The 268,399-nt window shown below is 44.6% G+C and overlaps 1 protein-coding gene across 1 annotated transcript; it reads right to left on the bottom strand.

Moving 5' to 3' along the window:
* Positions 1-15,640: 15,640 nt before the first annotated feature.
* Positions 15,641-212,636, bottom strand: GPC3 (glypican 3). The gene is made up of 8 exons (XM_060756063.2): positions 212,351-212,636; positions 187,695-187,856; positions 107,264-107,958; positions 86,176-86,309; positions 81,912-82,037; positions 79,053-79,173; positions 43,605-43,773; positions 15,641-16,116 (listed from the first exon to the last, which is right to left on the bottom strand). The coding sequence occupies exons 1-8, from the start codon at positions 212,523-212,525 to the stop codon at positions 15,947-15,949; spliced, it is 1,752 nt and encodes a 583-aa protein (XP_060612046.2). The 5' UTR covers positions 212,526-212,636; the 3' UTR covers positions 15,641-15,946.
* Between the last annotated feature and the right edge of the window lie 55,763 nt (positions 212,637-268,399).

A 268,399-nucleotide genomic window follows, 5' to 3' on the forward strand; every position in this document is an offset into this window, starting at 1 on the left:
GCTCGAGAGCAGGACGTGTGAAAAAGATCTTGGAGTCCTCGTGGACAACAAGTTAAACATGAAGGGCCAAACAATGTGATGTGGCGGCAAAAAAAGCCAATGAATTTTGGCCTGCATCAATAGGAGCATAGTGTCTAGATCTAGGGAAGTCATGCTACCCCTCTATTCCGCTTTGGTTAGACCACACCTGGAATATTGTGTCCAATTCTGGGCACCACAATCCAAGAGAGACATTGAGACAAGCTGGAATGTGTCCAGAGGAGGCACTGAACAGACTGCGCTCTGGCACCACGAGATGCAGAGCCAACCTTCAGAAATGGGGCCACAAAGTGGAATCCACGACATGCGAGTGCGGAGAGGAGCAAACCACTGACCACCTGCTGCAATGCAACTTGAGCCCAGCCACATGCACCATGGAGGACCTTCTTGCAGCAACACCACAGGCACTCCAAGTGGCCAGATACTGGTCAAAGGACATTTAATCAACTACCAAAATCACACATTTTGTATTTTCTCTGTTTGTTTGCTTTGTTCTGTTAGAAATGTAATATAATTGACTGGCTGCCCTGACACAAGAAATAAAAAAAAAAGTCTAGTACACTCTTAAGCCAGGTATGTGTTCAAACAACAGGAGGTCAAGGCGAGCAACGGTGTGGCAAAATGCAATAAAAGCCCCTATTAACAAGAACAACAGGAACAAGGGCCAAATCCTTCTCGAAACAATGCAGACCCATTTCAGGCTCATTGCAACCCAAGGGAGGTAAATGCCTAGGTGTTTCGATAAGGAGAGAGATAAACAAAAGGTTAATTATTACACCCGGATGGCGAAATGGGGCTTCTTGAAGCCACCAAACGGGCAGCGGGCGTGTTTGCAGATCTCCAGGGATCTGAAGGTGGAGGATCACCTTGTTAATTGTGGAGTTTGAAAGGTGTAAAAGCAGGGATGTTAGTATTCCTGGCCTTAAGGCAGTTAGGCTCAACGTTCCTAATGCCGGGACGCCTTAATATACTTCCTCGTGTTGTGGTGACCCCCAAACATACAATTATTTTCGTTGATATGTCGTAACTGTAATTTTGTTCCTTTTATGAATCACAATGTAAATATCTGATATGCAGGTTGCATTTTCATTAACTGGGCCAAATTTGGCACAAATACCCGATACGGCCAAATTTTAATACTGCTGGGGTTGGGGGGGATTGATTTTGTCATTTGGGAGTTGTAGTTGCTGGGATTTATAGTTTGCCGCCAATCAAAGAGCATTCTGAACTCCACCAATGATGGAATTGAACAAAACTTGGCACACAGAACTTCCATGACTAACAGAAAATACTGGAATGCCTCTAGACCATGGCCATACAGCCCGAAAAAACCTACAACAACCCAATACTGGAAGGGTTTGGGGAAAATAGACCTTGACATTTGGGAGTTGTAGTTGCTGGGATTTATAGTTCACCTTCAATCAAAGAGCATTCTGAACTCCACCAATGATGGAATTGAACCAAACTTGGCACACAGAACTTCCATGACTAATAGAAAATACTGGAAAGGTTTGGTGGGCATTGACCTTGAGTTTTGGAGTTGTAGTTTACCTACATCCAGAGAGCACTGTGGATTCAAAACAATGATGGATTTGGATCAAGCTTGTCACAAATATTCAATATGCCCCAATGTGTACACTGGTGGAGTTTGGGGAAAATAGACCTTGATATTTGCGAGTTGTAGTTGCTGGGATTTATAGTTCGCCTATAATCAAAGAGCATTCTGAACTCCACCAATGATGGAATTGAACCAAACTTGGCACACAGAACTTCCATGACTAATAGAAAATACTGGAAAGGTTTGGTGGGCATTGACCTTGAGTTTTGGAGTTGTAGTTTACCTACATCCAGAGAGCACTGTGGATTCAAAACAATGGATTTGGATAAAACCTGTCACAAATATCCAATATGTCCAAATGTGGACACTGGTGCAGTTTGGGGGAAATCGACCTTGATATTTGGGAGTTGTAGTTGCTGGGATTTATAGTTCACCTTCAATCAAAGAGCATTCTGAACTCCACCAATGATGGAATTGAACCAAACTTGGCACACAGAACTTCCATGACTAATAGAAGATACTGGAAGGGTTTGGTGGGCATTGACCTTGAGTTTTGGAGTTGTAGTTCACCTACATACAGAGAGACTGTGGACTCAAACAATGATAAATCTGGAGCAAACTTGGAAAAAATACTCAAGATGGCCAAATGCAGACACTGATGGAGTTTGGGGAAAATAGACCTTGACATTTGGGAGTTGTAGTTGCTGTGATTTATAGTTCGCCTACAATCAAAGAGCATTCTGAACTCCACCAATGATGGAACTGAACCAGACTTGGCACACAGTTCTCTCATGACCAACAGAAAATACTGAAAGGGTTTGGTGGGCAGTGTACTTTGGTTTTGAAGTTGTAGTTCAAACTTGGCACACAGAACCTCCATGACCAACAGACAATACTGTGTTTTCTGATAGTCTTTGGTGACTTCTCTGACACCCCCTTGTGACCCTCTCCCCATGGTCCCGACCCCCAGGTTGAGAAACATTACATTAGGGAATGCCATGGAATTAATGAGGTCACCATAGGTCAACATACAGGCATTGCAAGCCATATATATGTGCATATACATGGATTTGAACAACTTGTGACCAGTTTCCAATCTCCCCTTTCTGGGCAAAGTCTTCCCTCACAGCTTCAGGGGTTCTTAGATGAAACTGACAATCTGAATTCAGACCTGGTCATGGAATTGAGACAGACTTGGTCACCTTCGTGGATGACTTCTGCAGAGAGCTTGACAAGGGGTGTGTGTTGCTGTTGGTTCTCCTGGACGACTCAGCAGAATTAGATACCATACACCACTGTATCCTTCTGGATTGCTTCATGGGGATGGGTCTTGGAGGTACTGTTTTGCAGTGGCTTCAGCCCTTCCTGGAGGGTCGTTCCCAGAAGGTGTTGTTGGGCGACTCCTGCCCAGCCTCACAGCCATTGTCCTATGGTGTCCCGGAGAGCTTGGTATTGTCCCCCATGTTGTTTAACATTTACATCAGTGTTTCTCAAAGTGGGAGTCAGGACCTCTTGGGGGTCGTAACGGGGTGTCAGAGGGGTTGTGAAAGACCATCAGAAAACACAGTATTTTCTGTTGGGATGGGGGTTCTGTGTGAGAAGTTTGGCCCAAGTGTTCATATTTTGGCATATTGGGTGCTTGTACCAAGTTTGGTCCAGATCCATCATTTTTTGAGTCCACAGCACTTTCTGGATGTGGTGAACTACAATTCCAAACTCAAGATCAGGGTCCATCAAACCCTTCCAGTATTTTCTGTTGGTCAAGAGGGTTCTGTGTGCCAGGTTTGGCCCAATCCTATCATTGGTGGGATACAGAATGCTCTTTCATTGTAAGTGAACTATAAATCCCAGCAACTACAACTCCCAAATGTCATGGTTTATTTCCCCCAAACTCCATCTGTGTTCATATTTGGACATATGGAATATTCATGCCAAGTTTGGTCCAGATCCATCATTGTTTGAGTCCACAGTGCTCTCTGGATGTAGGTGAACTACAACTTCCAAACTCAAGGTCAATGCCCACCAAACCTTTCTAGTGTTTTCTGTTGGTCATGGGAGTCCTGTGTCCCAAGATTGGTTCAGTTCAATCCTTGGAATTCAAAATGCTCTTTGATTGTAGGTGTACTAGAAATCCCAGCAACTACAACTCCCAAATGACAAAATCAATTTTTTTGAGTGAAGGACATAGATTGGGTTGTTAGGTGTATTGTGTCAAATTTGGTGTCAATTTGTCCAGTGGTTTTTGAATTATGTTAATCCCATAAACGAACATTACATTTTTATTGATATAGATACTAGCTTGGGGAGCCGGCGCTGCCCAGGTTATTTGAGAAAGGAATTGTGTATCAAGTTTGGTCTTTATCAGTTATTTATATGGCTCGCAGTGGTCTCAGGAAGTTAGTGAAGGTACTGCGAGTCCCATCATCTGTGGTCCATCCTCCTCCAAACAGCACCGGGATGTAGGGTGGGTCATTGGGGCTCTGTGTGCCAAGTTTGGTCTTGATCGGTCATTAGATGAGGATTGCAGCAGTCTTGGGTAGGGAGTGGAGATACCTGAAGTCCCATCATCCATGTTCTGTCCTCCTTGAAAGTGCACCAGTATGTAGAATGGGTCATGGGGCCTCTGTGTGCCAAGTTTGGTCTTGATCGGTCATTAGATGAGGATTGCAGCAGTCTTGGGTAGGGAGTGGAGATACCTGAAGTCCCATCATCCATGTTCTGTCCTTCTTGAAAGTGCACCAGTATGTAGAATGGGTCATGGGGGCTCTGTGTGCCAAGTTTCGTCTTGATCGGTCTTTGTTGGGGGCCACAGTAGTCTGTGGGAATCGAAAGGTTGGAAAGTACAAATCCCATCAATTGTCCAGCCTCCCCCCAAGCCTCAGGGGCACATAAAGGGGGTCATGGGGGTTGTGTTTGCCAAGTTTGGTCTTGATCAGTCATTGGATGAGGATCACAGAAGTCTTGGCGAATGGAGGTACTTTGTTGGGGGCCACAGGCTAATGGAGGTCTTTGTTGGGGGCCACAGTAGTCTGTGGGAATCGAAAGGTTGGAAAGTAGTACAAATCTCATCAATTGTCCAGTCTCCCCCAAACCTCAGGGGCACATAAAGGGGGTCATGGGGGTTGTGTTTGCCAAGTTTGGTCTTGATCAGTCATTGGATGAGGATCACAGAAGTCTTGGCGAATGGAGGTACTTCAAGTCCCATCATCCATGGTCCACTCTCCTGTAGGACATAGAGTGGGTCATGGGGGCTCTGTGTGCCAAGTTTGGTCTTTATCGGTCTTTGTTGGGGACCGCAGTGGTCTGTGAGAACCAAAGGGTTTGAAAGTACTACAAATCCCATCATCCGTTGTCTGTCCCAAACCGCACCAGAACGTAAAATACATCACGGGGGTTATGTGTGCTAAGTTTGGTCCAGGTCTGTCGCTCGTGCAAGTCTCTTTGGCCTGTGAAAGTGAGAGCCAATCAGAAAGCTGCCACATACACTTCCGTCCTCCGCAAACATACATACAAACAAACATTCACTTTCATTATATCTATAGAATATAGATATAGATAGATGTGCCTTGGGCAAGTCACACTCTCTCTGCTGCAGAGGAAGACTAATGCAAACTTTCCCTGGATAAACAAGGCCTTAATTTTGTCGTAAAAGCAACCATCTCCCTCCTTCCTGAAACAAGGCAGACACACAACGACACACACTTTCTCTCTTCACAAACAACAAGCTCCGTGGCACGACAGAATTCAAGGAAGACCAATGCAGTGGTAAGCCTTAGCTACTAATTTGCCCAGGACCGTAATTTGCAGCCGTCTCCCGGCTTCTTGAGGTTTGCCCAGGATTTGCTGCAGTCTGATGGCCTTTGGCCTTCACAAACACACACACACAGCAACAACAGGAACAACAATTTTTTTGGGAAACCATCTCCTCCTTCGTGAGCAGAGTGTGGTTGAAAAGCATATGCATCTATGCACATCCTGCCTCCCACTCAATGGCTTTTGAAATGGGCCTGCAATCATAGCATCCTAGCGATGGAGGAGACTCCAAGGGTCATCCAGTCCAACCCCATTCTGCCACTCAGGGAGACACAGACATGGTAACATGCATAAACAGAAACATAATAATACAAAGTCATCGCAGCATACATAAACTAATAAAATAATACACAGCATACATAAACATAAACATAATAATAATAATAATAATAATAATAATAATAATAAAAGTGTGATCCAATTCAACAGCCAGTAGAGTGTCTGCTGTGGACTCATCTTGCTGTATTTCAAATAATAATAATAATAATAATAATAATAATAATAATAATAATGTATGATCCAATACAACAGCCAGCAGGGTGTCTGCTGTGGACTCATCTTGTTGTGTTTCAAATAATAATAATAATAATAATAATAATAATAATAATAATAATGTCAGTAAATGTGGTGATCGTCACATTGGGCAGAGAGACCTTGGAAAACTAAAACTCCCAGGATCCCATAGCATTGAACCAGGGCAGTTCAAGTGAGGTCAATCAGTATTCATTCTGTAGTGTAGATGCACCATTTGGCAAAAAAAAAAAAAAAAAAGGGGGGGGGGGCAACAGACCTTGGAAAACTACAACTCCCAGGATCCCATCGCATTGAGCCAGGGGAATGCAAGTGGGGTCAATCAGCATTCATTCTGTAGTGTAGATGCACCCTTTGGCAAAAAAAGGCTACAGACCTTGGAAAACTACAACTCCCAGGATCCCATCGCATTGAGCCAGGGGGTCAATCAGCATTCATTCTGTAGTGTATATGCAGTCATTGGCAGAAAAAGGTCTATAGACCTTGGAAAACTACAACTCCCAGGATCCCATAGCATTGAACCAGGGCAGCAGTTCAAGTGGAATCAATCAGTATTCATTCTGGAGTATAGATGTACCCTTGGGCAGAAAAAAGGCAACAGACCTTGGAAAACTATAACTCCCAGAATCCCATCACATTGAGCCAGGGCAATGCAAGTGGGGTCAATCAGCATTAATTCTGTTGTGTAGATGCACCCTTTGGCAAAAAAAAAAAAAAAGGCAACAGACCTTGGAAAACTACAACTCCCAGTATCCCATCGCATTGAGCCAGGGCAACGCAAATGGGGTCAATCAGCATTCATTCTGTAGTGTAGATGCACCCTTTGACAGAAAAAAGGCAACAGACCTTGGAAAACTACAACTTCCAAGATTCCATAGCATTGAACCAGGGAAGTTCAAGTGAGGTCAATCAGTATTCATTCTGTAGTGTAGATGCACCCTTTGGCAGAAAAAAAAGCTAGACCTTGGAAAACTACAACTCCCAAGATCCTATCGCATTGAGCCAGGGCAATGCAAGTGGGGTCAATCAGCATTCATTCTGTAGTGTAGATGCACCCTTTGGCAGAAAAAAAGACAACAGACCTTGGAAAACTACAACTCCCAGGATCCCATCGCATTGAGCGAGGGGGTCAATCAGCATTCATTCTGTAGTGTATATGCACTCTTTGGCAGAGAAAAGTCTATAAACCTTGGAAAACTACAACTCTTGGGTAGCATTGAGCCAGGGCAGCAGATCAAGTGGAATCAATCAGCATTCATTCTGTAATGTAGATGTAACCTTAGGCAGAAAAAAGGCTTCAGACCTTGGAAAACTACAACTCCCAGGTTCCTATATGCATCACTACAGGCACCTTTTTTGTTATCGTGTTAAGACTTCAACTATGAAGCTCTACCTTAAAGAAGACGGGCTCTTGTGGGCTTCTTCTACAGTTTGTGGGATGGGAGAAGAGTTTGGGAACGGAAAAGCAGAGCTAAACATCTCTCTTTCCTCCGGAGCGAGCCTGCATTCTCTCATCTGCATCTCTGACTTTTTCCCATCCCTCCATCCCCTTGGAATGCCTTCGCCTGCGAGCTCAAATTAATACAGGAACGCTTGGAATTTGCTCCGAGATGCAATCCAGATGAAGCCGTTTTCCTGAGGAACCCAGTAGGCCCAGACGAAGCCTCGGGGAGGTCAGAGAGCCGGGTCCCTTTGCAGAAAGACACACAACACAAGGCTCCTTTTGCAGCCAGGGAGAAAGGGCGCTCCCCTTAATCCGTCTTTCCCGGCCGGAATGTACACAACTGTCATCCCCCTGGACGTCTAGCATCCAAGAGCTTCTCTGGTTTGCGTTTGCCGGGTGTTTATTCCCTCCCCTCCCAACACACACACACACACACACACTTGGATTCTGGTTTGGGTTTCTTGAAGGGTTACAGGCACTTTACCTTCACACTGAAAAGATTTGGCCCGAAATTTGGCCAAAACCTAATGACGGCCCTCTAATCGGAGATGCGGAAGGCCCAGTTCTGATGCTGTCAAGAGGAATCAGGACCTCTCCTTTTTGCAATTAGAGGGAGGGAGATGAGAGAGAAGGAAGGAAGGAAGGAAGGAAGGAAGGAAGGAAGGAAGGAAGGAAGGAAGGAAGGAGAGAAAGAGGGAAGGGAAAGAATGAAAGAGGGAGGGCGGGAAAAAGCAAAGGAAGGAAGGAAGGAAGGAAAAGGAAGGAGACAAAGAAGAGAAGAAGGAAGCCAAGAGAAGGAAGGGAGGGAGGGAGGGAGGAACGAAGGAACGAAGGAAAAGGAAAGAGACAAAGAAGAGAAGAAGGAAGCCAAGAGAAGGAAGGGAGGGAGGGAGGGAGGGAGGAACGAAGGAAAAGGAAAGAGACAAAGAAGAGAAGAAGGAAGCCAAGAGAAGGAAGGAAGGGAGGGAGGGAGGAAGGAACGAAGGAACGAAGGAAAAGGAAAGAGACAAAGAAGAGAAGAAGGAAGCCAAGAGAAGGAAGGGAGGGAGGGAGGGAGGAAGGAACGAAGGAACGAAGGAAAAGGAAAGAGACAAAGAAGAGAAGAAGGAAGCCAAGAGAAGGAAGGAAGGGAGGGAGGGAGGAAGGAACGAAGGAAAAGGAAAGAAACAAAGAAGAGAAGAAGGAAGCCAAGAGAAGGAAGGAAGGAAGGAAAAGAGGAGAGAGGGAGGAGAGATAAGGAAGGAAGGAAGGAAGGAAGGAAGGAAGGAAAGAAAAGGAAGAAGACAAAGAAGAGAAGAAGGAAGCCAAGAGAAGGAAGGAAGGAAAGAAAGAGGGAAGGGAAAGATTTAAAGAGGGAGGGCGGGAAGAAGCAAAGGAAGGTAGCAAGGAAGGAAAAGAGGATAGTGGGAAGAGAGAAAAGGAAGGAAAGAAAGAAAGAAAAGGAAAAGACAAAGAAGAGAAGAAGGAAGAGAAGGAAGGAAGGAAGGAAGGAAGGAAGGAAGGAAAAGGAAGGAGACAAAGAAGAGAAGAAGGAAGCCAAGAGAAGGAAGGAAGGAAGGAAGGAAGGAAGGAAGGAAGGAAGGAAGGAAGGAAAGAAGGAAGGAAGGAAAAGAGGAGAGAGGGAGAAGAGAGAAGCAAGGAAGGAGAGAAAGAGGGAAGGGAAAGATTTAAAGAGGGAGGGTGGGAAGAAGCAAAGGAAGGTAGCAAGGAAGGAAAAGAGGATAGTGGGAAGAGAGAAAAGGAAGGAAGGAAGGAAGGAAGGAAGGAAAGAAAGAAAGAAAGAAAGAAAGAAAGAAAGAAAGAAAAGGAAAGAGACAAAGAAGAGAAGAAGGAAGCCAAGAGAAGGAAGGGAGGGAGGAAGGGAGGGAGGGAGGAAGGGAGGGAGGGAGGGAGGGAGGGGAAAAAAGGAAGAAGACAGAGAAGAGAAAAAGGAAGGCAAGAGAAGGAAGGAAGGAAGGAAGGGGAGAAAAAGGAAGGGAAGGAATAAAAACGGAGGGAAGAGGGGAGGGAGAGAGGAGAGAAAGGAAGAAAGGAGATAGGAAAAAGAGGGAATGGAAAGAATGAAAGAGGGAAGGAAAAGGGAAGAAGCAAAGGAAGGAAGCAGGGAAGGAAGAGGGGAGGGAGGGGCATGGGAAGAAAGGAAGGTCAAAAGAAAGGAGACAGAGAGAATAGAAAAAAAGGGAGAAAGAGAGAAGGGAAGGAATGAAAGATGGAAGGAGGGAACAAGGAAGAGGGAAGGGAAGGAGGAGAGAGAAGGATGGAAAGTAAAGGAAGGAGACAGAGAAGAGAAGAATGAAGATGAAAGAAGGAAGGAAAGAAGGAAGGGGAGAAAGAGGGAAGGAATAAAAGATGAAGGGTGGGAGGGAGGGAAGGAAGAGGGGATGGAGAGAGAAGAGAAAGGAGGAAGGAAGGTGAAAAGGAAAGAAGGAGACAGGAAATTCTTCTGCCAGCCATTGTTTCTTCAATCAGGTTCACTATCACCTGTAGTTATGGGGAAGATATTGTACTCCAAGGAAGCCCCGAGGATACTGGACCAGTGCCTGGCTGCTGTGACTATCTGGATGAGGACGAATAAGTTGAGGATCAATCCTGACAAGACAGAGGTCCTCCAGGTCAGTTGCTCATCTGATTGGGGTATTGGGTGGCAACCTGTGCTGGACGGGGATGCACTCCCCCTAAAGTCACAGGTCTGCAGTTTGAGGGTCCTCCTGTATTCAGCGCTGACACTTGATGCGCAGGCATCGGCAGTGGCCAGGAGGGCCTTTGCACAATTAAAACTTGTGCGCCAGCTGTGACCATACCTAGTGAAGTCTGACTTGACCATGGTGGTCCATGCCTTAGTTACCTATAGAGTGGACTACTGTAATGCTCTCTACGTGGGGCTACCCTTGAAGATGGCCCGGAAACTACAACTTGTCCAATGTTCAGCAGCCAGATTAATAACTGGGGCAACCTACAGGGAGCGATCAACCCCCCTGTTTTAGGAGCTCAACTGGCTGCCGTTTATTTTCCGGTCCCAATTCAAGGTACAAGTTATCACTAGGGCTGGGCAACCACGGAAAAAATTGTTTCTAAACTCAATTCATTTTTTGGGGTTTTTTGCGTTTCAATATTTAAATGAATTCCGAATTTTTTCTTTTAAAAAGTTCGATATTTACGAAATTTCGTAAATTACGAAACAATTACGAAACAATTTCGAAACGAATGCGAATCGATTCGTTAATGGCGAACGCGACCGCGCAATACGCTAAAAAACCTCCATATGGGACAGGGGGAACTTTTGTAGCTTCCCTCTCCCTCTGTTGTTGACTGTTGGTGTGATATTTATAATTTTTTTTCACTAATTAAACAAACAACAGCTGTAAAACTTGCCCCAGACATGCGGAAATAATAACGAAACGATTTCGAGACAATTTCGAAACAAATACAAAACGAATACGAAGCAATTACGAAACGAATTGAAAAATTCGTTTCGTTTTTCAGATGCTCCTGAATGGTTCAAAATCGCTTCGTTATCAAAAAAAATTAACGAATTTTTAACGAATTACGAAATTACGAAACGAAACCGCCCAGCCCTAGTTATCACCTATAAAACCCTAAACAGTTTGGGATCCACCTACCTTCGTGACCGTATCTCCACGTAACAACTCAGTCCTTCTTTCCTCAGGGGAGGTGCTCTTTTCGCCCCTACCAATCTCACAAGCTTGTTTTGTGGGCCTTCTCTTCTGTGGCCCCCCCGACTTTGGAACTCTTTACCTGGGGAGATCAGGAAAGCCCCTTCACTGGAAACATTTAAAAAGGACCTCAAAACCTGGCTTTTCCGCTGCGCCTTTGGCGAGTAGGTGCACAGCATGATTTTTGTTACACCCCCTCAACGTTTTCGGCTAAAGGAGTTCGTGCCCTCCAAATAGGATGTTCTGTCCCACAACTCTGTATGTTTTATGAGTTCCATTTAAACGTCCTGCTCCTATTTTATGTCATCATCGTCTGTTAATTGTTTTTTATTCGGAATATGTGGCCCGCCCATTGTCATCTCTATCGTGATTGTGTCTATTGGAATTTTTATTTTATTATTTATTATTTTAATGTCATTTTGATAATGTTGTTGTTGTCTGTTGTATATGTTTTGATTTTATTGCTGTATTATGTTGTGTGGGCTTGGCCTCATGTAAGCCGCTCCGAGTCCCCATCGGGGAAATGGTGGCAGGGCAGAAATAAAGTTTATTATTATTATTACTTTCCCCCTTCAAATGATGTAACAGTGCTATGACATAACCGCCAGGCACTGTGCCCATCCATGGTCTTACGCAACACAAACATGGCACAACAAAAGCCCTTTCCACCAACACAGAAGGCAATGGTTCTGGGGGGGAGGAAGTGCAAGGTCCCCCATTGCCATCATTGCCCAAGGCCTGCGTCCAAAGCCACAGAAGGACAAAAGGTCCAGCGCTTCAAGGCTGGCAGATGCCTCTCTCTCCAAAAGCAGAAGGCATCCAGGCTGTTTGTGAGCATCGGCCGGCAATGTGCGTCTATGGGAAGTCCCTTTGTCCTTCACGTCCCGACAGGACTGTCCTTTCGGACAGAATTTGGGAAATGGTCCATTCTTTCTTTGTTCTCAGCTACATCTCCCAGAAATACCTCTCTTAGCCAAAAAGGTCACTAAAAACTTATAGAGTTCGGGGCAATGGTTTGGGGAGAATAGGAGGCAATTGCTGGCTCTCTTCTCCTCCGCAATGAGCTCAAAAGCCTTCTTTTGTCCTAAGGAAGGAAGGAAGGAAGGAAGGAAGGGAACAAAGGGAGAAGGAAAGGAAGGGAAAGAGGGAGGAAAAGGGCAGAAGGTGACGAAAAGGAGACAGAGAGAAAGGAAGGAAGGAAACAGAAAGGGAGGATGAAGGGAAAGGAAAGGCAGGGAGGGAGGGAGAGAAAGAGGGATAGAAGGAAAGGAAGAGAGGGGAAAGGAAAGGAAAGAACAGGAAGGGAAAAGGAGGGGTAAAGAAGGGAAGGGAAGCTCAAATGTTTTCTTTTTGCTCTGTGTTCTTTCCTCTTTCTCAAAATGGTGTTAGGAATAGAAAGAAAGAAGAAAAGAAGGAAGGAAAGAAAGAATGAAAGTTAAGGTATAGCAAAGAGAAGGAGAGAGGAAGGAAGGAAGGAAGGAAGGAAGGAAGGAAGGAAGGAAGGAAGGGGAAAGAAGGCAGGCAGGCAAGCAGGAAGAGGAAAAGGAGAGGGAGGGACGGAGGGAGGAAGGCAGGCAGGCAGGCAAGTGGGAGAAGGAAAAGGGGAGGGAGGGAGGGAGGAAGGAAGTGGATAGAAGGCAGGCAGGCAAGGGGGAGAAGGAAAAGGAGAGGGAGGGAGGGAGGGAGGAAGGAAGGAAGTGGAAAGAAGGCAGGCAGGCAAGGGGGAGAAGGAAAAGGAGAGGGAGGGAGGGAGGAAGGAAGGAAGGAAGTGGAAAGAAGGGAGGCAGGCAAGGGGGAGAAGGAAAAGGAGAGGGAGGGAGGGTGGAAGGAAGTGGAAAGAAGGGAGGCAGGCAAGGGGGAGAAGGAAAAGGAGAGGGAGGGAGGGAGGGAGGGAGGGAGGAAGTGGAAAGAAGGCAGGCAGGCAAGGGGGAGAAGGAAAAGGAGAGGGAGGGAGGGAGGAAGTGGATAGAAGGCAGGCAGGCAAGGGGGAGAAGGAAAAGGAGAGGGAAGGAGGGAGGGAGGGAGGAAGTGAAAAGAAGGCAGGCAGGCAAGGGGGAGAAGGAAAAGGAGAGGGAGGGAGGGAGGGAGGGACGAAGGAAGGAAGTGGAAAGAAGGCAGGCAGGCAAGGGGGAGAAGGAAAAGGAGAGGGAGGGAGGGAGGGAGGAAGGAAGGAAGTGGAAAGAAGGCAGGCAGGCAAGGGGGAGAAGGAAAAGGAGAGGGAGGGAGGGAGGAAGGAAGGAAGGAAGTGGAAAGAAGGGAGGCAGGCAAGGGGGAGAAGGAAAAGGAGAGGGAGGGAGGGTGGAAGGAAGTGGAAAGAAGGGAGGCAGGCAAGGGGGAGAAGGAAAAGGAGAGGGAGGGAGGGAGGGAGGGAGGGAGGAAGTGGAAAGAAGGCAGGCAGGCAAGGGGGAGAAGGAAAAGGAGAGGGAGGGAGGGAGGAAGTGGATAGAAGGCAGGCAGGCAAGGGGGAGAAGGAAAAGGAGAGGGAAGGAGGGAGGGAGGGAGGAAGTGAAAAGAAGGCAGGCAGGCAAGGGGGAGAAGGAAAAGGAGAGGGAGGGAGGGAGGGAGGGACGAAGGAAGGAAGTGGAAAGAAGGCAGGCAGGCAAGGGGGAGAAGGAAAAGGAGAGGGAGGGAGGGAGGGAGGAAGGAAGGAAGTGGAAAGAAGGCAGGCAGGCAAGGGGGAGAAGGAAAAGGAGAGGGAGGGAGGGTGGAAGGAAGTGGAAAGAAGGGAGGCAGGCAAGGGGGAGAAGGAAAAGGAGAGGGAGGGAGGGAGGGAGGGAGGGAGGAAGTGGAAAGAAGGCAGGCAGGCAAGGGGGAGAAGGAAAAGGAGAGGGAGGGAGGAAGGAAGTGGATAGAAGGCAGGCAGGCAAGGGGGAGAAGGAAAAGGAGAGGGAAGGAGGGAGGGAGGGAGGGAGGGAGGAAGTGGAAAGAAGGCAGGCAGGCAAGGGGGAGAAGGAAAAGGAGAGGGAGGGAGGGAGGAAGTGGATAGAAGGCAGGCAGGCAAGGGGGAGAAGGAAAAGGAGAGGGAAGGAGGGAGGGAGGGAGGGAGGAAGGAAGTGGAAAGAAGGCAGGCAGGCAAGGGGGAGAAGGAAAAGGAGAGGGAGGGAGGAAGTGGATAGAAGGCAGGCAGGCAAGGGGGAGAAGGAAAAGGAGAGGGAAGGAGGGAGGGAGGGAGGGAGGGAGGGAGGAAGTGGAAAGAAGGCAGGCAGGCAAGTGGGAGAAGGAAAAGGGGAGGGAGGGAGGGAGGAAGGAAGTGGATAGAAGGCAGGCAGGCAAGGGGGAGAAGGAAAAGGAGGGGGAGGGAGGGAGGGAGGGAGGGAGGAAGTGGAAAGAAGGCAGGCAGGCAAGGGGGAGAAGGAAAAGGAGAGGGAGGGAGGGAGGGAGGGAGGGAGGGAGGAAGTGGAAAGAAGGCAGGCAGGCAAGGGGGAGAAGGAAAAGGAGAGGGAGGGAGGGAGGAAGGAAGGAAGTGGAAAGAAGGCAGGCAGGCAAGGGGGAGAAGGAAAAGGAGAGGGAGGGAGGGAGGGAGGGAGGAAGTGGAAAGAAGGCAGGCAGGCAAGGGGGAGAAGGAAAAGGAGAGGGAGGGAGGGAGGGAGGGAGGAAGTGGAAAGAAGGCAGGCAGGCAAGGGGGAGAAGGAAAAGGAGAGGGAGGGAGGGAGGAAGGAAGTGGAAAGAAGGCAGGCAGGCAAGGGGGAGAAGGAAAAGGAGAGGGAGGGAGGAAGGAAGGAAGTGGAAAGAAGGCAGGCAGGCAAGGGGGAGAAGGAAAAGGAGAGGGAGGAAGGGAGGGAGGGAGGGAGGGAGGGAGGAAGTGGAAAGAAGGCAGGCAGGCAAGGGGGAGAAGGAAAAGGAGAGGGAGGGAGGGAGGAAGTGGAAAGAAGGCAGGCAGGTAAGCAGGAGAAGGAAAAGGAGAGGGAGGGAGGGACGGAGGAAGTGGAAAGAAGGCAGGCAGGCAAGTGGGAGAAGGAAATGGAGGGGGGGAGGAAGGAAGGGGGAGGAAGGAAGGAAGGAAGGAAGGAAGGAAGGAAGGAAGGAAGGAAGGAAGGGGAAAGAAGACCGGCAGGCAAGCAGGAGAAGGAAAAGGAGAGGGAGGGAGGAAGGAAGGGAGGAAGTGGAAAGAAGGCAGGCAGGCAAGTGGGAGAAGGAAAAGGAGAGGGAGGGAGGGACGGAGGAAGTGGAAAGAAGGCAGGCAAGCAAGTGGGAGAAGGAAAAGGAGAGGGAGGGAGGGAGGGAGGAAAGAAAGAAAGAAAGAAAGAAAGAAAGAAAGAAAGAAAGAAAGAAAAGAAAGGGAGGAATGGCTACAATCTTATGTAGCCTCTAAGTGGCTACATCGGGTAACAAATCTCCAAATCGACCTGTTGCAATACCAAGTTATGACACATATTGATAACAACACAGGAGGATCTCAACCAGGCCTGGGCAAACTTAGGCCCTCTGAGTGTTTTGGACCAACTCCCACAATTTGTAACTGTTAGGAATTGTGGAAGTTGAAGTCCAAAACACCTGGAGGGCCCAAGTTTGCCCAGGCCTGATGTAGACCTTGGAGCAAACCCCTTGGAAGGCAAAGCAGAAGACTCATATAGAGATATATCCATTGGAACCATGACTTTTATTCCCAAGTATCTTTCCCCCATCCGGCTCAATTCATTTCAACTTGGTATTTTCCTTTTTTTAAAATCTTTAAACAAGATATTTTCCCCCCAAATTAAAAGAGTTGAGCCTTGTTCTGCTCAAAACAAGCCCCAGACCCTCCCTTCCCTTCATTTTAATGGTATTTTGTGAAAAACTTGAAACTTTCGGGAGCGATTCGTTCCACATGCCTCCCGAGAAAGAAGAGTTTGTAAAAAAGAAGGGCAGAGGGGAAGGAACCAAATCTTGGTCAAGAAGAGTCGTCGGTCATTTGGTCAGCAGAAAAGACAGCATGATTATGGCAGCGGCCATAGAGTCAACGGCTGGCCTTGTGCCACCGGAGCCCAAACCGTGACCTGCCGAAGCCTCTTTGCTTTGCTGGTTCAAACGCTGCTTGTTGGAAGGGATATCCTCCGCGTCCAAGTCATAGGCCAGCTCTAGAAAAACAAAGGGAAGGAGAAAACATGAGAAAAGAGGTGGAGAAGTGGTGGCGAGAGAGGTCTATAGAACTAGAACTGAGGAATGAATGCCGCTTGGCACCGCTTGGGCTGCCATGGCTCCATGTCACTCGGTTTTAATCATGAATTTTACACTTGGGTATGAAATGAAATTATTATAATTATATTATTATTAAATTAGAATAGTAATATTATATTAGGATTCCATTAATATTATTATATTAGGATATTATTATATTAAAATTATATTATTATATTAGGATTATATTAGTATACTAGCCGTCCCCTGCCACGCGTTGCTGTGACCCACATGGGGGTTCTGTGTGGGAGGTTTGGCCCAATTCTACCGTTGGTGGGATTCAGAATGCTCTGTGATTGTAGGTGAACTATAAATCCCAGCAACTGCAACGCCCTAATATCAAGATTCTATTTTCCCCAAACTCTACCAGTGTTCACATTTGGGCATACTGAGTATTTGTGCCAAGTTTGGTCCAGATCCATCATTGTATGAGTCCGCAGTGCTCTCTGGATGTAGGTGAACTACAACTCTAAAACCAAAGGACACTGCTCACCAAACCCTTCCAGTATTTTCTGTTGGCTGTAGGAGTTCTGTGTGCCAAGATTGGTTCAATTCCATCGCTGGTGGGGTTCAGAATGCTCTGCGATTGTAGGTGAACTATAAATCCCAGCAACTACAATTCCCAAATGACAAAATCAATTTTTTGAGTGAAGGCCATACATTGGGTTGTTAGGTGTCTTGTGTCCAAATTTGGTGTCAATTCATCCAGTGGTTTTTGAGTTCTGTTAATCCCACAAACGAACATTACATTTTTATTTATATAGATTAGGATTATATTAGTATGCTATTCTATTCTAATCTTTGTTCTGTGTATTTCAATGTATGTATTTTGTAGAAACACATTGTAATAATGTTTATTTTATATAACGTTTATAATTATAATGATGTGTTTTTAGCTATCTTGTCGTCCAGTTTTTAATATGTGTATTTATGATGACCCTCGGAACGAGAGCTGTGGAATGAATGCAGTTTGGCACCAATTGAATTGCCAAGGCTCAATGCTATGGTAGATTGGGATCTGTAGTTTGGCAAGGTACGAGCATTCAATGGCAGGGAAGGCAAATGATTTTGTCAAACTGCAACTCCCATTTTTCTATTGAGCCAGGACAGTTCAAGTGTGGTCAATCAGCATTCATTCTGCAGTACAGATGCACCCTTTGGCAGAGATTGCTAAGACCTTGGAAAACTACATTTCCCAGGGTGTGGTGAAGTGTAAAATTGTAACTTGTAGTTATGTATAATTATAGATAGATGTTTAAAGGGTAAGTATTTAAAGTTGCATAACTAAGGGGAATGGTAGCCAGCTCAGCTCATGTTGAGCTGGGTTACCATGGAAACAGGGGCGGAGCCAACTACCACTTGGCAGGGCAGCCATTTTAAAACAGTCAGTCTGTAGTCAGCGAACTACAGGAGAGGCTGGTTCTAGTGGGTGTTGAGAACCAGTGGGTTAGTCTATAGTCTGTGAACTGTAGGAGTGGCTGATTCTATAGTAGTGAGAATCAGGACGGGTTTGGCTTTTAGCCTGAGTAGTTTAAATAAGTCAAGTTGACTTATTCATATTAATAGTTAGTGTACGATAGAACGGGTGAGAGAAACCCAGTGAGAATCTCTATTGCAACAGAAACATCACAAAGAAAGAATAAGCTTGTAACTGAAGTAATCTATTAAGGAAAGAAACACAGTCTGAAGAAACATAAGTTTGAAACCTGTTTAGTGGAAGGAAGAGTCCTTTCCAGAGTTGTTTAAGAAACGTTATAAATGTAACCTATGAAGATATGTGCCTCTAAGAGTTAAGAAACATTGAAACCATCAAGCTCCTTATACATTTCAATAAACTTGTTACTGTTTTTTCCAAGTTAAGTCACGCTACACATTAAAGAGACCAAGTCAATATCACTAGCTATTAGCTACGCTATCAAATTAATAAACCCTTACAAAGTGGTGGCTCCTTTACAAACTCTACAAATTAGGGACCTCGTCACACAGGGTTACTCCCTTGAACTGTATTTTCCAATATCGCCAGTGCTTGGGGCATGCTGGGAGTGGTAGGCCTGAATCATACGTGCCTAAATCCCTTTTTTAGATACATCCATAAGGCAGAATTAATGCAAGACAATCCTGGAAGCTGCAGTTTGGCAAGGCCTGTCTCTGCCACGGAGTGCTGCTGCCCCGCCAAACTGCAGCTCCCAGGATCCCACAGCACTGAGCCATTCTGCAAAAGCGAAACTTGCCTATACGAGCAACTTTGTCCCCAGTTTGGCTTTGTTTCCAGTGATCCAGGGAACAAAAATATACACAGATTGACCCCCATCCACACTTGCGTCCTTGTGGTTTGGTTCCAACATGCCAGCCGCATGACTCCGACCAACAGCTGTAAACCTGCAAATATGTGCTTTCGATGTCAGCAAAAAGAAAAGGGACAGGGAGGGAAGGGGGACATTCCAGCAAAACAATTTGAATTATGCCTCTCATCTCGGGACAAGCTTTCCAGGTATGAGCCTCTGTCAAAGAGGCCTCATTCCAGCCTCTCCAAGGACAGCGAAAGTCAGAAAGAGAAGAGAATGGGATGATTTGGGGGCCTTTGATCCTATACAATCCCAGGATTTCTACTTCCACTACACATTGAGAATCCTAAGCCAGATAATGTGTTGTCTCACAAAAGAGGGGCTGGATGGCCATCTGCTGGGAGGGCCTGGAGTCTGTCTTCCTGCCTGGCAGAAGTGGGTTGGACTGGATGGCCCTCTTTGGGGTCTCTTCCAACTCTAGGGTGGCAGATCTCAGGGTCCCACAGGATCTGGCACAAAGATTTTGTCATAAATAGGTTTGTTTGTGTTTTTGAATGGCAAGCTGTGATTATCTGTGGTTGCTATTTAATGCACAAGGAGTGTCATCAGCTGAAACCTTCTCTGAGTTTCAGGATTTGGCTTGGGATGATTCTGTGCTGGCAATCCTAAAATACGCAGTTAAATAAAAAGATAATCAGATGGATAGATGGATGAATAGATATACTTGGTGGATAGATGATAGATAGATTTGATTATCTATCCATCCATCAGATTATCCATCCATCCATCCATGCATCCATCCATCCATCTATCATATCTATCTATCTATCTATCTATCTATCTATCTATCTATCCTGGGGACGGGTGGATAGATAGATAGATAGATAGATAGATAGATAGAATGATAGAATTGGTTATTCATCTATCTATCTATCTATCTATCTATCTATCTATCTATCTAGACTGGGGATGGGTGAATAGATAGATAGATAGATAGATAGATAGATAGATAGATAGATAGAATTGGTTATTCATCCGTCAGATTATTCATCTATCTATCTTATCTATCGTATCTATCTATTTATCTAACTATCGTATCTATCTATCTAGGCCGGGGGTGGGTGGATGGATGGATAGATACGATAGTTAGATAGTCAGTCAAATGAATGGACAGATAGATAAGAAGGATGGATACATACATAGTCAGATAGATAGATAGATGAATAGTTTGATGGATGGATCAATTGACAGATAAATATTCAAATGGATGGATAGTCTGAAGGACAGATAAATATGTTGTCAGATGGTTAAATAGATAGATCAATCGATAGATAGATAGATAGATAGATAGATAGATAGATAGACAGACAGACAGAAAGATGATCTGATTATCTATCCGATTATCCATCCATCCATCTGTCTGTCTGTCTATCTAGGCTGGAGAAAGATAAATAGATAGATTTGAATATCCATCCATCTGATTATCTATCTATCTATCTATCATCTAAGATGGGGATGGATGGATGGATGGATGGATGGATAGATAGATAGATAGATAGATAACCTATCCATCCATCTGATCATCTATCTATCTATCTATCTATCTATCTATCTATCTATCTAAGCTGGAGATGGATAGATAGACAGACAGACAGACAGATAGATCAATAGATAGATAGACAGACAGACAGATGATCTGATTATCTATCCGATTATCCATCCATCCGTCCGTCTGTCTGTCTGTCTGTCTGTCTATCTAGGCTGGAGAAAGATAAATAGATTGGATTATCCATCCATCTGATTATCTACCTATCTACCTATCTATCTATCTATCTATCTATCTATCTATCTATCTATCTATTTATCTAAGCTGAGGATGGATGGATAGATGGATGGATGGATGGATGGATGGATGGATGGATGGATAGATAGATAGATAGATAGATAGATAGATAGATAACCTAATCATCCATTTGATCATCTATCTATCTATCTATCTATCTATCTATCTATCTATCTATCTATCTATCTATCTAAGCTGGGGATGGATGGATGGATAGATAGATAGATAGATAAATGTTATTATCTATCAATCCATCTTATTATCTATCTATCTATCTAGGCTGGGGATGGGTGGATAGATCGATAATCAAATGGATTGATGGATAGATAATTGGTTGGATAGATATATAGTCAGGTGGATGGATGGATGGATAGCTGGATGGATGAATACATAGGTATTCAGATGGATAGATAGATATTTTGGTGAATAGATAGACAGAAAGATGGAAGGAAAGATGCTTGGGCAAAAATATAGGCTCCTGCATCAGGGTTGCACAGCATAAATCTCCCCAAGTGAACATACATAGTGTTTCTGCTGCAGAGTCCTTGCCTTACATGGGGAAATTATCCAATCAAATACCCAACCGAATGTTCATAAACACCTGCATCGATATCCGCCACCTGTGAAACCCAATTTCTAAAACCTTGAACTCTGTGCAACCCACAAAAAAGACTCAAATGGAGGAGCTTATACTTGAGTATAGGGTTCCAACCAGTGATGTTTGGGAGCCTTCGGCGGCAGCAGGGCTATTTCTGGCCTGAGCAACGTTCTCCCAAAAGTCATGCTCAAAGGACAGGAGCAGTACCTTGCGAGCAAATCGAGAGGGACTTCAAAGACTACAATGCAATGTGGGGATGGCAGCTGGCCAGCCGACGGAGGAATGCAACTGCACCAGAGAGTTCCCTCTCCATGCCAGGCATCTCGGCCTCTGAAGGAGATGCCAAGAGACCGTCTGGCACAGAGGACCTCAAAGTTGGACAGAACGTTTGTTCTCCGGGAAAAGGCCTGGGCTCCTTCCATCTTTGTGCCGGAGCTTATCCCCTCCTTAACATGTGCCGTAACCGCCAAGGCAACATATATAGGTCTGTGTGGCTCCAACAGAGAGCAAAAGCAGTCATCTCCGTCCCTAATGATATCCGGCAATGACAGTTTGTTTTGAAACCCAAATATCTGGCATTGTGACCTGACTTCCTCTTATTATTATTATTATTATTATTATTATTATTATTAGAAACACAACAAGCGAGTCCACAGCAGACACTCTGCCGGCTGTTGTATTGGATCACACGTCAGATACTTCACAAGTATCTAGGACTGTGTGATGTATCGGCGAATAATGCGTACAGATCCCAATAAGGTGGCCTTCTGCAGCTGGCAGATGGTAATTTTGTCAGCGCCGATTGTGTTTAAGTGCAGGCCAAAGTCTTTAGGCACTGAACCCAGTGTGCCGATCACCACTGGGACCACCTTGACTGGCTTGTGCCAGAGTCTTTGCAGTTCAATATCGTGTCAACTTTTCCAGTTGTTTATCTTCAATCCTGTTGTCGCCTGGGATATCAACACCGACAATCCATACTTTGTTTTTTTAAGACAATTGTGAGATTAGGAGTATTATTATTATTATTATTATTATTATTATTATTACTATTACTATTATTATTACTTCTTCTTTCTGCTTTCTGTCACCATCCACATCCTGGGGATCACAACCAGATACAGTGAAGACATCTGCCCTTGCGCTGTGCTACTCTGCTGCTGAGTATGCATGCCCAGTGTGGAACACATCTCACCACGCTAAAACAGTGGATGTGGCTCTTAATGAGACATGCCGCATTATCACGGGGTGTCTGCGCCCTACACCACTGGAGAAATTACACTGCTTTGCCGGTATTGCACCACCTGACATCCGTCGGGAAGTAGCAGCCAATAGTGAAAGGACCAAGGCAGAGACATCTCCAGCTCATCCCCTGTTTGGGTATCAGCCAGCACGTCAACGACTTAAATCTAGAAATAGTTTTCTAAGATCTACAGAGACACTCGCTGGAACACCTCAGCAAGCGAGAGTCCAAAAGTGGCAGGCTCAAACCCAGAACCTCAACCAATGGCTGATACCAAATGAGAGACTCCCTCCTGGGCACACAGAGGACTGGGCGTCCTGGAAGGCACTGAACAGACTGTGCTCTGGCACCACGAGATGCAGAGCCAACCTTCAGAAATGGGGCTACAAAGTGGAATCCTCGACATGCGAGTGTGGAGAAGAGCAAACCACAGACCACCTGCTGCAACGCAACCTGAGCCCTGCCACATGCACAATGGAGGACCTTCTTGCAGCAACATCAGAAGCATTCCAAGTGGCCAGATACTGGTCAAAGGACATTTAATCAACTACCAAACTCACAAATGTTGTATTTTATCTGTTTGTTTGCTTTGTTATGTTAGAAATGTAATATAATGGACTGGCTGCTCTGACATGACAAATAAATAAAAATAACCATCCACATATTCCCGATGTCACAGTCTACCAAGTGACAAATGTCTTTGGACCACCAACCATCTAGATTTAGTCCAAGAGTCTAGTCCTCAGTGAGGCATCACTGGACAACATGGCCTCATTCCAAACAGTGAGGATCTATGCTCTTCTGAATCCATGTGTGTCCTTCGTGAGCCATGGAGCCCAGAACCCTGCACAGGATTCCAGGTGAGATCTGGATACGAAGAGACGGATGAGACAGGACACGATGACAGCCATGTCTACAAATCTCAGAGGATCTCCCATAGAAGCCAGCTTGTTGTTGGATGCTCTGGAGCATCAGGGAAAGAGACTCCACCTAAAACTTAGGAAGCACTTCCTAAGAGTAAGAGTGGCTGCTGCCTGAAAGTTTGGTGGTGTCCAAAAAAAAAAAAAAAATCAGTTGGTGAGTGTGTTAAATTAAAAATGCAAAGCACAAAGGTGAGTAGTTGAGCCACACACAGAAGCTAGCCGAGCCTGGGAGCTTTTGGCAACAGTTACATGTTTAAGTTTTCTGTGCAGGAGCTTGCCAAGACAATTTTGTATTTTTGCTTCTTGGCTGCCAGAAGAGGATCCTTTACATGGACACCAAAGGACCATTTGAATCTCTCTCAAAGGGCATTGTGTGAGTCAAAGCAACTGTTCTCGCGGCTGTATATATGTTGCCCTGAATAACAAAGAGTAAACACCTTATTCTTTATTGATAATCTGTGTGGCATATCTTTCCTCTAGCAAGACAGTGTGTGGATTGGTAAAGACGTGAAGTACACATAATTTTCATTCCGCCATATCCTTCTCTGAGAGTTTTAAAACAGAAGCTGGATGACAATCTGTCGGGAGTGGTTTAGTTATATCTTCCTGCATGGCAGAAGGGGGTTGGACTGGATAGTACTTGGGGACCCTTTTGACTCTGAGCAAAGCAGAGTCTGACCTACAATCATAGACTCACAGAGTATCACATTGCCAGGGCTCTGCCTTATTTAGGTAGAGATGAATCAAACTCCCAGTTTTAACAAACGGTTTAATTAAAACAGCACTTACTTGCTGGCTGCTTTTATAGTCCAAAATATAAAACATAGAATAAACAAAAACTGACAGCAAAAACAACTCCATAGTCAAAAGGGTCCAGTCCAGTGGTCAAATGCAGAGAGTTCAATAAACAAAGTCCAGGGAGTCTATACCGTAGTCAAAAACCAGTCCAAAGGTTCAAGGTTCCAGGATTCCAAGATTACAGGAGACAGGTCAGGATACCGAAAAATCCAACAGACCTGGGGGGAAAACCAGCAGCATCCACCACCAAAATGCAACAAATACTTTTCTCCCGAAGATCATTCTCAAGGTTAGTTCCTTATTTAGCTGCAACCCATCTCCTGCACACCTCCACCCCTAATTGCTTTCACCCATGAACTCCCACTTACTCCCTCTAAAACTAATACTCACATTAACCCTTCCATCACCAACCATCAACAGCAGAACATATGACACAGAGTTGGAAGGGACCTCTAAAGGAAACCTAGCCCAACCCCTTTCTGCCAGGCAGGAAAAGCACAATCAAATCTCACTTGACAGAGATCCAGCCTCTGTTCAAAAGCCTCCAAGGAAGGAACTTGCAATGGACTCCGAGGCAGAGAGTTCCACTGCTGAACAGCTCAGGAAGTTCTTCATCATGTTCAGGTGGAATCTCCTTTCCTGTAATTTGAACCCATGGCTCCATTGAGTTCTAGTCTTCAGAACAGCAGAAAGGAAGCTCCATTTTCCTTATGGCCTACTTTAAAGATGTAAACATGGCTCTCCAGTCTCTTCTGGAGCTAAACAGACACTCTCTTTAAGACACTCCTCATAGAGATTCGTGTTCTCCAGACCTTTGATCCTTTTGGTTCCCTTCCATCTCAGAGTCAATATCTCTCTTCAATTGTGTGGCCCAGAACTGGACACGGCATTCCAGGCGTGTCGAAAGCAGACCAGGATCCCTGCAGGGTCTCCGTAAAGAGCCATATTATGGTTGTGTTTCCTTTGCTCGTCCTCTGTCTCCAAAACGGCAGGGCGTTGGTGCTGCAATGGGTGCCAGCTGCAATTATCCTGCATGTTGAATCCGGCACCTGTGGCATCGCCCGGATCGTGTGGTTGAGCCCCTCCCAGCTCCCCTTTCAAGCAGGTCCCTCTCTCACACTGAGGAGACTGGGAGGACCATCGTGGGTGGCTCTGTCTCTTCTCCTTCCCAGGAATGTCAGAAAAGCAGCAACATCACAGAGAAGCCCGTAACAGAGAAACATCCCTGTTCCAGGAAGTTATCTGAGACTCCGATGCAATGTTGAAAAGACTAGAGCAGGCATGGGCAGACTTGCATCCATCCAGGTATTTTGGACTCCAACTCCCACAATTCCTAACAGCCTCAGGCCCCTTCCTTAAGCAGCTGCGAGGGAAAAGGAAAGGGCCTGAGGCTGTTTGTTCCATTCTGGTACCAAGTTCAAATCTGGCTTTTGATCAAAGGTCTTCCGAGGCCCAGTGATTCCATCCAAGACGTTGTGCATATAACAGCTGACATGATCCAATTGTTCCCTATGCTCGCAGCATGTTTTGAATTATTTTTATTGTGGCAGATTGTTACGGTTCCCAGTTCTAAATAGTTGAAGCCAATTTTATGGCCGGCCACCCAAGGATCTGATGCAACGGGCCAGGAATGATAAATAAAGTGTCTTTAATTGTGCTGAAGGACAGCCAGGATGGTGCAGACATTGTGCTACGGCTGGGCCCACATTGCCACAGAATGCAGTTTGGAACTGTATTATATAATCAGTGTAGACACCCATATAATGCAGTTCAATTCCATCTAGACCCATATAATGCCGTTCAATGCAATCTAGACCCATATAATGCCGTTCAATGCAATCTAGACCCATATAATGCACTTCATTGCAGTCTAGACCTGTATCATGCGCTTCAATTCAGTCTAGATCCATATAATATTCTAATCCCATATAATGCACTCCAATGCAATCTAGGTAATTTTCAATGGTAAGCAAACAGTATTCTGCCCCCCCCGCCAACCAATCACTGATATATATTTTTCGTTCGTCGTGGGAGTTCTGTGTGCCATATTTGGTTTAATTCCATCATTGGTGGAGTTCAGAATGCTCTTTGATTGTAGGTGAACTATACATCCCAGTAACTACAACTCGCATATGTCAAGGTCTATTTTCCCCGAAGAGCGCCTAAAGAGCAAAAGTTGGGCAAAACCAACTAGACTGCAAATGCTTACTTTGCGTAATGGGTTGAGCCGCTCCTGGGGGTCACAACAACATGAGGAACTGTATTAAGGGGTCACGACATTAGGAAGGTTGAGAAATACTGCTTTAGCGCATGGGATTTAGATGCGCCCTGCAACCACGTCTATGGCATGCAATGTCCATCCAGATGTGCCTGAAATGCTCTCTTGCACTTTCATTCGAATGTGAAGGGGCGCAAAGAGTCTGAGCGTTAGAGTTAGAATTCGATAGAGTTACAAGCTGGGTAGATGCGGGGAATGCCGTGGATGTAGCGTACCTGGATTTCAGTAAGGCCTTCGACAAGGTCCCCCATGACCTTCTGGCAAGGAAACTAGTCCAATGTGGGCAAGACTACGCTGAGGTGGATCTGGAATTGGTTAAATGGACGAACCCAGAGGGTGCTCACCGATGCTTCCTCTTCATCCTGGAAAGAAGTGACGAGTGAAGTGCCACAAACAGGGTTCTGTCCTGGGCCCGGTCCTGTTCAACATCTTTATTAATGACTTAGATGAAGGGCTAGAAGGCATGATCATCAAGTTTGCAGACGACACCAAATTGGGAGGGAGAGCCAATACTCCAGAGGACAGGAGCAGGATTCAAAACGATCTTGACAGATTAGAGAGATGGGCCAAAACTAACAAAATGAAGTTCAACAGCGACAAATGCAAGATACTCCACTTTGGCAGGAAAAACGAAATGCAAAGATACAAAATGGAGGACAATGCCTGGCTCGAGAGCAGTACGTGTGAGAAAGATCTTGGAGTCCTCGTGGACAACAAGTTAAACATGAGCCAACAATGTGATGTGGCGGCAAAAAAAGCCAATGGGATTTTGGCCTGCATCAATAGGAGCCTAGATCTAGGGAAGTCATGCTATCCCTCTATTCTGCTTTGGTTAGACCACACCTGGAATATTGTGTCCAATTCTGGGCACCACAATTCAAGAGAGATATTGACAAGCTGGAATGCGTCCAGAGGAGGGCGACTAAAATGATAAAAGGTCTGGAGAACAAGCCCTATGAGGAGTGGCTTAAGGAGCTGGGCATGTTTAGCCTGAAGAAGAGAAGGCTGAGAGGGGATATGATAGCCATGTATAAATATGTGAGAGGAAGCCACAGGGAGGAGGGAGCAAGCTTGTTTTCTGCTTCCCTGGAGACTAGGACGTGGAACAATGGCTTCAAACTACAAGACAGGAGATTTCATCTGAACACGAGGAAGAACTTTCTGAGAGTCGTTCAGTGGTGGAGCTCTCTGCCCCGGAGTGTGGTGGAGGCTCCTTCTTTGGAGGCTTTTAAACAGAGGCTGGATGGCCATCTGTCAGGGGTGCTTTGAATGCAATATTCCAGCTTCTCAACAATGGCTTCAAACTACAAGAGAGGAGATTCCATTTGAACAAGAGGAAGAACTTCCTGACTGTGAGAGCCGTTCAGCAGTGGAACTCTCTGCCCCGGAGTGTGGTGGAGGCTCCTTCTTTGGAAGCTTTTAAACAGAGGCTGGATGGCCATCTGTCAGGGGTGATTTGAATGCAATATTCCAGCTTCTCAACAATGGCTTCAAACTACAAGAGAGGAGATTCCATTTGAACAAGAGGAAGAACTTCCTGACTGTGAGAGCCATTCAGCAGTGGAACTCTCTGCCCCGGAGTGTGGTGGAGGCTCCTTCTTTGGAAGCTTTTGAACAGAGGCTAGATGGCCACCTGTCAGGGGTGCTTTGAATGCAATATTCCTGCTTCTTGGCAGGGGGTTGGACTGGATGGCCCATGAGGTCTCTATGATTCTAGGGGCCATGTTGTTTTCCTTGAAGGGAGCGGCCCTTGTTGGAAATGGTTGCCCGGGTGCCTTGTGCCGCTTCTTTTCCTTCGAGTCCCACTTCTTCTCCCAGCTCATGCTCCACAATGCTGCAGCCCTTTTGCGCATTACCATACATAAATGAGCATTTTTACAAGTGTCAGTCTTCGGGGGCGGCTGGAGGCGGCAGGGGGAAACCTTTGAAAGCCATGTAAACAGAATGAAATGCTGGAGCAAGATCATTGATATGACAGGACCAAAGCGCCGGAGCCCCTTTCCCTTGAAAAGCCCTCCTTTCATCCCTCTAATAAGTCCATTACTTGCCGCACTGAATATTTGAAGGCCCCTTTTCACGGGAAGCCGGGGTGCCCAACGTACTTTGCATTTCAGGGCTTTGTCTCCTCATTGGGAGAAAGAAGAAAGAAGGAGAAGGAGAGAAAAAAACCAAAGTTATTTCTGCTTTAAAATAACAGGAGCAAAGGAACAGCTAAGCTCTTTTCAGGCCCCGGAGTCCCTGACATTATTTTATGGGACAAAGTTTGTGTTGGCTACAAAACAAGGGCATTCAGGGGGACCGAGGAGAAGGAATTGAGGTAAGAATGAAGCCGAGATTGTGCCGGGCATAAAGGCTCCTTTTCCCCCTCGCAAAGGCCATTAAGAAATTCCAAATCAGAAGCCCTTCTGAATGGTGACATTAAAATTAGCCTTGCTAATTTCAAGTAATTCAAGCCCAGATCTTACAAATCTACTCCAGAGAGAGAGAGAGACACACAGAGAGAGGTTCCCATAATTACAATCTCAATGTCTGCTTCAGTTAAGGTGAAGCTACTTTAAAAGAGGAAAGAAAGGAAAGGGGAAAGAAAAAGTTGAGAAAAGGAGCACAAGTTGATTTTGAAATTCGCAGCCAGCGAAGAAACGGAGTTGGTTGCTTTATGGCAAGCGTCGAATCGGACACAATTTTGGCTCTGAGTTGCTTGCTTTTTTAAAAGTTGGTATTGTATGGAGAAAAGTGGGATAGAAATGCAGTAAATATACAAGGTTAAATTGTGTCGTCACACCCAGACACTATAAAGTTAAAACTAAGATGTGCTTCTCTCTCTATCCGGGTGAACTGTGAGTGCCTTACTTAGAAGCTCAGAATTCCCAGCAACTGAGGCCAGTCCAGATTTGAACATCAAACAGAACATTTATTTCTTTATTTACTTCGAGCAGGCATTCGGAACCCCGGAATAGATAGTCAAGCTTGAGATGGAGAATGACCCAGGAACGGCCAAGACGATGAAAAGGACGAGGATTGGAATGAGAGGATATAGCTCTTTTTAAATTGTCATTGCACTGTCTTTTTTGTATAATTGCACTTAATTGTTTTTGCTTTTGTATTGTATTGATGGCATCGAATTGTGCCGATATGTAGACCGCCCTGAGTCGCCTGCGGGCTGATATGGGCGGGATATAAGTGATGTAAATAAATAAATAAATAAATTTCTCAAAGTCCTTGACAGACTTGACACAGCTTGATGAAGTTACAAACACAAACAGTCAACTTGTGAAACGATATAGATGAACTTTCCTTCCCCTTTTCCTTCATAGAATCATAGAATCTAAGAGTTGGAAGAGACCTCATGGGCCATCCAGTCCAACCCCCTGCCAAGAAGCAGGAATGTTGCATTCAAATCACCCCTGACAGATGGCCATCCAGCCTCTGTTTAAAAGCTTCCAAAGAAGGAGCCTCCACCACACTCCGAAGCAGAGAGTTCCACTGCTGAACGGCTCTCACAGTCAGGAAGTTCTTCCTCAAGTTCAGATGGAATCTCCTCTCTTGTAGTTTGAAGCCGTTGTTCCGCGTCCTAGTCTCCAGGGAAGCAGAAAACAAGCTTGCTCCCTCCTCCTTGTGGCTTCCTCTCACATATTTATACATGGCTACCATATCTCCTCTCAGCCTTCTCTTCTTCAGGCTAACATGCCCAGCTCCTTAAGCCGCTCCTCATAGGGCTTGTTCTCCAGACCCTTGATCATTTTAGTCGCCCTCCTCTGGACACATTCCAGCTTGTCAATATCTCTCTTCAATTGTGGGGCCCAGAATTGGACACAATATTCCAGGTGTGGTCTAACCAAAGCGGAATAGAGGGGTAGCATTACTTCCTTAGATCTAGACACTATGCTCCTATTGATGCAGGCCAAAATCCCATTAGCTTTTTTTGCCGCCACATCACATTGTTGGCTCATGTTTAACTTCCTGTCCACGAGGACTCCAAGATCTTTTCCACACATCCTGCTCTCGAGCCAGGCATCGTCCCCCATTCTGTATCTTTGCATTTCGTTTTTCCTGCCAAAGTGGAGTATCTTGCATTTGTCACTGTTGAACTTCATTTTGTTAGTTTTGGCCCATCTCTCTAATCTGTCAAGATTGTTTTGAATCCTGCTCCTGTCCTCTGGAGTATTGGCTATCCCTCCCAATTTGGTGTCGTCTGCAAACTTCGTGATCCTGCCTTCTAACCCTTCATCTAAGTCATTAATAAAGATATTGAACAGGACCGGGCCCAGGACGGAACCCTGCGGCACTCCACTCGTCACTCCTTTCCAGGATGAAGAGGAAGCATTGGTGAGCACCCTCTGGGTTTGTCCACTTAACCAATTACAGATCCACCTCACCGTAGTTTTGCCTAACCCACATTGGACTAGTTTTCTTGCCAGAAGGTCATGGGGGACCTTGTCAAAGGCCTTCCTGAAATCCAGGTACGCTCCATCCACGGCATTCCCCGCATCTACCCAGCTTGTAACTCTATCGAAAAAAGAGATCAGATTAGTCTGGCATGACTTGTTTTTTATAAATCCATGTTGACTATTAGCAATGACCACTGCCAAGTTAACATTCCCCAATGGTAGAAAAATCCTGGGATCTTTTACCTTAACCCTGAGCTGCTATCTTTTAGAAATTTATTTATTTATTTATTTGGGGTGCTTCTACCCCGCCCTTCTCAACCCCCTAGGGGGGACTCAGGGAGGCTTACAAAAGGCACAATTCGATGCCTAACAATTCACAAAATACAGTACAATATACAATACACAAATTTACCATATAATGTCAACAGTTATAACTAATTAAAACAATCCAACAGTATACTAGCAGCAATAAAATCATCTTGTGGTCAGTGTTCACCAATTCATAGTCTGTAATCCATCTAGCATTGTCATTATCCTTTCCTACTCTGGTTATCATTGGTTGTCTTTGTCCATCTACCAGCTTACCCGAAGGCCTGGTCCCACATCCAGGTTTTTAGCTTCCTTCTGAAAGCAAGGAGGGATGTTGATGACCTAATCTCCCCGGGGAGTGCATTCCACAGGTGAGGGGCCACCACCGAGAAGGCCCTGTCCCTCGTCCCCACCAGTCTCGCTTGGGGCCGAGAGCAGGGCCTCCCCAGCAGATCTTAAACTCCAAGGTGGGACGTAGAAGGAGATACGTTCGGACAGGTATGCTGGGCCGGAGCCGTAAAGGGTTTTGTAGGTCAAAACCAGCACTTTGAATTGTGCTTGGAATTGGATCGGCAGCCAGTGGAGCTGACATAGCAGGGGGGTGGTATGCTCCCTGTAAGATGCTCCGGTGAGTAATCTAAAGGGCAATGCAAACCAAGTTCCTGGAAGACAGAACAGAAATACTATATGTGATAGCCATCTCCGGTGGAATAATTTCATGCCAAACTTTATGGAAGAAGGGCAACTTGGTTTAGGTCCAGATGATGTCCAGATGATGTTTAAGTCCATATTTCCCCAAACACGAGATTTCCTCTGACTCACTTCTATTTATCACAGGACGCTGAAACTGCACATATGTAATGATATAAGTCTTTATAGGTTACGTGCCAATTTACAGCTCAGAACTGATAACAGTCTTGATTTGACAGGTACTGAAGCAGTGTGAGGTTTGAGAATGGACCCAGTATGGAAGACAGAGCAGTCCTCAAGTTCCTTTCCTTGAAAGACCGCACATCAAAGAGACGTTTGATGAGATGAAAGAGATTTATGGTGATCGAGTCAAGAACTGGCACCATCCATTCCAATGTGGTCGGACTTTGGTGGAAACAGCTCCAATTCCAGGGAGACCCCACTCCGCTATTGATGAACACACCATCCAGCAAATCGTTCTGTAACCATTCACCACCTAGCCCAAAATGTCCAAAATGTCACAGCAAACGAGATCTATATGTTGGATTTCGTATCACAAAATCACAAGTTGAACACTTCCCAAGCGTCTAGGAATGTGTGATGTATTTTTGAATGATGCGTGCAGATCCAAGTAAGGTGGCCTTTTGCAGTTGACAGTTATTATTATTATTATTATTATTATTATTATTATTATTATTATTTATACCCAGGTTTTTCTCTCCACAAGGAGACTCAAAGCAGCTTAACATTAAAAGCAACAACTTGTCTTCTTCTCTCTCTCTTTGCTGGTCTGTCTTCTGTATCCTCGGCTCTGGTAGCTGCTAGCAAGACTCCTCTGTTGCCTTGGCAGGCTGGCCATTGATCATTTTAGTCTTCCTTCTCTGGACATATTTTTATTTATTTATTTATTTATTTATTTAAACGTTTTATATACCGACCTTCTCACCTCTCTTGAGGGACTCAGACCGGTTTCTAACCATAATATCGCATACGGTCAATAAAACATCACACTTCAAATTACAATAAAACATTAAAACAACAATTACATTCAATAAATACAATGGTCAGTCGTCCCACTAAGATCGATTATACATCATCTTCCATCCATATCTCAGGGTGTTGGCTCACTCGTCGAATGCCTGTCTCCATAACCATGTCTTCACCTGCTTCCTGAATGTCAGGATAGAAGGGGCGGTTCTGATCTCCGGTGGAAGAGAGTTCCAGAGTTGAGGGGCCACCACCGAGAAGGCCCTGTCCCTCGTCCCCACCAGACGCGCTTGCGAGGCCGGTGGGACTGAGAGCAGGGCCTTTCCAGACGATCTTAATAATCTTGATGGTTCATAGGGGAGAATACGTTCGGAGAGGTAAACAGGGCCATTTAGGGCTTTTTAGGTTAACACCAGCACTTTGAATTGTGCTCAGAAGCTAACTGGCAGCCAGTGGAGCTGGTGTAACAGCGGAGTGGTGTGCTCCCTGTACCCAGCACCCATTAGTAGTCTGGCTGCCGAGCGCTGGACTAACTGCAGCTTCCGGGAAGTCTTCAGAGGCAACCCCACGTAGAGAGTGTTGCAGTAATCTAAACGGGATGTAACCAAAGCGTGGACCACCGTGGCCAAGTCAGACTTCCCAAGGTACGGGCGCAGCTGGCACACAAGCTTTAATTGTGCAAAAGCTCCCCTGACCACCGCCGAAACCTGGGGCTCCAGGCTCAGCGATGAATCTAGGAGAACTCCCAAACTGCGAACCTGCGCCTTCAGGGGGAGTGTGACTCCATTCAGCACAGGCTGTAACCCTATGCCCTGTTCGGCCTTTTGACTGACCAGGAGTACCTCTGTCTTGTCTGGATTTAGTTTCAATCTGGTGTCCCTCATCCAGTCCGTTACAGCGTATATTCCAGCGTAGGGTCAACATCTCTCTTCAATGGTGGTGCCCAGAATTGGACGGTGTGGTTCCAGGTGTGGTCTGACCAAGGCAGAATACAGGGGTAGCATGACTTCCCTGGATCTAGGCACTAGACTCCTGTTTATGCAGGCCAAAATCCCATTGGCTTTTTTAGCTGCCGCATGACATTGTTGGCTCATGTTCACCTTCTTGTCCACGAGGACTCCAAGATCTTTTCCACACATCCTGGTGTTTTTATTTATGTATTTATTTTGATACATCCCAACAATCAACAAAATTTTGCCATACAGGACTTATTTCAATATACATTATTCCAAAAGTAAGCATTCCTTAAATGACCTTCTGTACATTCCTTAGTCATGTATCACCCAACAAACCCTCCTCCCCCCATTCCCCCCCCCCTTGGTGTTGAGCCAGGCATCGTCCTCCATTCTGTATCTTTGCATTTCATTTTTTTCTGCCGAAGTGGAGTATCTTTCATTTGTCCCTGTTGAACTTCATTTTGTTAGTTTTGGCCCATCCCTCTAATCTGTTAAGATTGTTTTGAATTCTGCCTCTGTCTTCTAGAATATTGGCTCTCCTTCCCAATTTGGTCCCCTCTGCAAACTTGATGATCCTGCCTTCTAACCCTTCATCTAATTCATTAATAAAGATCCTGAACAGAACCAGGCCCTGGATGGAACCCTGCTTATGGCACTCCACTCGTCACTTCTTTCCAGGATGAAGAGGAAACATTGGGGAGAATCACTCTCTGGGTTCGTTTGCTCGACAATGGGTAACCATAGAAGTTGTCATAAGGCGAAGTCAGTGCATTGGTCAGTCTAGTCTGAATCTGAGCTTCCTTTCCAAATGTGAATAATAGGCTCCTTATTTTTATTTTTAGAGATCAATGTTCATAGGAAATAAATAAGCACAGCTGGTTGGGACCACAGAGGTCCAGGTGGAGAAAGAGGAGGTGGAGAAGGGCGAAAGAGAGAAAGAGTCTTGTTTTTGTTCCCAAGAAGGAATTCCCTGATGGAACACCACTCAATCCCTCTTTCCTTCCCGAAGTGAAGGCTGACTTTAGGTTTCCTGGTGGTATTTTTTTCCTGGCCATATGATATTCCTGTTCATGGGTCTCTTCCTTGGGAAAGAGCTCAATTAGTCCAGAGTTTTAAGAGCCGAAAACCTGAGGAAACATGGATTTGAACATCATTTGGACCTAAACCAAATTGCCCTTCTTCCACAAAGTTCACAGTATTTTATTTGTTTATTTGTCGTGTCAGGGCAACCAGTCAATTATATTACATTTCTAACAGAACAAAGCAAACAGACAGAATACAAAATTTGTGAGTTTGGTAATTGACTGAAATGTCCTTTGACCAGTAGCTGGACACTTGGAGTGCCTCTGGTATTGCGGCAAGGAGGTCCTCCATTGTGCATGTGGCAGGGCTCAGGGTGCATTGCAGGAGGTGGTCAGTGGTTTGCTCTTCTCCACATTCACATGTCGTGGATTCCACTTCGTAGCCCCATTTCTTGAGGTTGGCTCTGCATCTCGTGGTGCCAGAGTGCAGTCTGTTCAGCGCCTTCCAAGTTGCCCAGTTTTCTGTGTGCCCAGGGGGGGAGTCTCTCATTTGGTATCAGCCATTGGTTGAGGTTCTGGGTTTGAGCCTGCCACTTTTGGACTCTCGCTTGCTGAGGTGTTCCAGTGAGTGTCTCTGTAGATCTTAGAAAACTATTTCTAGATTTAAGTCGTTGACGTGCTGGCTGATACCCAAACAGGGGATGAGCTGGACATGTCTCTGCCTTGGTCCTTTCACTATTGGCTTCTACTTCCCAACAGATGTCAGGTGATGCAATACCGGCTAAGCAGTGTAATTTCTCCAGTGGTGTGGGGCGCAGACACTCCGTGATAATGCGGCATGTCTCATTAAGAGCCACATCCACTGTTTTACGCATGCCCAGTGTGGAACACATCTCACCTGTGATCCCCAGGTTGTGTCAGTCAGCTTTCATATGATATTGTTTCTAGCACCCACCTTTTGCTTGATGTTCAGGCAGTGCTTCTTGTACGTCAGAGCACGGTCCAGAGTGACTCCCGGGTATTTGGGTGTGGTGCAATGCTCCAGTGGGATTCCTTCCCAGGTGATCCTCAGAGCTCGGGATGCTTGTCTGTTCTTAAGGTGAAAGGCACATGTCTGTGTTTTAGATGGATTAGGGATCAGCTTGTTTTCCCTGTAAGAGTAAGGCAGTAAGAGCACCTAGAGCTTTGGAGAGCTTCTGTTCTACCATCTCAAAGCTCCCTGCTTGAGCGGTGATGGCACGATCATCAGCATAGATGAAACTCTCTGTCCCTTCTGGCAGTGGCTGGTCATTTGTGTAGATGTTGAACATGGATGGGGCAAGCATGCTCCCCTGAGGCAGGCCGTTTTTCTGTTTCCGCCATCTGCTTCTCTGGCCCTGGAACTCAACAAAAAAGCTCCTGTTTTGTAGCAGATTTCCTATGAGGCGGGTGAGGTGGTAGTCCTTTGTGATATTCTACATTTTTCTCAGGAGGAGGCGGTGGTTCACAGTATCATAGGCTGCTGACAGGTCTATGAAGACAGCTCCTGTGATCTGCTGCCTTTCAAAGTCATCTTCTATGTGCTGAGTCAGGTTCAACACATGCGATGTGCAGCTTTTGCCTTTCCTGAAGCCAGCTTGCTATGGAATCAGACAGGGGTTCACAGTGAAATTATTCCACTGGAGATGGCTATCACATTCAAGGGGTGTTCATTAAAGATTTCCCCAGACACACTTCCTGTGGACTGAGAGCAATGAAACTTTCCCAGTGATGAGTCCTTCTTTCCATTGGTGCCATCTAAGGACACACACTTCTCCCGTCTTTTTAAGCAAGTGTAAACACCTCGCTTGTAGAAGTCAACAGGTTGCTCCAAAAGCCACGTTGTGACTTCGGAAATCAGAGTACCATCATCTGAAAAATGCTTGCCCTTCAAAAATAACTACATTGTTGGGAAGAGGTGGAAGTATGATTATGCGAGGTCAGATGAATAAGGGGGATGTGGTAGAATTTCACAGCCACAGGTGCATGCTTCCATTTGGGCAACAGGTGAGTTGTGAACTGGTGCATTATCTTGCAGAAGGCGGACTCCTTTGGTGAGCATGCCACATTGTCTCTTGGTTTTGATGGCCTCCCACAATTTCCGCAACAGTGAAGTATAGCATGCTCCAGTGAACATAGTCCCCTTTGCTAGGAAATCCATCAATCCTACTCCGTGCTGGTCCCAAAATACTGTGAGCATGACCTTGCCAGCCAAGAGTTGGGCATATGCCTTCTTTGGAGGCAGTGAGTCATGATGCTTCCATTGCATTGACTGGACTTTAGTCTAAGGATCATAGTGATGGATCCATCTTTCACCCTGTGTGATCGGTCTGTTGAAAAAGTCCTCCTGGTTTCCATGGCACATCATTGTCAATAGAGCCTGAGAGCATTCAACTTGTTCCTGCTTCTCGAAAGGTGTGAGCAGCCAGGGGACCCAGCAAGCAGATACCTTATGCATGTGAAGATGGCCTTGGATAATTTTTTTCCACAGACCCCACACTAAACTGTGGTTTTGTGTCAGTAAAATAATAATAATAATAATAATAATAATAATAATAATAATAATGGCACAAGAGGTGACGTTTGGTTATTGTTGCGCATCTATCCAGATCGTTGCAAAAGGAGGTGCTAGCTATACCTCTTACACAAAGTCCAGGAAAGCAGTTATACTTCTGCAACTTTCAGCTATTTTAGTCTAATTAAATCTGGGCAATGGGAGTGATAGACAAAAACTCCACTTTGCGTAAATCCGCAGTGCATGAAAAGCCCTTGTGCACATGGAACTCAATAACAAGTTACAACAACAAACCAGACAGATGCTATCGGTCTTTTCGCAGGACCCCAAACATGCAGGCAGGCCATCTGCACATGCCTCCAGCAAGGGCATCACTTGAGGTCCTCCGTGTTGCCCATAACGGATGCCCAGGGAAGAAAAGAGTTGGATTTAGGGCACGAAAGGATGGACAGAGCAATGTCCAGTATTTGGCTCAAGCTGGGTCAGCTTCGGGCTCCTTGGCTACTCAGTCTTTCTATCACAGGTGCAAGGGTAACAAGCATTCCTGATCCCCACATGGCTTTTGGGATTTCTGCTGCATCTATAGGCTCGCCTTGTCCTGTGTAGCTGCCAGGAAGGACCGTTCCCTTTCAAGCCCAGAGCCATGTCCAGCATTTGGCTCAAGCTGGGTCAGCTTCGGGCTCCTTGGCTGCTCAGTCTTTCTATCACAGGTGCAAGGGTAACAAGTCTTCCTGGTCCCCACATGGCTTTTGGGATCTCTGCCGCATCTATAGGCTCTCCTGCAAGAGAGAAATGCTCCTTGGAAGAAGGGAGCAGCTGGAGACCTCTGTTTCTCCGCTTGGTCTAGTCTAAGGCAAAGCTTTCTTCTCAGAGGCTGAGAAACTGACTTGCCAAATGCCATCCTTTGGGTTTAGTGGCTGAGTGGGGATGCAAACCCTGGTCTCTGGAGTCAAAGTCTGGGTTGCCCAGCCAACAGGTGGAAAGAAATACCAAGCAGCAATTGAGCCGGAAGTGAACTATAGTAAAGAGAGCAAATGTTATTAATGAACAAACAAGTTAAGAGAGGCTGCAGTAGTGTCCTTTTGCCTGAGCAACTGGGAAGGACAAGCCGGATGAAATGAGAGCAAACTACTTTTGCACAGAACCCAAAGGCAAAGAGAGAAAGCAGGAGAGAAAAATGGGATTTTAAAAGTGGGATGATAGAGGATGAATGGTTAATTTGGGACATTTGGTGGGTATGGACAAATTGGAGTGCAGGACTCTTTTTGGAAACGGCAAAGCACCTGACGGAACACAAAATGGGGAGGAAGCCGAGGGGAAGGATATGATTAACGTCTTGATAATCACCGCCGAGTCCCTCTAGGCAACTTGAGAGGTGCAGCAAACAGAAACAGGAAAGCCCATTCTCCAAGGCAGCTGTCCGAAAGGGTGAGTTCCTCGAACAGGAAGCACCTTTTATGAAGCTTTGGGACTCATTTGGTCTCAAAATAGCTGTGCCCCAAAGCTTTGTAAAAACAAAGGTGTGTATTAGCAGAACAAAATTATGTAGACCCAACAAATCTCCATCCAAGCCATCTAGTTTGCAAGAAGCACTCGACAGGTCGTTGCAACTTGGAGAGGGCCATTGTGGTTCTCTGCATTTACCTTCTTGCTAGATATAAATGGCTTACATTCTGAACCCCAGTGTTGTGGCTCAGTGTGAGTCTGAGTCTGGAACTGAACTGTTTGGGCCTTCTGGGCCTGGGCCTTTTGAGCCTGAGCCTGACTTTCTGCAGGATGACGAGGAGGCTGATGGGTTGCAGATTGTTGGGGTCCAGCCTGAGTTTGAACCTGATTCTCTGTTTGTACCTCCTGATGCTAATGAAAATATATTTACTGATGCTAATGAAAATGTACTTCCTGATGCTAATGAAAATGTACTTCTTGATGTCAATGATCCTGAAATTAGTGACAATGCTCCTGAAATTAGTGAGGAAGAAACTTCTGTAGATTTGGAAAATGAAGGTACCAGTGTTCATGAGAATGTTTCAGAGGGAAGCCATGACCTTTCACTCCCTTCTGCACCTGGGAACCTTAATGAGAATAGAAGGGGCCAGGTCTGGCAAGACAGGAGTAAATCACTCAGCTTGCGAAGGTCTTCCAGATTAAAAGAAATACAAACAACAGCTTCAAAGCAGGGAGGCGTTTCACGAAACCAATTCCTCGGCTTTAAGTGCCTTCCGCCGGGCTGACTTTCTCAGATCAGGCATCGTTTTAGATTGATGAAGACCTTGGCAGTCCTCCCGGTTTCCCTGGCCATCGTCTTGAAAGATTTCTAGGACACCAAGTATGGTTAGTGGATTGCTAACAGGTTCCAGTATTTTACAGTGTGGCTTTGAGTTTTGATCTTGTTCATGGAAATTCATGTTTGCTGATTTTGCTGTGGCTTTTGACTTTGCATTTTTCCTGTATTTTGTAACCATTTTTCTTCAATAAAAAAGGATTGTTTTTTCACAGTCAAGTGTGGTGGATAGTTATCTTAGGGCCTCGTTACCTGCTCTGGATTGCAACACAGATTCCTGTACATGCTCCAGACGGGGCTGATAGTGTGCCTTCTGAAGAAGAAACAGCAATCCTGTTCCCCAGGGAAAGGAATGTGCCTTTAGATAGAGACAGTGAAATCCCACAAGTGCAGGTGGAGACTCCTTTCGGTTCCCAGAGTGATCCGGCCCAGCTGGGCCGAGATAAGGAGTTGGATAGCCTTAAAGATAATGGTGAATTAATGAGCAGACAGGACCATTTGCAATTAAGGGTTCGCAGAAGCACACGCCTTGCTAGCAAGAGGGAAGCCAAAGGTCAACGCAATGCTTTCATGTCCGGGAGGCTTATTTAATGATGTAGCTGACAGGCATTTCTTGTCAGTCCAATGTTGCTTCTTACCCGTTAACTTCTGTGGAATTGCCTTGGCTTTTGCGGAACGCTTCTGGCTTCTTGGAGACTGGAATTCTGATCCTGATTTTACCTGTTTGCCATGGACTCTTGTTTGACCATTGCTAAGGGATTATGCTTCATGTTATTTGCCTGTGGATCTTGGGAACCTTGCCTTTACATTTAGGACTCTGTCTTGCCTATTGAACTTTTGCATCTTTATTTCTCTGTTTTGGTTTTGTTTTTTCTCAATAAACTACAAAACTACAGCCTTGGTGTGTGCTGGTGTCTTGAGCAAGGTGAAAACTACCCTGAGTTGCGACACCCACCAATGATGGAATTGGGCCGAACTTCCCAAACAGAAACCCCATATCTTGAAGGAACTCACTGGCGCGAGCCTCCTTCCAGCCTCACATACTATCCCTCTCCCACCCATGCGCACCACACTGCCATGTGCCGAGCATGCTTGCTCTCCCCTCCATGCTTGGAGTCTCAGAAACAGCCCTCTCCTTGGCTGAGAGGCTGGCCAATCACATCAGAGGAGGGCTTTTGGTGGGAGGATTCGCCATCTGTTTCCAAAAAGGAAGAGAAGGACAGGCGGAGAGATCTTATTATTATTTATTTATTTATTTAAAACTTTTATATCCCGATCTTCTCACCTTCGTAGAGGGACTCAGACCGGCTTACAGCAAGGATTCAATGCAACTAATACAAGTTAAAACATCATACAACAATACATATAGATAAAATACATATATATCAAATCGCCAAGGGAAAATCATGTTCAACTCAGTCCGCATATGTGGTCACTCACTTTGCTCTGTAACCAGTCTCAGCCATTATTCTGGGAATGCTTTGTTCCATAACTAGGATTTCACTAGCCTCCTGAAGGACACGAGGGAGGAGGCAGATCTTATCTCGCTCAGGAGAAAGTTCCATAGTCGAGGGGCCACCACAGAGAAGGCCCTGTCTCTCGTTCCCACCAAACGCGCTTGCGAAGGTGGTGGGACCGAGTGCAGGGCCTCTCCGGAAGATCTTAACGTCCTTGATGGTTCATACATTCGGACAGGTAAACTGGGCCGGAACCGTATAGGGAACTGTATTGGGATCTTCAGTCTTCTCTGCCAAAGGGATTCCTAAGACCATCAGAAATTTATTTATTTATTTGCTTTACTTCTATACCGCCTTTCTCAGCTGGAATGGCGACTCAAGGCGGTTTACATAGTAAAGGTTATCATAACAATATCAAAGAAGACAATTAAAAACACATTATACAAGATATACAGATCAAAAACAATAATTATCATAAGCCTCAGCAGCAAATCAGAATCAGAATCCGTAATCATAATCCTATACCAATTCCTATGTTCGGTTGTACCATCTTCATGAATTCATTGCACTATTTAGCCAAACGCTTGTTCGTAAAGCCAAGTCTTAACCTTCCTCCGGAATGCCAGCAGCGAGGGGGCCTATCTGAGGTCCACAAGTAGGGCATTCCACAGCCAAGGGGCCACCACCGAGAAGGCCCTGTCCCTCGTCCCCGCCAATCACGCCTGCGATGCAGGCGGGACCGAGAGCAGGGCCTCCCCAGACGATCTTAATGTCCTAGTCGGTTCATAGGTGGAGATGCGTTCGGAGAGGTAAGTAGGGCCAGAACCGTTTAGGGCTTTATAGGCTAAAGCCAGCACCTTGAATTGTGCCCGGTAGCAAATTGGCAGCCAGTGGAGCTGTCGCAGCAGAGGAGTGGTGTGCTCCCTGAGTGCTGCTACTGTTAGCAACCTGGCTGCTGAACGTTGGACCATTTGAAGCTTCCGAGCAGTCTTCAAGGGCAACCCCACGTAGAGAGCGTTGCAGTAGTCTAAGCGGGATGTAACCAGAGCGTGGACTACCGTGGCCAAGTCAGACTTCCCAAGGTACGGGCACAGCTGGCGCACGAGTTTTAACTGTGCGAATGCTCCCCTGGTCACCGCCGAAACCTGGGGTTCCAGGCTCAGTGATAAGTCCAGGGTCACACTCAAGCTGCGAACCTGTGTCTTCAAGGGGAGTGCGACCCCAACCAACACAGGCTGTAACCCTATACCCTGTTCAGCCTTGCGACCGACCAGGAGTACCTCTGTCTTGTCTGGATTCAATTTCAATTTGTTCGCCCTCATCCAGACCGTCACAGTGGCCAAGCACCGGTTCAGGACCTGGACAGCCTCCTTAGTAGCAGGTGGAAAGGAGTGACGAGTTGGACATCATCCGCGTACAGATGACACCGTACCCCGAAACTCCGGATGATCTCCCCCAGCGGCTTCATGTAGATGTTGAACAACATGGGAGACAGTATTGAGCCCTGAATGTATGTTTTCTGTCGGTCTTTGGTGAACCCTCTGAAATTTAATGTTTGCCATCCCTAAATAGGTAAGAAGGAATAAGTAACTCATTTCACCTCAGACTTCATTTGGTCCTGAACTCTAGTTAGGATTTGTTGCCCAAGCGCTGGTTTCCAAAGCAGCTTCCAATGTCCATCCCTACCTTTTTCAAAAGATGACTTGAGGGCAACACAGAATAGACACAGAAGCATTTTTTAATAAGGAAATTCCTGCTTCCCCGACCTGACCCAATTCCTTGGCATCTGCGCTCCCAACTCCAACACAAACAGAGGAAGCACATGCTCTTATGTCCAGAGGGGACCGCTTTTCATCTTTTGCCCATCGCTGGGTACCGGCGGGACCAAGTATTGCCATCTCTGAGCTAAAAGGCAGAAAAATAGTAACAAACCCGAGATAGCTGGCATTTTTTGCAATCCGGTCATGCCTCCAGTCATGCAAAGCCCGGCCTCTGAGATAACAAAGATGGAGCATTGTATCAAGCTTTTGGAGTTATTACAGTGTTGAAAAGATGCCCATGAAATATTTGAGGATTGCGGCCAGAGGCTGGGCTTCCAACGAGCCAAAGGTCCGGAACTGATGGGCCCATTTTCTTGACAGGTAGCTTTCGACACCTGAACAGGGCATCCTAGCCTTTTTCTCAGCCTAAGGCCTTTCATTCTCATAATGAGTTACCTGCCATGAATGACCCTACGTTATGAATTCATGCAGAGAGGATGGTCAGAACTGCTTAATGCCCAGAGATGTTCGGGTCCAAGCTTCAACTAAATAAAGTGCATTCTGAGGGCATATTGCTGAGAATTTTCCTTATTCTGGGAAGTCACACTGGAACAACCACGTTTTCAGGCTCCTCCTAAAGACTGCCAATGTTGGGGCAGGCCTGATGTCCCTGGGAAGTGAGTTCCAGAGTTGGGGGGGCCACCACCGAAAAGGCCCTCTCCCTCGTCCCCACCAATCGCGCCTGCGAAGCATGTGGGAGCATGAGCAAGGCCTCTCCAGATGATCGAAGGGATCGTGTGGGTTCGTACACAGAAATGCGGTCATACAAAAATAGTGTTACATAGTGTTAAAGACAATGTCTGTCAAAGAGGAGCTACTGCAGCAGCTTCCCCTTTGGCTTTGGCTTAGCACTAAGATTATCATATTATCCAAATCCAATGTGCACTCCAAATTTGGAGAGGTCATTTAGCCCCAAAAAGTGAGCATTAGATTTAAGTAAATACGGTAACGGAAACAAGGCAGGTCTCCCTGCAAGTTACCTGCCAGAAACAGCAACTGGTTCTTCACTCGCAATTCGCCGTTTCCAGAAGCATCTCCGCCACCGCCGCACTCGTCATCCTCATCGTCGCAATCTCCACTGCCCAGATGGTCGTCCTTTCCAATTTTGTCCGAATCCCTCCGGTGTGGGACCGGTATTCCTTTCAAGAGCTGGGAGGGGAAAACACACCGGGAGATTTGAATGTCAGATTGCCTCCCGACTGATGCTCTCTTAGCCCTCTCCCCTTTCCCATTTCTCCCTCCATCTATACAGCGCCTTCTTGTGGTTGCATGTGTCTGCTGCAAGGATAGGCTTGTTTTGGGGATTTATTTTTTGTCAGAAGCAAATTGAAATAGTTATAATGTATAAAAAAGCACAAACAAAGTTAAACACTTGGCATGATACTACATTTCCTTTGACTAGAGCAGTGTTTCTCAACCTGGGGGTCCGGACCCCTGGAGGGGTCACAAGGGGGTGTCAGAGGGGTCACCAAAGAACATCAGAAAACACAGTATTTTCTGTTGGTCAGGAGGTTCTGTGTGGGAAGTTTGCCCCAATTCAATCATTGGTAGGGTTCAGAATATAGGTGAACTATAAATCCCAGCATATACAACTCCCAAATGTCAAGGTCTATTTTCTCCAAACTCCACCAGTGTTCACATTTGGGCATATTGAGAATGTGTGCCAAGTTTGGTCCAGATCGATCATTATTTGAGTCCACAGTGCTCTCTGAATGTAAGTGAACTACAACTCCAAAACTTCTTGCTTGCTTGCATGCTGGTCGCTTCTGTGGCGAGAGAATCAGCCGTCTACGAAGACGTTGCCCAGGGGACGCCCGGATGTCTTGCAATCCTGCGTGGAGGCTTTTCTCATAGTTTTCTAAGATCTACAGAGACACTCGCTGGAACACCTCAGCAAGCGAGAGTCCAAAAGTGGCAGGCTCAAACCCAGCACCTCAACCAATGGCTGATACCAAATGAGAGACTCCCTCCTGGGCACACAGAAGACTGGGCGACTTGGAAGGCACTGAACAGACTGCGCTCTGGCACCACGAGATGCAGAGCCAACCTTCAGAAATGGGGATACAAAGTGGAATCCACGACATGCGAGTGTGGAGAAGAGCAAACCACTGACCACCTGCTGCAATGCACCCTGAGCCCTGCTACATGCACAATGGAGCAACACCGGAGGCACTCCAAGTGGCCAGATACTGATCAAAGGACATTTAACCAGCTACCAAACTCACAAGTTGTGTATTTTTCTGTTTGTTTGCTTTGTTCTGTTAGAAATGTAATATAATGGACTGGCTGCTCTGACACAACAAATAAATAAACTCCAAAACTCAAGGTCAATGCCCACCAAACCCTTCCAGTATTTTCTATTGGTCATGGGAGTTCTGTGTGCCAATTTGACTCAATTCCATTGTTGGTGGAGTTCAGAATGCTCTTTGATTGTAGGTGAACTATAAATCCCAACAACTACAACTCCCAAATGACAAAATCAATACCCTCCCCAAATCCCAACAGTATTCAGATTTGGGTGTATTGTGTATTTGTGCCCAATTTGGTTCAATGAATGACAATACAGCTGCATATCAGATAAATGTGAAACACTGATGGAGCAATGGCCCCTAAAAAAGTGGGGGTTTTTTCCAGCCAGCATTTTATATTGGATCATAATGGAGCTGTATGCCAAGTTTGGTCCTGATCCAACAAACCGTATAGGAGCCTTTGTAGAACAAACAAACATACATACATATGTTGACTTTTCTAGTTCAATTGCCTCTGGAATGTGTCCAGAGGAGGGCGACTAAAATGATCAAGGGTCTGGAGAACAAGCCCTATGAGGAGCGGCTTGGGGAACTGGGCATGTTTAGCCTGAAGAAGAGAAGGCTGAGAGGAGATATGATAGCCATGTATAAATATGTGAGAGGAAGCCACAGGGAGGAGGGAGCAAGCTTGTTTTCTGCTTCCTTGGAGACTAGGACGCGGAACAATGGCTTCAAACAACAAGAGAGGAGATTCCATCTGAACATTAGGAAGAACTTCCTGACTGTGAGAGCCGTTCAGCAGTGGAACTCTCTGCCCCGGAGTGTGGTGGAGGCTCCCTCTTTGGAAGCTTTTAAGCAGAGGCTGGATGGCCATCTGTCAGGGGTGATTTGAATGCAATATTCCTGCTTCTTGGCAGGGGGTTGGACTGGATGGCCCATGAGGTCTCTCCCAACTCTTTGATTCTATGATTCTGAAATCAGCCATTGTTTGCCTTATTGTCCATTTCAGCCCCATCTCCTCTATCAGTGATATCTTATAAAACTCCTTGGAATAATAAAAGTCTTTGGATGATTCTGTCCTTTATGTAAAGCTCTGTCATCTGACCTCAAGTGTCCTCTTCTTGTAATACAAATAATTGGCTTCTTGTTTGTTTCAGAGCCACAGGCTTTTAATTACAGTAAAAGGAGAGCGGCCCTACGTCTTGCACTCACTTTCTTTCTCGGCGGCTGGGAAATCTTGCTCCTGCTTTTATTCACACGACGGCTGTAAAACTTTTGTTTACGAAAAGGGAAAATCGCAGCACGGAGAAGGTCTGTTTATACTGGGGCATAAATATGGTAAGCCCCTTCCCCGTTCTCCGGATAATTCATGGTTTCCTGTCCAGCTCATGGGAAAGTCAATTGACTATTTTTTTTTTGCGGAGTTGTTTCATTTTTAAGTGGTTTTTCGTACATATTGATAGATTGAGCAGGAATGTATGGAAAGAATATATTCTTCAACACTTCTCATATGGAAACAAGACTTGGGGTGCATCCGCAGTGTGGAATTAGCACAGTTTGGCACCGCTTTAACCTCTGCGGCCAGAGGTTTACCGTAATTTTCAACGGTAAACAAACAGTATTTTGCCGCCCCCCCCCCCCCCCACCAATCACTGATATATATTTTCTGTTCGTTGTGGGAGTTCTGTGTGCCATATTTGGTTCAATTCTAACAAAATGAAGTTCAACAGTGACAAATGCAAGATACTCCACTTTGGCAGAAAAAATGAAATGCAAAGATACAGAATGGGGGACGCCTGGCTCGAGAGCAGTACGTGTGAAAAAGATCTTGGAGTCCTCGTGGACAACAAGTTAAACATGAGCCAACAATGTGATGTGGCAGCAAAAAAAGCCAATGGGATTTTGGCCTGCATCAATAGGAGCATAGTGTCTAGATCTAAGGAAGTAATGCTACCCCTCTATTCTGCTTTGGTTAGACCACATCTGGAATATTGTGTCCAATTCTGGGCACCACAATTCAAGAGAGATATTGACAAGCTGGAATGCGTCCAGAGGAGGGCGACTAAAATGATCAAGGGTCTGGAGAACAAGCCCTATGAGGAGCGGCTTAGGGAACTGGCATGTTTAGCCTGAAGAAGAGAAGGCTGAGAGGAGATATGATAGCCATGTATAAATATGTGAGAGGAAGCCACAGGGAGGAGGGAGCAAGCTTGTTTTCTGCTTCCTTGGAGACTAGGACGCGGAACAATGGCTTCAAACTACAAGAGAGGAGATTCCATCTGAACATAAGGAAGAACTTCCTGACTGTGAGAGCCGTTCAGCAGTGGAACTCTCTGTGGTGGAGGCTCCTTCTTTGGAAGCTTTTAAGCAGAGGCTGGATGGCCATCTGTCAGGGGTGATTTGAATGCAATATTCCTGCTTCTTGGCAGGGGGTTGGACTGGATGGCCCATGAGGTCTCGTCCAACTCTTTGATTCTATGATTCTATGATTCTATGATTTGGTTCAATTCCATCATTGGTGGAGTTCAGAATGCTCTCTGATTGTAGGTGAACTATACATCCCAGTAACTACAACTCGCATATGTCAAGCGCATCAAGAGCGCCCCTGGGCAAAATCAACTATACTGCAAATGCTTACTTACGTGATGGGTTGAGCCATCCCTGTCTGTGGTGAATGTGGTTTACCTACAATCAAAGAGCATTCTGAACTCCACCAATGATGGAATTGGGCCAAACTTAGCACACGGGGCTCCCATGACCAACAGAAACTATAGGTTGCTCACCTGTAACCATGGTTTCCTGAGTAGTCACCTGTGAATTCGCACATGTGATATCTCAGCGCTTGCGCAATAGCTCTCGGAACCTTCTAGAATATAAGAAAAAACACTTGACTCCCGGTTGGCCCCACCCACCTCGCCCCGAGTATAAGTAGCCCGTGGGAGGGGCCAGCCGTCAGTTCTTTTCCGCCGTAATGCAAGGAGAACGCGGGCATGACACTCGAGGGGAGGACGGGTGGGGATGTGCGAATTCACAGGTGACTACTCAGGAAACCATGGTTACAGGTGAGCAACCTATAGTTTCCTGTCGTAGTCCCTGTGAATCGCACATGTGATAGATTAGCGAGCTCTTCACCTTGGATGATGGGCGTCATGCCACCGCGGAAAACAAAACAGCTCTGCCGAACTGCGCATCCCTTCTGGATACAACATCCATCTTGTAATGGGTAACAAAGGAAAGGGGGGACGACCACAGGGCCGCCCTGCAGACTGCATCCAGTGGGACGCCCTTCCAGTGTGCTGTGGAGGCCGAGACGGACCTCGTGGAATGACCTCTCACTGGGAGAGGCAAAGGGGTACGGGACATGCGGTAAGCCAGCTGGATAGTGGAAACAATCCACGAGGACAGCCGTTGAGAGGAAACAGGGCTACCGAGAACATCAGGGCGATACTTGATGAAAAGTCTAGTGGTTTTCCTGATGGGGGCAGTCCTGTCCACATAAAAAGCTAGTGCCCTGCGGACGTCCAGAAAGTGGAGATTCTGTTCCAGAGGAGTAGTAGGACTCTGGAAAAAGGAGGGCAAAATCAAGTCCTGGGAGAGGTGAAAGGACGTAGCAACTTTAGGGAGGAAGGCTATATCGGTCCTCAGGACGACTTTATCGGCATGGAACTTCAAATACGGAGGGTCCGCTCTAAGGGCGCAGAGCTCGCTAGCCCGTCGAGCCGATGTGACTGCCACCAAAAACGCAGTCTTCCACGAAAGGTAGGACAGGCTAATGGTAGCCAACGGTTCAAATGGAGGTCTCATCAGTGCTTTAAGCACCAAGTCCAAGCTCCATGAGGGAACTACAGGGGTGGTGGGAGGTCTGATGTTTAAGATCCCCCTCAAAAACGACTTCACCAAAGGGTCTGCAAAGCAAGAGGGCATACCCGATTTCCTGCGGAACCATGAGATGGCAGCCAGGTAGCATTTAATGGAGGGGTGAGAAAGGCCCACGTCCAAAAGGGACGCCAAAAAGTCCAACACGACTGGAATCGGTGCCGTGTTAGGATCCGAACCGCGAGAGCTAGAGAAGGATGTAAATTTGGACCATTTATACAGATAGGAGCGTTTAGTAGAGGGCCTATGGGCCGCCTCGATAATCCGAAGTACGGGGTCGGGGAGATTGGAGAAGGGAGTTAGGTGACGGGCAGGATGCGCCATGCCGTGAGCCTCAGTCTGTGTACCTCTGGGTACAGTACTTGGTCTTGCTGGCATGTCAGCAGGTCGGGTCTGGAGGGGAGGCACGTGAATATCCCCTGTGCCAGGTGGCGGAGGGGGGAGAACCAAGGTTGTCTCGGCCACCAAGGCGTCACTAGGATGCAGCAGGTGGCGTCTCTCTGAATCTTGGCTACGGTGCGGAGGAGCAGGGGAAAGGGGGGAAAGGCGTATGTTGTCCAGTCCGACCAAGTGTGAAGGAATGCGTCCCCCAGACACCCCTCCTCCGTGGAGGCGTGGGTCCTGGCGCAGTAAAGCGGGCACTTCGCGTTGAACTTCGACGCGAAGAGGTCGACGTCCGGAGTCCCCCACGCTCGGAAGAGTCTGTGGACCTCCTCCCCGTTCAAGGACCACTCGTGGTGTGCAAGGGGGTTGCGGCTGAGGGAGTCCGCCAACACGTTTTGCTCCCCGGGTACGTATGTCGCTAAAAGATGAATCCCCCTGTCTATACACCACTCCCAGATCTGGGTGGACAATGCCAGTAGGTTCGGGGAGTGGGTGCCGCCCTGCTTGTTCAGGTAGTACATTACCGTCGTATTGTCGGTAAGCAGATGTACTACCTGACCGGTGACTACCTTTTCGAAGGATTTTAATGCCCTGTCGACGGCCATGAGCTCCAGCATGTTTATGTGGAGGTCGTTTTCTTGGTCTGACCACACGCCATGAGCCACCAGACCGTGAGAATGTGCACCCCACCCCATTAGTGAGGAGTCCGTGGTGACAGTTCTGGTAGCAGGGGGGATGTGGAAAGACAGGCCCGAGCAGGCCCAAATAGGGTCCAACCAGCATCGGAGTGACGAGCGGACCCAGGGAGGTGGCGATAGTGTAGTCGACGGGCTGTCCAACAGGGGGTTGAAGACGGACAGGAACCAGGACTGCAGCGGGCGCATGCGAAGCCTGGCATACAGGATGGCTGAAGTTGTCGACGCCATATGGCCTAGTAACACCTGCAACTGCTTGGCCGTCACGTGGGGCCTGGCGAGAACTCGTTCGACCAGGTCTGCGATGATGGTGAAGCGCTCTTCCGGGAGGTAGGCCTTCTCGTGGACGGAGTCCAGGAGCACCCCGATGAACCGGATCTGCTGCGTTGGCACCAGGACGGACTTCTCTCGGTTCAGGACGAGACCTAGGGACTGGAGGAGAGACAAGACCATGGAGACATGTGTTTGGAGTTTAAGGTAAGTGTCTGCCACAATCAGCCAGTCGTCAATGTAAGGGTAGACCGTGACCCCCCTGGTCCTAAGGTGAGCAATCACCACGGCCATACACTTGGTGAAGACCCTCGGGGCCGTAGAAAGACCAAATGGGAGGACATTAAAACAGTAGGACTGGCCCTTAACCCTGAAGGAAAGGAATCGTCGGTGGTGCGGGGCGATAGAAATGTGAAAATACGCGTCCCTGAGGTCAACGGTGGCGAACCAGGCGCGTTTGGGAATAAGTGGGGTTATAGAGGCAAGGGTCACCATGCGAAACCTTTTCGGTTTGATGTGTCTATTGAGCCCTCGCAAATCCAGAATAGGACGCAGCCCACCACCTTTTTTAGTCACCAGGAAATAACGGGAATAAAAACAGAAGGGAGCAGAAGCAGGGTCAACCATAGAAACAGCCCCTTTATTCATCAGCATTTCAATCTCTTGCATCAGTTGCATAGAAAATGGGGTGTCACGGAACAAACCAACTCTAGGGGTATCAAAAAACTCTATAGCATAACCTCCTGAAACAATAGCTAATACCCAACGGTCCGATGTAATCTTCTCCCACTCGGAGTAGAATCCGGAGAGGCGGTCAGTGAAAAAGGGCAACGGCCCTGAAGGGTTTTCCTGGATCTCAACATTTAAACAGAGGGGGAAGGGTAACTTGGGGGTAACTGGGGTCGTGTCAGACCTGGAGATGAGTGGAGAGGCGTCAAAGACGCTTCTTTGAGGCACCAGGAGCTTTGGCCTTTCCCTGGAAGGGTTGTGGCCTTGTTTTCTGGGAGTATGGGGTTCGCCTCCCCCCCTGGAATCTAGGCTGGCCCCCAAATCTGCCTCTGAGGGGTGTGGAGTAGGAGTTACCAAATGACCTCCGGTAGGAGGGGGTACTCGGTTGCCACCTCGCCTTTTGTTGGGAGTAGGGCTGCCACGTGTAGCCAAACTTAGATGCGGACTGCCTCACATCTTGCTTCTGTTTGAGCCGGTCATCGGTATTAGGATTGAACAGCCCCTCCTCGTGGAAGGGGAGGTCCTCAGCGAGGGCCTTCCCTTCCTCCGAAAGGTTGGCAGCCCGCAGCCAAGCGTGGCGCCTAATGGAGGTGGCGGTGGCAAACAAATTGCCAGAGGCCTCCGCCATGTGCTTCGCGAAGTCCTTTTGGAGCTTAGCGAGGGACAGAGCTTCGGTTTGCAGGGCTCTAGTAAAACGCTGGTCATCAGGTGGCAGGACCTCTATGTAGGGTAGCAACCGATTCCAAAGGAGGGTCTGATACCCTGACATATAGGTTGCATAGTGGGCCATTCGTGTGAAAAGGCCCGCGGAGAGGTAGGCTTTCTTCCCTAGCGTATCGAGCTTCCTGCCCTCCCTGTCGGGAGGGGCAGTTTGGGAAGGCTTAGAGCGTTTCGGCTTTGACACCTCTGCCACTACTGTGTTAGCCTTGGGAGGCGCCAAGACCCATTTAGCAGTGGTATCTATTTTATACATAGAGTCTAGGCGTCTAGGCACAGCTGGCACTGACGAGGGGGGCACATCAACTATTTTGGCTAACTTCAGAAGGTAGGGGAGATGGGGGAGTGTGGAGGACACAACCACGTTCTGTTCCTCCGAAGGGAACATGGGGTCCTCCACGTGCTCCGGCGGCTTCGGGGCTGGAATCTCCAGGGCCTTAATCATACGCTCCACTAAGGCAGCGAATTTGTTAAAGTCCGCAGGCAAAACATTGTCCTCACCCCCCTGCAGCTGAGGGGCCTCAAGAGGCTCAACATCTGAGTCAGTGTCTGGTAGTTCCCCTTCGTCATGGGTCGCTGGATCAGGCGGATCCGCGCTGGAGGCCATTGGTGGGGTGTTGGTGGCCTGTGGTGCGGGTAAAGGCACAACAAGAGGCACAGCAGATTGTTGGACCAGGGCCAGTGCGCCCGCAGGGGCGGGCCCGGTCATCCTTCCCAAGTCCGCACGAGTGCAGTCTGCAGATGGACCAGCCCCAGCCAGGGCTGGATTGGGGCCCGAAGCCCCGATCCCGGGTGTAGGGCCTGCTGGAGGCATGGAGGCTACAGGCCTGGCAGATGTAGCGGGGACCATCCCGGTTATCGGGGTAGCAGGGATGTGTTGAGGCGCCGCTGGAGGCGGGGGAGGCAGCGGAAGCTGTGGGGGCATCGGAACATAGACAAGTTGTCCTGTCGGGCCCAGTTGCCAGCACCCCAGCGGTGGAATATGGGCCGGTGCGAAGGCCCCCGGGCGGCAGGAAGAGGAGCGGGAGAACCTCGAGCCGCGGCGGCGTCTTCTCCGCGGGGGTGAGGAGGAGGAAGTGGAGGAGGAGGATGACGACGAGGAGGAGCGATGTCGACGGCGTCGAGACCCTCCACTCCGTCGGGAGGGTGATCGAGAACGACGCCTGCGCCTGCTAGAGTGGCGCGCAGATCGGCTCGACCTGATCGACCTCGCCTCGGGTGAGGGGGGGGCAGGAGGCGGCGGCAGCATGGTGGGCTCATACCCCCCCGTCGGCGGTACCAAGCCGCCCGGCATTGTCCCCGTCCCGGGGCTCGCTCTCCTCGGCGTCGGGACGCTCGAGCCCTGAGTGGGCGTGGCTTCGGCAGCCGCGCGCTGCATGGGCGGGGTGTCCCTGCCGACTTCCTGTGTGGGCGGAGCTTGCTGTTCAGGGCTCGCGACGGTGGCTGACGAGCCCTGGGTCCCAGCCGGGACCGAGATAGCATTCGGGCCCGGGGAAAGAGTAACAGCATTCGGGCCCGGGGAAAGAGTAGCAGGCATGAGGGGCGTCCCTCCTAGAGGTGGAGGGAAGGCCGTTTCAGGAGGCAGGAGCACGGGCATCGGCCCAGGCGAGGCAAGTTCTCCCATGCCATCGATTCTGGAAGGCGCCGCGGCGGGGGAGCCTGCAATGGCATTAGTGGCCGGTAGGGGCCGCTGGAGGCTTGGCAAGGCCCTCTCAGAGAGGGAGGGGAGAGCGGAGGCCTTATCCGCGGTTCCCGCTCTTTTAGGAGCCGTTTTCTTCACTAAGGCAGAGCGGCCGCCATCTTGAAGGCCTTTTTCCTTAGGTTTTTTGGCCTTCTTCTTGGCCCTGGGATCGTCTTGAAGGGAAAAAGGTAAGTTGGGGCCAGAGGAGGGTCCTGCATGGCCAGAGGAAGGCGGAGGAAGGAGGGCCTTTTCATATAAAGCAGCTTTGAGACGCACCTCCCTATTCTTCCTGGTCTGTGCGGTGAAGGCCAAGCAGACCGCACAGGATTGGGCGAGATGACCTTCGCCCAGGCAGGCCAGGCACAGCGAGTGACCGTCTGTATCAGGGAAGGTATTGGGGCAAGAGGGGTTAGAGCACCTCTTGAAGGAAGTAGTAGACATAGCGGGTTGTCGAGAGGCGGCCGGATCAAGGGTTGGAGAGGTGAGGATGTCAGGCAGTCCGAGTCAAAACCGATAGAATGAGCAGTCCAATCGCCAGCCAATACCGTCGTCAAATCAAGCCAAGCCAAGTCCGTTAGGAGATAATCAGTCCGAAAGAGAGTCAAGCTAAGCAATGAGGGTTCCCAAGCTATCCGTGGAGCGCGGAAAAGAGAACTGACGGCTGGCCCCTCCCACGGGCTACTTATACTCGGGGCGAGGTGGGTGGGGCCAACCGGGAGTCAAGTGTTTTTTCTTATATTCTAGAAGGTTCCGAGAGCTATTGCGCAAGCGCTGAGATATCACATGTGCGATTCACAGGGACTACGACAGGAAAAAACTGGAAATGTTTGGTGGACATTGACCTTGAGTTTAGGAATTATAGTTCACTCACATCCAGAGAGCACTGTGGACTCAAACAATGATGGATCTGGACCAAACTTGACACAAAAATTCCATATGCCTAAATATGAACACAGATGGAGTTTAAGGGAAATAGACCTCGACATTTGGGAGTTGTAGTTGCTGGGATTTATAGTTCACCTACAATCAAAGAGCATTCTGAACTCCACCAATGATGGAATTGAACCAAACATGGCATACAGGACTTCCATGACCAACAGAACACACTGGAAGGGTTTGGTAGGCATTGACCTTGAGTTTGGGAGTTGTAGTTCACCTGCATCCAGAGAGCACTGTGGACTCAAACAATGATGGATCTGGACCAAACTTGGCACAAATATTCCATATGCCCAAATATGAACACAGATGGAGTTTAAGGGAAATAGACCTCGACATTTGGGAGTTGTAGTTGCTGGGATTTATAGTTCACCTACAATCAAAGAGCATTCTGAACTCCACCAATGATGGAATTGAACCAAACATGGCATACAGGACTTTCATGACCGACAGAACACACTGGAAGGGTTTGGTAGGCATTGACCTTGAGCTTGGGAGTTGTAGTTCACCTACATCCAGAGAGCACTGTGGACTCAAACAATGATGGATCTGGACCAAACTTGGCACAAATATTCCATATGCCCAAATATGAACACAGATGGAGTTTAAGGGAAATAGACCTTGACATTTGGGAGTTGTAGTTGCTGGGATTTACAGTTCACCTACAATCAAAGAGCAGTCTGAACTCCACCAATGATGGAATTGAACCAAACATGGCATACAGGACTTCCATGACCAACAGAACACACTGGAAGGGTTTGGTAGGCATTGACCTTGAGTTTGGGAGTTGTAGTTCACCTACATCCAGAGAGCACTGTGGACTCAAACAATGATGGATCTGGACCAAACTTGACACAAAAATTCCATATGCCTAAATATGAACACAGATGGAGTTTGGAGGAAATAGACCTTGACATTTGGGGTTTGTAGTTACTGGGATTTATAGTTCACCTACAATCAAAGAGCATTCTGAACTCCACCAATGATGGAATTGAACCAAACATGGCATACAGGACTTCCATGACCAACAGAACACACTGGAAGGGTTTGGTAGGCATTGACCTTGAGTTTGGGAGTTGTAGTTCACCTATATCCAGAGAGCACTGTGGACTCAAACAATGATGGAACTGGACCAAACTTTACACAAAAATTCCATATGACTAAATATGAACACAGATGGAGTTTGGAGGAAATAGACCTTGACATTTGGGGTTTGTAGTTACTGGGATTTATAGTTCACTACAATTCAAGAGCATTCTGAAACCCACAAACGACAGAAATGGGGCAAACTTCCCACACAGAACACCCATGACCAACAGAAAATACTTAAGGCCATCCAGTCCAACTCTCTTCACCAGGGCAAGAAAATGTAATCAGAGCCCTCCTGACAAAAAGCCATTCAGTCATAAATATAGATAGATAGATAGATAGATAGATAGATAGATATGATTCTCACACAGAGAGAGAGAGATAGTATCACAGATTTGAAAGAGACCCTTAAAGAAGGACTATGATATGCTCAGAGGCGGCCCTAGGTAATTTTCAACGGTAAGCAAACAGTATTTTTGTACCCCCCCCCCAACCAATCATTGATATATATTTTCTGTTTGTCGTGGGAGTTCTGTGTGCCATATTTGGTCCAATTCCATCATTGGTGGAGTTCAGAATGCTCTTTGATTGTGGGTGAACTATACATCCCAGTAATTACACTTGCCGCACTTGCTCCCTTGCCTGGCCCGCTTTGGGTCCGGAAGCATGCCTGAAGACCCCGGCGTGTACACCAAAAGTCACCTCTTCTCCTGACTTTCTCCTCAGCCATTGGGACCGAGAGAGAAAGAGAGAGAGAGAGAGAGAGAGAGAGAGAGAGAGAGGTGGAGATGCCCACCATTCCTGAAGGTAGGTGCAAAAACAAAGGAAGGAGCGGAGGTGGGAGATACCTCCAGCCAGAGGGGCTCTCTCTCTCTCTCTCTCAGTCCCAATGGCTGAAGAGAAAGTCAGGAGAAGAGGCGAATTTTGGTGCGCACGCTGGGGTCTTCAGACACACCCCAGACCCGAAGTGGGCCAGATGTGGTAGCTCCGCCCCTTGGCCCACCTGCGGATTGGGGAGAGGAGAGTGCCGGGGGATCAGGAAAGGGAGCCGGTCATGGAGAAGGGATCGAATGCGGAGAATGATTGAGCGCCGGCTCTGCTCGCGCACCCGGTGGCCAGGTGGAGCAGGAACGAGAGGGGCTAGGCGAGGCTCAAGGGGCCGGCCCCTTTGGGAAGAGGATCACCCGGCAGTGAGGCAAGGAAGCAGAGGCTCCCCCCGGACTGCTAGGGCTGTTGTGAGCTGAGGGGGCGTTCCTCAAGTGGCGGTCGAGGGTCATTTACAGAGGCGCCTTGGTGCCCCTGGCAAAAAAAAGTGTTCTGCGACCGCTTACTTCGCATAATGGACGAGCCGCCCCTGGATATGCTGCATATTCCAGAGTAGGCAAACCAGACAATCTCCACATCAAGACTGACAAAGAAACAACAAGAAATACTGTTTACTCACAAGCGTAAAGGAATTACATATATTAGAAACCAACACTTTCTCATTACTTTATTTTCCCAGATCACCAGACTGGGCCACAGCAACGCATGGCAGGGGGCAGCTAGTAAATAAATAAAATTCTATCATTTGCACAAAGCTTTTTTTGGGATGTGTTTTCCCTATACTGCTTTTGTTCTGCTTTTGCTTTCTCCGTGGCAGCATAACAAGAATGCGATAAGGCTTCTTGAGCCGCAAACCATCGCAATTATCCATTAAGTAACAATTAATGGATTAATGGAGGGGCGGAGCCACGTCTTGATGAACGGCAGCTAGAATCCCGAGCTCCTGAAGGAGGAAAATATAATGAGCTAAAACTCCAAAATACAACAGGGTCACAGTGAGTAATCAACTTCTTCAGATGGACTAAGAAATGCAGCACAAGTGAGCATTATGAATTGATTAAAAAGTGAGAGTTAAAAAGCTAAAAATAGTTACTTTCACTTTCAAACCGCTCCGCTCAGGACGCTCCCGGCAAGAAAATAACTCATGAATTAATGTCTCACAGGAGAGATAAAGACCGTAAATCTAAACTAATTGGTGCAAAAGGTACAGAATACTTCTTAAGGTCTAAAAAACCTTCAGATAGAAGTTTAGAGAGACTGTCTATGCGAACAGCTTCAGAGGCAGAGAGACAAGAAGGAGAAGGAGGAGAAGCTCTAATGGCGTCAAAGCATGACAAAGGACCACTGGGGGAAAAGCAGGGAGCAACTCCCAAACAACCTCAGGAACCCCATGAACCAACAAACTTAGAACTTTCAGGACAATTTAAGACACAAATTGAAGAATTAAAAAATATGATTTTGGAAAGTACCTTAAAGATCACATCCAGTATTAAGAATTTGGAACTACAAGTTGCAGAGCAGGCTGAAAAAACAACTTCTTTAGAAAGAAAGACTAACTCATTGGGGACAAAGATGGAAATAGTGGAACAGAAGTTGGTAACCAACACCAAAGATTTGCATCAGCTACAAATTGTCTCTCATAGACATGATTTGAACTTTATCTCAATGGCAGACAGAGATAGAAGAGTGAATATTAGGATCAGGAACTTTACAGAAACTCAAACAGAGACTTTCAAAAATTTAAGAGAAACAATAATAAATTGGATCCAGGAAATAACGAAGGAGGATTGGCAGCAGTCACAGTTTGATCGCATTCATCGAGTTGGAGCCAGGAAAACAATATCCAAACCCAGGGATATTATAATAAGATTTTCAAGTTATTATTATAAAGATCAATTCATGCAAGCCATCAGAAAGCAATCCACCACACAAACAATTCAAGAAAGTAAAATCCAAATTTTTCAGGACTTATGCCCAGAGACAGTGAGCTGGAGAAGGACAATGCGCCCTTGTACCACAATACTCCGCAATAAGGGTATATTGTATAAATGGGGGTACCCTATTTACTTGAAATTCAGATACGCGGGGAAAAGCTACAATATAACATCGGTGGATCAAGGAATGAGACTATTGGAAGAACTATTTGAATTACCACAAGGCGCTCTGGATGCAAAACCGAGCAACGTGAAAGAAAGAGAAGCAGGAGATGCAGAGGGAAAGAAGAGTGAGAACTAAAAGGACAAAGTAAAGAAATATGAAATTAAGAAGAAAAGAAGAAAGAAGAAATAACAAGACAATAAGAAATAAGTACTGTATGGACAGTGATCCTAATTAATAAATACGAAGAAATTGTAATAATAACAATAAGCATTATAAAGGGATAATTGAATTAATGTGATAAAAAGGAGGGGAATTTGAGATGTAAAAATGATAAGGAAGATAATTGGGAATATGTATAAAAGTAGCTGTGTATGTTTTTGCATATGGGTGTGTATGCTTGTATGTATATATACACATATATATGTATGTGTGTGAATGCATATATGGATGGGGATATGGATATAGTTATGGAGATAGATAATTTTTTTTTCACCCTTTATACTGAATAAGGTATATTTTTGAAACAAAAATAAATATATTGGAGAGAAGAATAAAATTTAAATATAGAATCCTTAGGAGGTTATGGTTTGGCTGCTGGTCGGGAGTGGGTGGATCCACCCCTCCCCCCACCGAAAGGCTATGATTAAGCCACACCTTGGACAAAAAGTTCCTAGGCTCGGTGGGAGAGGGGAAGTTTGGGGAAGAAAGGAGGGGGAGGGATATTTGGGATGGAGGGGAGAGAAAGGGCGGGAGGGGAGGGGGTTAGCACATTGGGGTGATTCTCTTAACAAGGACCAACCAAAAAATAGAAAAATGAGAACAAATGCTGGATCGAGTTAAACTGATTTCATGGAACTGTCGCGGGCTTGGATCATGTCAAAAAAGAAGGAGGATTACAAATCAGATTCTTAAAGCTAAGGGGGACATATTTTTCTTGCAAGAAACGCATCAATCACGAGAAGGTTTAAATCAACTGAAATTAAAGGGGACTATAATATATGAAAAAGCTATGGGCACTTCGAAAGCAAAAGGAGTAGCAATTATAATTAAGAATAGTAGTGGATTTAGCATGGTACAAACAAAAAAAGATGAAATGGGAAGATATGTGATGATTCAGGGGTCTATGGGAGGGGAGGATTATACTTTGGTTAATATTTATGCACCAAATACAAAACAGAAGGAATTTTATGAATTGATTTTTAAAGAGTTAGAAGAAATTAAAAAGGGGTATGTAATTTTAGGAGGGGACTTCAATGGAGTTATGGATAGAAAACTGGATAAATCTCACCCCACAAAAAAAGAAAAGGGGGAAAGGAATATAACAGAACTTAATAAAGTAATAACTAGAGAGGGATTGATAGATGTTTGGAGAACGATAAAGGGTAATGAAAAAAGATTTACTTTCCATTCCTCAGTGCATAAAAATTATTCGAGAATAGATTATTTCTTTGTTTCAAAGGATTTAATTTCCAAAACTCAAGATGCTGAAATAGAGATTATAAAAATTTCAGATCATGCACCCATTAGTATCATAATACAAATTAAAAAAAATTATAGGCTAGCTAAAAGATGGAGAATTGATAATAGAGTACTAGAAGATAACAAAATATCAGGAAAAATAGCAAAAGAACTAGAGGAAATTTGGGAGATAAACAACAATAATCAATGTTCTGACGCAATAGTATGGGATACAATGAAGGCAGTGGCCAGAGGACTCTTTATTAAAGAATATAATAGTTTAAAAAAACAACAGGAGGCAGAGGAAAAAAAACTAGAGGCAGAAATCAAGGAATTAGAGAGAAGATATATGACAGAACAAAATAGAATGAGTTATACAAAATTAATAGCAAAGAGGCAAGAACTTGAAAAAAGAGGGATTGAAAAAGCACAGAGAGATTTGATTTATTTAAACAGAGAGTATTTTGAGTATAGTAATAAAAACTCTAAGTTATTAGCTAATGCAGCACAAATTAGGAAACAAAAGAAATTGATAACTGTGATTAAAGATAAAGATGGAAAACAGTGCATGAGAATGGAGGATAAAATACTAATTTTTCAGGAATTCTATCAGGAGTTATATACAGCAAATGAAGCCCCTAGAAAGAAAGTGGAAGAGTATATAGACAAACATTGTAAAATAAAGATCCAAGAAAGAGATAAATTAATTATGGAACAAGCAATATCAGAGAAAGAGATTGAAGAAATTATAGACAATTTAAAACCTGGAAAGACTCCAGGACTGGATGGGTTGGGACCAGAATATTACAAAAAATTCAAAACATTATTGATACCTAAATTAACAGATCTATATAATAAAATAATAAAAGGAGAAAAAATTCCGCCATCATGGGAACAGTCATTGATCACTTTGATATTAAAACCCAATAAAGACCCTACAGACCCAGGATCGTACAGACCTATCTCATTAATAAACCAAGACGCAAAAATATTAACTGCCATACTGGCTAAAAGGATGAATAAATTTATATATAAATATATCAAAGAAGATCAGTGTGGATTTATAGGAGGAAGGCAAATGTCCAATTTAATGGGTAGGGTATTAAACGTAATTCATAGTATTAAAAAAAGAAATTTAGTGGCAGGAGTATTAGCTCTGGATATTTATAAGGCATTTGATAGTGTATCCTGGCAGACAATGAAATTAATATTAGCTAAATTTGGATTTGGAGAAAAATTTAGAAACCTAATTGATAAATTATATTCCAAAAATTGTGCCCAAGTAATGGTGAATGATGGATTAACAGGGAAAATAGATATAACACGAGGCACGCGACAGGGATGTCCTCTTTCCCCAATTCTATTTGCCATTGTAATGGAACTATTAGCTAATGTAATTAGAGATGATAGTAGTATAAAAGGAATAGGAATAAAACAGAAATATAAAATAAATTTGTTTGCAGATGACACCCTTTTATCAATGGAACATCCAATAAAACAATGGGAGAAAATTGAGGCTCATTTAACAGAATTTGGATTAATGACAGGGTTACAAATTAATTGGAACAAATCAGAAATGATGATATTTAATTATCGAGAAGAAGAGATAAAAAATATAAAACAGGAAGGGAACATTAAAATCAAAATCAAAGAAACAATTAAATATTTAGGAATAAATATAACTAAAGATTTAAAAAATTTAGAAATAAATAATCTAACCAAATTAAGAAAGGAAATTGATAAGAAATTGCTGGAATACAATAAGCTCAAATTATCATGGTTCGGTAGGATAGCATTAATTAAAATGAAGATATTACCCAAACTAAATTTTCTATTTAGAATGCTACCTGTAAAAATTTCAGATCAAGAAATAAAAATCTGGCAAAACATGTTAAATCTGTTCTGTAATGGGAATAAAAAAGCTAGAATAAATAAAAGTTTATGGTATAAGTCACAGAAGGAGGGAGGTCTTGGACTACCAAACCTCAAGTTATATTATCAATCAAATCAAATTAGATATATAGTGGAAAGTTTAGCAAAACAAAAGAGCTTGGAGTGGTTAGAAGAAGATGATAAAAAATTAGAATTGAAATTAGAATATATTTTTTATAGGGGTAATAGAGAAAAGGGTAAAAAGAAATGGTATAACAATTTAAGCAATCCCTTTCTAAAAAATATTTTAGAGATTTGGGGAAGATATAAAAAAACCCTAATGCCAGGTATTTCTCCTCTCATGCCAGTTTTAATGACAGAAAACTTCCCAGAAAATTTAAAAAAAGAACTTGAAGTAGAACTTAATGGAAGAGGTTTAATGAAAATAAAAGACTGGGATCTGAAAATGGTAAATATGGAAAGAATAAAAGAGGAATTAGGAGACTTAGATTGGTATAAGTATTTACAATTGGGTAAATGGTCAAGTGATATAAGGAAAAAGTATAATGGAGGTAGGGAATACACAAAAATAGAAAAGATGATAACTCAAAGGGAGACTAAAGAAGAGAATATAACATTAAAAGGCACAGTAAGTCAGATCTATAAACTGTTATTAATGAATGAACAGGAACAAGATTATTTGAAGGAAGTATGGGAAACAGACTTGGGGGGGAAAATGAATAATCAAGAATGGGCAAACATATGGAATATGAGGATACTAAAAAATATGTCTATCAGAATTAAAGAAAATTACTACAAAATGATATGGAGGTGGTATCTAACCCCTATTAGATTAAATCAGATTGATAAAAAATATTCGAATCAGTGTTGGAGAGGTTGTCAGGAAATAGGGACGTATCTACATATGTGGTGGTCATGTTATATTATACAAAAATTTTGGAAAAGCATATTTAAAGAAATAAGAGCAATAATAAAAATAGAGACTGAGATTACACCAAAATTAGCTTTATTACTTATACATGATAATATAGTTCCCGTACAAGAAGAAAAGGAATTGGTTTCTAATTTGATAACAGCAGCTAAATTGTTAATAGCAAAAAATTGGAAGGAAAAAAAAGAAATTCAATTAGAAGAATGGTATAGGGAAATTTGGAATATAGCGATTAATGATAAGCTAACTTGCAATATTAAAATCAAAAGGGGTATATGTAAACAAACAGATTTTTGGAAAATATGGGGAAAATTTATTGAGTATGTGTTTAATGAGGGAAAGGGGTATAAGCCAGCAAGAGAAACAATGATATTCTGGAATTGTGAAACAACATGAGTTGGTTGGTCCTGGTGGAGGGGGCACAAACTAAGGGGAAGGGGAAGAGGGGGAGGGGAAAGTATTAAAGAGAAATAACAGGAGTGGACCATGGTCAATATCCAAAGAGCGCTCATCATTATGTTTCCAAAACAAAATAAGATTGAATGATGGGACATGTCTAGAATGTGCATGTTGCATATATGTTACTATCATACTGTATTTGGAGAGTGAATAAGTGACTTGATTATAAGGATTGGTCAGATTCTAATTATTATTATTTTGTTTTGTAAATTGAGAAAAGTCTGAATTGACTTATAGTTAGTTAAGAATTTGTAATAGTTATAGAGTATAAGAATAATTTAGTGATAACGGTATGTTTACTTAATGTTTATGTTAAATTGAATAAATGCAATAAAAAATAATTAAAAAAAAAAAAAAAACCAGAAAAAAAAAAGTAACAATTACGACGGTTTCATATGCCCCTCCCCATTTTAAAATGAAATAACCTTCGGTGGTTTTGCTGCCTTGAATTCACCGAAGTTGCGAAGGGCTAAACCTGCCATTATGGCTCATCCTCCCTTTTGTGGGAAAAGGCAGCAAACCCAATAATCAGTTAGAGCTTTGCGACAATAAGTCACGGCGGGTTGTTGTTTTTTTGCTTCTTATCCCCCCCAAAAAACTAAATAAATAAACTTAATGACAATTTATCCAGCTGCAAGAGTTTAAGCGGCACGTCCTCTTCCCCTTTCCTTGCCCAAACCAGCCAAAGGAATCGTTGCTTGAAAGACACGATGCAAATGTGGGTTTGTGGGCAAAGGGACGGGCAAATTCTTGGGGTCTGGAGGAGATGTTTTTTATACTTTCCGGACAAAGTTACGGCCAAACCAAGCTGAGACGTTCCCTTTGTCCCACTCTTTCGTGGGGCTCTTCTATATGACCTCAGGAGCGCCCTCTATGGGACTCCTTGGACCTCACCATTTGGTCCACACTTTAGATCTATATAAATAAAAATGTAATGTTCGTTTGTGATACCATCAGAACACAAAAACCACTGGGAGAATTGACACCAAATTTGGACACAAGATAACTAACAGTCCAATTTATGTCCTCCACTCAAAAAAAATATGATTTTTGTCATTTGGGAGTTGTAGTTGCTGGGATTTATAGGTTACCTGCAATCAAAGAGCATTCTGAACTCCACCAATGATGGAATTGGGCCAAACTTAGCACACAGGACTCCCATGACCAACAGAAAAAACTGGAAAGGTTTGGTGGACATTGACCTTGAGTTTGGGAATTATAGTTCACCCACATCCAGAGAGCACTGTGGACTCAAACAATGATGGATCTGGACCAAACTTGACCCAAATATGAACACAGATGGAGTTTAAGGAAAATAGACATTGACATTTGGGATTTGTACTTACTGGGATTTATAGTTCACTTACAATCAAAAAGCATTCTGAACTCCACCAATGATGGAATTGTACCAAACATGGCACACAGGACTACCATGACCAACAGAACACACTGGAAGGGTTTGGTGGGCACTGACCTTGAGTTTGGGAGTTGTAGTTCACCTACATCCAGAGAGCACTGTGGACTCAAACAATGATGGGTCTGGACCAAACTCGGCACGAATATTCCATATACCCAAATATGAACACAGGTGGAGTTTGGGGGAAATAGACCTTGACATTTGGGAGTTGTAGTTACTGGGATTTATAGTTCACCTACACTCAAAGAGCATTATGAACTCCACCAACAATGGTATTGAACCAAACTTGGCACACAGAACTCCCTTGACCAACAGAAAATACTAGAAGGATTTGGTGGGCACTGACCTTGAGTTTTGGAGTTGTAGTTTACCTACATCCAGAGAGAACTGTGGACTCAAACAGTTAGGGATTTGGACCAAACTTGGCACAGATAGTCAATATGACTGCATGTGAACACAGATGGAGTTTGGAAAAAATAGACCTTGACATTTGGGAGTTGTGGTTGCTGGGATTTATAGTTAATCTACATTCAAAGAGCATTCTGAACCCCACCAACAATAGAATTGGGCCAAACTTCCCACATAGAACCTCCATGACCAACAGAAAATACTATATATGATTCACACACAAACACACATATACACGTATATGACGGATATAGTATCATAGATTTGAAAGGGACCCCTAAAGAAGGACAATTATATGTTGCATGTTCCAGAGTAAGCAAACCGAACAATCTCCACATCAGCACTGACAAAGAGATAACAAGAAATACTGTTTACCCACAAGCATAAAGGAATTACATATATTAGAAACCAACACTTTCTCATTACTTTATTTTCCAGATCACCAGACTGGGCCACAGCAATGTGTGACAGGGGACAGCTAGTGTATATATAAAAATGCTCTATGCATAATGAGTACCTTAAAAACAAAAGAACCAATGAACGAAATCACACCAAATTTGGCAACAAAATGTCTCACAACACAAGGAGTGACCATCACTCAAAAAATTATGATTTTGTTATTTGGGAGTTAGAGTTGCTGGAATTTATAATTCACCTACAATCAAAAAGCATTCTGAACTCCATCAACGATGGAATTGAACCAAACTTAGCACACAGAACTCCCCTGACCAACAGAAAACACTAGAAGGGTTTGGTGAGCAATGACCTTGAGTTTGGGAGTTGTAGTTCACCTACATCCAGAGAGCACTATGGACTCAAACAATGATGGATCTGGACCAAACTTGACACAAATATTCCATATGCCGAAACATGAACACAGATGGAGTTTGGAGGAAGTAGACCTTGACATTTGGGATTTGTAGTTACTGGGATTTATAGTTCACTACAATTAAAGAGCATTCTGAAACCCACAAACGACAGAAATGGGGCAAACTTCCCACACAGAACCCCCATGACCAACAGAAAATACTTAAGGCCATTCAGTCCAACTCCCTTCACCAGGGCAAGTAAACGTAATCAAAATCTCCCCGACAAAGAGCCATCCAGCCATAGATATAGATAGATAGATAGATAGATAGATATGATTCACACACAGAGAGATATAGTATAGACAGAGGCGGCCCTAGGAATTTTTCAATGGTAAGCAAACAGTATTTTGGCACACACACCCCCAACCAATCACTGATATATATTTTCTGTTTATCGTGGGAGTTCTGTGTGCCATATTTGGTTCAATTCCATCATTGGTGGAGTTCAGAATGCTGTTTGATTGTAAGTGAACTATACATCCCAGTAATTACAACTCGCATATGTCAAGGTCTATTTTCCCCCAAGAGCGCCTCAAGAGCACCCCTGGGCAAAATCAACTGTACTGGAAATGCTTACTTTGCGTATGGGTTGAGCCGTCCCTGAGTATAGATTTGAAAGGGACCCTTAAAGAAGAGAATGATATGTTGCATGTTCCGGGGTGGGCAAACCAGACACTCTCCACATCAACACTCACAAAGGCACAGCAAGAAACTGTTTACCCACAAGCATAAAGAAATTACATATATTATAGAAACCAACACTTTCTCATTCCTTTATTTTCCAGATCAACAGACTGGGCCACAGCAACGTGTGGCAAGGGACAGCTAGTCAGTTACCATAACTGTGGATGTACCAGGCATGGGCAAACTTTGGCCCTCCAGGTGTTTTGGACTTCAACTCTCATCATTCCTAACAGTTGTTAGAAATTGTGGGAGCTGAAGTCCAAAACACCTTGACGGTATCTATGGATATAGTAACCATATCTGTGGATGCTGAAAACAGTGGATAACGGCGAACCCTATTAAAATAAGCCATGTCCAATGGAACTTATCATGGGATCACCTTGGAGGAAATTAAAAAAAAATCCTACAACAGTGATAAAAATGATGATTTTACCTAAAAGGCTGTTTTCATTCCAAAATCTACCGTATTATCAATGGCTTTCATAGCCAGAATTACTGGGTTGCTGTGAGTTTTCCAGGTTGCATGGCCATGTTCCAGAAGCATTATCTCCTGACATTTCGCCCGCATCTGTGGCAAGCATCCTGAGAGGTTGTGAGATCTGTTGGAAACTAGGCAAGTGAGGTTTATATATCTGTGGAATAATGTCCAGGGTGGAAGAAAGAACTCTTGTCTGTTGGAGGCTAGTGCGGATGTTGCAATCAGTCACCTTGATTAGCACTGAATGGTCTTGCAGCTTCAAAGCCTGGCTACTTCCTGCCTGGGGAAATCCTTTATTGAGAGGTGTTAGCTGGCCCTGATTGTTTCTTGTCTGGACTTCCCCTGGTATTAAAAAAAAACTCTAAAATCAGAACAGTAAATAAAGAACAACACTCAAAAAACAGGGGAATTCCAGACAGGAAACAATCAAGGCCAGGTAACACCTCCCACCAAAGGATCCCCAAACAGGAAGCAGCCAGGATTTGAAGCTGAAAGGATAGAATCATAGAATAGAATCATAGAATTAAAGAGTTGGAAGAGACCTCATGGGCCATCCAGTCCAACCCCCTGCCAAGAAGCAGGAATATTGCATTCAAATCACCCCTGACAAATGGCCATCCAGCCTCTGTTTAAAAGCTTCCAAAGAAGGAGCCTCCACCACACTCCGGGGCAGAGAGTTCCACTGCTGAACGGCTCTCACAGTCAGGAAGTTCTTCCTAATGTTCAGATGGAATCTCCTCTCTTGTAGTTTGAAGCCATTGTTCCGCGTCCTAGTCTCCAAGGAAGCAGAAAACAAGCTTGCTCCCTCCTCCCTGTGGCTTCCTCTCACATATATTTGATGCTAAACAAGGTGGCCAACTGCAACATTCACACTTGCCTCCAACAGACAAGAGTTAGAATATATCTATTCTGTATGCCATTAATTTACTTAATAGAAACTTATTTTGGGGGGAAAGAATATTTTCTAGGAATTTTCTAGGTTTTCCACTGAACCCTATTGCAATGAATGACTTCTGGTGGAAGCCAACCATAGAAGTGTTCCTATGAAATGACTTCCCTTGGAAAATATGGGTTGCTTACCTGTAACCGTAGTTTCCTGAGTAGTCACCTGCGAAATAGCACTTATGGTATTCCTGCGCCAGCGCAGGCCCAGCTTTCGGAACCTTCTAGACTTAAAAAGAAACATTTTGCTCCCCAGTCCCGCCCCCCCTCCCCCGAGTATATAAGGTCCATGGGCGGGACCAACCGTCAATTCTCTTCCGCCGCCCAGCAGCCAGAAGGAACGCGGCATGACACTCGAGGGGAGGAAGGGAGGGAATGTGCTATTTCGCAGGTGACTACTCAGGAAACTACGGTTACAGGTAAGCAACCCATATTTTCCTGTCGTAGTCAACTGCGAAATCGCACTTATGGTAGACTAGCAAGCTATAGAAAGGATGGAGGGAGTCATGCCACTGCAGAAAAGAGTACATTCCTGCCGAAGCATACATCCCTCCTGGACCTCACGTCAAGCTTGTAATGGGATACAAAGGTGCTTGGGGACGCCCACGTGGCCGCCCGACACACCTCCTCCAAGGGAACTCCTCTCAAAAAAGCCACAGAAGTGGCCATTGCCCTTGTTGAATGAGCATGTCCCTGCTGCGGCAATTCCTTGCCCGCCAAACTATAGCAGGTGCGAATGGTAGATACAATCCAAGCTGAAAATCGCTGTGACGTGACTGGCAAACCCTTTGTGTCCTTTCTGTACTTTAGGAACAACCTGGGGGACTTCCTAAATTCCTTAGTCCTCTGCATGTAGAAGGCCAATGCCCTTCTAACATCTAGCAAGTGTAAATTCTTTTCCAGCGCTGTTTCCGGATTCTGAAAAAATGCCGGGAGAATTATTTCCTGCGAGTTATGAAAACGAGTGGATACCTTGGGTAAGAACGCCAAGTCTGTCCGTAGGACCACCTTGTCCTTATGAAACTTCAAATACGGTTCATCCACTCTAAGAGCACACAACTCACTCGATCTCCTGGCCGAAGTGATAGCCACTAAAAAGGCTACCTTCCAAGTGAGTGACGCTAGGTCCGTTGACGCTAAGGGCTCGAATGGAGCCTTCGTCAGTGACGAGAGAACCAATTCCAGACTCCAAGAGGGAGTAACCGGAGCCGTTGGCGGTCTGACATTTGCTAACCCCTTCAGAAAGGCCTTGACCGACAGGTCAACAAAACAGGAAGGAAGTCCCGTCTTCCTTCTGGCCCATGAGATGGCCGCCAAATAGCACTTTATGGAAGAGTTAGACATGCCCGCCTCTGAGAGGGACAGCAAAAAATCCAAAATCACTGAGATAGGTGCAGAGTCTGGTTGCACCCCGTTTGCTGCTGCAAATCTGCTAAATCGTGCCCATTTGTATGTATATGAGCGCTTGGTAGATGGTCTATGGGCCGCATCAATGATGGCTAGAACAGGCTCTGAAAAGGGAGCCTCACGGTTTACTCTGGTGGAAGAATCCGCCACGCGGTCAACCTCAGAGTTTGGACATCCGGGTAGAGAACCCGTCCCTGTTGGGAGGTTTGAAGGTCCGGCTTGCCTCTGAGCCTCACAAAGACCTTCCCTGACAATTGAAGGAGTGGTGCAAACCACGGTTGCCGTGGCCACCACGGGGTCACCAGAATACAGTGTGCGTTGTCCGATTGTATCTTTGCTACTACCCTCAGAAGAAGAGGGAATGGTGGAAACGCGTAGACTAGGGAACCCCCCCAGTCCCTGAGGAACGCGTCCCCTAGGCAGTCCCCCTGTAGGGACGGTTGAGTCCTCGCGCAGAACGTTTTGCATTTCCTGTTCTCCGTGGATGCGAACAGGTCTATGGTCGGATAACCCCACACCTGGAAGATCTTTCGTAATTCTTCCCAATCCAGAGACCACTCGTGGTTCCCCATTGGACTCCTGCTCAGAGAGTCCGCAAGGGAGTTTTGTTCCCCCGGGACATGAGAGGCCCGTAGGAACGTTCCCCTCTGGATGCACCATTCCCAGATGCTGATCGAAAGTTGCAGGAGCTGGTGTGAGTGAGTGCCGCCCTGTTTGTTTAAGTAGTACATGACGGTTGTGTTGTCCGTCAGGATTTGTACTACTGTGCCTCTTACCATGCCTTCGAAGGACTTTAGAGCTTTTCCTACTGCCATGAGCTCTAGAACGTTTATGTGTAACGTGCTTTCGCTTGGAGACCACCTTCCCTGAGCGACAAGTCCTTGCGCATGGGCACCCCACCCCGACAGGGAGGAATCTGTTGTAATAGTTAGTGTAGGAGAGGGAGGCTGAAATGGGAGTCCCATACCGACCCATTGGGGTTGCGTCCACCATCTTAAGGAGCACCTGACCTGCTCCGGAGGGGACAGCCTGACATTCTGGTTGTCTGTGAGGGGGTTGAAAACTGACCCAAACCATGCCTGCAGAGGACGCATCCGGAGTCTCGAGAACGGGATTACCGATGTGGTGGAGGCCATATGGCCCAGTAGGACCTGGACCTGTCTGGCCGAAACCGTGGAGGACTCCAGGAACCGGTTGATAAGCTCTCGAAGATTGGAAGCCCGATCTCCAGGTAGGTACGCTCTCTGCGTGTGAGAGTCCAGCAAGGCTCCAATAAATTGGATCTGTCGGGACGGCGTCAGGGACGACTTCTCCATGTTGACAATCAACCCCAAAGACTGCAAAAGACAGAGAATGACAGAGATATGGTGACGCAGTTGGTTGTGCGATTGGGATACAATCAGCCAATCGTCTATGTAGGGGTACACTATGATGCCCTGAGTGCGTAGGTGCGCCACTACCACTGCTATGCACTTGGTGAAAACCCTCGGGGCCGTACTCAATCCGAACGGGAGTACGTTGTAATGAAATGCCTGGGAGCCCACCATGAATGTTAGAGACCTCCTGTGGTGTGGTGCTATTGAAAAGTGGAAGTATGCGTCTTTAAGGTCGATGGTGGCGAACCACACATCTTTTCTTAACAGGGGTAAGATTGAAGTCAAAGTGACCATTCGAAATTTCTTTGGAATGATGCATTTATTTAAATTCCTTAGATCCATAATAGCCCGAAAACCTCCTCCGCGCTTTTCAACTACAAAATAACTGGAGAAAAAACAATGCGGGAACATAGATGGCGCAACAGGTGAAATGGCCCCTTTTTGCAGGAGCGTATTTATTTCTTGCAGGAGTGCCGGAGACGGTTGCGTGCTCGTAGCCCTGCCCGTTCCCGGGGTCTCATTGAATTCAATGGTGTAACCATGTTTAACAATAGTCAGTACCCAACTATCGGTAGTGATACTTTCCCAACAATCCTGAAACGCGGCCAGTCTATCCCCGAACACTGGGGGAGAATCAGCTAGAATACTCGGGAAAAGAACATTAGCAACCGGGGCCCCTTGGACCTCAAGGGGTTCAACATTCAAACTTGCGGAGGAGTTGGTTAAGGGGCTCTCGGTGATAGGGTCCCTGTCATCAAAGGCGCTTCCGCGAGGCGCCCTGCTTAGGTTTGTTTTGGTAGGGCTGGAATCGTGGTTTGGAATTATAGGAGGATCTCCTATTACCCTGATATCTGGGGGACGACGAATTCCTTCCCCTGAAGGGCCCTGAATAAGAATTATTAAAATTCTTACGGAAATTACTCGCAGGAGGTTGCCATCTTGATCGTTGTTGGTTGTAGGGCTGCCAGGTGTAACCGAATTTACCAGCAGCCTGGCGTACTTCCTGCTTTTCCTTTAGTGTTCCGTCCGTTTCCGGATTGAACAAGCCTTCCTCGTGTAGAGGTAGGTCTTCGGCTAAGGCCTTCCCTTCCTCGGACAAGTTGGCAGCCCTAAGCCATGCGTGCCTCCTGATTGAAGTGGCCGTAGCAAACAGATGGCCTGCAGTTTCGGCCAAATGCTTGGCAAAATCCTTTTGGATTTTTGACAAAATTAGCGCCTCCGTGTGGAGGGCCTTAGGGTAACGTTGTTCCTCTTGAGGCAGCTTGTCGAGGTATGGGAGCAATTTATTCCAGAGAAAGCTCTGGTACCCGCTCATATAAGTCGCGTAGTGCGACATCCTTGTTAGTAGCCCGGCCGTAACATGAGCTTTCTTTCCCATGGAATCAACCTTTCTGCCCTCCTTGTCTGGGGGAGCAGAGAGGGTTCCCTTTGGGCGTTTTGACTTAACCACCTCGGCTACCACCGTATTCGGTTTGGGAGGATTCGTCACCCATTTCGCTTTGGTCAGGTCGATCTTATACATGCTGTCCACTCTTTTGGGGACAGCTGGCACTGCGGCCGGTGGTATGTCTAGTATCTTCGCTAACTTCAGCAGGTAGGGGAGCATGGGTAGGGCTGTTGAGATGACCACATTTTGTTCCTCACTAGGAAACATAGGGTCCTCGACATGTTCCGGGGCTTTAGGGGCCGGAATGTCGAGGGCCTTAATCATTCTGTCTACCAGACATGCAAACTTGTTAAAGTCAGGTGGTAAGGGACCCGGTTCAGAGGCGTTGGGAACCATTACTTGGTCAGGAGCCTCTGAATCGGAGTTTGATTCCTCCGGTTCAGTGGTCCTCTGCTCCACCTGTGGGGCAGGGTCCTCCAGATCTCCCATAGGAGTCAGTGTAGGCTGGGCCGAGGTCATTGGCACAGGTGTGGAGCCCCCATTAGCATTTTCAACACCATTAGCAGGATCAATATACAGAGATTGAATCACATTAACAGATTGATCATTACAAACATTCTGCCCAGCACATAGTTCTTGACCCACTCTGGGGGCGCCCTCTGGGCGAGAAACAGTTTCTTGTGGTCTGGCAGTCAGTGTTGTAGTTGGTGGTGGCATTAAGGCTGGGGCAGGGAATACAGTGGTTGATGTGCCCAAGCCCCTCTGTGCAATGCCAGGGATGGCCTCCATGTGCTGCATAGGTGCAAAGGGAGGCGTATGCTGGAACAACATTTGGCCTGATGGGGCCATTTGCCAGAAGCCCGGGTATGGATAAGGGCCTGGTGTGAACTGGGGCCTCAAAGATGCAGAGGAGCAGGATCTGCGGGCCCGGCGATTCCTCCTGGCCGATCTGGAGGCGGGGGAGGAAGAGGAGGACGAAGAGGATGAAGATGACGATGATGTCCTCCTGGATCGGCCCCTCGATCCCCGTCGGTATCGACGGCTGGAAGCTCTGCTTCGCCTTGATGCAGACCTGCTTCGCCTGGAGGGAGATCTCGACCTCCGAGGTCTGCGGCGTCGCTCCTCCCTCCCTGGCGAAGCCAGCGAAGGAGTCGGGTTCGAGAGGGGCAAGAGGACTCCTCTCGGGCTCGGCGATACCGGGGGGGCCCGCGATCTCGAGCGGTCTGCCCCATTCCTCGATGCCGGCAACAGGTCCTCTTTGCGCGTCCGCGCCTCCTCCCTCTACGCCAGCTGTTCCTCCCATCCCGGGCGGGGCCGGGTCTGTGGGGGCGGGGCTAGCCGAGGCGCCCACACCCGCCCCTCTCACTGGAGCCACGGTCTCGGGAGCCTCTCGGTTGGCTGGAGGAGGAGAAGGGAGGCTCGGGCTCGAAGACGCTGGGAGGGCTTCAGCCGGCGTCAGGGACACTCGAGCTTGCACGCTCTTCGCGCTCGGGTCCCGGGGCGGAGCCAGTCTTCCTGGCGGGAAGAGGAGACTCGCTGTAGGCTGCGCCTGCACGGGGCGCTGTCGGCCCTCCGGTGGGGCCTTTCCCTCCTTCTTGGAGGCGCTGCGGCCCTGGGGCTCCGCGCGGCCATCTTGGGCCTTTTCTTTAGGCTTTTTGGCCTTCTTCTTCGGAGCAGCCTCAGAAGGTAAGGAGGATGCCTCGGGCCCTTGCGGAGGCCTCACAGGCGGAGGGGGAAGCAGGGCCCGTTCGTATAAAGCCGCCTTAAGACGCGTCTCACGGTTCCTCCGCGTCTGTGGAGTAAAGGCTGCACAGATGGCACAGGTTTGGGAGAGGTGGATTTCTCCCAAGCAGGCAAGGCATAACTCATGCCCATCCGTGTCTGGTAACACGTTGGGGCACTTGGTGCACTTCTTGAAAGAAGTAGTCGCCATTTCAATAATTGCCTGTGCCAGTTTGTCAAAGAATAGTCGTTCAGTCCAGATTCGGGGAGCCAGATAGCAGAATAGTCGAAGTCAGTCCAAGTCAAATATCCAAATTATCACAAGGTTCACTAAGCTGATGCCTATTTCTCGGCGGAAAAAAGAGAATTGACGGTTGGTCCCGCCCATGGACCTTATATACTCGGGGGAGGGGGGGCGGGACTGGGGAGCAAAATGTTTCTTTTTAAGTCTAGAAGGCTCCGAAAGCTGGGCCTGCGCTGGCGCAGGAATACCATAAGTGCGATTTCGCAGTTGACTACGACAGGAAACTATAGATTCCGGGCGATATGTTTAGCGGATTTGGGCCTCTATGGGTTCCTTGCAAAGTCCAAAACGTCAATCCATATCAACCCAAGGCGTCTCTTTCCTTTTAAGGACCTTTCTCCTCCCAAATTAAGCGCAAACAGCCAAAAACGAATGACCTCAGAGCACTGAAAGCGAGAGGGTTGTTGCTTTCCAAGGAAGGTTCCCTTTGGAGTCTGCCAACAGAATTAATATTTATACTCTTCTGGGGTGCATAGTTCTGCTTTAATTTAGTCTGCAGGACTGAAAGGAATTTAATAAGATGTGTGTGTGTATATAGTTCCAAGGGCCGGGCCGAAATTCCTGACATATTTTTCCACAAGCCCTCTGGACGGGGATCAATGGGTCTGCAGCTAAAATAATACGCAGAAATGGCCAGGAGAATTGAGTATATAAGAGAGACTAGGCACCTCAATGCCTTGCCTTTGGAAACCCCAGGAAATTCATGAGGTCACCATATAAACTGGGAGGAGAAGTCCTCTCCATTCTCCATCCTGGACTGAAGTCCAAACTTCAGGGAGGATTGGGATTTATTAATTAACTAATGTACTGTATATTGTGCTGTCATGCACTGTCTGGAGACAGGATGTGTTTTCTGAATGCCCAACGGGATGCCAGGGGTGCCTCGGCTGAGAGGACTTTCGGATTTCCCCACACAAAGTTATTTTAAAGACTTAGAAAGTTCAACGAAGTTTTTATTGTTGCTTAAATCTTCAATAAATCAAACAAATACTTAAAGGTTTTGAATCAACTGGTGGCTTGCTTAAATCTTGTCCACAAGGGACAGGCAACTTTCTTCATAAACTGTACCTTCCGCCTACAAGGGAAATCCTCGACCCCTCCCTGGGCAATCTGGCTTAAGCTCTGCTGGCGTGGGCCCCTACAACCGGTCCAAATTGCGTTATGGCTGCCACGAGTGGTCCTTACCAAACAGAGTCCTTTTGTAGATTTCCAAGAGGAAAGAAGGCTTTCTATTCCCAGCGAAGGCTGGCTGTAAAACCGTGGAGCTGTCTTTCTCCAGCAATGAGCTGGCTGTAAAACTGTGGAACTAAATTCCCCAACAAAGACTATGCTGTAGTTCTCTGTAGTGGGACTGGATCCCCCCAGCAAAGCTGTAAAAGAGGAAGCTTTCTACAGGTGGAACTGATTCACGTCCTGTATGAAAGGCTTCTCTGTGTGAACTGAACTAGAGGTCCCCTTTTCCCCTCCTTAACCCAGAAAAAGGGGCGGAACTAAAGAACATAATGATAATTGATGGGTCATTGGCCCTATGATTGCAAACCAAGGGAAGCCACCTTATTGCAAAATGCATGGAACTTTGGAATACATGCAAACACTCAATAGAAAGGAAAAGAAGTTGGAGCTCCTGGTACAGCCGTACCAGCACATATATACTCGAGTATAAGCCTAGTTTTTCAGACCTTTTTTTTTTTGGCTGAAAAAGACCCCTCGGCTTATACTCAAGTCAAGGTTATTTATTATTTTACTCTGTTATAAATACATAATAAATGCATTATTATTATTACATTTATTATTTTACTTTATTGTTGTTATTATTGCATTTATTATTTTACTCTATTTATTATTGTTGTTAATATTGTTGTTGTTCATTCATTCAGTCGTCTCCGACTCTTCGTGACCTCATGGACCAGCCCACGCCAGCGCTCCCTGTCGGCCGTCACCACCCCCAGTTCCTTCAAGGTCAGTCCAGTCACTTCAAGGATGCCATCCATCCATTGTTAATATTACATTTCCATTATATTACTGTATTATTATTATTATTATTGTAATTAATCTTATAATTTTTTTGTGTTAATAATGTTGTATCCTGCCCCCAATGGCGCAGTGAGTTAAACCGCCGAACTGCTGAACTTGCTGACCAAAAAGTCAGTGGTTCAAATCCGGGGAGTGGGGTGAGCTCCCGCTGTTAGCCCCAGCTTCTACCAAACTATCAGTTCGAAAACATGCAAATATGAGTAGATCAATGGGTACTGCTTCTGCGGGAAGGTAATAGTGCTCTTTGCAGTCATGCTGGCCACATGACATTGGAGGTGTCTATGGACAACACCAGCCCCACCACCCCAGATTCAGATACAATTAGACTTAATGTCAGGGGAAAACCCCTATCCCACCTCCAGGCACAGGGAGAGGTGGGTAATAATTTATTTAGGGAGGAGAAGGAAAGAAGGAATGGATTAGGAGAAGGGAGGGAAGGAAAAAAGGAAGGAAAGGAAGGAAGGAAAATATTATTAGTTATTATGCCCTGTTTTCCAACTATGAATGGTTGAAAGCCTACAGCAAACCAATCAATGGAGGATATGGACCTGATACCAATATCTCTTCTTTCCTGCATGAAGAAGGCCATTGCTTAAGGAACACTCGTATCCCATGAACAGAATCAATCTTGAAGATGCTTCCCAGATCAAGCCCTTGCCAACATTTTGGATTCCCACGCGTTTCTGGCCAAAGAAAATGCAATGCGTTTGGAGCCTTGTGCATGTTTCCCTTATATTTCCTATAAGCCAAGGGGTGGATCCTGCCCCCTTTAAATCTCCATCCCACAGATCTCTCCAGATGGGGCCTGAAACCTTTCCAAATCCAAGGCTTGAAGCCTAACCTCTTAGACAAACCCCACTTCCCTTCCCAAAACCTCTTCAACCTGCTAATGAGCTTTCCTGCTTGATTCAATATAGTTTCCAGGGCCGTTGAGTTGAGACGACGGGTGAATTGCAAATGATGCAAAACTGTGCATTTGGCTGCATTTGATCCTGGCGAAACTCTCCTTTCCTCTCTTTCCCCCTTCTCTTCCAATCTGGCTTATTTATCTCCCCTCAGATTATCCAGGGATGTTATCATTATTTTTTCCAAGTTCCCCCTCGAAATAAATACACTGCCGCTTGCGGAGGAAGAAGGAGGACTGGGAGTGAATACTCCGATGGGTGAAGAGGTGGACGTTTCTTTGGCCGGGATCCGACATCGAATGAAAGGGAAATGCGGTTGACTTGAAACAGGGCTCCCTTCCAATTTGGGGAAAGGGGCTTCTTTCTTGTTTTCCCTCCTTCCCTCTTTGGTCCCCCTCCACATTTTTGCCCTAATGTTATCCTCCTGCAAATGGTGCAGAAGATGGAAGAGTCCTCAAAGAGAAAGGGAAGGAACTGGGGAAGGAAGGAAAGAAGGAGAAGGAAGGAAGGAAGGAAGGAAGGAAGGAAGGAAGGAAGGAAGGAAGGAAAAAGGGGAAGGAAGGTGAATGAAGAAAGGAGGGGAAGGAAGAAAAGAGAAGGAAGAAGAAAGAAAGGAATGACAGGCAGACAGGCAGGAAGGAAGGAAAAAGAAGGAAAAAGGGAGGGAGGGAGTGAGGGAGGGAGGGAGGAAGGAAGAAGAGAAGGAAGGAAAGAAGAGAGGGAGGGAGGAGAAGGAAAGAAGGAAGTGAGTAGGAGAAGAGAGGGAGGGAGAAAAAAGGAAGGAAAAGGAAGGAAGGAAAAGGGGAATGAAGAAAGGAGGGGAAGGAGGAAAGAGAAGAAAGAAGGGAATGACAGGCAGGAAGGAAGGAAAAAGAAGGAAAAGGGAGGGAGGGAGGGAGGGAGGGAGGGAGGGAGGGAGGGAGGGAGGAGAAGCAAGGAAGGAAGGAAGGAAGGAAGGAAGGAAGGAAGGAAGGGGAGAAGGAAGGAAAGAAGGGAGGGAGGAGAAGGAAAGAAGGGAGGGAGGGAGAGAGGGAGAAAAAAGGAAGGAAAAGGAAGGAAGGGAAAGGGGAATGAAGAAAGGAGGGGAAGGAAGGAAGGAAAGAGAAGGAAGAAGAAAGAAGGGAATGACAGGCAGAAAGGAAGGAAGGAAAAAGAAGGAAGGAAAAAGGGAGGGAGCGAGGGAGGAAGGGGGAGGGAGGAGAAGGAAGGAAGGAAGGAAGGATGGAAGGGGAGAAGGAAGGAAAAATGGGAGGGAGGGAGGAGAAGGAAAGAAGGAAGGGAGGGAGGGAGTAGGAGAAGGGAGGGAGGGAGGGAGGGAGAAAAAAGGAAGGAAAAGGAAGGAAGGAAGGAAAAGGGGGAATGAAGAAAGGAGGGAAAGGAAGGAAAGAGAAGGAAGAAGAAAGAAAAGAAATGACAGACAGTCAAGGGAAGAAAAAAGAAGGAAGGAAGGAAGGAAGGAAGGAAGGAAGGAAGGAAGGAAGGAAAGAAGGAAGAGAGGGAGGGAAGGAAAGAAGGAAAGAAGGAGAAGAAAGAAGAAAGAAGGAAAAGGCAGGCAAACAGGCAGGCAGAAAGGAGGGAAGGAATAGGTAGGTAGGTAGGTAGGAAAAAGAAGGTGAAGGAAGGAAGGGAAGGAAGGAAGAAAATGAAGGAAGGGGAAAAGAAAGAATGGGAAAGAAGGAAGTAAAAGGAAAGTTTGAAAGAAGAAAAAGGGAGGGAGGGAGAACTTTACTGAAGAAGGCAAAAATTAAGGCTCCACCTACACTGCCATATAATCCAGTTTCTAAATCCGGTTTACCCTCTTTGAACTGGATTATATGGCAGTATAGATCCAGTCTAAGAATGAACAAAGTTTTTAGGCTGGAATATTGATCAGTGCATTTTAATAGTTTTGTTTTTAGTACCACCAGATGGTGGTATAACCCCAAATATGTGCCGTAGGTCGGAGTGCATCTACACTGTAGAATTAATGCAGTTTGACACCACTTTAACCACCATTGCTCAATGTTAGGGTACTTTAGAAGTCATAGTTTCAGGGAGACACTGGCATGAGATGCATAGCACCTTGTGAAATGACATCTGCCAGGATCCTGTCGCCTTGAGCCATGACAATGGAGATGGTATCAAAGTGCATTAAGTGTACAGTGGAGGCTCACCCTACGTCTCAGCTGGGAAGTTTCAGCTTTGACTCCCTTTGATCACTCACCTGATTGATGTGTTTCAGCTTATCGATGATCTGGCTGATCATGGGTTCGGGACCTTTCGCCTTGCCCTCAGGGTTGCCTCCTTGGCCTCGAATGCCACTTTTTGTGGCCTGGCGGCTGTACCTATAACAAGACAGAGAAGCCGGGTAAGTTTTTTTTGAACTGCAAAACCCATCCCTTCCAATCAATGAACAGTGGATGATGGGAGTTATAGTCCAAATCAAGTTGGGAGAGATTGCCCCAGCAAATAAACCAAGAAATAACAATAACAGAGAGATATGGATATTGGGAGAGGATTGTAAAGTCCTGCGTGATGGATTGGGGTTCGACTGGATTATTATTATTTTTTTTACTGAATTTTGTATACCGCCTTTCTTAGCCAAGGTGGTTTCCAACAAATCAGTACATATAAAAACATAATACAGATTAAAACATTAAACAATATAAAACACCACAAAAGCAATAAAAAACATCATTAGCATCTCATTATTCTCAAGCATTGTCCAGTTCCATTGTCAAATCGTTCGATTTCCTATATTAGCTACTCTGCATTTGTAAACGCTTGCTCGAACAGCCATGTTTTAACTTGCCTCCGAAACGTTAAGAGGGAAGGAGCAGATCTGATCTCTCTAGGGAGGGTGTTCCATAGCCGAGGGGCCACCACGGAGAAGGCCCTGTCTCTCGTCCCCACCAAACGTACTTGAGACGAAGGCGGGACCGAGAGCAGGGCCTCCCCAGATGATTACCTTTATGGACGCCTTTTAACACCATGAACAATATTTTAGAGCAGTATTTCTCAACCTGGGGGTCACGACTCCTGAGAGGGGTCGCAAGGGGGTGTCAGAGGGGTCACCAAAGTCCATCAGAAAACAAAGTATTTTCTGTTGGTCATGGAGGTTCTGTGTGGGAAATTTGGCCCAATTCTATCGTTGGTGGGGTTCTGAATGCTCTTTGATTGTAGGTGAACTATAAAGCAAATACAACTCCCAAATGTAATGGTCCATTTCCCCCAAACTCCACCAGTGTTCACATTTGGCCATATTGAATATTCATGCCAAGTTTGGTCTAGATCCATCATTGTTTGAATCCAAAGTGCTCTCTGGGTGTAGGTGAACTACAACTCCAAAACTCAAGGTCAATGCCCACCAAACCTGTCTAGTATTTTCTGTTCGTCATGGGAGTCCTGTGTGCCAAGTTTCATTCAATTTCATTGTTGGTGGGGTTCAGAATGCCCTATGATTTTAGGTGAACTATAAATCCCAGCAAATACAACTCCCAAATGTCATGGTCTGTTTTCTCCAAACTCCACCAGTGTTCACATTTGGGCATATTGAATATTCATGCCAAGTTTGATCCAGATCCATCATTGTTTGAGTCCACAGTGCTGGGTGTAGGTGAACTACAACTCCAAAACTCAAGGTCAATGCCCACCAAACCTGTCCAGTGTTTTCTGTTCGTCATGGGAGTTCTGTGTGGCAAGTTTCATTCAATTTCATTGTTGGTGGGGTTCAGAATGCCCTATGATTGTAGGTTAACTATAAATCTCAGCAAATACAACTCCCAAATGTCATGGTCTGTTTTCCCCAAACTCCACCAGTGTTCACATTTGAGCATATTGAGTATTCATGCCAAGTTTGATCCAGATCCATCATTGTTTGAGTCCACAGTGTTGGGTGTAGGTGAACTACAACTCCCAAACTCAAGGTCGATGCCTACCAAACCTGTCCAGTATTTTTTGTTCGTCATGGGAGTTCTGTGTGGCAAGTTTGGTTCAATTTCATTGTTGGTGGGGTTCAGAATACCTTTTGATTGTAGGTTAATTATAAATCCCAGCAACTACAACTCCCAAATGAAAAAAATCACTCCCCCAATCCCACCAGTATTCAAATTTGGGCGTATTGGGTATTTGTGCCAAATTTGGTCCAATGAATGAAAATACATCCTGCATATCAGATATTTGCATTACGATTCAGTAGCAAAATTACAGCTATGAAGTAGCAACGAAAATAATGTTATGGTTGGGGGTCACCACAATATGAGGAACCGTATTAAGGGGTCGTGGGCATTACGAAGGTTGAGAAACACTGGTTTAAAGGCCGAATCTGCAGTTTCGAAGCTGGAAAAGCTATTCCCTTGGCGCCACCTTGTGGAACAATCACAATGGTTCACCAATTTGCAGTAATTTGCCTTCCTTTTAAGCTGAGAGAGTGTGACTCACCCCCATGGGTTTCAATGGTCTCCAGAGTCCAACAGAAAACATATTATTTTGTGTTAGTCATGGAGGTTCTGTGTGGAAAGTTTGGTTCAATTCCATCATTGGTGAAGTTCAGAATGCTCTTTGATTATAGGTGAACTATAAATCCCAGCAACTACAACTCCCAAATGTCAAGGTCTATTTCTCCCAAACTCCATCTGTATTCATATTTGGGCATATGGAATATTTGTGTCAAGTTTGGTCCAGATCCATCATTGTTTGAGTCCACAGTGCTCTCTGGATGTAGGTGAACTACAACTCCCAAACTCAAGGTCAATGCTCACCAAGCCCTTCTAGTGTTTTCTGTTGGTCGTGTGAGTCCTGTGTGCCACGTTTGGTTCAATTCCATCATTGGTGGAGTTCAAAATGCTCTTTGCTTATAGGTGAACTATAAATCCCAGCAACCACAACTCCTAAATGACAAAATCAAATACATTGGGTTGTTAGGTGTCTTGTGTCCACTATAGATTGCCCTCTGCAGAAAGATGGAATAGTGTGAATGTTGGTAGTCTTTTCAAGATGCAGCTGTGCAAAAGAAGTGGAATTAAAATGGATTCCTGGCTACAAAGCATTACAAATTGTTGTTGTTGTTGTTGTTATGACTCACCTTTCGACCACTTCTTGCCCGTTCCAGCAAATGGTATTGTTCTGGATGATGGAACTATGGCTGCAGATATACTCCGGAAGGCTGCTATAGAAACTGCTGTGGGCTCTCAGCTTTGTGATCAGTTCCCTGCAAAGAAGCCCACAATCCATCAAAGGGATAATAATAATAATAATAATAATAATAATAATAATAATACTTTATTTATACCCCGCTACCACCTCCCCAAGGGACTCGGTGCAGCTTACATGAGGCCGAGCCCATAGAACAACAATAATAAAAGCAATAACAAAACATCAATACAAAACAATCAAAATAAATCTCATAAACAAAAAAATAAACAATAAACAGTAACAACAAACATGTCCCAAAAAGAGATGCAAAACTGAATGTTAAAAGTTCGACTAGGTTACATCCGAGTTAAATGCAGTATAGATTCCTGTTTCCACTTACTTCTAATAATATTAATACTAGCTGTGCTCGGTCACGCGTTGCTGTGGCCCACATAGGGGTTCTGTGGCCCAATTCTATTGTTGGCGGGGTTCAGAATGCTGTGTGATTGTAAGTGAACTATACATCCCAGCAACTACAACTCCCAAATGTCAAGATTCTATTTTCCCCATACTCCACCAGTGTTCATATTTGGGCATATTGAGTATTCGTGTAGATTTTGGTCCAGATCCATCCTTGTTTGAGTCCACAGTGATCTCTGGATGTAGGTGAACTACAACTCCAAAACCAAAGGACACTGCCCACCAAACCCTTCCAGTATTTTTGGTTGGTCATGGGAGAACCGTGTGCCAAGTTTGGTTCAATTCCATAGTTGGTGAGGTTCAGTATGCTCTTTGATTGCAGGTGAACTATAAATCCCAGAAACTACAACTCCCAAACTCAAGGTCAATGCCCACCAAACCCTTGTAGTGTTTTCTGTTGGTCATGGGAGAACTGTGTGCCAGGTTTGGTTCAATTCCATCGTTGGTGGGGTTCAGAATGCTATTTGATTGTAGGTGAACTATAAATCCCAGCAACTACAACTCCCAAATGACCAAAGCAATTTTTTTGAGTGAAGGACATACATTGGGTTGTTAGGTGTCTTGTGTCCAAATTTGGTGTCAATTCGTCCAGTGGTTTTTGAGTTCTGTGAATACCACAAACGAACATTATATTTTTATTTATATAGATTGGCCTGCTTGTTGCAATGTAAAACTTCTGTAACTTTAATTATGCTGGTATTTAAAGGGGGAAATTAATATTTAATTCTTACTTTTTAATACCATTAATATTTAATTCTATTTTAATGTTTGTGTGTATCTGTGTGTGTATGTATATATGTATATGTGTGTGTAGGAGCATAGTGTCTAGGTCTAGGGAAGTCATGCTCCCCATGCTCTCTTCTGCCTTGGTTAGACCACACCTGGAATATTGTGTCCAGTTCTGGGCACCACAATTGAAGAGAGATATTGACAAGCTAGAATGTGTCCAGAGGAGGGCGACTCAAATGATCAAGGGTCTGGTGAACAAGCCCTATGAGGAGCGGCTTAAGGAGCTGGGCATGTTTAGCCTGAAGAAGAGAAGGCTGAGAGGAGATATGATAGCCATGTATAAATATGTGAGAGGAAGCCACAGGGAGGAGGGAGCAAGCTTGTTTTCTGCTTCCTTGGAGACTAGAATGCGGAACAGTGGCTTCAAACTACAAGAAAGGAGATTCCATCTGAACATGAGGAAGAACTTCCTGAGCCGTTTAGCAGTGGAACTCTCCACCCTGGAGTGTCCTTCAGGAGATTTTGCGGGGTATAAATAAAGTTAATTAATAAATAAATAAATAAATAAATAAATGTTTAGCCTGAAGAAGAGAAGGCTGAGAGGAGACATGATAGCCATGTTTAAATATGTGAGAAAAAGCCACAGGGAGGAGGGAGCAAGCTTGTTTTCTGCTTCCTTGGAGACTATGATGCAATGGAACAATGGCTTCAAACTACAAGAAAGGAGATTCCATCTGAACATGAGGAAGAACTTCCTGACTGTGAGAGCCGTTCAGCAGTGGAACTCTCTGCCCTGGAGTGTGGTAGAGGCTCCTTCTTTGGAAGCTTTTAGACAGAGGCTGGATGGCCATCTGTCAGGGGTGATTTGAATGCAATATTCCTGCTTCTTGGTAGGGGTTGGACTGGCCCACGAGGTCTCTTCCAACTCTATGGATCTATGATTCTATGACTGTGAGAGCTGTTCAGCAGTGGAACTCTCCGCCCTGGAGTGTGGTGGAGGCTCCTTCTTTGGAAGCTTTTAAACAGAGGCTAGATGGCCATCTGTCAGGGATGCTTTGAATCAATATTCCTGTTTCTTGGTAGGGGGTTGGACGGTTTTATACTGTTTATACTGTTTTATATTGTTATTATGACATTGCTGTTAATAGTATATGTATGTTTTGATGTGGGCACCATGGGGTGCCACTTTGTCAGCCGTCCCGAGTCCCTCTGCGGAGGGTGAGAAAGGACGGGATATAAAAGCCCTAAATAAATAAATGGCCATCTGTCAGGGGTGATTTGAATGTAATTTTCTTGCTTCTTGGCAGAATGGGGTTGGACTGGATGGCCCATGAGGTCTCTTCCAACTCTAGGATTCTATGATTGTATGATTCTATGAAATAAATACATAAAATATTCTTCCTTCTCTTTGTAATGCCTACATCCCACCACAAGGTGCTGCTAGAGGACCATTCCTGACTTCCACTGGGAAGTATGCAAAGCAGCTCCATCCCACCGACCAATCACAAAAGGCGAGGCGGATTCAAATTGCAGCAACAATGCCACTGTGCATAATGCCATAAAGCCACATTTATGGTGGCTGAAGCCTCGTGGTCTTTGTGTTAGAGGTGCTCTGACACTATTTATTTATTTATTTATTTACGGCATTTATATGCCGCCCTTCTCACCGCAAAGAGCGGCTTACAATATATATTTTCATACAATATATTGTATTATTAGCATAGTACAATATCAGTATTATATATTACTAAATTGCACTATACCATTATATTGCAATATTATTAGTAATATTACATGTAATGTAAATATATATGCTCTGAATGTGGGCATGGCAGCAACAAAGGGGTGGAAGTCCCGGCAACCATATGCAATCCTATGGCTCGGTTGTCTCTGTTGAATATCCTGCTGCCCTGATTGTGGCAATAGCAAAAAATATTATTACTTTTCCATAACAACAACACTATGTAACATGAGTCATGGGTTATAAATGACATTTCCTTATTGGTTCTATATTTAAGTAATAATTATATATAGGACAATTAAATAATAAATAATCAAATTATTATAATAAATAATCAAATCATGGATGCAGGTGAAACGTCAGGAGAGAATGTCTCTAGAACATGGCCATATAGCCCAAAAAATCTATAACAACCCAATCAAATTATATCTAATAATATAATAAATAATAATTATATAATAATTATAAATAATATAAATAATAATAATAATAATAATAATAATAATAATAACAACAATAAACCTTTATTTGACCCCGCTACCATCTCCCAAAGGACTTGGTGCGGCTTACAAGAGGCCGAGCCCAAATACAATAGTAAAAACAACAGCAAACAACAAAATAACTCAAAAACAAAGCAATAACATTAACCACACACAATGACGCAATTAAAATCAATGGCAGGGCCAAATGTAATAATTAAAATTAAAAGTGCTGGGCAAAAAATAATAAATAATAAAATTCTAAAATAAAAAATTAATACAATTCTAAAACCGTAATAAAATTATTGTTATTATATTAATTATTTAAATATTATAGAATCTATTACCCTGATTCTATGATATTTAAATTATAAATAATAAATACAATATTATAATAAATAATGATATAATTATTATTATTAATATGCATAATATAATAAATAATAATACAATAATAAATTAGAAAATTATAAATAAAATTATAAAATAATAATAAAATCTATTAATCTGATTGTATATTTAAATAATACATCATATTTAATAATAATAAATATAATATAAATAATTATAGTATCAATATTATTACAAAATTATATAATAATAAATTATTACATTATTACATTATATAATGAAATAATAATAAAATAAAATAATAAAATAATAAAAATATTTTTGTTATTATTATTGCATCCTAATCATAAACCCTGCCCTGATCCCTACATTCCCAATACTGAATATTCAATATCATGAAGCCAACTCAAGGAAGTTGCTCCTGCCCATCTCACTTTCTCCGACTGGACAAGGTTTCCTCCTGGTTTATAGGGTTCGCCTTCATGGTCTGTTTGTCAGCGACGCTGTCTTCAGGATCCCAAGCGGAGCGGTGCTGCCTCTGCTTGGAATGGCCGCATAATTTGCTGACCTGTAAAGAGAAACAGATGAGAAAACTAGAACTTCCAACAAGGGCAGGCAGCAGCTCCAGAGTCCGTTACGGGCTTTAGTGTGAACTTTAAATTGACTTTAAGCCAGAGCGGTTAAAGTGGTGTCAAACTACATACCTTCTACAGCAGATGCCGGTAGGAATTGTGGGAGTTGAAGTCCAAAACACCCAAAGGGCCCAAGTTTGCCCATGCCTGCTTTACACACAATATACCTAGCATTAAAAACAATCCCCCTGTGATGAAGAATTAGACTACTAATTCTTATGATGTTTAGCCTAGAATGATAGAATCATAGAGTCAGAAGGGAACCCCAAAGGCTATCTAGTCCATCCCATTCTTCCAGGCAGAAAGTTACCATCAAACCCTCCCGACAGATGGCCATCCAGCCTCTGCGTAAAGACCAGAGAAGGAGACGTGCATTCTTCCTTTTGATATGGCAATGAACAAAATCCGCAGTGGATTTATTACACCATTGACTTGGATCCCACCAAGCTTTATGGCCTGCAATAGCTCTGTAGCTCGGGATATTGTCTTTCCATTGTTCACAATGCAAGCTGCAATCTCTCCATGATTAAAGGGGGAGTCAACATCATCCTATTATCTCCCCCGCAGGGAAAATAAATTGCCAATTGCTCAGCAAGTCTTCCTCCCGGCTTGCCTGTCCCAAAAAGGATCCTAAAAGAAACCACACGACAAATCCCCTTTGCTTTGGGGCAAAACATTGTGTAAAATATGTATACGAAAATGTATTTCTAGGAAATACAACCATTACAAGACGCAGGACAAAGATGAAACTAAAGGGAACATGGAACATGAGTTTAAAATTCAACAACAATAGTCCTAGACACTTAGGAAGTGCCCAACGTGTGATCCAATAAAACAGCTAGCATAATGATCTTGCTTGCTGTGTACTAATCTTGTTGTGTATCAAATAATAATAATAATAATAATAATAATAATAATAATAAATGATTCTGGAGAACTGCAAAAGCCGAAAAACTAATCTTCACATGATGTTGATTGATTACAAAAAAAGAGCCTTTGTCCCACTCCCACACAGTTGGATCATCAAGTGCCTAGACACTATCGGGATTTGTAAAAACATTGGCACTTTTATTGAAAATATGATGACGCCCTGGAAAACTGAACTGTTTGTTGGAAATTAAAACATCAGGAGAGAAATTTTCCAGGGAGACTCATTGTCCCCACTGCTTTTCATCATTGCTATGATCCCTCTGTCAACAATCTTACAAAAAACAAAAGCGACGAAAAAATATTAAAAATAATAAAAATCTCACCAAAGTGGAAGAAGATGGCGACCGAGGTTCTTTATTAAGCGATTCAGCTGGATCGGATGCAATTGTAGGGATAGCTCACCCACAAGCATACCAGTACATTGATCAGAGGCATATTTATAGCAAATTCAAAGTTGCAGAGTTCAAACTCCCTGCCCCGGCTTCCCTGTTGTTCCCTGCCATGATTGGGCGATGGAAGGCGGACCTCCCGCCCCCAGTGCCTCTGGACCAATCAGGAAGCTCCAGTGGTCCGTAGGAACCAATGGGGAGACCTCTGCCACCTGGTGGTGACAGCCAATCAGGAGAGATGGAGGCGGGATGAGGGAGCACAAAGGAATCTGGGAAAGGAGTAAACAAAGGAAATGCCATGTGGCCTGAGACAAAGAATCAACATGTGTCCTGAACCTTCCTGGCTGTGAGACAGGAGAACAATGATGGCAGCCTGAGGTTAATGCTAAGTAAACAAAAGCAGAGGGGAAGATTTCCCCTTATCTTACAGAAACTTTTATCAAACAATTCTTTACTCTAGTGGGCCATCTTCCGATGCTAGAGATAAGAATCTCCTTCTTTTATCCATGCAAGTGTGTCTTTGGCGGGAGGTTTCAGTAACTGCTAATGGCTTTTGTTTCTGAAGGCCGGGGGTTCCCTTACATATTTCTTTGGAGGGAGAAGGGGCAAAGGGTCAGGAATACAAGGAAACATAAAAAAACCATATAGAAATTATACACAGGGAAATCATATGCAGCTATCTTCCCATCCAGGACCCCAGAGAGAGAGATTAATAATATCAATTATAAAAAGCAGACGATATCAGGACACAGCATGAATTCATAAGTTGTCTTAAAGAAAGTTCATGGGTAGAGAGCGAGTCCTTGAAGAGAGTGAAGTCCAGGAATGTAGCAGAATTCAAAAAGCCACCAAAGGGAGTCTATGGAGTTCCACTGGGCCAAGACACAAAGCCCTGCAGCGCTGGGATGGAAGCCAGTCCCATGGTCCTTGGAAAACTACAGCTCTCTCGAGAGAGGCAGAGACCCCAAGGTCTAGCTATTCCCAAAGTTTCATGGGGTCCTCATTGTTGTTAAGGCCTTGACAAACTGACCAAGACTTAACCCCTATTGTGCAGTCTGGTACCTTTGTCCTTTGCAGAACTATAAGTCACCATCCCTTGTTAGGGGGGGGGCATGCTCGACGTCACACCACACTCCAGGGCAGAGAGTTCCACTGCTGAACGGCTCTCACAGTCAGGAAGTTCTTCCTCATGTTCAGATGGAATCTCCTTTTTTTGTAGTTTGAAGCCATTGTTCCGCGTCCTAGTCTCCAGGGAAGCAGAAAACAAGCTTGCTCCCTCCTCCATGTGACTTCCTCTCACATATTTATACATGGCTATCATGTCTCCTCTCAACCTTCTCTTCTTCAGGCTAAACATGCCCAGCTCCTTAAACCTCTCCTCATACGGCTTGTACTCCAGATCCTTGATCATTTGAGTCGCCCTCCTCTGGACACATTCCAGATTGTCAATCTCTCTCTTCAATTGTGGTGCCCAGAATTGGACACAATCTTCCAGGTGTGGTCTAACCAAGGCGGAATAGAGGGGAGCATTACTTCCCTGGACCTAGACACTATGCTCCTATTGATGCAGGCCAAAATCCCATTGCTTTTTTTGCCGCCACATGACATTGTTGGTTCGTGTTTAACTTGTTGTCCACAAGGACTCCAAGATCTTTTTCACATGTACTGTTCTTGAGCCAGGCGTCCCCCATTCTGTATCTTTACATTTTGTTTTTCCTGCCTAAGTGGAGTATCTTGCATTTGTCCCTGCTGAACTTCATTTTCTTAGTTTTGGCCCATACCTCTAATCTGTTAAGATCGTTTTGAATTCTGCCTCTGTCTCCTGGAGTATTGGCTATCCCTCAGATGGCCATCTGTCAAGGGTGCTTTGAATGCAATCAGTACAAGAAGACAGCACTCCAAACCAGAGCTGACAGCTAGCACAACAAAGCACTGCACGGGCAGTTCCTTGACAAAATTGAAGGAAAAGTTGACAGGGAGAAGACCTGGTTATGTCTCATGAATGGAATCCTGAAGAAGGAGACAGAAGAAGGCCTGATTCTTGCAGCCCAGGAGCAAGCCATTAGAACAAATGCCATTAAGGCCAGGATTGAAAAATCAGCAGATGACCCAAAATGCAGACTGTGCAAGGAAGCTGATGAAACCATGGATCATATCCTCAGCTTCTGCAAGAAAATCGCACAGACGGACTACAAACAGAGGCACAACTCTGTGGCCCAAATGATTCACTGGAACTTATGTCACAAGTACCACCTGCCAGCAGTAAAGAATTGGTGGGATCATAAACTTGCAAAGGGAGGAGAAAATGAACATGCAAAAATACTGTGGGACTTTCGAATCCAGGCTGACAAAGTTTTGGAACACAATACACCAGATATCACGATTGTGGAAAAGAGAAAAGTCTGGATTATTGTATTGTCGAAGGCTTTCATGGCCGGAATCACTGGGTTTTTGTAGGTTTTTTTTGGGCTATATGCCTTCAGAGTTTGGATTATTGATGTCACCAAACCAGGTAACAGTGGCATTGAGGAAAAACAACAGGAAAAACTCAGCCGCTATCAAGACCTCAAAATCGAACTGCAAAAGCTCTGGCATAAACCAGTACAGGTGATCCCAGTGGTCATCGGCACACTGGGTGCTGTGCCAAAAGGTCTCAGCCGGCATTTGGAAACAATAAACATTGACAAAACCACGATCTGTCAACTGTAAAAGGCCACATGACTTGGATCTGTGCGTATCATTCGAAAAAACATCACACAGTCCTAGACGCTTGGGAAGTGTTCGACTTGTGATTTTGTGATACGAAATCCAGCACAGAGATCTCAGAAAGCCACAATTTGTCCTGATCTGTTCTCTCAGTTATCTTCCATCCACCAAGACTACAGCCAGGATTTACCCCATTGTTTCCATATCTCAGTTCAAGAAAAAACCAGATCCTGGCCACCTCGCCAGACATCAATGTTTATTGCCACCTGCGAAGAAGCAAGGGAGCTGAGGGATAATTTATTGTTGCCACCAATTTGATAGGAACCAGTATTCAGGAGATTTTACCCCAGTTCCCAATTTTAACAAGAACTGGCCGATTTGCAATGGAGGTTGCCGATTAGGAACCAAATTTACCATCAAGTTGGAAGGGAGGCTGTTCAGTTGCACCTCCTCCTTTATTAAGAGAGTAATAACTTAGTAGTAATTACACTGTATATACTGTAGCGTGACTGGAGAGAAGAATGTAGTTTCATTTGGTTACTTTTCCCTTCGTTTCTGCCACCACATGAGGTAAGTTGTAATATTGTGAGAAATGGCACTTGATACACAGAACAGACGGAGCTGAGGCAATCTTCAAATAAAAGTTAACAATTTTATTAAGTACACAGCGTGTGGTTGCAAGACGTAACTTTTCTTATAGAACTTAGAACAATGCTTGGTTAGTTGAATGTTACACTCTTTCAGGTTACACAGTATCTTCCTGAGGTGAAGCACTTGATCAGATACTTAATAAGATTATTCTTTAGCCTTTCCTTAGACTAAAGTAATACTGGCTTTGTTTCCCTTATCAGCCTCTCTAGGCTAAGAAACTTCCAGTAGCTTAATCTGGCTTTCCAAAGCCTCGAAACTTTGCTTCACAATTTACTCTCTTTCAGCTACAACCTCCTAATCCTTTCCTCTACCAACTCCTCTAAACTTAAACCCTCACTCCTCACTCCTCGGAACCTAAACCCTAACTCCTCACTCCTCGGAACCTAAAACCTAACTGATTTTTAACTGTCGTTTTTCAAACTCTCCCCTCTAAGCTCCTCCCACTTCTCCCTCTCCTGCATCGTCTCCATGGCAACGCACTCCTCTGACTTAGGCTGCTCCAGCATTACTGCAGCCAATCTAAACACAAATACCTGGTTTCAATAACTTCCTTACACCACCCATCAAAGACAATAGGCTGGCTGGCTAGAAGGCCCCCTGAGGACTCGCCGACCACATGGACACCACATATTTCCATAATCCACTCCAATTCTCATTGTTTCCCTCTCGTCCCGCCTCCTTCTCTCCTGATTGGCCAGGAGGCCGAAGTGGAGTGAGCTCACCCATTGGTTAAGGCGCTCAGGAGGCGGCCAAACCTCCTCCCAGTTGTAGAGCGTCAACCAATCAGACAGCTCTGTATATGTATAAAAAGGCTTTATTTTGTATTCAATGTATGCTTTGCTTGACGAATTATTGCGGCTTTGCATCCTCTCCTTCAGGGCGAGACCCTTCCAAATTCCTCCTCGACTTCACATTTATTGTTCAATTGTTGTTATTATTTTGCTTTGTGTTTTCCTCCTAGGATAAGCAGTGTTTTGCCTTCTCCAACTTGTTAGCCCCAGTCCCAAATAAGTGCCCCCCCCCCCCATTTGAAGTTACCATAAGGTGACCTCAGGAATCTATTATCTTTATTCCAATTCTCTTGTTTAATTAAATTCTCCTTCGTTTTTTAAAACAACCAGGAATGGGATGTGTTTAAAACATACATTGAAATGATGGGGTACAGAACATAAACTTTTTAATAGTGGTAGCCAGCCCCATTTAACATTTCTACAGGTGTAATAAAAATGCTAATATATGTTAATGTTTAGTCTGTGGTTAATGTTTTGTCTTCTTAATTTCCCCAGGGTTTTTATGGCCAGATTTAAATCTGCCAGGAGACTCAATGGATTGTATTGCTTTCCCAGGGGCACCTTCTTCTCCCCAACGAATACTGATTAAGAAAAGAGAATAAACACTGCATAGCCCATATATATATATATTGTTGTACACTTCTAATCATTGCACAGATATAGTCTTAAAGGAGTGATACGTTATCCCTAACTTGATGGAAATATCAAGAACATACATTCCAACCCCCTTATTTTTGCAGGCTGTAAAAGAAGTTCCGTGTCAGAATGTGGGATACTTAGATCTAGAAGACTGCTACTCCCAGCATCCACAACCAGCATGGAGAGCACGACTCCCATCATTCCCAATTAACATTGAGACTACAATTCTCAGTATACTCATCCAGTATGGAGACTCAACTCCCAGCACCCCCAGTCAATTGGGGATTATGGGACTACAGTTGGGAATTATGGGACTACAACTCCCATAATCCCCAACTAGCATAACTACAACTCCCAGAATCCTCAACCAGTATGGAGACAACTCCCATCATCCCCGACCAGCATTGAGACTACAACTCCCAGCACACACAACCAGCATGGAGACCACAACTCCCATCATTCCCAATTAGCATTGAGACTAAAATTCTCAGTATACTCATCCAGTATGGAGACTGCAACTCCCAGCACCCCCAGTCAGACTGGAGACTTCAACTCCTATAATCCTCAACTAGCATAACTACAACTCCCAGAATCCTCAACCAGCATGGAGACCACAATTCCCATCATCCCCAATCAGCATTGAGACTACAATTCTCAGTATACTCATCCAGTATGGAGACTACAACTCCCAGCACCCCCAGTCAGACTGGAGACTACAACTCCTATAATCCCCAACTAGCATAACTACAACTCCCAGAATCCTCAACCAGCATGGAGAGCACAATTCCCTTCATCCCCAACCAGCATTAAGACTACAACTCCCAGCACACACAACCAGCATGGAGACCACAACTCCCATCATCCCCAATCAGCATTGAGATACTGATATCTCAGTATCCTCATTCAGTATGGAGACTGAAACTCCAAGCATTCCCAGTTGGACTGGAGACAACAACTCCCACCATCCCCAACTAGCATAACTACAACTCCCAGAATCCTCAACCAACATGAAGACCACGATTCCCATCATCCCCGATCAGCATTGAGACTACAATTCTCAGTATACTCATTCAGTATGGAGACTACAACTCCCAGCACCCCCAGTCAGACTGGAGACGACAACTCCCATAATCCCCAACTAGCATAACGACAACTCACAGAATCCTCAACCAGCATGGAGACTACAATTCCCATCATCCCCAACTAGCATTGAGAGTACAACTCCCAGCACACACAACCAGCATGGAGACCACAACTCCCATCATTCCCAATTAGCACTGAGACTAAAAATTCTCAGTATACTCATCCAGTGTGGAGACTGCAACTCCCAGCACCCCCAGTCAGACTAGAGACTACAACTCCCATAATCCTCAACTAGCATAGACTAATTTATGGGGCTGTTCTGATTTGGTTCGAATCTGAATTATATAGTCAGTGTGGTGTTGATCCTGGCCCACCCAAAAAAAAATCTGGAAAAAACTCCTTGAAATGCAAGACAACCAGGCAAAAAACACCTCTATACAATACTTTCAGTCTAAATCCTCCAAGCCCCAGAGTGTCGTCAATAATGCAAGAGCTGTCAATAATTCATGTGCCAAAGCACCCAAACACACAAATGCTGGGAATAACACCGTTTCTGTCGCACTCGTCGCCTGGAAAACAAGCCAGGAACACGGGCAAAACGGAAAAGCCACAAAGCGTTACAGATGTCCACGCCGGCCCAGCCAAGCAGCACCAACACAGAGTGAGACATCCAGAGAAGATACACATATGGACACAGACACAACGATTGAGCGGCTAGGATGTTTTATTTTGTTGTTGAAGTCTCACTCTGCTCTGAAAGATGTGCAAAAAGTGCTGGTTCGAGCCATCTATACAGAAGACATTGTCTGAAGGACATTCTGCTCTCAAAAGTCTGGAATTCCCTTCCAAAAGAATGGGCGTTTTCCCTACTCGAGTGAAGCCTTTACTCAGTGCTATTCAACGTCTTGGTAAATGACTTGGATGATAGAATAGGAGGAATGTTGATCAGATTGGAAAATGACATGGGATGGAGAGAGGACAGGATCCAGATCCAAAAGGATCCTCCTCTTGCTCCTTCACTCTCCTTTCCTCTCTATTTGGTCCCCAAAACAGAGGGAACCCTTTCATCACCAATTCTTGCTCCCTCCAAAACTGAAAAAGTAAAAGTAAATAAGAAAGAAAAAGTAAAAGTACATATGAAAAGGTAAGAAAAAGAGAGGGGAGGAGAACAGGAAGGAAGGAAAAATAGGAAACAGAAGGGAAGGAAGGAAGGAAGGAAGGAGACAGAAAGGAAAAGGAAGGGAGAGAGAAAGAATAAAGAAAGAATGGAAGGGAACAGAGAGGGAAGGAACAGACAAAAGGGAGAAAGAAAGAAAGGTAGGTAGGAAGCAAAAAGGAAAATAAGGAAGGGAAAAAGAAAGTAAAAGTAAAAAGAAAAGAAGGAAGGAAAAAGAGGGAAGGAGAACGAGAAGGAAGGAAGATAGGAAACAAGGGAAGGAAGAGAAGGAAGGAAGGAGACAGAAAGGAAAAGGAAGGGAGAGAGAGAGAGAGAGAGAGAGAGAGAGAGAGAAAGGAAACAGAAGGGAAGGAAGAGAAGAAAGGAAGGCAGGAGACAGAAAGAGAGAGAGAAAGAAAGAAAGAAAGAAAGGGAGGAAGGAAGGAAGGAAGGAAGGAAGGAAGGGAGGGAGGAAGGAAGGGAGGAAGGAAACAGAAGGGAAGGAAGAGAAGAAAGGAAGGAAGGCAGGAGACAGAAAGGAAAAGGAAGGGAGGGAGGGAGGGAGGGAGGAAGGAAGGAAACAGAGAGGGAAGGAAGAGACAAAAGGGAGAAAGAAAGGCAGGTAGGAAGCAGAAAGGAAAATAAGGAAGGGAAAAAGAAAGAAAAAGTAAAAGTAAAAAAAGAAAAGAAGATAGGAAAAAAAGAGAGGGAAGGAGAACAAGAAGGAAGGAAGGTAAGAAACAGAGGGAAGGAAGAGAAGAAAGGAAGAAAGAAAGGCAGGTAGGAGAGAGAAAGGAAAAAGAAGGAAGGAAACGGAGAGGGAAGGGAATGAAGGGAGGGAGGAAGATAGGAAACAGAGAGGGAAGGAAGAGAAGGAAGAAAGGAAGGAGACAGAAAGGAAAAGGAAGGGAGAAAGAAAGAAAGAAAAAGAAAGAATGGAAGGAAACAGAGATGGAAGGAAGAAACAAAAGGGAGAAAGAAAGGCAGGTAGGAAGCAGAAAGGAAAATAAGGAAGGGAAAAAGAAAGAAAAAGTAAAAGTAAAAAAAGAAAAGAAGGAAGGAAAAAGAGGGAAGGAGAACAAGAAGGAAGGAAGGTAAGAAACAGAGGGAAGAAAGAGAAAAATGGGAGAAAGAAAGGAAGAAAGGAAGCAGAAAGGAAAAGGGAGGGAGGAAGGAAGGAAGGAAAGAGAGGGAAGGAAGAGAAGGAAGGAAGGTAGGAAGCAGAAAAGAAAAAGAAGGAAGGAAACATAGAGGGAGGGAGTGAAGGGAGGGAGGAAGAAAGGCAGGTAGGAAACAGAAAGGAAAAGAAGGAAGGGAGAAAGGAAGGAAGGAAAGAGAGGGAAGGAAGAGAAGAAAGAAAGAAAGGAAGGAAGGAAGGTGGGAAGCAGAAAGGAAAAAGAAGGAAGGAAACAGAGAGGGAAGGGAGTGAAGGGAGGGAGGAAGAAAGGCAGGTAGGAAACAGAAAGGAAAAGAAGGAAGAGAAAAAGGAAGGAAGGAAGGAAACAGAGGGAAGGAAGAGAAGAAAGGGAGAAAGAAAGGCAGGTAGGAAACAAAAAAGAAAAGAACAAAGAAAGGTAGGAAACGGAGAGGGAAGGAAGAGAAGGAGGGAGAAATTATTTAAAGGCAAACAACAACAACAACAACCATCCGCCCCCAACAGTCTGATGGCCCTCTGCTTAAAAGGTTTGGGACCCCTGCTCTTGGTCAAGGGACATCATTGTCCCACTCTATTCTGAAATAACTCTTGTCTCAAGAGTGATATTTACTGAATCCAGAACATTGGGGGAAATATCGACAGAGGAAGATGAAACCAAGCCCATCTAATCTGGAAGACAGGAAAGCCTTTCTAATATGCTTTTCTGCAATTAGCCGCTGCGCCTTGAGCATGATTGACTCTCATCTTTGGGGAGATGAGCAATAGTCTCGGAAACGGCGCATTAACTTGTCTACCGATGACTTTAATAAGGCGCTTTTCAAATTACTGCTCATAAAACCGGAGCGGAGAGAAGGAGGTGAAGAAGGCCGGGAAGGGAGGCCACATCCGCTCTCCTTAATTAGGCCTCTCTCCTTCCCTTCTTTCTCGATTAGCAACTTAATAGCAAGTGTACATATTTATGTAACACAACCCCGTTTAATTACTATCAGTCGCTGGAAGGTAATCACAATCGGAAGACGCGTGAATGGAAAGGAGCTGGTGGCGTTCGCCAGTTGTTTAGATTTACATCTCAAGAAGTTTGGGGGGGGAAAGACTCCTGTAACCTTCATGGACCGTGTCAGTCGGACTCTAAATCCACTCTGGGTTTTTAAAGAAACTTTCCAAGGTCCTGAAAAATATTCTTTTTGTCCGGTTTCAGCACTTCGGAGATATCCTTCGAATTTTCGCCATTTTGTGATTTTTTGTTTGTTTTTGTCGTGTCAGGAGCGACTTGAGAAACTGCAATTTTCTTCTGGTGTGAGAGAATTGGCTGTCTGCAAGGACGTTGCCCAGGGGACACCCGGATGATTTGACGTTTGTATCATCCTTGTGGGAGGCTTCTCTCATGTCCCCGCATGAGGAGCTGGAGCTGCTAGAGGGAGCTCATCTGCTTCTCCCCAGATTCGAATCTGCGACCTGTCGGTCTTCAGTCCTGCCGGCACAGAGGTTTAACCCACTGTGCCACCGGGGGCTCCTTCCCACTGAGGTGTTACCTATTAATCTACTCACATTCACTTGTTTTTGAACTGCTAGGTTGGCAGGAGCTGGGACTAACAATGGGAGCTATTTACCTTCTCATTTACCTTCCTGCCAAGGCAAAACCTGTTGATCTACTCATATTCACATGTTTTCAGACTGCTAGGTTGACAGGAGCTGGGGCTAATAACAGGAGCCGTTACCTTCCCACCAAGGTGGTACCAATTGATTTACTCGCATTTGCATGTTTTCGAACTGCTAGGTTGACAGGAGCTGGGGCTAACAATGGGAGCTGTTTACCTTCCCGTTTACCTTCCCACCAAGGTGGTACCAATTGATCTACTCACATTTGCATGTTTTTGAACTGCTAGGTTGACAGGAGCTGGGGCTAACAACGGGAGCTGTTTACCTTCCCGTTTACCTCCCCACCAAGGTGGTACCAATTGATCTACTCACATTTGCATGTTTTTGAACTGCTAGGTTGACAGGAGCTGGGGCTAACAACAGGAGCTGTTTACCTTCCTGTTTACCTTCAGGCCAAGGTAACTCCAAAACTCAAGGTCAATGCCCAGCAAACCCTTCCAGTATTTTCTGTTGGTCATGGGAGTTCTGTGTGGGAAGTTTGGTTCAATTCCATCAATGGTGGATTTCAGAATGCTCCTTGATTGTAGATGAACTATAAATCCCAGCAACTACTGTGACGGCGCAACTGGTGCCACCTCTATGTAAAACTTTAAGTTAAATAGGTTTGAACTGTTGTAACACGTCCAGACTTGCCTGTCTACCTTGTAAATCAGTGGTTCTCAACCCACTTAATGCCGTGACCCCTTAATCCAGTCCCTCATGTTGTGGTGACCCCCAACCATAACATTGTTTTTGTTGCTACTTCATAACAGTCATTTTACTACTGTTATAAATCATAATGTAAATATCAGATATGCAAGATGTATTTTCATTCACTGGACCAAACTGGGCACAAATACCCAATGCAACCACATGTAAATGCTAGAGGGGGGAGGATTGATTTTGTAATTTGGGAGTTGTAGTTGCTGGGATTTATAGTTCACCTATAATCAAAGAGCATTCTGAACTCCACCAGCGATGGATTTGAACCTAATTTCCCACACAGAACTCCCATGACCAATGGAAAACACTGGAAGCGTTTGGTGGGTATTGACCTTGAGTTTGGGAGTTGTAGTTCACCTATAGCCAGAGAGCACTGTGGACTTACGCAATAGTGGATCTGGACCAAACTTGGCACAAATACTCCATATGCCCAAATGTGAACACTGGTGGAGCCTGGGGAAAATAGACCTTGACTTTTGGGAGTTGTAGTTGCTGGGATTTATAGTTCATTACAATCAAAGAACATTCTGAACTCCACCAACGACAGAATTGGCTCAAACTTCCCACATGGAATCCCCATGACCATCAGAAAATTCTGTGTTTTCTGATGTTCTTTGGCGACCCCTCTGACACCCCTTCGCGACCCCCTCAGGGGTCCCGACTCCCAGGTTGAGAAACATTTGTAAATGTATGGTTGAATTCATTGGTTATCCACAGCTGTCAATCAATGTTGTTTTACATCAGTTGGCTTGCTCCCCCAGCTGTTGTTTGGCTCCACCCCTTCCTAGGGAGAAGAACAATACTTTCGTCTTCATTCTTACCACCAAAAGCTCAACAGATTGATGTGTGAAAGGCTTGGCTCAAAACCCTTGGTCAAGTCATTTCTTACCACCAATTCTTAAGTTTATACCCTTAAGATTCATACTTCATGCCCAGCTCATCTGAACGACGTCGAGGAATCTTAAGCGCCTTCAAACCAGTCCTTTGGCATCAAGAGGAAGACTTTGTGTCTTCAATATAGGCAACTAGCTGTACCCTGCCACGCGTTGCTGTGGCCTATAGTAAATCTTTTCAAAGTAGAGGTAGATATCTGGAGTATTATGAAATAGAGGTACCTACCTATTCCTTCCCCCTTTTTCTCCCCCTTTCTCTCCTTTCTTCCTTCTCTTCCTCTTGCTTTCTTTCTTTCTTTCCTTCTTTCGCTCTTTGCTTTCATCCTTCTCTCTTTCCTTCATTCCCTCCCCCTTTCTTCCTTTGCCTCCTTTCTTCCCTCCATGTTTCCTTCCTTCTTTCATTTTTTATTTCCTTTTCTCCTTCCTTCTTTACTTCTTTCCTGCCTTTCCTTCCTTTTATTTTTCTTTCCTTTCTACTTTCTCTCCTTCCTTTCTTCGGTACCTCTTTCCTTCCTTTTCTGTCCTTCTCTCCTTCCTTCCTTCTCTTCCTCTTTCCTTCTTCCTTTTTTCTTTTCCTTCGCTTTCTCTTTCTTCCTTCTCTGCCTCTTTCTTTCCTTCCTTCCTGTGGTTTTTGTTTCCATTCTTCCTTTTGTCTGTCCTTCCTTCCCCCCTCTTTCTCTTTCTTTCTCTTCCATCCCTCTTCATTTCCTCTTTCTCTCTTTTCTTCCTTCTCTACCTCTTTCCTTCTTTCCTTCACTCTTTGCTTCCATGTTTCCTTCTCTGTTTCCTTCCTTCCGGGGGGGGGGGGGGCGAAGGAAGGAGGCGTGTCTTACTGGAGTGGGGTGGGAGGAGGGAAGGATTGACTCAGGGAGGGGGAGGAGGGATGGTTTTGACAGGGCGGGCTTAGAGGCGGTGTGGGCGGGGTTAGATGAAGGAGGGAGAAGAGGGGGAGGAGAGCAGGGGGAGGGAGGGGCTGTGGTGTGGGGTGATCGCGTGGGCCGGGCGACGGAAGATGGGGGCGTGGCTTGCGCAGAGGGAGCGTTGGCCAGCAGGTCATGTGCGCGCGCCAGGGAACTTGCGGCTGGGTGCCATTGCACATGCTCAGTTGTTTTGTCATTTTGTGAGTGTGTTGCTGTGTTGTTTTTTATTTTGATTCGATTTGTTTGTACCTTGTGGGTTGTGGTAGGTGCATGGGAATTTTGGTTAATTTTCGTTGGCGTTTTTTTGAGTTTTGCTGTCCCGTTGGATGCCCCTTACAGAATTATATATATAGATTGGACTGGGGCTGTGAGTGTTCCGACCTCATAGCCATTGAGAAAGAGGGAACTTGGAAGCTAGTCAGCTGGAAAACCCCTTGGACCCAAGACAACCAGAGACTGTAATGTACATTTTCTTTACCCCTTTTGGAATATCAAGTTTAATGCCTCAGAAAGATAACTCTTTGTAAACAATAAAGCCTATTTCGAGTTATCTATAGTGTCTTGTTGATCCTTGAGAGTTCTAGTTCTCTAAAAGAAGGCAAGAAGCAATCCCCTGGGGAAAAGTTGCCACGTCCTTGTTTTTTCACTAAGAACTACAAATCCCCAGGCAGCGACGGCACAACTACAACTTCCAATTGACAAAATCAATCCCCCCAACCCCACCAGTATACAAATTTGGGCGTATCAGGTTTTTGTTTTTGTTTTGTTGTGTCGGGAGCGACCTGAGAAACTGCAAGTCGCTTCTGGTGTGAGAGAATTGGCCGTCTGCAAGGACGTTGCTCAGGGGATGCCTGGATGATTTCTTGATGTTTTATCATCCTTGTGGGAGGCTTCTCTCATGTCCCTGCATGAGGAGCTGGAGCTGATAGAGGGAGCTCATCCTCCTCTCCCCGGATTCGAACCTGCGACCTGTCGGTCTTCAGTCTTGCCGGCACAGGGGTTTAACCCACTGCACCACCGGGGGCTCCTGGGCGTATCAGGTATTTGGGCCTAATTCAGTCCAGTGAATGAAAATACATCCTGCATATCAGATATTTACATTATGATTCATAGGTAAGGTAAAGGTAAAGGTAGTCCCCTGACATTAAGTCCAGTCATTTCTGACTCTGGGGTGTGGTGCTCATCTCCATTTCTAAGCCGAAGAGCCAGCGTTGTCCGTAGACACCTCCAAGGTCATGTGGCCGGCATGACTGCATGGAGCACCGTTACCTTCCCGCTGGAGCGGTACCTATTGATCTACTCACATTTGCATGTTTTCGAACTGCTAGGTTGGCAGAAGCTAAGGCTGACAGTGGAAGCTCACGCCGCTCCCCGCTTTAACCCACTGCGCCACCGGGGGCTCCCCTACGATTCATAACAGTAGCAAAATTACAGTTATGAAGTAGCAACGAAAATAATGTTATGGTTGGGGTCACCATAACATGAGGAACTGTATTAAGGGGTCACCGCGGCATTAGAAAGGTTGAGAACCACAGTACTAGAGGATGGTATCATAAGGGAATGCGGATGGCTCTTTGGAGACGCCCCAAGGGCCTCCTCTCGATACTTAATACTTATTATCTCAGGCAGAACATGACCCATTTCTTCATTCTGTTATTCAACTACAATTCCCATCATCCCATTGGCTATACTGTGAGTTGTAGTCCCACCCATCTGGGGACCAGCTCAACAAAGGTTTGCCATAAAAGTAATTACCATAGAAATCTTTATTTTTCCGCTCGGATGGAAACATAACCATGCGTACAAATGTGTGAGCCTCCCCATTGCCATGAATGACAATTGTAGAATTGGCTGAGCACATTAAGGATAAAGCCCATAACCTAAGCTGACAGCCCAGGAAGCCAAATAAAACATTTAAAGGTATGCCCGTTCATTGCTTTCCAAAAAGCATGGAGAAGGTACTTTATAAGGCTGCAATGCCTGGGATTATGGGAGTTCTAGTGGAGAACATGTCACATGCAACTCTTGGGCTCTGGCTTGCAACATGAAACTGAACTAAATAGCTCGACCCAATGTCACCAGTGAGAAAGAAACTGGGTGCATCTACACTGTAGAACGAATGCAGTTTGACACGGCTTTAAGCTCATGAGATCATGGGATTTGTAGTTTGATATCATTCTTAGCAAAGAAGGCTTATAAAGAGCTTATGAAACTACAACCGCCATGGTTCCATTTCATTAAGGCAAGCAGAGATGGGTCATGTCAAATAGAGGTGGGCACAGTATTTGTTCCATTTGTTTCATTCGAGTTTTTGTATCGTACTGTCCATTTGGACAGTACAATAAGTCAAACCTGCATTTTGGACTTTAGGAGAGCTGATTTCCAAAAAATGAAGGAAACACTGAGCAGCATTCCGTGAACACAGATACTAAAAGACAAGGAAGTTACAGATGGATGGGAGTTTTTCAAGAGTGAAATACTCAAGGCATAATTGCAAACAGTACCAACAATGAGAAAAAATAGGAGAAGTGCAAAGAAGCCAGAATAGATGTCCAAAGAACTTCTAACTGTGCTAAGACTCAATAGAGACATGCACAAGAAGTGGAAAAAGGGAGAAATCACCAAAGAAGAATTCAAACAAATAGCCAACTTCTGTAGGGAAAAGGTTCGCAAGGCTAAAGCACAAAATGAGCTCAGGCTTGCCAGGGACATTAAAAACAATAAAAAGGGCTTCTTTTCTGATGTCAGTAGAAAAAGGAAGAACAAGGAGGCGATAGGGCCCTTTTGAGGAGAAGATGGGGCAATGCTGACAGGGGATAGGGAAAAGGCAGAACTGCTTAATGCCTTCTTTGCCTCAGTCTTCTCACAAAAAGAAAGTCATCTTCAACCTCAGCAAGATGGAGTGGATGAGGGATTAGAGGACATCCAACCCTAAATTGGAAAACAAGTCATGCAGGAAAACCTGGCCGCTCTAAATGAGTTCAAGTCCCCAGAGCCAGCTCAACTACACCCAAGAGTATTGAAGGAACTAGCGGAAGTCATCTCAGAACCATTGGCAATCATCTTTAAGAGTTCTTGGAGAACGGGAAAAGTTCCAGCAGATTGGAAGAGGGCCAATGTGGTCCCAATCTTCAAGAAGGGAAAAAAGGATGACCCAAACAATTACCGCCTGGTCAGCCTCCATTTTCGGAAGTAGAGCTCGAAAATGAAAACGGGTCCATACAAATTAAACAAAGCGAAATGGATAGTGATTCTATACAAATGCACAAGACTAATTTTGAACTGCATTAATCCTACAGTTTGGATGCATCCCAGTTAGGATAGAAATCCTTGCTCCTGATCCAGACACTTTGACTTCACTTGTGCTGCAGGAAATAAATGGAAACGCATCAAAGTCTTTGTCTTTCCAAATGTCTTCATCGAGAATCTCCTCTGGTTATCCATCTGGATCTTTTTTACCTTTAATGTACCAGGAAATTGTTCATGAGTAATTAAGCCCCGAACAGGAGAAGCCGTTGTCTTAAAAGCACCTGTCCTTCTCCGCCTCTCACCTGCTGGATGATGCCATGAACAATTAGAGAGAAGACACCCTTCACTAGGCTTTATGGCTTGGCTTTGTATCAACGGTGACCTTATGTGACCTCCACCATCTCAAGAAAATCAAAGTGTAGGGGTGCATCTACACCAGGGGTTCCTAAACTACGGTCCGCGGGCCACTTCTGGCCCGCCAAGGGCATTTATCCAGCCCGCGGAGGAGGAGTGCCCCCCCCACACACACACAGTGCCCCTCCCTTGGCTGGCTCACGCTATCCGTCAGGCCCGATGGGCAGCGTGAGCCAGCCAAGGGAGCTGCTCCGTGTGCCTACTCGCACGTAAAGCACCTCGCGAGGTGCTTTACGCGCGAGTAGGCCGCGCGGGGCTGCTCCTCCCTTGGCAGGCTCACGCACTCCATGCAGTCATGCCAGCCACATGACCTTGGAGGTGTCTACAGACAACGCCAGCTCTTCGACTTAGAAATGCAGATGAGCACCACACCCCAGAGTCAGACACGAGTGGACTTCATGTCAAAGGAAAACCTTTAACTAGGAAAATTATGGAAGATCCAGGGTGGGAGAAAGAACTCTTGTCTGTTGGAGGTAGGTATGAATGTTTCAATTGGCCACCTTGATTACCATTTCATAGCCTGACAGTTTTTAGGGAGAAGTGATTAGCTGGCCCTGATTGTTTCTTGTCTGGAGTTCCCCTGTGTTTGAGTGTTGTTCTTTATTTACAGTTATAATTTTAGAGTTTTTTAAATACTGGTAGCCAGATTTTGTTCAGAGTAGAAATAGGAAGATTTCCCATTCTCTGCTCCTGGAATTACTGCCTAAAGAGGGCTAGAAAGAACCCCCTCTAAGGGCCCTTCCACACAGCAAAATATGATATGTGCAATGTGCATAGGAATTTTTTAATTGATTTTTTTTTTAAAAAAAACTATAATCTGGCCCTCCAACGGTCTGAGGGACAGTGAACTGGCCCCCGGTTTAAAAAGTTTGAGAACCCTTGGTCTAGGAGGACACCCAAGCTGTGGACCTCAGTGTTACCCCTCAGTGTTAGTTGCCCTCAGTCTGAGAGAGGCCTCAGTGTGAGGTAAGCCTCAGTGTTAGTAGGTGTCGGTGTGAGAGAACTCCTCAGTGTGAGAGAAGCCCCAGATTGAAGGCTATCGTATGTGAAGCTCCACCCTTTCAGTGCTTGACTCACATTCCTGTAATTAAAAATACCTAGTTAATGTTTAATATTTCTGGCAAATGGTTTGACCATAAAAATATTTATTTAACAGTAGACAGAGAGTGGTCCCGTGGAATATTGTGAGCAAGACCTTTTCAGAGCTGGAAAAAGGGGAATGTAGGCACACAGTGGTACCAATGACGCCCAGGCAATGGAGGGAATATATGCAAATTTCAATTAATAACAGTATGTATTACAATGTTTGTTCCTAGGTTATATGTATCATTTCCTAATTGGTTCTACCATAAAAACATAGAAAAGGTGTATTAAACTGCCAAAAGCTGACGAATAAACACAACCTACAAACTATCTACAGACCCACTAAGAAAATCCAACAAATGCTATGTCCAGTAAAAGGCAAGAGGGATCCTCTCACCGTTGCAGAAATCTACCGTATACCATGTACCTGTGGACAAGTCTAGAGGGATCACCAAACGCAGCAGCATTGCCTATGAAAGGCACCGTAGGCTAACTCAACCAGAGAAGTCAGTCATAGCAGAGCATCTGATGAGCCAACGTGGAAACAGCATATTATTGGAGAACACAGAAATGCAACCTCACAAACTCTGAGGATGGCTGCCATAGATGTGGGTGAAATCAGGTGTCAAACAGGGATGTGTTATCGCCCCAACTTTATTCTCCATCTTCATCGCTATGATACTTCACCTTGTTGATGGGAAGCTTCCCAGCGGAGTGGAAATCATCTATTGGACAGATGGCAAGCTGTTTAATCTCAGCAGACTGAAAGCCAAAACCAAGGTTACAACAACATCTGTCATAGAACACTAGTATGCTGATGACAACGTCGTCTGTGCGCACTCAGAAGAAGATCTACAAGCCACTCTAAACACCTTTGCAGAAGCATACGAGAAGCTCGGCCTGTCACTGAACATCGAGAAAACCAAAGTGCTCTTCCAGCAGTCACCAGCCATCCCCTCCCCAATGCCAGAGATACAGCTTAATGGTGTAACATTAGAAAATGTTGACCATTTCTGCTACCTTGGCAGCCACCTGTCCACCAAAGTCAACGTCAACACCGAAATACAATACCATCTGAGCTCTGCGAGTGCAGCATTTTTCCGAATGAAGCAGAGAGTGTTTGAGGACCGGGACATCCAGAGGGATACCAAGGTGCTTTTTTATATTGTCCTCCCAACCCTGCTATATCCCTGTGAAACGTGGACTGTCTACAGACGTCACATGGAACTCCTGGAACGATTCCATCAGCGCTGCCTCTGGAAAATCCTGCAAATCTCTTGGGAAGATAGGCGGACAAACGTCAGCGTGCTGGAAGAAGCAAAGACCACCAGCATTGAAGCGATGGTTCTCCGCCATCAACTCTGCTGGACCGGCCACGTTGTCTGGATGCCCGACCACCATCTCCCAAAGCGGTTGCTCTACTCCGAACTCAAGAACGGAAAAGGGAATGTTGGTGGACAGGAAAAGAGATTGAAATATGGGCTCAAAGTGAACTTAAAAACTCTGGCATAGACACCGAGAACTGGGAAGCCCTGGCCCTTGACCGCTCCAGCTGGAGGTCAGCTGTGACCAGCAGTGCTACAGAATTTGAAGAAGCATGAATGGAGGGTGAAAGAGAGAAACGTGCCAAGAGGAAGGCGTGACAAGCCAACCCCAACCGGGACCGCCTTCCACCTGGAAACCAATGCCTTCACTGCGGGAGAAGATGCAGGTCAAGAATAGGGCTCCACAGCCACCTACGGACCCACAAGAATACTGATCCTGGAAGATTATCCTACTTGGCCAATGAGGGATCACCTAAGTAAGTAAGTAAGTAAGTAAGTAAGGGGGGGGGGGGGGTTGTTTGTTTTTTTGTTGTGTCAAGAGTGACTCCTGGTGTGAGAGAATTGGCCGTCTGCAAGGACGTTGCCCAGGGGACGCCTGGATGATTTGATGTTTTTATCATCCTTGTGGGAGGTTTTTCTCATGTCCCCGCATGAGGAGCTGGAGCTGATAGAGGGAGCTCATCCGCCTCTCCCTGGATTCGAACCTGCGACCTGTCGGTCTTCAGTCCTGCTGGCACAGGGGTTTAACCCACTGCGCCACCAGGGGCTCCATTAAGTAAGTAAGGGTGAAACGTCAGAAGAGAATGCTTCTGGAACATAGCCAAACAGCCCAGAAAACTCACAGCAACCCTGCAAAAACTTTACTTTAGTGATACATCCTGCAGCACATTTTATCAATAGTTTATCAATGAATATCTGATTGAATCTCAATCTAGTTAATTGGCTGCCACAAAAATTTCTGGAGTAGAAAAACTTTCAAAGTAAGCATCCTACAATTAAACAGGAAATAACACTTCCAAACCAGGAACAGATACTGTTTTCAAATTTTTGTTATGTAGTATAATAAGAGCCACCATTATCATAATCAATAACCAATAATAACCCCTGTTATCTGTGAGAGAAGGAGAAACAAAGGAGGACGTACCGCGACTGATATCTTCCCCGTGTTCTTTTGCATGTAACTGATGGCATCCCGGATGGAGGAGAAGAGGTGGAGGAGGACATGCTCAATGTCATAGGTGCCGCGCATGCTTTTGGCCAGGCCTTCCAAGGCATGGAGGTACTCCCTCCAGTGCCCGTCCACCTCCGCTACGCTGGCCAGGCAGCCACGCAAGACCAGGCCACAGAATCCGGCACACGGCTTGGCCATCAGGAGGTCCTGGCAGTGCGGGCAGTACCACATCTTCAAGAGCGCCCGGCCGCAGTCTTTGCTGAGCCGCAAGTGGTCGGTGGTGTTGACCACCTCAATGCCGAGGTTGAGGGCCTGGAGGAAGACCCGGGTCACCCGAAGGGAGCGGGACACCCGTGTCATCATGGCTTTGGGGACATCACCAAAGGCTTCCAAGTCTCGGCGGGCTAAGCGTAGGCACTCCGCCATTTCGGCTGACGGTTCGGGGAGACTCGGGTTGACCAAGCGGGAGTAGACCAAGGGGAACAAGCCATCGAAGAACTCGTTGACCATGTTGTTGACACTGAGGTCCGAGCCCAGGATGTAGAGCGAGATGTCGGTGAATAAATCCCCCACAAGAGGGAGCGCATAGGCGGCGATGCCACGGTAGTAGTTCCTGAACATGAGGTTGGTGAAGTTCTGTGCATGACGGACGACGATCTCAAAGGCTTCTGGAAAAGAAAAAGGAATGGTCAGTAAACTCCGACTCCCATCTACACAGGGCTTGATGCCCCATCTACACTCCATATAATGCAATTTCACAAGTGCATAGAACGGCATTATATGACTCTACATTGCCATATATCACTATGTAACAAAATTTGAAAATTCTGTTCCTGGTTTGAAAGTGTTATTTCCCATTTCATTGTACGGTCCTTATACTCCAGAAACTTTTTTATGGCTGCCACAAACTATGTTGTATTGGTTGCGACTATAAGATATTCATTGAAAGACTATTGCAAAAGGTGCTGCAGTTTAATAAAATCTTCCATGTATTGTCGAAGGCTTTCATGGCCGGGATCACTGGGTTGTTGTAGGTTTTTCCGGGCTATATGGCCATGTTCTGGAGGCAATTTTTCTCCTGACGTAGATGCAGGTGAAACGTCAGGAGAAAGATTGCCTCCAGAACATGGCCATATAGCCCGGAAAAATCTACAACAACCCAAAATTTTCCATGTTTTTATGATACAACCAATAACCTAGTAACAAAAATGGGAGCCCCCGGTGGCCAGTAGGTTAAACCGCTGAGCTGCTGAACTTGCTGACCGAAACGTTGGCGATCCGAATCCTGGGAGTTGGATGAGCTCCCACTGTTAGTCCCAGCTTCTGCTAACATAGCAGTTCAAAAACATGCAAATGTGAGTAGATCAATAGGGGGAAGATAATGATGCTCCATGCAGTCATGCCAGCCACATGACCTAGGAGGTGTCTATGGATAAGGCCAGTTCTTCGGCTTAGAAATTGAGATGAGCACCACCCCCCAGAGTCGGACATGACTAGACTTAATATCAAGGGGAAACCTTTACCTTTTTGACAAAAATCAATATAACCCTTTTGACAAAAACCTTTACCTTTTTGACAAAAAATAGCACAATATATTTAAAATCAATACATATCCACGAAGCATATTTATTTATTTATTTATTTACTTTACTTTACTTTACTTGTATACCGCACTCTCTCAGCCCGTAGGCGACTCAGTGCGGTTTACAGCCAGGACAATATACACAGTGCACAACATTAGCATTTAAAACAGTAACTAAAGCAACTACATCGATATAGCAATACAACAGTACATCAATATAACATCTATACATCTATATAACTAATCCATCACGTCTCATCAGTAAAGTCATAATCCGATCTCCTCGTCCATTATTCCAAGTTCCAAGATCAATCAGTTTGTTGCACTGCTTAATTAAACGCCTGTTCAAAGAGCCAGGTCTTTACTCTTCTCCTGAACGCTAGCAGGGAGGGGGCCGATCTAATGTCTGCGGGAAGGGTGTTCCACAGCCGAGGGGCCACCACTGAGAAGGCCCTGTCTCTCGTCCCCACCAGCCGTGCTTGTGAGGCTGGCGGGATTGAGAGCAGGGCCTCCCCGGACGATCTTAATGTCCTAATTGGTTCATTTTAACATCCTCTCCATGCTCACTAATCATGTCAAACTCCAAAGCAAATGCTATTTCAAATATTCATAGCTCAATAACACTAAGACTCCTCACCAAACTGCAAATCCCAGATGTGGGTTTCAGAAGGGCAGTATGGTGCACTGAAAAAGGATAATGCAGGGTTTCAAGCACCCAAGGCTCAACAAACCTTGGGTAGGTTATTTCTCTCTCTCTCCTTTAACTGCAGCCTATATTACGGCAAAAGGAACCAATGCCATGAATTGCTGGCTGTGTCTTTTAAATCTTCCTAAAGTGACTCCGTTTGCCTGCGGAAGCACCAAGGTAAAGCGGACTGTAACGCAATCCCCGTTGAATTATAGCGTGAGCCCAGGTGGCCCAACTGAAACATTACGGCGTTAAAACTTTAATGCATATATATATAATTTTTAATATTTTATGTGCATAATTTCCAGGCATACTCCTGTGTCTCCCCTTGAAGCTGGTGCTTTCCCAGGTTGGCACGAGCTTGAAAGCTGTTCTTCCAAACAGGGTCAGTGACCTGTGAACTATGGCGACGTTTGTGCCTCGTCCGTCATCCATTAATAGTACCCAGGAGAGGCAGTGTTTAGCACGAAAGAAAGCGGGGATTCAACATTTTAAAGGAAGGCAGTACCTGTTTGCCTGGACACTCTTCTTTTTTTAACAGGGTTGGGTTTTTGTGCCAGAAAGAAAGGATCATTTCATGCAGGAAAGTCATGCCTAGTCCTGGAGGCAGATATGGAGACTGTCAACTTTCCGGAATTAATAGAGTTTGGCATGGCTTTAACTGCTCTGGCTCAATGCTATGGATTCCTGGGAGTTTAGCCTCCACTGCTAAATACTCTTGGTGCCTCAGCAAACTGCAACTCCCATGATCACACATCATGGAGCCAGGGCAAATTCAATCCATGCCAAACACATTATATTCTACAGTCTTTGGTCAACAGAAGGGACGTAATGTTGCACTCTAGCACTGAACCACCTTTTCACTCAGCACTCTACCAAAGTCCAGTAATCTTCTATATCAGTGTTTCTCAACCTGGGGGTCGGGACCCCTGGGGAGGTCGCGAGGGGGTGTCAGAGGGGTCGCCAAAGACCATCGGAAAACATAGTATTTTCTGTTGGTCATGGGGGTTCTGTGTGGAAAGTTTGGTACAATTCTATCATTGGTGGGGTTCAGAATGCTATTTCATTGTGGGTGAACTATAAATCCCAACAACTACAACTCCCAAATGCCAAGGTCTATTTTCTCCAAACTCTACCAGTGTTCACATTTGGGCATATTGAGTATTTGTGTCAAGTTTGATCCAGATCCATCATTGCTTGAGTCCAGAGTGTTCTCTGGATGTAGGTGAACTACAACTCCAAAAACTCAAGGTCAATGTCCACCAGACCTTCCCAGTATTTAATCTTGGTCATGAGAATTCTGTGTGCCAAGTTTGATTCAATTCCATCATTGGTGGAGTTCAGAAGGCTCTTTGATTTTAGGTGAACTATAAATCCTAGTAACTCAAGCATTACCAAATGACAAAATCAATCACCTCCAACCCCACCAGTATTCAAATTTTGGGCATATCGGGTATTTGTGCCAAATTTGGTCCAGTGACTGAAAATCCATCCTGCATATCAGATATTTACTTTACAATTCATAACAGCAGCAAAATTACAATTATGAAGTAGCAATGAAAATAACGTTATGGTTGGGGGTCACCACAACATGAGGAACTGTACTAAGGGGTTGCGACATTCTATTCTATTAGGAAGGTTGAGAAACACTGTTCTATATATATATAAAATGCTCTGTGCATAATGAGTACCTTAAAAACAAAAGAACCAATGAACGAAATCACACCAAAATTGGCAACAAAACGTCTCACAACATAAGGAGTGACCATCACTCAAAACATTATGATTTTGTCATTTGGGAGTTGTAGTTGCTGGGATTTATAGTTCTCCTACAATGAAAAAGCATTCTGAACTCCATCCACGATGCAATTGAACCAAACTCGGCACACAGAACTCCCATGACCAACAGAAAACACTAGAAGGGGTTGTTGGGCATTGACCTTGAGTTTGGGAGTTGTAGTTCACCTACATCTCAAGATCACTGTGGACTCTAGAAGGGTTGTTGGGCATTGACAATGATGGATCTGAACCAAACTCTACACAAATACTCAATATGTCCAAATGTGAACACTGGTAGACTTTGGGGAAAATAGAATCTTGACATTCGGGAGTTGTAGTTGCTGGGATTTATAGTTCACCTACAATCACAGAGCATTCTGAATCCCACCAATGATAGAATTGGGCCGAACCTCCCACACAGAACCCCCATGACCACCAGAGTGGGCCACAGCAACGTGTGGCAGGGGACAGCTAGTACTATCTAGAAATGTTTGTTTGTTTGTTTGTTTACAGTATTTATATTCCACCCTTCTCACCCCACAGGGGACTCAGGGCAGATTACAATGCATATATCCTGATGTTATTTGGCATGTTCCAGATTTCTGATTAAATGTGTTGTCTTTTTTCCTAGCCCATTTATTGCCTATGATGCCCTTAAAGCATCATCTCGCAACTCGCCTCCCATTGTTTAACATCATTGTGCCGTCGTATTCAATTAGAAGTTCATTCTCAGGCAGGAAACTGTAAAAATTAATTGAGGCGCCTCCCCTCCCTCCCTGCTTTTTGTAGCAAAGTATGTTAATTAGGCATCCGAAAAGCTACATAAAGTTTTATGCTGCAGACATGTTCGGTGATAAATTATCCTGGGTGTCATCCATGAATGAAATAAAAGTTCTACACAGAATTGGACTTTTGTATTCCTTCCTTCTCCTCCGCAATTAGCTGAGGATGACCATGAAACGGCGTCTGCTGTTAGTTCAATGTCATCAACGTATGGTGAGCCTAAAGTGAATCCATCATGGGATTTTTTTGGGCAAGATTCTTTCAGAGATTGTCAAAGGCTTTCATGGCCAAAATCCCTGGGTTGTTGTGAGTTTTCCAGGCTATATGGCCATGTTGCAGAAGCATTCTCTCCTGATGTTTTGCCTGCATCTATGGCAGGCATCCTCAAAGGTTGTGAGGATTCTGGCAGCCCAAGAACAAGCCATTAGAACCAGGGCCGTAGCCAGAAAAAAAATTTGGGAGGGGTTGAAATTTTCGGGGGGGGGGGGGGGCTTGAATATTTCGCAGGAGGGGGGGTTGAAACCTGCCTCCTAGCTCACGCTGAAGCAAAGAGCACAGCAGGGGGCAGAGCAGCCTTCAATAGCCTGCAGCTCTGCCCTTGTCAACCACCTCCACCAAGTCTGGCCTCCTTAATGAGAGCATTCAACATCCTCCCCCCCCCCCCAACTTGGTTGCTTCACTACTGTTCTGTCACGCGCTGGGCCTGTAAATAATTGTCTTTAGAACAGGATGTGCAACCTTTGCCCAGCGGGAAGCCAGGGGGCCTAAAGAGAAGTTCTCAGTGGTTTCCACCACAAACAGTCTTTAGATGGCTTGAGAAGTACAACAAAGTCTTTTATTAATGAACAATCAAACAGAAACTTCTCTTGTCTTCAGTAAAGTTAAGCAAATGATTCCAAGCTTTTAGGCAACTGGTGAATTCCTAATCTTGCCCACGAAGGACAGGCAACTGTCTTCAATAACTTCTTCTTTAAAGGAAAATCCCCATTTTAACTTCTCCCAGCCTGACTGTAATCTAACCCTTACTGATGTGGGCTCGAACTGAGTCTCGAACGCTGAGCGGACCTTCCAGCAAGGCAGTAGATGTTCTCCAGCTGGAGTTCTTTGGTCTTTAGGGCTGTTTTCCTGGAAATTCTTTGGAGACTCTTAAGACCTTTCTCCCCCGGAAGGTCTTAAGGGTTGATGCTTTTGTACAGGAGAAACTTGCACACATTCTATACATAAGCTTACCTTGCTGAGACTAACTAAAAATGGTTCACTTCCCTTCCCAATTGCCCTGAGCAAGGGGCGGGACCAAAACTTAACAATGATGGACAGGTGACTTGCCCTATGACTGCAACCAAAGAAGCCACCTATCTGCAGAGTCCCTGAAACCTAGGACTGCAAGCAAACATTTAATACAAAACAAATAAAGTTGGAGCTCCTGGTACAGCCGTACCAGAACAACTACACTGGCTATTGCTGCAAGTAATGACAGTGTGAATAAATTGCTAATATTTGCTTGAGATCATGCTTGCAGTTCTGGAGGAACTCTTGATTTTTTGCATCTCATAGACTTAGCATGGGGATTTGGTTAACCAGTTAAAATTCATGAATAAACCAGGTTTTTTTTAAAAAAAATCTGAAACATTTCGGGGGGGGGGGGTTGAACCCCTAACCCCCCCCCCCCCCCACTACGGGCCTGATTAGAACCAATACCATCAAAGCCAGAATTGAAAAGTCGACGACAGATCCCAAGTGTAGACTCTGCAAAGAAGCAGATGAAACAATAGACTACATCCTCATCTGCTGCAAGAAGATCGCGCAGACAGACTACAAGCAGAGGCATAACACCATCGCTCAGATAATTCATTGGAACTTGTGCCACAAACACCATCTGCCTGCAACAAAGAACTGGTGGGATCACAAGTCAGAAAAAGTTACAGGGAATGAACACGTCAAACTCCTCTGGGACTTCCGAATTCAGACAGACAGAGTTTTGGAGCACAATACTCCTGATCTCACAATTGTGTTAAAAAACAAAGTATGGATTGTCGATGTTGCAATCCCAGGTGACAGCAGGATTGAAGAGAAACAACTGGAAAAGCTGACACTATATGAGGATTTAACGATCCATCTTGTTGTGTTTCAAATAATAATAATAATAATAATAATAATAATAATAATAATAATAATAGAAACCCCTGAGGCCATCCAGCCCAACCCCCTTCTGCCATGAATGAAAAACACAATCAAATCACCCCCAACAGATGGCCATAAAGCCCTTGCAATAATAATAATAATAATAATAATAATAATAATAATAATAATAGAAACCCCAGAGGCTATCCAGTTCAATAATCTTCTGCCATGAACGAAAAACACAATCAAATCACCCCTATCAGATGGCCTTTGTAGCAATAATATTAATATTGTCGAAGGCTTTCATGGCCGGAATCACTGGGTTGTTGTAGGTTTTTTCGGGCTATATGGCCATGTTCTGGAGGCATTCTCTCCTGACATTTCGTCTGCGTCTATGGCAAGCATCCTCAGAGGTAGTGAGGTCCTCACTACCTCTGAGGATGCTTGCCATAGATGCAGGCAAAATGTCAGGAGAGAATGCCTCCAGAACATGGCCATATGGCCCGAAAAAACCTAAAACAACCCAATATTAATAGGGAAACCTCAGCGGCCTTCCAGTCCAACCCCCTTCTACCACGCAGGAAAAACACAGCAAAGCACCCCTAACAGACAGCCATCTAGCCTTTGTAGTAGTAGTAGCAGTAATAATAATAATAATAATAATAACAACAACAACAACAATAATAATAATAGTAAAAAACCCCAGAGACCATGCAGTCCAACCCCTTTCTGCCATGTATGAAAAACTCAATCAAAGCACCCCCAAGAGATGGCCAGCTAGCCTTTGTAGTAGTAGTAATAATAATAATAATAATAATAATAATAATAATATAAATAGCAGAAACCCCAGACGGTACAAAATCCAACCCACTTCTTCTATGCAGGAAAAACACAAAGCACCCCAACAGATGGCCATCTAGCCTTTGTAATAATATTATTAATATTAATATTAATATTAATAGCAGAAATCCCTGAGGCAGTCCAGTCCAAGCCACTTCTGCCATGAAAGAAAAACACTTCCAAAGCACCTTCAACAGATGGCCATTCAACCTTTGCAATAGTTATAGTAGTAGTAGTAGTAGTAGTAGTAGTAATAGCAGAAACCCCAGAAGCCTTCCTCTCCAATCTTTCTGCCATGCAGGAAAAACACAATCAAAACACAATCAGATGGGACACTGAAGCCTTTCTGGAAGGAGAACTCTTGCCAGGGCGGTCATCTGTCATCTGTCTTTAGAATCCTGGGACCTTGTCGTTTGGTGCAGCAAATGACCAACTAGCATTAATGGCAAAGGATCTTGCAAATGTACACATCCTATTGTTCCATAGCATTGAGCCATGGTAGTTGAAGTGTCAAATCTGCACTCTTAGAGGAAGACAGGTCCTTTGAGAAAAACCAGGTAAAAAGAGGTCTAGAAGTGACAGACAATATAATGATAGCGCTCACCCTTTCATTATTCCTATTCGTGGCAGAATACCCTTAATTTGATCAATTTCGCTACTCCGACTTGATCTTTGCATGTTAGAGACCCTAAATTGGGTCTTCTTAGGTCCACATCACGGGAGCACAAAAGGAAGGAGACAGTCCCAAAAAAAGATAAAAAAACAAGGTTTATTTTAGTTTCTTCATGAAGAAGACGGACAGCCTGGCAGCATACGTAGATGCCACCCTTCAAGTGACTGCCACGCCCCCTTGGCTTTTGTCTCACCGTTATATAACCTCAAGTAAACAAGAACATTTTTTTGTCATGGAAAGTACTCTCTTTCCAGCCCCCTCCCTTGACCTTTTGAGGGAAAGTACCTTCTTGTACCTGCAGACTCTGCACTTAACCACAACCTTTGAACTTAACCACAATACAACTTCCGACCTCTACATGTCACATCTTGTTTCTTAAAAACATTTTCTTCCGTGTTGCTCTTTTTCTACAGAGAAAGGGTATGTTTCTCTTTTGCTGTTAATTTAATTCAAAGCCCCTTACTTAGCATTTGCAAATTTCACTCAAAGACCCTTTCAAGAGCAAGTAGATTTATGGTGACTAATCATCTCCTAATAGATTTAATAAACCCAATGGCGGCCTTTTAGCGCCCAGCTGCTGCATGGCCTACAGCTCATCTTAAATAATAGCCTTTGAAAATTAAATAGAGCAGACCTGTTTTGTCAAAGGCAAATAATGAATGTTTTCATCAGCGTCAATGTTTATAGAAAGCTGTGATTTATCTCACGTTAAACCCCAATTAAACGAAATATTATGATAAGAGGGAAAATAAGCAGACTTACATCTCTGCAAAACACCTGATAGATTCGCATTGAGAAACTTTTTCTAATTCTTGGGATTCCTTACCTCAGTGTTTCTCAACCTGGGGGTCGGGACTCCTGTAGGGGTCGCAAAGACCATCAGAAAATACAGTATTTTTTGTTGGTCATGGGGGTTTTGTGTGGGAAGTTTGGCCCAATTTTATTGTTGGTGGGGTTCAGAATGCTCTTTGAATGTAGGTGAACTACAAATTCCAGATACTACAACCAGAGGCGGATCTAGGTAATTTTCAATGGTAAGCAAACAGTATTTTGGCGCCCCCCCCCCCAACCAACCAATCACGGATATATATTTTCCATTGTTCATGGGAGTTCTGTGTGCCATATTTGGTTCAATTCCATCACTGGTGGAGTTCAGAATGCTCTTTGATTGTAGGTGAACAATACATCCCAGTAACTACAACTCGCATATGTCAACGTCTATTTTCCCCCAAGAGCGCCTCAAGAGCGCCCCTGGGAAAAATCAACTATACTGCAAATGCTTACTTTGCGTAATGGGTTGAGCCGCCCCTGACTACAACTCCCAAATGTCAAGGTCTATTTTCCCCAAACTCCACCTGTGTTCACATTTAGGTATATTGAGCAGTGTGTTGGTACAGCTGTACCAGGAGCTCCAACTTCTTTTCCTTTCTATTGAGTGTTTGCATGTATTCCAAAGTTCCATGCATTTTGCAATAAGGTGGCTTCCCTTGGTTTGCAATAATAGGGCCAAGGACCCATCAATTGTCATTATGTTCTTTAGTTCCGCCCCTTTTTCTGGGTTAAGGAGGGAAAAAGGGGACCTCTAGTTCAGTTCACACAGAGAAGCCTTTCGTACAGGACGTGAATCAGTTCCACCTGTAGAAAGCTTCGTCTTTTACAGCTTTTGCTGATGGGATCCAGTCCCACAGCTCTACAGAGAACTACAGCATAGCCTTTGTTGGGGAATGTAGTTCCACAACTCTACAGCCAGGTCTTTGCTGGAGAAATACAGCTCCACGGTTTTACAACCAGCCTTCGCTGGGAATTGAAAGCTTTCTTTCTTCTTGGAAATCTACTAAAGGACTCTGTTTGGTAAGGACCACTCGCGGCAGCCATAAAGCAATTGGGACCGGGTGTAGGGGCCCACGCCAGCAGAGCTTAAGTCAGATTGCCCAGGGAGGGGTCAAGGATTTCCCTTGTAGGAGGAAGAAACAGTTTATGAAGAAAGTTGCCTGTCCCTTGTGGACAAGATGTAAGCAACCACCAGTTGATTCAAAGCCTTGAGGTATTTGTTTGATTTATTGAAGATTTAAGCAACAATAACAACTTTGTTGAACTTTCTAAGTCAGTGGTTCTCAACCTTCCTAATGCCACGACCCCTTAATACGCTTCCTCATGTTATGGTGACCCCCAACCATAATATTAGTTTCGTTGCTACTTCATAACTCATTTTGCTGCTGTTATGAATAGTAACAGATTGGGGGAGGGTATTGATTTTGTCCTGTGGGAGTTGTAGTTGCTGGGATTTATAGTTCACCTACAATCAAAGAGCATTCTCAACTCCACCAATGATGGAACTGAATCAAACTTGGCACACAGAATTCCCATGACCAACAGAAAATACTGGGTTTGGTGGGCACTGACCTTGAGTTTTGGGAGTTGGAGTTTACATACATCCAGAGAGAACTGTAGACTCAAACAGTGATGGATCTGTACCAAACTTGGCATGAATTCTCAGTATGCCCAAATATAAACACTATTAGTGTTTGGGGGCAATAGACCTTGACATTTGGGAGTTGTAGTTGCTGGGATTTATAGTTCACCTACAATCAAAGAGCATTCGAACCCTACCAAGGATTGAATTGGGCCAAACTTCCCACACAGAACCTACATGACCAACAGAAAATACTGTGTTTTCTGGTGGTCTTTGGTGACCCCTCTGATACCCCCTCGCGACCCTTCCAGGGGTCCCAACCCCCAGGTTGAGAAACACTGTTCTAAGTCTTTAAAAGAACTTTGTGTGGGGAAATCCGAAAGGCCTCTCAGCCGAGGCACCCCTGGCGTCCCGTTGGGCATTCAGAAAACACGTCCTGTCTACAGACTCTTTCACAGGCCCAGCGCGTGACAGCACAAGCAGGAATGCAAGTTTGGTCCAGATCCATCTTTCTTTGAGTTCACAATGCTCCCTGGATGTAGGTGAAATACAACTCCAAAACTCAAGGTCAACGCCACCAAACCCTTCCAGTATTTGCTGTTGGGCATGGGAGTTCTGTGTTCCAAGTTTGGTTCAATTCCACCATTGATGGAGTTAAGAATGCTCTTTGATTGCAGGTTAACTATAAATCCCAGCAACTACAACTCCCAAATGACAAAATCAATCCCCACTCCCCAATCCCACTAGTATTCAAATGTGGGCATATTGAGTATTTGTGCCAAATTTGGTCCAGTGAATAAAAATATATCCTGCATATCAGATATTTACATTACAATTCATAACAGTAGCAAAATGATAGTTGTGAAGTAGCAATGAAAATAATTTTATGGTTGGGGGTCACCACAACAGGAGGAAGTTGATTAAGGGGTCACGGCATTAGGAAGGTTGAGAAACACTGCCTTACCTGAAAGCTTTACCTGCTAACCTTGACTCTGAGAAAGATCAAACTCTGCAGAAAATCCCTGATCCTGGCTTCCCATTTAATTAAAAAGTCTTTGTGGAAATATTTTATATATATATATATATATATATATATATATATATATATATTACAAACCTTATAATTTCAAGATAAAGCACTTAAAAAAAACATTTTGGAAAGTAGCTTTGGGTGCGATTAAGTGGAACCTGCTGCTAAAAAGCTTAACTCTGCAAATTGGATCAGACTTTGTCTTTATCTCGAAAGTTTTCCTGGATAGCTTTCTTCCTCCCACAGCTTTTAATACATGCTTGGAGTTATTTGGCAGGAATGTGGGCAACATCTGAAGCCGGTTTTAATACCGTGCAAGGTGGGAACAAATTGTGGTTTCTATTTGTGGAATCTATGGGTAAACTTCATGGGTAGTTTTCTGTCGCGGAAATTATTTAGATTAGCAATAAAAAATGCTCCCAGTCTGGGTTGTTGTATGCTTTCAAGACATTTCTAATATGTAGGAACCTTTCCAAAGGTTTTATTGGCAAGATTATTTTATTGCCTCCAGGGAGTGTGCTTGCTCCATCAATGTTCAACATTTACACAAATTAACAGCCAATGCCAGAAGGGACAGAGAGTTCCATCTACACTGATGATTGCGCCATCACCACTCAAGCAGAGAGCTTTGGATTGGTTGAACAGAAGCTCTCCAAAGCTTTAGGTGCTCTTACTGCCTATTACAGGGAAAATAAGATGATTTCAAATCCAGCTAAAACGCAGACATGTGCCTTTCACCTTAAAAACAGCCAAGCTTCTCGAACTCTGAGGATTACCTGGGAAGGAATCTCACTGGCGCATTGCAGCACACTGTTGCAACTCAGGGTAGTTTCACCTTGCTCCCAAACACCACTACACCAGAGCTGTAGCTTTTGTAGTTTATTGAGGAAATGCTAATGTTCCATAAGCAGGACAAAGGCTTAAATGCAAAACCACAGTTCCCAAGATCCAAAGGCAAAAATATGAAGCATAATCCTTCAGGCAGTGATCAAACAAAACAGTGAAACACAAGACCCAAAATCCCAGATTCAGAAAGCCAAAAGTGAGCTGCTTAAAGCCAAGGTTAATCCATAGAAGTTTGCATGGAAAGAGCCACATTGAACTGACAACTCTCGTTTGTCAGCCAGAAGGCTAAATACCCTTTGCAATCATGAACGCATTGCGATGACCCTTGGCCGACTTGGCTTCTTGCTTACCAGCTAAGCGAGAGCTCCTCCGGACCCTTAATTCTAAGCGTCTTGCCTTCTCATTAATTCACTATCTTCAAGGCTTTCTTTATCTTGGTCACCGTGGGAAGGCTGGGGAGGCGAAGACAACTCCACCTGGCCGTTATCTATCCCACTGACATTCTTTTCCCCTGAGAACTGACTTGAAGTTTCCCCTGCTGCACTGTCTGAAGCAGGCACAACGGAAATCTGAATCCCATCATCCTGTTCTTCAGGGAACTCTGGCTCACAAGACCCAGAGGGTTCAGTTTCAGACTCAGAAGCAAACTGAGTCACAACACACACCCAGATACCTGGGAGTTACTCTAGACCAGTGTTTCTCAACTTTCCTAATGCCGTGACCCCTTAATACAGTTCCTCATGTTGTGGTGACCCCAATGATAAAATTATTTTCGTTGCTACTTCCTAACTGTGATTTTGCCACTGTTATGAGTCGTAATGTAAATATCTGATATGCAGGGTGTATTTTCTTTCACTGGATCAGTTTTGGCACAAATATCCAAATCGTCCACATTTGAATACTAGTGGGGTTGGGGAGATTGATTTTGTCATTTGGGAATTGTAGTTGCTGGGATTTATAGTTCACCTACAATCAAAGAGCATTCTGAACTCCACCAATGACGGAATTCAACCAAACTTGGCACACAGAACTCCCATGACCAACGCAAAATAATGGAAGGGTTTGGAGGGCATTGACCTTGAGTTGTACTTCACCTGCATTCAGAGAGCACCGTGAACTCAAACAATGATGAATCTGGACCAAACTTGGCACAAATACTCAATATGTCCAAATGTGAACACTGGTGGATTTTGGGGAAAATAGACCTTGACATTTGAGAGTTGTAATTGTTGGGATGTATACAATCAAAGAGCATTCTGAACCCCATCAATGATAGAATTAGGCTAAACTTCCCATAATGAACCCCCATGACCAGCAGAAAATACTGTATTTTCTTATGGTCTCTGGCAACCCCTCTGGCACCCCCAGGTTGAGAAACACTGCTCTAGATCCTATACTATCTTTCGAATATATTTGGCATACTTTTTTAAAAAAGGGGATCTTCTCATCATTCAGAAAGAATTTTCAGGAAATTAAAAATTCCCATTCATTTTCTCCAAAGGATGAAGCCTATATATATATATATATATGCGCGCACACACACATTCATTCCAAGATTACAGAGGCAAACAACATATCCTCTGTTAATGGATATGCAACTTGGAAGAAGCCTGCGAGTGCCAAGTTTTTAAGATCAAGAGAATACGCTATTTCATAAATAAATGATTACAAGGTGCATTGGAAGAAGGGAAGCAGTCAGGAGGCGTAAACATGTTATCAAAAGAAGGCTCCAGATATAATCCTTGCAGCTCCAGGAATACATATTTCATAACATTTGCATGCAGAAACCAACAGAGAATACATTATTGGAGCCTGATAAATAGTCATCTCTGGGATTAAAACGTTTGGATCTCGGGAGTTTTGCAACTCTTCAGTACCACATTTAGGAAGCTCATATCAGCAAGTGTATTTATTGCACACAGCAGGAAAGAGTTAGATAGATAGATAGATAGATAGATGACAGATAGATGACAGATAGATTTGCAGATCTTCCAATCAATGTTGAATATTTATTTGGAAACTTGAACCAGTGGTGACTTCCATGTCAGCCGGGTCATGCATCCGCTCTGGGTTTTAGTACAAATTTCAATGGAAGTTATCAAAGTCAAGAGCCCAACAAAGCTTTATGAAATCTATTCTGCTCACTGTCCCCTTTTGCGATTCTGATTTCTTCTTTCGGATGCTATACAACATATCGGGTACACACTATATCAGGGCCGGGCTTTAGTACAACGGGTTAAACTGCCAGTTGCAGAAACCTGGTGGGATGACTCCTATCGCTGGAATGTAGACATCGAGGGCTATAACCTCTTTCACAGATACCGAACAAAGGGGAGAGGAGGCAGAAGTTTTATATGTCAAAAACTGTTACACTGCAGAAGAGATGCAAGACAGGAATCTGGGAAACCAGCTTGAAAGCATCTGGATAAGAATAAAAGGAACTGGGACTCAAAAAGATCTCATTGTAGGCATCTACTACAGACCTCCAAGCCAGGATGGAGAACTTGATGATGTCTTCTGCCAACAGTTGACCAAACAGGCACAAAGAAGAGATGTAGTAGTCATGGGCAATTTCAACTATCCCGATATTTGCTGGAAAACAAACTCAACCAAGAGTACAAAGTCCAACAAATTCCTTGCTTACCTTGCAGACAATTTTATGATCCAGAAGGTAGACAAGGCAACAAGGGGGTCGGCAACTCTCGATCTCATCCTAATAAATGTGGAGGACCTGATCGATGCAGTTGAAGTGGTTGGGTCCTTAGGGGAAGTGATCATGTGCTCCTGCAGTCTGAGGTAGAAAGGAAGGCCAAAACTAAGACAGTCAAACTTGCATTTTGGACGTTAGGAGAACTGATTTCCAAAAAATGAAGGAAATACTGAGATGCATTCCGTGGACACAGACTAAAAGAAAAGGGAGTTACGGATGGATGGGAGTTTCTCAAGAGTGAAATACTCAAGGAGCAATTGCAAACTGTGCCAACAAAGAGAAAAAATAGGACAAGCGCAAAGAAGACAGAATGGATGTCCAAAGAACTTCTAACTGTGCTAAGACTCAAAAGAGACATGCACAAGAAGTGGAAAAAGGGAGAAATCACCAAAGAAGAATTCAAACAAATAGTCAACAGCTGTAGGAAAAAGGTCCGCAAGGCTAAAGCACAACACAAGCTCAGGCTTGCCAGGAACATGTCAGTAGAAAAAGGAAGAACAAGGAGGCGATAGGGCCTCTTCAAGGAGAAGATGGGGCAATGCTGACTGGGGATAGGGAAAAGGCAGAACTGCTTAATGCCTTCTTTGCCTCGGTCTTCTCACAAAAAGAAAGTCATCTTCAACCTCAGCAAGATGGAGTGAATGAGGGATTAGAGGACATCCAACCCCAAATTGGGAAACAAGTCGTCCAGGAATACCTGGCTGCTCTAAACAAGTTCAAGTCCCCAGGGCCAGATCAATTAGACCCAAGAGTATTGAAGGAACTAACGGAAGTCATTTCGGAACCATTGGCAATCATCTTTGAGAGTTCTTGGAGAACGGGAGAAGTTCCAGCAGATTGGAGAGAGTCAATATGTTCCCAATCTTCAAGAAGGGGAAAAAAGGATGACTCATGTCGATACCAGGCAAGATTCTGGAAAAGACTGTTAAGGAAGTGGTCTGCAAACACTTAGAAACAAATGCGGTCATTGCTAATAGTCAACATGGATTTATTAAAAACAAGTCATGCCAGACTAATCTGATCTCTTTTTTCGAGTTACAAGCTAGCCAGATGCGGGGAATGCCGTGGATGTAGTGTTCCTGGATTTCAGTAAGGCCTTCGACAAGGTCCCCCATGACCTTTTGGCAAGGAAACTAGCCCAATGTGGGCTAGGCAAAAATATGATGAGGTGGATCTGTAATTGGTTAAGTGGACGAGCCCAGAGGGTGATTCTCCCCAATGCTTCCTCTTCATCCTGATTCTCCCCAATGCTTCCTCTTCATCCTGGAAAGAAGTGACGAGCGGAGTGCCACAAGTAGGGTGGGCCCGGTCCTGTTCAACATCTTTATAAATGACGTAGATGAAGTGTTAGAAGGCATGATCATCGAGGGTTAGAAGGCATGATCATCCAGAAGACAGGAGCAGAATTCAAAACAATCTTAACAGATGGGCCAAAACTAACAAGATGAAGTTCAAGAGGGACAAATGCAAGATACTCCACTTAGGCAGAAAAAATGAAATGCAAACATACAGAATGGGGGAAGCATGGCTCGATAGCAGTAGGTGTGAAAAAGATCTTGGAGTCCTCATGGACAACAAGTTAAACATGAGCCAACAATGTGATACAGCGGCAAAAAAAGCCAATGGGATTTTAGCCTGCATCAATAGGAGTCTAGTGTCTAGATCCAGGGAAGTAGTGCTATCCATGCTCTATTCTGCTTAGGTTAGACCACACCTGGAATATTGTGTCCAATTCTGGGCACCACAATTCAGGAGAGATATTGACAAGCTGGAATGTGTCCAGAGGAGGGCGACAAAAATGATCAAGGGTCTGGAGAACAAGCTCTATGAGGAGCGGCTTAAAGAGCTGGGCATGTTTAGCCTGAAGAAGAGAAGGCTGAGAGGAGACATGATAGCCATGTATAAATATGTGAGGGGAAGTCATAGAGAGGAGCGAGCAAGCTTGTTTTCTGTTTCCGTGGAGAGCAGGACACGGAACAATGGCTTCAAACTACAAGAGAGGAGATTCCATCTCAACATGAGGAAGAACTTCCTGACTGTGAGAGCCGTTCAGCAGTGCAACTCTCTGCCCCGGAGTGTGGTGGAAGCTCCTTCTTTGGAGGCTTTTAAACAGAAGCTGGATGGCTATCTGTCAGGGGTGCTTTGAATGTAATTTTCCTGGTTCTTGGCAGGGGGTTGGACCGGATGGCACATGAAGTCTCTTCCAACTCTATAATTCTATGATTCTATATTAAAACATAGGCAAAATATTCCCATAAAAGCCAAAGAAGAGGGAAAGAGAGAGCTCTTTTTAAGCACTGTAGAAACTCTATAGGAAATACATATCATGATTTTGAACCAGTATTCGGTCTAACTTGAAGAACATCTTGCTCTTGTGCATAAAGATTTCAGAATGAGACATCGAGCCGCACTTGATGCTGACAGTTCCTCTTTTCTTTTTCAAGCCTCCCCTTGACAGCTAAATCCACCTGACTTATTTTTCAACACTGCTTTTTCACATTCAGCAAAATAATGACTTTTTCCCTCCCAAAAAGCTGTCTTTCTAGCATCTAGCTGTCTATTGAAGGGAGCTGATGTCTATTCTCAAATTTGGTTAAGAATGGCAGGAAAGAATGGATGTGATGGGACACTCAAAGAGTGCATCTACACTGCATATTTAATGCAGTTTGATGCCGCTTTCATGCCATGGCTCAATGCTATGGAATCCTGTGAGTCGTAGTTTGGTACTCTTTGGCAGGGAAAGCTAATTGCAGTTAAAGTGGAATCAAACTGCAATCATTCCACAGTGTATATGCACTCTTAGATTGAGATAGAACAAATAGCCACCACAAGATACTGAATATCAACATAGTACAATGTATGACACTGCTGAATGTCAGTCTGTTCAGCCTGTGATTGTGTCTGATGTTCATGATGGAAATGGGGGTGATGTTCCTGATGGTGGGCCTGGGTCTGTTGGTTTGCCTGGGCCTGAGTTAAGCTCAGACAAGAGGCCAGAGCTGTTTCTGGAAGATTCAGAAGGTCACATTCCTGGGAGAGGCCCTTCACAGTCTTTCTCAGAGCAACTGATTGTGTCTGATGTTTATGATGATGTTCCTGATGGTGGGCCTGGGTCTGTTGATAATGGGGATGAGGGTTTTCCTGGGCCTGAGTTAAGCTCAGACAAGAGGCCCAAGCTGTTTCTGGAAGATTCAGAAGGTCACATTCCTGGGAGACGCCCTTCACAGTCTTTCTCAGAGCAACTGATTGTGTCTGATGTTTATGATGATGTTCCTGATGGTGGGCCTGGGTCTGTTGATAATGGGGATGAGGGTTTGCCTGGGCCTGAGTTAAGCTCAGACAAGAGGCCAGAGCTGTTTCTGGAAGATTCACAAGGTCACATTCCTGGGAGAGGCCCTTCACAGTCTTTCTCAGAGCAACTGTCTCAAGATGATTTGTCGGATGCAGAAGTTAACGAGAGTCAACTTAATGAGAGTAGTTTATTTGATGCTTAGACCGTAGGTCTTTCACATACAAGGCAAGGCAAATAAATAAATAAATACATGAACACCAGATTATTAAATACAATATAAAATACACAATAAAATCCTGTAATTCATTAAAATGCTACATATATCGATGGCAAGATGCACCTTTAAAATACTACATAATGTATAGAGGTTTGATTACAGACGATTTGATTTGATCGCACACTCAAATCTTTGGTTTTTGTGGTCCTCTGTTAGGAGTTTCGGGACCCAACGGGAGCACAGTTTCCTAAACTTTAGGTGTTCAGGAACAATGTTGTAAAACACTGATCTCAACTCGTCAGGAAATTCGTTTGAAAGACCTGTTATTGTGAAGCGCCTGTTCTCACAAATTTCTGCTTCAACTGAAGCCACCAAATCTTCTGTAACACTGTTCTACAAATTTTCAGTTTTTCTCAGTTGCGGAAACGAAATGTGCCGTTTCTTAATAAATTTAACATGCTGAATTCAAATATAATAATTAAATGTGTTAATTGGCTCTGGTTCAAATATAATAATTAAATGTGTTAATTGAATATGCAACAGCTATTTCAATTTTCTCCACAATAGGTAATTCGTTAATATTATGATAATGAGCCTAACAATACTGCATGTATATAAACCGTGAATATTTACTAAATTTTAGTCAAATTATATTGCCAATAGTTTATACATGAGAAATATTTATTTAATTAGTCTATTGTTTATGTTTGTGCAGCAAGAAACTATATTAGTAGGCCAAATGCAGTTGAAAAGTCTGAAAGTTTAACTGTCGCTTTAATCGTGACTTTAGTTTTTATCCTGCTTGCTTCTCTTGACTTTTCTTTTGTATTCAAGGAAAGGATTGTCTCTTACAATGCTCCAGCAGGAGTCTGACAGCATTGACGGAGTCCATTGGCCTTGATATCTTTTTTCCATAGTGCTTTATTTACACACGTGCGAGGCAGAACTACAGTAAAAAGAACAATGTAAAACGATGTTTAACGATACTGTCTCAGTCTTCAACTGACTGACCCTCACCGTTCAAAAGTCTGGCCTTATATAGGGCTTTCTGGCTTTTGCACACGGCACTAATACTGCGTCATCAAACTTTCTAGAATATTCTAGAATCTTCCATAGTGTAAGTCGCAACATGCATTTTTTCAACCATACGTAATCACGTTATTGCTTATATCATAAAAACTAGAGCCAATATAATTTTTAAATGTCATTTTTGTTTTCAGCACCCCAAAATCATAAAAGAACAACTATTTTCAGGCCCGCAACTTTTTCTCCGTTGAACAGTGTAATCAAAGAAGGGCGCCCGGAGCAGTCCTCATCATGAACGTTGTCACGGCCATCTTTGAATTGTCGTACCCACTTACGCACTTTGCTTTCACTCATAACAGTATCACCGTACGCTTCACAAATCTGTCGATGAATTCCTACAGCAGGCAGGTTCCTTGCTGACAAAAACCGTATCACTGAGTGAACCTCACATGCGGAGGGTGAGTTGATAGTCTTAAACATTTGTAAAGCACAGAAAAGAACTGTACAGGTTAGATACAGAGTGGAAACTGAGCACAGTTGTTCCCGAGGAACGCCGGTACATGACGCACGCGCTCGTTGCGGTATGCGCGCAAACTACTAGTGTCTGCAACAAAACGGACCTTACTTTAAAAATACCCCTCGTATAATTCAGAAATATATGGCTGCTTTCACCTCTCTGATTCTCCTTTGGAGGTCTTCAAGCTGGTTGGGAGATTCTGAGTGTTGTTATCGTCTTCACAACTCATTTCTGTGCCCCCCTCATTGACAAACAGTGGCTCTCGTACCTGGGGATCCTTCCCTGAAAGGTCTATCTATCTATGGGCCGCTCCTAGGGATCTCTTCCGCTAACTTTGCGCCTGGTTTTGATCACCATCTTCTCCTTGCCTTTCCATTAAAAATGCTCAAAGACAACAGAAGGGTAAACAAACGATTAAAAATTCATGCTTGCCAGAGATCAAAAGATGGAAAGGGGATCAAGAGGCAGGCAGAGAAATGAAAAAGAAACCTCCAATCGCTGTCAGCTTGAAACACAAGGCAATTTTACAGGTTAAATATCTCCTATCTTTTTGAAAAAATGGGAAATGGGACAAAACAACAAGGGACGGATGAGGCAGGTTGCGTTTTGTGTTTTGCAATCCAGCCGTGCATCGAATTAATGCAGTTTTTACGCCACTTTAACTGCCATAGCTCAATGCAAAGGAGTATTAGGACTTGTAGTCTGCCACATTTTGGCAGAGGAGGCTCAGGACCTTGGAAAACTAGAACTCCCACGATTCCATTGCATAGAGGTAGTTCAAGTGGGGGGCCGACTGCATTATATTATGTAACGCTATAGGGAGAGGAGGACGACATGTCATCATCATAATCATCATCAGGCTCAGGACCTTGAAAAACTAGAACTCCCATGATTCCATCACATAGAGGCAGTTCAAGTGGGGGGGCAACTGCATTATATCCATTATGTAACGCTATAGGGAGAGGAGGATGACATATCATCATCATAATCATCATCAGGCTCAGGACCTTGGAAAACTAGAACTCCCATGATTCCATCGCATAGAGGCAGTTCAAGTGGGGGGCCAACTGCATTATATCTATTATGTAACGCTATAGGGATAGGAGGACGACATGTCATCATCATAATCTACATCAGGCTCAGGACCTTGGAAAACTAGAACTCCCATGATTCCATCGCATAGAGGTAGTTCAAGTGGGGGGGCAACTGCATTATATCCATTATGTAACGCTATAGGGAGAGGAGGATGACATGTCATCATCATAATCATCATCAGGCTCAGGACCTTGGAAAACTAGAACTCCCATGATTCCATCGCATAGAGGCAGTTCAAGTGGGGGGCCAACTGCATTATATCTATTATGTAACGCTATAGGGATAGGAGGACGACATGTCATCATCATAATCTACATCAGGCTCAGGACCTTGGAAAACTAGAACTCCCATGATTCCATCACATAGAGGCAGTTCAAGTGGGGGGCCAACTGCATTATATCTATTATGTAACGCTATAGGGATAGGAGGACGACATGTCATCATCATAATCTACATCAGGCTCAGGACCTTGGAAAACTAGAACTCCCATGATTCCATCACATAGAGGCAGTTCAAGTGGGGAGCCAACTGCATTATATCTATTATGTAACGCTATAGGGAGAGGAGGACGACATATCATCATAATCATCATCAGGCTCAGGACCTTGGAAAACTAGAACTCCCATGATTCCATCGCATAGAGGCAGTTCAAGTGGGGGGCCAACTGCATTATATCTATTATGTAACGCTATAGGGAGAGGAGGAGGACATATCATCATCATAATCATCATCAGGCTCAGGACCTTGGAAAACTAGAACTCCCATGATTCCATCGCATAGAGGCAGTTCAAGTGGGGGGCCAACTGCATTATATTATGTAACGCTATAGGGAGAGGAGGACGACATGTCATCATCATAATCATCATCAGGCTCAGGACCTTGGAAAACTAGAACTCCCATGATTCCATCACATAGACGCAGTTCAAGTGGGGGGCCAACTGTATTATATCTGTTATGTAACGCTATAGGGAGAGGAAAACGACATGTCACCATCATAATCATCATCAGGCTCAGGACCTTGGAAAACTAGAACTCCCATGATTCCATCGCATAGAGGTAGTTCAAGTGGGGGGCCAACTGCATTATATCTATTATGTAACGCTATAGGGAGAGGAGGAGGACATATCATCATCATAATCATCATCAGGCTCAGGACCTTGGAAAACTAGAACTCCCATGATTCCATCGCATAGAGGCAGTTCAAGTGGGGAGCCAACTGCATTATATCCATTATGTAACGCTATAGGGAGAGGAGGATGACATGTCATCATCATAATCAACATCAGGCTCAGGACCTTGGAAAACTAGAACTCCCATGATTCCATCGCATAGAGGCAGTTCAAGTGGGGGGCCAACTGCATTATATCTATTATGTAACGCTATAGGGATAGGAGGACGACATGTCATCATCATAATCTACATCAGGCTCAGGACCTTGGAAAACTAGAACTCCCATGATTCCATCACATAGAGGCAGTTCAAGTGGGGAGCCAACTGCATTATATCTATTATGTAACGCTATAGGGAGAGGAGGACGACATATCATCATAATCATCATCAGGCTCAGGACCTTGGAAAACTAGAACTCCCATGATTCCATCGCATAGAGGCAGTTCAAGTGGGGGGCCAACTGCATTATATCTATTATGTAACGCTATAGGGAGAGGAGGAGGACATATCATCATCATAATCATCATCAGGCTCAGGACCTTGGAAAACTAGAACTCCCATGATTCCATCGCATAGAGGCAGTTCAAGTGGGGGGCCAACTGCATTATATTATGTAACGCTATAGGGAGAGGAGGACGACATGTCATCATCATAATCATCATCAGGCTCAGGACCTTGGAAAACTAGAACTCCCATGATTCCATCACATAGACGCAGTTCAAGTGGGGGGCCAACTGTATTATATCTGTTATGTAACGCTATAGGGAGAGGAAAACGACATGTCACCATCATAATCATCATCAGGCTCAGGACCTTGGAAAACTAGAACTCCCATGATTCCATCGCATAGAGGCAGTTCAAGTGGGGGGCCAACTGCATTATATCTATTATGTAACGCTATAGGGATAGGAGGACGACATGTCATCATCATAATCAACATCAGGCTCAGGACCTTGGAAAACTAGAACTCCCATGATTCCATCACATAGAGGCAGTTCAAGTGGGGGGCCAACTGCATTATATATGTTATGTAACGCTATAGGGAGAGGAAGACGACATGTCATCATCATAATCATCATCAGGCTCAGGACCTTGGAAAACTAGAACTCCCATGATTCCATCACATAGAGGCAGTTCAAGTGGGGGGCCAACTGCATTATATCTATTATGTAACGCTATAGGGAGAGGAGGACGACATGTCATCATCATAATCATCATCAGGCTCAGGACCTTGGAAAACTAGAACTCCCATGATTCCATCGCATAGAGGCAGTTCAAGTGGGGGGCCAACTGCATTATATTATGTAACGCTATAGGGAGAGGAGGACGACATGTCATCATCATAATCATCATCAGGCTCAGGACCTTGGAAAACTAGAACTCCCATGATTCCATCACATAGACGCAGTTCAAGTGGGGGGCCAACTGTATTATATCTGTTATGTAACGCTATAGGGAGAGGAAAACGACATGTCACCATCATAATCATCATCAGGCTCAGGACCTTGGAAAACTAGAACTCCCATGATTCCATCGCATAGAGGTAGTTCAAGTGGGGGGCCAACTGCATTATATCTATTATGTAACGCTATAGGGAGAGGAGGAGGACATATCATCATCATAATCATCATCAGGCTCAGGACCTTGGAAAACTAGAACTCCCATGATTCCATCGCATAGAGGCAGTTCAAGTGGGGAGCCAACTGCATTATATCCATTATGTAACGCTATAGGGAGAGGAGGATGACATGTCATCATCATAATCATCATCAGGCTCAGGACCTTGGAAAACTAGAACTCCCATGATTCCATCACATAGAGGCAGTTCAAGTGGGGGGCCAACTGCATTATATCTATTATGTAACGCTATAGGGAGAGGAGGATGACATGTCATCATCATAATCATCATCAGGCTCAGGACCTTGGAAAACTAGAACTTCCATGATTCCATCGCATGGAGGCAGTTCAAGTGGGGGGCCAACTGCATTATATCTATTATGTAACGCTATAGGGAGAGGAGGACGACATGTCATCATCATAATCATCATCAGGCTCAGGACCTTGGAAAGCTAGAACTCCCACGATTCCATTGTATAGAGGCAGTTCAAGTGGGGGGCCAACTGCATTATATCTATTATGTAACGCTATAGGGAGAGGAGGACGACATGTCATCATCATAATCATCATCAGGCTCAGGACCTTGGAAAACTAGAACTCCCATGATTCCATCGCATAGAGGCAGTTCAAGTGGGGGGCCAACTGCATTATATATGTTATGTAACGCTATAGGGAGAGGAGGACGACATGTCATCATCATAATCATCATCAGGCTCAGGACCTTGGAAAACTAGAACTCCCACGATTCCATCGCATAGAGGTAGTTCAAGTGGGGGGCCAACTGCATTATATCTATTATGTAACGCTATAGGGAGAGGAGGACGACATGTCATCATCATAATCATCATCAGGCTCAGGACCTTGGAAAACTAGAACTCCCATGATTCCATTGCATAGACGCAGTTCAAGTGGGGGGCCAACTGCATTATATCTGTTATGTAACGCTATAGGGAGAGGAGGACGACATGTCATCATCATAATCATCATCAGGCTCAGGACCTTGGAAAACTAGAACTCCCATGATTCCATCGCATAGAGGCAGTTCAAGTGGGGGGGGCAACTGCATTATATCCATTATGTAACGCTATAGGGAGAGGAGGATGACATGTCATCATCATAATCATCATCAGGCTCAGGACCTTGGAAAACTAGAACTCCCATGATTCCATCGCATAGAGGCAGTTCAAGTGGGGGGCCAACTGCATTATATCTATTATGTAACGCTATAGGGATAGGAGGACGACATGTCATCATCATAATCTACATCAGGCTCAGGACCTTGGAAAACTAGAACTCCCATGATTCCATCGCATAGAGGTAGTTCAAGTGGGGGGGCAACTGCATTATATCCATTATGTAACGCTATAGGGAGAGGAGGATGACATGTCATCATCATAATCATCATCAGGCTCAGGACCTTGGAAAACTAGAACTCCCATGATTCCATCGCATAGAGGCAGTTCAAGTGGGGGGCCAACTGCATTATATCTATTATGTAACGCTATAGGGAGAGGAGGACGACATGTCATCATCATAATCATCATCAGGCTCAGGACCTTGGAAAACTAGAACTCCCATGATTCCATCACATAGAGGCAGTTCAAGTGGGGAGCCAACTGCATTATATCTATTATGTAACGCTATAGGGAGAGGAGGACGACATATCATCATAATCATCATCAGGCTCAGGACCTTGGAAAACTAGAACTCCCATGATTCCATCGCATAGAGGCAGTTCAAGTGGGGGGCCAACTGCATTATATCTATTATGTAACGCTATAGGGAGAGGAGGAGGACATATCATCATCATAATCATCATCAGGCTCAGGACCTTGGAAAACTAGAACTCCCATGATTCCATCGCATAGAGGCAGTTCAAGTGGGGGGCCAACTGCATTATATTATGTAACGCTATAGGGAGAGGAGGACGACATGTCATCATCATAATCATCATCAGGCTCAGGACCTTGGAAAACTAGAACTCCCATGATTCCATCACATAGACGCAGTTCAAGTGGGGGGCCAACTGTATTATATCTGTTATGTAACGCTATAGGGAGAGGAAAACGACATGTCACCATCATAATCATCATCAGGCTCAGGACCTTGGAAAACTAGAACTCCCATGATTCCATCGCATAGAGGTAGTTCAAGTGGGGGGCCAACTGCATTATATCTATTATGTAACGCTATAGGGAGAGGAGGAGGACATATCATCATCATAATCATCATCAGGCTCAGGACCTTGGAAAACTAGAACTCCCATGATTCCATCGCATAGAGGCAGTTCAAGTGGGGAGCCAACTGCATTATATCCATTATGTAACGCTATAGGGAGAGGAGGATGACATGTCATCATCATAATCAACATCAGGCTCAGGACCTTGGAAAACTAGAACTCCCATGATTCCATCGCATAGAGGCAGTTCAAGTGGGGGGCCAACTGCATTATATCTATTATGTAACGCTATAGGGATAGGAGGACGACATGTCATCATCATAATCTACATCAGGCTCAGGACCTTGGAAAACTAGAACTCCCATGATTCCATCACATAGAGGCAGTTCAAGTGGGGAGCCAACTGCATTATATCTATTATGTAACGCTATAGGGAGAGGAGGACGACATATCATCATAATCATCATCAGGCTCAGGACCTTGGAAAACTAGAACTCCCATGATTCCATCGCATAGAGGCAGTTCAAGTGGGGGGCCAACTGCATTATATCTATTATGTAACGCTATAGGGAGAGGAGGAGGACATATCATCATCATAATCATCATCAGGCTCAGGACCTTGGAAAACTAGAACTCCCATGATTCCATCGCATAGAGGCAGTTCAAGTGGGGGGCCAACTGCATTATATTATGTAACGCTATAGGGAGAGGAGGACGACATGTCATCATCATAATCATCATCAGGCTCAGGACCTTGGAAAACTAGAACTCCCATGATTCCATCACATAGACGCAGTTCAAGTGGGGGGCCAACTGTATTATATCTGTTATGTAACGCTATAGGGAGAGGAAAACGACATGTCACCATCATAATCATCATCAGGCTCAGGACCTTGGAAAACTAGAACTCCCATGATTCCATCGCATAGAGGTAGTTCAAGTGGGGGGCCAACTGCATTATATCTATTATGTAACGCTATAGGGAGAGGAGGAGGACATATCATCATCATAATCATCATCAGGCTCAGGACCTTGGAAAACTAGAACTCCCATGATTCCATCGCATAGAGGCAGTTCAAGTGGGGAGCCAACTGCATTATATCCATTATGTAACGCTATAGGGAGAGGAGGATGACATGTCATCATCATAATCAACATCAGGCTCAGGACCTTGGAAAACTAGAACTCCCATGATTCCATCGCATAGAGGCAGTTCAAGTGGGGGGCCAACTGCATTATATCTATTATGTAACGCTATAGGGATAGGAGGACGACATGTCATCATCATAATCATCATCAGGCTCAGGACCTTGGAAAACTAGAACTCCCACGATTCCATCACATAGAGGCAGTTCAAGTGGGGGGCCAACTGCATTATATCTATTATGTAACGCTATAGGGATAGGAGGACGACATGTCATCATCATAATCAACATCAGGCTCAGGACCTTGGAAAACTAGAACTCCCATGATTCCATCACATAGAGGCAGTTCAAGTGGGGGGCCAACTGCATTATATATGTTATGTAACGCTATAGGGAGAGGAAGACGACATGTCATCATCATAATCATCATCAGGCTCAGGACCTTGGAAAACTAGAACTCCCATGATTCCATCACATAGAGGCAGTTCAAGTGGGGGGCCAACTGCATTATATCTATTATGTAACGCTATAGGGAGAGGAGGACGACATGTCATCATCATAATCATCATCAGGCTCAGGACCTTGGAAAACTAGAACTCCCATGATTCCATCGCATAGAGGCAGTTCAAGTGGGGGGCCAACTGCATTATATTATGTAACGCTATAGGGAGAGGAGGACGACATGTCATCATCATAATCATCATCAGGCTCAGGACCTTGGAAAACTAGAACTCCCATGATTCCATCACATAGACGCAGTTCAAGTGGGGGGCCAACTGTATTATATCTGTTATGTAACGCTATAGGGAGAGGAGGAGGACATATCATCATCATAATCATCATCAGGCTCAGGACCTTGGAAAACTAGAACTCCCATGATTCCATCACATAGACGCAGTTCAAGTGGGGGGCCAACTGCATTATATCTATTATGTAACGCTATAGGGAGAGGAGGACGACATGTCATCATCATAATCATCATCAGGCTCAGGACCTTGGAAAACTAGAACTCCCATGATTCCATCGCATAGAGGCAGTTCAAGTGGGGGGCCAACTGCATTATATTATGTAACGCTATAGGGAGAGGAAAACGACATGTCACCATCATAATCATCATCAGGCTCAGGACCTTGGAAAACTAGAACTCCCATGATTCCATCGCATAGAGGTAGTTCAAGTGGGGGGCCAACTGCATTATATCTATTATGTAACGCTATAGGGAGAGGAGGAGGACATATCATCATCATAATCATCATCAGGCTCAGGACCTTGGAAAACTAGAACTCCCATGATTCCATCGCATAGAGGCAGTTCAAGTGGGCAGCCAACTGCATTATATCCATTATGTAACGCTATAGGGAGAGGAGGATGACATGTCATCATCATAATCATCATCAGGCTCAGGACCTTGGAAAACTAGAACTCCCATGATTCCATCACATAGAGGCAGTTCAAGTGGGGGGCCAACTGCATTATATCTATTATGTAACGCTATAGGGAGAGGAGGATGACATGTCATCATCATAATCATCATCAGGCTCAGGACCTTGGAAAACTAGAACTCCCATGATTCCATCGCATGGAGGCAGTTCAAGTGGGGGGCCAACTGCATTATATCTATTATGTAACGCTATAGGGAGAGGAGGACGACATGTCATCATCATAATCATCATCAGGCTCAGGACCTTGGAAAGCTAGAACTCCCACGATTCCATTGTATAGAGGCAGTTCAAGTGGGGGGCCAACTGCATTATATCTATTATGTAACGCTATAGGGAGAGGAGGACGACATGTCATCATCATAATCATCATCAGGCTCAGGACCTTGGAAAACTAGAACTCCCATGATTCCATCGCATAGAGGCAGTTCAAGTGGGGGGCCAACTGCATTATATATGTTATGTAACGCTATAGGGAGAGGAGGACGACATGTCATCATCATAATCATCATCAGGCTCAGGACCTTGGAAAACTAGAACTCCCACGATTCCATCGCATAGAGGTAGTTCAAGTGGGGGGCCAACTGCATTATATCTATTATGTAACGCTATAGGGAGAGGAGGACGACATGTCATCATCATAATCATCATCAGGCTCAGGACCTTGGAAAACTAGAACTCCCATGATTCCATTGCATAGACGCAGTTCAAGTGGGGGGCCAACTGCATTATATCTGTTATGTAACGCTATAGGGAGAGGAGGACGACATGTCATCATCATAATCATCATCAGGCTCAGGACCTTGGAAAACTAGAACTCCCATGATTCCATCGCATAGAGGCAGTTCAAGTGGGGGGCCAACTGCATTATATCTATTATGTAACGCTATAGGGAGAGGAGGACGACATGTCATCATCATAATCATCATCAGGCTCAGGACCTTGGAAAACTAGAACTCCCATGATTCCATCGCATGGAGGCAGTTCAAGTGGGGGCCAACTGCATTATATCTGCATTATATTATGTAACGCTATAGGGAGAGGAGGACGACATGTCATCATCATCATCATCATCATCATTCGTTTTCATTGTTTAATGTGATGTCTAAGAATTGTAGTTTTCCAAGATCTTTAGAAAATTTATATCATCCTTATTATTCGTCTTCTTTGTTTAATGCGGTGTCTAAGAATTGTAGTTTTACAAGATATGCATAAAATTATTATTATTATTACTATTATTATAGAATCAAAGAGACCTCATGGGCCATCCAGTCCAACCCCATTCTGCCAAGAAGCAGGAATATTGCATTCAAATCACCCCTGAGAGATGGCCATCTAGCCTCTGTTTAAATGCTTCCAAAAAAGGAGCCTCCACCACACTCTGGGGCAGAGAGTTCCACTGCTGAACGGCTCTCAGAGTCAGGAAGTTCTTCCTAGCGTTCCGAGGGAATCTCCTTTGTATTGTCGAAGGCTTTCATAGCCGGAATCACTGGGTTGTTGTAGGTTTTTTCGGGCTATATGGCCATGGTCTAGAGGCATTCTCTCCTGACGTTTCGCCTGCATCTATGGCAAGCATCCTCAGAGGCAGTGAGGTTCCAACAGACCTCACTACCTCTGAGGATGCTTGCCATAGATGCAGGCGAAACGTCAGGAGAGAATGCCTCTAGACCATGGCCATATAGCCCGAAAAAACCTACAACAACCCAGGAATCTCCTTTCTTGTAGTTTGAAGCCATTGTTCCGCATCCTAGTCTCCAGGGAAGCAGAAAACAAGCTTGCTCCCTCCTCCTTGTGGCTTCCTCTCACATATATATACATGGCTATCATATCCCCTCTCAGCCTTCTCTTCTTCAGGCTAAACATGCCCATCTCCTTAAGCCGCTCCTCATAGGGCTTGTTCTCCAGACGCCCTATTTTATGTCTTAAAATATTCTTCAGTTGGATTTCTAAGAATTGTAGCTTTCCAAGATCTTCAGCCTTCTCTGCCAAGGAGAACTAGCACCTCATCAAACGATAACTCCCAGGATTCCATAGTCTTGAGCCATGTCAGTTAAAGCGGCGTTAAACTGCATTATTTCTCCAGTGTAGATGCAATCCTAGAAAGCATTCGAGAGTTCACTAACTCTTCGTGCCAATTTCCTGGAAATTGAGCCCACCATATTCTTCAAATCCATTGCAAATGGTCTCCGGGGGGAATTTGCGGCTCAGCCCCGTCTGCCTGTTGTATGATTATATTCCCTTTGGCCTCGAAACGTTGCCCATCTCCGCTGTAATTGAAAGGCATATTGGGCAAATCTGATCTGTCTCGACTGGACTTGGTGTCATTAAAGGGGGAAAATTGGTATCGATTGGGTCCCATCCGACTAGATTGGGTTGCAGTTTTTCTTCCGGGCGAATGGGGTGCAAATCAATACCAAAAGGCAGCTGTTCCCAGGCTTCCCTCCTTCAAAGCCATTTATGTCTTGCAAATCAAATGATTATTATTCCCCCCTTCTTCCACTTTCTTCTTTATTCTTCCCCTTTCCTTCCTTCCTTTCCTCCCTTCCTTTTTCTCTTTCTCCCTCCCTCCTTTATCCCTCCCTTTTTCTTTCCTTCCCTTGCCTCATACATTTTCCCCTTTCCTTTCTTTCCCTTCCACTTTTACTTCCTTCCCATCCTTTTTTTCCTTCCTTCCTTCCTTCCTTCCTTCCTTCCTTCCTTCCTTCCCTCCCTCCCTTTTTCTTTCTCCCTCCCTCCTTTATCCCTCCCTTTTTCTTCCCTTCTTTTTCTTTCCTTCCCTGACCTCAGACATTTTCCCCTTTTCTTTCTTTTCCTTCCCCTTTTTCTTCCTTCCCATCCCTTTTCCTTCCTTCCTTCCTTCCTTCCTTCCTTCCTTCCTTCCTTCTTCTTTCTCCCTTTCTCCTTTATCCCTCCCTTTTTCTTCCCTTCTTTTTCTTTCCTTCCCTCGCCTCATACATTTTCCCCTTTCCTTTCCCTTCCCCTTTTCCTTCCTTCCTATCCTTTTTTTCCTTCCTTCCTTCCTTCCCTCCCTCCCTTTTTCTTTCTCCCTCCCTCCTTTATCCCTCCCTTTTTCTTCCCTTCTTTTTCTTTCCTTCCCTTGCCTCATACATTTTCCCCTTTCCTTTCTTTCCCTTCCCCGTTTCCTTCCTTCCCATCCTTTTTTTCCTTCCTTCCTTCCTTCCTTCCTTCCTTCCTTCCTTCCTTCCTTCCTTCCTTCCTTCCCTCCCTCCCTCCCTCCCTCCCTTTTTCTTTCTCCCTCCCTCCTTTATCCCTCCCTTTTTCTTCCCTTCTTTTTCTTTCCTTCCCTCGCCTCATACATTTTCCCCTTTCCTTTCTTTCCCTTCCCCTTTTCCTTCCTTCCCATCCTTTTTCCCTCCCTCCAGTGGGATTCCTTCCCAGGTAATCCTCAGAGCTCGGGATGCTTGTCTGTTCTTGAGATGAAAAGCACATGTCTGTGTTTTAGATGGATTAGGGATCAGCTGGTTTTCCCTGTAATAGGCAGTAAGAGCACCTAGAGCTTCGGAGAGCTTCTGTTCTACCATCTCAAAGCTCCCTGCATGAGCAGTAATGGCACGATCATCAGCATAGATGAAGCTCTCAGGCCGTTCTTCTGTTTCCGCCCTCTGCTTCTCTGGCCCTGAAACTCAAGAAAGAAGCTCCTGTTTTGTAGCAGGTTTCCTATGAGGCGGGTGAGGTGGTAGTCCTTTGGGATATTCTACATTCTTCTCAGGAGGAGGCGGTGGTTCACAGTATCATAAGCCGCTGACAGGTCTATGAAGACAGCTCCTGTGATCTGCTGCCTTTCAAAGCCATCTTCTATGAGCTGAGTCAGGTTCTTAATGAGACATGCTGCATTACCACGGGGTATCTGCGCCCTACACCACTGGAGAAACTACAACGTCTAGCCAGTATTGAACCACCCGACATCCGCCGGGAAGTAGCAGCCAATAGTGAAAGGACCAAGGCAGTGACATCTCCAGCTCATTCCTTGTTTGGGTATCAGCCAGCACGTCAACGACTTAAATCAAGAAATAGTTTTCTAAGACTTACAGAGACACTCACTGGAACACCTCAGCAAGCGAGAGTCCAAAAGTGGCAGGCTCAAATCCAGAATCTCAATCAATGGCTGATACCAAATGAGAGACTCCCCCCTGGTCACACAGAAAACTGGGCAACTTGGAAGGCGCTGAACAGACTGCGCTCTGGCACCACGAGATGCAGAGCCAACCTTAAGAAATGGGGCCACAAAGTGGAGTCCACGACATGCGAGTGTGGAGAAGAGCAAACCACTGACCACCTGCTGCAATGCAACCCGAGCCCTGCTGGATGCACAATGGAGGACCTTCTTGCAGCAACACCAGAGGCACTCCAAGTGGCCAGATACTGGTCAAAGGACATTTAATCAACTACGAAACTTGCAAATTTTGTGTTTTGTCTGTTTGTTTGTTTTGTTAAAAATGTAATACAAATGTCTGGTTGCTCCTGACACAATAAATAAAATAATAATAATAATAATAATAATAATAATAGATTCTGAGGGATTCTGGGAGTTGTAGTTCTACAAGGTCTTTCTCATTCTAAGGCTGAGGAGGGTTGCTCCATGTTGTTGAATTCATGCAGGGGGATCCTGGTTGTTGCCGGTCTGGCGAGGTGCCAACCCTCTTTGGCAGGGAAAGGCCTTGACAAACTACAACTCCCTGGATTCCGTAACATTGAGCCTAGGCAGTTCAAGTGCATGAATTCTACAGTATTTCAAAATTATTAAGGTGTTTTCTTTGACTTCGATAGTATTTCCAGGGTGGTTTTGTTTCCCGGCTTTGTCTTTAAGCAAAGGAAAAGATTGCAGCACAGCGACCGCAATTTTGCTCCTTCCATCAAAGAGAAGCCTTAAACGGATTCCCTGCTAAGTCTCTCCAAAAACAATTTCCAGCCTCTTCATGGCAGCAGATGTAACTGGAGCTCACACTGAGCCCTTGCCATTCCTATGGCTCCCTAACTATATTAGCTTGACGTTTAGAAAGATTGCTTCGGAAAGCTATTATGATGTTTGCAAGTATTTATTTATTTGTTACCCAATTTGAAACAATGGGGGGGGGGTGTTATTTGACATTATTATGCATTCTAAGCCCGCAGCTATACTGTAGAATTCATGCACTTGCCTAGGCAGTTACGGAATCCTAGGAGTTGTAGTTTTTCAAGGCCTTTCCCTGCCAAAGAGGGTCGGGCACCTCGCTAGACCTGCAACAACCAGGATCCCCCTGCATGAATTCAACAACATGGAGCAACCCTCCTCGGCCTTAGAAAGAGAAAGACCTTGTAGAACTACAAATCCCAGAATCCCACAGAATCAATTCCACAACACGGAGCCACCCTTCTCAGCCTTAGGAAGAGAAAGACCTCGTAGAACTACAATTTCCCAGAAAGCCCCAACATCAATTCTACAACACGGAGCAGCCTTCAGCTTTAGAAAGAAAGAGACCTCGTAGAACTACAACTCTCAGGAACCCCCAGCATGAATCCTACATCATGGAGCCACTGTCAGCCTTAGAAAGAGAAAGACCTTGTAGAACTACAAATCCCAGAATCCCTCAGAATCAATTCCACAACACGGAGCCACCCTCCTCAGCCTTAGAAAGACATCGTAGAACTACAATTCCCAGGAACCCTCAACATCAATTCTACAACACAGAGCAGCCCTCGGCTTTAGAAAGAAAGAGATCTCGTAGAACTACAACTCCCAAGAACTCCCAACATCAATTGTACAACATGGAGTAACTCTCAGACTTAGAGAAATACTTCATGGAACTACGACTCCCAGGAACCCCAAGCATCAATCCTACATCATGGAGCCACTGTCAGCCTTAGAAAGAGAAAGACCTTGTAGAACTACAACTCCCAGAATCCCTCAGAATCAATTCCACAACACGAAGCTACCCTCCTCAGCCTTAGAAAGAGAAAGACCTTGTAGAACTACAACTCCCAGAATCCCTCAAAATCAATTCCACAACACGGAGCCACCCTCCTCGGCCTTATAAAGAGAAAGACATCATAGAACTATAATTCCCAGGAACCCCCAACATCAATTCTACAACACGGAGCAGCCCTCAGCTTTAGAAAGAAAGAGATCTTGTAGAACTACAACTCCCAGGAACTCCCAACATCAATTGTACAACATGGAGTAACTCTCAGAGAAATACTTCATAGAACTACAACTCCCGGGAACCCCCAGCATCAATCCTACAACCTGGAGCTACTGTCAGCCTTAGAAAGAGAAAGACCTTGTAGAACTATAACTCCCAGGAACCCTCAGCATCAATTCTACGACACGGAGTTACCCTCCTCGGCTTTAGAAAGAGAAAGACCTTGTAGAACTACAACTCCCAGGAACCCTCAGAATCAATTCCACAACACGGAGCAACCCTCCTCGGCCTTAGAAAGAGAAAGACCTCATAGAACTACAATTCCCAGGAACCCTCAACATCAATTCTACAACACGGAGCAGCCCTCAGCTTTAGAAAGAAAGAGACCTCATAAAACTATAATTCCCAGGAACACCCAACATCAATCCTACAACATGGAGCCACTGTCAGCCTTAGAAAGAGAAAGACCTTGTAGAACTACAACTCCCAGGAACCCCCAGCATCAATTCTACAACACGGAGAAGCCTCAGCTTTAGAAATAAAGAGACCTCATAGAACTACAACTCCCAGGAACACCCAACATCAATTGTACAACATGGAGCAACTCTCAGACTTCAAGAAATACCTTGTAGAACTGCAACTCCCAGGAACCCCCAGCATCAATCCTACATCATGGAGCCACGGTCAGCCTTAGAAAGAGAAAGACCTTGTAGAACTACAACTCCTAGGAACCCTCAGCATCAATTCTACAACACCTCCTCAGCCTTAGAAAGAGAAAGACCTCATAGAACTACAACTCTCAAAATTTCCATGGCCATTCTAGTGGCGCCAAACGCCTTTCCTTCAACAGTGTCGACTTGCTCTTCGTGAATATGGATCAACTCATCTCAACCCCTTGGAATAATTGCAGCTGTTATTCGGTGACCTTGGAAAACGACAACTCCCATTGACAACCTTCATTCAACAATGTAGATTACACTTTTAGTCAGTAAGGTCCAGCCTAACCCTACATTGTCCCTGCCACAAGGATGTTGGAGGAGCTTTTAGCGCCGGGTATAAATCCTAGCGGATGAGCGTCAGACAGAAAACGAGAGCTCTCTGGGCTCTCTCCGGAGAATTCAGTCTTCACTTGCCTATTATGATGATCAGGGTCAACGGCTTTACTGGTGTCCATTAAGAGCAGATTACAGGGAATTGAACAGCTGGGAGAGATGGATAGGAGACCCTTTTCCCATCAGGGAGGGACCAGCAGGCAACGCTTACGGAAAACCTCCCTCATTAAAGAAGAAGAAGAAAGGCCCAAATGTCCGAACGCACGCCAAAAACGTTGCTGTAAATGTTCCATACGAAGTGGGCCATTTTTGTATGAGATGTATTCATTCCACTAATTAATCACATCCTCATTATTCACACACATATATTACCTTTTCTTTCTCCTTCCTTCCTCCTTCCCTTTCTTCCATCCTTCCCTTCCACTCTTTCGTCCTTCCTTCCTTCCTTTTTGTCTTTTCTTTCTTCTCTCTTTCCTTCCTCCTTACCTCCCTCTTTCTTCTTCCATCCTTCCCTTCCTGCCTTTCCTTCCTTTCGTCTCTCTTTCCTTCCTCCTCACCTCCCTCCCTATCTTCCTTACCTCCCTCTTTCTCCTTCCACCCTTCTCTTCCTCCCTTTCTTCTCCTTTACCTTCCAACCTTCCCTTCCATCCTTTTGTCTTTCCTTCCTTCTCTCTTTCCTTCCTCCTTATCTCCCTCCCACCCTCTCTTCCCTCTCTCTCCCTTTTTCCTTCCTGCCTTCCATCCTTCTCTTCCTTCCTTCTCCGTTTCCTTCCTCCTTCCATCCTTCCTTTCTACCTTTTCTTCCTTCCTTCACTCTTTGTCCTTCCTCCTTCCCTTTCTTCCATCCTTCCCTTCCACTCTTTTGTCCCTCCTTCTTTCCTTTCTTCTCTTTCCTTCCTCCTTACCTCCCTCTTTCTTCTTCCATCCTCCCTTCCTGCCTTTCCTTCCTTTCTTCTCTTTCCTTCCTCCTCACCTCCCTCCCTCCTCACCTCCTTCCTACCTTCCATCCTTTTCTCCCTCCCACCCCTCTCTCTGTCTTTCTCCTTCCATCTCTTTCATCCTTCCTTCCATCTCGCTTTCCTTCTTCCTTCCCTTCCTTCCATCTTTCCCTTCCACCCTTTCGTCCTTTCTGCCTTCCATCCTTCTCTTCCTCCCTTCTCCGTTTCCTTCCTCCTTCCATTCTTCCTTTCTACCTTTTCGTCCTTCCTTCATTCTCTTTGTCCTTCCTCCTTCCCTTCCTTCCATCCTTCCCTTCCACTATTTTGTCCTTCCTGCTGTCCTTTCTTCTCTCTTTTCTTCCTCCTTACTTCCCTCTTTCTTCTTCCATCCTTCCCTTCCTCCCTTTCCTTCCTCCTCACCTCCCTCCCTCCCTCCCTTACCTCCCTCTTTCTCCTTCCACCCTTCTCTTCCTCCCTTTCTTCTTTTTTTCCTTCCAACCTTCCCTTCCACCCTTTTGTCCTTCCTTTACTTTTGTCTTTCCTTCCTTCTCTTTCCTTCCTCCTTGTCTCCCTCCCACCCTCTCTTCCCTCTTTCTCCTTCCATCTCTTTCGTCCTTCCTTCCTTCTTGCTTTCCTTCCTCCTTCCCTTCCTCCCATCAAAGTCAGAGATGGAAAGGGACTTTATTAAAAAGCACACCAATAACACTTCTGCAAAATAAAAACTTCTAATGCAGCAGTTAAATCCTGCATTCATGTGTGCATCTACACTATAGATTTAGCACAGTTTGATTCCACTTTAATTGGCTCAATGCAATGGGATCCTGAGATGTATAACTTGGTGAGGTCCCAGTCCTCTTTGGTGCCATCTACACCGCCATATAAAATCGAAATGATCTGCTTTGAAGTGGATGATATGGCAGTGTAGACTCAGATAACCCAGTTCAAAGCAGATAATCCGGACTATATGCTAGCGTAGATCCAGCCTTTGTGGAACTCCAACTTTTAGAATTCCATAGCATTGAGTCAATTGCACTTCAAGTGGTGTCAAACTGCAGTGTAGATACCCCTGAGTTAAAGGTCCTAAGCCCACAAACAGAGGGAATGGAAGAAATAGCCGGAGACTGTTGACACACATAGGTGACAAGAATGCATCAAAATTAAATTGCATCAGAAATTAAACCTTATAAGGCATTGCACAACAGATGGCGGCGACCTGCTGCCTTTCTCTCTTATTTTTCCCCCCTGAAATGTATTACCATTCCTGCAATCAATCAAAAGTGTCTCTTTCTCTGAATATTCGTGCCCACAATACGAAAGAAAACTCTATTTAGCTCAGGGATCCCTCCACAAGGGTTTGAAACATGTGTGAAAGGGATCTAGGAGTCTACACTGCCATATAATACAGGTTATTATCTGCTCTGATGGTGTTGAACCAGCCTAAGACACAACAGAGCCACGGATCCAAACTCCAGAAATAAGAGATCCCCAATGAGCATGAGGAAGAATTTCCTGATGGTGAAAACTATTGGACTATTGGATATGCTGCTCTCTGGGAAAACAACAGAGACTCCTTCTCTAGGGCAGTGTTTCTCAACCTGGGGGTCGGGACCCCTGGAGGGGTCGCGAGGGGGTTTCAGAGGGGTCACCAAAGACCACCAGAAAACACAGTATTTTCTGTTGGTCATGGAGGTTCTGTGTGGGAAGTTTGGCCCAATTCAATCCTTGGTAGGGTTCAAATGCTCTTCGATTGTAGGTGAACTATAAATCCCAGCAACTACAACTCCCAAATGTCAAGGTCTATTTCCCCCAAACTCTACTAGTGTTTGCATTTGGGTATACTGAGAATTCGTGCCAAGTTTGGTCCAGATCCATCATTGTTTGAGTCTACAGTTCTCTCTGAATGTAGGTAAACTACAACTCCCAAAACTCAAGGTCAGTGCACACCAAACCCTTCCAGTATTTTCTGTTGGTCGTGGGAATTCTGTGTGCCAAGTTTGATTCAGTTCCATCACTGGTGGAGTTCAGAATGCTCTTTGATTGTAGATGAACTATAAATCCCAGCAATTACAACTCCCCCAGGACAAAATCAATACCCTCCCCCAATCTGTTACTATTCATAACAGCAGCAAAATGAGTTATGAAGTAGCAACGAAACTAATTTTATGGTTGGGGGTCACTATAACATGAGGAAGCGTATTAAGGGGTCGCGGCATTAGGAATGTTGAGAAACACTGCTCTAGGGGTTTTTAAACAGACACTGGATGGCCATCTGTCAGGAGGGATTGAATGGTGTCCTTCGTTTATGGGAGAACAGGGTTGGCTGGATGGCCTTTGGGGGTCCCTTCCAACTTTAGGATTCTATGAAACTGCCATCGGAAGCAAAACTGGTGCAAATAAAAAGTAGAGAAATAAAACATCCTCGGAGCTATTGGGAAGAAGCAAAGGAAACTGTCCCCAAATGGCAGCCCTAAGTATAGGGCTTCAAACCCTTTAGCAACCATAAACTAATTCTTGCAAAATGGGGAGCATCATCAGTATGTTGTTTTCTTCACCAGATATATAGACCTGTCAGCAGCTTATGACACTGTAAACCACCGCCCCCTCCTGAGAAAAATGTATAATATCACAAAGGACTACCATCTCACCCGCCTCATAGGAAACCTGCTACAAAACAGGAGCTTTTTTGTTGAGTTCCAGGGCCAGAGAAGCAGATGGCAGAAACAGAAGAACGGCCTGCCTCAGGGGAGCGTGCTTGCTCCATCCGTGTTCAACATTTACACAAATGACCAGCTACTGCCAGAAGGGACAGAAAGTTTCATCTATGCTGATGATCATGCCATTACTGCTCAAGCAGAGAGCTTTGAGATGGTTGGACAGAAGCTCTCCGAAGCTCTATGTGCTCTTACCTCCTACTACAGGGAAAACCAGCTGATCCCTAATCCATCTAAAACACAGACACGTGGTTTTCACCTTAAGAACAGACAAGCATCCCGTGCTCTGAGGATTACCTGGGAAGGAATCCCATTGGAGCACTGCAATACACCCAAATACCTGGGAGTCACTTTGGACCGTGCTCTGACCTACAAGAAGCACTGCCTGAACATCAAGCAAAAAGTGGGCGCTAGAAACAACATCATACGAAAGCTGACTGGCACAACCTGGGGATCACAACCAGACACAGTGAAGACATCTGCCCTTGCGCTATGCTACTTTGCTGCTGAGTATGCATGTCCAGTGTGGAACACATCTCACCACACTAAAACAGTAGATGTGGCTCTTAATGAGGCATGCCGCATTATCACAGGGTGTCTGCACCCCACACCACTGGAGAAGTTACACTGCTTAGCTGGTATTGCACCACCTGACATCCGCCGGGAAGTAGCAGCCAATAGTGAAAGGACCAAGGCAGAGAAATCTCCAGCTCATCCCTTGTTTGGGCATCAGCCAGCACGCCAACGACTTAAATCAAGACATAGTTTTCTTAGATCTACAGAGACACTTGCTGGAACACCTCAGCAAGCGAGAGTCCAAAAGTGGCAGGCTCAAACCCAGCACCTCAATCCATGGGTGATACCAAATGAGAGACTCCTCCCTGGTCACACAGAAGACTGGGCGACTTGGAAGGCACTAAACAGACTGAGCTCTGGCACCACGAGATGCAGAGCCAATCTTAAGAAATGGGGCCACAAAGTGGAATCCTCGGCATGCGAGTGCGGAGAAGAGCAAACCACTGACCACCTGCTGCAATGCAGCCTGAGTCCTGCCACATGCACAATGGAGGACCTTCTTGCGGCAACACCAGAGGCACTCCAAGTGGCCAGATACTGGTCAAAGGACATTTAACCAACTACCAAGTTTGCAAAATCTGTGTGGTTTTTTCTTTCTTTCTTTTTAATCTGTGAGTTTGTTTTGTCCTGTTAGAATTGTAATACAATGGTATGGTTGCTGATGACACAATAAATAAATAAATTGTCTCTCTGGAAGTGGGACAAGAAACCATCAGGGCCAGATAATCACCTTCTAACAAAGGAATCCACCAGGCAGGAAGCAGCTAAAGCCTTGAAGCTGTAAGGCTATTCAATGCTAATCAAGGTAATTAATCACACTTGCCTCAAACAGAAATGTCCCACTTTGGACATTTCCCAGATATATAAACCCTAATTACCTTGTTTCCAACTAACCTCACAACCTCTGGGGATGGCTGCCATAGATGTGGGCGAAACGTCAGGAGAGAATGCTTCTGGAACCTGGCCAGACAGCCCAGAAAACTCACAGCAGAGCAATAGTTGCCGAATAGTCCCTCACCATGCAAATTTTATCCTTAGCCCTGCTGCATAATAAAAGGTCGGAAGTGATTTTGATTCCTTTTTTTAAAAAAATGCATCATTGTAGCGTGAAAATTCGGGTGTCCATCTGCAACTGGACAACAATCACATTTTTGGATCATTTTTGGAACACAATGAGTTTGTTATTTGTTCGACTGGTGAGCCAAGGCAGTAAATGCGCTCTGGATAATTATTCCTGCCTCGCTCCCCTGCAGCCCTTTGATCGGCAAAAGACAGTAAACGGCGCACGGATGGATAGGTGCCACACATTGCACATCCCTTCATGCTTGGCAGGACGCAGAGAGAGGCACATCTAAACAGTGCGCAAACCATAATTTAGGGAAAGGGAAATGACTCACAGGGATGGCAACGCTGCCGTCTCATCTCCGAACTGCAGATTGATTTTCTTTCGAGAGATACTGTATACAATCTAATCCAGAGTCTCTTATGGAGAAGGGTTTAGGAAATCCCTAGCCCAAAAAAGGTAACTGCAATCCAAAAAATATGCAACTTTTCCCAGCTGTGGTGCAATGAGCAAAAACACAAAAAGTATGATGTATTGACTCCAGAACTGCAGGATTTATTTATTTATCGTGTCAGGAGCAGACCAAACAGTTGTGTTGCATTTTTTAACAAAAAATCAAACAAAACACAAAGTTTGCAAGCTTGGTAGTTGATTAAATGCCCTTTGTCCAGTATCTGGCCACTTGGAGTGCCTCTGGTGTTGCCGCAAGGAGGTCCTCCATTGTGCATGTGGCAGGGCTCAGGTTGCATTGCAGCATGTGGTCTGTAGTTTGCTCTTCTCCATACCCACATGTTGTGGATTCCACTTTGTAGTCCCATTTCTTAAGGTTGGCTATGCAGAATGGTATAACATAAGTAAACAAGCACCAAGCCACTAGGAGCAATGCCTCTGAACATGTGGAGAGTGCATCTGCCTCGCCTATAGCTGAAGGATGCCATATAGACAGTGTTGTGACTCAATTTGACTCTGAATCTGAAGCTGAGCCCTGTGGGTCTTGTGAGCCAGAGTTCCCTGTTGAGGAAGAGGATGGGTTACAGATTTCCGTTCACTCAGACAGGGTTGAAGGTGAGGCTGCAGAAGGGGAAACAACAAGTCAGTTCTCAGGGGAAAAGAATGTCAGTGAGGCTGATAACGGGAGTGAATTCCCACACAGCCAGGTGAAGATGTCTTCGACTCCTTTGCCTTGCCATGATGATCCAGCCCAGCTGGTAAACCAAGATAAGGGATTAGAGAGCCTTGAAGAAGATAATGAATTAATGAGCAGGCAAGATCGCCCACAATTAAGAGTCCGGAGTTCTCGCTTAGCTAGTAAGCGAGAAGCCAAGTCGGCCAAGAGTCATCGCAATGTGCTCATGATTGCAAAGGGTATTTAGCCTTCTCACTGACGCACAGGCGTTGTCAGTTCAACGTGGCTCTTTCCATGCAAACTTCTATGGATTAACCTTGGCTTTCAGCAGCAAGCTTCTGGTTTCCTGATTCAGGGATCTTGGGTCTTGTGTTCAACTTTTTACCATGGACTCTTGTTTGACTATTGCTTAAAGGATTATGCTTCCTGTTTTTGCCTTTGGATCTTGGGAACTTTGCATTTAAGCCTCTGAGATGGCGAACGCTGAGCATTAGACTGTTTTTATTTATTTATTTGTCGTGTCAGAACAACCAGTGAAATTATATTACATTTCTAACAGAAACAAAGAAAACAAGCAAGTTACAAAATGTGTGAGTTTGGTAGTTGATTAAATGTCCTTTGACCAGTAGCTGGCCACTTGGAGTGCTTCTGGTGTTGCTGCAAGAAGGTCCTCCATTGTGCATGTAGCAGGGCTCAGGTTGCATTGCAGCAGGTGGTCAGTGGTTTGCTCTTCTCCACACTCGCATGTCGAGGATTCCACTTTGTAGCCCCATTTCTGAAGGTTGGCTCTGCATCTCGTGGTGCCAGAGCGCAGTCTGTTCAGCGCCTTCCAAGTCGCCCAGTCCTCTGTGTGCCCAGGGGGGAGTCTCTCATTTGGTATCAGCCATTGGTTGAGGTTCTGGGTTTGAGCCTGCCATTTTTGGACTCTCGCTTGCTGAGGTGTTCCAGTGAGTGTCTCTGTAGATCTTAGAAAGCTATTTCTAGATTTAAGTCGTTGGCGTGCTGGCTGATACCCAAACAGGGGATGAGCTGGAGATGTCACTGCCTTGGTCCTTTCACTATTGGCTGCTACTTCCCGGCGGATGTCAGGTGGTGCAATACCGGCTAGGCAGTATAATTTTTCCAGTGGTGTAGGGCGCAGACACCCCGTGATAATGCGGCATGTCTCATTAAGAGCCACATCCACTGCTTTAGCGTGGTGAGATGTGTTCCACACTGGGCATGCATACTCAGCTGCAGAGTAGCACAGCGCAAAGGCAGATGTCTTCACTGTATCTGGTTGTGATCCCCAGATTGTGCCAGTCAGCTTTCGTATGATATTGTTTCTAGCACCCAATTTTTGCTTGATGTTCAGGCAGTGCTTCTTGTAGGTAAGAACACGGTCCAGAGTGACTCCCAGGTATTTGGGTATGCTGCAATGCTCCAGTGGGATTCCTTCCCAGGTGATCTTCAGATTTATTGATTTTGATGTATATACTGACTGTCTTAATTGTTATAATTGCTGTTTACATGTTTTATCCATTGTTATGTTTATGCCGGCATCGAATTGTGCCTTTGTAAGCCGTCCTGAGTCCCCCCTCGGGGGCTGAGAAGGGCGGGGTAGAAATGCGCGAAATAAATAAATAAATTTTGCCTATGGAACTATTGCATTTGCTTTATCATATTTTGACTTTGCTTGGTGTGGTGGCGTTTAGGAGCAAGGTGAAACTACGGTGAGTTGCAACAGACATCAACAAAGCTATAAGTGAAATCTCAAATAAGTAACCAAGCACCAAGCCACTAAGGGCAATGCCTCTGAGCATGTGCAGAGTGCTCTACAAAGCCACAGAAATGCAGCAAAGCAGCCGCTCGTACGATGCTTCATGTTTAATTTGCAAAAGATGAGAGGCGAAGTGGCCGGGCCTTGCGGGACCCGTCTTTTACGGCTCTGTTAATTTCCTAGAAATTTATGCACTCAGCTAAAAGCACCTGGGATATAATTGCAAAGGAGAGAGAAAGGGAGCAAGGTATATATTAAAACTTAACGGTTACTTGCTCAAGGAGAGTCCATTTAGCCTTTTATACACACAGTATATTTCCAGACTCCGCTTCTCCGAGAACCATTTGAAGGGCCACAGTTGAAGGTCACGGAGAGCCAATGTGATGTAATGTCTTGACCATTCTGGAGTCTTCTTTGTCTTTTGCTTTTTGCAAACCCAACAAAACCCACGCTGCCTTGCATTAGGATTCGTAACAGCATCCAGAGAAGAGATAAAACAGAGCCCAGGCTCCGGCGATGCATTTTCCCAAAGGCACATCAGCATTTAGAGGGAAGGTTTCCGGCAAAGCAGTGCCTATTAAATACTTAGCAGGGCTCCAAGGGGAAGACAATCCCCACTCTGTCTGTGCAACCAAGATACACATCTCAGCCGGATCCAAAGGACCCTTTTCATCCCAAAGGCGATCTTATCTACCTGGGAACCTAAACAGGGTCAAAGAGGGATGCGACAGGGAGGGCTATGCCTCCGAGGGATATGGCAAAACCGTCTGTTGAGAGGAAAATGGAGAGCCCTCTCCAGTCATGGCTTCGGTTTGTGACTCTGGCTCCACAGAAAGGGATGCTTCCAAACTGGGAGAGAAAAGCAAGCCTTAAGAGTACAGATCATAAGCAATCGCTCAGAGCAAGCATTCTTCTCCAATCTGTAATTTATCCTTTTGCTGCTGATATTGCTGGTGCTGCCACTATTGTTGTTGCTGTTGTTAGTATTGTCTCTATATCTTTCACTTCTTCTGCTTCCTCCTCTTCTTCCTAGTCCTCTTCCTCCTGTTCTTCCTATTACTACTACTACTACTACTACTACTTTTCTTCTTCCTTTTCCTCTTCTTCTCTCTCCTCTACTTCTTCTTCCTCTTCCTCTTCTTCCCCTCTTTTTCTTTTTCTTCCCTCTCCTCTTATTTTTCCTCTTCTTTTTCCTTCTCTTCTTATTCCGTTTCTTCCTATTCCTCCTCTTCCCCCTCTTCTTCTTATTCCTCTTCTTCCTCTTCCTCCTCCTCCTATTCTACCTCTTCCTCCTCTTTTCTATCTCCCCTTCTTCTTCCTCTTCTTCCTATTCCTCCTTCTCTTCTCCTCCTATTCTTCCTCTTCCTCTTCTTCTTTTTTACCTCTTCTTCCTCCTCTTCACTTTACTTCTCTTCTTCTTATTCCTGTTCTTCCTATTCCTCTTCCTCCTCTTCTGCCAGTTTCTTCCTCTTCTTCCCCCTCCCCTTCTTCTTCCTCTTCTTATTCCTCCTCTTCCTATTCCTCTTCCTCCTCCTCTTCTTTTTCTTATTCCTCTTCTTCCTCCTCCTCCTATTCCTCCTCCTCCTCCTCCTTTCTGCCTCCTCTTCTTCTTCCTCTTCATTTTCCTTCTCTTCTTCTTATTCCTGTTCTTCCTATTCCTCTTCCTCCTCTTCTGCCAGTTTCTTCCTCTTCTTCCCCCTCCCCTTTTTCTTCCTCTTCTTATTCCTCCTCTTCCTATTCCTCTTCCTCCTCCTCTTCTTTTTCTTATTCCTTCTTCCTCCTCCTCCTATTCCTCCTCCTCCTCCTCCTTTCTGCCTCCTCTTCTTCTTCCTCTTCATTTTCCTTCCCTTCTTCTTATTCCTGTTCTTCCTATTCCTCTTCCTCCTCTTCTGCCAGTTTCTTCCTCTTCTTCCCCCTCCCCTTTTTCTTCCTCTTCTTATTCCTCCTCTTCCTATTCCTCTTCCTCCTCCTCTTCTTTTTCTTATTCCTCTTCTTCCTCCTCCTCCTATTCCTCTTCCTCCTCCTCCTTTCTGCCTCCTCTTCTTCTTCCTCTTCATTTTCCTTCCCTTCTTCTTATTCCTGTTCTTCCTATTCCTCTTCCTCCTCTTCTGCCACATTTTCTTCCTCCCCTTCCCCCCTCCCCTTCTTCGTCCTCTTCTTTTTCCTTCTCTTCTTATTCCTCTTCTTCCTATTTCTCTTCCTCCTCTTCTTCTTTTTTTATTCCTTTTTCCTATTCCTCCTCCTATTCTTCCTCCTCTTCTTCCTCTTCATTTTCCTTCTCTTCTTATTCCTATTCTTCCTCTTCTGCCACATTTTCTTCCTCCTCTTCCCCCTCCCCTTCTTCTTCCTCTTCTTTTTCCTTCTCTTCTTCTTATTCCTCTTCTTCCTCCTCTTCTTCCTATTCCTCTTTTTCTTCCTCCTCCTCTTCTTTTTCTTCCTCTTCTTCCTCCTCCTCTTTTTTATCTTCCTCCTTATCTTCTTCTTTCTTCTCCTCCTCCTCCTTCTTGGTTTCACAGTCCACCACATGTTTCCAACTGAAGCTTTGGATGATCAATTATGCTAAGCAGGGTCAGTCCTGGGTAGTAAGTGTTAGAAATAGCAAGCGGCCAGCTACTGGTCAAAAGACATTTAGTATGGGTTGTTGTAGGTTTTTTCGGGCTATATGGCCATGGTCTAGAGGTATTCTCTCCTGACGTTTCGCCTGCATCTATGGCAAGCATCCTCAGAGGTAGTGAGGGCTGGTGGAACTAGGAAAAAGGGTTTATATATCTGTGGAATGACCAGGGTGGAACAAAGGACTCTTGTCTGCTAGAGCTAGGTGTGAATGTTTCAACTGACCACCTTGATTAGCATTTGATGGCCTGGCAGTGCCTGGGGCAATCTTTTGTTGAGAGGTGATTAGATGCCCCTGGTTGAAACATTCACACCTAGCTCCAGCAGACAAGAGTTCTTCGACAAGACATTTAGTATAATGCCAAGTTTTTAATTTAGCTTGTGTTTTTAAAAAATACATTACAACTGTACCCTTGGTTCGCTTCTGATGCGATAAATAAATAAATAAATAAATAAATAACTCACTCCAAGGAGTGTGTAAGCGCACACACACACACAAGGCACACTATTTTGAATATTAATTTACTCTCGATTGGCGAGGCATCCCTGCCAGAACTATCAGTGCAGCACAGGCGGCTTCAGCATCGGCCTGGGGCTCCAACTCCACAACACAAACAGCTACGGCAGGCAAAACACAACACTTTCCTTTTCATCTCGAGGCCTCTCGAGTGGAGAGAACTCCAAAATATTGACATGTATTCCTCCTCAGGTTCAAGTCTGGCGGAACTATCTCCCTGTAAAACCAAGGTGATTTTGAATTACGAAAACTCAGGGAGCAAGACACGATTCCATGCGAGACACAATGAAAGCATCGTACAATTTGCCGTACAGATACAGGAGGAAGGAGTTGGTAGCAGGAGCTAGAAACACCCCCACATTGCATCTACACTGCAGAGTTAATGTAGTTTGGCACCACTTGAAGTGACATAGTTCAATGCTATGGGTTGTCCCCTCTTTGAGCCTCTAGCTAGGAATAATCTGCTATATAATCTAGATTAACAGAGGAGATCATCCACATCAGTGTTTCTTAACCTGGGGGTCGGGACCCCTGGAGGGGTCACGAGGGGGTGTCAGAGGGGTCACCAAAGACCACAAGAAAACACCGTATTTTCTGTTAGTCATGGAGGTTCTGTGTGGGAAGTTTGGCCCAATTCAATCATTGGCAGGGTTCAGAATGCTCTTTGATTGTAGGTGAACTATAAATCCCAACAACTATAACTCCCAAATGTCAAGGTCTATTTTCCCCAGACTCCACCAGTGTTCACATTTGGGCATATTGAGTATTTGTGCAAAGTTTGGTCCAGATCCATCATTGCATGAATCCAAAGCACTCCTCTGGGTATAGGTGAACTACAACTCCCAAACTCAAGGTCAATGCTCACAAAACCCAGTGTTTTCAGTGGGTCATGGGAGTTCTGTGTGCCAAGTTCGGTTTAAATGCATCGCTGGTGGAGTTCAGAATTCTCTTTGATTATAAGTGAACTATAAATCCCAGCAACTACAACTCCCAAATTACAAAATCAATCTCCCCCCGCCCCCCAACCCCACTAGCAGTCACATTTGGGCATATTAGGTATTTGTGCTCAATTTAGTCCAGTGAATGAAAATCCATCCTGCATATCAGATATTTACATTACGATTTATAACAGTAGTAAAATCACAGGTAGCAACGAAAACAATATTATAGTTGGGGGTTACCACAACATATGGAACTGCATTAAGGGGTCACGGGATTAGCAAGGTTGAGAACCACTGGTCTAGATTAACAAAGCAGATCATCCACATGGTCTGCTTTGAACTGGATTATACGAGTCTACACTGCCATATAATCCAGTTCAAGGCAGGTAATTATGATTTTATATGGCAGTATTGAAGAGAGAACAAGTAGGGTATTATTATTATTATTAATAATAATAATAATAATAATAATAATTTATTTGAGCCCTGCCTATCTAAATAATAATAATATAATGATAATAATAATAATAATAATAATAATAATAACTAGCCGTCCCCTGCCACACGTTGCTGTGGCCTAGTCTGGTGATCTGGAAAGTAAAGTAATGAGAAAGTTTTGGTTTCTAATATATGTAATTCCTTTATGCTTGTGAGAAAACAGTATTTCTTGGTGTTTCTTTGTCAGTGTTGATGTGGAGAGTGTCTGGTTTGCCTACTCTGGAACATGCAACATATAATTGCCCTTCTTTAAGGGTCCCTTTCAAATCTATACTATATCTCTCTGTGTGTGAATCATATCTATCTATTGATCAACCTCTATCTATGGCTGGATGGCTCTTTGTCAGGAGGGCTTTGATTACGTTTTCTTGCCCTGGTGAAGGGAGTTGGACTCGATGGCCTTAAGTATTTTCTCTTGGTCATGGGGGTTCTGTGTGGGAAGTTTGCCCCAGTTCTCTTGTTTGTGGGGTTCAGAATGCTCTTTGATTGTAGATGAACTATAAATCCCAGCAACTACAACTCCCAAATGACAAAATTAATTTTTTTGAGTGAAGGACATACATTGGGTTGTTAGGTGTCTTGAGTCCAAATTTGGTGTCAATATGTCCAGTGGTTTTTGAGTTCTGTTAATCTCACAAACGAACATTACATTTTTATTTATATAGACTAGCCGTCCCCTGCCACGAGTTGCTGTGGCCCACATGAGGGTTCCGTGTGGGAGGTTTGGCCAAATTCTATCGTCGGTGGGATTCAGAATGCTCTGTGATTGTAGGTGAACTATAAATCCCAGCAAGTGCAACTCCCAAATGTCAAGATTCTATTTTCCCCAAACTCCACCAGTGTTCTCATTAGAGCATATTGAGTATTCGTGTAGAGTTTGGTCCAGATCCATCATTGTTTGAGTCCACAGTGATCTCTGGATATAGGTGAACTACAACTCCAAAACCAAAGGACACTGCCTACCAAACCCTTCCAGTATTTTCTGTGGGTCATGGGAGAACTGTGCCAAGTTTGGTTCAATTCCATCGTTGGTGGGGTTCAGAATGCTCTTTGATTGTAGGTGAACTATAAATCCCAACAACTACAACTCCCAAATGACAAAATTAATTTTTTCGAGTGATGGTCACTCCTTGGGTTAGTAGGTGTCCTGTGGCCAAATTTGGCGGCAATTCGTCCAGTGGTTTTTGAGTTATGTTAATCTCACAAACGAACATTACATTTTTATTTATATAGATAATAATGAAACAATGGAAAACTGAGTTGTTCGTGGGCAACGAAAGCTATGGAACTGTTAACATCAAGAGTAGAATTTTCCAAGGCGACTCACTGTCATCATTGCAATGATCCCACTGTTAGTAATTCTACAGAAAACAAACCTAGGCTACCAAACTGCAAGGGATTCTGGGTTGTTGTAGGTTTTTTCGGGCTATAAGGCCATGGTCTAGAGGCATTCTCTCCTGACATTTTGCCTGCATCTCTGGCAAGCATCCTCAGAGGTAGTGAGGATGCTTGCCATAGATGCAGGCGAAACGTTGTCTATAGAGACCTCCAAGGTCATGTGGCCGGCATGACTGCATGGAGCACCGTTACCTTCCCGCTGGAGTAAAGAGAGAAAGGTTAAGTATAAATAAAATTAGTAATAACATTAATATTGATAATAATATTAATATCAATAAAATTAAGGGTGGTGCAGTGGGTTAAACCGCTAAGTTGCTGAACTTGCTGACCGAAAGGTTTGCAGTTCAAATTCAGGAAGCGGGGTGAACTCCCAGTTACCCCCAGCTTCTGCCAACCTAGCAGTTCGAAAACATGCAAATGTGCGGGAAGGTAATGCAGCTCCATGCAGTCATGCCGGCCACATGACCTAGGAGGTGTCTATGGACAACGCCAGCTCTTCGGCTTAGAAATGGAGATGAGCACCAACCCCCAGAGTTGGACACGACTAGACTTAATGTCAGGAGGAAACCTTTACCTTTACCTTATTAATAAAATTAGCCATGATATTAATAATTTCTATTATTGTTATTATTATTAATAGTAGTAATAGAAATTATTTAAAATCATGCCATGTAATAATAATATTAATAATAACTCCTGCCAGCAGCTTCAAAGTGGCAAAACTGTTAGGAGCAACCTTTAAACTTGCAAAGCAGGATGGCCATCTGTCAGGGGTGATTTGAATGCAATATTCCTGCTTCTTGGCAGAATGGGGTTGGACTGGATGACCCATGAGGTCTCTTCCAATTCTTTGATTCTATGAAAGCAAACCTAGCAGCGGCCGATCAATGATTCATCCAATTACGCAAAAAAAAGAAAGAAAGAAAATAATTTTCTTTTCCAGCAATTTTGCAACGGCCAGAATATTATTATCACTATTATTATTTTGCAATAATTTAATAATACTTGAAAGAACTGTAGGAGGTCTCTGAAAGAGTCCTTTGCCCTCTGGACCCAGCCAGGAAATGAAACGTCCAGAGAGATCTAAAAAAAAAAATACGAAGTAGGTTGGAAGTGCTGTTTTGTTTATTCCTCCTAATGCAAATGCATGCAAATGAGGCCACTGGACTCCCTGGTGTTGATGAATTTAAGCGGATCAAACCGAAACAGCTTCTAACCCAGCATCACGCCTTTCATGGCGTTTAAACATATGCCTTGGGGAGGCTCATAAACAAGCCATGAAGGCAAGAATATTTCATTGAGATTCATTCCTCTTCATCTTTCCCTCTTATCTGAAATGTAATACTTTCCAAAGGTACATCCACACCGTAGATTTAATGCAGTTTGTTATTAATGGAAAAATGGGAGTTGTAGTTTGCAAACATTTAGAAACAAATGCGGTCATCTCTAATAGTCAACATGGACTTATCAAGAACAAGTCATGCCAGACTAATCTGATCTCTTTTTTCGATAGAGTTACAAGCTGGGTAGATGCGGGGAATGCCGTGGATGGAGCGTTCCTGGATTTCAGTAAGGCCTTCGACAAGGTCCCCCATGACCTTCTGGCAAGGAAACTAGTCCAATGTAGGCTAGGCAAGACTACGGTGAGGTGGATCAGTAATTGGTTAAGTGGATGAACCCAGAGGGTGATTCTCCCCAAGGCTTCCTCTTCATCCTGGAAAGAAGTGACGAGCGGAGTGCCACCAGCAGGGTTCCATCCTGGGCCCGGTCCTGTTCAGGGTCTTTATTAATGACTTGGATGAAAGGTTAGAAGGCAGGATCATCAAGTTTGCAGATGACACCAAATTAGGAAGGATAGCCAGTACTCCAGAAGACAGGAGCAGGATTCAAAACGATCTTGACAGATTAGAGAGATGATAGGCAAAAACTAACAAAATGAAGTTCAACAGGGACAAATGCAAGAGACTCCACTTAGGCAGGAAAAATGAAATGCAAAGATATAGAATGGGGGACGACACCTGGCTCAACATCCTCCCTTCTCTCCTTCCTTCCTTCCCTCCTTCCTTCTTTCCCTCCCTCCTTCCTCCTTCTCTCCTTCTTTACCTCTTTCCTGCCTTTCCTTTCTACTTTATCTTCTTCCTTTCTTCGGTACCTCTTTCTTTCCTTCCTTCCCTCCTTCTCTCCTTCTTTACTTCTTTCCTGCCTTTCCTTTCTACTTTATCTCTTCCTTTCTTTGGTATCTCTTTCCTTCCTTCCTTCCTTCCTTCCTTCCTTCCTTCCTTCCTTCTCTCCTTCCTTCCCTCCTTCCTTCCCTCCTTCCTTCTTTCCCTCCCTCCTTCCTCCTTCTCTCCTTCTTTACCTCTTTCCTGCCTTTCCTTTCTACTTTATCTTCTTCCTTTCTTTTGTACCTCTTTCTTTCCTTCCTTCCCTCTTTCCTTCCTTCCCTCCCTCCTTCTCTCCTCTCCTGTCTGTCCTCCCCCAATACCATGGTAGAATCCCTTCTAACTCTATTCTATGAGTATTTAATATAGTAATATATAGTAGTAACATTGCATTATATAGTAGTATATATAACAATAATATATACAATATAATATGTATGTATTATATAACAGTATATATAATAGTAATATATAAAGTATTGTAATATTATATATATAATATATAAAACACAAGAATGGCCATCAGACTGGAAAAAATCAACTTATATCCCCATACCAAAAAAGGGAAATGCGAAAGACTGCTCAAACTTCCGTACAGTGGCCCTTATTTCTCATGCCAGTAAGGTAATGCTCAAGATCCTGCAAGGAAGACTCCAGCAATACATGGAGCGAGAGTTGCCAGATGTTCAAGCTGGGTTTAGAAAAGGTAGAGGAACGAGAGACCAAATTGCCAATATCCGCTGGATAATGGAGAAAGGCAGGGAGTTTCAGAAAAACATCTACTTCTGCTTCATTGACTATTCTAAAGCCTTTGACTGTGTGGATCATAATAAATTGTGGCAAGTTCTTAGTGAGATGGGCATCCCAAGCCACCTTGTCTCTCTCCTGAGGAATCTGTACAAGGACCAAGTAGCAACAGTCAGAACTGACCACGGAACAACAGACTGGTTCAAGATTGGGAAAGGCGTACGGCAAGGCTGCATACTCTCACCCAACCTTTTTAACTTGTATGCAGAACACATCATGCGATGTGCGGGGCTGGATGAATGCAAAGCTGGGGTGAAAATTGCTGGAAGAAACATTAACAACCTCAGATATGCAGATGACACCACTCTGATGGCCGAAAGCGAGGAGGAGCTGAGGAGCCTTCTAATCAAGGTGAAAGAAGAAAGCGCAAAAGCCGGATTGCAGCTAAATGTCAAAAAAACCAAGATTATGGCAACAAGAATGATTGACAACTGGAAAATAGAGGGAGGAACCGTGGAGGCCGTGACAGACTTTGTATTTCTAGGTGCAAAGATTACTGCAGATGCAGACTGTGGCCAGGAAATCAGAAGACGCTTACTTCTTGGGAGGAGAGCAATGTCCAGTCTCGATAAAATAGTAAAGAGTACTGACATCAGACTGGCAACAAAGATCCGCATAGTCAAAGCCATGGTATTCCCTGTAGTAACCTACGGATGTGAGAGCTGGACCTTAGGGAAGGCTGAGCGAAGGAAGATCGATGCTTTTGAGCTGTGGTGTTGGAGGAAAGTGCTGAGAGTGCCTTGGATTGCGAGAAGATCCAACCAGTCCATCCTCCAGGAAATAAAGCCCGACTGCTCATTGGAGGGAAAGATACTAGAGACAAAGTTGAAGTACTTTGGCCACATCATGAGGAGACAGGAAAGCCTAGAGAAGACAATTATGCTGGGGAAAGTGGAAGGCAAAAGGAAGAGGGGCCGACCAAGGGCAAGATGGATGGATGGCATCCTTGAAGTGACTGGACTGACCTTGAGGGAGCTGGGGGTGGTAACGGCCGACAGGGAGCTCTGGCGTGGGCTGGTCCATGAGGTCACGAAGAGTCGGAGACGACTGAACGAATGAACAACAAATATATATATATATATTCTCATGACGTCTGATCACACCTTGTGTTGTGATATGTTTTGTTGCCAAATTTGGGGTCATTTGGCCCCGTAGTTTTTTTGTTTTTAGGCTACTAATGACGACATGAGCATTTTAATATATATAGATGTAGAGACTCATATAATGCATTACAAAACTGCATGATGTGGCAGTGCAGATGTGCTTCATCGAAGGAAAGGCCTGCAACCAGCACCAAACAAGTCAATCCTGTTTTCTTCCCCACCTATTTTTGGCATTTATCCCTAGTTATTTAGTAAGGTTCCCTGCCGAAGAAAATGCACTGTGCCGCCATGCGCCATCAAGCAAACACAGGCTGCTTCCCGGGTCCCATATTGCGCTGTTTGCGGCGAAGCAGATTTCAGAGGCTGCATGTAAACCTCATTAACTCTAATGGTAGCCGAGGGAGTAAAGGGTTGCCGAAGGAAGGAAAGAGAGAGAAATAGGGGCATCCAACTTTGGCTTCTGTGACCCCATTCCAAGAGAGCAGCTCCTCTGCATCCACACTGCAGACCTAATGTGGTTTAATGCCAATGCACCAAAGTCAAAAGTTAACATAGAAACAAGAAACGGGGGATAATTGTGAACCCTATTGAAACTCATAATTTGGGGCCACGTTTAGGTAGGTAGGTAGTCCCCTGACATTAAGTCCAGTCATGTCTGACTCTGGGGAGTGGTGCTCATCTCCATTTCTAAGCCGAAGAGCCGGCGTTGTCCGTAGACACCTCTAAGGTCATGTGGCCGGCATGACTGCATGGAGCGCCGTTACCTTCCCGCCGGAGCGGTACCTATTGATCTACTCACATTTGCATGTTTTTGAACTGCTAGGTTGGCAGAAGCTAGGGCTGACAGCGGAAGCTCACGCCGCTCCCCAGAATCGAACCTGCGACCTTTCGATCAACAAGCTCAGCAACTCAGTGCTTTAACCCACCGGGGCCACGTTTACACTATCATATAATGCAGTGAAGACCCATAAGATGCAGTTCACTAGACTGCATTATATAACTCCACACTAACGCGTTTTCAAACTGCATCATATGGTCAATGTAAATGGGGCCACATTCACATTAGAGGACCTAGAAAACTCCTAGAGAGAATATTTTGTTGAATGCAGGTAGGTAAGTATATCCTGAATCCTTTTCCTTTGTTGTTCTTCATCTGACTCCTGCTCACGAGCACCCCTTTTTCCCCTTCTGGCACCCATACTACTGCTTGCAGCGTTACTTACAGGCTCTACTACAACACCTGGTATAGACGGCAAGGACTAGATCATTTCGGAAAGGCCGTTGAACATCTCTTTGATCCGGTGCCCAGAGAGGAGATGAGGGGCTTGTTTTCATCATTTAGTGACAATTAAACAAGTTGCGCCCATCACTGAGTTAGAGCTGGAGCCACTGGCAGAGTCTTCAATTGGGGGACTACTATTCCCATCATCCCCCACCAAGGAGGCCGCTATGGACAGAGAAAGGAGGCAAAGGCAAACCTCCTCTGGATAGATTCTGCCAAGAAAATTTTGGGATCAGTTTGCCTTAGTGCCGCCACAAGTTGGAAGGCTATCTGTCTGTCTATCTCATTTCTTTCTCTCTTTTTCTGTCTGTCTGTCTGTCTGTCTGTCTGTCTATCAGTCTATCTATCTATCTATCTATCAGTCTTTCTATCTGTCTGTCTGTCCATCCATCTATCCCATTTCTCTCTTTCTTTGTCTCTCTCTCCCTCTTCTGTCCCTCTTTCTAATGATCTCTCTGTCCTTTCTCTAACTCTGTTCATCTTATTTCTCTCTCTCCCTTTTTCTTTAACACACTCTTCTCTCTCCTTCATCTCTTTCTCATTTATCTATTATCTATCTTTCAGTCCACCCATCCCATTTCTCTCTTTGTCTCTCTCTTCTATCCCTCTCTCTAACAATCACTCTCTCTCCTCTCTCTAACTCTATCCATCTCATTTCTCTTTCCTGTTTTCTTTTATTCTCTCCTCTCTTTTATCTCTATCTATCTTAGTCCCTTCCCTCCTCTCTTTCTTTTTTCTGTCTCCTCTCTCTTCTGTTTATCTCTTCTCTCTGTTTATCTCTTTCTTCTATCTGTTTATCTATTTATTTTCTCTCTTCTCTCTTTCTTTCTGTCTCTCTTCTCTGTTTCTCTCCCTCTTTCTAACTCATCTGTCTTTCAATCTCTCTATCCATCCATCCAATTTCTCTCTTTTGTCTCTCCTGTCCCTCTCTCTAATGATCTCTCTCTGTCCTTTCTCTAACTATATTCATCTCATTTCTCTCTCTCCCTTTTCTTTAACACTCTTCTCTCTCCTTTTTCTCTTTCTCATCTATCTATCTATCTATCTATCATCTATCTTTCAATCCATCCATCCATCTACCCATCGCAATTCTTTCTTTTTCATCTCTCTCTCTCTTCTGTCCCTCTCTCTAATGATCTCTCTCTCTAATGATTTCTCTCTCTCCTCTAACTCTATCCATCTCATTTCTCTTTCCTGTTTTCTTTGATTCTCGATTCTCTCTCTTTTATCTCTATCTATCTATCTATCTATCTATCTATCTATCTATCTATCTATCTATCTATCTATCTTAGTCCCTTCACTCCTCTCTTTCTTTTTCTCTGTCTCCTCTCTCTTCTGTTTATCTCTTTCTTCTGTTTATCTATTTATTTTCTCCCTTCTCTCTTTCTTTCTTTCTGTCTCTCTTCTCTGTTTCTCTCCCTCTTTCTAACTCATCTATCTATCTTTCAGTCTCTCTATCCATCCATCCATCCATCCAATTTCTCTCTTTTTTGTATCTCCCTCTTCTATTCCTCTCTCTAATGATCTCTGTCCTTTCTCTAACTCTATTCATCACATTTCTCTCTCTCCGTTTTCTTTAACACTCTTCTCTCTCCTTTATCTCTTTCTCATCTATCTATCTATCTATCTATCTATCTATCATCTATCTTTCAGTCCATCCATCCATTGATCTACCCATCCCAATTCTCTCTTTTTTGTCTCTCTATCTTCTGTCCCTCTCTCTAATGATCTCTGTGTCCTTTCTCTATTCGTCTTATTTCTCTCTCTCCCTTTCTCTTTAACACATTCTTCTCCCTTCTTTATCTCTTTCTCATCTATCTATCTATCTATCTATCTATCTATCTATCTATCATCTATCTTTCGGTCCATCCATCCATCCATCCACCCATCCCATTTATCTCTTTCTTTGTCTCTCTCTCTTCTGTCCCTCTCTCTAACGATCACTCTCTCCTCTAACTCTATCCATATCATTTCTCTTTCCTGTTTTCTTTGATTCTCTCTTCTCTCTCTTTTATCTCTATCTATCTATCTATCTATCTTAGTCCCTTCCTTCCTCTCTTTCTTTTTTTCTCTGTCTCCTCTCTCTTCTCTCTGTTCAGACATTTATTGAACAAACAAATGGATTAGCATGAAGACTATTACCAACCTGTATTTGTTCCAAATAATTTATAGTTGTGTATATATTGCCTATGTGGAAGAGGGTCCCATATGGATCTATACCAGGAATGGGCAACTTCAGCCCTCCATGTGTTTTGGACTCGAACTCCCACTGTGGGAGTAGAATAACTACTTTCAAAGTAAGTGCTGCACAGTTAAACAGGAAATAACACTTTCAAACCAGGAACAGGAATTGTTTTTCACATTTTGTTACATATTGTAACATAATTATCATTCAAAAGGCTCTGTCGTCTTACACACGCACACAAAGAAAGAAATGCCCATTATGGTACAAGGAGGAAGCAAAGGGGGAAGCAATGCCAAGTGCCGAGATAATTAATTTTTCAGCAAAGGGCCATGTTGCCATTTTTCCCCTCTCAAAGCATCACACACTTGGGGGAAATGTCAGAAGTGTCAAGATGCATAAGCAGCGAGAAAATCAGAGGTCTGCCTTCCCATTAATACTGCATGACATCTCGCTCAGCGGAGAGGGAGAGCTGGACAGAAAGAGGGCAAAAGAGGGCAGGGAAGAGGAGGCCTCTGTCTCGGAAGGTGGCAGGAAAACACAAAGCAAAAATTACACAATTGAGTTGAGGGGTTTTTTTCCTCCCCTTCCAAATGCAAATACCGGCAGCCACAAAGGCGATTGTTCAGAGCCATCAAGGGCCAGGCTTTTAATGAATTCTAATGCAGGAAACCATCAAGAGATGGATAAAATCAGAAGGAATCATAGGGTTGGAAGAGACCTCGTGGACCATCCAATCCAACCCCCTGCCAAGAAGCAGGAAAATCACTCAAAGCATTGAAAGGTGGATCAGCACTGCTCTATACAATGCAGTTCACACGGCGTTGACCATATTGTTGGAGCATGTAAAAATCAGTTGGTTAGTGTGTTGACTGAAAAATGCAAAGCACAAAGGCCAAGAGGTTAGCTGAGCCTGGGAGTTTTGGCAACAGTTGTGTTGTGGCTCAGTCTGAGTGTGAAACTGAACTGTTTGGGCCTGCTGGGCCTTACTTTCTGCAGGATGACGAGGAGACCGATGGGTTACAGATTCCTTTACATCAGTGTTTCTCAACCTGGGGGTCGGAACCCCTGTGGGTCGCGAGGGGGTGTCAGAGTGGTCGCCAAAGACCATCAGAAAACATAGTATTTTGTGTCGGTCATGGGTTCTGTGTGGGAAGTTTGGTCCAATTCTATCGTTGGTGGGGTTCAGAATGTTATTTCATTGTAGGTGAACTATAAATCCCAGCAACTACAACTCCCAAAAGTCAAGGTCTATTTTTCTCAAACTCCTCCAGTGGTCACATTCCAGCATATTGAGTATTCATGCCAAGTTTGGTCCAGATCCATCATTGTTTGAGTCCACAGTGCTCTCTGGATGTAGGTGAACTACAACTCCAAAAATTCAAGGTCAATGTCCACCAGATCCTCCCAGTATTTTCTCTTGGCCATGGGAGTTCTGTGTGCTAAGTTTGGTTCAATTTCATCGTTGGTGGTGTTCAGAATGTTCTTTGATTGTTGGTGAACTATAAATCCCAGCCACTACAGCTCCCAAATAACAAAATCAATCCCCCCAACCCCACCAGTATTCAAATTTGTGCATATTGGGTATTTGGGATTTGAAAATACATCCTGCATATCAGATATTTACATTACGATTCATAACAGTAGCAAAATTACAGTTACGAAGTAGCAATGAAAATGTTATGGTTGGGGGTCACCACAATGTGAGGTACTGTACTAAGGGGACGCGGCATTAGGAAGGTTGAGAAACACTGCTTTACATGCTCCAGACGGAGCTGATAGTGTGTCTTCTGAAAAAGAAACAGCAAGGCTGTTCCCCAGGGAAAGGAATGTGCCTGTAGATAGAGACAGTGAAATCCCACAAGTGCAGGTGGAGACTCCTTTCGGTTCCCAGAGTGATCCAGCCCAGCTGGGCCGAGATAAGGAGTTGGATAGCCTTGTAGATAATGGTGAATTAATGAGCAGACAGGACCGTTTGCAATGGTCAACGCAATGCTTTCATGTCAGGGAAGCTTATTTAATGATGTAGCTGACAGGCATTTCTTGTCAGTCCAATGTTGCTTCTTACCCGTTAACTTCTGTGGAATTGCCTTGGCTTTTGCAGAACGCTTCTGGCTTCTTGGAGACTGGGATTCTGATCCTGATTTTACCTGTTTGCCATGGACTCTTGTTTGACCATTGCTAAGGGATTATGCTTCATGTTATTTACCTGTGTTGGGGTTCAGCCTGTGTGTGAACCTGTACCTGATTCTCTGATTGTATTTCCTGATGTCAATGAAGATGTCAATGATTCTGAGGTCAATGTAGAAGATGACCGTTTGTGTAGTGAAAATCCTGCTGCTTTGGAAAGCGAAAGTCCAAATTCCCATGAGAATGATTCAGAGTCAAGCAGTGAACTTTCACTCCCTTTTAGCTTTCCAGATAATCTGACACCTGGTCCCTCTAACAAGGATAGACAGGGGCAGATTTGGCAAAGCAGAGGCAAAGTGCAGAGTTTACGGAGGTCAGCTAGATTAAGAAAAATGAAAACACGGCCTTCAGGCACGTCACGAAATAGATTTCTATGCTTTAAAAACGCTTGGCCTGGATGCCCATTCAGTCCAGGCATCCTTTCAGATTTATGTGCAGACTCTTGCAGTTCTCCTGCTTCCAGTGGCTTTGTTCCAAGGACTTTTCCTAGTGCTTCAAGTACGGTTAGTGGATTACTAACAGGTTCCAGGATTTAGCAGTGTTACTGTGGGTTTTTGATCTTGTTCATGGACATTTCTTGTTGCTGATTTTTACTGTGACTTTTTACCTTGCATTTTCCTCTATTTTTGTACTCAACTTTCATCAATAAAAAGGATTGTTTTTTCCTGAAGTCAAGTGTGGTGGATTGTTGTCTTAGGGTCCAGTTTCCTGCTCTGGGTTGCAACAACCTGTGGATCTTGAGAACCTTGCCTTTTCATTTAGAACTATTGCCTATTGAACTTTTGCATCTTTATTTCTCTGTTTTGATTTTGTTTTTTCTCAATTAACTACAAAACTACAGCCTTGGTGTGTGCTGGTGTCTTGTGCAAGGTGAAAACTACCCTGAGTTGCGACAAGTTATATGTTTAAGTTTTCTGTGCAGGAGCTTGCAAAGACAAGTTTTGTATTTTTGCTTCTTAGCTGCTGGAAGAAGATCCTTCACATGGACACCTAAAGACCATTTGAATCTCTCTCAAAGGACATTGTGTAAGTCAATGCAACTGTTCACATGACTGTACATATGTTGCTCTGCACAACAAAGATTAAACACCATATTCTTTACTGATCATCTGTGTAGCATATCTTTTCTCTAACATGACAGTGTGCGGATTGGGTTGTTGTAGGTTTTTTCGGGCTGTATGGCCATGGTCTAGAGGCATTCTCTCCTGACATTTCGCCTGCATCTATGGCAAGCATCCTCAGAGGTAGTGAGGTCCATCAGAGGTAGTGACCTTACTACCTCTGAGAATGCTTGCCATAGATGCAGTCAAAACGTCAGGAGAGAATGCCTCTAGACCATGGCCATACAGCCCGAAAAAACCTACAACAACCCAGTGATTCCGGCCATGAAAGCCTTCGACAATACAGTGTGTGGATTGCTAAAGACGTGAACTACATGTGTTTTCATTCCACCACAACTATGATGCAGTTTGAATAGCCTAGCATGGAGGAAGTAAGCAAAGCCAACAATCAATTAAGAAAATAACAAAACCAGTAGCTCTCATGGGATCCCTGCCCAAAAAAATGTGGGAGAACCCACTTTAGACCAACTTCTTAAAAGAACTTTCATCTATCTCTATATATATGTATGCTCTGTGCATAATTAGTACCTTAAAAACAAAAGAACAAATGAACGAAATCACACCAAACTTGGCAACAAAATGTCTCATAACACAAGGAGTGACCATCACTCAAAAAATTATGATTTTGTCATTTGGGAGTTGTAGTTGCTGGGATTTATAGTTCACCTATAATCAATGAGCATTCTGAACTCCACCAATGATGGAATTGAAACAAATGTGTCACACAGGACTCCCATGACCAACAGAAAACACTAGTAGGGCTTTTTGGGTATTGACCTTGAGTTTTGGAGTTGTAGTTCACCTACATCTAGAGAGCACTATGGACTCAAACAATGATGGATCTGGACCAAATTTGGCACGAATACTCAATATGCATTGCCCAAATATGAGCACAGATGGAGTTTGGGGAAAGTTGCAGTTACTGGGATGCACATTTGCAAGTTGCAGTTACTGGGATTTATAGTTCACCTACAATCACAGCACTCTGAAACCCACCAACAGAATTGGGGCAAACTTCCCACACAGAACCCCCATGAGCAACAGAAAATACTTAAGGCCATCCAGTCCAACTCCCTTCACCAGGGCAAGCAATCGTAATCAAAGCCCTCCTGACAAAGAGCCATCCAGCCATAGATATAGATAGATAGATAGATAGATAGATAGATAGATAGATAGATAGATATGATTCACACACAGAGAGATATAGTATCATAGATTTGAAAGGAAACCCTAAAGAAGGACAATTATGTGTTGCATGTTCCAGAGTAGGCAAACCAGACACTCTCCACATCAACACTGACAAAGAAACAGCAAGAAATACTGTTTACCCACAAGCATAAAGATATTACTTATATTAGAAAAGGCAGAGGAACGAGAGACCAGATTGCCAATCTCCGCTGGATAATGGAGAAAGGCAGGGAGTTTCAGAAAAACATCTACTTCTGCTTCATTGACTATTCTAAAGCCTTTGACTGTGTGGATCATAATAAATTGTGGCAAGTTCTTGGTGGGATGGGCATACCAAGCCACCTTCCCTCTCTCCTGAGGAATCTGTACAAGGACCAAGTAGCAACAGTCAGAACTGACCACGGAACAACAGACTGGTTCAAGATTGGGAAAGGCATACGGCAAGGCTGCATCCTCTCACCCAACCTTTTTAACTTGTATGCAGAACACATCATGCGGTGTGCGGGGCTTGAGGAATGCAAGGCTGGGGTGAAAATTGCTGGAAGAAACATTAACAACCTCAGATATGCAGATGACACCACTCTAATGGCCGAAAGCGAGGAGGAGCTGAGGAGCCTCCTAATCAAGGTGAAAGAAGAAAGTGCAAAAGCCGGGTTGCAGCTAAACGTCAAAAAAACCAAGATTATGGCAACAAGAATGATTGACAACTGGAAAATAGAGGGAGAAAATGTGGAGGCCGTGACAGACTTTGTATTTCTAGGTGGAAAGATGACTGCAGATGCAGACTGTGGCCAGGAAATCAGAAGACGCTTACTTCTTGGGAGGAGAGCAATGTCCAGTCTCGATAAAAGAGTAAAGAGTAGAGACATCAGACTGGCAACAAAGATCCGCCTAGTCAAAGCCATGGTATTCCCTGTAGTCACCTACGGATGTGAGAGCTGGACCTTCGGGAAGGCTGAGCGAAGGAAGATCGATGCTTTTGAACTGTGGTATTGGAGGAAAGTTCTGAGAGTGCCTTGGACTGCGAGAAGATCCAGCCAGTCCATCCTCCAGGAAATAAAGCCCGACTGCTCACTGGAGGGAAGGAGACTAGAGACAAAGTTGAAGTCCTTTGGCCACATCATGAGGAGACAGGAAAGCCTAGAGAAGACAATGATGCTGGGGAAAGTGGAAGGCAAAAGGAAGAGGGGTCGATCAAGGGCAAGATGGATGGATGGCATCCTTGAAGTGACTGGACTGACCTTGAGGGAGCTGGGGGTGGTAACGGCCGACAGGGAGCTCTGGTGTAGGCTGGTCCATGAGGTCACGAAGAGTCGGAGACGACTGAACGAATGAACAACAAAAGAAACCAACACTTTCTCATTACTTTATTTTCCAGCTCACCAGACTGGGCCACTGCAACGAGTGGCTGGGGGGCAGTTAGTACATAATAAAAGTGGAAAATATGTATGTATGTGTGTGGCTGGGGTGTCCACTTACACAGACAGGCTCCCACTTCCACAGATAGCTATAGGTCCTACTACTCAGGGGACACAAATGGCCCTCCCTCCAATGACATTGCAGGTTATGGAGAGTGCTATAAACATGTCCAAGAGCCCTGCCAATGTCCTCCACAAACACCATACTGCCCACCACCCAAGTGAAGGTTTTCATACGGGGACAATTTCATCCTAAATTTTATGTGTTTCCTCCACCACAGATATCTCAGTATTTCTTACTCTCTCCATTGGTGTGGAATTTGCATGACCCCGCTCCCTACCTCTCCCATAATCTTTTTTTTTCCCCCTATGGCACACAGCAAACAGAAGAATTGATCAGCAACTGAACAGACTGGAGAGCTTTGAGGAGAATTCACCATGATTTATAGGAGTTGTAGATACTGGGATGTATAGTTCACTTGAAATCTAAGAGCACTCTGAACTTCACCAACGATGAACCTGGAACTAACTTGGCACACAGAACCTCCATGACCAACAGGTCTTTGGGAGGATTTAGAGGAATTGTAGTTCACCTACATCCAGAGCGCACTATGAACCCAAACAATGTTGGATCTGGACCAAACTTGGCCTGCATACCCGATATGCCCAAATTTGAATACTGGTGGGTTTTGAGGGGAACTGGCCTGGACATTTGGAGTTGCAGGTACTGAGATGTATAGCTCACCTGCAATCAATGAGCACTCTGAATGCTACCAAAGATGGAATTGCACCAAACTTGGCACACATTTCTGATATACTAGGTTCTTGTGGGTTTTTTCGGGCTATAGAGCCATGTTCTAGAGGCATTTCTCCTGACGTTTCGCCTGCATCTATGGCAAGCATCCTCAGAGGTTGAGAAGGTCTGATATGTTGAAATTTGATTACTGGAGAGCTGGGGGGAGACGGGGGAACTGGCCTTCCTTCCTGGGAGTTGTAGTTCACCCACAACCAGAGAAATGGTGATCTCCCCAGAGCCCCATGACCCACCTCACGTTTCTGTAGGCATAGCCTGATTTTTCTTTTCATAAAAGGTAAAGGTAAAGGTAGTCCCCTGACATTAAGTCCAGTCATGTCTGACTCTGGGGTGTGGTGCTCATCTCCATTTCTAAGCCGAAGAGCCAGCGTTGTCCGTAGACGCCTCCAAGGTCATGTGGCCGGCATGACTGCATGGAGCGCCGTTACCTTCCCGCCGGAGCGGTACCTATTGATCTACTCACATTTGCATGTTTTCGAACTGCTAGGTTGGCAGAAGCTAGGGCTGACAGCGGAAGCTCACGCCGCTCCCCGGAATCGAACCTGCGACCTTTCGATCAACAAGCTCAGCAGCTCAGTGCTTTAACCCACTGCGCCACCGGGGGCTCCTTTCTTTTCATATCATACACTATTTTGTAAATACTATTTTGGGAAAATAAGAACTGTATGAAATGTCAAGTCAATACAGTGTTGATGGGATGGTATAGTTATGGGGTATAGTATCTGTTGGGCCTGTTTTTAATGGTAACTCTCAAGCAACCAGAAACAACAATCCCCGTATTGCTGATTAGCTGAGAGTTAATTGCATTTGCAATGCTTTATTTCCAACATATTCTCTCCAATCTGCAGCCAACGCAACCTGGTTTCACCTTTTCCCAATAGTCATGGCAGTGGTTCACTTATCTATGAAAATGTGAGCGCACGCTTCAGTGCCGTAAGTGGGTTTCTCCGCTCCCCTGAAGCACAGGAAGGAGGGATATCTTGTCCCCCCCAAGGGGAATGGCACCATAACACATGTAACCTTTGCCGTGCAGAAGGAGGAAGGGCAGCATTAATCTATGGGGCAGGAGGAAGAGGAATTTAATAATGCATACTGTTGTTTTAAGGACTTCTGTCTTGCAGACATTGCGGGCAGGCGGAGGGAATATCTGGAGGGAACTCTTATTCCACACTGATGCTCTGAATTCGAGGAGAGGGAAACTCTTCCAAGAGACTTAGAGGGTTGCCATAATAGTAGTAGTAGTAGGGAGAAGGAGGAGAAAGAGAAAGTGAAGGAGAAGGGGGAGGAAGAAAAGGAGGAAGAAAAAAGGAGAAGAAAAGGAGGAAGGTAAGGAGAAGGAAAAAGAAAAGAAAAGAAAAGGAAGATGAGAAAGAAACAGGAAGAAAAGAAAAGGAGGAATAGGAGGAGGAGGAAGAAGAAAGAAGAAGAAAGGAGGAAGATAAGTAGGAAAAAGAAAAGAAAAGAAAGATGAGAAAGAAAAGGAGGAATAGAAGAAGGAAGAAGAAAAAAGGAGTAAGAAAAAGGAGGAGGAGGTGGAAAAGGAGAAAGAAGAAAAGGAGAAATAGAAGGAGAAGGAAAAAGCAAAGAAAAGAAAAGGAAGAGAAAGAAGGAGGAAGAAAAGAAAAGGAGGAATAGAAGGAGAAGGAAGAAGAAAAAAGGAGGAAGAAAAAAGGAGGAGGAGAAGGAAAAGGAGAAATAAGAATAGGAGGAAGATAAGGAGAATGAAAAAGCAAAGAAAAGAAAAGGAAGAAGAGGAAAAAAGAAAAGGAGGAATAGAAGGAGAAGGAAGAAGAAAAAAGGAGGAAGAAAAAAGGAGGAGAAGGAAAAGGAGAAAGAAGAAAAGGAGGAATAGAAGGAGAAGGAAGAAGATAAAAGGAGGAAGAGAAAAGAGGGGAAGGAAAAGGAGAAAGAAGAAGAAAAGGAGGAAGATGGAGAAGGAAAAAGCAAAGAAAGGAAAAGAGGAGAAAGAAGGAGGAAGAAAAAGAAAGGAGGAATAGAAGGAGAAGGAAGAAGAAAAAAGAAGGAAGAAAAAAGGAGGAGAAGGAAAAGGAGAAAGAAGAAAAGGAGGAAGGTAAGGAGAAGGGGAAAGCAAAGAAAAGAAAAGAAAGAGAAAGAAAGAGGAAGAAAAGGATGAATAGAAGGAGAAGGAAGAAGAAAAAGGAAGAAGAAAAGAAAAGGAGGACAGGGAAAATAAGGATGAAAAGAAAAAGAGGAATAGAAGGAGAAGGAGGGGGAAAGGAGAGGGAAGAAACGGAGGATGAGAAGGAAAAGAAGAAAGAGAAAAGGAAAAGGATTAGGAGGAGGAGGAGGAGAAAGAGGAAGAGAGGTAAAAAGAGGAGGAGTAAGAAAGGAGAGGGAAGAAGAAAAGGAGGAAGAGAAAGAAATGAAGGAGGAAGAACAGAGAAGGATGAGAATTAATAGGAGAAGCAGAGAATGAAGGAGGAAGAGAAGGAAAAGGAGAAGAAGAAAAAACGAGGTGGAGGAGGAGCAGGAGGAAGTGGAGGAAGAAAAGGAGGAGGAGGAGGAGGAGCAGAAGGAGAAGGAGAAAAAGAAGGAAAAGGAGGACAAAAAGAAAAGGAGGAAGAAAAGAAGAGAAGAGAAAGAGAAGAAGCAACAGAAAGAGGAGAAAACAAGGAGAAATTGTTGACTTGACATCAGTCAACAACCATCTCATCCTTTCACATTCTTGTTGTTAAATGACAAAAAGTCAACAATGACTTTTCCTTCTTTTTCTCCTTTTTCTATTATTATTATTATTATTATTATTATGGCAATTGCATAAAGAAAAGTCCTCGAAGTATTGGGTATTTGTGCCTGTCAGGTTTAACAATGTATTGTAATGTAATATAGCTGAATCATGCACTGCTAATAGGCTTCTATTGGAAATGCTGAGTCATGCATTAACTGTATATAGGAAATCATTTGGGGAATGTGTTCTGGCCTAGTCCAGGTGATTGTGAATGATGTAATCCTGAGTCTGAGTTAAGTTAATGAGTTGGGAAGCAATCAGAGATTGCTATGTGTAAAGATACAGAATTGTATATAAGGAAGTCGTGTACAGTGTATTTTCTCTCCTTGTGCTGTGATGCTGTTCGTCGAAGGCTCTATGTAATTGATTAAAACAACCTGTCTGCTAAGACAAGATATAACCGTGTGCTGTGATAAGTTTGTAGTGTCATCTAGATTGGAGGGGAAAACAATAGTAAAACTGACAATGGCCGGGCATGTGCTCAAGTGTCTGTAAAAGAGTTCCAGAGTGACTGCAGTTTGTGGGAGCAGTTGACTGAAAATACTGTGCACGAAGAAGCTACTGGAAAGCGCTGAAGTTGTGCAACTGATCTGCTGCTGAATTGTGAAATTAATCTCAACAGTGCCAAATTTGGTCCAGTGAATGGAAATACATCCTGCATATCAGATATTTACATTACGATTGTTGTGACTCAGTTTGATTCTGAGTCTGAAACTGAACCCTGTGGGTCTTGTGAGCCAGAGTTCCCTGATGAAGAGGATGATGGGATTCAGATTTCTGTGGTGCCTGCCTCAGACAGTGCAGCAGGAGAAACATCAAGTCAGTTCTCAGGGGAGAAGAATGTCAGTGGGATAGAGAACGGCCAGGTGGAGTTGTCTTCGTCTTCTCAGCCTTCCCACGGTGATCTAGCCCAGCTGGACCAAGATAAAGAGAGCCTTGAAGATAGTGAATTAATGAGCAGGCAAGAACGCTTAGAATTAAGGGTCTGGAGGAGCTCTCGCTTAGCTGGTAAGCGAGAAGCCAAGTCGGCCAAGGGTCATCGCAATGCGTTCATGATTGCAAAGGGTATTTAGCCTTCTGGCTGACAAATGGGAGTAGTCAGTTCAAGGTGGCTCTTTACATGCAAACTCTTATGGATTAACCTTGGCTTTAAGCAGCTCGCTTTTGGCTTCCTGGATCTGGGATTTTGGGTCTTGTGTTTCACTGTTTTAACATGGACTCTTGTTTGATCATTGCCTAAAGCAGTGTTTCTCGACCTTCCTAATGCAACGACCCCTTAATATGCTTCCTCATGTTATGATAACCCCCAACCATAAAATTAGTTTCATTGCTACTTCATAACCCATTTTGCTGCTGTTATGAATAGTAACAGATTGGGGGAAAGTATTGATTTTGTCCTGTGGGAGTTGTAGTTGCTGGGATTTATAGTTCACCTACAATCAAAGAGCATTCTGAACCCCACCAACTATGGAATTGAACCAAACTTGGCACACAGTTCTCCCATGACCAACAGAAAATACTGGAAGGGTTTGGTGGGCAGTGTCCTTTGGTTTTGGGAGTTGTAGTTTACCTACATCAAGAGAGAACTGTAGACTCAAACAATGATGGATCTCGACCAAATTTGGCACGAATTCTCAGTATGCCCAAATGTAAACACTAGTAGACTTTGGGGGAAATAGACCTTGACATTTGGGAGTTGTAGTTGCTGGGATTTATAGTTTACCTGCAATCAAAGAGCATTCGAACCCTACCAAGGATTGAATTGGGCCAAACTTCCCACACAGAACCTCCATGACCAACAGAAAATACTGTGTTTTCTGGTGGTCTTTGGTGACCCCTCTGACACCCCCTCACAACCCCTCCAGGGGTCTCGACCCCCATGTTGAGAAACAGTGGCCTAAAGGTTTATGCTTCATGTTTTTGCCTTTGGATCTTTTACATTTAAGCTTCTGTCCTGTTTGTGGAACTTTTGCATTCCTTATTCTATGTTTTGCCTTTGCTTTTTTCTCAATAAACTACAAAATCTACAGCTCTGGTGTGGTGGTGTTTGGGAGCAAGGTGAAACTACCCTGAGTTGCAAGACTGTTCGGAAGTTGAAGACTGTTCGGAGTTGAAGACTGTTCGGAAACTTGATCTGGTACAGCAAGCGGCAGCCAGATTGCTCACCGGAGCGACATACAGGGAGCACAACACCCCCCTGCTGTGTCAGCCCCACTGGCTGCCGGTTCAGTTCTGAGCACAATTCAAGGTGCTGGTTTTGACCTACAAAACCCTTTACGGTTCTGGTCCAGCGTATCTGTCCGAACGCATCTCCCTCTACGTCCCACCTCGGAATCTGAGATCATCTGGGGAGACCCTGCTCTCGACCCCACCGCTATCACAAGTGAGGCTGGTGGGGACGAGGAGCAGGGCTTTCTCAGTGGTGGCCCCTCACCTGTGGAACTCACTTCCGGGGGAAATTAGGGCTTCAACATCCCTCCTCAACTTCAGGAGAAAGGTAAAGACGTGGCTATGGGACCAGGCCTTTGGGCAATCTGACAATTAGATATGGACAACCAGATGGATAGGACTGAAAGGACTGACAATTGTGGCATTGGAATGTGAACTATGAGATTGTGAAACGCTGACCGTCAACGAGGAGAAATGGTTTGTATTAGTTTTATTGCTTTTATTGGTTTTATGGTTGTTTTGCCTATAATAATTGTTGTTTTGTTAATGGATGTTACTGCTAGAATTTGCTGGTTCTGTTAACCGATGTTAGTGTCCTATTGTTGTTATGTGATGTGGGCATCAAATTGTGCCTCGCTATTGTAAGCCGCCCTGAGTCCCCCTCTGGGGTGAGAAGGGCGGGGTAGAAGCAACCAAAATAAATAAATAATAAATAGTTGCAACAACGATTCACAATAGTAGCAAAATTTCAGTTACGAAGTAGCAATGAAAATAATGTTATGGTTGGGGGTCACCACAACATGAGGAACTGTATTAAGGGGTCGCGACATTAGGAAGGTTGAGAAACTCTGGAACAGAAAGATCCGTGCCTGGATGCTAATGGAAAAACCCCAGCAAAAAATAAGAGAAATACAAACAAACACACAACTCTGTGAATGCCCTCCTTTCTTTCCAAACACATGGAAAGAGACACCTCCATTTATCTTTCGCTGCATGACATCCGCAGGCATTATAAACGTAATTCCCCAATAACAGATTCATTTCTGTAGGTAGCTCCCTATCATCGTGGGAGGCACATCTTGGGAACTTGAAAGCGGATGAAGATGCTACAAAGCACAGCGGGAGACACGGAAGAAGTATGGTTTTCAGAGGAAATTACACCAAACTTCACACTGAGGAAGGTTAAGGATAAAACACATAAAGGATAACTCGAGAGGAGTGGACTCCAACGGCACTCCGAAGTCCCCAACAAGAACGTAGGCATAAAGGATGCTATTTATTTGTCGTGTCAAATTATATTACATTTCTAACAGAACAAAGCAAACAAACAGACAAAATACAAAATTTGTGAGTTTGGTAGTTGATTAAATGTCCTTTGACCAGTATCTGGCCACTTGGAGTGCCTCTGGTGTTGCTGCAAGAAGGTCCTCCATTGTGCATGTGGTGGGGCTCAGGGTGCATTGCAGCAGGTGGTCTGTGGTTTGCTCTTCTCCACCCTCGCATGTCGTGGATTCCACTTTGTAGCCCCATTTCCAAAGGTTGGCTCTGTATCTCGTGGTACCAGAGTGCAGTCTGTTCAGCGCCTTCCAAGTCGCCCAGTCTTCTGTGTGCCCAGGGGGGGAGTCTCTCATTTGGTATCAGCCATTGGTTGAGGTTCTGGGTTTGAGCCTGCCACTTTTGGACTCTCGCTTGCTGAGGTGTTCCAGTGAGTGTCTCTGTCGATCTTAGAAAACTATTTCTTGATTTAAGTCGTTGGCGTGCTGGCTGATACCCAAACAGGGGATGAGCTGGAGATGTCTCTGCCTTGGTCCTTTCACTATTGGCTGCTACTTCTCAGCGGATGTCAGGTGGTGCAATACCAGCTAAGCAGTGTAATTTCTCCAGTGGTGTAGGGCGCAGGCACCCCGTGATAATGCGGCATGTCTCATGCCCACTGTTTTAGCGTGGTGAGATATGCTCCACACTGGGCATGCATACTCAGCAGCAGAGTAGCAAAGCGCAAGGGCAGATGTCTTCCCTGTATCTGGTTGTGATCCCCAGGTTGTGCCAGTCAGCTTTCGTATGATATTGTTTCTAGCACCCACTTTTTGCTTAATGTTCAGGCAGTGCTTCTTGTAGGTCAGAGCACGGTCCAGAGTGACTCCCAGGTATTTGGGTGTGCTGCAATGCTCCAGTGGGATTCCTTCCCAGGTGATTTTCAGAGCTCAGGATGCTTGTCTGTTCTTAAGGTGAAAGGCGCATGTCTGTGTTTTAGATGGGTTGGGGATCAGCTGGTTTTCCCTGTAATAGGCAGTAAGAGCACCTAGAGCTTCGGAGAGCTTCTGTTCAACCATCTCAAAGTTCCCTGCTTGAGCAGTAATGGCACGATCATCAGCATAGATGAAACTCTCTGTCCCTTCTGGCAGTGGCTGGTCATTTGTGTAGATGTTGAACATGGATGGGGCAAGCATGCTCCCCTGAGGCAGGCCATTCTTCTGTTTCCGCCATCTGCTTCTCTGGCCCTGGAACTCAACAAAAAAGCTCCTGTTTTGTAGCAGGTTTCCTAAATGATGCTCAAAGCAGGAGATGCCGATCCATCGGAGAGATTTCTTTGTTCTTCTTACATCACTCGACATTTCGGAATTCCAAGCTTTCACCCAATTAAATGTTTATGAATTAACCATCCAGCCAACTCTCTTTTAGCATGACCAAACAAGATGTGGGGAGAGACATGGATCTTGCATACAGGTCACCGACTTTTGCAGTTGGAAAATTGATCCGCAAAGCAAAACTAGCACCGCTCATGCGGCAGGTTTGATACAAATCAATTCTTTAATCTCCGAATGCATCGCACGGGGACCGGAACAAATATTTGTGTAAAACCAACCAGGGAGCGAAGCAATATTCATGTAAAATCAAATGTGTTTTTCGAAAGGGCGAGTCACACTCTCTTAGCCCCAGAGGAAGGCGGTAGGATCCATAGTTTCAGCAAGGCACCAACGGCCACGTTGTCAGGAAAGGCTGAACACCTGACCAAACTCTCATGAAGTGGTTCCAAACTGCCTTAATTCTAAGGTGTAGATCCACCCCTATGCGGATTGGTCTTCACTCCCCATCTCCCACCAACCCCTCTCTGCAAACCTGTTCCAATACAAGCAGTCCCCAAGTTACAAACAAGATCAGTTCTGTAGGTTTGTTCTTAAGCTGAATCTGTATGGAAGTACAGGTATTTTCTTAAGGGGCCACTGTGGCACAATGGGTTGAACCGTTGAGCTGCTGAACTTGCTAACCAGAAGATTGGTGGTACGAATCTGCGGGATGGGGTGAGGTCCCAATGTTAGCCTCAGCTCCTGCCAACCTAGCAGTTTGAAAACATGCAAAGGTGAGTAGATCAATTGGTACTGCCTCGGCGGGAAGGTAAACGGCTCCCGTTGTTAGCCCCAGCTCCTGCCAATCTAGCAGTTCAAAAACAAGCAAATGTGAGTAGATCAATTGGTACTGCCTCGGCGGGAAGGTAAACAGCTCCCATTGTTAGCCCCAGCTCCTGTCAACCTAGCAGTTCGAAAACATGCAAATGCGAGTAGATCAATTGGTACTGCCTCGGCAGGAAGGTAAACGGCAACCGTTGTTAGCCCCAGCTCCTGCCAACCTAGCAGTTCAAAAACATGCAAAAGTGAGTAGATCAATTGTTACCGCCTCGGCGGGAAGGTAATGGCTCCTGTTATTAGCCCCAGCTCCTGTCAACCTAGCAGTTTGAAAGCATGTGAGTGTGAGTAGATCAATAGGTACCACCTCAGTGGGAAGGTAACAGAGCTCCATGTAATAGGTTTCGCCTTGGCAGGAAGGTAAATGAGAAGGTAAATGAGCTCCTGCCATCAGCCCTAGCTTTCTGCTTACCTAGCAGTTCGAAAACTCTTTAAGGAATTAACGTTCCCTCCAAAGGAGTAGGTTTCTTGTGTTCCTTGTTCTTAACGGTGAGTCATTTACAACTCGTATGTTTGTAACTCGGGGCGACCTGTGACCCCTTCTCCACTTTGATCCTGACCTGCTCTTTCTTCTCTCCGTTGGGGCCGAAGCCTGCCTTCCGATGATCAATCAAGCCTTTGATTCCAGAACAAACCTTCTGTCATTGCTTCACTCTCTAAATGTCAATCTCCCAGAGAGACAGGCCTTCTTTGGGAAGGCAACACTAATCCCAGTCCTTGCATTGATGTCTTTCCACCCATTCGTTTTACTACAGGAGTAGCAATCATGCAACTCTCCAGATGTAGCTTGGCTGAAATCCTCAGCAACTTCCAAACCCTCGCTGGGACTCCCTTCTCCATTGATTCCAGTCTTCTCTCCTGCAACCAATGGAAGCCACTCAGGCATTTTGGAACAGCAATACGGCGTCCTTCTGGCATCTCAGGAATCCCCCAAAGGGCTCCCTCCGATTAGCCAGGACCAGACAGGCCTCCAGATGAGGCTCCCTGCAGCGGAGACGCCACTGAAAGTAAACAGACCCCTCCATGCCCCCGGGGCCATGTGTGTTTTCACTCTGACTTGAGGGTTTGCCCATTAACCTGGGGCCCCACAAAAAGAAAGAAAGAAAGAAAGAAAGAAAGAAAGAAAGAAAGAAAGAAAGGGGGGGGGGGCAAGCAAGCAATCCTAGAAATAGAGAGAGACAAGCAAGTAGGTAATACATAGGTGATGGATGGATGGATGGATGGATAGTGAGATAGAGAAATGAATAGACAGATGTATAGAGAGGTGGATGAAAGAATGGATCGATAGAGAGAGAGATGCATAGATAGATGCATGAATGGATGGATAGAAATTCATAGATAGATAGAGATGGGTATATATTTATTATTAATCATAATAATTAATAAATAGAAAGATAATGCATGGATGAATGCATATATGGAGAGAGAGATGGATGGATGGATGGATGGATGGATGGATGGATAGATAGATAGATAGATAGATGGATGCATAGATAGATAGATAGTTAGAGAGATACATAGATGGCTAATGCAGAGAGAGAGATAAAGGCATGGATGGGGAGAGAGAGATGGATGGGTAGATAGATGCACAGATTGAAGGATAGATAGTTAGAGAGAGGTGGATAGATGGATCGATAGAAATCCTTAAATAAATAGATAGATTAATGGAGAGAGTTGGAGAGATGGATGGATGGATAGATAGACAGATGCATAGATGGATGGATGGATGGATGGATGGATGGATGGACAATGGATAGAGAGAGAGAGATGCACAGATAGATGCATGGATGCATGGATGAATGGATGGAGAGAGATGCAAAGATAGATGCATGGATGAATGGATGAATGGGTGGAGAGAGATGCAAAGATAGATAGATGCATGGATGGATGGATGGATAGATAGACAGATGCATAGATGGATGGATAGATGGATGGATAGAGAGAGAGATGCATGGATGAATGGATGGATGGATGGATGGATGGATGGATGGAGAGAGAGATGCAAAGATAGATAGATAGATAGATAGATAGATAGATAGATAGATAGATAGATGATAGATAGATAGACAGACAGACAGATGCATGGATGGATGGATGGATGGATGGATGAACGATGGATAGAGAGAGAGAAGCATAGATAGATGCATGGATGAATGGATGGATGGATAGAGAGAGATGCAAAGATAGATAGATGCATGGATGGATGGATAGAGAGAGAGAGAGAGAGAGAGATGCATAGATGAATGGATAGAAATGCAGAGAGAGAGATGCAAGGATGGACAGATTAGATAGATAGATATATGCATGGATGGATAGATGGATAGATAGATGATAGATAGATAGATGAATTGAGAGAGAGATGGAGAGATGGATGGATGGATGGATAAATGCACGGATAGATGGGTGGATGGACAGATAAAGAGAAATCTGTCAGGGGTGATTTGAATGCAATATTCCTGCTTCTTGGCAGGGGATTGGACTGGATGGCCCATGAGGTCTCTTCCAACTCTTTGATTCTATGATTCTATTAAAACATTCCCAAATTAACATCAGAAGAATACTCTGAAAACTTCTCAATATCAAATTACGGTCAAGCGTAATGTCCGCATAGCAGTAGAAGAGCTGCCTGCTCACTGCGTAGGCCTTTTCGTTTGAACACAGATTAATGCACCTTCATAAAGTATCACAAGATTATATCAATTGTCAAATTGATCACCGCAAAGTGTGTAATGGCTCTGCGGTGACCCAGTTTGTCACGGAGGATGTGAAAGCAGGACATATTGACAGTTTAATAGGCTCAAGAAGAGTCTATATCTCCGGCTTGAAAGGCATCATTATTGGCTGTTTTATATCATCCCGGCTTTAAAAGAGAAGTAGCAGATGACAACCTGGGCAGAAAGGTTTCTTTTCCCATAAAAGAGACGCCTGTCCTTGACATCGCAGTTGTGTTTACAGACTGTTCCTTCTCTGCATTTTAAATACTTCAGCGGTACAGTCATTTATCTCCTTGCTTCATTCATTCCGCAAACGGAGACCGAAGAACGCAACTTGGAAAGGCCAGCCGGAGAAAGAGACGGAGACAAAAGGAGAATAAATATCTGCTCTGGAAGGGAACCTGACGTTTATGAGCACCGAGCGAAAACATTATCTGGCTATTTTATAGCATTGGGAGGGCGATTGGAATGTATGAGGGACTTGAACTACCAAAGATAACTCTTGCCTCCCAGAAGTAATTACAGGAGACAAGAGCTCGATGGCGCTTCGGAGATGTCTGGAGTTCGGAAGCTATTCGTGCGGAAAGCAAAAAGTCGTGTCTCACTTAGGAAAGATGAGTCTTACACAAAATGAATTCCACAATCCACTAGTCCATGAAAACCAACCCAACGGTCATCTAGTCCGCGAAAACCAAACCAACACTCATCTAGTCCATTAAAACCAACCCAATGGTCATGGAGTCCATCAAAAACCAACCCAACGGTCATCTAGTCCGCGAAAACCAACCCAACACTCATCTAGTCCATTAAAACCAACCCAATAGTCATGGAGTTCATGAAAAACCAACCCAATAGTCATGGAGTCCATGAAAAACGAACCCAAGGATCATCTAGTCCACGAAAACCAAACCAACACTCATCTAGTCCATTAAAACCAACCCAATGGTCATGGAGTCCATGAAAAACCAACCCAAGGATCATCTAGTCCGTGAAAACCAACCCAATACTCATCTAGTCCATTAAAACCAACCCAAAGGCCATTTAGTCCACGAAAACCAACCCAGGTAGTTTGCCCCCAACCCAATAGTCACCTAATCCAAGAAAACCAACCCAATGGTCATCTAGTCCATGAAAACCAACCCAACAATCATCTAGTCCACGAAAACCAAACCAACTGTCATCTAGTCTATGAAAACCAACCCAAAGGCCATCTAGTCCACGAAAACCAACCCAGGTAGTTTGTCCCCAACCCAATGTTCATCTAATCCAAGAAAACCAACCCAATGGTCATCTAGTCCACGAAAACCAACCCAACAGTCATCTAGTCCACGAAAACCAACCCAATGGTAACCTAATCCAAGAAAACCAATCCAATGGTCATCTAGTCCACAAAAACCAACCCAACAATCATCTAGTCCACAAAAACCAACCCAATGGTGATCTATTCCAAGAAAACCAACCCAATGGTCATCTAGCCCACGAAAACCAACCCAGGCAGTTTGCCCCATTGCCAGACTGTTCTCACAATCAACAAGTTCTTTAAATAAGGCACCCAGAACGGGACTCAGTGACTCCAAGTAAGCTCTGAATAGCACAGGAAATAGTTTGGACTAAATCCTGGAACAGATCCGATGTCACAGTGACGTTCACACTGAAGGAAAGATTGTTGTGGAGATTGACTACAGAAGGAGCTAGAGATTCCCAGGCAAACCATGTAGAATGGATGCAGTTTGTCATCGTTTTAACTGCTGTTAGCTCCATGCTACGAAATGATAGGAATTGTAGTTCCCCAAGGCCTTTTGTCTTCTCTGCTTAGGGGCACTGATGCCTAACCAAACCACAACTCTTGGGATATCATAGCATTGAGTCAAGGCAGTGAAAGGGGTGCCAAACTGCAATCATTCTACAGTGTAGATGCATCCCATGTATGATGTGTATATACTGTGTGCATGTGTATATGTGTGTGTGTGTTTCGGAAAGCATAGATAAGTGGCGCAGTGGGTTTTAAACCCCTGTGCCAGAAGGACTGAAGACCCGACAGGTCGCAGGTTCGAATCCGGGGAGAGGCGGATGAGCTCCCTCTACCAGCTCCAGCTCCTCATGCGGGGACATGAGAGAAGCCTCCCACAAGAATGATAAATAACATCAAAAAATCATCCAGGCGTCCTCTGGGCAACGTCCTTGCAGATGGCCAATTCTCTTACACCAGAAGTGACTTGCAGATTCTCAAGTCTCTCCTGACACGACAAATATATATATATATACACACACACACACACACACACACACACACACATATATACTGGCAGCCCCTGAGTTACAAACAACCAACATATATCTATATCTACATCTATATTTGCATGTGTGTGTTGGATAGCATAGGGATGTGTGTGTGTGTACACATATATGTACACACGCACACACACATTTTAGATAGCATAGGGAAGGGTTAATATATATATATATATATATACACACACACACACATATACATATATATAGACACATATGTTTTGGATAGCATAGGGAAGGGTAAACAAAGATGTAAATATATATACACACACACACATATATATAATTTTATATACATGTATTATTATACATATATGTGTGTGTGTTTGTGTGTGTTTTGGATAGAATAGGGAATGGTGTGTGTGTGTATGTATATGTGTGTGTATATATATAGAGGGGGGGGGGGTGGATAGCATGGGATATATATTTGGCTGGAGTTACACCCAAAAATGTACCCGTTCCAACTTACATACAAATTCAAGTTAAGGACAAACCTTAACTTGGGGTCAAGCAGAACTTTTTTAAACCATCTATGGCAGATGTAGAGGAGCCAATGTGCTCCCTGCACCCTCCTCCCCTCTTTATGTGCGGCATTTTTCCCTCTGCAATAATGGAAGAGCCCAAGGGGCCGAGCCTTTAATATAATCTAATAAACTTTGCTAAGTGAACACAGTAACCGACATGGCTGAACGGGAGCTGGGTAAATGCCAGTCGATTCCCCCCTGATCTTTATCGGCCTGAAAGCCGATGCAATTTCAGAAGGGAGAAAATTAGATTGAGGGAAGAACAGCACAGGATGCGGGCCTGGAGCCGGTCTGCCATTCAAGGGAATCATTTCGGAGGAATCCCAAAGAGGAACGGAAAGGCGGAATTCCTACTATATTCCATTTAAGATCCGAGGAAGGAATCATTCCACAGCAAGCAGGGGCACTTCTTGTGGAGAGGCACTTATTGCTAATTCCATCGCCTGATCACATAGAAATCCATGGGCTATTCAACCCACCCCCTTCTACCAGGACACCATGAAAGCCCTCCTGACACGTGGCCATCCAGCCATAGATAGGTATAACTGGGAGAGAGATGTGATAGGTATATCATAGAATTGGAACAGACCGCATGGGCCATCCATTCCAACCCCATTCTGCCTTCATGCAGGAAGAGCACCATCAAAGCCCCCCGACAGATGTCCATCCAGCCTCTGTTTAAAAGCCTCCAATGGACTCCAGGGGCAGAGTGTTCCACTACTGGACAGCTCTAAGAGTCAGGAAGTTCAATGTATTGTCGAAGGCTTTCATGGCCAGAATCACTGGGTTGTTGTAGGTTTTTTTGGGCTATATGGCCATGTTCTAGAGGCATTCTCTCCTAACGTTTCGCCTGCATCTATGGCAAGCATCCTCAGAGGTAGTGAGGTGAGAATGCTTGCCGAAGATGCAGGCGAAATGTCAGGAGATAATGCCTCTAGAACATGGTCATATAGCCATATTGCACCACCTGACATCCGCTGGGAAGTAGCAGCCAATAGTGAAAGGACCAAGGCAGAGACATCTCCAGCTCATCCCCTGTTTGGGTATCAGCCAGCACGTCAATGACTTAAATCTAGAAATAGTTTTCTAAGATCTACAGAGACACTCGCTGGAACACCTCAGCAAGCGAGAGTCCAAAAGTGGCAGGCTCAAACCCAGAACCTCAACCCATGGCTGATACCAAATGAGAGACTCCCCCCTGGGCACAGAGATGACTGGGTGACTTTGAAGGCGCTGAACAGACTGCGCTCTGGCACCACAAGATGCAGAGCCAACCTTCAGAAATGGGGCTACAAAGTGGAATCCTCGACATGCGAGTGTGGAGAGGAGCAAACCACTGACCACCTGCTGCAAAGCAACCTGAGCCCTGCTACATGCACAATGGAGGACCTTCTTGCAGCAACACCAGAAGCACTCCAAGTGGCCAGATACTGGTCAAAGGACATTTAATCAGCTACCATACTCACAAATTTTGTAATTTGCCTGTTTGCTTTGTTCTGTTAGAAATGTAATATAATTTGACTGGTTGTTCTGACACGACAAATAAATAAAGCCCAAGAAAACCTACAACAACCCAGTCAGGAAGTTCTTCCTAATATTCAGGTGGAATCTCCTTTCCTGTCATTGGAACCATTGCTTCATATTCTAATCTCCAATGGGCCCTGGATGCCATGCTAAGAAGCATCAAAACATCACCCTTCTCCATCACATCTTGCAAGAAGCCTCCCTTACCTTGGAAGATGGCCGCGTTCTGCATGATGAGGAACTTCAGTTCCATGCTGGCCGATTGTAGGAGTTGCTCCATGTTGGTGCGAGCCAAGGCTTGGTATTTCTCCTCCATTTTCCTGGAGCAACAAGTTGGACCTTTTGGGAGGCATACTTGCAAATCTGTCCCTGCAAGAGGAACAAATCCAGACAAAGGCAATAAGCACCAGAATTAAATCTCAAAAATAAAATAGAAAAGAATGTATCTCATTCCCACCATGCATCTTTTATGGAATTTCCAGAGCCTTAAGCTAAATCCATATTGCCATGTAATGCTGCCCAAATTATGTATATGGATGGTGTAGTAGACACATAGATGATGGTTTTGAAAGACAGATGATTACAGGAGCTGTCTTCATAGACCTGTCAGCAGCTTATGATACTGGAAATCATCACCTCCTCTTGGAAAAAATGTATAATATCTCACCCGATTCAAAGGAAATCTGCTACAAAACAGGAGCTTTTTTGTTGAGTTTCAGGTGCAGAGAAGTAGATGGCAAAAACAGAAGAACGGCCTGCCTCACGGGAGTGTGCTTGCTCCATCAATGTTTAACATTTACACAAATGACCAGCCACTGCCAGAAGGGACAGAGAGTTTCATCTATGCTGATGATTGTGCCATCACCGCCCAAGCAGGGAGCTTTGAAATGATTGAACAGAAGCTCTCTGAAGCTTTAGGTGCTCTTACTGCCTATTACAGGGAAAGCCAGCTGATTCCTAATCCATCTAAAACACAGATGTATGCTTTTCATCTTAAGAACAGACAAGCATCTCAAGGATGACCTGGGAAGGAATCCCAGTCAAGCATTGCAGTGCACCCAAATACCTGGGAGTCACTCTGGACCGTGCTCAGACTTACAAGAATCACTGCTTGACTATCAAGCAAAAAGTGGGTGCTAGAAATAACGTCATACAAAAGCTAACTGGCACAACCTGGGGATCACAATCAGATATAATGAAGACATCTACCCTTGTACTTTGCTACTCTGCAGATGACTACACATGCTCAGTATGGAACACATCTCACCACATTAAAACAGTGGATGTGGCTCTTAATGAGACATGCCCCATTCTCACAGGATGCCTAGGCTCCACACAGCTTGAGAAAGTATACTGTTTAACCAGTATTGCAACCGCTGACATCCGTCGGGAAGAAGCACCCAGTGATGAAAGGACCAAGGCACTGACATCTCTTGCCCATTCTCTGTTCGGATATCAGGCAGCAAGACAATGCCTTGAATCAAGAAACAGCTTCCTACGAATGAAAGAGATACTTGCAGGAACACCTCCGCAAGTGAAGGTCCAAAAGTGGCAGGCTAAAATCCAGAACCTCAACCAGTGGCTGATACTTGATGAGAAACTCCCCCCTGGGCACACAGAAGACTGGGCGACCGGGAAGGTGGGCAACGTGGAAACCACTGAACAGTCTGCACTCTGGCACCACGAGATGCAGAACCAACCTTAAGAAAGGGGCTACAAAGTGGAATCCATGATATACAAGTGTGGAGAAGAGCAAACCACAGACCACTTACTACAATGCAGTCTGAGCCCTGCCACATGCACAATGGAGAGCCTTCTAACAGTGACACCAGAGGCACTCCAAGTGGCCAGCTTCTGGTCAAAAGACATTTAGCATCATGCCAAGTTTTAAACTTTGTAGTGTGTTATACATTATAACTGTATTCTCAATTTGCTTCTGACATGAAAAATAAATAAATCTCCATATGCTGGTCATAGGTTTGATGACGGTGAATTTTATAGGTAAAATTTTATGACCCAAAGTATCCAAAGATTAGGAAAGAAAATGGTATGAAAGGGAGGGAGTAGCCCCGCATTGTGTCCTCTCATTCCGCATTTGATAGCTTCCGTCGATTCCTTTTATGAACCTCTCTTTTCTTGCAAATGCAGTGTTAAATTTCCCAATAAAACATATTTAACAGGTGGTCCAAAGGAGAAGCATTTGGCCAATAGGAAGAAAGACAATACTTTTTCTGCCAAAAAAGAAAGAAAGAAAGAAAGGGCACGAGTGAATTATGAGCCAATTAGATTTGGTTGTGCCATATTTTATGATAATATAAAGCCTTCGCTTCAAGGGTGTGATAAATAATGCAGGCAACTGACACTCTTTTCTCTTTGCAAAAGTAAAAGGGATAAACATTATTATCATTATTATTATTATCATCATTATCATTATTATTTTACTGACACAAAAACACAGTATGTCACAGCAAATGAGATCTAGATGCTGGATTTCGAATCACAAAATCACAAGTCGAACGCTTCCTAAGCATCTAGGACTGTGTGATGTATTTTCGAATGATGCGCACAGATCCAAGTCTGGTGGCCTTTTGCAGTTGACAGATCATGATTTTGTCAATGTTTATTGTTTCCAAATGCCGGCTGAGATCTTTAGACACGGCACCCAGTGCGCCAATGACCTCTGGGACTGGTTTATGTCAGAGCCTTTGCAGTTCAATTTTTTTTTCCATTTTAAAGTCTTGATAACGGCTGAGTTTTTCTTGTTGTTTTTCCTCAATGTGACTGTCCCCTGGTTTGGTGACATCAATAATTAAAACTTTTTTTCTTTTCCACAATCGTGATGTCTGGTGTATTGTGTTCCAAAACTTTGTCAGTCTGGTTTCAAAAGTCCCACAGTATTTTTGCGTGTTCATTTTCCACTACCTTAGCAGATTTATGATCCCACCAGTTCTTTACTGCTGGCAGGTGGTACTTATTTATTTATTTATTTCAGACATATTTACCTCATCCTTCTCAACCCCTGGGGGGGACTCAGGTTGGCTTACAATTGGCAACAATTCAATGCCACTTAATAAAATACAAATAGCAAAAATAACCATTAAAACCATGAACATTAAATAAAAATTAAACAGTATACTTACGATCCATTTAGCTATTGCCAGTCTGATGGCTATTTATCTAGCCATATATTAACGATAACTCCGCTTCACTTATCCAAATCCACTTCCAAGCCATAGTCAAATATTATCCATTGTCCTTTAACCTGGTTGCCCAAAGGCCTGGTCCCAAAACCACAACTTTACCTTCTTTCTGAAGGTGAAGAGGGATGACGATGATCTAATTTCCCCGGGAAGGGTTTTCCACAGGTGAGGGGCTACCACCAAAAAGGTCCTATCCCTCATCTCTGCCAAACGTGTTTGAGACAACAGCGGAGCTGAGAGCAGGGCCTCCCCAGAGGATCTTAAGCTCCGAGGTGGAACGTAGAAGGAGATACGTTCAGACAGGTACGCTGGACCGGAGCTGTATAGGGTTTTATAGGTCAAAACGAGCATTGTGCTCAGAATTGGATCAGCAGCTAGTGGAGCTGACACAACAGGGGGGTAGTATGCTCCCTGTATGATGCTCTAGTGAGTAATCTAGTTGCCGCACGTTGGACTAACTGCAGTTTCCGAACAGTCTTCAAAGGCAACCCCACATAGAGCGTGTTGCAGTAATCTATTCGGGATGTGACAAGAGTGTGGACCACCATGGACTTGTGACATAAGTTCCAATGAATAATTTGGGCCACATAGTTGTGCCTCTGTTTGTAGTCCGTCTGTGCAATTTTCTTGCAGCAGTTGAGGATAGGATTATCACTATTATTATTTTATTATTATTATTATTATTATTATTATTATTATTATTATTATTTGATACACAACAAGATGAGTACAAAGCAAACAAGGGCACTATGCTGGTTTTTGTGTTTGTTCAGACGTTGGACACTTAAATAAAAGAACATCTTCATAAGATTGAGAGGGATACTCGCAGGAACACCTCAGCAAGTGAGAGTCCAAAAGTGGCAGGCTGAGACCAGATGAGAAACTCCCTCCTGGGCACACAGAAGACTAGGCGACTTAGAAGACGCTGAACAGACTGTGCTCTGGCACCACGAGATGCAGAGCCAATCTTAAGAATTTGGGGCTACAAAGTAGAGTCCATGACATGCGAGTGTGGAGAAGAGCAAACCACAGAACACAGTTTGAGCCTTGCCACATGCACAATGGAGATCTTCTTACAGCCACACCAGAGGCACTCCAAGTGGCCAGCTTCTGGTCAAAGGACATTTAGTATAATGCCAAGCTTTTCACTTTGTTTAAGATTTTTGTATGCATTGTAACAAAATTCTCAATTTGCTTCTGACACGATAAATAAATACCTATAAACACACATTCAAATATTAAAACAAACCTGTGCGTCATAAAGACCGCCATATAAACATGGCAGGCACATTTTGCAAACATTCCTCCATAAAAACCAATGTTTTCAATTTGCAAGGTCTAGGGCCTGCCGTATATTTTAATTATGTGCATCAATACATAAACACACTTCCTGAAAGCATCAGGGAGGGAAATAGACCTCAAGAAAGCACTTTATGATGCTGTTAAAATTAATCCCTTGATGCAAGAATTGGGGTGGGTGGGAAGGACACTTTAAAATGGTTGAAGGGGTTTTTAAATCCAAGGGTTCCTTTCGTGCAAATGTCGCTATCAAGAGAGCAGAAAACTCAATTGCCCGGCAAACGAAGGAAGATTGAGAAAGAGCTTGGCTGAGCTAAATAGGGCCAAAAAGGGCGACCAGATGCATCCCTATTAGCACTAACTTGGAAGTATAGATTATTATATTACCTCTATAGCCAAGGGGTAGAGCGATAGGGCGGCAACATGGAAGTGCTACAATGCTCCCGATGCTGCAAATGCAAATGCAATTTCCCAGCTTCTCATTAAGGCAAGAGTATTTGGAAACAGCCAAGCAAAGTGAGCAAAAAAACAGAGCCAATGCTGGGTATGTTTGCACTGTAGATGTGTTGGTACGGCTGTACCAGGAGCTCCTTCGCAGAAGCATACAAGAAGCTTGGCCTATCACTGAACATCGAGAAAACCGAAGTGCTCTTCCAGGAGTCACCAGCCATCCCCTCTCCAATGCCAGAGATACAGATTAATGGTGTAACATTAGAAAATGTTGATCATTTCCGCTACCTTGGCAGCCACCTCTCCACCAAAGTCAACATCGACACCGAAATACAACACCGCCTGAGCTCTGCGAGTGCAGCATTTTCCCGAATGAAGCAGAGAGTGTTTGAGGACCGGGACATCCGTAGGGATACCAAGGTGCTTGTCTATAAAGCTATTGTCCTCCCAACCCTGCTATATGCCTGCGAAACGTGGACTGTCTACAGACATCACATGCAACTTCTGGAACGATTCCATCAGCACTGCCTCCGGAAAATCCTGCAAATCTCTTGGGAAGACAAGCGGATAACCGTCAGCGTGCTGGAAGAAGCAAAGACCACCAGCACTGAAGCGATGTTCCTCTGCCTTCAACTCCGCTGGGCCGGCCACGTTGTCCGGATGCCCAACCACCGTCTCCCAAAGCAGTTGCTCTACTCTGAACTTAAAAACGGAAAACCGAACGTTGGTGGACAGGAAAAGAGATTTAAAGATGGGCTCAAAGCCAACCTTAAAATCTCTGGCATCAACACTGAGAACTGGGAAGCCCTGGCCCTTGAGCGCTCCAGCTGGAGGTCAGCTGTGACCAGCAGTGCTGCAGAATTCGAGGAGGCACGAGTGGAGGGTGAAAGAGAGAAACGTGCCAGGAGGAAGGTGCGTCAAGCCAACCCCGTCCAGGACCGCCTTCCACCTGGAAACCAATGCCTTCACTGTGGGAGATGATGTGGATCAAGAATAGGGCTCCACAGCCACCTACGAACCCACAAGGAAACCCATGATGGAAGACCATCTTACTCGTCCAACGAGGGATTGCCTAAGTAAGTAAGTAAGTAAGTACCAGGAGCTCCTACTTCATTTTCTTTCTATTGAGTGTTTGCATGTATTCCAAAGTTCCATGCATTTTGCAATAAGGTGGCTTCCCTTGGTTTGCAATTACAGGGCCAATGACCCATCAATCATTGTTAAGTATTGGTTCCGCCCCTTTCCCCAGGGCTCTGGGAGGAAAAGGAGCCATTTTAGGTCAGTCTTGCATTGGAAAGCTTAGCTACAGGACGTGGATTAGCTCCACCTGTAGAGAAGCTTCATTTCTTACGAAATTCTGGGGGAAAACAGTTCCAAAGGACTCCAGCTGGAGAATCTACAAAGCCTTAACTGGTAGGTCTACTCGGGACCCAAGAAGCAGTTTGGAGCCGGGAGTAGAGTCCACACCAGCAAAGTTGAGAAAGTAGATTGCCCAAGGAGGAGTTAAGAAGGGTTTTCCTCTTAAAGAAAAGAAACAGTTCACGAAGCCAGTTGCCTGTCCCTTGTGGACAAGATTAAGAAAGCCACCAGTTGATTCAAAGCCTTGAAGGATTTGTTTGACTTGTTGAAGATCCAAGAAGTATTTGATTGTTTTGTTGAAGACCTAAGCAATAATAAAGGACTTTGTTAAACCTTTCAAACTTCTAAAGACTCTGTATAGGAAAATCCTTAGGGCCTCTCACTCGAGGCACCCCGGCTTCCCGCTGGGCACAAAGAGCACGTCCTGTTCAAAAGCCAACTGCTATAGGCCCAGCGCGTGACAATCATATCTCCTCTCAGCCTTCTCTTCTTCAGGCTAAACATGCCCAGCTCCTTTAGCCGCTCCTCATAGGGCTTGTTCTCCAGAACCTTGATCATTTTAGTCGCCCTCCTCTGGACACATTCCAGCTTGTCAACATCTCTCTTCAATTGTGGTGCCCAGAATTGGACACAATATTCCAGGTGTAGTCTAACCAAGGCGGAATAGAGCATGGGTAGCATTACTTCCCTAGATCTAGACACTATGCTCCTATTGATGCAGGTCAAAATCCCATTGGCTTTTTTGCTGCCACATCACATTGTTGGCTCACATTTAACTTGCTGTCCATGAGAACTCCAAGATCTTTTTCACACGTACTGCTCTCGAGCCAGGCATTGTCCCCCATTCTGTATCTTTGCATTTCGTTTTTCCTGCCAAAGTGGAGTATCTTGCATTTGTCCCTGTTGAACTTCATTTTGTTAGTTTTCGCCCCTCTCTCTAATCTCTGAAGATCGTTTTGAATTCTGTTCCTGTTCTCTGGAGTATTTGCTATCTCTCCCAATTTGGTGTCGTCTGCAAACTTGATGATCATACCTTCTAACCCTTAGTCTAAGTCATTAATAAAGATCCTGAACAGGACCAGGCCCAGGACGGAACCTTGCTTATGACACTCCACTCATCACTTCTTTCCAGGATGAAGAGGAAGCATTGGGGAGAATCACCTTCTGGGTTCGTCCATTTAACCAATTCCAGATCCACCTCACCGTAGTATTGCCTAGCCCACATTAGACTAGTTTCCTTGCCAGAAGGTCATGGGGGACCCTGTCGAAGGCCTTACTGAAATCCAGGTACGCCACATCCACGGTATTCCCCGCATCTACCCAGCTGACGGGAAGGCTGAGCGAAGGAAGATCGATGCTTTTGAGCTGTGGTGTTGGAGAAAAGTGCTGAGAGTGCCTTGGACTGCGAGAAGATCCAACCAGTCCATCCTCCAGGAAATAAAGCCCGGCTGCTCACTGGAGGGAAGGATACTAGAGACAAAGCTGAAGTCCTTTGGCCACATCATGAGGAGACAGCAAAGCCTAGAGAAGACAATTATGCTGGGGAAAGTGGAAGGCAAAAGGAAGAGGGGCCGACCAAGGGCAAGATGGATGGATGGCATCCTTGAAGTGACTGGACTGACCTTGAAGGAGCTGGGGGTGGTGACGGCCAACAGGGAGCTCTGGCGTGGGCTGGTCCGTTAGGTCACGAAGAGTCGGAGATGACTGAACGAATGAACAACAACCCAGCCTGTAACTCAAGCTTAAGCGAAGGGGCCTGAGGCTGTTAGGAATGATGGGAGTTGAAGTCCAAAACACTGGAGGACTCAAGCTGGACTATGCCTGATCAACACTGACAATTATAATGCAGTTCAAACTGGATGACGTATGTGACAGTGTAGAGTCTGCATTGCTGTATAATCCAGTGCAATGCAGTTCATCTGCATTCTGAAACTGGATTATATGCAACACAGATGGAATATATCTAATTTGGATGTTCCTGTCCTCCAGGCCAGATATCAGGTCTTTGAACTCCTTATAGATACTTCTGTAGAAGTTTGATTCCTCAGTCTAGACATCCCAATCAATTGCAAAGCCTGGCAAGGCCGCAAGCACAACGAATGACACCTTTATGATCCGCTTCTTAATGCTCCGATGGAGACCTAATGGGCCGTTTAAACCCGCCTTGGCCTTTTGCGCCTGTATCGCATGCGTAAGTGAATTTCTGCATAAGACACAACGGCTATAAAATATGTATAATGCCAGGAAGTACCCATGCATGTCTATGGGGAGGGGAAAGAGCTGCTCAATGAATGGTTTGAAATGCAAATTCTTTTTCATTGGAACAGTGTTTCTCAACTTTCCTCATGTTGTGGTGACCCCCAACTATAACATTATTTTCGTTGCTACTTCATAAGTTTAATTTTGCTACTGTTATGAACTATAATGTAAATATCTGATATGCAGGATATATTTTCTTTCACTGGACCAAATTTGGCACAAAGACCCTTATACACCCAAATTTGAATACTAGTGGGTTGGGGCGGATTGATCATCATTTGGGAGTGGTGGTTGCTGGGATTAATATTTCACCAATAATCAAAGAGCATTCTGAACTCCACCAACAATTTATTTATTTATTTATTTATTTATTTGCTTTATTTCTATACCGCATTTTTCAGCCTAATTAGGCGACTCAATGCGGTTTACACAATACAGGTTATCACAACAATATCCTAAGCGATTAAAACACATCATATACAGCAGACAAAATCAAACAATCATTATCATATTATAACGCCTCAATATCAAATCAGAATCCGTTCCCATAATCCTTGTGCCATTTCCTATGTTCAATTTTACCGTCTTCCTGTGTTCAGTTGCACTGCTTAGCCGAACGCTTGTTCGTAAAGCCAAGTCTTGACCTTCCTCCAGAACGCCAGCAGCGAAGGGGCCTGTCTGATGTCTACAGGTAGGGCGTTCCATAGCCGAGGGGCCACCACCGAGAAGGCCCTGTCCCTCGTTCCCGCCAACCGTGCCTGTGACGCATGCGGGACCGAGAGTAGGGCCTCCCCGGACGATCTTAATGTCCTGGTCGGTTCATAGGTGGAGATGCGTTCGGAGAGGTAAGAAGGGCCAGAACCATTTAGGGCTTTATAGGCTGACGCCAGCACTTTGAATTGTGCCCGGAAGCAGATTGGCAGCCAGTGGAGCTGGCTCAACAGAGGAGTGGTATGCTCCCTGAGTGCCGTTCCCGTTAACAACCTGGCTGCCGAGCGCTGGACCATCTGAAGCTTCCGGGCAGTCTTCAAAGGCAACCCCACGTAGAGCGCGTTGCAGTAATCTATACGGGATGTAACCAGAGTGTGGACTACCATGGCCAATGGAATTGAAGATCTTGGAGTTCTTGTGGACAGCAAGTTAAACATGAGCCAACAATGTGACTTGGCGGCAAAAAAGCCAATGGGATTTTGGCCTGCATCAATAGGAGCATAGTGTCTAGATCTAGGGAAGTCATGCTCCCCGTGCTCTCTTCTGCCTTGGTTAGACCACACCTGGAATGTTGTGTCCAATTCTGGGCACCACAATTGAAGAGAGATGTTGACAAGCTGGAATGTGTCCAGAGGAGGGCGACTAAAATGATCAAGGGTCTGGAGAACAAGCCCTATGAGGAGCAGCTTAAGGAGCTGGGCATGTTAGCCTGAAGAAGAGAAGGCTGAGAGGAGATATGATAGCCATGTATAAATATGTGAAACGAAGCCACAGGGAGGAGGGAGCAAGCTTGTTTTCTCCTTCCTTGGAGACTAGGACGCGGAGCAATGGCTTCAAACTACAAGAGAGGAGATTCCATCTGAATATGAGGAAGATCTTCCTGACTGTGAGAGCCGTTCAGCAGTGGAACTCTCTGCCCCGGAGTGTGGTGGAGGCTCCTTCTTTGAGAGCTTTTAAACAGAGGCTGGATGGCCATCTGTCAGGGGTGATTTGAATGCAACATTCCTGCTTCTTGGCAGAATGGGATTGGACTGGATGGCCCATGAGGTCTCTTCCAACTCTTTGATTCTATGATTCTATGAACCAAACTTGGCACACAGGAGTCCCATAACCAATAGAAAATACTGGAAAGGTTTGGTGGGCACTGACCTTGATATTTGGAGTTGTAGTTCACCTACATGAAGAGCACTGTGGCCTCAAACAATGATGGATCTGGACAGGCCTGTAGCCAGGATTTCGTTTCGGGGGGGCTGAGTCTGAGTGAAAGAGGGTCTAGCCTAGCAAACCTTTTGTATCATTACCCCAATACTCCCATGCACATGGGATATATTGAGTATGGTGATCAGATCATGATATGAATAAACATAACAGTTTAAGTAATGCACCAGTAAGGCTTTTTCGCGGACCACCATGAGAATTTCGGGGGGGGGGGGCTGAAGCCCCTCAAGCCCCCCCTCCCCCCCCCCCCCCCGGCTACATGCCTGGATCTGGACTAAACTTGGCATGGATACTTCAATATGCCCAAATTTGAATACTGGTGGGGTTGGAGGGGATTGATTTTGTCATTTGGTAATTGTACTTACTGGGATTTATAGTTCACCTACAACCAAAGAGCATTCTGAACCCCACCAACAATAGAATTAGGCCAAACTTCCCATGCAGAGCCCTCATGACCAAAAGAAAATACCAAGAGGAAGACGAGTCAAACCAATCCCAACTGGGACCGCATTCCACCTGGAAACCGATGTCCTCACTGTGGGAGAACATGCAGGTCAAGAATAGGGCTCCACAGCGACCTACAGACCCACCACCAAGACACTCCACTTGGAGGACCATCATCCTCGGACAATGAGGGATTGCCTAAGTAAGCAAGTAAGTAAAGCAGACACTGAGAACTGGGAGGACCTGGCCCTGGAGAGCTCTAACTGGAGGTCAGCTGTGACCAGTAGTGCTATGGAATTTGAAGAGGTACGAATGGAGGGCAAAAGGCTCTGAGTCGTCTTCGGGCTAATATGGACGGGGTAGAAATAATGCAAATAAATAAATAAATATTTTTTTCTTATAGTCTTGGCAACCCCTCTGACACCCCCTCCCCTCCCCCCCCCCCCCCCCCGGCAACCCTCACAGGGGTCCCGACTCCCTGCATTGGAAGAAAGGAATAGGTTCAAATCCTAGGCTCAGAGTCAGAGAAACCATTTTTGAAAAGTTTGAAACCATTTCTTGGAATGTGCTCATTTCATAGAATCATAGAATGAAAGAGTTGGAAGAGACCTCATGGGCCATCCAGTCCAACCCCATTCTGCCAAGAAGCAGGAATATTGCATTCAAATCACCCCTGACAGATGGCCATCCAGCCTCTGTTTAAAAGCTTCCTAAGAAGGAGCCTCCACCACACTCCGGGGCAGAGAGTTCCACTGCTGAACGGCTCTCACAGTCAGGAAGTTCTTCCTCATGTTCAGATGGAATCACCTCTCTTGTAGTTTGAAGCCATTGCTCCGCGTCCTAGTCTCCAAGGAAGCAGAAAACAAGCTTGCTCCCTCCTCCCTGTGGCTTTCTCTCACATATTTATACATGGCTATCATATCTCCTCTCAGCCTACTCTTCTTCAGGCTAAACATGCCCGGCTCCTTAAGCCGCTCCTCATAGGACTTGTTCTCCAGACCCTTGATCATTTTAGTCGGCCTCCTCTTATCCAATTTAGCCAAAAATTCCACGGAAGGGTTAGGCTTGGCATAAATCTCCATTCCCTAAAGCATTTTTATTTTGGGAGGTGGACTCGTAACCTATTAATGTTCTTTTTTTCTCCTTTAAAGTAAATCAGGTCCATCAATATGTGCAAGGTCTAATCCATTCCGCGCACAGGGGATAGGTTTGCAAATCCAGGAAGTTCTTTTGAAGTCGGCTTAAGCGAGAGTGTTCGGAGAATAACAAATTGCTCGTGCGAAGGAGATAGACAAGGGGCCTTCATTAAAGATTTCCCCTGACCCACTTCCTGTGGACCGAGAGCAATGAAACTTGGTCCAGTTGCGGGTCCTTCTCTGCGTAGGTGCCACCTCGGGACACACACTTCTCCCATCTTTTTAAGCAACTGTAAAAACCGCGCTTGTAGAAGTCGACAGGTTGCTCCAAAAGCCACGTTGTGACTTTGGAAATCAGAGTCTCATCATCTGAAAATTGCTTGCCCTTCAAAACAACTTCCTTGTTGGAAAGAGGTGGAAGTTTGTTGGTATTTATTTATTTATCGTGTCATCAGCAACCAGACATTTGTATTACATTTTTAACAAAAACAAACAAACAAACAGACAAAACACAGAATTTGCAAGCTTGGTAGTTGATTAAATGTCCTTTGACCAGTATCTGTCCACTTGGAGTGCCTCTGGTGTTGCCGCAAGGAGGTCCTCCCTTGTGCATGTGGCAGGACTCAGGTGGCATTGCAGCAGGTGGTCAGCCGTTTGCTCTTCTCCACACTCGTATGTCATGGATTCCACTTTGTGGCCCCATTTCTTAAGGTTGGCTCTGCATCTCATGGTGCCAGAGCGCAGTCTGTTCAGCGCCTTCCAAGTCGCCCAGTCTTCTGTGTGCCCAGGGCGGAGTCTCTCATTTGGTATCAGCCACTAATTGAGGTTCTGGGTTTGAGCCTGCCACTTTTGGACTCTCGCTTGCTGGGGTGTTCCAGCGAGTGTCTCTGTAGATCTTAGAAAACTATTTCTTGATTTAAGTCGTTGACGTGCTGGCTGATACCCAAACAAGGGATGATCTGGAGATATCACTGCCTTGGTCCTTTCACTATTGGTTGCTACTTCCCGGCGGATGTCAGGTGGTGCAATACTGGCTAGACCAGGGGTCCTCAAACTTTTTAAACAGAGGGCCAGGTCACAGTCCCTCAAACTGTTAGAGGGCCAGATTATAATTTGAAAAAAACATGAATGAATTCCCATGCACACTGCACATATATTATTTGTAGTGCAAAAAACACTTTAAAACAATACAATAATTAAAATGAAGAAGAATTTTAACAAATATAAACATACTAGTATTTCAATGGGAAGTATGGGTCTGCTTTTGGGTGATGTGACAGGATTGTTGTTGTTGTGTGCTTTCAAGTCGTTTCAGACTTGGGTTGACCCTGAGCGAGGGCCAGGTAAATGACCTTGGAGGGCCGCATCCGGCCCCCAGGTCTTAGTTTGAGGACCCCTGGGCTAGACAGTGTAATTTCTCCAGTGGTGTAGGGCGCAGACACCCCGTGATAGTGCGGCATGTCTCATTAAGAGCCACATCCACTGTTTTAGCGTGGTGAGATGTGTTCCGCACTAGGCATGCATACTCAGCAGCAGAGTAGCATAGTGCAAGGGCAGATGTCTTCACTGTGTCTGGTTGTGATCCCCAGGTTGTGCCAGTCAGCTTTCGTATGATATTGTTTCTAGCACCCACTTTTTGCTTGATGTTCAGGCAGTGCTTCTTGTAGGTCAGAGCACGGTCCAGAGTGACTCCCAGGTATTTGGATGCGCTGCAATGCTCCAGTGGGATTCCTTCCCAGGTGATCCTCAGAGCTTTGGATGCTTGTCTATTCTTAAGGTGTCTGTGTTTTAGATGGTGAGAGGTTGGGTGAATAAAGGGGATGCGCTACAATTTCACAGCCACAGGCACATGCTTCCATTTGGGCAACAGGCAAGTTGTGAACTGGCGCATTGTCTTGCAGAAGGAGGACACCTTTGGTGAACATGCCATATATCTTGGTTTTGATGGCTTCCCACTATTTCCACAGCAGTGAAGCCTAGTATGCCCCAGTGATCATGGTCCCCTTTGCTAGGAAATCCATCAATATTTTTCCGTGCTGATCCCAAAATACTGTGAGCATGTCCTTGCCTGCCATGAGTTGGGCGCGTGCCTTCTTTGGAGGCGGTGAGTCATGATTCTTCCATTGCATTGACTGGACTTTAGTCTCAGGATCTTAGTGATGGACCCAGCTGATCAGTCGGCTGAAAGTGTCCTCCTAGTTTCCATGGCACATCATTGTCAAGAGAGCCTGAGAGCATTCGACTCATTCCAGCTTCTGGAAAGGTGTGAGCAGTTGGGGGACCCAGCGAGTATAGATATAGATATAGACAGAGTGAAGATTTGTACAAAACTGACAGAGAAGACACAACTGAAGCTCTCCCAACAGATGGCCATCCACTCTGCTTAAAGTTCTCTCTTTCTCTCTCCATCGGACTCCAAGGGAACATATTCCAACGTCAAACAGTTCTTGTATCAAGATAGTTTCCATGGCTGAGCAGAGATTTGAACCCTATTCTCCCGGAGTCTGAAAACTACCCCACATTTACTATATCCGCCTTAGGATACAGTCATAATATATCAGTTGACTCGAAGGGGTGTATCACAAATCCTCCTTGAAGCCAGAGTTTGACAGGAAAAAGGCATATTATAAATAGAGCAACAACAAAACAACCCATGCATTTGCCTCCAGTGTTAGACCAGTTTCTGCATATATCCGACTTGCCAATGCCAAAAAGGGCCCCTGCCCCCCCCCCACTCCCATTGGCTCTAGTTTTAGAGATACAAAACTGACATCCCATAGAAAAACATGATGAAACGAGAGCGGATGCAGTGGCACACAGGGGCCCTTTGGAGAACCGTTTGAAAAGGCTTTCGGCTTTGACCCAGTTCGGAACTAATTACAGAGATTGCGAGTATTTTCCAGCTCCTCTCCCCAGTCCAGCTCTTGAAAGGTTGAAAAATATTAGGAGTCAAGTGATTGCTTTGCTGGCTGGAGACCCTCTGTATACATTGTCAGCTCTTTCCAGATGCATCCAAGGATTCCCTGATAGATGAGGAAGTTTAAAGGTAGATGGTCTGAACGGTCCATCTATTATCACTAAATACACATTAAAAATACAACAACAGCAATTTATTTATTTATTGTGTCAGAAGCAAATTGAGAACACACTTATAATGCATAAAAAACCCCACAAAGAAAGTTTTAATTTGGCATTATTCTAAATTTCCTTTGACCAGAAGCTGGCCACTTGGAGTGTCTCTGGGGTCGCTGTGAGAAGGTCCTCCATTGTGCATGTGGCAAGGCTCAGGCTGCATTGTAGTAAGTGGTCAGTGGTTTGCTCTTCTCCACACTCGCATGTTGCGGACTCCACTTTGTGGCCCCATTTCTTAAGGTTGGCTCTGCATCTCGTGGTGCCAGAGCGCATTCAGTTCAGCACCTTCCAAGTCACCCAGTCTTCTGTGTGCCCAGGGGGGGAGTTTCTCATCGGTTATCAGCCACTGGTTGAGGTTCCGGGTTTTAGCCTGCCACTTTTGGACCTTCGCTTGCAGAGGTGTTCCTGCAAGTATCTCTTTCAATTGTAGGAAGCTGTTTCTTGATTCAAGTAATTGGTTTGCTGCTGATATCTGAACAGAGAATGGGCCGGAGATGTCAATGCCTTGATTCTTTCATCACTGGGTGATACTTCCCGACCGAAGTCAGGTGGTGCAATACTCAGTAACAGTATAATTTCTCCAGCTGTCTGGGGCATAGACATCCATTCGCATGTCATGGACTCCACTTTGAAACCCAATTTCTTAAGGTTAACTCTGCATCTCATGGTGCCAGAGCTCAGTCTGTTTATTGCCTTCCAAGTCGCCCAGTCTTCTGTATGTCCAAAAGGGAGGTTCTGGGTTTGATCCTGCCACTTTTGGACCTTTGCTTGAGGAGATGTTCCTGCAAGTATCTCTGCAGATCTTAGTAAGCTATTTCTTGATTTAAATTGATGTTGAGATTAACTTCACAATTCAGCAGCAGATCAGTTGCACAACTTCAGCGCTTTCCAGTAGCTTCTTCCTGCACAGTATTTTCAGTCAACTGCTCCCACAGCCTGCAGTCACTCTGGAACCTTTTACAGACACTTGAGCACATGCCCGGCCATTGTCAGTTTTACCATTATCTTTCCCCCAGTCTAGATGATATTACAAACTTACCACAGCATACAGTTATATCTTGTCTTAGCAGACAGTTTCTTTTAATTACATACAGACTTCGACGAACAACATCACAGCACAAGGAGAAATATACACTGTACATGACTTCCTTATATACAATTCTATACAATTACACATAGCAATCTCTGATTGGTTCCCAACTCATTAACTTAACTCAGACCCAGGATTACATCATTCACAATCACCTGGACTAGGCCAGAACACATTCCCCAAATGAAGTTCTATATACAGTGAATGCATGACTCAACATTTCCAATAGAAGCCCATTAGCAGTGCATGACTCAGCTATATTACATTACAATACATTGTAAAACCTGACAAAAATGTTAGCTTAACGGTTAATATTTGAACAGAGGATGGGCTGGAGATATCACTGCCTTGGTCCTTTCATTACAGACTGATACTTCCTGGCGGATATCAGGTGGTACAATACCGGCTAAACAGTATAATTTCTCCAGAGGTGTTATGCGTAGGCATCTTGTGATAATGCGGAATGTCTCATTAAGAGCCACATCCACTGTTTTAAGGTGGTACCCCTCGATGGACTGTCACCTTGTCGTGGTGAGGGGGCTTGCGTGTTCCGATGAACCTGTGGGCACAACGACTGGAGTCGTGCACTCCCAGGAGTGGCTCTGGGGGGAAGTTCCAGACCAAGCACAGTCCGAAGACCCAAAGACCTCAACGGCAGAGCAGGCGGGGAGGATAACATGGTACATCTTGGTAAACTATGCTACCCGAGGAATCTCACTCTGTGAAGACTGTGTGTTGGATCAGTGTGCACTGACCTCCACACATGAAAAAAATTCACGCACAGGTGTCTTCCAAGGGGAAAAAAAACAAACCAACAAAAGTCACATGGCAATCAGCGAGTGGCGACGGAGGCAGGACTGTGAAATCTGGAAGCCCCTAGTCACAGACTGGCACATGGGCGATGGATACGGACTCAGTCGTTCTACCTCAAAGTCCAAGGCACTTGAGTAGTATCCATGATTGTGCAGCCCTTTTGAGGACCCACTCTGCTCACCCCACATGGGGAACGGGCTAGAAAAGGTGCCCTAAACATAGTCTACCTCTCTTATCCCTGACTAGACTGTCGCGTCCAGTGCGGCCAAAAAAGAATAATGAACTTCGGAACATGGAATGTTTAACATGGTGAGATGTATTTCACACTGGGCATGCATAATCAGCAGCAGAGTAGCAAAGTGCAAAGGCAGATGTCTTTACTCTGTCTGCTTGTGATCCCCAGGTTGTGCCAATCAGCTTTCATATGATATTATTTCTAGCACCCACGTTTTGGTTGATATTTAAGCAGTGCTTCTTATAAGTCAGAGTAACAGTTCAGAGTAACTCCCAGGTACTTGGGTGTGCTGCAATGCTCCCAGGTCATCCTCAGAGCTCGAGATGCTTGTCTGATCTTAAGCACATGTCTGCATTTTAGTAGAATTAGGAATCAGCTAGTTTTCCCTGTAATAGGCAGTAAAAGCACATAAAGCAGAGGTCCTCAAACTAAGGTCTGCGGGCCGGATACGGCCCTCCAAGGTCATTTGCCCGGCCCTCGCTCAGGTTCAACCTGAGTCTGCAATGATTTGAAAGTACACAACAACAACAACAATCCTATTTCATCAGCCAAAAGCAGGCCCACATTTCCCATTGAAATACTAATAAGTTTATATTTATTAAAATTGTTCTTCATTTTAATTATTGTATTGTTTTAAGTGTTTTTTGCACTACAAATAAGATATGTGCAGTGTGCATAGCAATTCATTCATAGTTTTTTTCAAATTATAATCCGGCCCTCCAACGGTTTGAGGAACTATGATCTGGCCCTCTGTTTAAAAAGTTTGAGGACCCCTGACCTAAAGTTTCAGAGAGCTTCTGTTCAACCATTTCAAAGCTGCCTGCTTGAGTGGTGATGGCACAATCATCAGCATAGATGAAACTCTCTGTGCCTAATGGCAGTGGCTGGTCATTTGTGCAAATGACAACAATAATAATAACACTATGTAACATAATGTTTTGTTCCTGGGTTATACATTTCATTTCCGAATTGCTTCTATCATAAAAACATGGAGGTTTGTTAAACTGCAAAAACTTTGGACATCCTGCAGCATATTTCGCTCTAACTTTTCCAGTGAATATCTCATTGCATCTCTAACCATTCAACTTAGTTTGTGGTAGTCACAAAAACAAAGCTTTCTGGAGTAGAACAACTACTTTTAAAATAACGACAGCACAATTAAAACAGGAATAACACTTTCAAACCAAGAACTGAGCATTTTTCAAATGTTGTTATATAGTGATTAAATGCACATTAAAAACATAACAATAACAACATCTTTTTTGTCATGTCAGGAGCAACTTGAGAAATTGCAAGTCACTTCTGGTGTAAGAGAATTGGCCGTCTGCAAGGACGTTGCCCAGAGGACACCCGGATGATTTGATGTTTTTACCATCCTTGTGGGAGGCTTCTCTCATGAGGAGCTGGAGCTGATAGAGGGAGCTCATCCACCTCTCCCCGTATTCGAACCTGCGATCTCTCGGTCTTCAGTCCTGCCGGCACAGGGGTTTAACCCACTGCGCCACCGGGGGCTCCACAACAACAATAATAGTGATAGATGTGAGGTTCGTTCCACCATAACCAAACCAACAGCAGACACAAAACCATTCAAGCATCCAGTTCCAAGATCCATTTATGTGAGTTATATTAATTGTATTGTTTTTGTGTATTGTTTTTTGTTTTATTGATGTGTTGTCGGGCTCGGCCTTATCTAAGCCGCTCCGAGTCCCCTTGGGGAGATAGTGGCGGGGTATAAATAAAGTTTTAATATTATTTTATTATTATTTATTCTGGTCTTCATGGTACTGGCAAATATATTCCTGTTTTAGTGCCACTCACCCCATTAAAAGTCCTAAGAAAAGGGAACCGATGCAAGGAAAGACTCTTTTGCTTCTAAACAAAATAGTTGCTGTTTCTATTTTACAATGTATTTTTAAGTGTTTCCACTCGTTTTGAAATGGCTTCACTGTCCTGCTGCCCCAAGAACTTTAGAATTTGGAGCAGGATATAAATATTTTAATTGGTAAATAATCAAAACGCTTCAGAGCCGACCGCTGAGCAAGCAGGCCTGAGATTGCTCCCGGGAGCGAAATGGCCCTTTCCTATACAAAAAGCAATGTACCGGAGAATAGTGTATACGGCAGGCCAAAAATGGCTCTGCAACTTCCTGTCATATAATCCAGTTCAAAGCAGATAATCTGGATTTTATATGGCAGTGTAAATGGGGGTCTCATATCATCCAGTTCAAAGCAGATCATGTGGATTACTTGCTTTGAGAGTGTAGAAAGGGATCTAGGTTTGCTAGGATGCTGTCGACCAGGTACAAACGTATGTATTTATTGATTGACTAGCTGTCCCCTGCCACGCGTTGCTGTGGCCCAGTCTGGTGATCTGGGAAAATGAAGTAATGAGAAAGTGGGTTCTAATATATGTAATTTCTTTATGTTTGTGGGGAAACAGCAATTCTTGCTCTTTCTTTGTCAGTGTTGATGTGGAGAGTGTCTGGCTTGCCTACTCTGGAACATGTAACATATAATTGTCCTTCTTTAGGGATCCCTTTCAAATCTATGATACTATATCTGTGTGTGCGAAGCATATCTATCTATCTATATCTATGGCTGGATGGATCTTTGTCAGGAGGGCTTTGATTACATTTTCTTGCCCTGGTGAAGGGAGTTGGACTGGATGGCCTTGAGTATTTTCTGTTGGTCATGGGGGTTCTGTGTGGGAAGTTTGGCCCAATTCTGTCGTTGGTGGGGTTCAGAATGCTCTTTGATTGTAGGTGAACTATAAATCCCAGTAACTACAACTCCCAAATGTCAAAGTCTATTTACCCCAAACTCCATCTGTGCTCATATTTGGGCATATGGAATATTTGTGCCAAGTTTGGTCCAGATCCATCATTGTTTGAGTCCATGGTAGTCTCTGGATGTAGGTGAACTACAACTCCCAAACTCAAGGTCAATGCTCACCAAACCGTTCTAGTGTTTTCTGTTGGTCATGGGAGTCCTGTATGCCCCAGTTGGTTCAGTTCTATCATGCTATTTGATTGTAGGTGAACTATAAATCCCAGCAACTACAACTCCCTATTTATCTATCTCTGTGGCTGGATGGCTCTTTGTCAGGAGGACTTTGATTATGCTTTCTTGCTCTGATGAAGGGAGTTGGATTGGATGGCCTTAAGTATTTTTTGTTGGTCATGGGGGTTCTGTGTGGGAAGTTTGCCCCAATTCTGTCATTCGTGGGGTTCAGAAATCTCTTTGATTATAAGTGAACTGTGAATCCCAGTGACTACAACTCCCAAATGTCAAGGTCTATTTCCTCCAAACTCCATCTGTGTTCATATTTGGGCGTATTGAGTGCTTGTGCCAAGTTTGGTCCAGATCCATCATTGTTTGAGTCCACAGTGCTCTCTAGATGTAGGTTAACTACAACTCCTAAACTCAAGGTCAATGCCCACCAAGCACTTCCAGTATTTTCTGTTTATCGTGGGAGTCCCGTGTGCCAAGTTAGTTTCAATTCCATCGTTGATGGAGTTCAGAATGCTCTTTGATTGTAGGTGAACTATAAATCCCAGCAACTACAACTCCCAAATGACAAAATCTTAATATTTTGAGCGACGGTCACTCATTGTGTTGTGAGACATTTTGTTGCCAAATTTGGTGTGATTTCATTCATTGGTTCTTTTGTTTTTAAGGAACTCATTATGTACAGAGCATTTTTATAGAGAGAGATTGCCAACAGTTTCAACCAAGTACATTTGAAACATGTTAAAAGGCCAAATATCATGAAATAAACAATCCATTTAGTAATACAAAAGTTGAAGAACACATTAGAAGAACACGTAAGAAGACTGAAAGCATAACATACCAGATTACAAGACCCTTCTGTCACGGGAGAGGCTTTCTACTGTGTATGCGAAGGTGTAAAATGACAACACTTCAACTGCCATATGCTACGGAATCAGGAAATTTCCAGTTTTAGCAAGGTCTTTCGCATTCTCTGCCAAAGAGTGGTAGCTCTCCACTCAAACACAAATTCTATAGCAAGGCTCAAGGTGTCGAAACGACAATAATTCTGCACTTCAATGACCATCTCTTCCCTTTCTGTGCTACCTGAGAGCCAGGTAAATAGACTGGCATCCCTATGTGTGTGTTTTGGATAGCACAGGGAAGGGTTAACATGCACACACACATATACACAAACACACACATATATAGGCAGTCTTTGACTTACAAACATCCAACATATATATATATATATATATATATATATATATATACACACACACACACACACACACACACACATACAAACATACACACATATATAGGTAGTCTCTGACTTACAAACATCCAACATATACACACACATATATATATACATACACACACACATATACAAACATACACACATATACAGGCAGTCTCTGACTTACAAACATCCAACATATATATATATATACACACACACACACAATTAAGACCAATTAAGAACAAACTTGGCACACAGAGCCCCCATGACCCACTCTACATCCTACTTCAGCTTGGAGGAGGTCGGACCATGGATGATGGGAATTGAAGTACCTCACCTCACTTCCCGAGACCGCTGTGATCCTCATCCAATGACTGATCAAGACTAAACATGGCACACATAACCCCCATGACCACCTTTACGTCCTGGTGAGGTTTGGGGGAGGACAGACAATGGATGATGGAATTTGTAGTACTTTCAAACTCTTCAGATCCCACAAATCACTGCGGCCCCCAACAAAGACTGATAAAGGCCAAACTTGGCACACAGTGTCCCCATTACCCACTCTACATCCTACTGCAGTTTGGAGGAGGGCAGACCATGGATGATGGGACTTGAAGTACCTCCACTCACTTCCCGAGACCGCTGCAACCCACATCCAGTGACTGATCAAGGTCAAACTTGGCACACAGAGCCCCCATGAGCCACTCGACATCCTGGTGTAGTTTTGAGGTGGATGGACCACGGATGATGGGACTTGCAGTACCTCAACACACTTGCTGAGACCACTGCAACCTTCACCAATGACTGATCTAGACCAAACTTGGCACAGAGAGCCACCATGATCCGCTCTACTTCCTGTTGTGGTTTGAAGGAGGATGGACCACGGATGATGGGACTTGAAGTACCTCCACTCACTTCATGAGACCACTGCGACCCTCATCCAATGACTGATCAAGACCAACTTGGCACACAGAGCCCCCATCACCCACTCTCCATCCTGGTGCAACTTGGAGGAGGATGGACCACTGATGATGGGACTCGCAATACCTTCACTAACTTCCCGAGAGCACTGAGAGCCACATAAATAACTGATAAAAACCGAGAACAAGCCACGAGAGTCAAGACAAAGATCCACCCAGAGGAAAAGTGTTCTTGCAACACATCAAGGGAACCACTGACTGCAGAGGGAAGCTGATGAGGAAACACAACATACAAACTATCTACAGACCCACCAAGAAAATACAACAGATGCTACGTTCAGCAAAGGACAAGAGGGATCCTCTCACCTCTGCAGGAGTCTACCGTATTTATTTATTTATTTATTTATTATTTATTTACAGCTTTTCTATTCCGCCCTTCTCACCCCGCAGGGGACTCAGGGCGGATTACAGTGTACACATATATGGAAAACATTCAATGCCAATTTTGACATACAACATATACAGACATACACAGAGGCTATTTAACTTTTTCTGGCTGCCAGGGGAGCTGTTACTTTCATCGTCCATCTGCGACACTGATGAAGTGCTTCCGCATTCCCCGCATGCTTCCCCGCTGGAGTACTTGCTGGAGTCTTTTTATGGCCTCATAAATCAGTTAATTTATCCTCCCCACACTTTAAGGTGGTACCTAATTTTTCTACTTGACAGATGCAACTGTCTTTCAGTTTGCAAAGGTCGACAACAGGCTACACAATTGATTGGAAACCCACTCCAACCCGGGCTGGCTTCGAACTCATGACCTTTTGGTCAGAGTGATCTTAATGCAGCTGACACTCAGCCAGCTGTGCCACAATCCCGGTAGTATCCCATGCAGCTGTGGACAAGCCTAGAGAGGGACCACCAAACACAGCAGCATTGCCCAAACATGAATCAAGGAACATGAAAGGCACTGCAGACTACTTCAACCAGAGAAGTCAGCCATAGCAGAGCACCTGATGAACCAACCGGGACACAGCATATTATTCGAGAACACAGAAATGCTGGACCACTCTCACAACCACCATGTCAGGCTACACAGAGAAGCCATTGAAATCCACAAGCATGTGGACAATTTCAGCAGAAAGGAAGAAACCATGAAAATGAACAAAATCTGGATACCAGTATTTAAAAACTCTAAAATTACAACAGCAAAACAACAGAGGAGAAACAAACAAGGACATCTAATCACCTTTCAACAATAGATTGCCCCAGGCACTGTTAGGCCATTATATGGTAATCAAGGTGGTCAGTTGAAATATTCACACCTAGCTCCAGCAGACAAGAGTCCTTTGTCCCACCCTGGTCATTCCACAGATATATAAACCCATTTTTCCTACTTCCAACAGACCTCACTACCTCTGAGGATGCTTGCCATAGATGCAGGCGAAACGTCAGGAGAAAATGCCTCTAGACTATGCCCATATAGCCCAAAAAAACCTACAACAACCCCGTGATTCCGGCCATGAAAGCCTTCGACAATACAATTGACATATCTATTTAAACACACAATAAAAAACATGAGATAATAATTCGAATATATAAATACAATAACAAGCTTAGAAGTGATTCAAATAGGAATACAATAAAAAAGCTTAAAAGTAAAGATACAATAATTCAAATATTAGGTTCTTGTGGGGGTTTTTGGGCTATATGGCCATGTTCTAGAGGCATTTTCTCCTGACGTTTTGCCTGCATCTATGGCAAGCATCCTCTGAGGTAGTGAGGTCTGTTGGAAGTAGGAAAATGGGTTTATATATCTTTGGAATGACCAGGGTAGGACAAAGGACTCTTGTCTGTTGGAGCTAGGTGTGAATGTTTCAACTGACCACCTTGATTAGTATTTGAAGGCCTGGCTGAGCCTGGGGAAATCTTTTGTTGAGAGGTATTAAGATGTACCTGGTTGTTTCCTCTCTGCTGTCATTCCACGGATATATAAACCCATTTTCCTAGTTCCAACAGACCTCACTCCCTCTAAGGATGCTTGCCATAGATGCAGGCGAAACGTCAGGAGAAAATGCCTCTAGACGATGGCCATATAGCCCGAAAAAACCCCACAAGAACCTAGTGATTCTAGCCATGAAAGCCTTCGACAATAAATTCAAATATTGTTTGTTTGTGTAGGGATAGGGAGATATACACACACAAACACACACTTCCAAAAAGTCCCTGAACCCCCAGAATTGCACTGAATTGGCAAAGAATCCATGAAAGGGCGGGAAGGGTTGTCTCCAAGTGGGCAGAGGTTGCATCTCAATGGATTTACCTGAGAGCCAGGTGTGCGTATATGTGTGGGACACTCACCTGCGGCTGGGGCTTCAGGCCCCCCTTTGGCCCCGGGGTGGAGGGCCCGGAAGGCTGCACGGACCCGAAGGCAGGCGGAGGGCGGCTGGGCGCGGGTGCCGAGGAGGAAGAGGAGGAGAAGGGCAACGGCCCGGAGGCAGCCAAGGACCCCTGGCCGGACTCCTCCGCCGCTCATGGCGGCCCTAAGGCGGGGCGAACCTCCGAGGCATCCCGAGGAAAAGCGCCGCCAGCAGCTGCAGCAGCAGAGCTAAGAGGCGAGGCAGCCTCCGCCACAGCGCAGCATCAATGAGAGAGGAGAGCGCGCGCTCTGGACTCTGCCCGGGCCCTCATTGGCTGGGGGGAAACTTTCCTCGCTTCTCATTGGCTGCAAAAGGAAAGCGAGCAAGAACCCTTTGCACTGTGGAAGGAGCACAGCTGGAATGTGGACCTCCCTCTCTAAACCAGTCCTGGGCCAGTTTGGGCTCTCCAGGTATTTTGGACTTCAACTCCCACAATTCCAAACAGACTTTCCTGTCTTAATGGAGACTCAAAGTAACAGGTGTCCAGCCCAGGAATGATCCAAATCAATTAACTAATAATAATGATGATAATAATAATGCATTGTCGAAGGCTTTCATGGCCAGAATCACTGGATTGTTGTAGGTTTTTTCGGGCTATGTGGCTATGTTCTAGTGGCATTTTCTCCTGACGTTTCGCCTACATCTATGGCAAGCATCCTCAGATGTAGTGAGGTCTTTTGGAACTAGGAAAATGGGTTAATATATCTGTGGAATGACCAGGATGGGACAAAGGACTCTTGTCTGCTGGAGCTAGGTGTGAATGTTGTAGGTTTTTTTGGGCTATGTGGCCATGTTCTAGAGGCATTTTCTCCTGACGTTTCGCCTGCATCGATAGCAAGCATCCTCCGAGGTAGTGAGGTCTGTTGGAACTAGGAAAATGGGTTTATATATCTGTGGAATGACCAGGGCGGGACAAAGGACTCTTGTCTGCTGGAGCTAGGTGTGAATGTTTCACTGACCACCTTGATTAGTATTTGTGGGATTAACAGAACTCAAAAACCACGGGACGAATTGACACCAAATTTGGACACAAGGCACCTAGCAACCCAATGTATGTCCTTCACTCAAAAAAATTATTTTTGTTATTTGGGAGTTGTAGTTGCTGGGATTTATAGTTCACCTACAATCAAAGAGCATTCTGAACCCCACCAACGATGGAACTGAACCAAACTTATCACACAGTTCTCCCATGACTAACAGGAAGGGTTTTTTGGTGGGCAGTGTCCTTTGGTTTTGGAGTTGTAGTTCACCTACATCCAGAGATCACTGTGGACTCAAACAATGATGGATCTGGACCAAACTTGGAATTAATTCTCAATATGCCCAAATGTGAACACTGGTGGAGTTTGGGGAAAATAGAATCTTGACATTTGGGAGTTGGAGTTGCTGGGATTTATAGTTCACCTACAATCAAAGAGCATTCTGAACTCCACCAATGATGGAATTGAACCAAACATGGCATACAGGACTTCCATAACCAACAGAAAACACTGGAATGGTTTGGTGGGCATTGACCTTAGGTTTGGGAGTTGTAGTTCACCTACATGCAGAGATCACTGTGGACTCAAACAATGATGGATCTGGACCAAACTCTACAAGAATACTCAATATGTCCAAATGTGAACACTGCTGGAGTTTGGGGGAAATAGAATCTTGACATTTGGGAGTTGTAGTTGCTGGGATTTATAGTTCACCTACAATCACAGAGCATTCTGAACCCCACCAATGATAGAATTGGGCCAAACCTCCCACACAGAACCCCATCTGGGCCGCAGCAATGCGTGGCAGGGGACAGCTAATAATAATAATAATAATAATAATAATAATAATAATAATAATCCATTACGCATTACACCCACGTAATGATGTCGACAGACTTGACCTGCCCAGAAAATCAGGAGGCAGAGGGCTTCTGCAAGTGAAACAAACGGTAGAAGGAGATAAACATGTCCTGGCATATGATGGGAAAGGCAGTCCAGAACCAACATTAGGGGAAGTCAATAGTAGTAAACTGCTTCAAGTGCAAAACACAAAGAGTGAGTACCGTAAAAACACAATCCAGAGCCAAAGAAAAACCTGGCAAAAGAAGGCTCTCCGTGGACAGTTCCTGGGAAAAATTGAGAGCCAAATTGACAAAGAAAAACATGGCTGTGGCTCACAAATGGAACTCTGAAAAAGGAGACAAAGGAGCGCCTGATTCTGGCAGCCCAAGAACAAGCCATTCGGACCAATGCCATTAAATCCAGAATTGAAAAGTCAACGGCAAATCCCAATGTAGACTCCGCAAGGAAGCAGATGGAACAATAGATCACATCCTCAGCTGCTGCAAGAAGATCGCACAGACGGACTACAAGCAGAGGCATAACACGGTTGCTCAGAGGATTCATTGGAAGTTGTGCCACAAATACCATCTGCCTGTGACAAAGAACTGGTAGGATCACAAGCCGGAAAAAATTACAGAGAATTAACACGTCAAGCTACTCTGGGACTTCCGAATTCAGACAGACAGAGTTATGGAACACAACACTTCTAACCTCACAATCGTGTTAAAAAACAAAGTATGGATTGTCGGTGTTGCAATCCCAGGTGACAGCAGGATTGCAGAGAAACAACTGGAAAAGCTGACATGATATGAGGATTTAAAGCTCAAACTGCAAAGACGCTGGCACAAGCCAGTCAAGGGGGTCCCAGTGGTGATCGGCACACTGGGTGCAGTGCCTAAAGACCTTGGCCTGCACTTAAACACAATCAGCACTGACAAAATTACCAGCTGCCAGCTGCAAAAGGCCACCTTACTGGGATTTGGACACATTACTGTGTTTTTAGCTTTAGTATTTTACTCTGTACATGCGGCCTGCTCACTGTTCTGTGTTATGAATGATTTTATAGCAATTTTATATTGTTTGCTGTATTCTTATGGTTTATGTTTTATGTAATTTATTATGATGTTGTTTGTATTTTGATTTTGATTTATTTATTTACTGTATTATGTTGTCATAATGTATGAGCCACCCCGAGTCCACATTGGGGAGATGGTGGTAGGGTACAAATATAGTTTATTTATTATTATCTTTTAAGACAGAAAAGTGGAATATTTATTGTAATTACTAGCCGTCCCCTGCCACGCATTGCTGTGGCCCACATGGGGGTTCTGTATGGGAGGTTTGCCCAATTTTACCATTGGTGGGGTTCAGAATGCTCTGTGATTGTAGGTGAACTATACATCCCAGCAAATGCAATTCCCAAGTGTCAAGGTCTATTTTCCCCAAACTCCAACAGTGTTCATATTTAGGCATGTTGAATATTTGTGCCAAGTTTGGTCCACATCCATCACTGAGTGCACCGTGCTTTCTGAATGTAGGTGAACTACAACTCCAAAACCAAAGGACACTGCCCACCAAACCCTTCCAGTATTTTCTGTTAGTCATGGGAGAACTGTGTGCCAAGTTTGGTTCAATACCATCATTGGTGGGGTTCAGAATGCTCTTTGATTGTAGGTGAACTATAAATCCCAGCAACTACAACTCCCAAATGACAAAATAAATTTTTTTGAGTGAAGGACATACATTGGGTTGTTAGGTGTCTTGTGTCCAAATTTGGTGTCAATTCATCTAGTGGTTTATGAGTTTTGTTAATCCCACAAACGAACATTACATTTTTATTTATATAGGTTATTATTATTATTATTATTATTATTATTATTATTATCTTTTGCTATATCTAATGATAGCCTAATTTTCCATGTATTTGTGTTCCTAATCTAAAGATACCTCAGCAAATTGATCAGTGAAATATTGTCAACTTTTCGCATTGTTTTCGAGGTGTACAAATAGTACAAATGGTATATATCTTTCCTCTTCTGGCTAATAATTATATTAATAGTAATTACATCATGAATAAGACTTTGCTACTTTGGAAATAGCTCCCAAAAGGGCTAATATGCAACCCTTGGCCCCGTTTCTCTGGGCACGGTTTTATTTTTAATACGACTAAACAAATGAAAGCGCTCAAGGGAAAGAATGGCAAATGCTGCATTTCGAACAGGAATCACTTAACATTTAATTCTGGGACATCAAAGTAAAATGTCAACATTGGCTTGGGAAAGATGGATGAATTATTACAACTGGGATAGTTGGCAATTAGAATGGGTAGGTTCTGGTTTCTGGCTTTTACAATTCAAGATTTATTTCACTCAGGGTGCATCTACAGTAGAATTGATGCAGTTTGATACCACTTTAGTGGGATTAATGCATAAGGCCCATCCATACAGCAAGATTAATGCATAGGATGCATCAATATAGTGGGATCAATGCATAGGGTGCATCTATATAGTGGGATTAATGCATTAGGTGCATCAATATAGTAGGATCAATGTATAGGGTGCATCTATATAGTGGGATTAATGCATAGGGTGTATCTATATGGTGGAATTAATGAATAGGGTGCCTCTGTATAGTGGGATTAATGCATAGGGTGCATCTATATAGTGGGATTAATGCATAGGGTGCATCTATATAGTGGGATTAATGCATAGGGTGTATCTATATGGTGGGATTAATGCCTAGGGTGTATCTATAGTGGAATTAATGCACAGGTTGCATCTATAGTGGGATTAATGCATAGGGTGCATCAATATAGCAGGATTAATGGATACGGTGCATCTATATAGTGGGATTAATAAATAGGGTGTATCTATATGGAGGAATTAATGCATAGGGTGCATCTATATAATGGGATTAATGCATAGGGTGCATCTGTATAGTGGGATTAATGCATAGGGTGCATCTATATAGTGGGATTAATGCATAGGGTGCATCAATATAGCAGGATTAATGCATAGGGTGTATCTATATGGTGGAATTAATGCATAGGGTGCATCTGTATAGCGGGATTAATGCATAGGGTGCACCTATGTAGTGGGATTAATGCATAGGGTGTACCTATATGGTGGAATTAATGCACAGGGTGCATCTGTATAGCGGGATTAATGCATAGGGTTTATCTATATAGTGGGATTAATGCATAGGATGCATCTACATAGCAGGATTAATGAATACAGTGTATCTAGGAGGATTAATGCATAGGGTGCATCTATATTGCAGAATTAATGCATAGGGTGCATCTATATAGAGGAATTAATAAATAGGGTTTATCTATATAGTGGGATTAATGCATAGAGTGCATCCATATAGCAAAATCAATGCTATACAGATGCACCCTATGCATTAATATAGAGGGATTAATAAATAGGGTGTATGTATATAGCAAAAATATTGCATACAGTAGGTGCATCTATATAGCAAAATTAATATATAGAGTGTATCTATACAGCAAAATCAATGCATAGGGTGTATCTATATAGAAGTATTAATGGATAAGATGCATCTATATAGCAGAATTAATGCATAGGGTGCATCTATATAGTAGAATTAATGCATAGGATGCTTCTATATAGCAAAATCAATGCATAGGGCACATCTATATAGGAGAATTAATACATAGGCTGTATATAGAGGGATTAATGTATAGGGTGTATCTATATAGCCTAATTAATGCATAGGGTGCACTTATATAATGGGATTAATGCATAGGGTGCATCTATATAGTGGGATTAATGCATAGGGTGCATCTATATAGTGGGATTTATGCATAGGGTGAATCTATATACCTTTCAAACTTTTCCAAACCTTTTCAAGAAGAACCAGTCCCACTTTACTATTAATGTTGTAATCTGAGATCGTCCAAGGCTAACCACCAATTAAACTAGACAAGGCCTTTTCCTTTAATACGAGAGAGGATGAATGCCACTATTAAACAGGAAGCCACAGGAAGAAAGAGAAGAAGAGCTCCAACTGTTTTACTCTTTCTCTTCGAGCCTCTGTTATGCACCACACCATGCATCATTACAGACTCCGGCTCCTTGCTGGGAATTTTAGGCTCCGAAATGACAAGGAGGGGGTTATGGGAAACTGTAAATTATAGTCTTTGAGGGGAAGAAACCAAATCAGTGAACGCAGCTGATTTGCAGCAATGTTTGGCCAGAGAAGTCGCTTGTAGGCAGACAGTGAAAAGAATGGCACTTTGGAGAAAATCCCACCATTGCACTAGGCTCAAGAATAATTTGCCAGAATTCTGGGATTTATAGTTTAATGAGGTAACTGGCTCCCTTCGGACCTTGGGAAACTACAACTCCCATGAACCGCATAGCGTTAATGTTACAAGCTCTTTAGCCTTCTCCGCTAAACAATATTGGTGCCTCATCAAACTACAAATCCCAGGATTCCATAGTATTGATCCACGGCAATTAAACTACAGAATATCAAAGTCTTCACATATAACACTCTTGAGCTATGTATCCCAGCACTGTATACCCATTCCTTTGGTTTCTGTGGGCTAAAAGTATTGTTGTTGTTGTTGTTGTTGTTGTTGTTGTTGTTGTTATTCCTAGAATGACATCTTTACCCAAAAGACATATATAGTTTACATCACTGATTACTTAGTTGCATTGAGTTTTCCGGTCTGTATGGCCATGTTCCGGAAGCATTCTCTCCTGACATTTTGCCTACATCTATGGCAGGCATCCTCAAGAGGTTGTGAGGTCTGTTGGAAACTAAGCCAGTGAGGTTGATATATATGTGGAATAATGTCCAGGGTGGGAGAAAAGCGAGGCTTCTTTTGCGGGCCTTTGGCCGCCTTTGTCAGTCGAGCTGAGGGCTGAGCTGCTGAAGTGGATGGATTCACCGACGTCGATGTCGACGGCGGTACTGCTGCCGATGTCGATGGTCGAGCAGTCAATGTCAACGGTGTCGATGCCAGAGACTGCTGGTACAACAGGTACCACAGTCAATGTGCTAAATTCTTTCGAGACTGTGCCGTCAAAGCCTGGCAATGACAGCAAGAAGCGGCGATATGTGCCTTGCTGAGGCAAAGAAGGCACAGAGAGTGCTTGTCTGAATCCAGTATTTTTCTCGAACACGGCGCACAGTGTTTAAAACGAGTTGTGGACATTGCTAGAAGTTCCGAAGTGAGCCTTGCAGCGGAAAAACAGGAACTGTGGAATGTGCACGCGGGGCGCCTTTTATGCCCTGCCGGGGACTGGGCAGGGTTACCGCCAAAACTTGGAAAGTTTAAACTAGATAAGTTTCCGTTGGTGCCTGCGCAGGCGCAGACACTCCACATGTGTGCATTCACAGAAACCACGAAGAAAAAGGTTGAAATATATGTGGAATAATGTCCAGGGTGGGAGAAAGAACTCTTGTATGTTGGAGGCAGGTGAGAATGTTGCCACTGGCCAGCTTGATTAGCACTGAATGCCCTTGCATCTTCAAAACCTGGCTTTTTCCTGCCTGGGGAAATCCTTTGTTGGGAGGTGTTAGCTGGCCCTGATTATTTTGTGTCTGGTCCAGCATTTCATGTTCCTTGATTTGTGTTTGGGTGCTGTGTTTGACTGCAGAGGGAAGCTGATGAAGAAACACAACCTACAAACGATCTACAGACCCATTAAGAAAATCCAACAAACACTTCGTTCAGCAAAGATCAAGAGGGATCCTCTCACCTCTGCAAGAGTCTCTTGTGGACAAGTCTCCATAGGGACCACCAAACACAGCATTGCCCAAACACGAATCAAGGAACATGAATGGCACTGCAGACTAACTCAACCAGAGAAGTCAGCCAAAGCAGACCACCTAATGAACCAACCTGGACACAGCATATTATTGGAGAACACAGAAATGCTGGACCACTCAAACAACCACCATGTCAGACTACACAACGAAGCCATTGAAATCCACAAGCATGTGGACCATTTCAACAGAAAGGAGGAAACCATGGAAATGAACAAAATCTGGCTACCAGTATTTTACTTACTTAGGCGATCCCTCATTGGACAAGTAAGATGGTCTTCTGTGATGGGTTTCCTTGTGGATTCGTAGGTGACTGTGGAGCCCTATTCTTGACCCGCATCTTCTCTCGCAGTTAAGGCATTGGTTTCTAGGTGGAAGGCGGTCCCGTTTGGGGTTGGCTTGACGCGCCTTCCTCCTGGCACGTTTCTTTCACCCTCCACTCGTGCCTCCTCGAATTCTGCAGCACCGCTGGTCACAGTTGACCTCCAGCTGGAGCGCTCAAGGGCCAGGGCTTCCCAGTTCTCAGTGTCTATGCCAGAGTTTTTAAGGTTGGCTTTGAGGCCGTCTTTAAATCTCTTTTCCTGTCCACCAACGTTCCGTTTTCCGTTCTTCAGTTCAAAGTAGAGCAACTGCTTTGGAAGACGGTGGTTGGGCATCCGGACAATGTGGTCGGCCCAGCGGAGTTGATGGCAGAGGGCCATCGCTTCAATGCTGGTGGTCCTTGCTTCTTCCAGCACGCCGACGTTTGTCCGCCAGTCTTCCCAAGAGATTTGCAGGATTTTCCGGAGGCAGCACTGATGGAATCGTTCCAGGAGTTGCATGTGACGTCTGTAGACAGTCTACGTCTCACAGGCATATAGCAGGGTTGGGAGGACAATAGCTTTATAGACAAGCACCTTGGTCTCCCTACGGATGTCCCAGTCCTCAAACACTCTCTGCTTCATTCGGAAAAATGCTGCGCTCGCAGAGCTCAGGCGGTGTTGTATTTCGGTGTCGATGTTGACTTTGGTGGAGAGGTGACTGTGAAGGTAGCGGAAATGGTCAACATTTTCTAATGTTACACCATTAAGATGTATCTCTGGCATTGGAGAGGGGATGGCTGGTGACTGCTGGAAGAGCGCTTTGGTTTTCTCGATGTTCAGTGACAGGCAGAGCTTTTCATATGCTTCTGCGAAGGTGTTTAGAATGGCTTGTAGATCTTCTTCTGAAGGCGCACAGATGACGTTTTCTCGATGTTCAGTGACAGGCCAAAATTTGTGTATTCTTCTGCCATAGCAGACCACCTAATGAACCAACCTGGATACAGCATATTATTGGAGAACAGAGAAATGCTGGACCACTCTCACAACCACCATGTCAGATTGCACAGCGAAGCCATTGAAATCCACAAGCATGTGGACAATATCAACAGGAAGGAGGAAACCATGAAAATGAACAATTTCTAGCTACCAGTATTTTTAAAAAGCCCCCGAAATTAGATCAGTAAAGAAATAACAACACACACAAAAACAGGGGTATTCCAGAGAGGAAAAAATCTGGGTCAGCTAACACCTCCCAACAAAGGATTCAACCAGGCTTTGAAGATGCAAGGCTATTCAGTACTAATCAAGCTGGCCAATGGCAACATTCACACATGTCTCAAACAGACAAGAGTTCTTTCTCCCACTCTGGACATTATTCTACAGCAGGGGTCCTCAAACTAAGGCCCAGGGGCCGGATGCGGCCCTCCAAGGTCATTTACTCGGCCCTCGCTCAGGGTCAACCTAAGTCTGAAATGATTTGAAACCACACAATAACAATCCAATCTCATCAGCCAAAAGTAGGCCCACACTTCTCATTGAAATACTAGTAAGTTTATATTTGTTAAAATTGTTCTTCATTTTAATTATGGTATTGTTTTTGTGTACCTTTTGCACTACAAATAAGGGATGTGCAGTGTGCATAGGAATTAATTCATGTTTTTTTCAAGTTATAATCCGGCCCTCCAACAGTTTGAGGGACTGTGACCTAGCCCTCTGATTAAAAAGTTTGAGGAACCCTATTCTACAGATATATAAACACCACTTATCTGGTTTCCAACAAACCTCACAACTTTTGAGGATGCCTGCCATAGATGTGGGTGAAACTTCAGGAGAGGATTCTTCTGAAACATAGCCAGATAGCCCGGAAAACTCACAGTAGCCCAATGATTCTGGCCACGAAAGCCTTCAATAACACTAATTACTTAATAAAGCAAACTTCACGATGGATCCTTTTTCAAATGATTTTAGGGAAGCCTCATTGTTTTTTTCCACTCATTCCTGCAAATGGAACTCTGCCCATGCCTTGAGGCTTTGGTTGTCCATCTATTCCACGACTACAAACACAATTCCATCTGATTTTCCACCCTGGATGCAACACTACACTGAATTCAAAAAGGGAAAGGGATTTTCTGTTCTTTGGAAGCAGTCCGCCATCATGTGGCAGGAAGGGGGGAAAAGCACGTTTGAATGCCAATCTATCAATATCTATGTATGTGTATGTGTGGCTGGCTGGGGCGGCTCAACCCATTACGCAAAGTAAGCAATTGCAGTAGAGTTGATTTTGCCCAGGGGCACTGTTGGGGAAAAATAGACCTTGACATACGTGAGTTGTAGTTACTGGGATGTATAGTTCACCTACAATCAAAGAGCATTCTGAACTCCACCAATGATGGAATTGAACCAAATATGGCACACAGAACTCCCACGCCGAACAGAAAATATATATCAGAGATTGGTTGGGGGGGGGGGGGGCACCAAAATACTGTTTGCTTACCATTGAAGATTACCTGTCTGTGTCCACTTACACAGACAGGCTCCCACTTCCACAAATAAGCTATAGCTCCCACTACTCGGGAGACACCAATGGCCTTCCCTCCAATGACACTGCAGGTTATAGTGAGCACCTTAAATATGTCCAAGAGCCCTGCTATGTCCTCCACAAACACCACACTGCCCACCATCCAAGTGAAGGCTTGCATATGGGGTCGATTTCATCCTAGATTTTATGTGTTTCCTCCACCACAGGCATCTCAGTGTTTCCGTCTCTCTCCATTGGTGTGGAATTTGCATGACCCCATCCACTGCCTCTCCTTTAACCCTTTCCTATTCTTTTTCTATGGCACACTGTAAACAGAGGAATTAATCAGCAATTGAACATACTAGAGAGGTTTGGGGAGAATTCACCATGATTTATAGGAGTTGTAGGTACTGGGATGTATAGTTCACCTGCAATCAAAGAGCACTCTGAACGCCACCAACAGTGGATCTGGAATCTTCACACACAGAATTCCCATGACCAACAAAAGATACTGGAGGGATTTATAGCTGTTATAGTTTACCTGACATCCGCCGGGAAGTAGCAGCTAACAGTGAAAGGACCAAGGCAGTGACATCTCCAGCTCATCCCGTTTGGGTATCAGCCAGCATGTCAACGACTTAAATCAAGAAATAGTTTTCTAACATCTACAGAGACACTCGCTGGAACACCTCAGCAAGCGAGAGTCCAAAACTGGCAGGCTCAAACCCAGCACCTCAACCAATGGCTGATACCAAATGAGAGACTCCCCCCTGGGCACACAGAAGACTGGGCGTCTTGGAGGGCGCTGAGCAGACTGTGCTCTGGCACCACGAGATGCAGAGCCAACCTCAAGAAATGGGTCTACAAAGTGGAATCCTCGACATGCGAGTGTGGAGAAGAGCAAACCACTGACCATCTGCTGCAATGCAACCTGAGCCCTGCTACATACACAATGGAGGACCTTCTTGCGGCAACACCAGAGGCCCTCCAAGTGGCCAGATACTGGTCAAAGGACATTTAATCAACTACCAAGCTAGCAAACTTTGTGTTTTGTTTGTCTATTTGTTTGTTTGTTAAAAAATGCAATGCAACTGTTTGGTCTGCCCCTGACACGATAAATAAACCTACATCCAGAGCATACTATCAAGCCAAACACCAATGGATTTGAACCAAAGTTGGCATGCATGCCTAATATGCCCAAATTTGAAAACTGATGGGTTTTGAGAGGAATTGCTGTGGACATTTTTGGAGTTGTAGGCATTGTGATTTATAGTTCACCTGCAATCAATGAGCACTCTGAACTCCACCAATGATAGAATTGGACCACACTTGGTACACAGAGCCATGGGCAAAACGGTACCCCTTGTATTTTCGAAGGCTTTCATGGCTGGAATCACTAGGTTCTTGTGGGTTTTTTCGGGCTATAGGGCCATGTTCTAGAGGCATTTCTCCTGACGTTTTGCCTGCATTTATTGCAAGCGTCCTTAGAGGTAGTGAGATCTGTTGGAATTAGGACAATGGGTTTATATATCTGTGGAATGGCTGGGGTGGGGCAAAGAGCTCTTCTCTGCTGGAGCTAGGTGTGAATGTTTCAACTGACCACCTTCATTAGCATTTGAAGGCCTGGCTTAGCCTGGGAAAATCTTTTGTTGAGAGGTGTTAAGATGTGCCTGGTTGTTTCCTCTCTGTTGTTGTGCTGTTGTAATTTTAGAGTTTTTTAATACTGGTAGCCAGATTTTGTTCATTTTCATGGTCTCTTCCTTTCTGTTGAAATTGTCCACATGCTTGTGGATTTCAATGGTACCCCTTGTACTTGGCAAACTCTATTGATATTTATACAACTGGAAGATCGGGAATGATGTGAAAATATCATTCCCTGTTCCTCCAAAGTCTTAGGACACAAACAATAGATAAGGATTGAGAGATTCCACCTAAACAGAAGTTAAACTGAAGTGGTGGGTTCTTTCTCTAGAGGTCTTTCAGAAGTTAAATGGACATCTTTTTGGAGTGCTTCTGTCATCAATTTCTGGATAATATTGCATTTGTGGCCCCTTATTTATTACAATGACAGGTCACCTTTGAGTTCTGTTTCCGGGATAGGAGCAGCATAAATGTTCTGATATTGTTCAGCTTCTGAAAATCTGGAGCTCCAAAATGTCTTGTTTATGCCTTGAACTAGAACAGGGGTTCTCAGCCCTCCTCGTGGTGTGACCCCTTAACACATTTCCGCATGTTGTGGTAACCCCCAACCATAAAATTATTTTCCTTCCTACTTCATAACTATCATTTTGCTACTGTTATCAATCATAATGTAAATATCTGATATGCAGGATGTATTTTCATTCACCGGACCAAATTTGCCACAAATACCCTTATACACCCAAATTTGAATACTGGTGGGGTTGGGGGAGGGGGGGGGGTTGATTTTGTCATTTGGGAGTTGTGGTTGCTGGGATTTGTAGTTCACCTGCAATCAAAGAGCATTCTAAACTCCACCAACAATGGAATTGAACCAAACTTGGCACACAGAACTCCCATGGCCAACAGAAAATACTAGAAGGGTTTGGTGGGTATTGACCTTGAGTTTTGGAGTTATAGTTCACCTACAAAATGGAAATAAGGAGAGGGAAGGAAGAAATGGAGGGAGGGAGGAAAGAGAAGAAAAGACAAAAAGGAAGGAAGAAGTAAGGATGGAAAGGAATAGAGGGCGGGAGGAAAGTGAAGGAAAGACAAAAGGGAAGGATGGTGAGAGAGGGAAGGAGGGAGAAAAGAGTAAAGAAATGATGGAAAGGAATGGAGGAAAGACAAAAGAGAAGGATGGAAGGAGGAAAGAGGGATGAAAGGATGGAAAGGAATGGATGAATGGAAAAAAGAAGACAAAAAGGAGAGAGGGAAGGAGGGAGCGAGTAAAGAGGAAAGAAAGGATAGAAATGAATGGAACGAGGTAGGGAGGGAGGAAAGGGAAGGAAAGACAAAAGCGAGGGACGGAAGGAATGGAATGGGGGGAGGAAAGAAGACAAAATGGAAGGAAGGAGAGGGAAGCAAGGGATGGAGGGAGGAAAGACAAAAAAGAAATAATGGAATGGGGAGGGAGGGGAGAGGGGGAGGAAAGGAAGAAAGGAATGGAGGGAGAGAAGGAAAGACAAAAATGAAGTAAGCATGGAAAGGAATAGAGGGAGGAAAGACAAAAGGGAAGGATGGAAAGGAGGAGGAAAGAGGGATGAAAGAATGCATGAAAGAGAAGACAAAAGGGAAGGCCGGCAAGAGAGGGAAGGAGGAAAAGAGGAAAGGATGGAAAGGAATGGAGGGAGGGAGGAAAGAGGAATTTCCATCTGAACATGAGGAAGAACTTCCTGACTGTGAGAGCCGTTCAGCAGTGGAACTCTCAGCCCCGGAGTGTGGTGTAGGCTCCTTCTTTGGAGGTTTTTAAACAGAGGCTAGATGGCCATCTGTCAGGGGTGCTTTGAATGCAATATTCCTGCTTCTCAGCAGAATGGGGTTGGACTGGATGGCCCATGAGGTCTCTTCCAACTCTTTGATTCTATGAAAGACAAAAGAGAAGGATGGAAAGGAATGGATGGATAAAAAAAGAGAAGACAAAAGGGAGGAGAGAGAGGGAAGGAGGGAGTAAAGAGGAAAGAAAAGATGGAAAGGAATGGAGGGAGGTAGGGAGGGAGGAAAGAGAAGGAAAGACAAAAGCGAGGGAGGGAGGGGAGGAAAGGAATGGGGGGAGGAAAGAAGACAAAATGGAAGGAAGGAGAGAGAGGGAAGGAAGAAAGGGATGGAGGGAGGAAAGACAAAAAAGAAATAATGGAATGGGGGGGAGGGAAAGGAGAGAGGAGGAAAAGGAGAGAGGAATGGAGGGAGAGAAGGAAAGACAAAAAAGAAGAAGTAAGGATGGAAAGGAATAGAGGGAGGAAAGAGAAGGAAAGACAAAAGGGAAGGATGGACAGGAGGAGGAAAGGGATGAAAGGATGGAAAGGGGGGAGGAAGGGGGGGAGGAAAGAGAAGGAAAGGCAAAAGAGAAGGATGGAAGGAGGAAAGAAGGGCGAAAGGATGGAAAGGAATGGGTGGATGGAAAAAAGAGAAGACAAAAGGGAGAGGGGGGAAAGAGAGAGAGAGTAAAGAGGAAAGGAATGGAGGGAGGAAAGAGAAGGAAAGACAAAAGCGAGGGAGGGAAGGGTTGCCTTTGAAGACGGCTAGGAAGCTCCAACTAGTCCAACGGGCGGTAGCCATGGTACTAACAGGGGCAGGGCGCAGGGAACACACAACTCCTCTGCTGTACCAGCTCCACTGGCTGCCGATTAGCTACCGGGCCCAATTCAAAGTGCTGGCATTGGCCTTTAAAGCCCTAAACGGTTCTGGCCCAACATATCTATCCGAACGTATCTCAGCCTATCAGCCCACCAGGACCCTAAGATCTTCGGGAGAGGCCCTACTCTCCATCCCGCCTGCTTCACAGGTGCGGCTGGCGGGAGCGAGAGACAAGGCCTTTTCTGTGGTGGCCCCGCGGCTTTGGAATGCCCTCCCTATAGAGATAAGATCAGCTTCCTCGCTGATGGTATTTAGAAAAAAACTGAAGACATGGATGTTTGAACAAGCATTCGGCTAATCCGGTGCAATGAAGTTCATGATCAAGGACTGGCAATCACAGACAACGAAATTGGATTATGATTTTAGTTAAGAGATGCATTGATCTGTATTGGTGGCCCAATACTGTGTACTGTATATGTGTTCTATGTTTGTAATCTGAATATTGTTGTTTTTAAGTGTTTTTTAAGTGTTGTAAACCGCAATGAGTCGCCGATTTAGGCTGAGATATTAGCGGTATACAAGTGCATTAATAAAATAAATAAATAAGGAAAGGAATGAGGGGAGGAAAGAAGACAAAAAGGAAGGAAGGAAGGAATGGAGGAAGAAGGAAAGACAAAAAGGAAGGAGGGAAGGAAGGAGAGAGAGGAGGGAGGAAAGAAGGATGGATGGATAAAAGAGAAGACCAAACGGAAAGGAAGGGTGGAGGGGAAGGAGAGAAAGAGGGAGGGAAGAGAGAAGGAAAGATAGGATGGTGAGAGAAAGGCCTTCGAAAAGGGCCCAAGGGGCCGCATCCAGCCACCGGGCTTGGATTTCCCCATACCTGTTGTAAATCATAACCTGGATGGCATTGGTTCAGCCTTGGTGGACCACGGCTTCTTTCCAGGAAAGACTCTTTAAAAAGACATCCCTCTCAAAAAAGCAACACAACAGATTTAATTTTTATTTTATTTCTTTATTGACAGCAACAAATATGCAGTATTACATTGCATACCGATTCCTTTTCCCCTGTCAAAAGTGTTTCGGTGCCTGAGGAGCAGGTCATTTCGAAAGGCTTCCACCCTGCCTCCCTTTTCCGAAAGTACTGACAAGGACTTTTGTCAGCCACGAAGGTCCTGCGGTTTACAGATGGATACCGTGCAATTTTCGTCCTGCTAATCTAATCAAAATTGCATCGTGATCCACCCGACAACAGCAAAACACAAGGAAAACCACCGCCCCTTAACCTTAATGCACGGCCGCCCCTTTGTTGCTTTCAGCAGCGACGGTCTCTTCTGCTCCTCCTCCACAGGCCGGGACAAGTGCAATACTGTTCAGGGAACCCACAAGTAATGCAACAAATCCCAACCCAGGGAGAAGACAGTTCCTCCTCCAAAGGCCTTCGGAAATCAAGCAGCGGGAATCGAAGCCTTTTCCCACTTCCCAGACCCTTCCTTCCTTCCCATAAAAGGCATCACAACTACCACCACAGTCAGTTTTGCATGGATTTGCACAGCGACAGACAGCAAGCTGGGATGCAAACCTGCAAAACGGACTGTAGATCAGCACAAAGGTCTGTCCCAGCCGCTACGCTGCGGGACAGATCGCCCCCCTCTCCCAGCCCCCCAAAAAGCCCCCTGGGGAAAATACGCCACAAAGGATGCTCTGGATCCGGCAGTACTGTAAGTGCCCATATTACAGTAGATTTGGGTGCATTAACTACCTGCACTATGAGCACTTTGACACTGCGAGGATAGGGATCTTGATGGCACACCGACCCCGTTGGCGTCGGTTTCTGAACCTTTTCCAAGGAATGAATCCTGAAAAATGTAAACATTTTTCCCTAATACTTGTAAGGCGCTTTTAATGCTCTTCTTTTGAGCATTACAGAGAATGATCCAGTCCTGTTCCGTGAAATAAAGGCGACTAGGAAAGAAAAACTCAACCTCTTCTGGTTTAACAAATCAACCATTTACATCCAAATATCATGAGTTGCTTTCCAAGCCCCACAAAGACCCCATAAATTACATCTAATTGCAGTTTCACCCCATTTTGGTAGCACTCGGAGGTGAAAACAGTCCAAGACATTGTTATTTTCATGCCACTTTATAACTATTTTTGTCCCAAGAAATGAATGGTCCAAGGGGGTAACAAAAAGGGGGTCAAATGTATTAGAAATATTAAAAATTAACGACTTACAAAAATGTGAGTCAAGCACTGAAAGGGTTAAATGGATGAAACGACTTTGCAAAGCTGCAGTTCAATATAAGCAGGTGTGCCTGTTGCTTGGTGTGAGAGAAGCCTCAGTAGGAGAACACCTCCGTGGGAGAATAGGGATCAGAGTGCGAGGTAGGCCTAGTTATGAGAAGTCCTTGAGTGTGAAACTCCAGTGTGAAGGCTGAACTTTGTGCCTGTTGCTTGGTACCACCTCAGTATGAGAGAAACTTCAGTGGGAGAATAGGCCTCAGAGTGTGAGGTAGGTCTTGTTATGAGAAGACCTTGGGTGTGAAGCTCCAGTGTGATGGTTGAACTTTGTGCCTGTTGCTTGGTACCGCCTCAGTATGAGAGAAGCCTCAGTGGGAGAATAGGCCTGAGTGTGAGGTAGGCCTAGTTATGAGAAGTCCTTGGATGTGAAACTCCAGTGTGATGGTTGAACTTTGTGCCTGTTGCTTGGTACCACCTCAGTATGAGAGAAGCCTCAGTGGGAGAATAGGCCTCAAAGTGTGAGGTAGGCCTCGTTATGAGAAGTCCTTGGATGTGAAGCTCCAGTGTGAAGGTTGAACTTTGTGTAATGGAAACTTTGTTCTTGTAAATAGTGCAACCATATTATTTTGCTATAAAGAAAAGCCTCCTAAGCAGGTGTGTCTGTTGTTGGTACCGCCTCAGTGTGAGAGAAGCCTCAGTGGCAGAACATCTCACTGGGAGAATATGAGAAATCCTTGGGTGTGAAGCTCCAGTGTGAAGGCTGAACCTTGTGTAATGGAAACCTTGTTCTTGTAAATAGTGCAACCATATTATTTTGCTATAAAGAAAAGCCTCCTAAGCAGGTGTGCCTGTTGCTTGGTTCCGCCACAGTATGAGAGAAGCCTCAGTGGAAGAATGGGCCTCAGAGTGTGAGGTAGGCCTCATTATCAGAAGACCTTGGGTGTGAAGCTCCAGTGTGAAGGCTGAACTTTGTGTAAAGGAAACATTGTTCTTGTAAATAGTGCAACCATACTATTTTGCTATAAAGAAAAGCCTCCTAAGCAGATGTGCCTGTTGCTTGGTACCGCCTCAGTGGGAGAACATTTCACTGGGAGAATAGGCCTCAGAGTGTGAGGTAGGCCTCGTTATGAGAAGACCTTGGGCGTGAAGTTCCAGTGTGAAGGTTGAACTTTGTGTAATGGAAACCTTGTTCTTGTAAATAGTGCGACCATATTATTTTGCTATAAAGAAAAGCTTCCTATGGAAGTGATAACATTAGTCTGTGTGTTTTTGGTCTTTGTGTCACTTTTGGCTACTGGTGCTGGGTCAGGCTGCTGCTCATGAATGCCGTACATTCAAGAGCAGTGGTTCTCAACCTTCCTAATGCCACAACCCCTTAATACGCTTCCTCATGTTATGGTGACCCCCAACCATAAAATTAGGTTTCGTTGCTACTTCATAACTCATTTTGCTGCTGTTATGAATACTAACAGATTGGGGGAGGGTATTGATTTTGTCCTGGGGGAGTTGTAGTTGCTGGGATTTAGAGTTCACCTACAATCACAGAGCATTCATAACTCCACCAACGATGGAACTGAGTCAAACTTGGCACACAGAATTCCCATGACCAACAGAAAACACTGGAAGGGTTTGGTGGGCACTGACCTTGAGTTTTGGAGTAGTTCACCTACATCCAGAGAGCACTGTCGACTCAAACAATGATAGATCTGGACCAAACTTGGCACGAATTCTCAGTATGCCCAAATGTAAACACTAGTAGAGTTTGGGGGAAATAGACCTTGACATTTGGGAGATGTAGTTGCTGGGATTTATAGTTCACCCATAATCAAAGAGCATTCTAAACTCCACCAATGATAGAATTGGGCCAAACTTCCCACACAGAACCCCCTTTTTTTGTCGTGTCAGGAGCAACCTGAGAAACTGCAAGTCGCTTCTGTTGTGAGAATTGGCCGTCTGCAAGGATGTTGCCCAGGGGACGCCCGGATGATTTGATGTTTTTATCATCCTTGTAGAAGGCTTCTCTCATGTCCCCGCATGAGGAGCTGGAGCTGACAGAGGGAGCTCATCCGCTTCTCCCCGGATTCGAACCTGCGACCTGTCGGTCTTTAGTCCTGCCGGCACAGAGGTTTAACCCACTGCGCCACCGGGGGCTCCGTTTACGAATAGTGACGTGTTGATCACACTCAATGTATATATGGGTTGGCACTCCCCCAAACTACTGAGGGTCCAGCAGACCTTATTCCAGTGGTTCTCAACCTTCCTAATGCCACGACCCCATAATACACTTCCTCATGTTATGGTGACCCCCAACCATAAAATTAGTTTCGTTGCTACTTCATAACTCATTTTGCTGCTGTTATGAATAGTAATAGATTGGGGGAGGGTACTGATTTTGTCCTGGGGGAGTTGTAGTTGCTGGGATTTATAGTTCACCTACAATCAAAGTGCGCATCAATTAAGGCCCACCTTTCCTGCACATTTACTCCAAGTACCAAATGGGATCTCCATGGCTTTTTGCAGATTCGGCATTGCGACCCGTGATTCGGCTCCGGCCTCCTATGCCAGAAGGAGCATTCAGGGCAGTAGATTCTAAGCTACTTCACTAACTGCACTAGATGCACCTTAGCACAGGAAGCTGTTTCGCGGGAGACGGGACGAGGAAGGCCAGGAACCCACCAACACGGCTCGGTTCCCCCCGACGCTTATCGCCATCGTGGCAGGGAAGTGCCAACACTGCAGTAGATGCCAACACACTACCTGCACTATAAGCACTTTTGCACCCCGATGGCTTTCTCCCCAAAGAAAGGCCTCGATCTGTCCATTCCTTTCTTCTGTGAAAACTTACTCTGAGGAACGGTGCTTCTCTGAGTCACAAAGTACCTGCCGAAACAAGAAGGGAGGAGACAAAAATAATGGAAACGGATAAGAATTAAATTGAAGAAAACTACACGCAGTTGAGGCTTATTGCTTATTGAGGGCCACGGTGGCATAATAGGTTAAACTATTAAATCTGCTGACCTAAATAATAATAATAATACTTTATTTATACCCAGCTACCATCTCCCCAAGGGACTCGGTGCGGCTTACATGAGGCCGAACCCATAGAACAATAATAAAAGCAATAACAAAACATCAATACTAAAGGATGGCAGTTCGCAGCCATGGGTCAGGCTGAGCTCCTGCTGTTAACCCCAGTTCCTGCCAACCTAGCAGTTCAAAAATGTACACATGTGAGATCAATAGGTACCACTTTGGCGGTAAGATAATCAAGGTACCCAGTGATACGACCAGGACCCATCTATGGACAACAGGCTCCTCAGCTTGAAAATGGAACAAGAGCGCCTCCCCATGGCCAGAGTTGAGCACTGCCTCCAGAAAGCCAGAGATGAAAGAATAAGGCTTTGCCTTTGTTCTGTTTATTTATATGTCATTGTTATTCCACTGTATTAAAAGGTATTGAATGTTTGCCTATCTGGAGACTAGGACACGGAACAATGGCTTCAAATGACAAGAAAGGAGGTTCCATCTGAACATGAGGAAGAACTTCCTGACTGTGAGAGCTGTTCAGCAGTGGAACTCTCTGCCCTGGAGTGTGGTGGAGGCTCCTTCTTTGGAGGCTTTTAAACAGAGGTTGGATGGCCATTTGTCAGGGATGCTTTGAATGCAATATTCCTGCTTCTTGGCAGGGGGTTGGACCGGATGGCCCATGAGGTCTCTTCCAACTCTGATTCTATGTGGCCTTCTCGGTGGTGGCCCCCCGACTCTGGAACTCACTCCCCCAAGGGGACATCAGGCATGCCCCAACTCTGGAAGTCTTTAGGAGGAGCCCGAAAACGTGGTTGTTCCAGTGCCTTCCCAGAATAAGGAAAACTCTCAGCAATATGCCCTCAAAATGCACTTTACCATTGATTTGGGATTGATTGCGTTCCTTCATCTGTCCTTGAAAATCCTATACCAGTTACAGCCTACTTTGTCCGTGTCCAGCGTTATTTTTAATTTTAATTATAATTTCAATTATTTTTAATTATTATTTAAATTATAATTTCAATTATTTTTAATTATTATTAAATTATTTTTAATTATTATTTAAATTATTTTAAATTTTACATTTGGCCTGGCCATTGGCTTTAAATGCTTGTGTGTTACTGTTGATTTATTGTTGTTGTTTTTTTTACGTGATTTATATTAATTGTATTGCTTTGATTGTTTTGTTATTGCTTTTGTTTATTGATGTACTGAGGGCTTGGCCTCATGTAAGCCGCACCGAATCCCTTGGGGAGATGGTAGCGGGGTACAAATAAAGTATTATTATTATTATTATTATTATCGTATATACTCGAATGTAAGCCGACCCGAATATAAGCCGAGGCACCTATTTTTACGACAAAAAACTGGGAAAATGGATTGACTCGAGTATAAGCCAAGGGTGGGAAAGGCAGCAGCTATTGGTAAATTTCAAAATATAAATAGATACCAATAAAATTACATTAATTGAGGCATCAAAAGGTTAAATGTTTTTGAATATTTACATAACACTCTAATTTAAGATAAGACCGTCCAATTCTGATTCTAAGCTTCTTCAATGTAAATGTGCTTATGTATCCTTCCAATAAAAATAAAGAGAGTAACATAATAAATGTAATAATAATAATAGAGTAAAATAATGGAAATGTAATACTAACAGTAATAGAGGAAAATAATACATATAATAATAGTAATAATAATAATAAAGTAAAATAATGGAAATGTAATAACAGTAATAATAGAGTAAAATAATAAATGTAACAGTAACAAATAAGGTAAAATAATACATGTATATAATAACAATAAAGTAAAATAATAATGTAATAATAGAGTAAAATGATAAATATAATAATAACAATAAACATTATTAGTATTATTAGTGTTATTGTTATTATTATTACTGTATTTATTTTATTTCTTTAGTAATAATTACATTATTGTTGTTATTGTTATTATTATTGGAGATCCCCAGTGGCAGAGTGGGTTAAAGTGCTGAGCTGCTGCACTTGCTGACTGAAAGGTCAGAGTTTTGAATCTGGGGAGTGGGGTGACTTCACGCTGTTAGCCCCAGCTCCTGCTCACCTAGCACTCTGAAAACATGCAAATGTGAATAGATCTATAGGTACCACTTCTGCGAGAAGGTAACGGCGCTCCATACAATCATAGATTCCTAGAGTTGGAAGAGACCTCATGAGCCATCCAGTCCAACCCCCTGCCAAGAAGCAGGAATATTGCATTCAAAGCACCCCTGACAGATGGCCATCCAGCCAGCCACATGACCTGTAGGTGTCTACGGAGAACGCCGGCTCTTCGGCTTAGAAATGGAGATGAGCACCACCCCCCAAAGTGGAAAATAGACACTGAAAGTAGCATTGTAATTAACAGAGTCTATATCTGTTTACAAACTGTTTGCTAAACAAATATTCTTAACTCTGGATCCTCCAAACTTGATATATTCCAAGCAAGGAAATATCCAAAAGAAACAAGAATGTACTAATTTTAATTTTGCTGAGTTTCTGAACCCCACAATTGGAATAACGCCAAAAGAGCAGCAAGAAGAAACAGGTAAGAGACAGTTTGTAATTAGGGACGGGCGGCTCGTCCATTATGCAAAGTAAGCGGTCGCAGAACACTTTTTTTGCCAGGTGCGCAGAGGTGCCTCTGTAAATGCCCCTCGACCGCCACTTGAGGAGCGCCCCCTCGGCTCACAACAGCCCTAGCAGTCCGGGGGGAGCCTCGGCTTTCTTGCCTCGCTGCTGGGCGACCCTCTTCCCAAAGGGGCCGGGCCCTTGAGCCTCGCCTAGCCCCTCTCGTTCCTGCTCCACCCGGCCACCGGGTGCACAAACAGAGCCGGCACTCAATCGTTCTCCACGTTCTATCCCTTCCCCATGACTGACTCCCTTTCCCGATCCCCTGGCGTTCCACCCACCTCCTCTCCTCTCCCCAATCTGCCAAGGGGCAGAGCCGCCGCGCCTGGCCGGCTTCGGGTCCGGAGGTGTGTCTGAAGACCCCAGCATGCGCACCAAAAGTTGCCTCTTCTCCTGACTTTCTCTTCAGCCATTGAGACCAAGAGAGAGAGAGAGAGCCCCACCGGCTGGAGGAATCTCCCACCTCCACTCCCTCCTTTGTTTTTGCGCCTACCTTCAGGAAAGATGGACATCTCCACCTCTGTCTCTGCCTCTCTCTCTCTCGGTCCCAATGGCTGAGGAGAAAGTCAGGAGAAGAGGTGACTTTTGGTGCACACGCCGGGGTCTTCAGGCACGCCTCCGGACCCAAAGCGGGCCAGGCAAGGGAGCAAGTGCGGCAAGTGTAGTTACTGGGATGTATAGTTCACCTACAATCAAAGAGCATTCTGAACTCCACCAATGATGGAATTGAACCAAATATGGCACACAGAACTCCCACAACGAACAGAAAATATATATCAATGATTGGGGGGGGGGGGGGGGCAAAATACTGTTTGCTTACTGTTGAAAATTACCTAGGGCCGCCTCTGATTAGGGAAGACCAATTATCTAGACAAAACTCAATTGCAAAGAAAAGAAGTAAAACAAGGGTAACAGAACTTCGCCATTCTGAAACAAAACATCTTCAATTCAAGCCTTGTCAACTAGAATTTTGTATTTCACCAAACTCCATAAACTGGAACAGATGGGGTAACAAAAATCATATCCTCTACTCTCTAAGTCAGTGGTTCTCAACCTGGGGGTTGCGGAGTATGCGCCACTGCCTTGGTCCTTTCAGTATTGGCTGCTAGTTCCTGGTGGATGTCAGGTGGTGCAATACCGGCTAAACAAGTGTCATTTCTCCAGTGGTGTAGGGCGCAGACAACCCCGTAATAATGCGGCATGTCTCATTGAGAGCCACATCCACTGTTTTAGCGTGGTGAGATGTGTTCCACACTGGGCTTGCTTACTCAGCAGCAGAGGAGTAAAGCGCAAGGGCAGATGTCTTTACTGTGTCTGGTTGTGATCCCCAGGTTGTGCCAGTCTGCTTTAATATGATATTATTTCGTATGATATTATTGCTGACTGAAAGGTTGGAAGTTTGAATCTGGGAAGAAGGGTGAGCTCCCACTGTTAGCCCCAGCTTCTGCCAAGTTAGCAGTTCAAAAACATGCAAGTGTGAGATCAATAGATCCCGCTTCTGTGGGAAGGTAATGACACTCCATGCAGTCATGCTGGCCAGATGAACTTGGAGGTGTCTACGGACAACGCCGGCTCTTCAGCTTAGAAATTGAGGTGAGCACCAATCCCCAGTCGGACACAACTAGACTTCATGTCAGGGGAAACCTTTACCTTTATCTAAACTGGCTTCTACTTGGCTCTAACAATGATGACAAATAAAGCCTGATATTTCTCAAAAGAAAATTATAAATTGATAGATTTCGCTGGCTTATACATGACCCTAAAGTTCAGAGAGCTTAACTGTGTTACTTTTAAGCTTTTTTTGTATTTATATTTGAATTATTGTATGTTTACTTCTAAGCTTTTTTATATTTCTATTTGAATGACTTCTAAGCTTTTTATTGTATTTATATTCACATTATTATGTCCTGTTTGTTATTGTATGTTTGAATTGATATGTTAATTGTCTAAAATGATATGTTATGTTTATTATTATATGTGTAATGCGGCATTGTATGCCATGAGAAGGGGTGACAAGGGCGGGATATAAATGTAGAGTAATAAAAAAATAATAAGGGAACTCTATGCTGTTGGTGCAATTTAAGGGCAAAGATTTCCACACTCCAAAAACAAACACCCTTTAAGTCACTAATTTGATTTAAAGTGTCTTTTTGATAGGCACACATATCCAGATTTTGCATCTAACTTATATCTAACTCTGCTACGTCAGTTCTACTGGCTGACAGTCTACCACCGAGTACAAATGCAAAGTGCTGCCTTTAGCCTATAAAGCCCTAAATGGTTCTGGCCTAGCTTACCTGTCTGAACGGATCACTCCCTATGAACCATCTCAGAGCTTAAGATCGTCTGAGGAGACCTGCTCTCGGTCCCGGCTCCTTTGCAGGTGCAACTGGCAAGGACGAGAGACAGGGCCTTCTCAGTGGTGGCCCCTTCGGCTATGAATTTCCTCCCTAGGGATATCAGATCGGTCCCGTCCTTCCTGACTTTCTGTAAGTAAAAACGTGGCTTTTTGATCAAGATCCTATGCAATAGATAAAATTGGAATTATGTGCAATGACTATTAGAATGGCCCACAAACGTACCTTTTCATTGCTATCTCATTCAGAGTTTTATCATTTTATGTCGTGCATTTGGCCTGCCCACTGTGTTTTATTTTGCACTAGCCGTCCCCTGCCATGCGTTGCTGTGGACCACATGGGGGTCATGTGAGGGAGGTTTGGCCCAATTTTATCGTTGGTGGGGTTCTGAATGCTTTTCGATTGTAGGTGAACTATAAATCCCAGCAACAACATCTCCCAAATATCAAGATTCTATTTTCCCCAAACTCCACCAGTGTTCACATTTGGCATATTGAGTATTCATGTAGAGTTTGGTCCAGATCCATCATTGTTTGAGTCCACAGTGATCTCTGGATGTAGGTGAACTACAACTCCAAAACCAAAGGACACTGGCCACCAAACCCTTCCAGTGTTTTCCTGTCATGGAAGAACTGTGTGCCAAGTTTTTTTTAATTCCATCGTTGGTGGGTTTCAGAATGCTCTTTGGTTGTAGGTGAACTATAAATCCCAGCAACTACAACTCCCAAATGTCAAGATTCTATTTTCTCGAAACTCCACCAGGGTCACACTTGGGCATATTGACTATTCGTGTAGAGTTTGGTCCAGATCCATCATTGTTTGAGTCCATAGTGATCTCTGGATGTAGGTAAACTACAACTCCAAAGCCAAAGGACACTGCCCACCAAACCCTTCCAGTATTTTCTGTTGGTCATGGGAGTTCTGTGTGCCAAGTTTGGTTCAATTCCATCGTTGATGGGGTTCAGAATGCTCTTTGATTGTAGGTGAACTATAAATCCCAGCAACTACAACCCACAAATGACACTGTATTTTCCCCAAACTCCACCATTTGGGCATATCGAGTATCCGCGCCAAGTTTGGTTCAGATCCACCACTGGTTATGTCCACAGTGCTCTCTGGATGTAGGTGAACTACAACTTCAAAACTCAAGGTCAATGTCCAACAAACCCTTCTAGCATTTCTGTTGGTCATGGGAGTTCCGTGTCAAGTTTGGTTCAATTCCATCGTTGGTGGAGTTCAGAATGCTCTTTGATTGTAGGTGAACTATAAATCCAACCAATTGACAAAATCAATCCCCCACCACCACCAATATTCAAATTTGGGTGTATCAGGTATTTGTGACAAATTTGGTCCAGCAATTGAAAATACATCCTGCATCTCAGACCTTTACATGATGATTCATAACAGTAGCATAATTGCAGTTATGAAGTAGCAACAAAAATAATTTTATGGTTGGGGGTCACCACATGAGGGGTGTTAATCATAGAATCGTAGAGTTGGAAGAGACGTCATGGGCCATCCAGTCCAACCCCCTGCCAAGAAGCAGGAATATTGCATTCAAATCCCCCCTGACAGATGGCCATCCAGCCTCTGCTTAAAAGCTTCCAAAGAAGGAACCTCCACCACACTCCGGGGCAGAGAATTCCACTGCTGAATGGCTCTCAAAGTCAGGAAGTTCTTCCTCATGTTCAGATGGAATCTCCTTTCTTGTAGTTTGAAGACATTGTTCCGCGTCCTAGTCTCCAAGGAAGCAGAAAACAAGCTTGCTCCCTCCTCCCTGTGGCTTCTCCTTTCAGCCTTCTCTTCTTCAGAGTAAACATGCCCAGCTCCTTAAGCCACTCCTCATAGAGCTTGTTCTCCAGACCCTTGATCATTTTAGTCGCCCTCCTCTGGACACATTCCAGCTTGTCAATATCTCTCTTTTGATATTGGGGTCGTAGCATTAGGAAGGTTGAGAACCACCATCTTAAATGGTTCATAGGGTGTTGTAGTAGAGTCTGTTGGCAACGCTACAACTAGTAGTAGGGGTGGTAGAGGAGGGAAACTAGGCGCCCAGGTGTTAGATGAGGAACAACAAAGGAAGAGAATCCGGGAGATACTTATGTCACCCACTGATGAAGAATCCTTTGAAGGTTTCTCCAAGAGTGAAATGAGTGAGGAGGAGGAAGGAGATTCAGATGGGAATAGAGGCATTAAGAGGGTTACTCGAGAGCAGGAGTCAGACGAGGAGCGCCAGAGAAAGAAGATCCGGGACATACTTACTGGTCCCACAGAGGAAGAGGATTTCATGGGTTTTACTGGAATAATGGGTCTGGGAGTGATGGGGATGAAGAGGAATCACTGGATTGGACCAAGGTACAGGTGGTTCAGAATGTATGCACTCAACCAATGTCCAGTGACACTTTTGCGGGGTTTTCTGGTGGCAGGGATTGGCAATCTGGGGATACTGTGGATTCATGGGGAGACCTAAGTCTTGACAAGAGGTGGAAGAGTTGGAGGGATGGGCATTGGCGCTGAGCTGTAGAAGCTAAGCCAGCTGAGAGTGATGAGGATGGGGTGGAGGGCAGCTCATCATCGGATGATGAGCTGTAAGATAAATGAAGGCACTGGAATGAAAGTACTTCGCAGTAGGCAAAGTGTTGGTTTCATGCCTTGGGTCTTGTCACTGCCGCTTTCTTGTTGGGCTTGGGTCCTGGATCTGCAGGTTGCTGTTTACCTTTGGGTTACAACTCGGCTTGGATTCTCCTAAGTGCGGATCTCCCCTCTCCTTGACTTCGGACTGTTCTGACGACGATGCTGCCTTGTCAACTTTGGAACTTTCAACTGGGACTTCTTCGACTTTGGACTGCTTCTGGACGACGGCTTTTCTTCACGGCTCTCCGTTTGCTTGTTTTCTTTGAACTGTGCGATTTTGGTGTGTTTTGCACAAACTCTTGTTTAATCCGGGTTTTTTGCCAGTTTAATCCGGGTTATTTTCTGAGTTCGTTTTTCAAGTTGCAAATTGCTACAAACTTTTAGGTTTTGACCAGAGGCACTGAAGCAAGTGTCTCCGAGTCCTATTTACTTAGCTTTAATAAACTATTGTTTTGGATATACTCCTGTGTCTGGCTCTTTAAGGCATCTGGGTTCCGACATAGGGAGAGGTACATTTGGACAGTCAACTGGATATGACTTTGGATAACATGGTTAAGAGTGAAGGCATTGTTTACATAATAAAGACCTATCTCTTCCAGCAGGCCCAACTAGCCTTTTCAAGGTGCAGGTTTTGACCTATTAAGTCAGTGGTTCTCAACCTTCCTAATGCTACAACCCCTTAATACGCTTCCACATGTTATGGTGACCCCCCAACCATAAAATTAGTTTCGTTGCTACTTCATAACTCATTTTGCTGCTGTTATGAAAAGTAACAGATTGGGGGAGGGTATTGATTTTGTCCTGTGGGAGTTGTAGTTGCTGGGATTTATAGTTCACCTACAATCAAAGAGCATTCTAAACTCCACCAACGATGGAAATGAATCAGACCTGACACACAGAACTCCTATGACCAACAGAAAATACTGGAAGGGTTTGGTGGCCAGTGTTCTTTGGTTTTGGAGTTGTAGCTCACCTACACCCCGAGATCACTGTGGACTCAAACAATGATGGATCTGGACCAAACTTGGCACGAATTCTCAGTATGACCAAATGTAAACACTAGTAGGGTTTGGGGGAAATAGACCGTGACATTTGGGAGTTGTAGTTGCTGGGATTTATATTCACCTACAATCAAAGAGCATTTGAACCCTACCAAGGACTGAATTGGGCCAAACTTCCCACACGGAACCTCCATGACCAACAGAAAATACTGTGTTTTCTGGTGGTCTTTGGTAACCCCTCTGACACCCCCTCGTGACCCCTCCAGGGGTCCCGACCCCCAGGTTGAGAAACACCGTATTAAGTATTAAATCGTTTGGGTTCTCCCTATCTAGGGACCACATCTACACCTACAAACAAGTGCAGGCTCTAAGATCTACTGGGGAGGCTCTCGTCTCACTCCCACCACTGTCATAGGCACAATTGTTAGGGACGAGGGAGGCTTCTCAATGATGGCCCCCCAACTTTGGACCTCCCTCCTAAGGGAAATTAGACAAGTCCCTACACCAGTGTTTCTCAACATGCTTTAATGATTGTTTTATTGCTCACTGATGTATTTTTTAAAATTTAATTTATGTCTAATTGTAATGTATAATTGTAATTGTTTGTACTGGCATTGAATTTTTGCCATTTTTTTTTTGTCGTCTCAGGAGTGATTCCTGGTGTGAGAGAATTGGTCGTCTGCAAGGACATTGCCCAGGGGACGCCTGGATGATTTGATGTTTTTATCATCCTTGTGGGAGGCTTCTCTCATGTCCCCGCATGAGGAGCTGGAGCCAATAGCTCATCCGCCTCTCCCCGGATTCGAACCTGCGACCTGTCGGTCTTCAGTCCTGCCGGCACAGGGGTTTAACCCACTGCGCCACCGCAGTGTAAACCACTATGTGTAAACCACTTTGAGTTTCCCTCGGGGTGAGGAAAGCAGTATACAAATACTGTAAATAAATAAATAAATAAATTCTCTCCTGGCATTTCACCTGCATCGATGGCAGGCATCCTCAAAGGTTGTGACCTCACGACCTCTTAGGATGCCTGCCATCGATGCAGGCGAAACGTCAGGAGAGAATGCTTCTAGAACATGGCCGTATAGCCCCAAAAACCTACAACGAACCAATTCTCTTTCAGATGGTAGGTGTATGTATATTTTAGTTTTTTGTTCCACATTGTTTCCCATTCATCTAACATTATTGTCCTTTCTGTTTCTTGCCCATTTGGTTATACAGTCTGTGTTGGTACAGCTGTACCAGAAGCCTAAATTTCCTTTCTATGCATGTGTTTGTTTTGGCCATGCATTTTGCAGTTGGGGGGTTCCTTCCAGGCTGCAGCCATAGGGCCAGCCACCTGCCTATCATCGCTAAGTTCTTTAGTTCCGCCCCTTTCCCTAGGGTTCTGGGAGCGAAAAGAAAGTTTTTAGTTCAGTCTTACAGTTTAGAAGCTCAAAAATGTTTTTAGTTCAGTCTTACAGTTTAGAAGCTCAAGAAAGTTTTTAGTTTAGTCTTACAGTTTAGAAGCTCGAGAAAGTTTTTAGTTCAGTCTTACAGTTTAGAAGCTCAGTTACAGGATGTGAAAGCTTTTCCCACCTGTAGAGAAGCTCAATTTCTTACAAAGCTCCGGGGGAAAATTGTCCCAAAGCTTCTGGAGAAGACAGTTCTCAAAGCTCTGGCTGGGGAACTTACAGCCTCACAGCTCTACACGCCTCTGGGGAAGACAGCCCTAAAGCTTCTGAAGAAAAGAGTTTTACTGATCCAAAGGTCTCAAGCTGGAAAATCTCTAAAGTTTTGGCCGATAAGGTTTACTTGGGTACCCAAAAAGCAAATTGGAACTGGGAGTAAGGCCCCATGCCAGACAGATTGCCCAGGGAGGGGTCGGAGGTTTTTCCTTGCAAAAGAAATAGTTCACGAAGCAAGCTGCCTGTCCTTTGTGGGCAAGTTAAGAAGAATTTGTATGTTTTGTTGAAGATCTAAGCAATAATAAAGAACTTTGTTAAACTTTCCAAGTTTCTAAAGACTTTGTTTAGGAAAATCCATAGGGCCTCTCAGCCGAGGCACCCTGACTATCTTTCACAGAATGGCTGAAAGAAAATAAAAGTACTAATCTAAAAAAAAAAAAGAGAGAGAAGACTGAAGATATCATCACAGGGAAAGTAGAAATCAGTAAAAGAATAAAGGTCAATACCGAACTTTACAATACAATTATAGAGAAGAACTGAACTACAAATCCCACTCCCCAACCCCATTGCCCCCTTGTTTTTCCTTTCTCCTTCTTCCCCGTACTTAAATCCTTCAGATCCCCCGCACTTAACCCAACTGTACTATCCCATGCCCGGCTCTTTTTAAAGCCTGGTCACGCCCACTGTACGACAGCAATTGGTTTCGTTGAGTATTGTTTTGTTTGAGCTTCAATGCTGCTGTTTTGCACTCTTTTGCTTTATTGAATTGTGCTTTTATCTGGATGGTTATATTTACATATACTTTTATTTTGACTGTTTTTGCTTTGACGCGATTGTTTTGTATTTGCATCTATGGGCATTCTGTCCTATATGTAAGCCACCCCAAGACCCTTTGGGGAGATGGTGACGAGGTATAAGAATAAAGTTATTATTATATTGGTGTTCTATTGGGATCGTATTTTCATCTTTGTCCTATGTAATTTAATATGTGTTTTGGCTGTGTAGTACCTCAAGCCGTGAGAAGACGCAGATAATAAATAATAGCAATGATGATGATGATTAAATTATTATTATGCCTTCCCCTGCAAAAACACTTTCTCATCTCCATCTGTAAGTTACTATTGCACTTTGAAGCAAGTAATAATATTTATTTATTTATTTATTTATTTATTTATTTGATGCACTTATTAACCGCCATTCTCAGCCCTTACGGGCGACTCATGGCGGTGTACAGTACACATAAAAAGACAGTTACAAAGGCCAGTATCAACAACATATAACTATACGACAAATACAAACTACATAAAAATCCGCTTCGTCTCTTAGTAGAATCATAGCCAGTCTCATCTTCCTTATACCATTCCAGTTCTCATTACCGTAATGTTGTTGCTTAGCACTTAATTAAATGCCCTTTCGAACAGCCATTAAATTATTATTATTATTATTATTATTATTATTATTATTAAATTATTATTATGCCTTCCCTTGCAAAAAGCAGTCTCATCTCCATCCATAAGTTACTATTGCACTTTGAAGCAGGTAATAATAGTAATTACTATTAAATTATTATTATTATTATTATTATTATTATGCCTTCCCTTGCAAAAAGCACTCTCATCTCCATCCATAAGTTACTATCGCTCTTTGCAGCAAATAAATAGTAATAATTATTATTAAATTATAAATTAATAAAAAAAATCATTTACAAAAAAATTATTGTTATGCCTTCCCCTGCAAAAAGCACTTTCTCATCTCCATCCATAAGTTACTATTGATCTTTGCAACAGATAATATATAGTAATAATAATAATTAAATTATTATTATATAATTATTATAAAATAATTATTATATATATAAAATTATTATAAAAAATATTATTATGCCTTCCCCTGCAAAAAGCACTTTACCCATCTCCATCCATAAGTTACTATTGCACTTTCAAAGATATGGCAAATAATTATCTCCCACCAGAGTTGCAAAACATCAAGGTAAACAAAAACGTTACACGATTTCCCCAAAAAATACAATTGTGTTGTTTTGTCCAAACAGGGGGAAGGAAACACACCGAAAACAAGTGAGAAAGCGAACACTAACCCTCCTCCTTTCACCCCCAAATGTGCTCCTGTGAAGACACGGTTATTTTGACAAGCCTTTGACCATATTTAGATGCCTTAATACATATATGTGTGAACCCACAGATTTCACCAAGCACTTTACAGGACTGAGATTGACTATTGTTGTGTTATACCCACAGCTATTGCCAAGGGGGTTTTGTGAAGTGTGAGATACTTACGCTGGCTGTTATTTGGAGACAGGATTTTGAATTAAAATATTCACATTAATTAGTTTCTAATTAAATTAAAATTTAAAAGTAACTTCTTCCTTAGAATGAAATATTGTATGTTCTGATATATATAGAGAGAGGGGGGACCACAACCTTTCACCTTGGATGGATTCTCTTTCTTTGGGCATTGCAAGCCACTTTGGAAGGGGTCACCACGTGCAAGCAGTTGAATGGGGAGGTGAACGCGCATGCGCAGAAGGGAGCCCCCCCCTCCTCTCTACTCCCCCTCCCTCCCTTGTCCCTCGTGCTGGGATTAAAGGTTCTTCTTTCTTTCTTTCTGATCCAGGGAGGCATTGTGGGAAAACGAGTCCTCCATTCAAAGCGCCAAAAACGCGCCAAGCTTTGCCTTCTCTTCTTTCTCTAAACTCTCCCCCCCCCTTTTTTCCCCTCCCCAACTTTTTTAACTCTTCCCACGCAACGTGGGAAGTGTCCCTTGTAGTCCTTAGAAGCCACTTTTCCCCTTGCAATAAATAGTATTTTCCACCCAAAAACAGCCCCAAAGAGGGTCCCCCCAAGACGTCTCCAAAGGAGTGCGCGCCCGACCCACTCCTATTTTCCCCCAACTTTTTAAACCCTTCCCACGCAAGCCACGCCGCGGGAAGAGTCCCTAGTGGTCCTTAGAAGTCACCCAACCATTTTCCCCTTGCAATAAATAGTATTTCCCACTCAAAAATGGCCCCAAAGAGGGTCCCCCCCAAGACGTCTCCAAAGGAGAGGGGAGTTGGGGGAAACCCACTCCTGTTTTCCCCCAACTCTTTTAACTCTTCCCACGCCGTGGGAAGAGTCACTCGTGGTCCTTAGAAGCCACCCAACCATTTTCCCCTTTCAATAAATAGTATTTCCCACCCAAAAATGGACCAAAGAGGGTCCCCCTAAGACGTCTCCAAAGGAGTGCGTGCCCAACCCACTCCTGTTTTTCCCAACTCTTTTTAATCTTCCCACGCGAGTCCCTCGTGGTCCTTAGAAGCCACCCAACCATTTCTCCCTTGCAATCAATAGTATTTCCCACCCAAAAATACCCCCAAAGAGGGTCCCCCTAAGACGTCTCCAAAGGAGTGCGCGCCCGGCCCACTCCTGTTTTTTCCCAACTCTTTAACTCTTTCCACGCAAGCCACGCCGTGGGAAGAGTCCCTCGTGGTCCTTAGAAGCCACCCAGCCGTTTTCCTCTTACAATAAATAGTATTTCCCACTCAAAAATGGCCCCAAAGAAGTTCCCCCCAAGATGTCTCCAAAGGCGCACTCCTGAACTCTCACTGAACCCACGCAAAGCAAGGCCAGAAGGGAGGGAGTTGGAAAAGGGGGGGGGGGAGAGAAATGGGCAAGAAGGGACACTCAGAAGGGGGAGAAACAACAAAAAGGAGGGAAACAAACAAATAAGAAGTAAACATAACAAAGAGAAAGAGAACAGAAACCTTAAGTTTTGCAAACTTGGCTGTGCGTAAAAGGCGCACAGAAATGGAAAGATAAGAAAACAACTCTTTATTTGCAAAGAGAGGATTTAAATCCACACGGGGCAATTAAAGACACGCGTTTGGCATCGATTAGGGGGGAAAGAAGGGGAAATTGAAGGGGTTTGGTTCGTGGAATCCCAAAAGGAGAAGAGATAACGCTTTGGATGGAGGCACATCCAAAAGGGACCCTCTTTCTTTGTCTCCAAAGACTGGAGCGCGCAACCAACGCGTTCTTGAACCTTGTTTGTCTTCCCTTTTTTTGCAAAGTTTAGCAAACCTTCCCTTGCCAAAACCATGCCAAGTTTTGCCTTACCCTTTCCTCAAAGCCCACGCAAAGTTGGGAAGAGAAGCCGGTTGGAGAAAAGCAAGAAAGAGTGGCGTCTTTGGTGTGCGTCCCTAGCTCCTCGTGTCCCGGGCAAAGGCAGCAACCTCAGCGCCTCTTTCTCCTCCTCCTCCTCCTCTTTCTCTTCCCAGCGCGTGGTGTGGAAAGGGAGGGAGGGAAGGATGGAGGGGGTTGTGCAAAGGGAACTACAAAGCCCAGCCTGCCCCGCGCACAACATGGCGCGCCCCAGCGAGGCGCACGCGCTCCTCTCCTCCTTGTGCGCCCAGATCTCTCCAACCAAGCTTTTGCAAAATGTGCCCAAGGAATTGCGCAAAAAAGGGACCTCCTCTCTCTTCTTTTCCCCTTCCTCTCAATGCAAAACTCAGAAGAGAAGCCCCACCGACAATTCAAAAGGAAGGAGTGCAACTCTCTCTCTCTGGCCTGCCCCAAAACTCGGTGCCCAAAGACAAAGGGAAAGCAAACCACGCGTTGCAAAGCCCTTCGCAAATGGAACATGGAGATGTTTTTGCAAATGGAGATGTTTTTGCAAATGGGAAAGGAGGGCAAAACACTTGGAACTTGGGGGAAGATGTTTTTGCAACCGATGCCAAGTTGGGGAAGTTTTTGGAGATGCACACTCAACACCCCAAGGAGTGTTTTTGCAAGTTTGTAAACAAGCAGGAGAGAAAATAAAACAACTCAAAGGTTTGGGGAGTGTATTGTTCTGCTTTTCCTAAAAGCAAATCATCCAGATCCATAAGAAAGACATTTTGTCCCATTCTGCAAAGTTGGGAAAGTTTTGGGAGATGGACACTCAACACTCAAGGAGTGTTTTTGCAAGTTTGTAAACAAGAGGAAAATAAAGCTCTCAAAGGTTTGGGGAGTGTATTGTTCTGCTTTTCCTAAAAGCAAACCACCCAGATCCATTTTTGTCCCATTCTGCAAACCAGGCCAAGTTGGGAAAGTTTTGAGAGATGCAAACTCAACACCCAAGGAGTGTTTTTGCAAGTTTGTAAACAAGCAGAAGGGAAAATAAAACACTCAAAAGGTTTGGGGAGTGTATTGTTCTGGTTTTCCTAAAAGCAAACCATCCAGATCCATAAGACATTTTTGTCCCATTCTGCAAACGAGGCTAAGTTGGGAAAGTTTTGGAGATGGACACTCAACACCCAAGGAGTGTTTTTGCAAGTTTGTAAACAAGCAGGAGGGAAAGCAAACCCAAAGTTTTGGGGAGTGTATTGTTCTGCTTTTCCTAAAAGCAAACCACCCAGATCCATAGAAAGACATTTTTGTCCCATTCTGCAAACGAGGCCAAGTTGGGCAAGTTTTGGGAGATGGACACTCAACACCTAAGGAGTGCTTTTGCAAGTTTGTAAACAAGCAGGAGGGAAAATAAAGCACTCAAAGGTTTGGCGAGTGTATTGTTCTGCTTTTCCTAAAAGCAAACCACCCAGATCCATAAGAAAGACATTTTTGTCCCATTCTGCAAACGAGGCCAAGTTGGGAAAGTTTTGGGAGATGGACACTCAACACCCAAGGAGTGTTTTTGCAAGTTTGTAAACAAGCAGGAGGGAAAATAAAACAACTCACAGGTTTGGGGAGTGCATTGTTCTGCTTTTCCTAAAAGCAAATCACCCCGATCCATAAGAATATTTTTGTCCCGTTCTCCAAATTTCTTTGGGGCTGCTCTTTCTTACCCTGCCATTATTATTATTATTATTATTATTATTATTATTATTATTATTCTATATAAATAAAAATGTAATGTTCGTTTGTGATACCATCAGAACTCAAAAACCACTGGGGGAATTGACACCAAATTTGGACACAAGACACCTAACAACCCAATGTATGTCCTCCACTCAAAAAAAATGATTTTGTCATTTGGGAATTGTCATTGCTGGGATTTATAGTTTGCCTACAATCAAAGAGCATTCTGAACTCCACCAATGATGGAATTGGGCCAAACTTGGCACGGATATTCCATATGCCCAAATATGAACACAGATGGAGTTTGGAGGAAATAGACATTTGGGATTTCTAGTAATGTAATCAGAGCCATCCAGTCATAAATATAGATAGATATGATTCTCTCACACTCTCTCACACACACAGATATAGTATCATAGATTTGAAAGAGACCCTTAAAGAAGGACTATGATATGTTGCATATTCCAGAGTAGGCAAACCAGACAATCTCCACATCAACACTGGCAAAGAAACTGCAAGAAATACTGTTTACTCACAAGCATAAAGACATTACATACATTAGAAACCAACACTTTCTCATTACTTTATTTTCCAGATCACCAGACTGGGCCACAGCAACGCGTGGCAGGGGACAGCTAGTTATCAATAATAATAATTAATAAATAAATAAATAAATAAATAAATAAAAACTTTATTTGTACCCCGCTACCATCTCCCCAAGGGACTCGGTGCGGCTTACATGAGGCCAAGCCCACAGTACATCAATAAACAAAAACAATAACAAATAATCAATACAAGACAGTTAAAATAAAACTCAAAAACAAAGAAATATACAATAAACAATAACATACAGCATTAAAAAACCTATGTAATAATTAAAATTTAAAATAATGCTGGGCATGAACAAGGTAGGGTAAACTAGGATAGGGTTTTTAAGGAAAGATGAGGGCACGCAGACAATCCTAAATCTATATTAAAGTGCATTTGTGGACGTATTGCTAAGTTTTCCTTATTCTGGGAAGGCACACTGGAACAACCACGTTTTCAGGCTCCTCCTAAAGACTGCCAGCGTTGGGGCATGCCTGATGTCCTTAGGGAGTGAATTCCAGAGTTAAGGGGCCACCACCGAGAAGGCCCTCTCCCTCGTCCCCACCAATCGTGCCTGCGAAGGAGGTGGGAGCGTGAGCAGGGTCTCTCCAGATAAACCATAAACTTCGAACCAGATTATCTAAGGTCCCTTCCACACAGCCCTATCTCAGTATTGGGTCCCAGCTATCATACTTTTACCTAATCTTGATATTGTACTATGCTAATAATATAATATATTGTATGAAAATATATATTGTAAGCCGCTCTTGAGTCACCTTCAGGGTAAAGCCGGCATATAAATGCCGTAAATAAATAAATAATCTGGCAGTGTGGACTAGAAAATCAACTTCATAGCAGATAATCCGCTTTGGTAATCCGGATTATATGGCAGCCTTCTACATACCTGTACAAAATCCAGATTACCTGCTTTGAACCGGATTATCTAAGGGCCCTTCCACACAGCCCTATCTCGGTATTGGGTCCCAGCTATCATACTTTTACCTAATCTGGCAGTGTGAACTCAGAAAATCCACTTCACAGCAGATAATCCGTTTTGGGAATCCAGATTATATGGCAGGATAGATCCAGCCTTCTACACACCCGTACAAAATCCAGATTATCTGCTTTGAACCGGATTATCTAAGGGCCCTTCCACACAGCCCTATCTCGGTATTGGGTCCCAGCTGTCATACTTTTACCTAGTATCAAGGCAGAAAATCCCACAATATCCATTTTGAACTGGGTTATCGGAGTCCACACTCAGATAATGTGGGATTTTCTGCCTTGATATTCTGGGATATCGGGCTGCGTGGAAAGGCCCTGAGTCTAGACTGCCAGATAATCCAGTTCAAAGCAGGTGATCTCGATTTTATATAGCCATGTAGAAGGGGCCTCAGGCCGCATCTACCCTGCGATATAATCAGAATTATCTCTGTCTACAGTGCCATATAATACAGTTCAAAGCAGATAACCTGGGGGCCCTTCCACGCAGCCCTATATCCCAGAATATCAAGGCAGGAAATCCCACATTATCTAAGTGTGGACTCAGATAACCCAGTTCAAAGCAGATATTGTGGGATTCTCTGCTTTGATATTCTAGGATATAGGGTTGCATGGAAGGGCCCTGGATTTATACAGCCATGTAGAAGGCTGCATCTGCCCTGCCATATTGCTGGATTATCTGAGTCTACAATGCTATATAATCCAGTTCAAAGCAGATAATCTGGATTTTATACAGCCGTGTAGAAGGGGCCATAGGCTGCATCTAGCTTGCCATATCATCCGGATTATCTGCTTTGAACTGGATTACCTGCGTCTACACTGCCAGATAATCTGGTACGAAGCAGATAATCTGGATTTTGTACAGGTGTGTAGAAGGGGCCTTAGGCTGGATCTACCCTGCCATATATCCTGGATTATATGCATCTACACTGCCAGATAATCTGGTTCGAAGGATTTTGTACAGGTGTAGAAGGCTGGATCTACCCTGCCATATAGCCAGATTATCTGAGTCTACACTGCTATATAATCCAGTTCAAATCAGATAATCTGGATTTTATGCAGCCGTGTAGAAGTGGCCATGGGCTGCATCTAGCTTGCCATATCATCTGGATTATCTGCTTTGAACTGGATTACCTGCATCTACACTGCCAGATAATCCAGTTCGAAGCAGATAATCTGGATTTTGTACAGGTGTGTAGAAGGCTGGATCTAAACTGCCATATAATCCGGATTACCAAAGCGGATTATATTTATTTATCGTTGTCAGGAAGAACCAGACAGTTGTATTATATTTTTAACAAAACAAAACAAAGCAGATAATCAGCATTATTTTAACAAATAATAAATAAATGTAAATAAATTTAATTTAAATATATGTAAAAATATAAATAAATGTAATTTTTAACAAATAAAAATGTAATTTGTTAAAAACGTAATATAATTGTCTGGTTGATACTGACACTATAAATAAATAAATAAATAAATTCAGCATTATCTGTTATGAACTGGATTTTCTGAGTCCACATTGCCAGATTAGGCAAAAGTATGATAGCTGGGACCCAATACCGAGACAGCGCAGCGAGTGAGAGGCATAGGTCCCACTCATCGCAGATTATTTGATTTAATCCGGATTATCTGAATCTACACTGCCATATAATCCGGTTCAAGCAGATAATCTGGATAGATCATGCAGAATGGAACCACCCCCAGAGCAGCTGAATGCAGAGCCCTTATTTGATTTAATCCGGATTATCTGAATCTCCACTGCCATATAATCAGGTTCAAGCAGATAATCTGGATTTCATATAGCAGGATAGATAATGCAGAATGGAACCACCCCCAGAGCAGAGCCCTTATTTGATTTAATCCGGATTATCTGAATCTACACTGCCATATAATCCGGTTCAAGCAGATAATCTGGATTTCATATAGCAGAATGGAACCACCCCCAGAGCAGCTGAATACAGAGCCCTTATTTTATTTAATCCGGATTATCTGCATCTACACTGCCATATAATCTGGTTCAAGCAGATAATCTGGATTTCATATAGCAGGATAGATAATGCAGACTGGAACCACCCCCAGAGCAACTGAATGCAGAGCCCTTATTTGATTTAATCCGGATTATCTGAATCTACATTGCCATATAATCCGGTTCAAGCAGATAATCTGTATTTCATATAGCAGACTGGAACCACCCCAGAGCAGCTGAATGCAGAGCCCCAATAGGGTCTTAACTCCCCCCTCTTTGCAATGGGGTTTTGCACCCCAAAACAGCAGTTCCCACCCAGAGGAGCCTCTTTTTTCCTCTCAAAGAAGAAAGGCATCACACCGACTCCCCACAAAAACCCAAAAGAGGACTCTTAAGGTTTGGGGGAGGAAGAGGAGGAAAGGTTAGCCTTGGGAATCGAGGGCCCCCTTCCTTCCCCCTCCCCTAGCTTGGTTTCCTTCCGGCAGAGAGAGAGAGAGAGCGAGAGAAGCGCGTTACCTTGGAAGTCCCGGGCGAAAGGCTGGCTCGGCGAGGAGGGAAAAATGAGATTTACGAAAGTGGCGCGAAGAAGGGCCCACGTGACTCCCCCACGGGGCGTGCCCTTCGGATCAACCGGCCCCCAAAAAGGGAGGGGGGCCAGGAGGAGGTGGAGGCACATCCGCTTCAACGCCCCCTCCCCGCAATTAGCATAATGAATTGTCTCCCATTTGCCCAGAAGGAGCCCAACTTCCCCACTGATTGCATCTTTCCAAGGACAACCCAATGCATGGCAAATTTGGGGAGTTAACAGTGAAACATCAAAAAACCGAGACAATGGTCAGCCAGGCTGATTGATAACTTGCAAGTAGTTCGATTTTGAGGTCCTGATAACGGCTGAGTTTTTCCTGTTGTTTTTCCTCAATGCCACTGTCACCCAGTATGGCAGCATCAATAATCCAAACTTTTTTCTTTTCCACAATCGTGATGTCTGGTGTATTGTGTTCCAAAACTTTATCAGTCTGGATTCAAGTGTCCCACAATATTTTTGAGTGTTAATTTTCCACTACCTTATTATTATTATTACTATTACTATTATTATTATTATTTAGTAATCATAATAATAATAATAATAATAATAAGGTAGTGGAAAATTAACACTATTATTATTATTATTTGGAGCCCCCAGTGGCACAGTGGGTTAAAGCCCTGTGCCAGCAGGACTGAAGACTGACAACAACAACAACAAAAGGTTTAACTTATGATAAGTTCACCTTAGGGAATCCATAACTCAGAAATGACTTGAAGTTCAACAACAACAACAACAAAACAGGTTTAAAATTTGATAGATTGAGCTTAGGCTATCCACAACTCAACCTGAAGGCCAACAACAACAACAATAACAACCCCAACAGATTTAACTTATGATAGGTTCACCTTAGGGAATCCATAACTCAGAAATGACTTGAAGGTCAATAACAACAACAAGTCTAACTTATGATAAGTTCACCATGTTGTTGTTCATTCGTTCAGTCGTCTCCAACTCTTCGTGACCTCATGGACCATACATACATTGTTGTTGTTCATTCATTCAGTCATCTCCAACTCTTCGTGACCTCATGGACCAGCCCACGCCAGAGCTCCCTGTCGGCTGTCACCACCCCCAGCTCCTTCAAGGTCAGTCCAGTCATTTCAAGGATGCCATCCATCCATCTTGCCCTTGGTCAGCTCCTCTTCCTTTTGGCTTCCAATTTCCCCAGCATAATTGTCTTCTCTAGGCTTTGCTGTCTCCTCATGATGTGGCCAAAGTACTTCAACTTGGTCTCTAGTCTCCTTCCCTCCAGTGAGCAGCCGGGCTTTATTTCCTGGAGGATGGACTGGTTGGATCTTCTCGCAGTCCAAGGCACTCTCCGGACTTTCCTCCAACACCACAGCTCAAAAGCATCTCTCTTCCTTCGCTCAGCCTTCCCTAAGGTCCAGCTCTCACATCCGTAGGTGACTACAGGGAATACCATGGCTTTGACTAGGCAATGGATCTTTGTTGCCAGTCTGATGTCTCTACTCTTTACTATTTTATCGAGACTGGACATTGCTCTCCTCCCAAGAAGGAAGCGTCTTCTGATTTCCTGGCCACAGTCTGCATCTGCAGTCATCTTTGCGCCTAGAAATACAAAGTCTGTCACGGCCACCACGTTTTCTCCCTCTATTTTCCAGTTGTCAATCATTCTTGTTGCCATCATCTTGGTTTTTTTGATGTTTAGCTGCAACCCGGCTTTTGCGCTTTCTTCTTTCTTCGGCTCCTCCTCGCTTTCGGCCATCAGAGTGGTGTCATTTGCATATCTGAGGTTGTTAATGTTTCTTCCAGCAATTTTCACCCCAGCCTTGCATTCATCCAGCCCCACACATCACATAATGTGTTCTGCATACAAGTTAAAGAGGTTGGGTGAGAGGATGCAGCCTTGCCGTACGCCTTTCCCAGTCTTGAACCAGTCTGTTCCTCCGTGGTCAGTTCTGACTGTTGCTACTTGGTCCTTGTTCAGATTCCTCAGGAGAGAGACAAGGTGGCTTGGGATGCCCATCCCACCAAGAACTTGCCACATTTTTTAATGATCCACACAGTCAAAGGCTTTAGAATAGTCAATGAAGCAAAAATAGATGTTTTTCTGAAACATAATAATAATAATAATAATATAATAATAATAATAATAATAATAATAATAATAATGTAGTGGGAAATTAACACTATTGTTATTATTATTTGGAGCCCCCAGTGGCACAGTGGGTTAAGGCCCTGTGCCAGCAGGACTGAAGACCAACAGATCGCAGGTTCGAATCCAGGGAGAGGCGGATGAGCTCCTTCTATCAGCTCCAGCTCCTCATGTGGGGACATGAGAGAAGCCTCCCACAAGGTTGATAAAACATCAAAAATCATCCAGGCGTCCCCTAGGCAACGTCCTTGCAGACAGCCAATTCTCTCACAACAAGACATTCCTGACACGACAAAAAAAAAACTATTATTATTTGAAACACTATAAGATGAGTCCACAGCAGACAAGATCACTCTGCTGGCTGTTGTATTGGATCACACATCGGATACTTCCCAAGTGTGTAGGACTGTGTGATGTATCGGCGAATAATGCGTGCAGATCCCAGTAAGGTGGCAGATGATAATTTTGTCAGCGCCAATTGTGTTTAAGTGCAGGCCAAGGTCTTTGGGCACTGCACCCAGTGTGCCAATCACCACTGGAACCAACTTTACTGGTTTGTGCCAGAATCTTTGCAGTTCGATCTTTAAATCCTCATATCATGTCAGCTTTTCCAGTTGTTTCTCTTCAATCCAGCTGTCTCCTGGGACTGCAACATCAACGATCCCAGGTGACAGCAGGATTGAAGAGAAACAACTGGAAAAGCCGACAAGATATGAGGATTTAATGATCAAACTGTCAACTGCAAAAGGGATCTACAAACATTATTCGCCAATACATCACACTGTCCTAGACACTTGGGAAGTGTCAAACATGTGATCCAATACAACAACCAGCATAGTGATCTTATTTGCTGTGTACTAATAATAATACAAACAATAACACCAACATCTTTGGCCCTTAGTTTTCTTGTTAGCATCGAGACTGGCTTCCTTCTGAATAAGTGCAAAGAACATCTAAATTAAATTTTTCAAACTTTCCATTGGGTGGATGCATTCTTGACCAATTTGGGGATGTTTGCTTTAATGTTTTGCATACGTACGCACACAAACACATATTTACACAACAACAGCAGACCTCGAAGGATCTTCCCTTTGAAAATGTAAAAAGAAAGAATGTCAGTTTTAGAATAAAGCAAAACCACAAAGGGGATATTAAACTGTACTAAATGATAGCTCTCTTGGTGCAAAAGACATCACACCGGTTGGCTTTTATGGGGATTCCTGCAGAGCTCATATTTAAAGGAATGATTTTATGTCTGGATCCAATGGAGGCTGTTAATTATGGGGAACCGATTTTGAAATATTCAAATATTTAAAATTAGAAAATATTTGTAGAAGGCCAGCATTCAATTGAAGCAGAAATGTGGAAGATCCGCTGTAAAATGGGGATTTCTTGTCGCTCTTTTGCTCCACGACTTGCAAAATACCACTGATACAGGTGACATTCTCCAAAATTTTCAGAGGTTCTTAATTCTCTGGACAATGTATTGTCGAAGGCTTTCATGGCTGGAATCACTAGGTTCTTGTGGGTTTTTTCGGGCTATATGGCCATGTTCTAGAGGCATTTTTCCTGACGTTTCGCCTGCATCTATGGCAAGCATCCTCAGAGATAGTGAGGTCTGTTGGAAATAGGAAAATGGGTTTATATATCTGTGGAATGACTGGGGTGGGGCACAGAGCTCTTCTCTGCTGAAGCTAGGTGTGAATGTTTCAGCTGACCACCTTCATTAGCATTTGAAGGCCTGGCTGAGCCTGGGATAATGTTTTGTTGAGAGGTGTTAAGATGTGCCTGGTTGTTTCCTCTCTGCTGTTTTGCTGTTGTAATTTTAGAGTTTTTAAATACTGGTAGCCAGATTTTGTTCATTTTCATGGTCACCTCCTTTCTGTTTAAATTGTTCACATGTGGATTTCAATGGCTCCTCTGTGTAGCCTGACATGGTGGTTGTTGGTGTGGTCCAGCATTTCTGTGTTCTCAAATAATATGCTGTGTCCAGGCTGGTTCATCAGGTGCTCTGCTATGGCTGACTTCTCTGGTTGAAGTAGCCTGCAGTGCCTTTCATGTTCCTTGATCCGTGTCTGGGCAATGATGCTGCGTTTGGTGGTCCCTCTGTAGACTTGTCCACAGCTGCATGGTATACAGTAGACTCCTGCAGAGGTGAGAGGATCCCTCTTGTCCTTTGCTGAACGTAGCATTTGTTGGATTTTCTTGGCGGGTCTGTAGATTGTTTGTATGTTGTGTTTCTTCATCAGCTTCCCTATGCGGTCAGTGGTTCCCTTGATGTATGGCAGGAACACTTTTCCTCTGGGTGGATCTTCATCTTTACTCTCGTGGCTTGTTCTCGGTCTTGCCGCTCTTCTGATGTCTGAATGGAGTCTCCATTGGCCTGTAGAGCCCAGTTGAGGTGGTTCAGTTCATCTTGGAGGAGGTGGGCTTCGCAGATTCTTTTTGCACGGTCTGCCAAGGCTTTAATGATGCTTCTTTTTTGACTTGGGTGATGGTTGGAGTTTTTATGTAGATATCTCTGGACAATTTTCAACTCAATATGGATTTGGTCACTTTGTCTTTTTTAATTCTGAGAACTTCCTTGGCACTTTGAACGCCATTTCTGGACAAGATCACAGAAGCCACTGACTTTGGAGCAAAAAGAAAAATCTTCCAAAAAAAGTAAAAGAAATACTGGGAAAAATTCTCATTGTTTGCCCCGTATTTTGGGATGGTATTTAGCTAGGTTTTTTTTTTTTTTTGCCTTGGACACCTAGCCATTCACAAGCAGATCTCCCCTCTTCTTCCCTCTTGTTTGGAGCAAGAAGAGAAAAGCAGAGGTCGAGGGTCACAAGCCCTTAGCTTTTAGCCTCAGCGTGACCACATTCCCCTCCTTTTTCATTCCCCTAAAAAAGAGGCCTGCAAGGATCACGTGTTTCTGGCCCTTCTGAGCCCTGTATTCTTTGGGAAAGAAAGGGGGAAGGCAGGGAGACGTGGGGGCGGAGGGGTCGCCTTTGTTTCGGGGATTTCACCCTTCCCCTGAAAGGCCTGAACTAAGCCTCCACGTTTCACAAAAAAAGTGGACATTTTGCACAGGAAGGTTTGGAAGCGGAAAGGGAAAACCAAAGGCGTATTTTGTCCAAGATAGGTTTGGGAAAAACTCCAAAAGAAGACGATGGTCAAGAGACAAGCCTTCCAAATGAGAGAAAGCAGAATCAAACATACATACAAACCTATATACATACTAGCTGTGCCCTGCCACGCGTTGCTGTGGCCTATAGTAAAACTTATCAAAGTTGAGGTAGATATCTGGACTATTATGAAAGAGAGGTCCCTACCTATTCCTTCCCCCTTTTCCTCCTCCTTTCTCTCCTTTCTTCCTTCTCTACCTCTTTCTTTCTTTCCTTCTTTCACTACTTGGTTTCATCCTTCTCTCTTTCCGTCATTCCCTCCCCCTTTCTTCCTTTGCCTTTCTTCCCTCCCTGTTTGCTTCCTTCTTTCACTTTTTATTTCCTTTTATTTCACCACCATCATAACAATAACAATAATGCAATGCATTGCCTCTGGGACCTGACACCTCTCCCATTCCCCCTAAAAAGGTCTCATAGGAATAATAGCATAATAATAATAATAATAGAAATAACAACCTTTACCTGCCACGTGTTGCTGTGGCCAACCTTCCCTCTTTCTCTCCTTCTTTCCCTCCTTCCTTCCCTTCCATCTTTTCTTCTCCTCTTCCTTCTCTTCTCTCTTTCCTTCTTTCCTTCCCTCCCTCTTTCTCTACATCTTCCCCCTTCCTTCACTCCCTCTTTCCTTCATTCATTCCCTTTTTTCTTTCCTTCTCTCCTTCCTTCCTTCCCCCCTTTTTTTCTCTTCTGGTCTCTTTTCTTCCTTCTCTCTTTCCTTCTTTCCTTCCCTCCCTCTTTCTCTACATCTTCCCCCCTCCTTCACTCCCTCTTTCCTTCATTCATTCCCTTTTTTCTTTCCTTCTCTCCTTCCTTCCTTCCCCCTTTTTCTTTCTCTTCTGGTCTCTTTTCTTCCTTCTCTCTTTCCTTCTTTCCTTCCCTCCCTCTTTCTCTACATCTTCCCCCTTTCTTCACTCCCTCTTTCCTTCCTTCATTCCCTTTTTTCTTTCCTTCTCTCCTTCCTTCCTTCCCCCTTTTTCTTTCCCTCCCTCTGTCTCTCATTTCTTCCTTCTCTACCTCTTTCCTTCCTTCCCCCTTTTTCTTTCTCTTCTGCTGTCTCTCTTTTCTTTCTTTCCATCTTGCCTTTTCTTTTCTTCTTCCTTCTTCCTCTAACTTTCCTTCCCCTTTTTTCTTTACCTCCCTTTCTCTTTCTTCCTTCTTTCCTTCCTTCCCGTCTTTCCTGGATTTTGACAGGGCAGGAAGGGGCGCGGTGGGGTTTGGAGGTGGCGTGAAGTAAAAGGAGGTAAGATTAGGCGGGGGAGTGATGGAGCGTGGGGTTGTGTGTGTGTGTGTGGCGGCGGGGGGAGTGATGGAGCGTGGGGTTGCGTGTGTGTGTGCGGCGGCGGGGGGAGTGGGGTTGCGTGTGTGTGTGCGGCGGCGGGGGGAGTGATGGAGCGTGGGGTTGCATGTGTGTGCGGCGGCGGGGGGAGTGCGGTTGCATGTGTGTGTGCGGCGGCGGGGGGAGTGATGGAGTGTGGGGTTGCGTGTGTGTGTGCGGCAGCGGGGGGAATCATGGAGCGTGGGGTTGCGTGTGTGTGTGCGGCGGCGGGGGAGTGATGGAGCGTGGGGTTGCGTGTGTGTTTGCGGCAGGGTGTGTGTGTGTGCAGGAAGCGGCGCGGCGGGGCTTGGAGTGGGCATGGCTTCCACAGAGGGAATGTTGGCCAGAAGGCCGTGTGCGCGCGCCAGGGAACTTGCGGCTGGGTGCCAATGCGCATACTCAGTTGTTTTGCCGTTTTGTGAGTGTGTTGTTGTGTTGTTTTTCATTTTGAGTAGATATGTTTGTACCTTGTGGGTTGCGTTATGGGCATAGGAATTTTGGTTAAGTTTCGTTGGGGGTTTTTTGAGTTTTGTGGCTCCGTTGGATGCCCCTAACAAATTTATATATATAGATATGTATGCATATTGGAGGAACTCTGCTGATAATCAAGAGCCAAGCCATTCAAATGAGGTGAAACCAAATTAAACATACATATGGACCTATGAGATGATGAAGCAAACTCAAACATACATAAAAACCTATGTAACTTCACACACACACATATTTTGGAAGAACTCTGCTGATAATCATAAGCCAAGCCATTCAAATGAGGCGAAGCCAAATCAAACATACATATCAAACTATATAACTTCACATACACAAGTGTGTGCGTGTCTGTGTGTGTGTATTGGAGGAACACTGCTGATAACCGAGAGACAAGCCATTCAAATGAGACAAAGCACAATCAAATATACGTATTTATTTATTTATTTATTTACATTATTTATATCCTGCCCATATCAGCCCGCAGGTGACTCAAGGCGGTCTACATATCGGCACAATTCGATGCCATCAATTCATACATTCAGAAAGCAAAAACAATTACCGTAAGTGCATTTAGACAAAAAAGACAACTCAGGGCGGTATACACAGTCGGCACAATCCGATGCCATAAAAATACATATATTGATAAGCAAAAAAGAAACATTATAGTGCGTTTAAACATAAAGACAGTGCATAATAACAATAAAAAAAAACAAAGAGCTATATCCTCTCGTTCCAATCCTCATCCGTTTCATCGTCTTGGCCGTTCCTGGGTCATTCTCCATCTCAAGCTTGACTATTTATTCCGGGTTTCTGAATGCTTGCTCGAAGAGCCAGGTTTTTACTCTCTTCCGAAAAGTCAGGAGGGAGGGGGCTGATCTAATATCCTTAGGCAGGGAGTTCCGCAGCCGAGGGGCCACCACAGAGAAGACCCTGTCTCTCGTCCCCGCCAAGCGTGCTTGCGAAGCAGACGGGATCGGGAGCAGGACTTCCTCCGATGATCTTAACTTCCTGGAGGGTTCGTAGGAAGAGATGCGTTCGGATAGGTAGGCTGGGCCGGAACCGTTTAGGGCTTTATAGGGTAAAGCCAGCACTTTGAACTGAGCCTGGTGGCAAACTGGCAGCCAGTGGAGCTGATGCAACAGAGGAGTTGTGTGATCCCTGAGCGCCGCTCCTGTTAGCAACCTGGCTGCTGCACGCTGGACGATTTTAAGCTTCCGGGCCATCTTCAAAGGCAACCCCAGGTAGAGCGCGTTGCAGTAATCTATGCGGGATGTAACCAGAGCGTGGACTACCAGCAATGTTAACTCCAGCCTTGGATTCATCAAGCCCTGCACGTCACATGATGTGTTCTGCATACAAGTTGAATAGGGAGAGTGAGAGTAGACAGCCCTGCCATACTCCTTTCCCAATCTTGAACCAGTCTATTGTTCTGTGGTCTGTTCTTCCTTTTGCTTTTTGGAAGAACAGACCACAGAATCTGAGGAATCATTATACAGATTCCTCAGGAGACAGACAAGGTGCCTTGGTATTCCCATACCAGCTGATCACTTTTATTCTTTGGCAGATGTCATCATTTGTCACAGGGCCAAGAAGTGTCAAGACAAGTATCCATCTCAGCATTTTCATTTTCATTGTGTTCAGAGTTTGCCCATTGTGTTAAGGGCTCTGCCCCATAGAGGGTGGGCTACTGAGCGGACAACTGTAGTGCAAATCTTAGCCTTGAGTTGTTCAGGCATTTTTGAGTCACACAGAATGCCAGTCGTGTGCTGCCATTTCAATCAGGCTGCGTTTATTCGTGTCCGTACGCCTGGCATTGAATCGCCACCTATGGAGGCCAGCAGGGGCGGCTCGTCCATTATGCGAAGTAAGCGGTCGCAGAACACTTTTTTTTCCAGGGGCGCAGAGGCGCCTCTGTAAATGCCCCTCGACCGCCACTTGAGGAGCGCCCCCTCAGCTCACAACAGCCCTAGCAGTCCGAGGGAAGCCTCAGCTTTCTTGCCTCACTGCCGGGCGATCCTCTTCCCAAAGGGGCCGGCCCCTTGAGCCTCGCCTAGCCCCTCTCGTTCCTGCTCCACTGGGCCACCGGGTGCGCAAACAGAGCTGGCACTCAATTGTTCTCCGCGTTCTATCCCTTCCCCATGACCGGCTCCCTTTCCCGATCCCCCGGCGCTCCACCCAGAGGCGGCCCTAGCTAATTTTCAACGGTAAGCAAACAGTATTTTGGCGCCCCCCCCCCCCAACCAATCATTGATAGATATTTTCTGTTCGTCGTGGGAGTTCTGTGTGCCATATTTGGTTCAGTTCCATCATTGGTGGAGTTCAGAATGCTCTTTGATTGCAGGTGAACTATACATCCCAGTAACTACACTTGCCGCACTTGCTCCCTTGCCTGGCCCGCTTTGGGTCTGAAGGCGTGTCTGAAGACCCCGGCGTGTGCACCAAAAGTCACCTCTTCTCCTGACTTTCTCCTCAGCCATTGGGACCAAGAGAGAGAGAGAGAGAGAGAGACAGGCGGCAAAAAAAGCCAATGGGATGTTGGCCTGCATCAAGAGGAGCCTAGTGTCTACGTCCAGGGAAGTAATGCTCCGCATGCTCTATTCCGCTTTGGTTAGACCACACCTGGAATATTGTGGCCCATTCTGGGCACCACAATTCAAGAGAGATATTGAGAAGCTGGAATGTGTCCAGAGGACGGCGACTCAAATGATCAAGGGTCTGGAGAACAAGCCCTATGAGGAGCGGCTTAAGGAGCTGGGCATGTTTAGCCTGAAGAAGAGCAGGCTGAGAGGAGACATGATAGCCATGTATAAATATGAGAAGGGAATATGTCATAGGAAGGGTGACTAAATGATCAAGGGTCTGGAGAACAAGCCCGATGAGGAGCGGCTTAAAGAGCTGGGCATGTTTAGCCTGAAGAAGAGAAAGCTGAGAGGAGATATGATGAGGGCCATGGATAAATATGTGAGAGGAAGCCACAGGGAGGAGGAGGGAGCAAGCTTGTTTTCTGCTTCCTTGGAGACTAGGACACAATGGAACAATGACTTCAAACTACAAGAGAGGAGATTCCATCTGAACATTAGGAAGAACCTCCTGACTGTGACAGCCGTTCAGCAGTGGAACTCTCTGCCCCAGAGTGTGGTGGAGGCTCCTTCTTTGGAAGCTTTGAAACAGAGGCAGGATGGGTGATTTGAATGCAATATTCCTTCTTCTTGGCAGAATGGGGTTGGACTGGATGGCCCATGAGGTCTCTTCCCACTCTAGGATTCTAGGATTCTATGATTCTAGAGGTGGAGATGCCCACCTTTCCTGAAGGTAGGTGCAAAAACAAAGGAGGGAGCAGAGGTGGGAGATACCTCCAGCCGGAGAGGCTCTCTCTCTCTCTCTCTCTCTCACTCTTGGTCCCAATGGCTGAAGAGAAAGTCAGGAGAAGAGGCGACTTTTGGTGCGCACGCTGGGGTCTTCAGACATGCCTCCGGACCCGAAGCGGGCCAGGCGCGGCAGCTCCACCCCTTGGCCCACCCGCGGATTGGGGAGAGGAGAGGAGGTGAGTGGAGCGCCAGGGGATCGGGAAAGGGAGCCGGTCATGGGGAAGGGATCGAACGCGGAGAACGATTGAGCGCCGGCTCTGCACCCCTGGCAAAAAAAAAAGTGTTCTGCGGCCGCTTACTTCGCGTAATGGACGAGCCGCCCCTGGCTCCACCCACCTCCTCTCCTCTCCCCAATCCGCGGGTGGGCCAAGGGGTAGAGCCGCCACGCCTGGCCCGCTTCGGGTCCGGAGGTGTGTCTGAAGACCTCAGCATGCACACCAAAAGTCGCCTCTTCTCCTGACTTTCTCTTCAGCCATTGGAACCAAGAGAGAGAGAGAGAGAGCCCCTCCGGCTGGAGGTATCTCCCACCTCCGCTCCCTCCTTTGTTTTTGCGCCTACCTTCAGGAAAGGTGGGCATCTCCCTCCCTCCTCTCTCTCTCTCTCTCTCTTGGTCCCAATGGCTGAGGAGAAAGTCAGGAGAAGAGGTGACTTTTGGTGTACACACCGGGGTCTTCCGGCACGCCTCCGGACCCAAAGCGGTCCAGGCAAGGGAGCAAGTGTAGTTACTGGGATGTATAGTTCACCTACAATCAAAGAGCATTCTGAACTCCACCAATGATGGAACTGAACCAAATATGGCACACAGAACTCCCACGACGAACAGAAAATATATATCAATGATTGGTTGGGGGGGGGGGGGGCAAAATACTGTTTGCTTACCGTTGAAAATTACCTAGGGCCGCCTCTGGAGGCCAGTGACCCTAGATATTTAAATTGGGTGACCTTCTTTAGTGCTTCTCTATTAATTTGAATTGTTTTCCCAGTTTGAAGGCCACATTCCAGATAGTTTGCTTTGGGTTTGTTCAGATGAAGTCCATTTTCACTGAGTCTGTCACTCCATGTCTGCAGCTGTTGTTGGAGAGCTGCATGTTTTTGGTGGCCGAGTGCTATATCATCTGCATATAAGAGTGTCCAGGGATGCATAGTCTGTAGATCGGCAGCAACAGTGTCCATGCAGAGTAGGAATAGTAATGGTGAGAGTGCTTATCCCTGATGCACGCCAACATTGATGTTGAAGGGGAGTAAGATCCCTGCAGGGCAGTAGACCATATTTGTTGTAGCTTTATCCATGTTACATAGCCTTCTGGTATTCTATGTGACCATAGTGCTCGCCAGATCAGGTCATGGAGAACCCAATCAAATGCTTTCTTGAGATCAAGGAATGCAAAATGCAGTGGTTTCTTCTTTTCCCAATGTTTTCTCATGAGTAACATCCAGGAGCGGCTCAACCATTACGCAAAGTAAGCATTCGCAGTATAGTTGATTTTGCCCAGGGGTGCTCTTGAGGTGCTCTTGGTGGAAAATATACCTTGACATATGCGAGTTGTAGTTACTGGGATGCATAGTTCACCTACAACCAAAGAGCATTCTGAACTCCACCAATGATGGAATTGAACCAAATATGGCACACAGAACTCCCATGACGAACAGAAAATATATATTGTCGAAGGCTTTCATGGCTGGAATCACTAGGTTCTTGTGGGTTTTTTCGGGCTATAGGGCCATGTTCTAGAGTCATTTCTCCTGACGTTTCGCCTGCATCTATGGCAAGCATCCTCACTACCTCTGAGGATGCTTGTCATAGATGCAGGCGAAACGTCAGGAGAAATGACTCTAGAACGTGGTCCTATAGCCCGAAAAAACCCACAAGAATCTAGAAAAAATATATATCAGTGATTGGTTGGGGGGGGGGGGGGTGCCAAAATACTGTTTGCTTACCGTTGAAAATTACCTAGGTCCGCCTCTGGTAACATCAAACTGCATTTGTCCTGCAGATGCATCTTACCTAAGCAAACTCTATAAAACCTATGGGGTCAACAGGGGTATGCAATTTGCAGAAGGGCCTTCAGAGGCTGAGGTCACAACCTATTTATTTAGTTATTTATTTTCTATATTTATACCCCGCCCTTCTCCCTCCGAAGGGGGACTCAGAAAAAGTCCTAGAAGAAGACCCCATATGTCCCTTCCTCTGGGTCCTTTGTTGACCCTGGACTTAGGGCTTTCTACATTTTGACCAACCAGGGCCTTAGGAGGACCGTTCCCTATTGGTCTCACCCTGCCTTTTTTCATGGAAATGTCCAGTTTCCTTCCTTGCAAAACAGGGGCTTCATTGTGAAACCCGGTGCCCCTCGGAGAAGCTCCTTTCAGCTGGATAATAACCCCCCTTCCTTCGTGTCACAGCCCTTTGGGTCCCCCAATGGACACAGGCTCCAGAGGTCATGCAGAGTGCAGCCTTTTGTCAGGGGAAGGGGGTCCGAGAAGGGGAGGCCATGTATGTGGGAGGGACAGAGGGGGACCAGATGAGAGAGAGAGAGTTATCGTCCAGGAGAGATAGAGATAGACAGACATATAGGACTAGTGATAGGTATATTGAGATATGTATAGACAGATTTCGATATAAATAGATATAGTTTTATTTATTCATTTACATTATTTCTATCCCGCCCATATCAGCTCGAAGGCGACCCAGGGCGGCATACACAGTCGGCACAATTCGATGCCATAAAAATACATACATTGATAAACAAAAGAAACATTATAGTGCATTTAAACATAAAAAACAGTGCATAATAACAGTTTAAAAAACAAACAAAAAAACTATGTCCTCTCGTTCAAATCCTCATCCCTTCCATCGTCTTGAGCCGTTCCTGGGTCATTTTCCGATTCAAGTTTGTCTATTTATTCCGAGGTTCCAAATGCTTACTCGAAGAGCCAAGTTTTTACTCTTTTCCAAAAGGTCAGGAGGGAGGAGGCTAATCGAATATCCCTAGGCAGGAAGTTCCACAGCCAAGGGGCCACCACAGAGAAGGCCCTGTCTCTCATCTCTGCCAGATGTGCTTGTGAAGCAGACAGGATCGAGAGCAGGGCCTCCTCAGATGATTTCAAGTTCCTGGAGGGTTTGTAGGAAGAGATGCGTTCGGATAGATAAGCTGGGCTGGAACCGTTTAGGGCTTTATATGCTAAAGCCAGCACTTTGAATTGGAATATCTGAGTCCACAGTGCCATATAATCCAGTTCAGTGTGGCTTTTATACAGCTGTGTGGAAGGGCTCTTAGATATAATCAGAGTAGAGGTGCATGTTGCATAGTTTTGATATGGAATTGCTGTTGGGCATGTCTTTGTTTAAGTGTTGTTGTTAATTTATTTGTGGGTTTTTAATTATTTTTTAAAAAATGCTTTTATATTGAAGAATAGCTGTCCCCTGCCATGCGTTGCTGTGGCCCAGATGGGGTTCTGTGTGGGAGGTTTGGCCCAATTCTATCGTTGGTGGGGTTCAGAATGCTCTGTGATTGTAGGTGAACTACAAATCCCAGCAACTACAATTCCCAAATGTCAAGATTCTATTTTCTCCAAACTCCAGCAGTGTTCACATTTGGGCATATTGAGTATTTGTGTAGAGTTTGGTCCAGATCCATCATTGTTTGAGTCCACAGTGCTCTCTGGATGTAGGTGAACTACAACTCCAAAACCAAAGGACACTGCCCATCAAACCCTTCCAGTATTTTCTGTTGGTCATGGGAGAACTGTGTGCCAAGTTTGGTTCAGTTCAATTGTTGGTGGGGTTCAGAATGCTCTTTGATTGTGGGTGTACTATAAATCCCAGCAACTACAACTCCCAAAGGACAAAATCAATTCTGTTGCATGAAGGACATACATTGGGTTGTTAAGTGTCTTGTGTCCAAATTTGGTGTCAGTCCGTCCAGTGGTTTTTGAGTTCTGTGAATACCACAAACGAACATTACATTTTTATTTATATAGATGAGTGTTACATAGTGATTTAATCAGCGTTGCAAATCCCAACTTAAATTCCAATTTGGGGCAAGGTGTTCCAATTGTCTTTCTCATAATGGGTGCATCTACACTGCAGAATTTAATTCAGTTGGACACCACTTTGCAATGGAGTCAAGGGAGCTGTAGTATATGTGTGTGTAATAGAATGATGGTAAGGATGTGTGCGTATAGGTGAATGCTGATGCTGCATTTCGCGCCGGGCCCAAATCCCTTTTGTGCAAAGGCTAAGGAGGGCCTGACCTCATCCTTCTTAAAAGAGGCTTTGTAAAGCCGCTCTTCCCATTGCTGAGCATCCCCCTCCCTCCCAATTGCTGGTTTCCTAGGCAACGGGGTTGCTATGGGAGCCCCAGCAACCGCTGCTCTGACTCCTCCCCTGGATGCAACCGCCAGGGGATGAAAGCCACTTCTTGGAGCGGCAGCAGGTAGCCCTAACATGATCCCTATTGAGAAACCCAGGAATCTTCACAGGCTTTTGGAGGAGTGACCCTTTTGGAGATTACTTGTCATTCACACTACTGTATTTGGAATAATCCTAACCTTTTTGGAAAGGCAGGACCTTGTTAGATATCATAACCTTTTTGTAAAGTATGATCTTCCTGAGAAGACCTGAAAACTTGCTTGAATCAATTTTCACCTTAGTAGTAAATCTCCACTAGTATTTATGCAAGGCAAACTAGGTTTCTCAGTTGTTAGACTGATATCCCTGGTTTTCTCTTTGAACTGTTGGGACCAAAGATATGCCAATGCATAAAATATATAGCAGACTAGCTGTACCCTGCCACGTGTTGCCGTGGCCCTCAGATAAGAGAGGAATTCCAGTCGAAGCAATAGACAGAAGGGACAGATGGAAGGGACATTGATAGATGGAGCAGAAGGTAGATGGAGAGAACATAGATAGGTTGGTAGGTAGTAGGTAGATAGATATGTAGATGGAGTGATTGATGGATTGAAGGATGGATGGACATACAGACAGACAAAGGGGGTTGGACTGGATGGCCTCTGGGACTCCCTTCCAACTGGTTGACCATCTGTTGGGAGGGCTTTGATGGTGTCTTCCTTTACTGTAAAATGAGGTTGGACTGGATGGCCTTTAGGGCCCCTTCCTATACCTCAAAGAGTTTCCCCGCGCCCGCCGTCCTGTGCGTGGCATCCAAGGGCCCCTTCCCCGGCGGCGATCCCCCCGCCTCCCTCCTAGCCACTTGTTGCTGTGGCCTAGCTTGGTGATATGGAAAATATTTGAAAAGTAAACAACTAAATACTTTTTAAATGAAAATACTAAC

This window comes from Anolis sagrei, chromosome 10 (genome assembly GCF_037176765.1).
Source record: "Anolis sagrei isolate rAnoSag1 chromosome 10, rAnoSag1.mat, whole genome shotgun sequence".
Taxonomy (NCBI): domain Eukaryota; kingdom Metazoa; phylum Chordata; class Lepidosauria; order Squamata; family Dactyloidae; genus Anolis; species Anolis sagrei.

Coding starts and splice junctions, on each gene's coding strand:
- GPC3 (XM_060756063.2), bottom strand. CDS start 212,525: ATGAGCGGCGGAGGAGTCCGGCCAGGGGTCCTTGGCTGCCTCCGGGCC. Junction 43,774..79,052: donor AGCTGAAACACATCAATCAG/GTGAGTGATCAA, acceptor TTCCCCTCCCAG/CTCTTGAAAGGAATACCGGT. Junction 16,117..43,604: donor CCAGTTGCTGTTTCTGGCAG/GTAACTTGCAGG, acceptor TTGTTTTTCTAG/AGCTGGCCTATGACTTGGAC.